Here is a 288,358-nt window from a genome sequence, read left to right on the forward strand (position 1 = left end):
TTCATGAGAGTGATCTGATATAGCAACCTTCTCCAAGCCAATGCCTTCCAGATGGGTTCTACTACAACTTCCATTTGTATCCACTAGCATTGTTATTGCTGACTAGGGATGATATATATTTTAGTCATTTGAAGTTTAGTCATTTATATACATTTGAAGGGCTCCAGCAGGAGACAACTGCTATGAACTAGTAGTGAACTCATTATTAGAGTGCGGAGCTTCAGAGGGGTAACAGTAGGCTTGGGGGAATTTCAGTGAGTGGTAGAGCATCCCCATACAACCAGTTATACTGGGAAAGGATCCATAAATAGTTAGTGAGGACAATTACTAATGTTTGAGGGAGGAAGAAAACCAGAGAAGAATTGTATTCTGTAAAAAGGGTATCACTATCTAGTTCAAATCCTGAACAAGAGCAGCACATTGTGTTGTAGATCTCACCATACAGTCTATTTTTAAAAGTTTAAACTGTTATCACAAAATGCATCAAGTGTGCTTCCCGGCACTTTCTAAAACCATCATACATGTGTTGATCTATTTTTAAAGTGTCCTCCTCCCTCTAATGCCCTGTGAACCACTGAAGTCATGTAAGTGCTGTTATTACACTTTCTCTGAGTGTCACTTGCCCCAAGGTCACCTACTGGATTGCTGTGGCTGAGTAGTGATCTGAACCCTGGTCCTATGGAGTTTTAGTCCAATATTCACACAACCAGACCACAACTACTAAACATGAGGCAAGATTCTGTTTAGCAGTTGTGTTATACATTTATCCTACACCACTGCTAAATGGGCTCTTGGTCCATTTTCCCACCCAAACTCTGCCTTGGAAAGATGGTGGCATGTTTCTGGTGAATGAAATGAATTGCTTTCAAAACTGCCCTCACCCTTTTCTACAAATGTAACATCTGTCATCCCTGATTATGATTTTCTAGCAATGGTGAAGGTTAGATGGATTTTGTCTGATGGAACAAAGTGGCTTTCTGTGCCATATATATCCTGCCAAGACCATCTGTAGGAAAAATAACTAGTGACAGCACTGGATATTAGCATCTCACCTCCATAGATCTTCTACAGACGGCTCAGATCTCTGGTTAGTCTGTGTATTAAAGCTGCACAAGAGTGAGGGCTAATTAGAAATAGTGATTAATCCATCATGCTAGAGGCAATCTCCCATTTTTTTCCACTACACAGATTCAATTTAATACTTAATAGGGTTATTAAACATGGACATCCTAGCAGAATTGATCAATATTATATTCCCAGCTCCCTACTGCTGAGAAGCCCATGTGAAATAGTCACAAGAAAAAGCAGGAGCATGAGACTGTTCTAATCCCCAGAGGCCAGTTTTCCATGACTAGGCAGTATTTACTATAGTGTCCTTGTTTATGTTTATTGGAACACTTGCACTCGAATCCCAAGTGGTACAAGAGATTTGGCATAACTACATACATGTGCACCCTTGTTTTACATGGGGGATCTGTTCCAGACCCCCCCCCCCACACGTAAAACAAAAACACATATGCTCAAGCCCCATTACAAGTAATAGGGCTTGTGCTCATGGTGGTGCATGGTGGTGGCGCATTGTTTCTTCTGGAACACAGCGCCAGAAGAAACGATGCTGCTTTCAGCATATGCTGAAAGCAGCTCATAATGCACCCGCGTATGACTCGGGCGTACTGTACTATGTGCTTGAAAGAAAGAGAAGTAGTGGAGAGGGAAGCAGAGAGGAGGGAAATGAAATCATTTCATTTCCAAAAGAGAGATGGGATTTTATTCTGTTTTCAGGATTTATATCCAGACTTTATCTAAGATGACCAGAACTAAGATGACCAGGTCATCTTACAAGCAACAGATGAATATTGCAAAACTCACAGCTTAAGGCACACTTATAGAGTATAATGCTCCACCGGCATACTTACATGGAGGCAACAGCTGTGATAATGACGAGGTGGTACTGATGGGGTGGGTTGGTAGCTTTCCAGCCATTCTGGAGGCCTTTCCATTCTCTCAGTCCTGCATCCCACCTTTACAGACATGTTTAACTGGAACACAGACGGGACCTTCTCTGTGGCTGCTCCTACAATATGGAACTCCTGTCCTCAGAAGCTAGGCTGGCTCCCTCTTTTGTTATCTTTCTGCCATCAAGTGAAGACTTTTTTTTTTATCCCAGCAGGCGTTGGGGAACTAATTGTTTTATATAATGGGGTTTCTATTTTAGTTCTGTAATTATTTTAATTTATGATTTTAAATTATTTTAAATTATGGTTTTGATCTTAAAGTTTTGTGTGTTTTTACTTCTCTCTCTCTTTATTCTGTAAGGTACCTTACGTCCCACTACATGACAGAGTCATCTTAGGAGTGCCATAAGTCAGGACTTGAAGGCACACAACAAGAGTACATTTAAGTATCAATTGTGTAATCTTTTAAAAATGTGTATCAATGGAAAATGAGTTATCAATGAACAGAGGGTAAACTGATATAGAGAGGAAGTGGCCTTCCCTAGTCCCAAAACAACTCACACCAGGAGCAGAAGTGGGGAAGCAGATTCACTGCAGCTGCCTATATTCTGGATGATAGATAGCAAAACCAAAAATAAGCATCCTTTGGCCTGGATCTGCTTGATTAGTTCCAGATGGCATGGAATCCATTGTTAAATGGTGAGTCCCTGCCCCTTATATAAATGCCATTGGTTCAAAAGGTCTACTCCAGTTGGAATTAACATCTAGAATAATTCAAGCCTTATTCTCCAAATATTTTACATACCCTCAAATATTTCACAGATACAAATTGGAACACATGTGGCCAAGCAATATCAGAAGTTATTAATGAAGAACAAACTAAGTAGGAGAGCCTGCAGCAGTTTGATTTTGCCTGAGACTGATGGAAGGGGCAGGATTCTACCCCCTCCTTTCCTCTTCCCACCACTGAGCTAACTGAGTACAAGCTCCTTTTGAATTTTGAACTCAGTTTGCAGCAACTGAAGTAAGCTAAGGATGAATGGAAAGAGTGTGAAGGGGAGAGAGAAACTGAGGCACTGTTAAAGCAGATGAAAGAGTGGAATGACAAAGAAATGATCAGGATTGTCCCTGCTGAATTGGGGCAGTTTGAGGGTATGATCTTAGTACTTCTAGGTGCAAGGGACCTCATACTAGTCTCCTTTCTCCTACAATAATTAATATCTTGTGCCTGCATTTATCACACATGCAACTGTTTATTAATAGAGTACTAAATTTAGGAATATTAGCTACCATAGGTCTGTCAGTACAGTAGTGGATGACATCATTTTCAGCAAATGAATGGCTCATTTGAGTCCTGGAAGTAGGCTGTTGTATCATGGGCCATTGTGTCCTTTGCTGGCCCTTTTGCCACTGTGCTGGAGGCAATCTGAAAGGCTGTGAAAATTTACAGTTAGATCTATTTGTACTTCAGTGCAACAGAATTACATTTGAAGCAACAAGATAAACAGTTGCTGTTTACTGCAGCATTGTTTGTTGAAATATTTGTTAGTCAAGACAATACGATGACTTGTCAAACCCAGGTAATGGCAAGGAATTGAATTTTAATCCAGTAGCTGAGGAGCCCAGTGGCCTCAAAAGCAAAAACAGTCAGCTGTTACTTATTAGTCACTGCCTCTCCCTAGGCCAGGTGAGTTCACCTATGTTGTAACCTAAAAAATTATGTGAGTATCATAAACCTTATTTTGCTGTCCCTTTCACTCTCTTTGTCCCAAGCTCTTTCCATTTCCCTTGTTTACCAGAATAAGCCACTCTGAGGGGTAGATTTGGTGCTGTAGAGGCTATCTTGGGCTGAGATTTTACACCAAGCAAGCTTATCAGTGGGGAGGAAAGCCATGTAGATGATAAAATATCTGATCTCAACTTGATAGGAAGAAGAAATTAGGAAGTGCTTGCAAATAAAATGTATCCCTTTTTGCTTTACCTGGAATCCAGAGCAGCTGCCTCTTCATTGCCTGAAGATGGGGTGGGGAGGTTTTGAACAGAGGGCTAGAGAATGACTCCCTGCACCATGCAATGTGTGTATATGTCACTAACAAAAGGCTGCCCCTGGACTTTAGAGATTATTGGAGGAAGCTTCCTTCCCGATGCAGCTGCAGCTTTTTAAACATCCAAAACAGCAACGATCCTTTTCACATTACCACGCAATTGCGAATTAATAGGTTGGCAATGCAGTTTACCATACTACCATTCTGTTTACTTGTCAGCTGTACAAGATTAAATAAGTAGTCATGCCTTCAATGGAAGTGGGGTGTGTACTGTGAAACCCCTTCAAATCCCCTTTCTCCTGCCCAAGACAAATTATTGCCTCCTCAGCAGTAAGAAATCTTGCTTTCGTTGGGAATGTGGGGGCAGTGAAACTGGTTTAAATCCACTTCTCTCTGAATTGCCCTTGAATGACCTATGGCACATACTTCAATAAGGGGTTAACTGCACAATTGACATCTATTCATGGGATTTGTCTGTTCATTAAAAGTAGAAGTATGGATTGACTACTGGATAGCTACTGCCCAGCTATGAGAGCATGCGGTAAAATCTGGAGATTACAGTTGCAATCCTGCTTCTGTCCCACTGTTTAAAAACAGTATGATAAACTCTTAAATCTGCATTACCCAATTATTATCAAGTCCAGGAGGACTCCTAGTTCAGAAAATCAGGTTTCAGTAATTAAATCCAGAAAACCTTTATTCAGTAACTATAGATTCATTTCCGAGATGTTCATTGTCAGAACTGAACAGCAGGCTAGTTAAAAAGTACATTGTTTTAAATTTTTGGTGGGCTATATTCTCATTTGTTATAAATTACTTACACATGTATGTCTTCCTTTCCCAGACCACCCCACTGTTATTGCATCACCACATGCTTTCCCACATAGAATGATCTTCAGCAACCTTGAGTCATGTGTGCCTTATCTCCCCACCTGTGTCTGAGATCACTAAACAGCTAATATGTTTACTATATAACCCATTACACCAATTCCCACATATTTCATTTCATTTATTTATTTCAAGGATTTATATCCTGCCTTTCTCCCACAATGGGATTCATATTATGACAGGACAAAAGCCAGTGCAACTCTTGACAATTATATCAGTTCCATGCTACTGTAATTGTCAAAGCTCTCTCCTAAGGAATCCTAGATTTTGCAATTTGCTGACTTATGTAGAAGGTGGCAAGGTCAACCTTGAAGGTGCACACACACACACACGGTACCCTGAACAAAAAGGAATTGAGCAATCAATCATTTCAGTTCTATGGCGTAGAGAGGCACTCGGTTTACCTTGGGAAGGGTCATTCAGAGGAGTGGGCTAGAGAAGTCTAACAGACAATTCTAAAATCCTTCCCAAACTACTAATCCCAGGATTAATAAAGATGAAGCTATGACAATTAAAGTGATATTAAACTGCTATAATCAGGTAGTGCACATGCAGCTCTGTCTGCCTCATTGTTTTCAATTGAGGCTTATTACATCCTACTGTTCTTTTAAAAGGGAACTCTGCCTTTTTCTGGCAATGACCAGTCCACATGGGAATCAAATCAGAAATTGGCATTGGCATTCAGTCCTCATCTTTGTGCCAATGTTTGTTTATTTGCTCTTTTCCCCTGCAAATCCCACCCTGGCTCCTCCATGATAACATGCTTATTATTTCCTTTTGCCCTTTGATATCTTGTTCCCTTTCCTAAGTCCCAAAAGCCATTGCTGATTCAGTGTATTTGTGGTGGTATCATGCCTAATCAAGTATGAGCCCTTTTTATATTGATCTAATCCAATTCCATACTGGTGCTCCATATCTCTTGTTCCACACAGCATTTTGGCTGAACAGACTGCATACTCCAAAGAACAGAGTTTTGCTTAATTGGAGACATTTCACAGCAGATTTCTCAAAGAGATGCTTTGAGAGAGACTAGCTCATAAATGGAGAAAGTATATTTCTAATCCTTCATTTTTTATTCTCACTTTTAAAAATCTATCTCCCCTGACAGTGCAGGCAAGAAAAATCCCCATCTCTCCTCATACATTTTCAGAGTTCCTTTTAGTAAATGCTAATCTCCATGACTAAAAATCCTCAGGTCCCACTCTCACTTTTAATAGGATAGTAAACTAAGCGGATACATAAGGATTATTCTAATCCTACCCAGTAGTTCCCTCCAACAACTGTAGTATCTTTAGGTAACCATTATATAGGGTCTTCTCCATCCTCTCCAGAAAAAGAGTGCTTATCTTGATTTAACAAGAAATTATAGGACAACAAAATACTGAATTGCCAAGTCCCAGCAAAACAGGATTAGCTAATTGATTGGGAACAAAAATACTAGGATGGATCACAAGCATCCTCAGGCAGGGTTAGCCTCTCTTCTCTGTTGCTCAAAGCTATCAATTTATTCACAGCATTCATAATCTGTTTGATAGGAGCCCTTCCCATCAATGTGACTCCCCCTCCCTTTTTTAGTAGCTGGCTGTTGAAATGATTAAAAAATTATAAACCAAATTTATTTACAGTCACAAGTGACATCCTGCTGAAGACCTATTTTTAAGAAGGAGGTGGTTAGAAGGGCACTTTAGGAAGGGAAGGTGAAATTTCTCAATAATGGAGAATACATATTCTCACTTGGATACACATTTCATGTTGTGTTTGCTGTGTGTTATGTAGCTGGATTTCTTCTTTTTCTTCAATTAATTACAGTACCCAGGGGATTTGGGAGGAGGATTGTGGCATGAGGGGAGGCTTTAGTCTCCTCTCCCCAGAGATGACTGCCCCCACAACCTGGTGATAGTGTTGTTGTTTTTGTTCTTCTTCTTCTTCTTCTTCTTCTTAAGAGTCCACCCACCACCAACAACAACCATAGTTGTTTTACTATCAACTGTTGTGATATGCCAAATGAGACTGGGATTCAACACCAAAGTATCACAGCCCCTAGCTATAATAGCAGTTCTACTTTGTTTGAGCATGTCACTAACAGGATTCTGGCAAATGTAGCCTGCAAGGAATGCATCCCATACAAGTAGATATCTACAGTCAGAATAAACCCAAAGCAAAAGCCAAGAAATTGACAATATGTCATCTCCCTTTAGCATGCAAGTACTGACCTTTTAATGAGCAGCTCTTCTTTTAAAGTGTTTTTTCCTCACTTAACTTGTGATTTCCATATTCCTTTCAATGGAAACATAAATCTTCTGAAACCTTCATGCAAAGAAATATTTAAAAAAAAAATACTATCTGGAGTGTATACTGAGTCTTAATAAAATATATTATATAGTATCCCAACTAGCAATAGCAAGTAATTTCTATACCAATTATAAGTGCACTTAAGCACTCCCTAAATGGTTTACAATGTGTAAGTCAATTGCCCCCCAACAAGCTGGGTACTTATTTTAGTGACCTCAGAAGACTGCCAAGCTGAATCGACCCTGAGCCCATGACTGGGATTGAACTGGCAACCTTGTGGTTTGTGATTGAGTGGCAATTAGGTAGCAATTCCCAGAACCTTCCAGGAAGGTTCCCCAACTCTCATTGTGATGTGTTGTTGTTGTTGTTGACCGCCATCAAGCCAATTTCAACTTATGGTGACAGTATAAATAAGAGACTTTCAAGTCACCCTGTTATCAACAGCCTTGTTTAGGTATTGCAGATTCAGGGCTGTGGCTTCCTTGATTGAGTCAGTCCATCTTGAATGTGTCTTCCTCTTTCTCTGCCACTTTCTGCCTTACTAAGCATTCTTATATTTTCTAGTGAATCATGTCTTCTCATGATATGGCCAAAGTACAACAGTCTCAGTTTAGTCATCATGTCTTCAGTTGAGAGTTCAGGGTTGATTTGCTCTAGGACACATTTATTGGTCTTTCTAGCAGTCCATGGTAGAGCTCTGCTCCAGCATCACATTTCATATGAGTTGATTTTCTTCCTATCAGCTTTCTTCACTGTCCAGCTTTCACAACCATAAAAAGAAATGGGAAATACAATGGCATAAACAACCCCAATTTTGTTGTTCAATGATATGTCTTTAGACCTCTGCCTAGGTTAAATTGTTGATATTCCTTCCTCCAGTTTTCATGCCTCCTTCCTCCAAGTCTAACCCTGCTTTATATATGAAATGTTCAGTATACAAATTAAACAGATAGAGTGATAAAATGCAGCCTTGCCAATTGGAAACCATTTAGTTTCTCCATATTATATTGTGACAATAGCCTCTTGTCCTGAGTACAAGTTACGCATTAGAAAGACATTTTGCATATCTGTAACTGTAGTTCTTCAAGTAGTCATCTGTGAACTGACACAAATGGGTTTTCCTGTACTTGTGCAGTGCCTCTTTTGTAGCATTCTAGTAGCCCGGTACAGACGGTCCTCGACACATGTCTTGATGACGTGCTAGGGTTGTCTCAGAGTGTTGCTTACAGATGCCCTGCAACGCTAGCATGTATTCTGTACATCAAAATGGCATCCGCACGTCACGGCGTGATACTGACATCGTGAGTGCACCATTGGCGCACTGCGGTGTCAGTATCGTGCTGCAAAAAGAACCTGCTTTTTGCAGGTTCTTTTTCCGCCAGTGGGAAACCACACGGTTTGCCTGCTGCGTTTTCCCCCCTGGCAGAAAACTGGGCACCGGCAGACTGCCCTTTTTGGGCAGTCTGTACTGGGCCATAGTATTCTAAAGATGTGACTAAGGGGTTAAGAACATATGGATCGAAGACCCATATGAAAATGAACCCCAAATTCTAAAAACAAAGGTGAAAGCTGCAATTAGAGAAATGGGAAAAAATAAATCACCAGGAGCAGATGACATTCCAATCGAATTGCTTCAATCCACACTAACCAAATCAACACCAGTGCTAACCAACATGTGTCAACAGATATGGAAAACAAACCGATGGCCAACAGATTGGAAACGATCAATATACATCCCCATGCACAAAAAAGGAGATACAAAAGGACTGCAGCAACTATAGGACCATAGCTCTAATCTCTCATGCAAGCAAAATCATGCTCAAAATTCTGCAACATAGACTCCAACCATACATGGAGAGAGAAATCCCAGAAGTACAAGCAGGATTCAGAAAAGGAAGAGGCACTAGGGACCACATTGCAAACATATGGTGGCTCATAGAGTGCACCAAGGAATTCCAAAAGAAAATCAGCAAGGACACTGTCAGGACAGAACACAGAGAAACAGCAAAGGGGTCAGACAAGGCTGCATCCTCTCACCCTATCTGTTCAACTTGTATGCAGAACATATTATACAAAAAGCAGGATTGGACATAGAAGAAGGAGTGAAAATAGGAGGAAGGAATATCAACAATCTAAGATAAGTACATGACTCCATACTACTAGCTGAAAATATCAAAATGGAACAACTACTATCAATGGAACAACTACTAAGGAAGATCAAGGAGGAAAGTGCAAAGGCAGGGTTATTGTTAAACATAAAAAAACAAAAATAATGACCACAGAAAATGTACATGCCTAGAAAATGAAAAAATAGAAATAGTAAAAGAATTTCCATACCTGGGATCAAATATTGATCAGAGTGGGGACAACAGTCAAGAAATCATAAGACTAAGAATGAGGAGGGCAGCTATGAGAGAACTAGAAAATAACCTAAAATGCAAAGATGTACAACTGAGCACAAAAGTTAGAATCATACAAGCCATTGTATTCCCTGTTATCATGTATGGATGTGAGAGCTGGACAGTTAAGAAAGCGGATATGAAGAGAATTAATTCATCTGAGATGTGGTTAGGAGAAGAGTGTTGAGGTTATCATGGACAGCCAAGAAGTCAAACAAATGGGTCCTAGAGCAGATCAAACCAGAAATCTCTGGAAGCCAAGATGACTAGACTGAGGCTTCGTACTTTGGCCACATCATGAGGAGGCATGACTCACTGCAAAAAAAACAATAATGCTAGGAAAGGTGGAGGGAAACAGAAAGGGAGGAAGGCCACATGCTAAATGGATGGACTCTATTAAGGAGGTCATGGGTATGAATTTTCAGGACCTGAGAAGAGCAGTGGAGCACAGGGAGTCTTGGAGATGTCTCATCTACAGGGTCACCATGGGTCGAGATCTACTGGAGGGTGGATAACAACAACAAAAAAGGGGTTAAGAGACTAAGAAACTACTTGCATTAAGAGACTAAGGCCCTGTACAGACTGGCCTGAAAAGCCAGCCTGGGGGTGGAGTCAGAGAGATGCATCCACATGATGCATGCCCCAACTCCGCCCCAGGGCACCATGAAGCCACGTACTGGTCCACATTGTGTGTGGCATCATGATGCTCCTCTGGTGCTGCGTCCATATGACACAGCCCTGAAGAAGTGCCACTAAGCCATGGTGCCATGGCTATGGAGCCCTTTCCAGGGCACAAAAAGAAGCCATTTTTTGTGGCTCCTTTTTGTGCCCTGGAAAGGCCAGATCAGGTTGTGGCATGAGGTTGCTGCAGCCCTACTCAGGCTGAAACAGGGACGGCTCCATGCCACTCCTTCAGGGCTGTTTGTACAGCCCTAAGAGAGATTAGATTGTCTGACCTAGTCATCATACTAAATGTTTAGTTTGCATGGAAACCAAACATACTCTCCTTGGGATAAGTGAAGATGATGCATGAACTATGGCTGCCTTGATCACCACAGGGCAATTAGGCTGCACCTCACTTAATCCTGATGGAGCTTCGCAGTGACTGTGATCAAAAGAGAGAATGAAGGACAGGAATACAGTGTGAGGCGGCGCCAGTGGAAGAGCAAAGCATCTCCTTGCAATCAAGATTTGGAGAACACAGCTATCTGGGTGTCCATGAGTATCTGCTTTATTTTTTAATTCTCTTTAAGGTCATTTTTCACTTGTCATGCATTGGGCATTGGAATTCAGGAGAATGGAGGCCTCTTAACTTGGGCCCTATGTGACATTGTTTTTTTGTAGCACAAGTATCCGAATAGTCTCACTAACTCATTCCATTTTTGCTGTTCACAGTATTTTTTTTAACCAGAACTGCATCTCTGCGAGTTCTGTTGCTCACATGGGTCAGCACTCAAATAAAGACGGAGTCAATAATGCTGGTGTACTTGAAACATGTTCAAGGCATGCAGCGTTTTATCCTGGTCTATTTGCATCAGCTATTCTTACAGCTGACAATGCAAATCTTTAGCAAAACCAGGGGAAGGGGGGGACTGGACAATAGATTATCCTGAGTTAAGTGGGTTTCTTGGTAGCCCCCCCCCAACTTAATTGGATGCATTTGAAATGCATTTGAACAACAAGATTCAACCCACATTCTACCAGTATTATTTTCTCCATCTGAATAACCCCTTGGTCTTCTGCTCTGGTTCTTGACCCCTAGTCTGCCCTGGCATTCATCACCCTTTTCTATGTCTTCCTGTTCCTGAAAGTGGGCAAAGGAGAAAAATTGAGACTCTGTGGTGGTATTCACACTGTAGCTGAAGAACTGCAGTGTCAGAGGTGTTCCTTGTGATAATATGTGTATATGTATCATTTTGAAAGAAGAGGGTGTTTCTAATGAGGCTGGCAGTGGCAGGCTGTAGATGCTGGATGACAGGTGAGAAATGACCTTAAGGAGAATGGAAAGATAAAGCATATACTGATGGACACACAGATAAATAGCTGTGGACATAATAACAGGAAAGCAAAAACAAACAAACAAAAAAAAAAACCTTGTCAGCTGGTGCCTCTTCTGCACAAAGCCAAGTCTAAGTTTGCATAGGAAAAGTTTCCTGTAACCAATTATTTCCAGGACATCCCTCCTGAGATTTCTTGTGTTTTAGTTTCAAGTATTTATTCTAGGATTTCATAAACTAATAAAACTGTAGACTTGCAAGGGACCATAAACATAACCTAATCCAGGAGTGGGATGTGATCCGCAGACTGCATGTGGCCTGTGGATCCCAGTTTTGCAGCCTCTGAATTCCACACCATCCCTCACTTTACCCTTTGCCTATGTTTTAATTTTTACCTGTGTCATTTTCAGGCAATTTTTGCCTGAAATTCATACAGAAAATATGCAAAAACCTACCTCCTACAACTTCCCAGAACTTTTGTTTTACTCCACAGTCTCAAAATGGCAACAAAGAGTGTTCTAACATCACTACTCAACACATTCTATACTTCGGTCTCCTAACAAAAGTAAAACAGTGCTCAACCTGGGGAAAAACAGAGCACATGAGGAAGGAAGTGTGTCCAAAGAAGGGGGACCAAAATATCAAAGGGTCTGGAAACCATCCCCTGAGGGAAGGGGGAATCTTAGTGAACTGTGTATGTTTAGCCTGGAAAAGAGAAGGTTAAGAGGTGAGATGATAGCCATGTTTAAATATTTGGAAGGGTGTCATATTGTGAAGCTAGAGCAAGCTTGTTTTCTGCTAAGATGTGGACATGAAGCAATGGATTCAAACTACAGGAAAAGAGATTCCACCTAAACACTAGGAAGAACTTCCTGATGGTAAAAGCTCTTTGACAGTGGAATATGTTGCTTGCCCCTGAGTATGGTGCAGTCTCCTTCTTTGGAGGTTTTTAAACAGAGGCTTTCTTGGCAGGGGGCTGGACTGGATGGTCATTGTGGTCTCTTCCAGTTCTAATTCTGTTATCACCTCTGGTCACTATTCCGAAGGGACTACACAGGAAAATTGATCTGGAGGTGATTGCCTCCTGCCTCTCCCACAGTTGCCCATCCCTAATAAAGACCAACTCCCTGCAAGAATGAGAATCAAAAGAGTGAAGATGGATACTTACTTAAATAGGCAGAATGACAGACAGTGAGATGACAAGCAAGGGACACTGCTCCTCAAGTCCAGCAGGGCCTTGGCTAGATATGACAGAGTGCTTCAGTTTCACAGCAGTCTGCCTCAACTGTAGGTTGAACTGTAAGCCTCCATTCCTTTGAAGGCACTTACTTACTGATTTTTGCCCATAATAATCAATGTTCATGAAAATGCAATAACATTTTACTACAAGAATTGTTCACTCAGCAGTCTGTTAAGTTGTACAGAGTACAAGGAAAACAACTGAAAAGGTAATAAAGAATATATATTTTTATTACTTTTGTTATTTGGAGAGTTAGAAAAGGGAAAACATCTGGTTTAGTTGTTAACTCCTTGCAATAAAGAGAAATGCAAATGGAAAAAGCAACAGGAGTTGCTGATTGCATAAATTATTTCCTTAGAGAAAGATAACATTAAATATTATATCAACTCTAACAGGTTTTCAGTACTAGAAATCAGCAAAGTGGTTTAATACATTTAACACTGAAATAATAAATAGCAATGTGGCTAACAATAATAATCCTAGCCATCTGCCTGATCCCCATCTCTTAGCAACCCTGGATTAAAATGCCTGTATGTCGATGGTTGTTTGGGAAGGGTTGCATGAGCCTAGGCACATAGGCATCCCCCCTCCCCCCATGAACTCTCCAGTATTCTTTAAGCCATACTTAGACAGAGGCTTTCTGGGTTCCCTTTGCAAGGTGCTTTCAATCTGGCAATTCATAACATGTAGGCATAGCTTTACATGTCTGGCCATGCTCTCGCAATCATTAGTCTCATAATGTGTTTGTATGCCTCCCTCACATGTCCCCATGTATAATGGTTGCTTTAGAGGAATAACTTGGATAAACTTTATGGCACAGGAGGAAAAGATAGGTGCTCCCCCGTGGCCTTGCTCACTGGAGATTTGGGGAACTGTGGTCCAAAAATCCTTTTTTTTTCCAATGTAAAAATCAGGAGCTAGTTTTATGGAAAGAAAAGCACATTACAGACTGCCCCTTTGGGGCGGCCTGTAGGCGCACCTTTCCCCGCCGGATTGGGGCCTCAGCGGCCAGAGTGGCAGCCGCTGAGGCCCTGATCCGCCGCTTTCCGGGCTGCGGGGAAGCGGCAAAAGGCCCCTTCCCCGCAGCCTGGAAAGGGGTGTCCTTGGGGCTTTAAACCCCAAGGACACACCGCGGTGGTGAGGAGTAGGAGAAAGGGGCCATTTGGCCCCTTTCTCCTTTGGTCCGCTGGGCGCAGCCATCTGAAGGCTGCACCCAGTGGATCAAACCAGGAAGGAGCTCCGAAACGGAGCTCCTTCCGGGGTCGCGGAAAGGGTGCCCTAGGCGCCCTGCCGCGACCCCAATACGTCACAACCGCGCCACCTCGTTTGGAGGCAGCGCGGTCGTGACGTATCGATGGCGGCGGCCGTGTGGAACGGCCGCCGCCATTTTGTGCACGCACAGTGCGCACTAGGGTTAGGGGCAGTATGGAAGCACCGCCCCGCCTTAACCCTAGTACGCGCTCCGCGCGTACTTTTAAGCCCGTCTGTAATGGACCAAAAGTATGTTTATAGATGCATTGAAACATTTTATTTGACCCTTGGCCTCCAAGGCAAACTTGCATTCATCCACTCTTGAGCACTACATTACCAACTTCAAATAATTTTGTGCATCAGATTTGCCTAGTCCATCTGCAGAAATGAGTATATGAAGATAAAAGCTGGAGTCCTATTGTAAGTAAACTCTATTAAATTGGCAGCAATTTGTTTGAAGAAACTATCCATGAGAAGTAGCTGGTATCAGCCCAGTTTCAACTTTTCAAACTACTTTGAGTTGGTACCTTGCAGTGTCATTAATTTTAAACTGTAGATTCAGTAATGGACTTTACCACACTTGGTTTTTAATTTCAACATTGCTCTTTGCCTTTGATTCAACTGTGCAGGTCTTCTTCACCTTTCTTTAAGAAGATACTGGTGGTAGCCTGTTTTTCAGAATAGGATTGAATTTCAACAACATATGTATTTGCTGAACTAATGAAGAAAGTGGTTTACAAGAACAGGCAGTTGCTACTACGTCATCTTCTGATTACACAGGTGCTGTAAATTGGGACAAAATTACAACTCAAAAGAAATACAGTCCAACTCTTAAGCTTTTTCTCAAATAACAGCAGTTATTGTAACCAAAGGAAGTTCACCCCATCTTACCTTGTTATTCCATTCTAACACTGAATGAATCCCTTTCTGAGAGACCTTTTACACAACAAAGTGTATACTTTGTTAGTTATCTCCACAAACTGCAGGTCACACAGGTATCAAGTCAGCACCAGCTAAGATGGACCTTAATGCTCGCTCATTTTCAGAATGTGCTATAAAGCAGTGGTTCTCAAACGGTGGGACAAGACCCCGGGGGGAGGGGGGGGACAAGTGTTGCACTAGGGGGAGGGGGAGACTTGAAGGCCCTGATCCTTCCTCCTCCTCTCCCCAAACTTTTTAATGTGTAAAATTTACACGTGTTGAGCTAAAAATTGAATAAAACTGTTCTAATTTAAATGTTATTTCTTTACCAAATGTTAAAATGTGAATATACATCAATTGTAAATGAAAATATGCATACAAAATAAAGAAAATATTTTATTCATATACTATGTCAAGTGGGGGGGGGGGGTACAACATCTACACGTAGCTGTAAAGGTGGGGGGGGGGGTAACAGTAAAAAGTTTGAGTTCCACTGCTATTAAGCTTGGGGTGGAATTAGAGCCAATATCAGTAGGCAAAACTGCAGTACGGTTGGGCTCTACAACCAGAGAGAACACAGTTGTTCTGAAGAAAGTAGCACCTGATCAAGAACATGTATGTATGTGACCCTACGTAAAAAGCTTATCGCTTGGGCAAATAAGCTGGCTTACCTGTTCCGGCTTCAATTCTGGATCCGGGATGCCCCACATGTTATTATACCTAAATCGCCACCAATCTATCTGGGGTGCCATTGCCCGGATGCATCCCAGGTCAAAGCCTCACTCAGCCGGAACTTTTTCCAAGTCAGGGAGTTTCCAACTTCTAAAATTGGCCAGCTCAGCAAGACTTCAGCCCAGGATGCATCCAGGCAGCAGCATTCCGGCTATATTGGTGGTGATTTAGCTATGATAACATCAGGGGGCATCTCACATCCACAATTGAAGCTGGAAGAGGTAAGGTGGCTTATTTGCCCAAGTGATGAGTTCCTAAGTGTCTTAAAATATCCAAATGAGCTAGCATTTATAGTAGATCTGCACAACCTCTAGAATCTGCCAACCAAGTCCAGAGGATTCTGGGAATTCTATTCCAGAACAGTAACTTCTTCAAATTTTGGAAAAGACTTGTAAAATCGGATGGTGCAAAATGAAGAACCTGAAATACATATAAGAAGAAGTGGAGCAGCAGCAGCAGCATAAACAGGCCCCTGAAGGAAATCTTGCTAGACACTTGAGAAGGAGAAGTGAAAAGGATGGAATAGGGCCCCTGCAAGTCTCTAGGCCAAAGCTCTAATCTCAGCCAGAGTATATATTTTGCAGAGATAAAAGTCAGTCATATTACAAGGGCTTAATTCCACCCAGAGGAATGGATGACTTCACAAACCACTTGAGCTTTGCCCTTATAATTTGGCATCCCAGGGTGGAACAGTAATTCTCCCACAACACAGCTTCCTGGCATCTATTCCCAATCGATCTTTTGAGGTAGAAATTTAGTGCCAGATTTAAACTACAGATTTAAAAAAGGAGGCAACAACAAACCTTTGTCACCTCTATGACTCACAAAGAAGCAGTTAATACTGCAGGAACATGTGTCCCATATTTGTGAAGCAAACTTTGAAAGGGTCATAAATATAAGTGATCACAACCCCTTCCTCAGAATAAGATTAAAAGTAAAAGACAAGGGATTCAAATAAATTATGAACTACCACTATAAATAATCTGTTTCAACAAATGATTTAAAGACTAAGTGAGTCTGAAAACTCTTTCAGTTTTGGATGTTTTCCATATATATTAAAAGTCTAGAGATTAACTGTGATCTCATTAAAAATTATATATATCCCATTAAAAATGATATATAAAGGAATGTTGAGTGCAGGTGGGAATATTTCCAACTCAGAGTGAATCACTCACTAAGCAACAGTCCATTTTGCAAAGTGCTACTCCAGTGCAAGCATTTTCATGAGAGCTGACTCTGGAAATGAATTGTGAGGTTCATCATGACAACAAACCACCCAGGATTGTGTTCAAGTAATTTTTTTATCAGTGGGACAAGGCTTATCCTGGATTCAAGGGTGCAGCTGCCTTCAAATAAGAATTCTGTCCTACAATGAAAATTCCCTTTAGTCCCCAAATTTCTAGCATTGTAGAGAGTGTCACATCTAGAAATTTTATATTTTTTGTGTCTACATTCCCTTGGTAACATTGCCTGCTTCTTTTCTTTGGAAAATTAGAAATTCTATTTCTAATGGCTCAACCAAAGTTACTACAATGCTAAAAATTTGAAAAATGAAGAAAAATCTCTTATTTGGAATGGGAATATCCCACACCCCTCCACTCCCCCACTACAATAGATGGATTTCTGTGCAACCGTTGAAATTGATGGGCTGATGCTACCCAAGTTTAAATTCATAACAGCAAATTTTGCCTCCTTGTGGGCTTTAATTATAGAGGATCTACCCATCTCCACAACCACTTTAATGTTTTGCTTGTATCTGAACTGCACTCAAAAAGATAATATAAGAGGGGGTTCTGAGTGGTGAATTTTACTCTGCAAAGAGAAAGATTATTTTTTTTAAAAAAAAAAGTAGTAGTGAGAATCCTGTGTTTCATCCAGTGTTATTAAACTGCAGCTCTATTACACATACTTCATAACTGACTGTGTGGGCTAGGACTGCTGGAAACTGCAGTCCAAAAACAGCTGGGGCCCATTCACACTATAGTGGTATGATTCCAATTTAACTGTCATGGTTCTTTCCTATGGAATCCTGGGATATACGGTTGAGGGGGTACATTTAGAATCTTTAGCCAGACAGTTCTAGTACCTTACCAAACTACAAACCCCAGGATTCCACAGAATGCAACCAAGGCAGTGAAAGTGAAGTAATCATGCTAGAATTGTGTAGTGTGAATGGGGCCCTTGAGAGTTTCACAATTCCCACCCCTGGTGGAAAATTACAGTGGACCTTTGTTCTATCCTGGGGTTTGGTTCCAAGATCCCCCATGTATAATAAAATCCATGTATGCTCAGGTCCCATTAAATATAATGACACAGCAAAATGGTGTCCTTTATAAAAAATGGTTTGATATTTGAAATTTATACTTTTTTGAACATTTTCAAACCGTGTATACTTGAATCCGTGTATAAAAAAATCTGTGTATAAAAAGGGCCAGCTGTATTTATATACCCCCTCCATTCTCATCCTTTTACATAATAATATACAAAAATAACAATGTAATGTTTTAAGATGATCAGAAAGGAAAAATAGCAAATTTGTGTTGTACTGAGCTTTTGTGGTGTTCAGTTTTTGGATTGGGGAGACATGTTCATGGCTAGATCTCATCCAAAGCTCTACTATCCACAGACTTTCACTTTGTCCATGCCTATTTTGCTTTCTGTGCCTTTGTTGGAATCTTAATGGGCTTTGCTATGGGATCACAGCCAACCAGGAATCATGCGGTGAAGGAAATGATGTGACCATGCCATGCAACCAAGCAGGTCTGTCTGCATCTGGGTTAGGCAACAGATTCATGAAGGGGACACCTTTATGCCCAAGGACCTTCTAGGGGGCCACATGGGTTACTGGAAATTAAAACAAAAAAAATATATTCATGTATGGAAGTTTACTTCTGGTCCTCAATAATGGCTAATTTTTAATGTTCAAGCATACAGGGAAACCATGACATTTGTTTAAAAGATTTTTTTTGCATTTGGAGGTTTCCAAGAGCAGCAATTTAAGTTCGGTTAGGCCAAAACAATATTAGTTTGGGCATTCTGTTGAGGGTCACAAAACACATTCTTGGGAAGCTACATGCAATATCAGGGGTACACTTTGCCTACCGCTAGCCTGCATGATGACACCCAGTTAAGATAAGTAGTAGCAAGCAGAAGCCACCTGGTTATATTATGAAGGGGATAAGATTTCCAATTTGTCATTAAACGAAGGATGGGAAACAAGGGGATTTCTAGATGTTTTTGAACACCATCTTCCATTTGCCTCAGCCAACATGGCTGATGACTGGGGTAATGGGAATTTCAGAATCATCCAAAGGCCCACAGGTTCCTAAATCCTGCTGTAAAGGTATCACCTTTTGGACTGACCTATGGATGGCAGAAAATAACCATGACATGTAATATCTTGGCTATGTCTTTATCATTCAGGAAGGAAGGATCAGCTTTTTAAAGGCTAGTTGGCATTTTGATCACTGCCAGCTCATTGATCCGCTGATTCTGTTTTAAGGGCACTGCAGAATTCTTGTTTTTATCTTGGAAAAACAAAGCAGATTACAAGTATATAAATCTTGGTCTGAGTCAGATGCTTTAAAAAGCCCCAGTTCAATATTATCCTTTCCATTCCCCCCTTTCCCCAAATATACCATTGCATAAAACTACAGAAGAATACCACTATGTCCTTATAAAAATAATTTTTAAAAATGCATTGAAGCATTCATAGATACACTACACATCATCAGAAGTTTCAAGTGATGGGTTTTTTTTAAATCATTGGTAATTACTTTAAATAATTTTGCTCCTAGAGTTAACAAGCATTTTCTCTCACTTTGCAACACTAAATGAAAATAAGTTAAAAGCGATTAAGCCATCCTTTGATGTTAATTATCACAGTTATATAGAATGCCAATGGGTATGTGCAGCCCTAATTTCATTTAGCAAAATTTGGTTATTCGCTTCAGCTTCAACTTCCTGGGTTCTTTCTCTCCCCTTTCCTTTCTTAAACATAGTTGGGAGAGAAGGAATGCATTTTATCCACTTTTAAGGTCTTTCTTGTACATTAAGAATGCATTGGCATCCTGCTAGCTAGAATGATCACATATATCCTTGCTTAGGAACAGCATTCTGAGGAAGTGCTGGTATGACCTTACACAACTTTGGAGCCTTACAAGGCCAAAAATTAAATGAATAACACTGGGTTTCCATAATGGATTCAGGCCAGAATTCCTGTAACTATAATCCTTTGAGAAGACAACTGAGTGCTCCTGCATGTCTTCTCACCCTCAGTCTGCACTAGCAAAGCAATAGCCATGTTGCAAAGGGACAGAATTAAGTCGAAAGTTGAGGTACCTTTGTCCCACTTGATGGAGCTTTATGGTGTCTTCTCCTGCTCCAAAATCCAATTTAGCAACTCTATAAAAATCCTGATGGTAAAGGTAAAACACAACTGAACTAGATAACATATTAAAATACCATTAATTTTAAAAGGTGTAAATCATTATCCTATTTATTGTAAGTATTTTATATTTAATACTATATTTTGTTTATTTTATTTTACCTGGTCATTGACCAAATTAAATATTCATTCATCATATTTTCAAATTACATTTACAAACGGCACCCATAATTTACATTTCTTATGTCCTGATTTGCCATTTTGTATATCATTTTTTCCCAGGGGCTGAATGGGTGTGAAAGGTGTGTATAGCCCACCAAAGTCTGGGTCAGAGCAAAGACAATCTCCAGACCTTGCACACGTCTTCCCTAAACAAAAGGTCTGTCTCCAAGTGTGTCGGATTAACACGGCTAGCTGTGCTATTAAGCACAGGAAAGTGGCTCAGGACAATAACACACTAGACTGTTGTCTCACACCAACAGTGTTGCTTCTGCAAGTGGAAACATGTCATTATGGAACTGATCCCTTAGTGCTCCACAATTATCCATCTGCACTGCTTTCCTTGTTCTACCTTCCTGAATGGGATTGCTGGTATCTGGTTCACATAGCTCATGTGCATTTTACTTTTTTAAAAAATTTCTGGGATGCCACAATGGCACAAATTTGACTGGAACTGATTTTATCCATGTGCTAGTGCAATTGCACAGTTGCACCAAAAAAGAAAAAAATGCACATAAAAACCTAATGGGGAACAGAATTTTTAAAAAACGGAGTGGTTTCTCCTATGAACCATGATTGCTCAAATACCAGAAGTGGAGTGACTTCACTCTTCTCAGGAATAGAGAAGAAGTGGGGGGGACCACATCCACACAGGATCACCTGACCCACTAATATCAGAACTGCAGGAATATGACACATTTGCACCAGAAGTCATGGTTGGAAGTAGCATTATTGGAGCCATAAACAGATTTTTCTTGACAAGGAAAAGATTTCATTCTATAGTAATCTGACTACAGTACAAGGATGAGAGAGCCATGAAGGAATGGTTAAAGACAGAACTAAAACAGTGCAATTGTGCTACAAATCCATTATTGTATGATGGTTTGTTTTGTTTTTGTTTTTGGAATAAAACGGTTGGGAGCTTAACTCAAGGGAAATGCTACTTAAAGGCAAAGATCTTAATTGGTTTCTTTATAGGAAACTCATGGAGAGATTTAACCAAGATAAGAGAGATCCAACCTTAGAGGGCAAACAAAATGAGTTTTATTCAGGAATGTGCAAAGATGATGATCATGTAATGAAAAAAGTGTATAAATATCTTTTGAAATTAGAGACAGAAGATGAACCAGTAGAAGATTATATGATAAAATGGGCAACACATCTTGGACACAATGTTCAAATGAAGACATGACAAAAAAAGTGTACCAAAGATATAAAAAATTATGTTATGTTGTAATTTAAAAGAAAGTATCTATAAGATGATGTACAGGTGGCATTTACCTACAAATAAACTATCAAAGATTTTACGAATGCTTCATATCAATGTTAAGAGCTGTCAAGAAAGGCACTTTTTTCCATATGTGATGGATATATAAGAAAGTAAAAGGTTACTGGTCCTACTTGGTAATTAAAAAAAAATGAAGATACAGTTTGCAATGACACTAAAAATGCTTTTGTTGGGTATTATGGGTAAAGAGTTGGATAGTGACTATGGATTATTTCTTGGATATACGGTGGGCCCTTGTTATCCACTGGGGTTTGGTTCCAGGATCCCCCATGGATAACAAAATGCGTGGATGTTCAAATCCCATTAAATACAAGGGCATAGTAAAATGATGTTCCTTATATAAAATGGAAAATCGGGGTTTACTATTTGAAATTTATACTTTTTTGGAATATTTTCAAACCATGGATGTTTGAATCCGTGGATAAAAAAAATTGTGGGTAAGGAGGACCGACTGTATGTTAAGAGTGGCACACACATGGAAAAGGATGAAAACACTGATGACAGAATAATGGATGAGATGGCCCAAATTGCCAAATTAATGTGGGATCTAAAGGATAAGCCAATTGTTGATTTTTTGAAAGTTTGGAGACCAATTATGGACTTTCTGAACAATAACAATTCTACTGATGCAAAAAATTTGAGGTTGGTTATTAGTAACTTAGTAAGTTTATTTACTGCTATTTAGAACTTTAATGGTAGATCAATATATCTTTTCTTTGGGTTTTTGCTTTTCATTACAGTTTGGAATAACAGATCAAAGTCCTTTTGTGTTTTAGTTTTAGTTTAGTATATTAGTCAATTTGTGTTAATGATTTTAGTTTAGACTTTTGTTTAACGTAATTTCTAATCTTATTAGTTTTCAGTTATATGTGTGTATATTTGCATACATGTATATTGTTATTTTTCTATATGGTTTCTTCCCTTTTTCCCTCTCTGTTTCTAATGCTGAGTGTGTAGAGGGTTTGTTCTAAAATCAATAAAAATGATATATTTTTTAAAATTGTGCTATAAATCCATCATGTGATATTCTTCTCAGTAAGGCAGGTATAGGGGCATATACAGGGTATCATGAAAAAGCAGGAATTGTTAGCTACTTGTAAACATTGTATTTTTACTGCCACTGAAGGGAAGAGGAACATGTGTGATTTTCTATGCACCTGCCAAAAATAACATGACTTATCTTTGAGGTACTAAACACAGTGACCTGGGGAAGGTCACGTTGTGCCATCTGCTATTATTCTATAGGCAGCAAAATACTGTGGGCCTTTTTGGGTATTTGAGGGTAACTATCATGGAATCAAGGCTAGAAGTACTTTACTGCTTGTAACAGAGAAGACTCTCTGGTTTGATTGGACCAGCTCTTCTCACTCCTAAATCCACTGACATCCATGTCAAATTGTGTCAGGTATGGGGAAAACCAGTCCAACGAGTTCCCAAGAAGATTGTCTAGCTTTGTTGCAAATATTGCATTCTAAGGCATCATTTCAAAGGCTTGGAACTGACACAGGGAAGAGTGGGTGGGAAGGCTACTCTGTTCTTACATTGTTTTCTAAATCTGGGCCAATTAATGAAAAAACCACAATGTTTGTCAGGCAATACCTCCAGTCTGCACCCGACCCACCCACACACTTCGTAATTGATTTAGTTATCAGCTATGCAGTGATGGAGGGAATCTTGAGGCCTGCTAAGACAGTTCCTGAAAGCCACCCCTGTGAATTTATCTTCTCCCCTCTACTTTCCTCCTCATTATTCCTCTAAGCATTGCTTTCCCAGACACCAGCTGTCATGGAGGAAGTCTGCACCAGCATCTTCTTCTGCTTCCTTAGGTGGCTGGAGTTGCACCAACATGGCCTGGAGAGTTTCCTTCACCATCTGGATCTCTCTCTGTAGAGATTGTATATGCTTTATTAAGGAATAAATTGAAAGGTAATTGGCAGCTCCTTTCCCCTCTCCAAGTTATTTAATAAGTCGTCATGTGCTATGCACAACAGATGGGCACTGCTAACTAATTGCAGCATCAAGTTCATGCAAATTGCTTGGATTAAATATTAATACGTATTTCACACTTGCTTCTCCCCCCTCCTGTCTTCTTGAGTCTGTAGGCAACAAACAGCTTTATGTAGCATTTTTGCTAGAGGGGTATGAAATGAGCAATGTATGTGTGTATGTGAATATGTAAGTGACTGGCTGTTGTAAATCCCAGTGTGATGCAAAGAGAATACTTCAGTCATTCTTCTGAGGGTATGATCTTAGATCTCAGCTTGAGAGGAATATAAATGAAAATAAAGATTGTGCCCCCCCCCCCATCACCATGCCAAACTTTGAGGTCATGGATAGTAATTCCCACTAACATAAGAGAAGGTCTCCTCTCTGAGTGACCTCATATCTATCTGAGGCCAGAATAAACTGTGATTCACCCCACCCTGCACAGATAGGTCCCCTCATATCATGAAAGGGAAGGCCATTCCTTTTATTCACAGAAGGGGAAAAGAGCTTATCCTCGGATCTTAAATACATCCGCTTAAATATAAAGTATTTTCCCACCAAGCAGGAGCCTTCCTTGGAAACTCTTCCTTGGAAAGAAGAGTTACACTGTTGGCAGCCTCATTTCTACATTTGGATCAATATGTGAAAAATAACTTCCCTGAATACCAGGAAATTTCATTATGAAACAAACTGATTTTACATTGGAGGCCTAAAAGCTCCCCCAGTTAGTTTAAACTGGGAACAGTCAAATAATCATTATTTTGCACTTCAAACATAGATGATCATAATAATGTGAGCCTCGACTTCAAGAGAAAAATAACATTGTCTTGGTTGGGAATGAAATCTTTTAAAAGCCCCTACGCACGTCGAGGGCAAAGTACGAGCAGTCACTGATGCTGTTTTCAATTTTTACCTTTCTTCCAGCTCCTGATCCATTAGGAAATGCTGCCTTACCCAAGAACAATGTCAAGATGAAAAGACATCGTTAGGTTATGAAGGGGATTACAAAAAAAAACCCTTTTCTTTAGGGGGAATCAGTAACAATAAAGAATCATGGGAAAGTTATGCAAATATCTTCAGTGCCAGACTGTCACACATACCAATTTGAAAAGCCTTTTGGCAGCTTCTATTAAAGATTCCTCAAGATTTTTTCCCCTTCATAATTTGCATACATTTGCTGTGATGTTTCACTCTTCCTCCTTTTTTTACTTTAAGGGAAACTAATATCTTTGTCTACATATTATAAATTAAGTGAAATTTTGCTCTCTTTTTAAGACAGCCTTTCAATTTGCAGTCAACATGAAGAGAAAATGCTGAAAAAATGCTAGTGCTGAGCTCTTAAAGCATCAAAGTACAAATAAATGGACCTTTCATGACATCTCAGAGATAGCAAGATGAGTATGGCACTGAACCAGGGACTCCCCCAGACACACACAGCAGCAGTTTAATCATGAAGTTTGTCTGAAATCACAAGTGGCAAGAGAAGACCTTTATGCAGTCTATGAACACGGAGTACCTCCTGAGGTCTAATTATTGTTGATATTCATTCTGAGATTACATGCTACATCTCTTGGGTTCATGTTATCTGAAAAAATGATTACAAGAGAGAGAGAGAGGGAGGGAGGGAGGGAGAGGGGTACTTGCTACAAAGAAACAAAGGAAAAAACAATAGCAAAAACATACACACCAACATTTCAGATAAAAACCAAGACACAGGTAGAAACCAAACAACATCTGAGTATGGTCAAGATGGCAAAAGTTATTAATGAGGAAGGACACACAAGCTAGAAGAGGCTGTCACAGTTTGCTTTTGCCTGAGCCTGCCAGGAAGGGCAAACGTCTGATCCCTCCGCTCCCCTCCTCTCCCATGGGTTAATTCATTGCTATGAATTTTGCACTTTGAATTCAGGTTGCAGCAATGAGAACTGAGGACAAAGGGGTAAAGTGGGAGGAAGAGAAAGAGATAGGACATTTCAAAAACAGATTTAAAAAATGGGACAATAGAGGAATGATCTGGACTGTCCCTGCCAAATTGGGACAGTTGGAGTGTATGCAAGAAAGAAAGACAGCAACTTTACATATCTAACCTTTGTATGTTATCAATTAAATGGGAGGGAAACAAATTCATATATGATGTGCATAAAAACTTCATTGTAACATTTATTGGAAGTAGAGGGCTTTAAAAGATACAGCTTTTATTGTCCCTAAGGAGAAAGGGAGTCTCAACACATCACAACACACTATTAAGAATATGGTGAACAGCTGGAAGCTTTTTTTCTATTTCAGGCCCTTTTTTAAAAGAAAAACTGTTTTGCTCTCAAAACAGTGTTTCTGAAAATAACATGTACTGCACAAAAATCCATGATTTCTGCAGAAAATATTTTTGTATTTTGCACTGAAAAGTCCAGGTTTTCTTCCAAAATAACCACCACCCCAATTCCTGAAATTCCTGAAAAAGCCAGTGAAAAGTTGCAAAAATTCTTGTAATTTTGCCCAGGGGGAGAAAGTATTTGAAATGATTCATTCTTGCATGTGAAAGTGAAATAAGCATTGGATTTACTCGCTATGCAGAAGTACAGTCTCACTGAGTTTAGTGAGGCTTATTCCCAGCTAAGGGAGATAGAATTGCATTCTAAACACTATTTACAGAGATTCTCTCTATGAGATTGAATAATACACTGAATTTATTGTTGGTTCAAGGTCCTTAGCCAAGACACTTCAACTGCATTTGCACTGCAGAAATGATGCCATTTGACACAATTTTAACTGCCATGGCTCAGTTCTATGGAACTCTAGGATTTGTAGCTTTGTGAGATATTTAGCCTTTTCTGTCAGAGAGCTCTGGTGCCACAACTAGCTATAAAAACTAGGATTACATAGGATGGAACCACAGCAGTTAAAGTGGTGTCAAACTATAATATTTTTGCAGTGCAGATGCACCCTTACTTTCATCTTAATTGGTCATGCCACTACCCTTTAACTTTCCCAAGATGGGGCAAGATAAGTGTTCCTTCCTTTTGCTCACTTGAAAAACAGATCAATAGGCTATGACAATGTGAAGAACCATCAAGAATTCAAGGGTAGGATGGAATATTACATTTCTGGCCATGCTGGCTGGGAGATTCTGAAGGTGACACACCAAAAAAAGGAAAGGAAAATTTAATCTTGTAGTATCTAAGACTAATCAATTCATTTCAGCATAAGCTTCCAAGCACTGTAACCCATTTCTTCCAATGCAAAAAGAAGTCCCAAAAGGTAACTTTCCCATGCTTTGTTATTAGCAGTGGGCTTCCTCTTTGGCTTCCGCTTCAGCCAAGTGCCAAAGAAATGCCAACTGTGGTGCCTGGCCCATATTCAGGGAATAGTGTGGAAGAACATCTCACGAGAAATTAGGAGAAATGTCTGTCTTGGTTGCTTATGTTTCCATTGGAATTTCAAATTGACTGTTACCAAAAGCTTCAAAGTCAATCACAGAGGCTTGTTTTTAGCAGGGTATGGATAAGGAATGAGCACTTTATGCCTGCAGAATTAAAACAGCCAGACCATTTCTTGCAACAACAACAAAAACACATTTTATCACAGAGAAACTATTACAGGCAGTCAGATTGTCTGTCAAAATCATAACTGCTAATTAAGGCTCCCAAATGCCTGTGAAATTGCAATATAAAATCCATTTAATTTTATTGGGAATGCTCCAGCTTTCCTGTCAGTAAAGTAACACCTCTCATCAACTCCTCAGACACCAGCAATGCATCACCTCTTGTCTCTGGTTCTTCCAATTAACAATTCAGATTATTTTCATATGCTTGCTGCTGATTAACAGAAACCTATTCTTTTGTGGGCTTGCTTCACTGTGGTACCTCCTGTTCAACAAATTTATCAGATGCAGAGATACATCCAAGTTTCACCATTATAGCACAATCCTTTACATGTCTGCTCAGAAGTCAATCCCATTGAGTTTACTGCATCTTAGACCTAGGTAAGTGGGTATAGGATTGAAGCTTTAATCTGGTTGTTTGCTTTCCCATCCATCCATCAAATGCAAAACCTGCTGCTTAATATTTGCTTTGAGAAGCTACAATATTAAATAAAAATCCCTAGTGGGACTGTGTAAATATTCAGTGCTAAGCATTAGTGCTGGCTTCTGGCTTCATTTGTGTTGTGTGTTATTCGTCTCCTCCTCACAGGCTGGCTGCTTCCCATATCCTGTGCCATTGAAATGTATAATGAAAAACAATGGCATCTGGGATTTATTTCTTTTAATAGATGTTCAATTATTAATCAAAGCCACAATGTGTGTTTAAATATTGGCAGAAATGCTTGCTTGACAGCACCAGGAAGTTAAATCTCTCAGAAGGAACCTTTTAATCTCTCATTCTTTTTTTTCTTTAAAGACACGATGGCTGTTGTCTTCAAAACATTAAATTAATGTACATCTAGCCATATGTAACACATTTCTGGAAGATAATTCTTCTGATCACTAGCTTTTCTTTCCTTCACCTCATTTTGCTTTGTTTTTCTCTCTTTCTTCTGGTCACTAACTTTGTGCCTATTTATCTGTTATCATCTATTAGTTACATTTATAACCCACCTTTATTCCAATGAGCTCAAGGAGCATGCCTAGCTCCCCTTCCCACATAATCTTTACAATAGACCTGTGAAGTCGGTTGGTCTGAGAGAAAGTGACAGATCCAGAGTGGCACTATGAGTTTCACAGCCCAGAAGACATTTGAACCTGGATATTCTAAAACAATGTACAAAACATTTACCACTACACCACACTGGCTTTATGACACAGACCCTCTGTACTTTAAAGGGTGACTGAGCAATGAAAATACCTGAGAATTAATTTAGGTGCTACTAGAAATGTTGCTAGCACCGTTTATGTGGCATCACTTGAAAGAGCAAGCAACTGCTCTTGTTGAGAGTCAATTCTGACATTATTTCACCCAGATGTTCTGCACATGTAATTGTTCATGCAAGTCATGGTGTGAACAATGTACCATTGGCAGATGGCACTTTACAGATCAGTTTCGAAGGCCAGGTTGTGCTCTGAAATAGGAAACCTGTGCTCATGGAAGCTTATCTTCCCTTCTTCTATGTTACACTGCACAGTCAAGGAGTTCAAGTGGCAATAACATCTGAACCAATTTATAAGACTTACATAAACAACACAAACAGATGTGGAACAGACCTTGTTACCCATGGTAACAGTTCTACACAGTCCAATGCCTCTCCTGCATTTGTTCATTCCATCAGGAACAAAAGGAAATTGTGCTTAACCAGAACTATTTGGTCTGCTGTGCTTTGTGTACACCTTGCAGAAATTTGTAGATGCGATTTGGTTGGCCAAGGAATGGCAGAGGATGATGTGATGTTATCATGGTGCCAGGATAGAAGACTGCCTAGGAGGCCCATGTCAGGTGCTGTGAGCTTCTCAAAAGAAGGCTAGGGTGTAAAAATGCAAAAAGTAAATACACTGGGTTCCAATACTTGCATTGTTTCAGTGCAGCAACTGTGTAAACTGGGATTTCATTCTGTTGTAACCAGCTGGAGAGGTCTACCATTAATTCCGACCCCCATTTTTAGCCCAGATTTTAAAGGAGCTAGATTGTTAAATGCTGAAACTTATTGGCCCCATTCCCCCATGGCATGTAAAGTGACATATATCGCTGAAAGTTTGGATTGGATCAAGTTTCTGAGTCGTATTCAAATCAGGTCCATTGTTCCCATTACAAAAGGGAGCAGATGGATTTGGTTTTCCTTGACCCATGTTCTCGTTCCCATTGATATTTCTCCATTATTTTGATGCGGGTTTTTTTTGTTCCCCATTCTCATTGCCTTTCTGGAACCGTTTTTTTAAAGCCGTCAATCAAACGATTAGACGTCACAGTGACGTCTAATCCCCCTTCTTCTTCAAACCACCCCAATATGCAGCAGCCAGCCAGCCAGACATTTTCTGTCTCAAAAAAGGAAACAAGGCTGGATGCAGAAACCACATTCAGGGTTTCTGGTTTTTTCTCTCTTTCTCTTTTTCCTTTCCACTCCCAAAATGTTTTCGCCAGCCTCCCTTTCTGCATATCCCTTCTCCTCTTTCCTTTCCTTTCTTTTCCCCTCCCTCTCCAAAAAACCCAGTTTAACTTTCTTCTTTTTTAAGAAATAAAGTTTTACACACTCAAATATTTATTATTATTATTATTATTATTATTATTATTATTTGCAATGAGAGGGAGAGAAGGATGGCTCTGTGGGGAATTTGAAGAGAAAAAAGTTGAGGGCTTGAATAGGTACATAAAGAGAGAGGGAGTTGTATTTCTTAACGTTCCTCCCTTTAATTTTTTTCGGAGGTGCTTAGGCAGCCTAAGGCCCTTTTATTACAGTTGGGAGCTTCGGGGTTTTCCAAAGTGGAAAGAGGCACCCACTTGCAACCCAATAGGGCTCCTCATGAGCAAGAGCCTCAGGTCCAGCATTCCTGCCTCAGGAGGATTTGGGGGAAGGCATTTCCTTCCCAGTAAGCCCCCACAAAGCTGAGGAGAGCCTGAGTGAGGAGGCTCCTAGCCTCCATAGGTGTCCTCCCAAGCTGGGGGACCCTTCTTCTTCATTATAAAAAATAACAAACAAGTAAGACAAGTTAACTTTGTCTTACTAAATAACAATAAATAACAAACAATAAATAACTAAATAACAAACAAGTAAGACAACTTAACTAAAACAAGTTAACTTTTAAAAATTAACCTACTCAAGCTGTGAATCTGATGAATGTGTCAAACAGGATTTGATTAGAAATTAAAATTGCCTTTTGTTGCTCACTTTTCTGACAACACTCTTCTCCACTTTCTCTTTTCTCTTCATCTTGTCTTTCATAACAAGGTTTACATTTCTGTCTGCATCTAATTTAAGCAGTTTACCCTCCCCCTTGCTTGTGGACATCAATTACCTGCCAAACAATTCTGGAAGAAAAGAGCAACAGTGATTCCCCTCCCTTTTTGATTTCGCACTTTTCCATTTATGTGAGCCTGACAGGTAGATACATGAAGATTCAGCAAGCCTTACGTTCCAGTTGGCTTCTGCAGTCTTTTACTGATTTCTGTTTCTCCATTCAAGGGATTTCAGCTGGAACACAACCAAATGGCTATACTGCCAAGGCTGTTTGCACTACAGGGCCTCCACAGTAAAAATGCAAGGCAATGTGCCATGAGAAGTAATCGCTGAATGTTTTAAAAAGAAAATATGTTGCCAAGATAATGCTTCATCTGATATGGCTGCAGAGGATAATTCACTAGCACTACAGCCCTCTGTATGCTTCCTTAGAGGTAAGCAACACTGATGAGACAATGGCTCCTGGGTAACTGTTTATGGCAAGGGTGGAGAAAATGCAAGCTGCATGCAGCCTCTCCAAGACTATTTGAAGTCCTACCCTACCTCCCGATTTTTTGCTTTATTCAAAATATACCCACACTCTCTAGGGGAGTGGTTCCCAACCTGGGGTCAGGACCCTTTTGGGGGTCAAATGACAGTTTCACAGGGGTCACCAGGGACCCCCCCTCATAGCACCACTTCCCAAACAAAGGGCCGCCAAGCTAAGCCTGTTAAAGCAGCAGCCACCTCCAGGCCCCTCAGTTGCTTAGCCACTGCCCACAACATCCCATTTCCTTCCTCTCTCAGGAACATAGAGCTCTGCAAAAAGGAAGAGAGACAGCACAGCCAAAGAGTTCCAGTTTCAGTTTGAACCACTACCCCTCTGCCCCTCTATCCTGGGACTTTCTGGACAGGTTTCTTCAGAGGGGGCTGGCCATTGCCATCCTCTGAGGCTGTTTTTGTGATTAATCACTATGCTTTACTAATGTTCAATTTGTAACAATGAAAATATGATTCATAACAGTAGCAAAATTAAAGTTATGAAGTAGCAACAAAAATAATTTTATGGTTGGGGGTCACCACAACATGAGGAACTGTATTAAAGGGTCACGGCATTAGAAAGGTTGGGAACCACTGCTCTAGGGTGTGGGCTATGAGAGCAATTTCATATCATTATAGAGTTGGAATTGGCCACAGGGGCCATCCAGTGCCACCTCCTGCCATGAAGGAATACACAAGCAAAGCACTCCGGACAGATGGCCATCCAGCGTCTGTTTAAAACCCTCCAAAGCAGACCTCACCACTCTCTGAGGCAGCACGTTCCACTGTCAAACAGCTCTTATCATCAGGACATTCTTCCTAATGTTGAAGTGGAATCCCTGTAGTTTGAATCAATTAAATCAATCATATCTGGAGCAGCAGCAGAAAACAAGCTTGCTCCATCTTCAATATAACACCCCTTCAAATATTTAAACAAGCTATCAAGTCACCCCTTAACCATCTCTTCTTAGGCTAAACAGACCCAACTCCCTAAGTCGCTCTTCATTGGGCATGATTTTCAGATCTTTCACCATTTTGGTCACTCTCCTCTGGCCATGCTCCAGTTTGTTCTTTGGCTGTGTTCTGTTCCACCCCAACTGTTTTAGCCTTTCTACAAGCTGAAAGCAAACTGGAAGTAACACCTGATTTATTTCCTGCTTTAAAAATGTATTGTCTATGGCATGAAACAATTGGACCTGGGTAGCTGCTCATTGCTTGTTTAAGTATTGTGATATCAATTTGGTTAAATAGGCTACTTTTGTCAGTTCTTATATCTGGATATGTGGTATCTATAGCATTTTCCACTCATTCATTGGACTACTCTAAAGAGGAAGGAGTGGGATAACATGCACCAACTTTCTCTCCTCCCATACATTTAAATGTGTATATAGTTTTAGCCCATGTGCAACTGTTTGTGCATAGCAAACATACTACATGATTGAGAGACCTTGAAATGTAGTATGCCATGGAGAGAACTATACACATGGAAGATCTACATTCTCCTAATGCATGGTGGTCAGGAAAAGATTTAGTATTCGTGTTCCTGCTCCCCTGTATCCATATGTTCAGCTAAGCATGTAAAGTGTGATTTTAGATGTCTTTTATAGCAGATACATTATCAACATTACATCTTAGATTAGACCAATCTCATTGGAGGGTTTGTTTTCTTGTTCTCATGCTTCTGCAAGCCAAAACTGAATGTAATGTTTACATTACAAAGAATCTATTCTGCATTTTATCCTGTCTTAGCATGTGACACAAATAGCAGGCAAGAGGCTCAGATGTATTTTACAGTGGCACATTCCAACAAAAGTCTTAGACAACATCTGTTCAGTCTGACCTAATTTTGGTTCAAGTCAATGATAAGTCTCCTCTTGGTTTTGGCAAGTGCTAGATAAATGGTTCACTGGCTATTCTCCAAGGTTTTGTCCGTCTATGAATATGCTATGATGCCCATTCAGTCATCTAGCTCTAAAGTGGATGCCTGGCAGAAAACACACTCTTACAATGTAGAAATTTTGCTTCAGCCTAGTCCAAATAGTGGTGCAGCCTACAGCAAAGCTTGGAACAGTTACTTTTTGTACTCAAAGACATAGCTGTGTTAGTCTGGAAAATCAGTATGTAAAGTATTCTTTCAGTTAGTCTCAAAGATTTACAAGATCCATTTACATACTTTTTGGACTGTAACTCTCAGAATCCCCTAGCAAGCACAGGCAGTGACCATAACAAATTGAAGATTCTGGAGATCATGCACTACGTGGGGCTGAGTCTTGAAGAAGACTCAGAAGTTGCACCTAGTGCAAAATGTGCTTGACTGCTGACTGGAATACCATTGTTGTTGTTATGTGCCTTCAAGTCAATTCTGACTTATGGATACCCCTATCATGGGGTTTTCTTGCCAAGATTTGTTCAGAGGGGGTTGCCATTGCCTTCATCTGAGGCTGAGATCATTTGACTTGCCCAAGGTCACCTAGTGAGTTTCATGGCCAAGCTGGAAATCGAACTCTGGTCTCCAGAGTCACAGTCCAACATTTAAACCACTACGCCATGCCGGCTTCAGGAATACCTTATAGACAGCATATCATATCTTAAAAGAATTGCATTGGCTGCCAATACATTTCCAGTCTGAATTCAAGGTGCATGTCCCAAACACTAAATGGCTTGAGACTTCAAGGAGTGCCTGTCCCCATATGTGCCTGCTCTCTTCTGTTGGGTGTGCCTCTTCCATGTCCCATCAGTGAGGTCAATACTTTGTGTTGGAACATGGGAGAGGGCCTTCTCAGCCATGGTACCCAAGTTATAGAATGCTCTTTACTTGGGGGCCTGACTGGTTCCAAAACTCATAGCATTTAGGTGCCATGTCAAACCTTGGCTTTTCATCAAAGTTTTTGGGCTTCATTAATTCATCCCAAATGTGGTATACATAATTTTGAAACTTTAAAAAAATCAATTTTTAACTTTTTACTGAAGTTTAATATGTTTAAGTCAATTTAATTATTTTTTAACTGTGTAACTTGTTTTCATGTTTTTTGTAAAATGCCCTGATATTGTTAATATAGGGTGAGGTATAAATATTTTAATAAATAATAAATAAATAATCCAAAAAGCAATCATGCCAAATTCTGATCTACATAGCACAGGCCAGTGGTTCTTATCTGTAGATAAACAGAAATAACACGTGTTACACTGCAAACAGTTATCTTAAAAGGAACATTTTAAGAGAACATCTAGCATGTGGCCTTCTTCTCTTTCTACTTCCCTCCACCTTTCCTAGTATTATTGGTTTTTCCAGTGACTTATGCCTTCTCATGATGCGTCCAAAGTATTACAGCACAAAAAACTTCCTCGGCCTTCCTTTTTGTATTTCCCTATATGGGAAGCCAAAGAATTACAGTTCTTAGACAGAGGAGCCTAGCAGCCTGTTGGAGGCAGGCTGGCTGCTGACTAGACTGGAGCTACACAGTATAAAGCCTTACTTGCTTTCTAAGGATTAACCAACTAGATACAGCAGAATAATAGTGCATTGGACTAGAATTGTGCCATTTCTTTCTGCATTTCTGGAAATGTCTGGGCAGGCTAGCTGAAACAAAAGAGGAGATATTCCTGACTTACTTTTGGAACGTCAGAAAGAGTTGACAATTTGAGATAAATATTAAGTGAAATCAGGATGAGTTGGGGAGTGTTTGCTTTTTCTCTGCCTTCCAGTGAAGTTTGCCTTGGGAAAGTCACTTGTCAAAATGGATACTGGAGAAGCATAGTGACGTGATGTTTAGGGCTCAGACTAAACCTCTGTTTTGTATACCATTGTAAACAATGCCTTTATGACCTTAGGAATGTCACGTGTCTCACTCCGTTTCCAACCAGTGCTGCCTATATGCCTCTGGGAAGGTTATAAGGAGGGCACAAAGGGAGCAGCATAATTCACCTGTTATTTACACTGTATCACAACACAGACATCTCACTTTGCTGTCAAGGCTGGTAGGCAGTTTTACTGGTGAATATGAGATGCCGATAGGAAGAGCTTTGCAGGGGGTGGGGAGGCAAGGGAAGGTGTTATTGGAATAGTTTTGTAGACTGAATGGGACACAGAGCTCACACAGCATCTTTTTTGAGAAATCAATAACCTCTTACAGAAATTTTATACAGAGTAAAACTCAGAATACTGCATGTTTTGCTGGAACCTGATGCACACATGAATTAATTTGATCCAAAGAGTATGGTCAGATGCATCCACAGAGGGTAAACCTCTGGCATCAGTCTTCCTTTGGGCTCCACCTTTTGTTGCCACATCACAAACCCTAACCTGAATTTAATTATGATAAATGAAGTTAAATCCTCAGCAGTGGAAGCCCTGCTGGTGTTTTGAACTATAAAGTCTATTTCCATCATCACTGGCTAGGCTGATTGTGGCTGATAAAGGATACAGTCCCAAACATCTGCAGAACTCCATGACAGCAAAGTCTAGTTTTAAAATTTTGGTGGACTTTTCACTAGGCTCTCACTAAAGAACTGGTCAGTCCCAATTCATTATTGTTGAATGGTTAATCTTTTACTGGTTTAGGTTGTTAGAAAACAATGCTCTACTACAACATATGGAGGGCCATACACCCCCTACTCTTGCTGTATTACAGCCTGAAAGGTAAGGACATTTTGGTGACCTTCCTGATGCTTTAGATCTTAACTCTCTGAGGTTCCAGATAGGAATTGCCAGAGTGAAAAAAACTTAAGACAGCTTGTGTATCTTTAACGGTTGAGTAGAAGAAGGGCAGGTGTTGCTTGCAACTTTCTGCTGAACTTCCCACATTCTCGCAACCAATAAACATACAGGAATCATCTCCAATTTTCAATCTGATAACCTCAGTCCCATCACATAGTTTTCATAAACAGAATTCACACAGTTAGAATTATGCCAGCAAAAACCAGTTCTTTAGCTGTAGCACCAAACAAAAAGGATATCAATAAGGTCTTCATCACAGGTGCAGGTTGTTCTCTGAAGCTGATCTTCCAGGTGAAACAATCTCTCACTTATTTTTTCACACTTTTCTTCAACTTCTGTAGAAAGCATATGGCAACCCTACAAATAAATTTAAAAAACAAAAACAAAAGAAAGAGTTAAATGCTTTTGTTTGCCATTAACATGACTGTAAAAACAAACAAACTGGGGTACAGTTTTAAAATATTTTACAAAAAGCTTAGAAGCCTTTTTTGTTTGTTTGTTTGTTTGTTTTTTGTTTGTTTGTTTTTGTTTTTGGGGGGACTAAAGCTCCCAGGAGCCATCAGCCAGCATGGCCAGAAATAACTTTTCCAAGCTCTTATACTGAATTTGGGGGGGGGGGGGGGGGTGTCAATGTCAGGAAACAGGTCTCTTTAGGTGCAGGTCTGCCACAGTCCTGTATAAAGAAGTATTTCATATAGTCATGTATTTTACAAACAAAAGTGATGCCTTATAGAGTGGAAGTCACAATTTACATCCTGCAGTATATCCTCAGGTATTGTTACAAAAACAAAAATAATGACCATGGAAGATTTACATAAATTCAATCTAGAAAACAAGGAAATTGAAATAGTTAAAGAGTTCCTATACCTTGGATCAGTCACTAATTAGAAGGGAGTTTGCAGTCAAGAAATCAAAAGAAGACTAGGAATAGGAAAGACAGCTATGAAAGAACTAGACAGGCTCCATAAGGGCAAAGATATAAAACTGAACCGTAAAATTAGAACCATCCAAGCCATAGTATTTCTCATGTACTGTTGTGAGAACTGGACAGTGAGGACAGCTGATGGAAAGAAAATCAATTTATTCAAGATGAGGTACTGGAGAAGAGTACTAAGGATACATGAATTCTCCCTGGAAGCCAAGATGACTAAAGTAAGGCTGTCTTACTTCAGCCACATCATGAGAAGGCATGTTGCTCTTGTTGTTAACTGCCATTGAGTCAACTCATGGTGATCCTGTGGATGAAATATCTCCAAGACTTCCTGTCTTCTACTGCTCTGCTTAAGTTTTGCAGGCTCATGTCAATGAGCACCCTAATTGAATACAGGCATCTAGTATGTGGTCTTCCTCTCTTTCTTCTACCCTCAACCTTTCCCAGCATTATTATCTTTTCTAATGAGTCATGCCTTCTCATGTTGTGGCCAAAGTATGACAGCCTCAATTTGATCATCTTGGCTTCTAGAGGTATTTCAGGCTTGATCTATTCATCTTTTTGGATACCCATGGTATCCTCAGCACCACATCTCAAATGAGTTGATTTTTTAATCCACTTTTTTCACTGTCCAATACTATGGCTTGGATGATTCGACCTTTAGTGCTCACTTGTATATCGTTACTCATTAGGATCTTCTCTAACTCTTTCATGGCTGCCTATCCCATTTGTAGTCCTTTTTTATCTCTTGATTGCAGTCTCTGTTCTAAATTATGTTAGATTCAAAGTACAAGAATTCTTTAACTATTTAAATTTCCACATTGTCTAATTTGAATTTATGTAGGTCCTCTGTGGTCATTATTTTGTTTTCTTTATGTTCAGCAACAAGCCTGCCTTTGCACTTTCTTTCTTGATCTTCTTTAGTAATAGTTCCAAGTCCCTGAGGTTTTCGATGACTCACTAGAAAAGACAATAATGCTAGGAAAGGTGGATGACAGTAGAAAGAGAAGAGGACTATATACCAGAAAGATAGACTCAATGAAGGAAGCCACAGACGTTGGCCTGGGACAGACCACCCGAAAAGGGCGGCCTGCCGGTGGCCTATTTCCCTCCACACGGCATCCCTCCAGAGTAAAAAGAACTGGGTTCTTTTAGAGCCACCGGGCGGAGTAAAAAGAATCGGGTTCGTTTAGAGCCGTTGGCAATGGCACACTCATGACATAAGCAACACGCAGCAACGTGCGGACACTGCAAGTTGCTTACGTAAATATGGCGGCCCCTGTGTGGACGGGAGGGTTAGGGACTGTGGGGTTGGTGCGTGGTCCCTAACCCTAGTATCGCTGCCGCCACTCCCCTTTCGGCCTGTCTGTCTCAGGCAGTTGTTACCCAAAAAGGTGAGGGGGGCTGGAGGTCTCCACCAACTGTGTCAGCTTCTCTTTTAAATATTTGGGGGAATTGTTTAGCTCAAGGAATTTTGCAAGAGGACAATTTCAACCTATTTACACCAAAACTAATTTAGGAAGATTCTAGGTTTAGGTGAATTAGAAGATTTTTATTTAGAAACATGCAGGAGTGCAACCAAACACATAGTCATTCAGACATACTATCCAAAGCTAGCTGAGAGCCCATACAGACTGGAGCGCAGCTTAAGATGCACATGTCATTTAAACAGCATACCTCCAAAAGGACCTGAAGCAGCTTTATTCTGGCCTGTCTGTACAGGCCCTGAAACAGGCATGGAAATTGGATAGTGAAGGTTTAAGATTGTAAAGGAAGTAATAGCCCGGGACAGGCGGTCCCAAAGTGGTGTGCCGCCGCTGATTCTAGGGTTAGGAATGGTCCCTAACCCTAGCACAGCATGGCAGTGGCCTAATGGTAGCATCCCATCCACAATGGTGGCATCCCGTCTGGAAGGGACGCCCCTTTCTAACCCTAGTATGCGCGGAGCGCATACTTTATGCCAGTTTGTAACGGGCCTATGGTAACATAGGCGGGGTACAGACCACCCAAAAAGGGTGGTCTGCCGGCGCCTTGTTTTGCTGCACGAGGGAGCCACAGCGGACAAACTGCGCGGTTCCCTCATGCAGCAAAAAGAACCCGCAAAAAGCAGGTTCTTTTTCTGGTGCACTTGTGATGCCTGAGTGCACCAATGGTGCACTTGTGACATCACAAGTGGGCCGCGACATGCAGATGCTAAGTGCCTGTCGCATCAAAATGGTGGTGCCCATGTGTACAGGGTGCCGCCATTTTGATGTATGGAATACGTACTAGGTTTGCAGGGCATCTGTAAGTGACGCCCCGAGGCAACCCTAGCACATATTCATTACGTGCTAAAAGGCCCTTCTGTCCAGGGCCATAGAAGCCCATGCTCTGTCTCACACTTAAGACATATATGGCAAAAAGTTTTATTCCAATTTCAGTCCCTCACTTCTCAAACTAGATTGCATCATTCACTCTGTTTGATGTTGCTGTTGTCAGTTACAGCCTCTCTTACATCATGTGTATTGGGGACATAAGGTAACATGGTTTGAAAAAAGAGATCAAGCAAAGTACCAGTTTTGTATAAAGTACATGAATTTGCATTTGTTTTCTTGATGCTTGGATACTCTCTGTGCTGTAAATAAGACGCTTTTATGGTTTGGATATGGTATGCTGCTGTGGCTTTGGAAGTCCCTCTTTGGGTTTGCAAATCCCTGACATTGATGACTGTGCATCAGAACCTTTAAAGGTGGCATTTTGAAAGTGAGAAACAGACATACAAAGAAATAGCTTAGCCAAGCTTAATGACAGATGGGATGCTTTTCTGGAGTGCTTTGGCTGTAGCTCTGTCCCAAAATAGTAACTATTGTGATCTGATAATCTACCTCTTTGCCCAGCTGACTTACAGAGGAACCTACTTTCCCTGTGTCTCATCATCCATTTATCCTTCTTCATCTTATTCAGATCTTCCTATTTATCTAACTGTAAATAGACTGGATTTTCAATAATACCGTAAACTGCAGCATAAAACTGCAACATCAGGGCTGTAATGTAATTATTAGAAACCCTTTTGGAGATCAGTAGTATTGCACCACCCAAAAGAATGATAAAATTCCTGGTTTTTTATTCTTCTTTCAAGTTAGAACCCATTTGCTTTTTACTGCCATTTCCTTGATATTCAAGGATTCCTCCAGATAAGGTAAATGTGTTGGGAGATTGCAATACTTGTTCCTGTAGTTTTGGGTTGTTGTTTTTAGAATATATATAAAAAAAAAAGTCTGTTGTCCCTGGCTATTTTGTGGCATTTCTCACTCCATGTGAAAAGTTTTATTCCCACCATCAAGTGAGTTTCTTTTTAATTCCAAGATTTAGCTGAACAATAACAAAGAATTGTTCTTTGTTTTAAAAGCTTTTAAAAAAGAGTCATCATGTGAAACAGCACCTTTGCAATGTATCACTATAACTCGGGGGGGGGGGGGGGGATCAGAGGGAGAATATTTGCCTTTCAAAATATAGGACCAACTCAGTAAATTACATTCCAGTTTTTTAAAAAAACAAAAAACAAAAAACAACTTTGGAAGAGCACTAGTGAAGATCCAAGAAATATGCTAAAAAAGCCTGCCAAAAGAACAGAGTACATTTTCACACGGTGACCTACGTGCTTCCATCCCAACAATAGTTAAAGTGTTGGCATCCCGAAAAAACAAGCAAATTCACTAATGCTTATCTCACAGAGAGCACAACAAGGGGTTAAAAGCACATTACTTAGGCAAGAAAGTGGATCGAAAGTGAATTTGGGTTTCAGACAGATGAGGACAAATCTTGTTGCTAGCTTGGAAATAACTTTTTGTTCGTTCGCCAAACTGTCATTTCCACAGGTGCATACACCACATGATCCAGAGAGGGAAGGGAAATGGGGAGAAAAATCTTCTTTGCCCCAGAAGCTATTTCAGGGAAGGCAGGCTGAGATTTCCCTTTGCAAGTCCTATAAAACTACACACACACTAGAGAGAAAGAGGTTGGGGCTGGTCCATAAACCTGCCTGATTTCAGTGAGGGCTGAAACTCCAAATTCCCTCCTTTTCCAGAACACAGTCTCCATTTCTCCCTTCTGTACAGCAGGAATTCCAAAATGTCCTCTCTCTCTGCCTTCTCTCACCAGCTCTTCCCTTTCAGAGGCTGCAAGAGGAAGGAGAGCAACCGCACAAGGGAAAGAGATGTGTGTGTGCGTGCACGCGCATATCCCTTTAAGAACAAAACTGCCTCCTCTCCTTGGCACAGCAAGGTATCCTGGGAAATCTGGGAACAGGGAGAATTGGGGACATGGTTTTCAGACTGCAGCAATTACGTGAAGAGAACAAATTCATGAATGAACTGGAGATGAAAACATGGTATTTTTGCAAAAATGCTTATTCCCCGATTCACCTCACTTTTTATCTGGATTTTGACTGGCTTGTGCACAATGTCGTCTGAAAAGCAATTGCGAAATTGTCCCTAATACCCTGGATGACCCTGCATTGTGACCAGTTTAACTTTCCGATTTTCCTCGTGTGAAAAAGTCCTGAGAGAAGAATAGACTGTATCTGCTGGACTTGATCCCCTTTCCCCACTGCCATCCCCTTCTTCTTTTGTGTCATGTCTTTTTAGATAGTAAGCTTGAGGGCAGGGAAATGTCAAATTAGCAATCTGTAAACCACTCTGAGAGCCTCTGTGGCTGAAGAGTGGGGTATAATAAACAATACATAAATAAGTAAACTGAATGAATCAATGTGAGGTTGGCAACAACTGGCAAATCCCACAAATCCAACAGAGCTATATCTGAAGAACTCACTCTTCTTTATACCAATCTGAAAGTGTCCCAAGAGTTGATTTTTTCCTTGTGCTGAATCTTAATTATTCATTATCAGTAGATGAGATTTTTCATTATTTGTAACATTTGCAGTCAACAGTGGTTAGGAACTGATGGGTAGGAGAGTTCAACATTTGTATATCAAGGAATATAGAAGGAAAGGAAGGACACTTTCACATTCCAGAGGAAACATCAGTAGAAAAGTAAAATTTTCAGCATTCTGGTCCCCAAAATAGCTTCTGCAGAGTTTTAAAGGAATCACATTTGACTGAATACCTCATTGCAAATCTCTTCTGAAAAGAATAAGTTTAGACCAGAGATCAATATAGTGTAAGCTTTTAAAACCAGGGCAGCCAGACTGAGGAGAGGAGGCCCTCCATATATTGGCTTTAAATGTCCTTGTGTCTACAGGAGGTGAAAGAGAACAATGAAGAACAACTCATCCATCAAGCTGTTAAATTGTTATTCAATACCCAGCAGGATCCTGCATATTTTAGGGAGAATATAAACACCTGAACAATTTACAAGATTGGAAAGCTATTAGAAAGCACCTTTGTGACTGGCATACAGGAGGAGATGGTAGCATTGTAAGCAAACTTTGCTATTTTGCAGGCTTGCAAGGTGATCAGTCCCCAAATCATTTTATTTTCTTTGCTCTGAAAACACTTGATTACCATCACAGCTTCCATAATATCAATTTTGTTCAAGATGCTCATGATGTCATCTTTTTTTTTTTACAGAAAATAAAGGCTTATACTTGGATAGAGTCCTCTTTCATGTGTGTTTTGCATAAACCTACAACATAATAAAAGTGCTGAGCAGATTCCTCATATACTTAAGAAAATGACTGTTTTAGATCATGACTGAGTATCATGCAGCCCTATGGAAGCTGTTGGACTTTATCTCCCAAAATTCCTCACTATTGGTTGTGCTGACTAAAGAATGCTAGGAGTTAAGTCTAACAATTTTTGGAAAATTGCATAATTCCCACTCCTAGTTCTTTTCAGGTCAACTACATTGTACAAGTGCATAAATGCAAGGCTGCTTTGGGAAACAAAGGTCTGTTACAGACAGCCAAAATAAAGCTGCTTCGAGTCACAGTGGAGGTATGGTGTTTCAATGATGCATGCGTCCTAAGAGTCCAGAAGCCACACCAAAGCCACGCTCCAGACCTTAGGGCTGGAGCGTGGCTTTGGTGCAACTTCTGGACTCTTAGGACGCATGCATCATTGAAACACCATACCTCCACTGTGACTTGAAGCAGCTTTATTTTGGCTGTCTGTAACAGGCCAAAAACTGTGAAAACAAACATGTCCAAGTCCAACCATAATTCTTCAAATGTCAGCAAAGTAGAACAAATGCAATTCAAAGAGGTGAAGGCTTGAAGGGGGGGAGCTATCATGCCAGAGTCAAGTGTTGATTTATTGAGTAGTGTAGTGGAATTTGGCGAAGCTGCACAGCTGTAATTAAGGGCTATTCATATATTAGATTGTAGGTCAGAATCTGGCTGTGGCCATTGAACAGACTTCCAGAACTAACTTGGAAAACATGTGTTTGCATAAATACAATTTACTATGACTACTGTTCCGAATTCTTGTAAAAATTCTTCCAAATTACTGTGAAAAATCAAGTGATTTTGAAACCAAGTGCTTTCCTCAACAATTCAAATTGATACAAAAAGCAAATGAATAAAAACTGAAACTGCCAGTGCCTAAGCCTCAGATTAGTATATATTTTTTCATTGTATTTATATAAAATAAAGGTATATCCTTCTTTTTGCTCAGTGAGGGCCCCAAGGCAGCTCACAGTAATCATTAAAACAATGGATAAAACAAAGAAACCATATATTTAAAACATTAATTTAAAACAGTTCAAAAGGCAGTTAAAGCATAGTTATAATGCGAACAATACAGCACATCCCAAAACACTCCAAAGACTGTCTGCAGCAGGCAACTGAGTGTCAGCAGGCTGTGTAAAGAAAAATATCTTTGCCTGCCAGCGGAAAGGGAGCCAGGCATCCTGGATACTAGTCATGATGGCCACATGCCACCACCAGGATCAGAAGTACAATGCTTGTATCAGTTTCTGAGAAGCAAAAAACAGAGGGTCCAGTTGCATTCATATCCTGTTGGTAGGCTTCTCTTTGGAACAACTAATTGGCCACTGCAGGAACAGAATGCTAGACTAGATAGGCCTTTGGATCTTGTTATGTTCCATCAGTGTCCTCCAGCAGTTATTCAGACCTTCTAATTCTGCCATATTCATTTCCATATGGCTATCCCTTCTCCTAGTGGCTATCTACTTCTACCAAAGTAGTTTTAGGCGCACAACCCTTTAGAAACTTATATTATGAAAACAAACTCGGGATGCAAATCTCTGAATGCAGAAGCCATCTAAGAAGTATGGGAGGGAGAAGACCTATGTGTTTTTCTACACCAAGGGGAAGGGGGAGATGAGGGCTTTTTGTGACCCCTCAGGAAACTTGAGGAGTCCCCCAATTTAAAAAAAATTCTGAAAATTATTTGGCCCCCAATCCCCCCAGGTGCATGTAGGGAACTTTTGCCACATAAATCTCACTGCCACACTGTTTCAGGCCCAGAAGATGCCTTCCTTTTTTAAAAACAAAACAAGAAGTGTCCAAGACATTTCCTGTTTCTGGAGCAGATCAAAAACATAATGAATGGTACCACAACCCTCGGGGGCAGATGGGGTAGAAAATTCAATTGGAGGTATGATGCAAGTGAACCTGTCCCAGGTTTGTGAGGGCAGTGTCCCACTAACCCCTGTCAGTTGTCCATTCCTATTCCAGACATTCTTCCAAAGCTGGCGACACATTCCCTGAAAGGTAATCTTTGATGGCAGTGGACAGGGCTGAAATCAGCAGTGGATAATAAGTCAGGCAAATGTATATATATTTCAACACTTTTTTCTCTCCCTCTGGCAATTCTGCCATTTTTTCTTCCCTTCTTCCTCCTTCCCTAGTGGTTGCGAAATGAACTTGAAGAGGATCTATTAGCTTATTATGCATCCCAACTACTATAGTCCATTGAAACTATTCCATGGGGCTACTTCAATTGGAGCTAACCAATAAAGTTAGGGCGAAAGAAAGAAAGAAAGAAAGAAAGATAGTATTTGTAGCATTTGTTTATTGACTTTTGATACACCAAGACCCTCAAGGAGATATACAATGGATAAAAATGCTTACAAACCACTTAAAACACCCCAAAACATCCCTTTTAAAAAGAGTTCTAAGGCTAGGCAAGTACTGTAGAAACAGTTTGAAAAATTGTCATAGCAAACACTCTTACATTTAGGAGCCAAAGGCCAAGCAAAATGATGAAGATTTCTTTACCTGCTGGAGATTTTAAAAGGATGCCATCAGCCTGACTTGCCTTGGGAGGAGTATCAAAGTAGAGGTGCTGTTACAGAGAAAGCCCCTTCACATGTCTAGCCTCACATGAGGGGACACATAATGACCTTTGATTATGATGTTAGATGTTTTGGCAAAATCATATGGCAGGATATCAACTTTCAGATTTCCTGGCCCCCAAGCCATTTAAGGCTTTATAGGTCATGACCTGCAACCTGAATTGGTTTGAAAGCAAACTAGAAGCTAGTGCAATACCTGTAAGGCTGATGTTATGTGGTTTCTGAAATGCATACGTCATGTGTGTCTGGCCACCACATTTTTCACTAGATTTCAAACCCCTGTCAAGGGCAGTTCCACATAAAGCATATTGCAGTAGTCTAACCAAAAAGTAATTCAATTATGAACAATATGGCTAGATCTACCTTCTTTAGGAAAAGGTGCACCAATCAAAGCATGCCTCACCACAATAGCAATGTAACGTTCCTGGAGCAGTGGAACAGCGGTGGTGGAAACAGTCCTGCTCCACAGGTGGAGCTGCTTGCCCAGTAGACAGGGGCCCTCCTGGAGCTGGCTGCCCGGTAGACTGGGGCGTCCCTGGAGCTGTTTGCCCGGTGGAGTGGGGCTCTCCTAGAGGTTCTAGGGCTGCTGCTGGCTCTCCTAGAGGCTCTAGGGCTGCTATCTGAAGTGACTTCATATAGTTGTTAAACAGGACAAGGGATAGTACAGAGCCCTGTGGAACCCTACCAGCTAGTGGCCAAGTAGCTGAACATCAGTCTCCCAGCACCACCTTCTGGGAACATTCAGCCAAAAAAGGACTGGAACCAGTGCAGTGCTGCCACGTCCCATATCAACCCAATGGCTCAATGGTACTGAATGCCACTGAAAGATACAGAAGAACCAAAAGGGATTCATTCCTCCTGTGCAGTTCTCATTAGGCATTCCACTAAGACAACCAAAGCTGTTTCTGTCTGTCATGCCTCCAGAGCATCTTTGATGCTCTTGAGACATATATTTAGTTGAGATTATATTAGACTTTGTATGTATCAGTTTAGGAGGGAAAATAGAGATCTACAGCTTTAAGAAAGACAAGGATTGTGGGAAATCCCAGGGTCTTACTGTCTCCCTCTAGCTAGTTTCAGTTGTGTAGTAAGGTTTCAGCCAAGTCAGACCTGGAGAGAGTATTTTCCTTTGACTGTCATGGCCAGCCAAGATCAGCTCTCGGAGGATGAGGAGGAGGATGAGCCTCCTCCAGAGCAAGGGCTGATTGAGGCAACGCCAGGTGCTGTTCCTGCCCTGCCAGGTCCCAGCTGTGATCCTCCAGTCCCAGAGGAGGAGATTCAACCAGGTCCTAGTGCCACAGAGAGGCTTCCTTCGGTACCACAGCCTAGTGGTGAGTCTGGAGACGAAGCTTGCCTGCAGGTGCCTTCCTATCAAGAGAGAAGGGCCGAGAGTGCTTGCAGGCGCAGATCCAGGAGGATTGCAGAAAGACAGTTAGCAAATCAGCCTCAGGTGGCTCGAGGGAGAGCTTCCCTGATTTAAGTGGAAGAGAGGCTTGAGTTTGTTGCTAGAGTTTATTGCATGAGCCCTTGGTGTGATTGCTGTCGCTCTAGCTCCAGACATCTTGTTACCTTGCTTCCTTGCTACCTTGACCTCGGACCGGACCTTTGTTATCTCTTGGCTATTGTGACCTCGGACTGTTTTGACCACGCTGCTTTCTGGCTTCCTGACCTCGGCTCGTCTTTCGGCACGCTTGACTTTCTGCAACCCCGACACCGGCTTGTTTCCTCGGCTTGCTCTTTGACTGCTTCTCCACAAGGTTTGTTTTGCCTACACGTATCAGCATAAGTCAGAGATTGCTGGCAGCAATCCCGGACATTGACAAACATAAGTCCACAGAAGAAGAAAGAGAAAGTCCACAGAAGAAGAAAGATAAAACCCAGCAAGAAGAAAGAACAAGGTATTTGAGAAGGACTGTTGAGAAACGGAGATCAGTTTCATGTTTTTGTGTTTATAACCAGTAAAACCTTTCAAAAATTAAGAAATTTGTGGACAAGTCTTTTGTTCAGGCTGTGTTCCTAGGAGCCAGAGGCCTTACTACAGCCAAAGTCCATAGCATCGCTCTTGGGACAAAACACTGTCCAATAAAATCAGGCCTGAAGCTAGAGTGGACAGATCCAGGTAATTCTTCTTATTCAAGAAACCCTGTAGCAGTGCTGCTATCACTTACTTTAATTTTAAAAGAGGGGATTAGAAACTGGGCAATAATTATTTAATGTGGTGGAGTCCAGTGAAGGTCTCGTCAATAATGGCCTTATAACTGCTTCTTTTGGCGGGTCTGCAACACAGCATTTTTTCAAAGAAGCATTTACAATGTCCACCACAGAACTGACCAGCTCTCATCTGGCAGCTTTAATCAGCCAGGATGGACATGAATCTGATAAGTGGTTGCCTTCACCTTGCAACCTGTCTTCAACATCATGATGAATAAAGTGAAACCTATTAATCAAGTGCATGCTTCAATTACATCCCTAGACTTCATCTTCAATATGAAGTCCAAGCAGAACAAATCCAAGCTATTTTTTCTGTAAAATATCTGGCAAAGTCACAATTTCTGAGGGCTCCTGACACACTTCTGAGGACTCCTCCTCAGTAGTCTGAGGTCTAGTATGGAGCAGCTTCTTGACTACACAGAACAACTGTACTGGGAGAGATTGTACCAATGTAATAAAAGCAACAAAGAACTATTTCTTACTGTCCTCACTGCTATGTGTCAAGTTCTCAAATGGTCCCTAGCCTATGGTTGATCATATTCATCCTGATACTTCCTGAACTATTGCTTGAACTATTTACCCATCTGTTTCATTAACTTGAGTGCCTCAGAAAACCAAGGAGTCCATATTCTGCATCTAAGTAAAGAATGCTTAGGAGTAACAGTGTTGATTTCCAGGATCATCTCCCTCATCAAAGCATATGAAAGAATCACACAAAACCATGGGCTGAAGTACTTAGAACTCATGTTGCTTGCCCCTGTATTAAAGACTTCTGCCTACTGCCATTTTCCAGAGAAAAATAAAGTACCTGATAAGCAAAACAAACAAACAAATAAAACCCCTGACATGTTATATGATATAGCAAATGGGACTATGTGTTCTTATATGTTAACTGTGACGGTCATGGACAGTCATACCACTTGCAAGCTGATGGCAAGGATCAAGACACATTTTCAAAGATGATGTTTACTGTTGTGACACACATGTGCATATTACTTCTAAACAACAGAAGAATGTCATTTTTTACTGTAGAACTATTGTTTTATTCATTTATCTGTTTACACTGACTTAATAAAGTAATTGATAGCTCTCATTAAAATTCCTACAATTAATTGGGAAAACAGCTCTAATTAAAAGGTGATTGGTTTGCATTTTTGTGTTACCCTACAACTTTCTCCCTTTTCCCAAAAAAGAAAAGAAAGAGATAATGGATCCCTTTAACGGTTTTTAAAAAGGAGACAGAAAATACCTCCCAGCATCTTCTATGCCTATTAATGTCATTGCTAATATTTTTATCTGACACATATATGGAAGCAGGCAAAACACTGCCAGTGACACAGAAACTATTTTAAACACTTCCTGGCTGCAGTGCTGTTCTGTATACAGTAAGAAACTCACTGAGTGTGTAGCAGAAAAGAGATAGAGGAGAAGGAGGGGAGGAGAGGTCCCTGCCTCCAGCTCAATGCATTAACTAGACTGCAATCCTGAAGCTGGCAGGTTGGCCCACTGCTACAAGCAACTAACTGTCACCCTAGAAAGATTTCCATTCTTGTTTGGTTCATTAAAAATAATATTTTTGTACTGACAGCAGTTTGAGGAAGCTAAATGCTGGGGGGAGCTCAATATGCCGTGAGAAAGCTGAACATTTGCCTTTTTTATGAGGAGCCAAGCTTCCAACAATCTAAATTTGACAAAGGATTTTCCCACAGCAGTTTTAACTACAGACTGCTTTTGGGAAATGCTGTTGGTGCCCATAGAAAGAGACTCCCTGTTCCCTGCTGTGTAGTGAGCTTTCCCATCTTTCTTATTCACCTACAGTATATTGCAGAAACAGTTCTGAACAATCTTTGTTGTATTTTCATACAACGTTCTCAAACTGCCATTGACATATATCAGGAGACCACTCATTTTGTGTGCATATTTTAAAAGATTATCAGCTGCAAATCTTTCCTTTCTTGCTTGCAATTTTCTTTCCTCAGGTTTGTTATGCCCAAACCTGGCTTAATAATATGATTCAAAGATACAACCATGATAGTTTGAGATTCCACCTCAACATTAGGTGGAACTTCCTGACAGTAAGGGCTGTTTGACAGTGGGACACATTCCCTTGGAGAGTGGTGAAGTCTCCTTCCTTGGAGGTCTTTAAGCAGAGGCTGGATGGCCATCTGTTGGTTATGCTTTGAGAGTTTCTGCATGGCAGGGGGTTGGACTGGATGGCCCTTGTGGTCTCTTCCAACTGTATGGCGTGTGTCACACTAGCAAGATTCTGTGGGAAAACGGGAGTTAAACTAGATTTAAACCAAATAAAACCTGGAAATGCTCAAAATTTATCACACGACGTCGCAGTTAACGGGAAATAACGCGAAGTTAATCCGAATGCAAAGCAGAGAAAACTGGTAGCGTTTTACTTTCAGAACAATCTGAAAGTAAAAAAGCTGTCTTTTTTCTCTGCTTTGCATTTGGATTAACTTTGCATTATTTCACTTGGGCAATACCTAGTGTGATAAACTAACTGAATTTACAAGTTTGGTTTACATTTGAATGTACTTCAAATTGTATTTAACTCCCGTTTTCTCACAGGATCTCTCCTAGTGTGATAAAGCTCTATGATTCTATTATTCTATTATCAGAATGCAAAGGTACCTTGTAGGACCTTTGAGACTAATTGATAGAAAGAAGTTTGTAGCATAAATTTTCATAGACTGGGTCTGCTTCATCGGATGCGTGTGATGAGTCCTAATACAGGTTGGTGCTGATTTGGATTAAATATTGCTAAATTTAGGCCCCTAAAATGTAAATAATGGGTTCAGGAGATATGTAAAAATTAAGTTCCAGGCTATAATGGAGAAAGCTTTAACGGAGAAAGATTTGTGTGTTATTGAGAGCCAAGTGACAGCATAGTTCCAGGCAGAATGCCTACTCAATTGTAAGCAAAGGGATGAAAATGCCAGCATAACTATCAAAACTGAGATATGAGCTGACTGATAATAAACACAAAGCATACAGAGCAATCAGTTTACTGTTATAATCCAATGCAGCCAGCCAGAAGCCAATATCTAGCAGTGCCCCAGTTTGTTCATGTTATCTCCAATGATTTGATAGGAGAAGACCAATGTTACATCACTTTCAGGGAGGAGACTGATAGTTGACATATACAAGGACATTCAGTGTCTTTGTTTTGATTGGATCAGGTAAGACAGCCTCATTATCCCACCCTGTCAGCATAAGCCTAGCAGGACATAAGACATAGCAGATCAGTTCCTTTGAAGTTCCTCTTGCTTTAAAACCAACATCTACTATGAACTCATTAGCAATAGTAAGTACATGTCTATACTGCTTATCAGTGAACAAAGCACTCCCTAAGCAGTTTACAATGTGTAAGCCAATTGCCCCCAACAAGCTAGGCATTCATTTTACTGACCTACAAAAGGATGGAAGGGTGAGTGGACTATGGAGCCCACCTCTAGGATTGAATTTACAACATTGTTGTAAGTGCCAACATTTAGCCACTGCACCATGAGGGCTCCTTCCTCTAATTCAAGAGAAGAAGACAAGCCTCAGTCAACTATATGTCTATATGACCTGGATGTGGGGATGAGACAGTCCAAACACATGTGAGGTTTAAAAAAATATTAAGGTAATGTGATAAATTCAAGAGTCTACATGCTATGGCAATATAAACTATTACCAGAGCCTTGCTTTTTACTGCACACTAATTATCATTACTTACTAACTGTTATCAAAATCTAGTTTTACTGTGCAACAATAATAATAAAAACTGACTATTAACAACACTGAAGTTTACATTTTTCAAGATGGCTGTGTTAATCAAGTTCTGTGCCTGCATGGTGATAATGCAGTCTTTCCAAAATATCCATTCCACTATATGGTGAACCGTTTATTGGTTCTAAAAGTCATACATTTGTTGTTGTTGTGTGTGCCTTCAAGTAGTTTCCAAGGATTTTTTTTATTTATTGTGATAATTCACATGACATGTATCCTTTTATTTTGTTATTTTACCTTATTTTATGCTGTAGCCTATGTTTTGTTCTGGCCTGCAGCTAATACAAAAATAAAATTTATATTGTTATTGGCAAAAGTCATCCAAGTATATATGAAGGTCATCTCTTAGACATTGCTATCGGTGAGGAATCAGATATGAAGTTTCATTTGACTCCAAAGTAATTTTTACCTGGCAAGGTTTCCTCCAGTTTTCCAGACTTAAACAGGTTTTATTTTGCTATAAAATACAGCTTGATTTATAAAACACACCACAGCTCATAATGCTGAGAACTCTTGTCTACTTGCCCATTCATCTCTCTAGGTAAATTGAGAAAAAGAAGAAATGCACAGTTTTCCCCATTTTCAATCACACACCAAAAGTATGACATGCTAAAATATAAGCATATTTTGTTTTAATTTTTTAAAATCAGGTTTTAGCCAATGTTCTAAGTTTGTAAGCAGTCTTGGATCCCACACAGGGAGAAAGGCAATAAATAAACAAGATAAAATAAAAACAAAAACACATGGACTGTATATTTGGGCTGTCAAGAAGCTTTTAGACAAAAACTCTCATTGAAGAATAACCTTAGCATTCATAGTATGAGAAAACAGACCTTCTGCTGGATGGATAATTGAGTAATAAATAAGAACCAGAAATTAGGAATAAATGGACAGCTCTCATAAGGAAGAGATGTTAACATCATTGTATTCTAGGGATCTATGTTAGGGAGAGAGTGATTGTTATTTATTTATTTTTATTATATGTGATGTGGAGTTTAAGAGGGGCATTTTGTGGAAAATACATCCCCTATACATATTTTGTGTATGTCACCTATTGCCTTATGGCTTCCCCATGATGTTTATAGGACCTTTATAGGCAACTAGTACTCAGAAGTGGTTTTCCCAGTTCCTTTCTCTGCAATATAGCCTATACCACTTGGTACTCATTGGTGGTCTTCCATTCAAATACTAACCATGGTTAATGCTGCTTAGCTTCCAAGATCAGGCAGGATTTGGTCCCTTTAGAGTATTTAGGCCCCTCCAATATGAATTAGCAATGAAAAGAGGGAATTCCATGCTAAGAAACATTCTGTGAGGAATGTTGTTGTTTTTGAACTGCCATTATCCTAATGCCTTCATACAAATCTCTGTGGTTTGACCACATTTGAAACTGGCACAGCTTGTGGTTCTGTAGCTTTAAGATGCTGAATCCATGTTGTTTTATGGGAGCTATTCCCAGTCATATGAAAGGTATCCCAGGTGTTGATCTGTATTGCCAAAATAGAGTCAGCACTTTTGATGCCTACTGTAAAACTGGGAGTAGCTCCTGCATGCATTAAACACCCCAAAGTACTATCCACCAGGTGCCCTCTGCTTGGAATACTGTGGGCTTGTCATGTCTGAGAAATTATACTATACTTGAGTAAAGTACACTGCAGAGAAAAGACCAACCAAAATTATCAAAGTGCTACCTCCAAACAAAAGTTGCAATGTTTGAGGTGCCTAGGTTTAAGAAAAATACAAATAAGTAGAGAAATAATAGAATATGGTTGGGAACTGCCAGTCCATAGTGCCTTGGATTCCACTCCTTTCCGCTCAATGTGCTCCCCCACCCCCACCCAGCAATTTTTAAAAACCACAATTGGAACAAAGAGAGGGTTCTCCATGCCCTATTGCTTTATGTATGTGAGTGATCTTTGATGAGACCAGAGTGGAGAAAGAAATACAAATCTTATCTAATGCTGGTGCTGTGGTCTCAGGGGCTATGCACACTGGCATCTTTGGCCAAGTTGAGGCAAAGTCGGGCCGTAGCATCTACATGACACACACCCTGGGTCCACCCCCAGGCTGGCATGACGCCATGCACCACAGCACATGGTGCTCAGCATCATGGCACTTCTCTGGCGCCAAAGGAACACTGTAAAGCTGCAGCACCGTGCCCGTAAAACAATGGCACCAAACTTTTTGCAGTTCCTTTTTGCGGCCTGCAAAGACCAGATCAGGGCTGCAGCATGTGGTTGACGTGGCCCTAATCTGGCTGTAAAACGTCTGGCTGCAGGCAGCCCATTTAGCACAGTCTGCACAGCCCCTCAGTCTCAATCAAGGCCACTCCTTCCTACATGATAATTAGGCTTGAAAGAAGCCTGTTAGTGGCTCCAATGAGAGACTCTTTTTTCAGCCCTAAAAGCTTTGTATAGCTTGGATGGGTATCAGGTATTTGTGGAGCAGGCGAGGCAGAATGGATATGAGTGGATGCATATGTGTATTTGTGTGTTTTTGTGTGGATTGGTATGAGTGGGAGTGGGAGAGATAGTTGGCCCCATCCACTTTTTGCTTTGATCCTTGCTATCAGATATTTGGCATCTGGAAGGTTAGCCATAAGGGAATGTAGCCCTCGGGTGGAAATGTTTCCCAACCTATAACAAAATTATCATTTTCTGAAGAAAATGGATAGAACATAATATCTCATAATATCGTGTGACTACAAGTCAGTCAGTTGGTGGGGAGGAAGAGTATTTAAGGTAGATTAAAAGAAGTATGTCACAGAAAGTACAGTTGGCCCTCCGTATCCATGGATTTTTTTTCTCTATGGATTCAACTATCCATAGCTTGAAAATATTATATATATTTTTAGATTGTAAGCCTGAGGGGCAGGGAACTGTCTAATTAAAATAATAATTTTAAGCCGCTCTGAGAGCCTTTAGGGCTGAAGGCCAGGGTATAAATACAGTATATATTCCAATAAGGGAAACCATTTTATTATGCCATTATATTTAATGGGACTTGAGCATCCACAGATTTTGATATCCATGGAGGTCCTGGAACCAAACCTCAGCAGAGACCAAGGGCCCAATGTACTGTATAATAAAAATATACAATTGGTAAATAACAACAACAAAAACTTTCTTCAAATGAGCTTAAGGTGCTGTACATTGTTCTCCTCGTTTATTGTCAAAACAATCCTGTGAGATGTAGGATGAGAAAATGGGACTGTCCCACGATCATCCAGTGAATTCCATGGCTCTGTGGAGAGATGAGAATCTGCACCTCCAAAGTTCCTGTCAAATAATCTATTATCATTGTTTGTTGGCTGGCTCTGTGTCTACCATCCTGTTAAGGCAAGACTGCAGGAATAAGAGGAAAAAGCATGTCAAGCATGAGCTCCTGGGTACCTTGAAAATGCCCAGGCAGTCATACATCTATGCACTCAGGGAAAGGATGAAAATGCTGGCAGGTGCATCAAAACACCTGCTCAGATCAGATCCTCCATGAAAGCCAGGGAAGGCTGGAGCTTCTATTTCTCATGCAAGCTCTTCATCTCAGTTGTATCGCTGCTAAGGCAAAAGACTGGGGTTCTCAATTTCTCATATCTTACATTCCACCAGTTATACTGTCAAAGAACCTGGGTCCCACTGTGAGAGAAAAAGTGATCACTTTTTTAAAAGGACATTTCAAGAAAGATTTTTACACCCTTTTACTATACTTGTCATTTATGGTAAATTCTAAAGGCATAAAATTACAGTTGTATTGCCAGGAATAAACAATATGAAAAACAATTTCATTAGGATTGGGGAGGGGTAAATACAGTGGGCTTTTGGTATCTGCTAGGATTTAGTTCCAAGATTCCCCATGGATACTAAAATCTGCAGATTCTCCAGTTATATACAATGGCATAGCAAAATGGTGACCCTTATATAAAATGGCATTTCAAGATTCATTTCAGGCAGCCAGGTTATTCATGCTACTGTGTCACTGCAGGCCAAGATACAATCATACAAGTAACTTCATTTCCATTTCCATTTGTTTGTTTGTTTTTAACCTATACTCAGTCACAAAAATGAATTAAAGTGGCCTTGCTGCATATAAACTGACTGACTTATTACTATTCTTGCAGTGGTGCGCTAGACAGTATGAGTTCCTACCTTGCTAAGACAACAGCTCAGGAAATAAGACACTTCCTTTGGAGAAGCTTTGGATATTTGTAGAAAATCACCTTTTTCAGAGGTAGCCTTGCCCTTTTACCCTGCTAACTCAAAATTGTCAGTTCAGTGCCTTGTGTGCTTCATTCTGACAGCCTGGATTGTTCTGTAGTGAGGTGGCTTGATTGGTCCCTCCTGTGAGCATCTGTGAGCATCACAGATGGGTACTAGGCTGTTGGATGAGTTTGACATTTTTGTCTTGGAGACCATATGTTGTTCCCCCTGTTACTTTACACAACCCATGCTCCCTTGGCAACTGACAGTGGCTGATGGCTAGATACCATCAGCGAACAGTTTTCATTCTTTTCTGAAAACAGGTGTTTCCATTATCTTGGTGCTCATGGGACTGTGGTGACTACTCCCTTGTGCTTTAGCACATATCATGACCACGCTTGTCTTCACAGGAACAAAGAATGCTGTTTGCTCCTCCTCCATTCATTTTTGGAAATCATTGATCTATCCTTACCTCAAAAACATTACTGCTTACAATATATTACTCTACTCTGCTTACAATATATACTTTACCATACTAGAGATATATTCCATACTGGAGATGTTTCTGTTGTCCTGAACTATTTTCTAGCAATTGCAGATGCTACATTTTATCCCTTGGGTGAGTTATTTCTGAGACATCAGAAATACTAATTGGTTTATATGTCATAACTCTTGTGAAAAGATAATTTATTATAGAGAAGCAGACACAAATAAGACAAAAATAACAAAATGCAGGATTAATTAAGCAGACGAAGTAAACTAAGTCTATAAAAGTTTATGCTACAATGTTTTTCACTCACTTAGTCTCAAAGCTGCTACAAGATCCCTTTGCATACTGATATTCCAAACTAATATGGCTATGGCGGGATACAAACCGCCGCTTTGCGGCGCTTCCCCGCCGCCGCCGTTTGCTCCGCGCGGGAGCTGCAGCAGTCAAACCGCGCGGCTCCCGCGCGGAGCAAAAAAGAAGCTCCATTTCGGAGCTTCTTCTTGCGGCGCCTCTATGACGTCACGAGGCGCCTGGCGCGGACTCGCGACGTCATAGGCGCCGCGACACGTCTGGACGCTATGCGTCCAGTACGTAAAGATGGCGGCGCCCATGTGGAAGGGGCGCCGCCATCTTGTACATATTGTATACATACTAGGGTTAGGGGGGTGCGGAAGCACCGCCCCTTCCTAACCCTAGTACGTATACAATACGTACTATATGGCGGTATGTATCCCGCCTATGTCTCTCAGTTAAGCAGAGGACTTTCTTTACTGCTTGGCATGGTGACAGTAATAAGCAGGACACACAGCTTATATGCTTTTATAAATGTTAATAAAAGTGAAGGTGCTTGGGCAGCTTTGATTATATGGTTTCTTGGACTCACCAGCTCACCATGGTTCCTCTGACAAACATCAGGTGGTATGAGGAAGAAAAGTGAGAGAGATCCCACGCCCCACACCCAGAATTTGCTCTTCGGGGGTAAAAAAAAAATGAAAAAGCAAAACAAAAATAGAAATCAACCCCTCTCAGTATTAGGCAAATACACAAGCCGACAGAGAAGCTCATAGATGTTGAGGTGGACAGAAAGGCATTAAGCAAATTTTATTCCAGTTGTGACTTTCCACTTTGCAGTATAATTGGGTTTGGACATACAATAAAAACCATGTCAGTGTGCAGTCAATTTTGCTTATCAATACTTCTCAATGGTGCTTTAGGAATATCTTTACCCTCCCCCCCCCCCAAAAAAAAATCTGCATTTCTAGGGATGTTTCATAGGTATGGCACAGCATGCCAACACACTAAATTAAAAACATGAGAATATTGTGGAAATAGGACTTCCATGAGTTACATGCTTATAACTCTGCTGTGATCCCGCCTTGATCCATTGGGAGAGGCGGGAAGATAGAAATAAAAATTATTATTATATCATTATTATTATAATGATGAATCACACTCATTATCATCATGCAAAGAAATACTACTGTCTATGGAAAAACAGGGGTATAGAATCTGGCTTAGACCAGGAGTAATGCTCTGTTGAAATACAGAACTTTTTTGTACAAGATGAACAGTAGGTAACATGTGTGCTCCTAGGCTGCACAAAAACTGCCACCACCCGATAGACTTCCTGTTTTTTAGTCACTTTGACCACACAGCTTTCCTTCCTTCACCCTGAGTGAATTTGCTTCTGCACAGTCAAAATATGACAGCTGGTGACAACAGCAAAAACACTTCCACTTTTCACTTGATTACAAGGTATGTGTGGAAGAATGTGAACTTTGTTTTTAGCCAAATCATTTTGTTTATAAGCCTGAAGTGCAATTTGGCTTAAAATCAAGACTCCTATTAGGTGAAGTCCTATTAAAGTGAACACACTGTGGGAATTTTTCCTCTGGCAGCACAGTGATAAAATGGTAGTTGGTCCCAGTAGGTTTGGAAGATGTCATTGCAGCCCTCCAGATCCCCAAGGTGGTCCATCCTTGCAGGAGTTGATTGGAACTGAGGTCCAACAACAGAAGGAGGGATATCTTTGTTTTAGAGTGTATACGTTATGTCTGGGCCTTCTGTTTTGACCTTTTGCTAGAATAGTTTGAAGAGGTCCATAGGTAATAAAGAACATAAATGTTTATTTTCCAAGATCCATGGCTGGACAACACATTGTCCACACAATTACATAAATATGCACATTTTGGGGTTTTCCAGAACTATTCATCACTGCAGGTGGTACCAAAAATAAAAGATAAATTGGCAAAGAAGTAAAAAAAACAAAACCCAAGTCAGATATTTTCATCACTTGTTTTTACTAATGGAAAAACAGGGCTACCTTAATCATCAAGTGTTCATACTAGAGTTTATTGTTTAAAATGTTCTTTTGGTCCGGCATTAACATACACAGCAAATCCAAACCAGGATAACCAGTACCATGATTATCACAGCCACAAGTTCAAAATATAACCCAAAATTTGTAGTGAGAAAAAGTGGTGAAGACAGTATTCCCAGACTGAGAGGTAATGCTGAGCATTTGGCTTCTTAGGGGTTCACTGGGTATAAGTCAAATGTCTTCTCACCAAATCCCTGTACAATACAGGATTATGGGTGCTAAAATCATATTTAGAAACTGACCTTCACTTATGTTCAATGCTGACATTTAACAAAGTAATAAATGCTGAGTCTCAACACAATAATTTGGTGTTCTATAAATATGAAATTTAATTAAACTAAAAATAAAAGAACACAGATTCCTTAAATGCTTTGCCCTTTCTACCCTCTGTATCAAGTCCCTGGACTAAGGGCTATTTTAATTTATGGGAATGTGCTGTAGTCTGCTGACAAAAGCACTACAGCTAGCTAATAACCACTAAGTACCACAAAAGAGCACTACCATTTTCTTTGCAGGCTAGAATGAAAGTCATGTCTAAACCTTCTGAGACTCCAGCCTTGTTTAACCATACTTCTTTTGTCAAGGGATGAAAATTCATTTCCCACCATGAAATGTATTCTCCCCTATATATCTTGCTGGATTTTCTTCTGGCTTCCTTAAGTTATCTGAATTGTTTTATCAAAATATACTTTAGAGTAGCAGAAATAAAATACCATGGTTTAAGGAAATAAGTAATATGAAAATTAAAAAGGACCATCTGAGAGAATAACAAATGAACTCCTACCAAACAGATGAAGATGTAAAAGCTACAGGGATAAAACCTATGGATAGGCATTGTTTTTGGTTTTTGTTATCTCAATGCTCAATGTAAATTGTGTAGATAAATCTCAGAAATTGCCAGTTTTCATTCCTGTATTTTACACTTTTTCCCCCCTGAGATCTGTTTGACCTTTTCGTTGTTTTCTCATTAGCCCCCAGAACTACCAAGACTACTCCCAGGTGGGTTTATTTTTATCCCAGTACTTTTTGAAATGAAGTATCAACTACTGGACTGTGTTGTTTTTTTACAGTCTCAGACATTTCCATTCCATTTTGGGCAGCCCCATGACATTGGCAATGACATATTCAGTGTGTGTGTGTGGGGGGGGGGCATCCTTTTCCACAGGAACTTTCCAGTCACCATTTTTTCCTTGGTGTACTTTTACTTGTGATAACCTGCATTCTTCCTTTCTGAGTACCTCATTCTGTATTCTTGGGTAAACAACCCAAGATGGGGTTGTACTTCCTGGATGGGGTTGTACTCCCCAAGAAGGAGCAAGTATGTCACTTAGACAAGTGAATGGAGTTGCTCTCCCCCAGGTGCATAGCCTGGATCTAAACTTGTCATGGAGACCCATGTGGCTTCTGTGGCTTGGACTACATAGTGCCAGTTGCAACTGGTGCTCCAACAATGGCCTTTACTGGACAGAGATAACAAAGCCACAGTTGTTCATACACTCCTGTCAGTGGCATCACTAGCATTGGCATCACCTGGAACATTAACTCATGGTGATACACACACACACACACACGATTGACCTCCTCCCATTTCATACCACACAGATTCCTTGATAATGATTTTTGTGCTAATATTACTAATAAATCATAATTCCTGTATATCACTGAATGTAATAGCAATAGTTGTGTCATAAACAACTAGAAAAATTAAAATCATGCCTTTAAATTACAGTGTCATATATGCAACCTAAATGTAATTACATGTACATAGTTTCAGTGGCTAAAGTGAAAATCTGGTTAAGATCTGATGTTTTAAAATACAATTTTAAAAGAATAACAATTTTTTTAATTAAAAAATTATTTTTTAAAAAATCTGAGGCCTCTCCTTTCTCCTCCCACTGAGATTCGTCCCATTCACATCTCCAGCATTTTAAAGGGACATAAATATCACAGCCCATTTCTGCCCAAAGGCAGATCTTTGTGGAACAGCTGTGTCACACACACCCTTAAGGTATCCCCTAGTGCAGTGGTTCCCAACCTTTGTTGGGCCATGACCCCTATTGTGGCCGAAAGTCCCACACACCGACCTCCCTGATTGGTTGGGAGGCCAGGAAGGGGTGAGACTTCCAGCTGCCTACAAGCCCCAATGGCCTTTGAAGTGAGAGGACTCACCACCTTCCCGGCCTCCCAATCAATTAGGGAGGCCGCCGGCCAGAAGAAGGGGCGGGACTTCCCTTCTTCTGTCTGCAAAGGCTGCTGGAAGCCCCTCCGCCTCCTCTTCCCCACCCCTTCTCCTCCTCCTCCTCCTCCTCCATGCCAGCCAGGCTTGCTCTAGCCTGCCGTGGCCGCCATCACACAGGGCTTCTACGGCAGCAGCAGTGTGGAGGAGGAGGAGGAGGAGGAGGGGAAGGAGGCTGTAGTGGCAGAGGCGCCTGCAGGGAGTGGGTGAGGAGGAAGAGGTGGCAGTGGCAGGAACAGCCCCATCCCTGCGCAGTGGTGGCGCTGGCACTGGCACCCACAGAGAAGAGGGGGGTAGGAGGAGGCATCCTAGTCCCGATCCACGTGCAGTGGCAGCACTGGCTATACTTCTCTATACTTCTACTGATGCAGCCTAAAATCGCATTGACCTTGTTTGCTGCCGCATTGCACTGTTGACTCATGTTCAATTTGTGGTCTACTTGGACTCGCAGATCCCTTTCACACATAGTTTCATTCAGCCAGGTGTCCCCCATCCTATATCTATGCATTTCGTTTTTCCGCCCTAAGTACAGTACCTTACATTTCTCCGTGTTGAATTTCATTTTGTTAGCTTTGGCCCAGGTTTCTAATCTATTAAGGTCATTTTGAATTTTGATCCTGTCCTGTGGGGTATTAGCTACTCCTCCTAGCTTGGTGTCATCTGCAAATTTGATAAGTATGCTCCCAAATCTGTCATCCAAGTCATTGATAAAGATGTTGAATAGCACTGGGCCCATGACAGAACCCTGTGGGACCCCACTGGTCACTTCTCTCCAGGATGAAAAGGTGCCATTGTTGAACACCCTTTGGGTTCAGCCAGTCAACCAATTACAAATCCATGTAACAGTCACTTTGTCTAGCCCACATTTCACTAACTTGTTTGCAAGAATGTCATGGGGAACCCTGTCAAAGGCCTTACTGAAATCACGATATACTATAGCCACAGTATTCCCTTCATCTACCAAGCTGGTAATTTTATTTAAAAAAAGAGATTAGATTTGTCTAGCATGACTTGTTTCTCTGAAACCCATGTTGGCTTTTTGTGATTATGGAATTGCCTTCTAGGTGTTCACAGACACTTTGTTTAATTATCTGCTCTAGAATCTTTCCTGGTATTGATTCTAGAGCAGATCATTAAACAAAGAGTCTGTGAACATCTAGAAGGCAATTCCATAATCACAAAAAGTCAACATGGATTTCAGAAAAACAAGTCATGCCAGACAAATCTAATCTCTTAAGTAGTTTGAGACACTGATACCTGAGTGAGTGCTTCTCCCTGTATGTACCCACACAAGGATTGAGTCTTGTCAGACAATCCTTTGCTGTCTCCCTCCAATGAGGTCAATGCACTATGTGAGGATATGGGAGGGCCATTTTAGTTGTGACACCTCAGTTGTAGAATGTCCTCCCTTGAAGGCGTGACTGGCATCAACACTATGTTCTTTTAATCACCAAATAAAAAGATGACCTTTGGACCACACTGATTTATCTCAGAAGGGTAATGCACATGACTTTAAAACTGTTTTAATATTTAAAACTTGTTTATAACTTATTAAACATATTTAATATGTTATAGTTTATTTATATTTTATTGTTTTAAAATGCTTTAACTTGTTTGTATTTCTTTTGCTTGTACACAACCCTGAGATCTTTTCAGATAGGACAGGATAGAGATAGACATATATATACATATACACAGTGAAGACACAATTTATGTCTGTGGAGCTTAACACACAAGAAAAAACAGTGGGAGTTCAGCCGGATAGTAGTGCCTTTCTGCATGCTTTCCTGCATGATGTTGTAGTTTCTCAGTTCTCTTCCTGTGAAATACAGTTGTAGAGGCTTTTGTTGCATGGATTTTTCCAGCTAGGAAAAAAGACTCACTTTTATAACCATCTTCTGTGGGAAGACACATAAAAAGTCACTACTATCTGACTGAAATTCCACTTTCTTTCCTAGTGCAATAGGCTCCAAAATCTCAACAATTTCTAACCCAGCCTCAACTGTAAGTTTTCCCCTTCCTCATACTGTAGCAGATTAGCTTTGTGTTTGGAATTTCAGTAACCTGGGCATCCTATCCTAAATCTTTGCTAAAAACAAGAGGCTGAAGTTAAGCATTAAGTTCCAGCAGAAAGAATTGTGCTTAAGGGATGCACACCTATTGTAATACACTACCCAAGCTAATTTTCTATGTTACCCCATTAGATTGATGGGGAAAGATACCACTCTTTCTTCCTCAACTTGACTTTAGTGGTACATGGAAGCATTCACTGGGTAAGAAGACCTCATTTCTTGAACTCAGTTAGTGAACTGTGAAGTTTTAAATTCCGTGCCAATCGCTGCTCTTATTAATCGGTCGCAATCCACCCTCCAGGAGGACCCCTATGGGCCCGTCCGGGTCCCCTTTATCTAGTTTTTTTTTTAGCCTTCTTCCTTTGGGAAGATTACCTGTTAACTTGGCTACTTGGACGCAAAATGCCACCACCTATTACCCACTACCACAATGGGCTGCTTACTGCCCCGCCATCTTGCCAGAAGTGTGAAGTTTTAAATTTAACGTCTAACTAATTGACAACTCATTACCAAAGCAACAAAGAGCACAACTGAAAAGGAATATGTAATTAAAATCACCTCCTCTGTCAAATGGCCAAAAATCATGGTAAGAAGTTACCTAACATCACTTCTACTGTGCCTGGTTACATGCATGTGACCTGTGGGAATCCTACGGGGGGGGGGGGGAATTGGCCTCTACCCTCACTCAGTTGTCTACCCCTACCATAAAAGTAACTAACTATTATATTGAGAAGGACCAACATTATGTCTCATTGATTTATAGTGTAATGTGGTTGAACTTTCATTATGGAAAAAAGGAATTAATTGAATATAATTTATATATGGCTAATTCCTTCCAAACTCTGAGGACCACTATATCCGTTTTCAAGCCTAGCATTACAGTGATTCTGTGAAGCAGTTCATTATGTTACATGTTTTAGTTTCCTACTTTATTGTACTTTGTCCCCTTTAAACAGATTGTTAGCAACAGTTCTACAGTTGGCCCTTCTTATACATGGATTTTTAATACATGGATTCAAGCATCCACATTTTGAAAATGTTCCAAAAAAGTACAAATTTCAAATATCAAACCTTGATTTTCTAATTTTTATAAGGGACACTGTTTTGCTGTGTCATTATATTTAATGGGACTTGAGCATCCATGGATATTGTTATACACGGGGGATCTTGGAACCAAACCCCAGCGTATAACAAGGGTCCACTATACTAGTCTACCTTCTTTAGTTCTTTCTGTAGATTTTATATCCTGGGAAAATGGCATCTCATAGATTTTCTCTGCTCTGCTCCAGGTTTCATGGAAAGTGCCTTTAGTAAGTATTTATTTTTAAAATAGAAATAATGCATCACCTGTATGTCACCATGGTTTATGTAGTTATTTTCTCATAATCTGTTTCAGAACTCCATTATGATTGGATTAAAATGGGCACGTGCAGATATTTCTTAAAATGCATTGGTAAGGGCTGATGGATGGTGGTGAGGATGAGTCAAAACATTCCCCACCTGGCAGTAAAATATTTAGACAAAATATGAATAGTTAGTGCCTATGAAATAATATTTTTGTGCAAATTCCTGGAAGTGTCTGTTTGTAGCCTTGTTAATTAAAAAAAAGTGGAGCAGAATATAATGGTGTTTTTTTTTACAGTGGAGACATCTAGCTATCTATCTATCCATCCATCCATCTAATTTTTTTTCATGGGGCCAGTGAAATCTTCATATGTACTATGGTGTTAATGTTTATGAGATTTGTACTTGGAAGCAGATTCCTCACTATGCAATATAACAGATATGAAGTGTTACCTCATATATAAATTGTGGATTGCACCAGTTGTGGGAAAGTTTCCTCAATATAAATTGTGGCTTTTCAATTTATCCACAGTGTGGAAAAGGGCTGGGCTCTCCTGATACATTCTGCTTTTTGAATATTTTAACAGAAAAGCTGTGGTTTATGTATGTGACGGCCCTATAAAACAGGCATGCATTACATGTTTGCATTCTAATATAAAATCTTTTGAATGATCATGTAGAATGGGGAGGGGATGGTCTGCCCTAGAGAAAAGTTTTACAGAAACATTGCAGGAAGCAAGAATTTCATGGTTAAAAGCATAAATGAAGCAACACAATAATAATGGAAGGAATAATTCCATGGACAAATGAATAATGTAAAATTGTTGTTGTGTGCCTTTTAAGCCTGTCTTACCTTTCCCAAATTCAATCCTAATTCAGGAAGCAGCCGAGTCTTATCAGACATAAAACACTGTCCAAATTGCCACCATGGTCACTCCTGGATGCAGCCCGGGTCGAAGCCATGGCTATCTGGACTCTTTTTCCAATCTTCTGTCAATTCAAAATGGCCACTTAAGTGGCTTAGAGGACCCAGGATGCATCTGGGACAGACCACAGCAGCAATTTCGGATGTGATTTATGTCTGATAAGACGCAGCTGCCTCCTGAATTAGGATTGAATTTGGGAAAGGTAAAACAGGTTTAAAAGCCCATGGGATAAACTCCTATGTTGTTTCTGACTTACGGTGATTCTAAGGTGAATGTCACAGGGTTTTCTGAGGCTGAGGGTGTGTGATTTGCTCAAGATTATCCAATGGGTTTCCATGGCCAAGCAGGGAACTGAAACCTGACCTCAAGAGTCGTAGCCCAACACTCAAACCACTACACCACAGCATAAAAGGCACAGTGGTTGTATAATTATTAAACAAACATGAATATGCATTTAAGGAGGAGGGGCACTTCCAGGAATGATTCTCTTGTATATGTATACTGGCATTTAGTCAATTTATTTCTCAGCAGATGTGGGGGTATCCAGATGATGCAACAAAGTCTAGATTTTGCAAATGATTTCATCACCTCTCCTAATAGCTGGCTTAGTGTTAGAAGACTGTCTGAGCTTTTTCTCATGGGTCCTCTCTAGCATTCATTTTTTTGCTCTTGGTTTGTCATTGCTATATCCTCTCATTTCGCATCATGAGCTGTAATTCTGAAGTGAGAGAGCAGTGTTGCACCTTCAACTTACCACATAGCTGTGTTCTGCTCTGCTTCCCTGTTTCCCAGGAACATGAGGAGGGACTCCCCCTCATATTTGAAGACACCCCTGACTTTTACAATAGGGGTAGGGTCTCAGATTTGTGCTTTACCTTTCTTTGGCGGGTTACATACCGCCGAGAAGCAGCGCTGTCCTGCCGCCGCCGCTTGCGGCGTCCAGGAGCCACAGCTGCCACACTGCAGGGGTCCCGGACGCTCAGAGGAAGGAGCGCGGAAATCGCGCTCCTTCTCGGGCCCCGGAAGAGGCGCCGCAAGTGCCAAAGGGTGCACTTGCGACATCACTTCCGGTGCGCCACGTGCGGACGCAGAGCGTCCGTTACATCAATATGGCGGCGGCTATGTGGAATGGCCGCCGCCATATTGTATGTATTGAATACGTATTAGGGTTAGGGGGGTGCGGAAGCACCGCCCCTTCCTAACCCTAATACGCATTCAATACGTATTTTTGGCGGTCTATAACCTGCCAGAGAAAGTGAAAGGAATTTGTTTTTTTTTTAATAGAAACCTCAGTATCTCCCTCTTCTCTTCGTTTGCAGCCACAGTAGCACAGTGACCATTGTAGTCATACACCTGGAAATGTAAGTGGAAATAAAGAGCCTTACATTTTAAAAAAATATATTGATTTCATCATGAAGACATGAAGAAAAGGCTAAGTAAGCTTCCCTGTCTCCTGTCAAAGTAAACTTTGCCTTTTCCCTTGGTGTTAAGAAAAAAGCTTCCAGCTTCAGCAAAACTGAACCAGACTCAGTAAGCTACTGGCAGAGGGAAAGCAAGTGGCTGATTTAGACTGTTTCAGTTTTTCCTGAAGTGGGAAGCTTTAATTTCCACATTATTATTATTATGCTTTATTTATATAGCACTGTAGATTTGCACAGCGCTGTACATACAAACATCAGGAGAAAAGGCTAAGTATACTTTCAGGGAAGCCTTTTTAGATGTAAGACTCTTTTCCCATTTATTTTTGGGGGAGGGTGTCCAAGGTTACACACAGAATAATCCCAGAATCAGACTTAAAGGGTTGTCAGGTTAGGAGTATTCCAGGTCCTTAGATTTCAGGTCCCAAACTTGAGCCTAGGAACGATCCCTTGTGATGTCACAGGACACAGGCCCTAGGAGTGTTACAAGGGTGATATCACAATACCTTATGCACCAACCAGAGTAATACAGAATGTGCCATTCAGACAAAAACCACCAAATTTAACAACTCAGGAAAATATATATTCGCATAGCTTTCAAGACAGTGCTCTCACCCTGAGATTCCTCCCTTGGGTGTGATAATCTGGGCCAGATCTTGACATCTGACAAGCCTATGCACAGTACACAGAAACAGAAGGGTAGCACAACCTGGATACATTAGTGGACTATTTCAGTGGGTAAATAAAACTGAGAAAGGCATGGAATTGAAACAGGTTGCCATAGCTTTTCTGATCACACATTCCCATTCCAGGTAACTGTAGTCTGAAAAATCCATGTGAAAAAGCCTCAGTACTTAATTGTGTACAAAAAGGCAATATAGGCATATCATAGTTATTGCCTGTCTTGCTCTCACACTGCAACAGAACACCAAGTGCCAAAGTGCAGTAACCAGATGAACAAGCAGTGTCTGGTAACAAACAATCTGGGGTCAGGACAGAGCCTTAAATCAAAGCAGAATCTGAGTGGGAGTAGCAAGATACCAGAGTCAAAAAACATTCCAGGGTTGTAATCACAGTAGACTCAGGCTGAGAAAGAAACCAAGGGCTCATTCCCACTACAAAATAACCCAGTGTGAAAACCGGGTTATTTGGTGATCGAATCTTTCTGGGGCTGTTTACTCCCCTTTAACTCCTCTTTGTCATTCACATTTGAGGGGGGGAGAGGAAGAACAGCTGCCACAGAGGAAGAGGAGAAGGAAGAGGAGAAAACAAAAGGCAAACTCCTTCTGAACAAACCTTGCCAAGATAACCCCATGACAGAAGGCATACAACAACAACAACAACAGAGGAGGGGTGGTGGCATGGTGTGAAGGCTTAGGCCCTGGCAACTCCTCTTCTGCCTCCTCTAGATGGACTGCCCTCTGGTACACCCCTCGCCTTGCTGCTGCTTACCAGAATCTTCCAGGGGACTCTCTCTATCCATGGGAGTGGCAGTGGCAGTGGCAGTGGCAGTGGCGGAGGCACTCTGTCTTTCTCTCTCTGCCTCCTTGCCCTGACCCTCCCTTGGCTGCCTCAACCGGAGAACCCAGCCACCCCTCCACGATTATTATTATTATTAAAGTTTATTTATATAGCACCGTAAGTTTTACATGGCGCTTTACATAATCATCAAAACAAGCTAAAACCTGCCTGTAGCGTACAATCTTAAATCACAAAGCATGAATTTTTAAAAACAAACAATAAAACAAATTAGCATTAAATAGTTCTAAAACTTATAAACTATGAAGTGGCAATATACTCTTAGTCTAACCTGCCCAAAATATTAAGCTGAAATCTGAAATGCTTCCATAAACAAGATCATCTTTAATTCGGACTTAAAATTAACTAAGGAAATAATCGTCCGCAGATGTTTGGGGAGATGATTCCAAGAACAAGGGGCGGCAAGGTAGAAAGTGTGATTCTGAGCTGGGGAAGAAAAAAGTCTTGGTTGGGTCAGCAACCCTGACCCCCTGGATCGCAAAGCACAAGTAGAATGAAAGGAAGAGATAAGAGCAGACAAATAAGGGGGCAGATTGTGTTGGGCATTAAAGGTTAGGAGAAGAAGCTTCATAAAATACAATAAAAGAAAAAGAAATAATACTATAGCTTCACAAGATACAATAAAAGAAAATGTTACAGCTCTCCAGAAATCTCCTTCAGAAGGGTGCTGTGGCAATTTCTGTAAAGAAATGTGACAGGTCACTGAGGAAACTCCAATCTCTCACAGCCAGGGACAATGTACTGCAAATGCTGCTTTCATTTTCATGATGCTTTTTCATGCCAAAAGAGAAGTAAAAATATGCCTATAGAAGATTCTTCTGCTATTCTGTATTGGGGATCTCCTGCTCCATCTCCTGCTCAGAAATCATGTATATTGGATTCTGGCTTCCTTCCATCACTACCTTGTCTTGAACTGAAAATTGTAATCAACAAAAATTCTCTGGAAATGATTCCTCTTATTATGCCCACTACTATTTATGTTGTGCTGCTTCTCTAACATTATTATTATTATTGCCTTTGGTTATGGACATATGTTGTTGTTGCTGTTTACAGACGGCTTCTAGACAAAGTGCATTTTAAGCATTCCTTTTACAGTGATATTACACATTTAAACCTCCCTTTTATGTTTGCTCTCCCATTGCTGAATGCAGGCCCAATTTTCTGAACTTTTCTGTCTGGTTGAAAGCCCTTTCCCTCCAGCTGCCAACTATGCCTTGGTCATGATACAGAATGTTTCTAAGTGCCAAAAGGGCTCATATGGAATGACTGAATTGTTGGGGTTAGCATTTAGGCTTCAGTTTGAGTTGGTATGGCTTGCCAGAGGTGATTAAAATAATTCCTATGGTAAAGAGTTAGAGTTCAAGCCAGCAGCCTAGTAGTACATCCAAGTAAAAGGAAGGCATAAATGAGTTCTGACCATTGACATTTTCTGTTTGTCTGCTAGCTGTAGCATTTCATATATACACATTAAAATGCAAGCAAGTAGCTAGAGAGACTGGGAATGATGCTGGTTTTAATATAGGAACATGTACATCAAAAATAACTATTTTTCTCTCTCTGTGTTCTGGAGTTTTATTTACGCCTATGTGCCCTTAGAATACTTATCTGGAAAGTAGTTTTGCTCCATGTTTTGGCCAAAGTTATCAAGCAATATTGTCAATGTCACCTTCTTTCCAGGTTCAAGAAAGGGACAGGCAGAATCAAAAGCCAGAATTAGACTCAAAAATTGAAAATATCCTCTGTGTGATGCACAACTTGTACATCTAAATGCTTTGTTTACTCAAAGGTTGAAATTAGCAGTTACCATTTAATTTTGAACTACGTTTATTAAGCAGGTTGGAACCAAAGTATTTTAGTGACATGCCTTCCGGTAAAGTCTCAATCAGTTGCTAATGCACAATTAAGAACCTTTAGATAATGTTGAGTTAATCTGTATTAATCCAGTATAAAATTGAATTAAGCATCCATTTAATTTCTATGAATAAAACACAAAGGTATCAGAAACAGTGGAAACTACATTTGGTAAAATGAATGAGATGCTTATGAAAATATTTCAGGTGAACTTAGAGTTAATATTGAAGCAAGAGTAAGTAAGGTTTCATGACTACAAGTATTTTTTAAATTGGTATATTAAGTCTCAGAGCCTTATCACATTACAAAAGTAAGACAAGACAATGAAACAGAAATAGCTTTTTGTTTACTTCTCTGCATGACCTTAAATCAATTTTGTACTATTCCTAAGGGAGACAATTGTAAAGGCATGCCTTTTGTCCTGCTTGAAAAATCAGTTTGACACAAGGACACTTTTACAACCATCTACCTCTGGAAGGAGAACAGAAGTACTATAATAGCAATAGCATGTAGGAAGTACATTTCTATACCTCTTATCAGTGTATTAGCACTCCCTAAGCGGTTCACAATATGTAAGACAATTGCCCCCAACAAGCGGGTACTCATTTTACTGACCTATGAAAAGATGGAAGGCTCAGTGAACCTTGGAGACTGTTGGCTTTCAAGGTGTTCCTCAGGTAGAGAATTCCCAAGACCAGGCAGCCTCCAGCCTCATGAAACACTCTGTTGAAAACATTGGTCTGTGCTTTCAAAATTCTCCTCTTCAACAAAAATAAAGTTACACAGTTATAATGCTCCTCTGAGGGCAATTCATGTATTATCTAAGGACTTTAATCACATGACCCTCGGTCTAGCCACAAGCACGTTCTTAATAGAACAGGAACAGTGGTTTTGGAACTTGAGCTATCAAGCCCCTCCCCAATAGCATGATGGGGGCATTTGGTGCCATTGACAGTCTACATGCACTCTTCCTCATTCCTGTTTAACCCTGCCTCCTGCCTTATGCCCTACTTAGCATGCCTTTCCTTTTTAAAAAAAAAATGTAATGCAATTCTGGAGTTATAGAAACAGTTTTTTTAAAGGAAGAAAAATAGAAAATAAAGTAAAAAAAGGTGAAATAAAGAAAGAAAACAGGCTACCTGAGAATAGCATGGAGGAAGAGGAGAGTGGGAAAGGAGGAGACTGAAATCACATGACTGCTCAATATCAGTGCTGCCACAGACCATCACTTATCATACCTATGGAATAATGGGGTGGCAGCACAACTGGCTGCTTACTGACGGGTTTCCCTGTCAATGAAAAGATGCCCTCTGATAACACTTCTGGGGTACAGCATCAATGGATAAGGAGGCAGAGTTGTGCAATAGGTACTGTCAAATGTGCTATTTTCTTGCTACAATTGCGGTTTAAAATCTGCATGTGATAAAGTCCTAATTCTTACGCAGAAGTGGCTTCCAATCTGTGGTGCAGCTGACTACACGTAGGCAAGATGGTCCAAAGAGAGCCAATGTGGTGTAGCTGTTTGTATGTTAGATTAGGACTTTGGGATACCAGGGTCTGAATCCCTACTCTGCTATGGAAATCCACTGGGCAACCTTGGGCATTTCACATTCTCTCAACCTCAGAGGGAGGCAATTGCAAATCTCCTTTGAATCAATCTTGCAAGAAAACCTTAGGATTGCCACAAGTTAGAGTTAACCTGAAGGCACATAACAACAACAAAGACTGGCCAGTGCACTGTAATCTGTCTGTAGGTACCATATTATTTGTGACATAGATGTGAGCAATTTGTTCATGTGTGATCCAGATAAAAAGAAAATCAACTCATTTGAGATGTGGTTTTGGAGAAGAGTGCTGAGGATACCATGGACAGGCAAAAAGACAAACAAATAGATCATTGAACATATCAAGCCTGAAATATGAAGAAGTCAAGATAATCAAATTGAGGATGTCATACTTCGGAGAAGGCATGACTGATTAGAAAAGACAATAATGCTAGGTAAGGCTGAAGGTAGTAAAAAGAGAGGAAACCCGCACACTAGATGGCTAAACTCAATTAGGGAGGTCATGGGCATGAATCTGCAAAACTTTAGCAGAGCAATGGAAGACGGAGAGTCTTGGAGATGTCTCATCCGCATGATGGCCATGAGTTGAAGTCAACCCAAGGGTAGTTAACAATAGCGATGCATCCCCCTTTGGCTTCATCCTCTGATTCCCAGAGTAAATTTCACTTTCTCCCAGAGCGGTTAACTTTGGAGCCCAAGCAATACCTTTTCTGTCAAAAATGAAAAAGGATGATATCAATGGAAAATAAAGCAAAATAAAGGAAAACAAAAACACTGATACCTCTTCTGGTTCCCAATGTGTCCTTTGGTCTTTGTTTTGGATAAGAGGGTGCTGGAGAGCACTCCGTTTGGAGTCTTTCAGTGGAAAGTGTTTTGTTTGTTCCTGCTTGGTACTTAAAGAGGCAACAGCAGCATCCTCCACTTCATCTGTTTGGCTTTCTTCTCCCTCAAAAATGCAACCACTCTTTTCCTTCCGTTGAAAGCCTTGGATCAACAGCTGACAGGCCTCTAAGTCAACTTCCCACACTCTTTCAAGAAGCTGGCTCCCACAGCTGAAATAAAGCCATAAGAAAATAAAAAAAAAACACAGTTCAGAGGCAAGAGTTCACATTCTATGCAATGCTTTCAGCCTCTTCTCTTGTTGTTTTTAGTTTTAAAAGATAAAAAATATAATAGTTCTCATACAGAATTCAGGAGATTCCCCCCACTCCCAAATCATTAATGAATTATTGCTTCCTGAATTGTATTTAATGTGTGCTGTCCATTTGATGCTTTAGGATGCTGTTCTCTGGTGCTTATTGGTTTACCAGCAACTTGGCTTGTTCTCCAGATTCCACAGCTATTTTGCAGTCAAGAGGCATCCTGCCCACAGCTATGAGCCAATGCTTTAAGATTTTCAATGTTTACAAGGAGCTCCAAAGAATCAGAAACTCCTATTTTCCCTACAGTGTAAGGGTTTTGCATACTAAGCATGAGTCAGGCCCTCCTTGCATGGAGCTCTCTATATTCCTCTGTGCACACTGCATCTGCTGGATTAGATGTAAAGTCAGTGATCTCCGCACAGTCATGTTTAGCTCCCTTTCTGTTGAGGCTCCATGGAGCCAGTGAGCATAAGGAAAGCCATCCTGATTTGAAAAGGAACTGAGAAATTGTTGTTGTAACATAACTTGATTTCCTCAAATTCAAACAGTGATTAATAGAAACTACTTTACACCATAGATGCGTTTTGAAACATTACTTGTCTAAATTTCTTATTCTTTGAGGATATGCTTATTACACATTGTCTCCCTTATCCAGAATTTCGAAATCAGAAATACCAAATTCCAAAAACCAGCACTTTTTTCATGAGTGGCTGAGATAGTGTCAGCTTTGCTCTCTGATGGTTCAGTGTACACAAACTTATTTAAAATGTTATATAAAATTACCTTCAGGCTATGTGTATAAGGTGTATATGAAACATAAATGAATTTTCTGTTTAGACCTGGGTCTCATCTTCAAGATATCTCATGATGTACGTATATGCAAATACAGGTATTCCAAAATCCAAAACACTTCTGGTCTCAAGCATTTGGGATAAGGAAGGCTCAATGTGTAGTAGTATTTAAGTAGATTTAGTAGTTATCATGGGCCCTTTCACATTACACAGCTACACAATATATCATGATTCCACTTTAACTACCACAGCAATTCCCATTCGAAGTCTATGGTTTGCCATGGGGAGGGCTGGTATTTAGAATTCTCAAGAGTCAGCAGGTTGTAATGAATGTTAAGCTACAATTCTGGGAGACTAGGGTTCAAATCTCCACTCAGGAAACCCACTCAATGTCTTTGGGCATGCCACACTCTTTTAGCTTCAGAGGAAGGCAGTGACAAACTTTCCTTGAATAAATCATGCTAAAGAAAACAAAAATTGTGGTAGGGTCATCTTAGGATTTCTGGAAGTCAGAAATGACTTGAAGACACACAACAACAACAATTTAGAATTCTTGGTCAATTCTCAGGATTCCATAGGATGTTGCCATGACTATTAAAATGAAACCATAGTGTTACAATTATCTAGTGTGCAGGGGACCTAGCCATTTATTAACATTCATTTTCTCAACCAAAGCAGATATACATAAAACTGTATCAACAACAACAACAAAAGCAGTTTGCACTATTTGGGATGTACATGTATGATTATATTATATAAGTAATGAAATTATGAAACATTGTAATGCTTCATGGTTCACTGTTTAAAGATGGCATGAAATTTGAGCTTTCCAAATTGCTGCCTGAATTCCTTTGGGATTAGAATAGTGCTGCAAAGAAATGGGAACACACTTCAGCGTATTAGTGGGCTATATTCCAGTCAGTAATCTAGCCATACTAAAATGTTTGAAGATAATCTATTGCTTCTGTACAATTACTACCATAAAGATGTATATTTTTACAGTAGAGTGTACTTTACATTTATCTCTCTTAGTTATATTTGGGAACTGAAAAAGTTTTTTTAGCTTTTTATTTTTAGCATATCAGATTGTCTTGGCTGGCATGGTTTGACATTGGTGTTAAGTGTATAGTCCAGCTCACTTGCTTGGATTGTCTGCTGGGAATTGAAATGTGAAATGTTGGGAGGGACAAAGGATCCCCACTCCCAATTTACAGCTATCCATCCTGCTTCTACATTGCCCTTTCTATTTGTTCTGACATGCTGTCCTCTGAATTGCACAACTCTTTCCAACTCTCTGAAATAACTCTGTAAGATAAGTGACGATGAGGCTCTTTTGCAAAAAACAAAAACAAAAAAACCCAGAAATTTGCTCAGTTCCTTCTGGTGAGTAATCTGGAGCAGTGGAGCGAGTGATGAGAATCCAGAATGTACCCTCTATTCCTGATCCCCCAGGCAGAAAACCACGTAGAACCTAGTAAAATAAAGTAAAATCAGAGCTTCAAGGTCCAAGGAAATTACTCATAGTGGAATATGGTGCAAGGATGGCCAAAGGCAGTTCAGGCCCCTACGAAACATTTCAGGGAAAGGAAAAATGGGTGGGCAAGCTAAAAACCTTTACAAAGAATGCTTGTATCACAACATCCTTTCACAAAGTGTTACTCAGAATTGCACATGCTCTGAACATGTAAAAATATTTTGTTAAGAATTATGTGAAAATATAATCATGTTCTGTCCTTAATATATAATGAATAGGGGGGGGGGGTTGTTGATTAGTCTGTTCTGGCCTGTGAACCTGGAGAACAGGGATGAAGTTTTTTCTGTGTTCATGGGACATAGTTGTGTTCCTATTTTGATTAGTTGACTACTGTATATACTCATGTATAAGTCTAGAAATTTGGGTCAAAACTGATCCAAAAACATGGGTCGACTTATCCCTGGGTCAATGTAAGTCCTGTACTTTAACTTATATATGTATATATGATACATATACATATACATACATATATGCATGTATAAGTCTAGAGATTTGGGTCAAAAAATGGACCAAAAAAAACTGAGTTGACCTATCCACAGGTCAATGCAAGTATTGTATCTTAACTCTTATTTATAACAAGGAACTATCTCCTGGGGAAAAGCAAGAGTATAATATGTGATGCACCAACCCCCTCTACTCTCTCATCCATCCAGTCTTAAGAGTAAGCACAAAGAGTTATGTTTGCTGGACTTTTGTAAGTTCTTTGACATTGTTTTGCTTTGCTACAGCTTTTAGATCCTTTGCCATATGCCCCTAAATTTTATCCTCGACCTATCCACGGGTCATAGCAAAATCCATAATTTTGGCCCCAAAATTTGCCCTCAACTTATACATGAGGTCGACTTATAGTCAAGTATATACAGTAGTCACCTCCTTTCTCTGAGTAGAGAGGCAAAATGCAAGCACTCTGTCCATCCTGGGAGCACCTAAAAAGAAGCACCAACCATCTCTACTCTCACATGCATCCAGCCTTTAGGGTGAGCACAAACAGTTATGTCTGTCAGAATTTTATAAATTCTTTGGCATAATTTTCCTTTGCTTCATCTTTTACATCCTTTGTTACATGTCCCTAAATTTTACCCTCGATTTATCCACAGGGCATACCAAAATCCATAATTTTGGCCCCAAAACCTGCCCTCAACTTATAGTCGAGTATATACGGTAGTCACTTTGACAACAGGTTTTACAATGAAAGTCTCTGTAGATCAGCCTATGCTACTCAAGCTGTACACTGTTGTTTGGCATGCTGTTGACACTAGTTGATAGAAGTTAATCCACAAGAACAGGTGTTTGTAGTGAGTGTAGAGATGGAGAAACTGGGGGAGAGAAATTCATGCAGCTAATGGGCATGTGGGCTACATGAATAAAATTACCTCAAACATATGAAGTTAGATCTATATGTTGTGATATGATTGTTCAGGCTACTTCCATTATATGTTTTCTTATTCACAGCAAGATACTTCACAGAGCATTTGTTTCTTATCCAATATATATTAGGCTTTAAATATCTCCTTGCCATAAAAGGGAAAAGGGGGGGGGGGGAGGGAGCTGAAATTATTTTTTAATTAAAAGTGGTGCATCAAACACTTTTTATTGTACTTCATAACCGCTCTTGATAAGGTCTGATTTATACAACACACATTAATCTTAAAAATGCTTTATTTGTCAGAACATTAAATTGGATTCTTTTATCATCTTATAATACACTTTGTGATGTCAGTGTATATGGGGGAGACACACATAAATAGTGGTACAAAAGTAGGCAGTAACTGGAAAAAAATAAATTAACCAAGCCCATTCTTTCATATAATGAGAGAAATTTTCAGAGTCAAACAATCTTCACAATACTATTGTGATAAATGTATTTTATAACTGCTGTACAATTAAATATTGATTTTTCAAAGGTATTTTTTAAATAGCTGGAACAAATCATTTACCAATACATTGTCAACATGGTAAACAGAATACAGTTACTTGTCTGTGTTTTTCAGATCCAGGGTTGCTGTGAATCTACAGTAGTCTATGGAAGCAACTGGCAAAGTGAAGCCCTCAGGCTGCATCCAGTACAAGGTTGTTTTTATAGTTCTTGGCTTCTACAGACAAACTCCCTCCTGCCTATTTCTTGCCAAAACATAGTGAACTGCAACTCCTGGGAGAAAGTGGGAAAGACAGGTCACCTTGAAAACAGATTTCAGAGTCCCTTGAACTACTGAACATTAAAACAATACAGTTTTTAAAAACTAAAAATGGACTTGGGCATTCTTCCAGTTTTATTTTGTTTAAAAGGTTTTTAAAGCAGTTTTGGCACTCTATGTGGCTCCCAGAAGATCTCAGGGGCACAAACTCGTGCCCCAGAGGAGCTATTGTTGCCCATCACTGATATTTGGGAAAACATTCTACTTCTTTTTTAAAGAAATCATTGAATAATTTTGGCAATTTTCTTCCCATTGCAACAAGATAATTTGAAAACTGCAGTTTTTGAAGACTATTTGTACTTTAGGACTTATTCTGTACAAAAACCACATGTGTCATGTTGAAGTGGTTTTCCCACATAGAAAACAGCATTTTCTGCACAGAAAATGTTTGGCACCGTATGCCAATTTTGCACAAAATAAGTCCTGTACTGTGAAGATTCTCATCAATTCAAAATTCTCTTCATTGTGGTAGGAAGGCATATTTTAAAATCATTATTTGAAAAAAATGGATACTATTTCCATCCATAGACTACATTCATGAACAAGCTAGAGAATAGTTTTATTTATAAACAAGTGCTTCTCCAAATGTATTCGATAGAGAATTATACAAGGAAGGGATATGCTGGATTAAACTCCACTTCATCAGATACATGAATTCTTGGCCTGAATTGTCTGTCTGTGCATGATCACACCTTATCCCCTTAAGAAATATCTCCACCATTGGGATCCTTACTTTCCTAGCCTATAACAGAACTGCTACTTCTGTACATACGCAGTACAAACATGCTGAATCCTCAACTGAAATCTAAAAATAACAAGACAAAATTATTTCTTTTGCTTGCCCTCAAAAGAATAAAAAAACTCAACTGACATCAATATCTGCAGGGCAGAGCAGACTCCTTGAATTTTACGTGAGAGTGCAGATTATATAACCAGCCTTTATGCTCAGTAAGGGCATTTGAGAAAATAAAAGGGGAAGAGCAATTTTTTTATTGCTGAAAACCAATAATGGATGTTTGATTATGGTTATTAAAAACAACATACCACATAATACTGAGCAATAACAGTCATAAAAAGCATTTGAGCAAGAGTCAAGGATAGGACTTAGGAGGGTTTTTTGTATTCTTTTCATCTGCCAGACATTCATTTCATCTAGGACAAAACTTTAATCACTGCCTGTCATTTTTCTATCAATGTTCAATGTCACTGTGTTATAGTTAAATTATCTCCACGGGAAACACAAAATGACAGACTGCTGTAGTTGATTGTTTTTCCTTTGATTTCTTTCTAAGGTGACGAAGATAAGCTTGCAGGGTTGACTTGTCAAAGGCAGGAAATTAACTAATTTACAAGGAACTCAGCAAGGCATCTTGTAAGATCTTACTTTCTAATTGGCTTATTTTATATACTGTTTCTTTTTAAGGATATTGCCTAATTATATTGTACATTATTATTTCACAAAGAGCTATTCTAAACCATTCATAAACATCAAAATACAGGAAAAACAGATACTCAGCAAACCCCTTGCTAGAAATGCCATCTGTATTCTAGAGATGTCCTGCATGATGAGGTGAAACAATTTCAATAGCTCTTTGCTAGGAGTTGCAAACAATGGGCATCTTACAACCTTTCACAGGGTACTGCTGCATCTTGGTTGAAATACATTTAATACTTGAATGCTATAAATTCCCCTTCAAATTTTAAAGCACCAGAACACATTGTCTGTGTATCCTGTGGAGTGACTTAAATAGGTCAGCTATCCTCACCTGACTTTATTTCTTCTTAATCACATAAATGTGCCCTCTAACCCAGAAATTTTCTGTCAGGGAGGTAAGAACAATCATTTCTCATATAAGAAGAAGTTATGTCAACTGCTGCTCCAGAGTTCTTTGGATTTTGAAATGACATTAAGGGAGGAAAGCCCTGCTTGGAATATAAGAATAACCCATATGCCAAAGCTCCCTCACTCTCTCTAGAGGAATCAGTATTTCTTAGGAGATCAAAAAACAAAGATAAAAGAAAGCAAAGCTCAGTTCAGTAGCCTGAATAAAGCTAACCTTGGACCAATTTTGAATAGTGGAAAGTTAAGTAAGAATTGGGTGGCAGTGCTTTGCTACTTCATAAACTTCAAAGGGCACTGTCAAGAGCAATGAATCCAAAAAACTGACCCACTTCTTGCATTGATAAAAAATCTGTACTGTTGCTAAGAATGTATAATCAGTAAAGAGTTTCTAGCACTAAGGTGCTTTAGCACTCTTTAAAAAAGAAAGAAAGAAATCCAGATAATCAATGATGCCAGACCAGTATTCATGAATTTGGAACACTGGGGAAACAAAAAAACAAAGCCTTTTTTTAAAAAAAATGTGGAGTTTGTAGGGAAGTACTTCTGAAGCAAAAGCTGGCAGAGAGCAAGAAGACTGCAAGACCGATGGAGAAGTGGCAGTGTTCATTTTGTTCCTTTACAAAAAAGGGTCACTTTCTTAAGACTCATTGTGTCTAAAGAAGCTTCTCAAGGACTCCAATACCTTGAGGAAGGAATTGTCATGTTGGCCAGTGTCTTCTCACTCTAGTATTCTGCATACCAGATGTCAAAATATGGATCTAAGAATCCTGCAGCATTGGAGTGAAATTTTAAACCTTCCAATTTACACCTATTGACTGACATCCTATTCAGCACCAGTGGAATGGAAAGCATCGGTCATCTGCTGTTGAATGTTCCGGAATATTCCAGTGCCTGAATGTTCCTAAAACTGGTGCACAAGGCCAGAGAAGTGAATGTCCATAGCTACAATGATTGTACAGTTTCTGAAGCACCAATATGAGATACCTGCTAGACTCCAGTCTTAGAACCTGTGGAATGTGAAGTAAGTTGATGTAACCTCCATGGTATTCTTGCAAACAGCATTTTCTGCACAAAGCCCTCCATAGTATTTTTGCAAACAAGCTAGTAAAATGTGGGCTAGACAAAACAACTGTTAGGTGGATTTCCAACTGGTTGACCAGCTGAACCCAAAGGGTGCTCAACAATGACTCCTCTTCATCCTGGAGAGAAGTGGCAAGTGGGCTGACATGGTAGTTCATAAGAAAGAAGTTCCATACTGCTAAATCTGCCTTTATTTTCTTTTTTACTCAGAGACAATGCAAGAATTTCAAGTCTTTCCTAACCTTCCTGGCATATGGAAGAAAAAGTCAGAATACTTAGCAAGGCTGGAAGGTTGCTAAGGATGGGACCTGTTTTTAGTCTAGCTATTATATTGCTAAGCATCTGGCTTCACTAAGCTCAAATGACTCAGTTTTGAATAAGGCAGACCATAATGAAACAATACAGCTGTGACTATATTAATATAAAGCCAGTAAAGTACAATCTGCAGGTCACATGAACCTCCAGCCAATTTTCCAGCCCACAGGGTCTCATGCACCTCCAAGTGTCAAAAAATCCTGCCCAAAGAAAAATGTCACTGGGTGGTCACAGTCCATCAAGCTCAACCCCCACCCTCACCCTGCTCCCTGGGAATCTGGGAAACATCCAGCAACTTCCAGTTATTATTTCCAACCCAACCCCAAATTTGGGGCTTTAAAAACATTTCTGGGTCAAATGCTTTCCATGGCTGGTGCTCAGGGAAAAAATTGTCCCATTAAAGATGCTCATACCCATTTATTGGTGTCTAAATGTTTCATGCTGATAACAAACATTACTTGTTTTAAGGCTTATTTAAGAGTGTAAACACAAAAATATTTTGATGAAGCAACCACCTACCACATATAGCAGTTCCACATCTCTAGCCTCTACAATGAGACTGGACAATCCACCCTAACCAAAGCAGCCAGAGGTAAGAGATGGTGGGCACTGCAATCCCACAAGATCTTCAGAGCCACACTTTCTCCATCCCTGCTCTATAATTGTGAATGCTACAAAGTTCACATGAATCAGACCTGACCTATGTAGAGTAATAAAAGTAGACACCCTTCACAGTTTTCCACTCTGACTCCATTTGTGTATGTTTCAACTGTATAGAAGCTTGTGATGGTAAATCTTGATTTTCCAAGTCCCAATGGATTTTGAGAGCAATGAACCAACTTTTCAGCCCATAGCTATGGGGCATTTGGGAATTTTACATCCTGTGATAATAGAAAACTGCACAGCAGTCCTATGAGAGTTGTGCAGCTTGCCCAGAAAATTGCTTAGTTCTCCAGGGACAATGCAACTTATCTTGAGAACTGCACAGCCTTCTCTGAAAGCTACACAGCTTTTGGCTTGGAAAAAAATTGTGAATCATTTAAACTGGCAAAGGCTGCAGCTTCAGTCAGCCAGAGTTTCTTTACAATACAGCATAGCATTACTAGTCTTCCATTTTCCCTAACAATTCTAAGTTCCAACTCAAAGTGTGTGTAAGTGTAACCTCTCAAAAGTCACTCATGCCCTCTCCCCCTCTATGTGTTTCTCTGGTTTTCCATCACTTTTCCAACCACTGCAAATTGATACAACACTGAACTCTTTACTACCTTGTTTGACTAGGGATGTAGCATGCAATTTCATTTTGCATTTTATGCACTTTTCCCAAGTACAAAATGAAAAACAAAATAAAAGGGTTGGGAGTTTTTTCTGAGAAAGCTATACAATTTTCTGCACATAGAAAAAAGATCATGAGTGCATGTTTTGTTTTGTTTTGTTTACTTCAAGGCTATGCAATTTCTCAAACTCTTGTACAGGTCTTCAAATGTGATCCATTTACATTGTATCAGCAATTTTTAAAATGTCTCCACAGTTGCAGGAAATTTCAATATGCTGTTTTTCTTTCCACAAAATTTTCTTGAGAGGTTGGGAATGCCAAATGTAATCTCAGTTGGGCAAATTTCTGTTTCATCTCTCATAAAAACACATTTCTAGATACTAGCAGAACAAGCTGCAAAAGGACAACATGACTGTGTCCTCCTCTAGACTCTAGCCTGAAATGTAATGGTCAGGGAAAGACATGGAGAGTTTTGGCCTAGTCAAATTTATTCAAGACTACAAGTGTCTCCTTTCATCTCAAGCAATACAAGGAGTAAGCATGTGCTGATATACTTTGATGGAGTTCTGTGGGGGCTCAGACAGATGTCCTTCTTCAGCAGTGCTAATTTCGATTCATTAACAGCCAATGCCAAATATCAAATCTGAGGTCACATATGTTCAAACAGTCCAGCCATTTAATCACAGACCTTTAATCATATGAACATTTGCCAGAATGAGTAAAAAAGCTGCTCTGCCATATAAATTAGTGCTTATTTATTAATTCTGGAAAAGAGACATAAGTATTATGCTTTCTAAAAGTGTGCATCTGGATACTGGCTTGTTTCAAGATTGACCCATGTTGCTATTCAATGCAAAACTGACAAGTGGACTAGTTAAATTAGCTAAAGATAAAGCTGAAATTAAATAATTAAGACAAATGTGAGTAAAGGAGGGAAGACTGATATGCATAAAGCTGCATCACTATCAGTCTTCAGCAGCAAAGCAACTGTTTATCACAGCACTAGAGCATATAAGAACGTATATTTATTTATTGTCCCATTCTCCAAATGTTAAAATAGAATAAATAACTAAGTATGGCTCCTGTGTGAATTGTCACTAGTCATCATCTTTCAAAGTATGTCATCCTGCTTGTATGACTTCTATTTGAGAATTAAGAAGAGCAACTGAATACCCCCCCTTCTCTTTTTTCTTTTTCTAATGAATAGAAGTAGCAGAATAATCTTGTTGAGATTTGGGATAGGGCATAATCATATTTTAATTTTTTTCAGCTCAAGAAACAGGATAGTTACTTTGACTGACACAAATAAAAAGTAGTTTGGAGCCTGAGGCGGCTGTGATAAGGGATTTAGACCCAATCACCATGTGGCCCATGAGATACAACAGAATGCTTTTACAGCAGATAGAGCAGATACAGATCTCTGTTTTTTCTAATATTCTCATTTCTAATTATTATGTTTCTCTTTTCTAGTTAGGAAAGCCTGGGTTGCAACCATTATTATTACAACTAAACTGTTTCTTTGATGTTCGTTCTGAACATCTTTAAAACGAGGGGATGTCTTAAAAGATGGGAGATTCCTCTTCCTCATTCATGCTTTAGCAATAATAATGTTAAATAATAGCTAATTCCTATTAAGAATACCATTGTCATTAATAGTGTTACATACAACAAAAATCTTGTTGTTCTGTGACTTTAAGTCAACTCCAATTTGAGGTTTGTCATTACCTTCCTCTGAGACCAAGAGAGAAGAAGTTGCTTTCTCACGGCAGAAATAATCCAGTTTGACACAGCTTTAACTGCCATGGTTCAATGCTATGGAATTTTGGAAATTATAGTTTTGTGAGACATTTAGCCTTCTCTCTTAGAAAGTTCTGGTGCCACAACAAATGACAATTCCTAGAATTCCATAGCACTGAGCCATGGCAGTTAAAGTGGCGTGAAACTGGATTATTTCTGTAGTGCAGATGCAGCCCCTGTGTGTCTCAATGGCTGAGATGGGATTCAAGCCCATGTCTTCCAGATCAGTACTCCAACAGTCAAACACACACATATTACTAGCCAGGATTTTTATCCATCATTCTCCACAACATACTACTGACAACATTTAGGGTGAAAATTGGGGTAGCACTACATAAAAAGGAGGGAAGGATGTAATGAAACAACTAGAAATTACAGAATAATAATATGTTGTATTATTCTAAGTTCAATATATATTCAACCACAATATTTATTTAAAGTCAAGAACAAAGAACAGTTTTTATAACTGGCCATTTTTCAAGGATTGTTCACAGTTATAAACTTTATGGGGTAAGTTTAATATTTATCCTTCTGAGAGTAAAACAATGAAATGCATGGGCCTTGTGAGTCACAAATAACTCTATTTTAAATAGTCTATACTCAGTAGCATTAATGTTGGTTTTTTCCCTCCCCTCCTCTATCTCTCTTTCTCTTTCTCGGGGTGAGACACATAAAATAATAGGGAACTAATCGGCAGTAGATTTCATAGCACAGTGCAGAATGAGTTTGTGGAATTGCTTCCATATGGGAATTGTATGAATGCCAACTTAGAATAAGAGAATCAACTAGTTCAACTCCATGCAATGCAGGCATATAAAACTAAAGCACCCCTGAAAGATGACCGTTCAACCTCTGATTAAAGACTTCCAAAGAAAGAGAGGCCACCATCCTCCAACGAAGTCATGAGAAACAAGTCATGCCAGACAAATCTAATCTCTTTTTTATATAAAATTACCAGATTGGTAGATAAAGGGAATGCTGTGGATATAGTATATCTTGATTTCAGTAAGGCCTTTGACAAGGTTCCCCATGACATTCTTGCAAACAAGCTTGTAAAATGTGGGCTAGACAAAGTAACTGTTACATGGATTTGTAATTGATTGAGCGGCAGAACCCAAAGGGTGCTCAACAATGGCTCCTTTTTATCCTGGAGAGAAGTGACCAGTGGGGTCCCACAGGGTTCTGTCTTGGGCCCAGTGCTATTCAACATCTTTATCAATGACTTGGATGAAAGAATTGGGGGCATACTTATCAAATTTGCAGATGACACCAAATTAAAAGGAGTAGTAAATACCCCAGAGGACAGGATCAAAATTCAAAAGCAGGTTCTTCTCGCGGCGCGATTATGATGCTACAGTGCGCCAATGGTGCACTTGCAACGTCATAATGGCACCGCAACATGCGGACGCTAGGCATCCTGCACATAACAATGGCAGCACCCATCTGTACAAGGCGCCGCCATTGTTACACCCTCATCACATGCTAGGGTTGAGGCGCGTGTGGGCGGAGCGCCCTTTGCCAACCCCTAGCATGTGACAAGGGCGCCCAATAGTCCCGTCTGTACCAGGCCCCTAATAAGTATATTCCTATATACAGTGAACTCTTGTTATACGCTGGAGTTTGGTTCTATGATCCCCCTTGTATTACAAAATCCATGTATGCTCAAGTCCCATTAAATATAATGACATAGCAAAATGGTGTCCCTTATAAAAAATGGAAAATCAAGGTCTGATATTTGACATTTATACTTTTTTTGAAAATTTTAAAACTGTGTATGCTTGAATCCGTGTAAAAAAATATGTGTATAAGAAGGGCCGACTGTACATTTACCATAGGTCACCCGCACAGATGTATGTTTCCAAACTTCAGCCATTTGCCACGTACAGCCGTTCTCCTCCTAGAAACAAAAAACAGCTAGGACAAAACACAGCTGCTAAAGCTGGACAGTCAAAACATTACACCAATATTTGTGCTGTGTTTTTCTAAAAGACATATGTTGTTTTTTTAAAAAAAAATCTGCAGCTGTTTCTTAGTTATGCAACTGGATTGTTTTTTAGGGAAGGCAAAATTTTCATATTGTATGTTTAGAGTGTAACTTGGGAGTGTTTTTCCTTGAAAGACAGCACATACCTTTTTAATTAATTAATTAATTAAATGCAGACTATTAATTATAGGAAGTATAGGAGTTGGAAATGTTCTATAGATACAACAGACTTCCAAAAAGACTAATTACCATGAGGTGATGTGACTCGTTAGGAAAGATAATAATATTTGCTATAGATGAAGGCAATAGAGAAAGAGGAAGACCACCATACAGGTAGATTCACTCAATCAATGAAGCCATGCCCCCAAATTCAAAAGAACTGAGCAGGGATGTTGATTTTTATTTATTTATTAGATTTATATCCCACTTTTCTGCCAAAATGGGATTCTGATAACAGCTCTTGAAGGTCTCTCATTCATAGAGTTGCCATAATGTATGTAATGTATGTAAATCGGAGATACATGTTGGAAGATCTGATAGTCACTATTAGAAATATGAGATATAGTAAACAACATTAACACATAAAATTACCCTTAAATGTTGAATATATATTATGTAAGAAAGAATTTCTTTTATGCACCCAGCAGATAGCTCTGTCTAAATTTGTGAATGAATGAAAAGTACTAAACTTGTTTTTTTTAAGAATGGGGGAAAATATATTCAGAGCTTAAAATTGTCCTGTTGCCGACATTCATATGAGTACTTGAAAAAACAGCTAAACTTGTTGATTATTTCGAGATTTTAAACTACTGTACTTTTGGAGATAGGATTTTATATATGCAAAAGATAATAAAACTGGCTGACTGTAAGTTCAGAAACATCTACACAAAGTGTGAAAAGGGGAGTAAATGATCTGCTGCTATTGTTGTTGTTCTCTTTTAACCATGGGAAAAGACTGATAACAAAAGATTTTCAAAGCTGAATTTTGGTGAATTATTTTTAAATTTTAAATTCTGGATCTGCTATACACATTGCATCCATGCAAGTTTTAATATTAGAGTAATTTGCTTTGAGTATGTTACATGTATTTAATTTTTGCACCAAGCAACAAGGCCATTCTTGAAAATCAGGTTTGAGAGGACTCTACCCTACTACCTACTATACTACTTGATGTTTCAATGTAGGAAACCTCTCAGCTTCCCCCCACACACACACAAAACCTTGCTGCCAAAAGCTAAACTTAGAGTAGTTCCAGACACAATCTAGGCATTTCAGACGGTTTAATGCTCTGGGATATTTATCTGCTTCATTTATATTTTGAAATTCAGAGAGATTCTTCATGAGGCAGTTTCCAGCAAATGTGAAGACAATGCACCCAAAACAATGTAAAACAAGTAAGACAGTTAATACTGAAAACAGTTTTAAAACACTAGGAACTTTTTATAGCTATTCTGCATTAGATACATGGAAAATATAACTTGAGCCACCTTCAGTCATCAATCCAGCTGTCTTGCCAATCAAGTAATCTCTAAGTCAAATGAAATGTTGAATATTCATCATCAAAATTACCATGGTCTCATCTTAATGAAATATCAAAATAAATAAATAAACAACCTAGGTCTTTTGTAATGATATCTAAGTGATGTGGGTACTGCTCTGAATACTGATTTAAGTGCAGAACCTTCAACCAAGGATGCCAGTGTATGAAATGTGAAGAAATAGTGTGAAGACTATCTATTGAAAGCATTAATATTCAAAAACATTTTCAAGGTGAAATTTGCTTTTCTTCCAGCCATTGCAGTTGCTATTCAGTCTCATAATAATAAAAAAGACCTTCGAAAAGTTGCTTACTGGAATTACTATCCCTAAATCTCCCAGCCAGTATGATTAGATGCCATGCTGGCAGAGCAATTCTAGTCAAAAAGAATAACTTCTCCACACTCTAATACTACCATGATATTCCACATCAGTTACACAGAAAGCACCAGCCAGATTTCTTTCACTTCTCTTTGATCAGTAGTAACATTCAGCATACACATGCAGAAATAACTTAGCAACCTCAAAGATGTGTGAGCAGTTATCCATTTACTGTATATTTTCTTACCAAGTCTAGACCCTTCTAAACATAAACTTTGAGCATTCAAGGAATAATTTTAAAATGTAAATATTTTGTTATAAAGCAACACAACCCTAAGTAATAAGCCTTTCTAAGAGGCAACCAAAGCCTTTGGGGAAGCAACAGAGCTCTTCAAAATGGGAAGATTAAACATTAATCTTGGCAGCAGCTTGAAAAAGAAAAAAAAAGTGTGCTTAATAAGGATTCAACAACAGCATTGTTTTCTTGCTTTCTGTTTCTGAGCTGGAATGTAAAGATGAGAACTCTCCAAAGGTCTTCAGAATCAAAAGAGGAATTACCTAATGACTTGGTACATTAAGTCTGAAATGTGGTGAGTGTAAAACTAGTGAGAGGATCTACCAGTATCCTACATTATGTTAGAGTTAGAGACACATCTATTCTCCCACAAGAGGAGATTGCAATCCACATTCTGTTTAGTTCTGGTGGGGTGCAATACCATGCTGGCACTGCCACACTAGATTGCCAGAGATGCACTTCCCTACAGAGGCCAGCTCTATCCAGAGCTGCCCATATCTTTATTGACTGGTTCTGACAGGTCCCTGGAGCCAAGGCATTATAGGAGGGGTGGGATGAGAAATCATCTGTGCCTTTTTAACAGGTTATTCTCAGGACACCCATCCTGTTGTGCCTTGACTCTGATGACTCCTCAGCCAGGCAATGAGGATAGAGCTGATCTGCCAGGAAGTGTGAATTAGGTGATCATCTCTTCCTCTGGTAGCATGCTGGCACTGAGGGATAGCTTTTCCAGTATCTAAACCAGTGTAGAAAGCCTTTACTATTTCCAAATACGATACTGTTCTCAAACCATTAACAAGAATACCAGAAGACATGGGCATTCCCTAGCAGGTCTATCACTAGGGATAGGCAGCATAAGTGTCAGCAGTAGCAGGAAGGCTAAACAGGTAGTCTGATGTCATGATTTGAGTCAGACATCTTTTCTTAAGCAGCAATTGAACAAGATGCCTCATTTCCTGCCCAGCAGTTCAAAATGTTGCTTGAGATTGTTGGAACACTATTTCTGATTGCCTCCAGCAAATTTCACAAGATCTGGGAAATACATAAATAGATAGAAGGAAATATGTTTCTATAAATTTAGTCAGACAGAACACATATCCTCAGGATTAGGGATTGCATTGCAGTGTGGACCCAGCCCTCTGAACTTCCATGCCCTTTGAACCTCTAGGCCCCAGTAAAATATGGGAGCCCCGACCATTGCCTCAACTGCTTCTGTTTGTCCTGGAAAACGATGGAGTTCTTTAAAGAAAATTGCAAAGGAAGAAAAGTAACTGTAATTTTTGACAACTTGGAATTTTGGTTGAAAATATAACATTCTATATTATAACCTGATTAGAGTTTTTGAAGCTGCTACTACACAGTAGATCTCGGTTGTTCTACTCTTTCCTTGACTGCTAATACAATAAAAATAATGCAGGATGGCTGCACTACTTGGAGAACCTAGGAAGCATACATTACTAGAAAAGTGTTAAGGGCCCCATTCCCACTGGGCATATAAAGCGACGTATTTTGCTGTGATTCTGACTCTGATTTTTTTTCCGAGTCGTAATCGAATCTGGCCCATCATTCCCATTAAAAACGAGTGCAAACAGACCCGGGTTTTTTTACCCCTGTTTTCGTTTCCATTGGGGTAATTTTCCCTGCGGTAATTTGAAGCGGGTTATTTTGCTCGCCGTTCCCATTGCCCTTCCAGGACCTTTTTTTAAAAAAGCAGCTGTCTAACAAGCGCTTAAGCACATGGCCAATCAGTTGCTTAGGCACTTTTCCCCTCCGGGAAAGGATGAAGAAGACTCTATTCCCCTCAAATCTATTCTCTGGAAGAGAGAAGGAGCCTCTATTCGTCCTAAACCCCTTTGCATCCGAGGCTCTTCTGTGTCTCCCCAGACTCCCTCTGGAAGAGAGAAGGAGCCTCTATTTACCCCAAATTCCTTTGCATCCGAGGCTCTTCTGTGTCTTCCCATAGTTCCTCTGGAAGAGAGAAAGAGCCTCTGTTTACCCCAAATCCCTTTGCGTCCCAGGCTCTTCTGTGTCTTCCCATAGTTCCTCTGGGAAAGAGAGAAGGAGCCTCTGTTCACCCTAAATCCCTTTGCCTCCCCCATTGCTCCCTGGGCTGTCTGAGGGGGAACAAGCAGGCATGTACTGCAAAGCCCATCTGCTGCTCAGGCGCTCAGGCAGAGGTAAAAAAAGAAAAAAGAAAAAAGAAAAAATAATAGTTAAAAATGGTGTTCAATGGGTTTCCTCACACATCGGTCTATGAATGTGCAGCAGGGGGGAGGTTGCAGGGGGCGTAATGTGTTTACTGCATTTGGAACTCAATGTAGCATGATCGCCTTACCCTGCTTCCCAATCCACTGGGGGAAAGCCTATGTGAACGGAAGAAAATGGCGCTGGTAATGCAGTAAAGAGAACAAGCGGGTGACACCTCTCAGGCCAGCCCCTTGAGCACTGCTCCTCCCATCCCCAAGTTCCTGAATCAGACACTCTGGTCATTCCCATTCGTATGCCACGAATCAGACTTGGGAGGCACAGGAAAACTAGCTGAAAAGCCGTTGTTTTTTTTAAACCTGTTTATCAACCAATAATTCAGGTTTTTCAGGATAAATTAAATCAGATTCAAATTCCAATGGGAACAATATCAGAGCAATGCAGATCGAATGCGCACTCAAATGGAAACGATGCACCTATGATTCGCGTCCTGATCCGCGTTATAAGCCAGTGGGAACACGGCCAAGAAGTGGAAATAATGCCATGAAACTCTTTCAGATTTAAGAAAAATGGTTGTGGTCGTAGTGGGGGACTCCTTACTGAGGGGTACAGAGCAGTGATTTGTAGGCCTGACAAGATGTCTCGAGAGGTGTGTTGTCTCCCCGAGGCAAAGATCCGTGATGTGACAGAGAGGCTGATAAGACTGGTCAAGCCTACTGACCAATGCCCCTTCCTTTTGGTCCACGTGGGAACCAATGACACTGCAAGACACAGCCTTCAGAACATCAGAAGGGATTACAAGGCGCTTGGTAGGAAGCTGAAAGGAATGGATGTACAGGTTGTCATCTCGTCTCTTCTGCCAGTTGAAGGGCACGGTACAGGAAGGGAGAAGAAAATAGCGGATGTGAACAACTGGCTCCACAGATGGTGCTGCTGAGAATGATTTGGATTCTTTGATCATGGGCTGTGGTTCCATGAGGAGGGACTTCTTGCAACGGACAGGTTGCATCTCACGCCAGTTGGAAGAAATGTTTTTGCCAACAGTCTCAAGAACTTGATCAGGAGGGCTTTAAACTGAGTTCCGTAGGGGAGGGAGACAATATTAAGGAAGGCAAAAGGGATGGCAAAAATAGTCAAACTGACATAGAGGAAACAAGAAAAAAATGCAAGGACCCAACAGTGGGAGGCAAAAAAATTTGCACAGGCAGCAAGTAAAGGAGACCCATGGTCTGCGATGTCTCTACACTAATGCACAGAGCATGGAAAATAAGCAAGATGAACTTGAACTCCTAGTACAGCAAAGCAAATATGATATAATAGGCATCACTGAAACCTGGTGGGATGAGTCTCATAATTGGAATGTGGAAATAGAGGGGTAAAACCTTTTTAAGAGAAATAGGCCAAATAGGAAAGGAGGAGGAATAGCACTATATGTCAGAGATACCAGTGAAGAGATCCTGGACATCAGTCATGGAAGTCAGGTGGAGAGCATCTGGATAAAAATTAAAGGGGAGGGAAACAACAAGGATGTTATGGTGGGAGTCTACTACAGACCCCCAAGTCAGATGGAGGAATTGGACTACACCTTTCTAGAACAGATGACCACACACTCAGAAAGGAGAGATGTAGTAGTGATGGGCAACTTCAACTATCCTGATATTTGCTGGAAGTCAAACTCAGCAAAATCCTCAAGGTCTAGCAAATTCCTCACTTGCCTGGAAGATAATTTCATGCTCCAAAAGGTGGAAGAGTAAACAAGGGGGTCAGCTATTTTGGATCTGATCCTAACCAACAAGTATGACTTGGTTAATGGGGTGCAAGTGGTGGGATCATTATGTGGAAGTGACCATGTTCTCCTGGAGTTTGTTATACCATGGAAAGGAAAAGCCAGGCATAGTCAGACATGCATTCTAGACTTTAGGAGAGCGGATTTCAGTAAACTTAGAGAAGTATTGAGGATGATCCCATGGTCAGAAATACTAAAAGATAAGGGAGTTCAGGACGGATGGGAGTTCCTCAAAAGGGAGATACTGAAGGCACAATTTCAAACAGTTCCAGTGAGAAAGAAAAGCGGGAGGTGTCTCAAGAAACCAGGATGGATGACTAAGGAACTTTCAAGTGAGCTAAGTTTTAAATGGAACATGTATAAGAAATGGAAACAGGGGGCAATCACGAAAAGGAATTCAAAGAAATAGCAGGCATGTGTAGGGGTAAAGTCAGAAAAGCTAAAGCGCAGAATGAACTCAGGCTTACTAGAGAGGTTAAGAACAACAAAAAGGGCTTTTTTTGATATGTCCGCAGCAAAAGGAAGAAGAAGGAAACGGTAGGGCCACTCCATGGAGAAGATGGCAAAATGCTAACAGAAGACTGAGAAAATATTTAACACCTTCTTTGCCTCAGTCTTCTCAGAAAGGGAAAAGGGTGCTCAACCTGAGGATAATGGAGCAGAGGACAGATTAGGGGAATTTCAGTACAGAATAAGTAACGAGAGAGTAGAGGAATACCTTGTTAATCTAAATGAATTTAAGTCTCCAGGACCAGATGAACTACATCCAAGGGTATTAAAAGAACTGGCAAATGTAATATCGCAGCCATTGCCAATAATCTTTGAAAACTCCTGGAAAACAGGAGAAATCCCAGCAGACTGGAGGAGGGCAAACGTTGTCCCCATCTTCAAAAAGGGGAAAAAGAGGATCCCAACAATTATCGTCCAGTCAGTCTGACATCAATACCAGGAAAGATTCTGGAGGAGATCACTAAACAGAGAGTCTGTGAACATTTAGAAGGCAATTCAATAATCACAAAAAGTCAACACAGGTTTCAGAGAAAAAAGTCATGCCAGACAAATCTAATCTCTTTCTTTGATAAAATTACTAGCTTGGTAGATGAAGGGAATGCTGTGGATATAGTATATCTTGATTTCAGTAAGGCCTTTGACAAGGTTCCCCATGACATTCTTGCAAACAAGCTTGTAAAATGTGGGCTAGACAAAGTAACTGTTACATGGATTTGTAACTGGTTGACCAGCCGAACCCAAAGAGTGCTCAAAAATGGCTGCTTTTCATCCTGGAGAGAAGTGATCAGTGGGGTCCCACAGGGCTCTGACCTGGGACCAGTGTTATTCAATATCTTTATCAATGACTTGGATGACAGAATTGGGAGCATACTTATCAAATTTCCAGAGGACACCAAATTAGGAGGAATAGCTAATACTCCAGAGCAGGGGTCGGCAACCTCCGGCCTGTGGGCCAGATGCAGCCCGCCGAGGCCTTCCCACCGGCCCCGGCGCGGTCCTGTCGCCAATTGCTGCCCCGCCTCCGCGCCGCTCCAGGCGCCATTTTGTTTTTTAAAATGGCGATCGAAGTCTTGCATGACTTTCCCATCAAGCGAGACTTCACCACCATTTTAAAAAACAAAATGGCGGTGGGCCTCTAGGAGGCCCGTTGTGGTGGCCGGGGGCCTCCAACAGGGCTCTGGCGGTGGCAGTGGGCCTCTGGGAGGCCCGTTGCCATTGCTGGGGCCCTCCAATAGGGCTCCAGCAGCGGCAGGAGGCCCGTTGCCGTCGCTGGGAAACTCCAACAGGGCTCCGGCCGCGGTAGCGGGCCTCTAGGACTTTTTTGCTGACCTATGACGGGGCCTGGGGCCCCGTCAGGGGCTGGCAAAGAGGAGGAGGCCTCCAGCACCGGCGGCCCCCGCCGGCTCTTTCCTGGCCTTTGACGGGGCCTGGGGCCCCATCAGGGGCCGGCAAAGAGGAGGAGGCCTGGCCCCGGAGGGTGGAAGCTCCGCCTCCCAGCATGCGGCTCCACCACCGGTGGGTGGAAGCTCCACCCCTGGGATGCAGCCCCGCCCCCAGAGAGTGGAAGCTCCACCCCCCGGCTTCAGCCCCCCCCCCCCAGTTGTCTGAGGGACAGCAACCCGGCCCCCAGCTCAAAAAGGTTGCCTACCCCTGCTCCAGAGGACAGGATCAAAATTCAAAATGACCTGAATAGACTTGAAAACTGGGCCAAACAAAATGAAATTCAACACGGAGAAATGTAAAGTACTGCACTTAGGGCAGAAAAATAAAATGCACAGATATAGCATGGGGGACACCTGGCTGAAGGAGACTACATGTGAAAGGGATCTTGGAGTCCAAGTAGACCACAAGTTGAACTCGAGTGAACAGTGCAATACGGCAGCTAAAAAGGCCAATGCAATTTTAGGCTGCAGCAATAAAAGTTTAGTGTCTAAATCAAGAGAAGTAATAGTGCCACTGTATTCTGCTTTGGTCAGGCCCCACCTGGAATATTGTGTCCAGTTCTGGGCACCACAATTCAAAAAGGATGTTGAGAAACTGGAGCGTGTCCAAAGGAGGGCAACTAAAATGGTGAAGGGTCTGGAAACCATGTCTTATGAGGAGCGACTTAGGGAGCTTGGGATGTTTAGCCTGGAGAAGAGCAGATTAAGAGGTGATATGATAGCCCTGTTTAAATATTTGAAGGGGTATTTAAATATTTGAAGAGGGAACAAGCTTGTTTTCTGCTGCTCAAGAGAACAGGTCCTGGAACAATGGATCCAAGCTGCAGGAAAAGAGATTCCACCTCAACATTAGGAGGAACTTCCTGACAGTAAGGGCTGTTCGACAGTGGAACAAACTCCCTCGGAGTGTAGTGGAATCTCCCTCTTTGGAGGTCTTTAAGCAGAGGCTGGATGGCCATCTTTCCGGGGTGCTTTGATTTGGATTTCCTGCATGGCAGGGGGTTAGACTCGATGGCCCTTGTGGTCTCTTTCAACTCTACGATTCTATGATTCTATGAAGAGAAGTGGTTACTAGTAATCCTGTAAATATCTACTCAGAAGTCAGCCTAAGGTGTAAGGGATAGCTGCCTTTACAATAATTCACCTTGGAACCTTACTACATTAAGAAGTGCCTATATAAACCTGCCTGAAAGCTGAAGTCTGCAGGAGGGGCCATCCTCTGTGTCCCACAAACAAAGACAATATAAAGTTGGGGAGGGGATATAGGGAGGGTCTTCTCAGGTCCAAAACACACTGCAGAAATAATCCAGTTTGAGACCACTTTAACTGCCCTGGCTCAGTGCTAGGGAATCCTGGGAATTGTAGTTTATTGTGGTATCAGATCTCTCTGACAGAGAAGGCTAAATGTCTCACAAACCTACAGTTCCCAGAATTCCCTAGCAATAAGCCAGAGCAGTTGAAGTGGTCTCAAACTGGATTATTTCTGCAGTGTGGTTTGGACCTCAGTTGTTGATTCCTGATTTTGGAAGATATTTCTCTTGGAGGTCTGATTGCTGCCAAATTTGGTTTCTTTCCAGCACCAATCATAGGGCATGTCTACATGGTCTAATTAAACCAGCTTCCCTCCAACTTCACAGTGACGTGCCCTCATGATGCAAGGCCAAATCTCTGATTTGAGTGCAGACTGTCTTCATGATGGAAAGCCAATTCTGCACCATATCGACCCTTACTCTCTCTTAAACCAGTGTAAAATAACTCACCTTTTTCTCTGGATTCTTCAGGAAAATTCAGAGCACTCCTCGGCGACACCAGGCAACAGTTTACACATGCCTCTCCACTGTGTCGCTTGGGGGTGCTGGTGCTGGTGCAAGCCACTCCTTTTGAGGTCACAACAAGATGCCCAAGCATGCGATGTTTCAGATCTCAGAGGGAGCAACTCATGCCATTTATGGTGATGCTGGATGACATAGCAGGGATGTACATGTAGACAGCTGCCTTGCATTGCTGAAAAGTGCAAAGGTAATGGAGAAAATCTGGGGCAGCTCTGGGGCCAGAATACTCCAGGACCATCCTGAAGTATTCTGGCCAGTAAGCCCCAAAATACATGGCTTTTCATTAAAGCCTTAATTCGAAGTGTGCGTGTACATTGTTTTAAACTATTGTATTTTTCAACCTAGTTTTAACTGTTTTGTTTAATACATTTCTTGTCTCGTTTCAATTATTTATGGTTTTAACCTGAAATACTTTGAAGTGTTTATATTATACACTGCCCTGAGATGATAGAGAGCAGGATAGAAACATTTTAATGAATATGAAGTCGAAGGCTTTCATGGCTGGCATCCATAGTTTTTTGTGGGTTTTTCAGGCTATGTGGCCTGCTATTTGCAGAACTAAGGCTTGGGCTCAGCAGGCACTACTACCCACCCAGCTTCGTGGCTTTCCTTGCCTGGGATATGGAAACAGGACTATTGTGTGGCCTCAGTTTTTCATATAGTGCTTTAGAAATAGAATCATAGAATCGTAGAGTTGGAAGAGACCACAAGGGCCATCCAGTCCAACCCCATTCTGCCATGCAGGAAATCCAAATCAATCATCCCCGACAGATAGCCATCCAGCCTCTGTTTAAAGACCTCTGTAGAAGGAGACTCCATCACACTCCAAGGGAGTGTGTTCCACTGTCAAACAGCCCTTACTGTCAGGAAGTTCCTCCTAATGTTGAGGTGGAATCTCTTTTCCTGGAGCTTGGATCCATTGTTCCGGGTCCTGTTCTCTGGAGCAGCAGGAAACAAGCTTGCTCCTTCCTCAATATGACATCCCTTCAAATATTTAAACAGGGCTATCATATCACCTCTTAATCTTCTTTTCTCCAGGCTAAACATCCCCAGTTCCCTAAGTCGTTCCTCATAGGGCATGGTTTCCAGATCCTTCACCATTTTTGTCGCCCTCCTTTGGACATGCTCCAGTTTCTCAATGTCCTTTTTGAATTGTGGTGCCCAGAACTGGACACAATATTCCAGGTGGGGCCTGACCAAAGCAGAATACAGTGGCACTATTACTTCCCTTGATGTAGATACTATACTTTTACTGATGCAGCCTAAAATTGCATTGGCCTTCCCCACTTTGGGAAGAGGGGACAGCCCACAGATCCTATTAGGAGGCTGTATGAAGGAAGAGGTTACTGGCTGCTGCTGGTGCTGCTGGTGCTGCTGCTTTGGATCTCTACAGCACCACTGGGAAGTCCTCATACATCCCAGAAACTGGAGTAATGTCCCAGGGAACCTACAAAGTTGCTGATACACTAATTGTCCTAGCTTCATGGATTCAGGACTCCAGGATGAGTTCTCCCAGACTTAAAATGCTAACAGGAGGGGGCTGTACATGTCATGCTTCAGCACCCCACTCACTAGCACCACAGAACTCCATCCCATGGATGCCTGGATTGTGAGATGGCTTTGGGGAATAGTTGTGTTCATGGTGAAGAAGCCACAATCATAAATGTGAATATCAAACAACTATGCGGTTGTAAGCCTAGGTTACGAGATTGTAACTACCTAATAAGAAGCAAGCTATTGTAATTATTTCCAGGTTTGCATACAGTATATACATGAGCCAGCATTGTGTAGTGGTTTGAGCGTAGGGACTAGAACTCTGGAGAACAGAGTTCAATTCCCTGATTTCCATGGAAACCTGCTGGGTGATCTTGGACAAGTCACATCCTCTCAGTGCCAGAAAACCCTGTGAGAGGTTTGGTGGAATGACCTGAAGGCACACAGCAGCAGCAGCAACAACAACATGTGAATTAGATTATGCAATTTTATGGAAATGAGCATCTTCTTTTCTGGGGGGGAGATGCATAAGTGTCCATCGTACCAACTCCAGAATCCTTCACCATAGTTGCAGACCACCAACATGGGTGGGTGATGTGGATGAGAACAATTTATACAGAGCCCTTTCACATCTTGTTACTGAAACAATCTTCAGTATGTGGGATATGCTTTAACCAGACCCTGCGCAGCTGACTGCTTGTGACATACTGAACGTTTATAATTAAAACAATCGTCAAGCTGTCTCTGTGTAAGTTAATTCCAAAGGGGAAACTCAAGAGAAACAGATCCAGAAAAGAATGCCATAATATGTTCAAGCCCATTACACAGAGGTAAAACTTTAGTTACACAGTGCACAGAGTTTCTACTACTTGGCCAACTGAACACAGAAAGAGAAATACCTGTAGGAAATTTAGATAATAAGTTGTCCTTTCCCTGTAAAAGTGTCAAATTTCTCCAGGAAGATCTCCCTTGCCCTCCAGGGCACACTGTGATGCCATGAACTTTTAATGAAAAATGTTTTATGTATTAGACATTATGGTAAAAGGTAAGGAACTGGTGAGAGGGGGTGAAAGAAAGGAATCCTAGAAATGAATGGTGATTGGTGGAATGCCTAAGGGGATCTGAATAAGACTGGTGAATGACAGTTGATATAGTTATTTAGAGAATTGTGGTGTGTTGCAGTGAGAGAAGGAGTGAGGATTAGGGTTGGGAGAGTCAAGTTTAGGAATTAATGAGGCTGAGTGAGCTAGGCTATGAGTGTGTGAGAGAGTGAGAGATGTGTTTTAAATGTATCAATTAATTAGTTTGTTTTGCTATGTTCAACCTCTGTAAATAAAGTACTTATAGTTTTTGTGCTAATACTCTTTTGGCCAGGAATGTTATATATTACAAAGTGTAGATTTAGACACAGTGTCTGTGGTGGCAATATCAAGAGGGGTTTAGTGTCTGGTGTGGAAATAAATTGCATAATATCTCACACAGGTAGCTTGTGGGCATATAATAGACCTCCACCAGTCGTGGCCACAGCATCAAGTCCTTACATGGGTGACATAAGGGAAACCCTTACTCTTGGGGACTGCAGTAAGGTTTATGGAAGTCCTCATATTTGGTGGCAGCAGAGGTTTAGTCAGAACCCACAACACAAACACAAAGTACTGACACTTTGGGACAATTTGTAAAAAATAAAGTTTTGTTTTTGTCATATGCAAACAGGGCATTAGTAAAATCAGTTTACAATAGTGAGGAAAGTTGTCCAAAAGGGCATGTTAATCCCTTCTAGATCGAAGCCAGTCCCTTCAATTACACCTGGAGCACCAAAAGTAAATAGTGATGTATAAAAAAGCCCAAGGAATCTCATATAAAGCAGCACACTTGACATTACATATTTCTAAATAGTTTAAGGATTGTGGTTTTGCCTTTACCTTTGTAATTTTCCTTCCAGAATTTCCATATATTTGATAGCATTTTCCTTCAATGTCCTCTCTGTAAGACAAAAATCAAAGTTTCTTTTCATTAAGAAAGAACACTGAAGAAGAGAGTAAGGCAGATCTTACATAAATTACTTTTGAACAAAGAATTTTTGCATGATAGCAAATCAAAGTTTTCTTCCTTTGGGATTTCAGACCTGGAGTGAAACAAAATTATTTTATTAAGAAAGTTGTGCTTCAAAAACAATCTGCTGTTCAACACTACAGGAGGAACAGAAAGAAAGACAGAGAGCACAAGCCAAGATTTTTTTAGCTTTAAATACCTGAGCAAGATGTTTAGAATGGCATGAAAATAGTAGAGTAGAGGCCTGCCTAACTATTTTAAGAAAATGAAATATCTCTCTACAGAAAGCCTCATTTCTCACCCATTGGGACTTTCTGGAAAAGCATTTCCAATCCACATGGACCTACCTGGCTAGCAGCAAGGGGAGGGAGGACAAAGGAAGCTGGGTAGGCAATCTAACCAATAAACATTCAGAATTCATAATGCTATAGACAATTGGCCAACACTGTCTTTGTTCACTACTTACTCTGTGGACCTGAGATGTGTCTACACTGGCCATTTAATCCACAGAAAGTCCAGAGCATTATGCCCCAGATTGTCCTCTGGAATAACCACCCCCACCAGGCCGAATCCAGTAAGACACCATGTTGTTGTACACATAGGTTAGCTGGGCTTACACTACATTGGCCATGCTGGCCCATCCCCCTCAGTGCCACTGCCATGTCTACTCCTTACTGGCTGTATGGGCAACCTCTGGAAGATCCATTGAATCAAGGAGGTGTAGTGGTCTGTCACTGTTGCTCCTCCATGCTACCAGACTCTTTTGAGCAAGATTTTGTATATTTGCCAACCTAAATGTGTCTAAAAGATAACATGTAGCTGGAACAGCTTAGGGAGGAACCTCTTGTACAAAGATAGCAGCTTGATTAACAGCCTTCATGTTGGTGTTAAGCACATGGCTTGGATCTGTGGCAATAACTACCTGGTTGAAGGCCTTGGAGTGGTGTGATCCTAATCACATGGTCCTTCCAAGGCATAAATAATTGACAAGTCATTATGAGACTGACAGGTAAACCCTATAAAAACACCTAAGACAAGGACACAGCGAGGGAGCTTCAGCATGGACCTGTAGGCATGAGGTGCTGTGTCTCTTGGTGGCTACTGCTATCTCTTTGGAGCTGCCAGCAGCTGAATGGAGGTGTTTGCTCGGTATGATTTATGCATATTCTTTTGTACAACTTACTGAGTGCATAATAAATCCTAAGGCTTTGCAACCACTACAGTTGTTTTGCATTGCTTCCAAATCCCAGAAAACAATATCCTTGACTTTGGCAAGACATTGGCCAAGCCAAGCCATTGCTTCTGCTGAAGTCAGAATGGGGCACCCTGCCATATGATCAACAAGGAGATTGTTGCTTTACCCTTCTAACCTCAGCAGAACTGATGGCATGATAGGCAGGCTGTCACAGGGAACTCCTGCCCATGAGGAAGTGGCGGCCTGTTTTCACAGCTGCCACCACCACTTCCTTGCAGGCAGGAGCTCCGTGTAGAGCCTGACCACTATGCACCCACTTCTCCTGAGGACAGAAATGGGTGCCTAGACTCCTTGTCGATCACATGTCTGGGTAGCCATTTCTGTCCTCAGAAGAAGTGGTGACATGCCAGGCAGGCTTTACACAGAGCTCCTGCCCAAGAGGAAGTGGTGGAGACAGCTCCAAAAACAGGCCATCCCCTTTCACTGCACTGCTTAGCATAGGGACAGAGAATGGAGGATCTCTTGGCATGCAGACAACATATTGAGGAATTGGACCTGATCCAGCTGCCCACACCCCAGTAGAATCCAAAGTCACTTTGGGATTTATAGAGAACACCAGGCTTTCCCCCAACTTTGCTTAGTTCATAGCAAAGTTGGGTTAAGATTAAAAACTGCAGTATTCTATGATTCTATGATCTCCCCAAAATACCCGTACAGTGAACCCTTGTTATACGGTGGGGTTTGGTTCCAAGATCCCCCGTGTATAATAAAATCCGTGTATGCTCAAGTCCCATTACATATAATGACATAGCAAAATGATGTCCCTTATAAAAAATGGAAAATCAAGGTAAATTTATACTTTTTTGGTACATTTTCAAACCGTGTATGCTTAAATCCGTGTATAAAAAATCCTTGTATAAGAAGGGCCGACTGTATACTGTGAGGGCTGCCAGCACTGGCTTCAGTGTAGGGAAGTCCCTGGATAGGCTAGCCTTCTTTTTTAAAAATAAAAATAAAAACATTCCAAAAATGCTACTGTTCTAACCTGAATACCCGGCAGTCCTGCTCCCATCCAGAATAGCAGATGAAATCTCTGTAGCTGAAACTAGCAAACTACACCTCCTGGGGGAAAAAATGTAGCTTTTTGCTGCAATCACTCTAGAAGGAAAAAGAACCCAGCCTTTAAGAAGGAATAAAATAGTTGTATTTGTGCTGAGAATTGCTACAAATGTGCCAACAAACAAGGGGAACGTTGTTTGATTGTTTAAAATAAACCCAAGAACTTTAGCAACAGATGGAGCAACAAACAGGAACATTTTCTCTTGTCTGTTTTTCCCCTCAATCTGTGTGAGGTTATCACAATAACAGAACAAAAATATTCCATAAATTCAATTAATCTAGATAACTTCCTCTGGCATCTTAGAAAGGGTTACATTAACTAGTACCTGTGAAGTTGTTAAACACTGAACATTTGCTTCCAAACGATATTATTAAAATATTATTTATTCTGATGACAGAGCTGTTCTCCTTTCAGCAATGCATCCTTTCCAGAAGAGAATCAATCACATTGTATATAAAATGGAAAATGCCAAAACTTTTATTTATTTGTTATTTTTAAAAGGTAGTATCATGTGGCTCAAAATTTGAACACACTGACAATGATTTTTTTTCATTTAAGAAGCCAAGTTCATAATAGACATGATTTTAAATACACCAGACTGAATGTTTCAGACTGAACACATTCGCAAAATTTTGACAAGTATTAGATGAAGTTCTAATTTAGGGGCTGTGCAGACTGCCCCAAAGGGGCAGCCTGCAGCCACCCCTTTTACAGCCAGATCAGGGCCACGGTAACCACACACTGCAGCCCCGATCTGGCCTTTGAGGGGCACAAAAAGGAGCCACAAAAAGCGGCTCCTTTTTGCACCCTGCAAAGGGTGCAACAGTTGCATCGCTGTGGCTTTACAGTGCTCCTTCAGTGCTGCATCATGTGAATGCAACACCAGAGGAGCACCGTGACACCATGCACCATGTGGTGTGGCACATGTCATCATGCTGGCCTGGGGCGGAGCCGGGGCATGCATCTACATAACTCCACCCCAACCCAGCCAAAGATGCCAGTGTGCACAGTCCCTTAGATAAGAAAGTACACAAAACTTAGTCCAGCTCTTTACCAAGTGCCTCTAGGGGGAAAACCATTGGACCTTCAGCCTCAGTTTTGCATGAAAAAACAGGATGGGCAGAGGGGAAACCAGAAAGTGCCAAATCCATGGCTGGTTCTGATCATTTATTCTATACAAAAACAGATGAATTAATGTACATATGGAACATGTACACTAAAGTGGGATGAATTAAAAAAGAAGATGAAATGACCAAAGGAATGCAATAGTTCCAGCTGGAATTACTGCAGAGTTACACCTTTTTACATTGTCATTGTACTCTGTTTGAAAGACTGCTTCAGTGGAATCTCATCTTCAGTCCAAAAAGGAAATAAAATTCTATTATACCTTATATGAACTACAAGACTTTAAAAAAAAAACACTACCAGAAGAGTATGGTTCTTCATATATAAAAATCAGACTCTTTATATAAATCCAAAGCTATTTAAAAGGCCACATTTACCAGAAAAATCCTATGTGGCTAGCTGAATGCGGGAAAAACAAAATTTTGATTAATTACAAATGTTGCATAAAAAGACACAGCTAAAAACACAGAAAGTACATACTCTCAATTATTGCTTTATACAGGAGGCAGAATTCTTGTAGGACCCACTTAGTTGCTAGGTAGCATCACCCTATGCTTATACCCAAGCCTATTAATTTGCCCAGCACCTTGGATGATCTCTGTTGGTACATGGACTGATCCCTGCAAAATTCTAATAACAAATGAACCCTTAAATGTACCTTTTCTGTTGCAAGCTACCTGGTATTACTATGGCTATCTAAGCAACTATCCAACACTAAATCTCGGATGTCTTTCACTGTCTGAATTTCTGAAGAAACTTCAGGCTGATTCTCACACAGCCCATTTCTAGGTAGCACAGTGTAAACTGATATCTTCCTCCAACACATCAATAAGCACTGGAGCTCAAATATGCACATTCTTTCACAGGTAGGCTGCTCCTGTTGGATCCTTTCAGCCATGGCATAGGTGTAAATGAAGTTTGTAAGGGAGGCCTATTTCCATGGACATTTACACACACACACACACACACACACACACAGGCTCAGATCACACATTTAAGGTCCTACACAAAGTGGGAGTCACAAACCAAGGACTGACTTTCACGTCCTGCTTATATACTGCCTTTGCACTGAAGCCATGGGTAAAGTGCCCTCCATTCTTCTGAACAATTATCTTTCCATCTTCCACAGTTCTCCCCAAGATTGTAAATCAACAGGGACAGGGCAAGAGTATAATCATAGCCTTGAACCACATGCCATTCTTCTATAAAAGTAAATAAAACCAATTTGTCAGCCTATACTTATGTGTCAGTTGCAAATGCTTTCACTTAAACATGTGATAAGTTCTTTGATAATGGTTAGCTTTATGCTTCCACTTTCATTGCTCTTCAACCTGATCCCATCATTATATGGCCTTGGAACATGACACATTCCAATTCAAGAGTCTCTCTCATCCTAATATAAAATGTCAATAGATATTAATAATTGGAAGGGTTGGGAAGGGATCTGTTTCACACTTACTTTGTTTCCAACTAATGCCACAATGTATTACGTTACATGAATGATAAAGCCTAGTTCCTGTTTCTCCTGCTGCGCTGGCTACATTTTAATTGGATATTATCTGATACAGTAATTCTCACTTTTCACAGTTGTTTCTATTCCCTATGTGCAATTTTGCAGTGTCCTTGAAGCATAGAGCTTAATAAATCAGCAATCTTCAATGACAAAAAAGGAACGGATAAGAGATCACCACTAGGCAAAAGTAGGTCACCTATAAAATCACTGGATAAGAGGAGTAGGACACACACACATATCTCCATCAAACATTTTAGCTAAAAAGCTAAGGGCATCATATGACTCTCTTTACTCATAGGGAATATGAGTTCCTGCCTTTGATTTCCAGTATATATAAGTGGACATTTTCATTTAAAACCCAATCAGAATCCTAATAGTTTTTACTTTTGCTGAAGAAAGTTCTAGAGACGCACCAGGGTTTTTCTCATCTTTGGACAATCTTATTGCAAACCAATAGCTGCTGCTTACGAGGTTGGGGGGGGGGGATTTGTTGGAACCAAAAGCTCTTGATACTAGGCAAGAAAAAATCCAATAAAGGTGGTAGGAGTTGAGTAAGGAAGAATTGTGCAGCATCATTTTCTAAGCATGTCAAAAGGGTGTTTTTCCCCCAAATACAAACTATGCCAGTTTATTTCTGTCCTCAATCTCCCCAGGACTAAGTGCTTATTGGTAGAGAAAGAAAATATTGAAGTAAATTCTGCAAATATTGAAGGAAATTGAGAACTCAATATATTTGATGAAATAAAAAAATGGACCCCCCCCCATTTCCATGGTATAATAATAATAAATAATAATAAAATTTATTTATATCCCGCCTCTCTACAAAATGCAATCAGGGCGGTTTACAAGATTAAAATATACAGTCCAAACCCTCAACCCCCCCCCCTTAAAATACAATTAAACAATGTAGAATTTAAAACATAAAACATAGTTTTATGTTATCATAAGTGAAGAGGGGATATATATCTGCTTTTACTATTTCCCCTATCACTGCATTTGCTTTTTGTTACTGTAATGGGAAAAGTTAAGTTACTTGGTGTCAGAGGTCACAGAAAGTAATCTAATTTCCATAATTTTGCTAAACATGAATATAAATTTATGCATGATATTACTTTAGCAGTGGCTTTTATCATGTTCATTTTTCTGTAAACAATAGCAGAAAACTGAGAACATGAGGAAGAAAGACAGCCAAACCACTACATAGTCAGTATCTTACCAGGTAGAATCACCTCCATCTTATACAGAGGGAACAGTACATACATTACATCACATACAAGATCATCTCCAATTAAAATGCACACACACCATCAACCAGATCTGAAAGCAGCCACAAAATGGCGCTTATTAAACTTACTGATAATACTTTCAGCACTGAGCAGAGGAGACAATTCTAATTATCAGAATGTGACCCATTGGAATTTCTATTTAATCATGACTTTGTTCCTGATATAACATGTAAATTTTGAAGCTATTCAGTTGTGTATGAAGATCCTGTCATGTACTTGAAATCATGTTAGAAACTTCATAAACATCTACAATAATATTCATTGATTAAACTTCAAGAACAATTTCCCTAGCCTGATGTAAAATTATTACAAGTGCAGGTAGCCTCTGTAGCAGTAGCAATAATTGTGAAGCACAAGACTGAATCCACATACACTATAGTTATCAATACAATAGTACTGGCGATGTTTCTGGTTTAAACTTCCCAAATCCTGATTATCCCTCTGGTTTACAGTGCTTCTGAGCTCTGTTTACTACATTGTGATTCTCCAGTAGCTCTTGGGGAATTTGGATCTGAAGCTGAGAACATTCACCTCCTTTCTTTTGTATCCCTTGATATCTTCAGTGTGTTGTAATGGCCCTGGAGACAACTGCACATGCAGTGAGATTAGCAGGTTCACTGATATACACTCTGTCACACCTCACAAGATAAGCAAAAGAAGATTCCTAAGGTGTCATATTTAGGAAAGACTGTTTCTAATAGTGCATCACTACAAAAACCAGATTCTTGGCTGGGGTCGGCAACTTGTGGCCCTCCTGAATACTGGACAGGAATTACTGGACAGCCATTTACATCATTCCTTACTATCTATCTACCTATCTATCTATTGTTTGCATTCACCCTTCCTCCTGAGTGCTCATCAATTATGTTCGACTGGGTTGGTGGAAGTTACAGTCCATTCATGCCTGACAAATATAATCTCTTTTTTTGATAAAATTACCAGATTGGTAGATGAAGGGATTGCTGTGGATATAGTATATCTTGATTTCAGTTAGGCCTTTGACAGGGTTCCCCATGACTTTCTTGCAAACAAGATAGTGAAATGTGAGCTAGACAAAGTAACAGTTACATGGATTTGTAATTGGTTGACTGGCCAAACCCAAAGGGTGCTCAACAGTGGCTCCTTTTCATCCTGGAGAGAAGTGACCAGTGGGGTCCCACAGGGCTCTGTCCTGGGGCCAGTGCTATTCAACATCTTTATCAATTACTTGGATGACAGAATTGGGGGCATACTTATCAAATTTGCAGATGACACCAAACTAGGTGAAGTAGCTAATACCCCAGAGGACAGGATCAAAATTCAAAATGACCTTAATAGATTAGAAAGCTGGGCCAAAGTTAACAAAATGAAGTTCAACACGGAGAAATGTAAGGTACTGCACTTAGGGCAGAAAAATAAAATGCACAGATATAGCATGGGGGATACCTGGCTGAATGAGACTACATGTGAAAGGGATCTGGGAGTCCAAGTAGACCACAAGTTGAACATGAGTCAACTGTGTGATGCGGCAGCTAAAAAGGCCAATGCAATTTTAGGCTGCATCAATAGAAGTATAGTGTCTAGATCAAGCGAAGTAATAGTGCCACTCTATTCTGCTCTGGTCAGCCCCACCTAGAATATTGGGTCCAGTTCTGGGCACGACAATTTAAAAAGGTTGTAGAGAAACTGAAGCGTGTCCAAAGGAGGGCAACTAAAATGGTGAAGGATCTGGAAATCATGCCCTGTGAGGAACAACTTAGGGAGCTGGGGATGTTTAGCCTGGAGAAGAGAAGGTTAAGAGGTGATATGATAGCCCTGTTTAAATATTTGAAGGAATGTCATATTGAGGAGGGAGCAAGCTTATTTTCTGCTCCTCCAGAGAACAAGACCCGGAACAATGGATCCAAGCTCCAGGAAAAGAGATTCCACCTCAACATTAGGAGGAACTTCCTGATAGTAAAGGCTGTTTGACAGTGGAACAAACTCCCTCGGAATATGGTGGAGTCTCCCTACTTGGAGGCCACTCACTCACAAACCATGAGGTTGTGAGTTCAATACCAGTCAACTGCTCAAGCTTGACTCAGGCTTGCATCCTTCCAAGGTCACTAAAATGAATACTTAGCTTGTTGGGAACAATTAGCTTACAGCTGCAAACTGCTTAGAGACTACTTAGGTGGTATGAAGCGGTAAATAAATGAAGCTGTTATTGCTATTGCTATGGACAAACAAGATAATTAGGTTATGTGAGTGAGAAAGACATGACCAAGAACATCATTTTTAAAAAAATGTGTAAACACTCCCACTATGGAAAACATATTACAATAATTTTTAAACATGGCTTGCCTCTTTAACAATCACAGCTGGGATATACCATTTTATAAGTAAGTCAGAATCTTCCCCATCTTGGAAGCTTTTTACCTACCTATCTATTCTGCATGTCTGGTTGAGTACATATTAGTAAGCCACCTATCCCTGTGGAACAAGTGTAACGCTGCAGTGCCATTTTGGCTTAAATCTTGCACCACACCATTACACATTAATGACTGCACAACAGTCTGTCTGGTAAACACAAATCACAGTTAGAAACATCCCCTACAGACATTCACTCAAATGAAAAAGTCAACTGGCAGAATCCCATGCCAGGATCTCTTTCCTCCTCTTGAGACATATACTCCTGTTCAGTGGCTTGGCGACTCTTGTTTATGCATTTGGGGAAGGTTCCAAGCACTCAAAGTCTCATTTTCATCCAAGAGAACAGCATGCAATTTTGTGCAGCAACATCACTCATCCAGAAGATCTTAATTTATTACTGAACCATGTCAGGGATGACGACACCAATAAGAAATGTGTGAAGGAAACTGATGTTTCCCTGCTTCTGAAATCCTAACTGTTCCAGCAGACATTGAAGAACATGAGATCAACAGTAGCACACAAGAAACTGAAAAAGGCAAAGCTGTCACTGTCAACTGGCAAAAGAAATTGACACATACTTGTCCTTGCCCAAGGACAGAAAATAGTGACAAAAACACTATGCCTTGGAGTTATTTTAAACATGCAGCAAGGAGCTGAAACTTTCAAAGATGTATCCTGAAGGTTACAAATAATATGATTTGAAAAAAGAATCATCTCTGAAAAGCCATAAGGAAAATAACATTAAAGTCTGCTAATTAGTCAGTGCAGGGAAGAGAAAGGTTGAGATAAAAGTGAAGCAGAGCTGAAATTATGATTGGGCAGAAGGAGCTCAGCTGCTATAGCCCATGTAGCTACCATTTTTGCTAGAATATAGCATGGGTTGGATAAAACTGAGGAGAGTTAAAAAAATGCGGCCTGCTCAATGGTATTAACCCCTTCCCAGGCTTTCTCCTATACTTTCAGTATTGTCTCAAACATACCAGAAATGTGCAAGACTTTAAGGGCTTTATCACACCAGCCTCTTTCTCACTGCAATCATGGAGGTCGGGGGAAGAAACAGCAACATACCACTTTTATTGCCACTGTTACTACCTTAATCTTGTTGGATGTCACTGTTATTGCCTCGATCTTGATGGAGAGGCAGGTTAGAAATAATTTATTATTATTATTATTATTATTATTACATAAGTTTTCTTTCATGCAACTGGGGACTGATGCCTCTTTTGCACTCCCTTCTTGTCCTCTCCCTTAACTCCATCCTCCCTCCCCAGCATGTCTTTATTTATTTATTTATTTATTTATACCTTTTCTTGTGCTATTTTGTAGCTCTGCAGCCCCAATTCAATGTTTTCAATTTTTTTATGAGAAACCTTGATGCTGCAGAGTTCTGGAACTACATGACAAAAAGAGGAGAATTTTTTTTTTTAAAATAGTGAGTGGGAGGAGGGAGAGGATGGGACAATGACACCATGGGACTGTCAATAACACGACTGCCCCAGGAATGATTTTCTGTACCCGGGGCATCACACTATTGGCAGCTCATTTGCTGGTTTCTCTCATGAATGAAGAGAGATACCCGGGGGACAGGGCAGCTATGGGAGGGAAGTGGCATCATGTGATCAACTTCGCCAATGCCACTTCCCTTCCATGGGAAAGTCCTAAAAGGCAATTGCACACACTCTTGATCTGGCCCTCTCTGGCTTTGCATCGCGAACGAAGATTCAGGAAGGACTCATCCTGCGCTTTGTACAAGTTCGTTGGTGACTAAAAAGGCCAATTCAGGATAAACAGGTCCGGTTGCAGAAAGCACAGCAGAAAGTCTCCTTGGGTGATGTTTCCAGGTTGCGGTTCTTTCTGCGTTGTCATTTCTCTTCGAGGCTCGTTCGGCGTGAGCTTTCGAAGATGGCTGCAGCGTCATGGATAGTGCGTCTACATGCCTCCCGATGCAAGGCCAGGGAGGACCATTGTTGGTGATCTATCTGGCCAAGCCTGAGATGTTGTTTCAGGGAGTCCTTGTATCTCTTCTTTGGGGCGCCCCTCTTACGCTAACCCGTGGTGAGTTCACCGTAGAATACTATTTTGGGGAGGCGATGGTCCAGTGCATAGTGAAACACTAAAGCAAGGGATGTCCTTACTAATTCAATTCAGAAAGAGAAGCAGAACCAGATAGGAGAGGCTGTGCAGTTGCTAGGGATAAGGATTAGCCCTTTTTCATTGTGAATAAAGGTTTAAAGGTCTGAAGTACTGCTAATCAGCACATGTAGAAGTGTTCTACAATCAAATCCTGCACTGGTAAGGGATGTGTGAAACTTTGGGGACAGGTGATAATTATTTGATTTAGTATATACAGTGCGCCTGTGTTTTATGTGGGTGCACCATACGTGGCTTTCGGCATACGCTGAAAGCGACACCGGAAGAGCCCATCGCGCATCCTGTAAAAACTAATGGGCCGTGTGCCGGTGACACATGCGTGCCACCTTGGCACAATTCGCTGCAGGCGCGAGCTCCATTACTTACTATGGGGCTTCAGCATACACTAATTTCCCCTTACGCGGAGGGATCCAAAACAGATCCCCACGGAAGGGGAGGGCGCACTGTACAGTTCACCTGCACCATATGCAGGTGCACTATATGTGGCTTTCAGCTTACGCTGAAGCTGCACAGCAAAAGAATGAATGGTGTGTGCGCCCACAGCCCATGTGCTCTGCCGCGCCTCAGACACAACCCCATTATATTCAACGGGGCTCAAGCATACGCATTTTTTGTCTTAGACAAAATGGATTCCCCACGTAAGGTATGGTAATTTGTTGTATTGTTTAAAAATGTGATTGTATTTGCAATATTCATTATAATGCACCTCATAAATCCCAGAAAGAAGTGTGCTCTCCCTCTATCATTCTCTGTCATTCAAAACATTTGTAACCCATATTCTATCCTAAAATGTTCTCAAGGCAGCTCACAACATCAATTAAAATATAAAATCAGCATAAAATAACAGTATAGTATAAAAGAGGTGAGACAGTCAGCATGGTCTGTCTTGGGCACTGGAATACAACTGTGGAGTGCTCAAATCCCCATTAATCCATGGAAACCCACTCAATGATTTTGGGCAAGTCACACTCTCTCAGCCTCAAAGGAAGGAAAAAACAAACCATCTCTGAACAAATTTTGCCAGGAAAAGGTTGCAATAGGTTTGCCATAAATTAGAAATGACTTGAAGGCACACAACAATAAAAAGGGGTTAATAATCATGAAGCAGAAAAGTGTATACATCAAAATAGCAGGTACAGAAAATTAATCTAGCTGTTAAATACATACCATGATTTTCTCTCAAAGGATCCAACAAATACAAATAAAACCTGCCCATACTCCCAATGAAATAAACCTGTTTTCTGATGTATGGCTGTTAACAATCAACATTAACCATTAACTAGTACTGTGAGTAAATAGAAATACAGTTGCCCCTCTGTTTTTGTGGGGGATCCATTCCGGACTCCCTTGTGAAAATGGAAAATAGCAGATATTGGAATCCTTATTGACTCCAATGGCAGCACTCTCCTGTGTGCACAGCTGTGCACACACCTCGACCACATGCCCCAATGTGTTGCCCTTCATTTGCCTCTCACATATTTCTGAGGGACACGGACTCCAAATCCATGAAAACGGAGGGGCGAAAGTATAAGCAGATAGCCAAATATAGCTGAGTACGTTTCAATGTTTTCTTTTAAATTTATTTTTAAGCAATTTTTCCCCAAGTGAAGTTATATTTTTCAGAATTGATGTTGGGATGTTGCTAACTCAGAGATTGAGATTGAGATTAGGAGGGAGGGAGGGAGAGCATAGCTGACCAGTTTGCACTATTAATATCATACTTCATACACAGGCAGTGACAACAAATGTTGAGTGAGATTAAGCATATCTGATTTTCATTTGTGTCCTTCTGAAATTCTACCTGCATTCAGAAGGAACTCGACACAGGACCTGTCCATGGAAATAGCAATAAACATGGAGCTGCTTTCCTAGGGAGGGTGGGCAAGTCTCGGGAAGTAATTTATGGCATTTTTGTCTTGTACATTGAAGGAAGGAACTTCAGACATCATCAAGCTATATGTTATCAGTGAACTCAGCCGGAGGATGAGTCATATGAACATTGTCATGTGCTGCAAAAAAACACCTTCAATTCCTGGCAATTATTTCACAGAGCATTTAAAAGGCATGTAAATGTTTAGGAAGAAGAGGTTCTGTTTAAAGCCTAGACACACAACAGAGCTTTTAGAGGTGTTATCATACATACACTAGGGGATTAATTGCAATGACATTCGAAAACAACCATCTTTTTTTCAGTCCCAAAATTGTCAAGTGTTTATGAGCATCAGCACACAACAAGGTGGTTTTAAAGGAGATTTTTTAAATAGGACTAACATAGCTTTTCAGCTCAGAGCAACAAGACTGCACAAAGAACACAGGCAATGCCTTCTCCCTCACTCTTTCTCCCTCTCTCTCTCTCTCAGACCGGAAGAACAAAAAATAAGGAAAGTTGGGCATCTTTGTAGCATCATAAAATTGTAGAGTTGGAAATGCTCCCAAAGGTTATCTACACAAACATCCCAGCAATGCAAGTAATCCAAAGCCATGGCCATCCAAGCTCTGTTTCAAAAATGTTCAAAGAAAATTAGTCTTCCAACTTCGAAAATAGTTCACCAGAACATACTGTCAGGAACATCTTCCTAACATTTAGTCTAATTTCTTTTCTTGTAATTTGCAGTCTGAATCCAGTTCAGGTGCCAAGATAACAGCAGAAAACAAGATTGCTAAATCGTCCATGTGACATCCCCTCAGATATCTGAAGACAGCTATCCTATCATCACTCAATCTTTTCTGTTTCCAGAATGTTTTGAAGGAAACAAGGCTAAATTTAATACAACTTCCATGGAAATGCCACAGTCATACCCCCATGGTTTTAAAACATCACTCATTATCAGCACCAGTATAATGGAAAATGAGATGTGTTTTCTAAGAATGCTGCCACTTCCACAACAACACAGAACCCAAACAAATATAATTTGAAAGTCAATATTTCTAACTGGGGCATTTCTGGCTTGTGAGCCAGATTTTTAAAAGCTCTTTGTGTTCATGAAAATAAACTTTTTTGAATCCTTCCAAATGGCAGTTATCTTCCCATCCCCACCCCACAATAAACCTGGATATCATGAAAGTTCAGGCTAGAATTAATGCATGCTCCCATGGACTGAATGGCAAGCAGGTCATCACTTAATGATCACTGAATCCTCTTCTTTGTACAGGAACATTGTTGTTGCCCAGGGGGCGGGGGAGCAGGATGTTGATATAGGTTGTGCTGCATAGGTACCTTGCTTATCCTTCAATGTTCTTTTGTATATGCAGGAAGGTCCCTCTGCTTTAATGCCAATGCCTTTATAGTGTCCAGTGTCAAAAAATCCCAAATGGCATTGTATATGTATCTATGTAGCACTAGGCAGACAGAGTACAGAAATTAAACGTGGATATAAGAACAGATACAAAAGGTTACTTTCATTCAGTCATTAACACACATGGGGATGGCAGTGAAGAAATCAGAACAAAAATAAGACTTGGACAGGCAGACATGAAGGAACTAGATAAGATCCTGAAGTGTAAAGTTAACAAAGTCAAAATCATCAAGGCCAAGGGATTTCTGATTTCTATGTATGCAAGCTGACAGGACTAGAATCAATTCATTTGAAATGTGATGCTAGATAAAAGTTCTACAGTGCCATGTACTGCTAAAAATAGATCTTAGAGCAAATCAAGCCTGAACTCTCACTAGAAGGGAATATAACTAAATTGAGGCTGTCATACTTTGGACATATTGGCGGGTTACAGACCGCCTCTTTGGGCCGGGCTGTACCCGCCCCTTTCCCCGCTGTATCGGGGCCTCAGTGTCTAGAGCGGCAGCCGCTGAGGCCCCAATCCGCCGCTTTTTGGGCTGCGGGGAAGCGGCAAAAGGCCCCTTCCCCACAGCCTGAAAAGGGGTGTCCCTGGGGTTTCAAGCCCCAAGGACACCCCGCAGCGGCGGGGAGGAGGAGAAAGGGGCCACTTGGCCCCTTTCTCCTTTGGTCCGCTGGGCACAGCCGTCTGAAGGCTGCGCCCAGCGGACCAAACCAGGAAGGAAGGACGCATTATGCGCCCTGGCGCAGAGCTAGGACGTCACGTCCGCGCCACCCCGTATAGAGACGGCGCGGTCATGACGTCCTCATGGCGGCGGCCGTGCGGAATGGCTGCTGCCATTTTGTGTGCGCAGAGCGTGCACTAGGGTTAGGGGGGTGCAGAAGCACCGCCCCTTTCTAACCCTAGTACGCGCAGAGCGCGTACTTTCATGCCCGTCTGTAACGGGCCATTGTGAAATCACAAGACTCTTTGGAAAAGACAATAATGCTCAGTAGAGTGGAACCTGACAGGAAAAGAGGGAGACTTGGTGAATAGATTCAAACAAGGAGGATATATGTGAAGTCAAAGGCTTCCATAGTTTTTTGTGGGTTTTTCGGGCTATGTGGCCACTGAAGATGCCAGCCACAGATACCAGCGAAACATCAGGAATAAACTCTTCTAGAACATGGCCACATAACCTGAAAAACCCACAAAAAACTAAGGAGGATATAGTTGTGCATTTGCAAGACCTGAGCAGGACAGTTGATGACCAGGGTTCTTGGAAATGTGGTGTATCTGCTCTTTACATTTCATTGCTCTTTCCTATGGCTCTTCCACATATAAAGTAACTTCTTTTCTCTGAGCCATTGCAGACACTATTTTCTTTCTAATGGGAGCAAGTCTTTATCATTCTGAGTGGGCTTAGGTTTACATAAACACTCACTATAATATATTTGTATTTTTCTAATAGGCCTCAACACCCTTTGTTATTTCTGCTGTGACACTAAAGGTGCTTCCCTTCTGGAAAACGTGTTAATGAGACCTAAAACTTGCTAAGTATATTCATGCTTCCCAGTGATATAAATAATGATTTTTACAAGTCTTGGGTTCACCTGTATAAATACTGTGGCACAAACTACACACACATACATTCAAAAACACCTAGCAATGAATAACAATCAGCTAGAGTTAAATGCCAGTACTTTACACGTATTCCGTAACTGTTATCATACTATTCTACTTAAAACTGAATTTACTTTACTATGACAAAATATTTCTTTTTATGATCATAAAGTGTACTAGAAAGAAAGAAAAGAAAAGAAAAGAAAAGAAAAGAAAGAAGAAAGAAACCTAAATACCATAGAAACAAGGGAAAATGGAAGATACAGATCACATTTGTGACTGCTTATGATTTTAATTTCAACCTAGATTGCTCCATGGAGAAATGTTAAATCATCTTTTCTTGAACTATTTCTGTCACTGCCACTGAAGATATATTCGGTTTTCTCTGGATATAGGGGCTCAAAAATCTGAGCTGCTTGATCACTTTCTGACACACATACACAAAAGGAGGGAACAAATAAAATTTGGGTTTAAACAGAGAATAGAATCAATCCTATTTTTTAAAAAAAAAACACCAAAATACTCCAATGGATTGTAACATACAGTTTCAAAGCTAGCTGAAAATAATCTTTTGAATAATACCACAAAAACACTTATACAACAATATTCAGGAGCATTCAAAAAAGAAACAAAAGAAGGATCAGAAAATGAAACCCTGCCCTTAACATTGTGTCAAGGACAGACAATGAGTGTGGTGTTTCTTGCTTTAATGAATCCTCACTACACATTAGTACCACTATTCTGTTTCTTCCACACAAGAGATACACACCGCCAACATTTATTGAAATGTTTCATTTACTAGAGGAACTCATATGTCAAAACAGGTCTTCGTGTTTCTTTCTTTCTGCCCAGGGATTTAACATGGTATGATGTTTGAAGTAACTCTTCATTTTATCATTCAAATATCTTTATATCTACTTGAAGTGTACTTCTCAAGAAAACTTTAAATCAGTTAAACTTTAACTACCAGGCAGAGTATTCACATTCTACATTTTTGTCGAGTTTTGTCTTTTGATATGGGGTAAAAAAAATCACCCCTAAATCAAAGCAAAATATATTTTCCCTTGGTTTAAGGGTCTGGAAACCAAGCCCTATGAGGAACAACTTAGGGAGCTGGGGATGTTTAGCCTGGAGAAGAGAAGGTTAAGAAAGCCTTGTTTGAATATTTGAAGGGATGTTATATTGAAGAGCGAGAAAGCTTGGTTTCTGCTGCTCCAGAGAACAGGACCCGGAACAATGGATGCAAGCTACAAGAAAAGAGTTTCCACCTAAACATTGGGGGGAACTTCCTGACAGTAAGGGCTGTTCGACAGTGGAACACACTCCCTCACAGTGTAGTGGAATCGCCTTCCTTGGAGGTCTTTAAACAGAAGCTAGATGGCCAGATGTCAGAGGTACTTTGATTGAGAGTTCCTGCATGGCAGGGGGGTTGGACTGGATGGCCCTTGTGGTCTCTTCCAACTCTATGATTCTATGATTCTAACAATAGATTTGTGTATTGTACTAGGTTGATGTATATTTTATGTTTTTACCAGTACAGCAGCTATTACTGTACCAGAATAATAGGAAGAAGTAGCAAGGGCAGAGATAGGAGAGTTTAGAGAATAGGGTAATCTTTTTTAGTTAATCGTTTATAAGCTAGAAAATCTAATACAATTGCATTTCTGTTGGAATTAAGGGACATTAACTATTACATTTATGTTATATAAATTGAGTCTCCCTTATCTCGACAGCAGAAGTGTTCTGGATTTCAGAGTTTTGGGGATTTTGGAATAATCGCATATCTGTAATAAGATATCTTGGATATGGGACCTAAGTATAAACATGAAATTCATTTATGTTTTGTAGTTTTTTGTGGATTTTTTGGGCTATGTGACCATGTTTGAGAAGAGTTTATTTATGTTTTGTATACTCCTTATACACATAGTCTGAAGATAATTTTATCCATAATATTTTTAATAATTTTGTGCATGACACAAAGTTTGTGTACACTGAACCAGCCACCCATACAGACAATTTTGGATTTTGAAATATTTCAGATACTGGATAATTCTGGATAAGGTGGACTCAACCTGCATTATCGTTTACTTTTAAGTTAAAAATCATTACAGTATCAAGTTGAAAAATGCCCTCACTGATTTTTAATCCCTCCCAACCCACCCCTGTCCCTGCCCAGAGCTTGGGAGAAGACTTTTGAAAATTTCCTTCTTGCCCACCAATACTCCCTTTCTTGCTTTCCCTTTCTCCTTTCTTTATAATCTTTAGCCTCCCCATTCCTTGGGCTTAATGATCCCCATGTGTATCCCAGCAAAAATCCTAGGGTGATCTTCAGAGTTCATGTTCTTGGGACAGATGAGGTAGCTTATGCAGTGTCCAGGTTCTAGTATCCATGATAACCTGAATGCAAAGGTCATCCCTAACTGTCCTTACTATTTGTTGGTATAAAATCTTTTAAACTTTCAATTAACTACCCTTACATTAACTAATCTATACTCTAATCATAAACAAATATAAACAAAGATTACTATAGTCATTCACTACTGCGGTGATTTGAATCTTTATTTTAAATGCTATAATAATTCCCCAACCCTGATAGATGCAAAAAGCAGCATTTTTACTCCCACCAATTACTGGCTTAATATCTTTTAACTTGTAAAAACTAACCAATCATACAGTAATCATGAAAAAATAAACAAAAATTACTATAGCCATTCATGTTTCATGTGTTTTGAATCTTGTTACCTAAATATTTTTTTCTCAGACACTGAGAGACTAATGAATAGCAAGAAACAGATTTTCAAAAATTCAAAGATTTGGGAAATGTGGAATTTGTTGGATCTTTAGCCTAGTTTCTCATTTAACTAATTAACAACTTAATTAATAACTTAATTGTGTAACTAAGTAAGTACTGAAATGCTAATTTAAATTAATCAATTAAGTTTAAAATAAATTTAATTAACTTTCCCCTTTTATCAGAAAACTACTCAATTAATTGATTTTAATTAGTTAGTTCCTATTAACTGACTTTGAAACAGAATTTGCACCTTATGGTAAGCATTACTTTAGTGTGAGACAAATAAGAAAGAACAAGCTACAACAGATCTTAGCTTTCTTGCATGCTTCTCCTCCTTTACTGCTTTCTTACACAGTTGGGAAACAGTTTCAAAGCTTCTAGATTAGGTTTGTTTATAAATTATATTATTTGAAAATATATTTCCAAGCTAAATGTAAAAAGAATATATATAATTTTATTTGGCCCAAAGAGATCAAGATGAGCAAGAGTTAAACCATTTGAATGACCTAATTAGATAAACCATTGTTAATTTCGTGCCATCTCAAAGATTTCCTTACTTATATTCTTATAATTCTGTCTTATTCTAAATAATTAATAATTAATTCATTTTATCTGATAGTTGTATGTAATCAGTTTTAGTAATGTAACCATCCCATATTATTGGGCAAGAAAATCTTATGCATTAATACTCTTGTATCAAAATTGTACAGTACTTCCAATTTTTTGCTATTAGTGTACAAGCTGAAGTTTCAATAATCCTTTAGTAATCCATTTAGAGACTAAAAACAAAAACAATGGCTTCAAAGGTAATTTATACCTCATTGTTTTTCGTACAGAGTGAATCAATTTACACAACAAACCCATTATATCTAAAAATATATGACCACTATACAGTATATATTTAAAATCTGCATATATTGCCGACTATGTTCCAACATATTCTGTCATATTTTATATATCATGTTAGATACTGTACATTCATTATCTTGTAAACGTTTTCACGTGCAGCTACATCCACGTATCATATTATATTTTCCATATTTCCTCTTTGTTGTCTTCTATATTCATATGAAACACTGTTTCCCAACTTGTTTTTATCAAAAAATTTCTAGTTCTGAAGGGCTGACAATATATTTCAGATAACAAATCTGTTTGAGAGCCTTTAGTTATGAATAATTTTTCAAACTTGATTAGAGATCTATGTAAATTTTAAGATGGAGAAAAGTAATGTTCCAACTCTCAATTCATACAAAATTGGTTACTGAATTGGTTACTCTGTGTTAGGAGACCATACTTTTCTTTCCTCTCTCAAACAATCTTATATCTCTTTCAAGCCACTTTGTTTGCATATGTTACAATTATAAACTGCTCTTGCTTGTCAAAAGAAAAAGTCCACAAGTAACATTTGTATTAACTGAGAAATTTTTCAATGTTGGGTCCAATCTTATTTTTACTTGTGAATGCAATATTGTATTTCATAAGTCATTAACAAATTTTATTTGAACTCAATCGGTTCTCCAGAATGGGTCTTTCAACGGTATTGGAACTCCAGTGGGCACAATGAATGCACCGTGGACACCTGAAAAACAATCTATTGGATCATAGCTGTGTAACAGTGGCCTCATTCACACTTATGTTTTTTTACAGAGGAGATCTGGGTCTCCTCAGCAATGCCAATCCGAATTGTAGTTCCCACTATGTTCCGTGGCATTTTTACCCCATTCCCATTCACACTCAGCAGTGGTGCACTGCTATTCAATCTATGGATTTCTATTTTCGTGGGGAGATCTGGAAAGATTCCCCCATGAAAACAGAGGAGCGACAGTATTTTCATGTTATTTCTGCCTCTGATATCAAATTTTCTGTTAAATAAGGAATGGCCAGGAACACATCTACTGACTGAGGCATACCTGTATCAGGAAGCAGGTGTGCACAGCAGGGTGGCTTCCAATAGTGACTAGCAGTTTCCAGGTCAGTAGGGCAGTGACTCTGCTCCAGATTTTAGTCCAAATTTTCAATCAGCTGTCCACAGTACTGAACCCTAATGCCAAAATACATCCTTTAACTCCTTTAAAGTTTAGACTAAAACATGGAACAGATTCATAACTATGTTGACATAAAAGCCATTCCTGCCACTAGTGGATTGATTGAAATCAGAGCAATCTGAATTATTTAAAAAGTGACAAGCTTAAACAATTGGTTTAAACCAAATTTCTAATTTTGATACATGTCTTCAACAAGCAGTCCTATGAAGTTCATAAAGCAATTAAAACATAATTTTGCATCTAAAATGTGTTCAGTGGCAGAAGCCTTGGTTCTACAGCCTACTTGTCTTTTTGCATTATAGAATTACAACTGCTTGTACTTCAGGAAACAATCCTAAAATTAATGGGTTTCCTTTTGACTGTTTCAGGATAAATGTAAAGGCACTCAGCAAGCCATTTACTTGAAGAGCAGCCTGAAACCAAATTAGTTTTCTGAAATGGCAGCTCTACACTGCCTCATGGCAAACTATTTTTGAAATTCAAGAGTGATTCAAAAAGTAGTTTGCTGTAAGACATAAAAGGTCAACTGTTCAAAGTTTTTTTTTAAAAAAATCCATCAGTTTGAGCAAGCCTGTCGCATGACTTTTAGGATTATTTCTGTCTTTCAAATGTTCAGTACTTTTCAGAAGTGGGAAGGCTGGTCATTATCAGAAAAATCTTGCTCCTCCATGACATGGATGCTATAATAATGAATAATCATTTAATAATAGTTACAGTTAATACTCATATTTTGTCATATAATAATGTTATAGTGCTATAATAATGTATAATATTAAAAACTGCTTTGTGAGTTTTCTTTGGTTCTTTCTCCTCATCACTGTTTTCTTTACTGCGTTTCAAAATTACAAATGGGAACCATGAGACCCTCCACATGCTGTTGGACTGCAACTCTAAGCAACAGCTCAAGCTACTCGGATCTGCAGTCCAAAATCATCCAAACTGTAAACATGAAGGTAAGGATGATCTTGTTTTTACTGATCTTCAAGATGCTCTGGGGACCTTTCAACCTGAAGTGTGGGCTATAAATATTTAAATAAATGAATACATTTGTACAAAGAGAGGACCTGTTTGGACAACATGATTAGCTACAAATCTGTAGGAAATTTGACATACTGATTATTTCACATCAGTTGTAGTTGGAACATGGGTGCAGCTCCATAGCATCAGTTTCTCTCCCAAGAAATAAGAGAAGGAATCTGGAGTTTAAGCTAGGTTTCCTTCTCTGGTGTACCAAAGATCTGTACACAGTCAAACACATACTAATTGAGTCCCATTTTTACAGGAAAATGTAGCATATCAGTGCATAATAGCTATGTACAGAATAGTGTACAATTACATACTATACAATAGCATCACAATCACTGTGATAACTCTCACTTTGAATACCACTGCATATAAGCTAGGTATAAATTCCTTCTTGGTCAGCCCTGGTTAGTAGTTGCACGGGAGACTGTCAAGAAACACCAGGTGCTGCAAGCTATATTTCAGAGGAAGGATTGGCAAAGTTACCTCTGAGTATTCCTTGCCCTGGTGGCTCAGTAGTTAAATGCCAGTACTGCAGCCATTCACAGCCACAAGGTTGTGAGTTCGATCCCAGGCAGGGCAGCAGGATTCCCTCACCCTGGTCGCTAAAATGAGTACCGTTGGGGGGGGGGGGGGAATTGACCTATACATTGTAAACCACTTAGGGCGTGCTTAAGTGCACTGATAAGTGGTACAGAAATGTACTTGATATTGCTATTGCCTAAGAAAACCCTAAGAAATTAATAGGGTAGCCATAAGTCAATAGGTGACTTCATGGCACATGCACATGAAAACATATATGCTGGAACTATTGTTACTAAATCTTTGCTAAACCTAAGGGGAGTTTCCATGTAGATAACTTCTCACCCCGTTTTCTCTTCCCACCATCCTGCCTACCTCAGATGTCTAAAAAAAACACAGTCAGTGGTTAGAAATCCTCCTCCACCTCCCCCTCTTCCGTGCATCAGCCTCTTCTGTTCTCCTCCAAAGAAATTCAAGGAACACACCATACAGGAACTGTGAGGTTGGGGATAGTCTTCTTTCACCACCCACAATCTCCAACATTTAATTCTCTCCAGGAGGGAGAAATGCTTTCTTCCATCTTCTCCCCCTTTTAACATTGCATTCCTAGCCATCCCTGGCTCCTATGGCTTTCTGGCATCCCATAAAAGTCCTCTCACCTCACATCCCTCAGGAAAAAACCCAAGCCAGGCAACTGTCCTCCATCCAGGTTCTCATCCCCCCCACCAAGGCTCCCTCCCCACACTCCTGATTCACTCCTGCCACAAGCCCAGCCTTGACACCAAAAGGGAGGATACTCTTCCACTCCTCTCACCCCAACAAGCACAATCTCCTTCCATCTTTCCCTTCCCTCTTCCCTCCTACCTCCACCACCCACTTGCCTTCCCTTCCCTGCCAAAGAAATTCAAAAGGAGTCTTCTTCATCCAAGATCAGATGGAATCTGGTGCCTTCCAGAAGTGAGAAGGAAAAGTACCCCTCTCTTATCCTTCTCCCACATCAACATTTCCCACTTCTTTAGGAGGTTGAGATCTCTGCATGGAGGACTGAGGGGGTAGAAGACTGTCCATTCTTTCTTCTTCAAATTGCACTTTAAGCTTTAAGGAAGGAATATCTGGACATCCTAAAAATCAGCCTAGACAGAAAATTTAGTTCTAAAAAAGAGGACATGTCCAGGAAAAGGAGGGTGTAGGGTAATCCTACCATCATAGCTTTTAGTGTGAAAGTGGGTATAGATTCTGAGTCAGTGTGGTGTTGTGGTTTGAGCTTTGGACTATGACTGGTTCAAATTCCTGCTAGCCACAGAAACCCACTGGTTGACCTTGGGCAAGTCACATTCTCAGCCTCAGAAGGAGGCAAAGGCAAATCCATGCTGAACAAATCTTGCCAAGAAATCCCTGTGATAAGTTCACCTGAGGATAAAACAACTTGAAGGCACACAACAATAAAGTATAGATTTTAACTCTGATCTCATTCCAAGTCAAGCTATTTTGAAGGGGACTTAATGTAACTTGCTATTTTTTAAAAAAACAACAACAACCCTATACTCAATTATTACGTTTAATTAGCAGTTGCAGACACCATGGTACTACAGGGCTATCTCACTGGAAACGTATGCATTTCCACCTCAATATGTGAATTATATCTGTGAAATTCGTAGTACACTGAAATGTCCTAATGTGTCAAAATCCCCAATGAACTATTCAGATATGTAAATTACATTTAAGGAGCTCTTACCAGGGAATATTTTACAACCTTTTTATTGTAATATTACACATTTGATATTATGCAGATGAAAAAGAGTTATGGAAAAATTATTCTATAGCGATTTTTAATGCCGTTAAATTAGCAGCTATATCTTGTAGGTACATATATTCATATATTCTCATTCCCAAAGGATTATATGCATTAAACACAAGTGAAGCTTGCGAAGATTTAATCTATGTTGATCTGATGTTCCTTGTGGGATTTACTCTATTTTGCTTAATTATTTTTCTCCTCTGCTCATCAGCAGTATTGAATAGCAGTAATAATGAACTCAAATCATTGTACAAACCCCAATAGTAACTATTCATCGTTTGTTAACAGGACATTATATTTGCATTAGAATGTTCTGCTCAAAGCACACTGTGCAAATTAGTTCAGAGGGTTACAGCCACAAATGTGAAACTAGAACATCAGGTCAATTAGCAGCTAAGTCAAAAGAACTGAACAAGTGAAAAATATAGAGCTATTAAAATTCAAATGAGTATTTTTGAAGCAGGAGAGCTTTATGTTTAAAAATGGTCCTGTCACATTGTCATAGTCAATGGAGCTGGTGAATGAGGGAATGAGCAGCATAGAGGTCTGTTTTTAATGGGGGGAGGAAGGTTAGGGATGTTTATCAGAGAGCCAGTTTGGTATGCTGCTTACAATGTGTGACTATTTCTAAATTTCACATTCAGCAATGAAGCTCACTGGGTGACCTTAGGTCAGTCATTATTTCTGAACTAACCTATATCACACAGTTGTGGGTTTTTTTTCCAAATCTAAATCTCATGGGGGGGGGGGTCAGTACAAACTTACAACATAGACTTCTTCTCACACACAAATGACAGCCCATCCCATGCATAAAAAGATGGTAGTTTTGATTGATAGTTCTTGTTTCAAATAATATGTAGATCTGAGCTTCACAAATATAATTTTATGAAGCAAATTTTTACTGCTTGGAATCCGTACATTTAAGTTCAGCAAATGGCACTAATGTTGTTGTGATAATAGCATTAGAATAACATATGTTACAAAATATGGCTTCAACCAGAATAATGGATATTACTATTTTACATACTACAGTAGAGAAGATGTGTAACTATATTTTCAAGTATAAGTTATATTACAAGGACAATTATTATTATTATTATTATTATTATTATTATTACTATTACTATTACTATTATTATTATTATTATATAGCGCTGTAGATTTGCACAGCGCTGTACATAAAAACAACAAATATAAAAGAGTAAACCTGCCAATGGCGTACAATCTAAGAAATTATAGGATAATACAAATAAAACACATAGCAATACAGGAAATGGTTCAATAAAACAGGCAACAAAAAGAACACCAGATAGCAAGTGACAATCACGCAATGTCTGGGAACGCTTCTCTGAACAGGATGGTCTTCAACTCCATTTTGTAGCTCGTTAAAGAAGTGATGGCCCTTGCTCGCGAGGGAAGAACCTTCCAGGAGTGAGGGGCAGCAAGTGAAAAGGGGTGAATCCTAGATGGGGCAGAAGAAATCCTGAGCTGGGACAGCCGACTTTGACTACCAGAACGGAGGACCCTAGTGGGAAGATGAGGAGAAAGAAGGTCTGATAAATAAGGGGGGGCAGCCCATGCTTCCAGCAAGAGCTTGTACTGAACACGGAAAGGGAGGGGGAGCCAGTGAAGGGATGCCAACACAGGAGAGATGTGGTCAGAGCTGTGGGCGGATGTGATAACGTGTGCAGCTGAAGGCTGGACAGAGATGAAAGGACAGAGGTGAGAAAGAGGAAGCCCAGCCAGGAGGATGTTACAGTAATCAAGTCATGAGACCACTAGGGCATGGACCAGAATCTTGGCAGTAGAGGCAGAGAGATATGGTCGGATTTTGTCAATGTTGTATAAAGAGAATCTAGAAGCCTTGGCTGTGGTCTGGATCTGAGGGATACACGACAGAGAAGAATCAAAGATAAAACCAAGATTGCGGGCTTGCTGGACTGGTTGAATAGAAATGTTGTCCACAGAGACAGAAAAGGAGTGTTGAAGGGTGGACTTAGGAGGAAAGACAAGAAGCTCCGTCTTGGACATGTTGAGCTTCAAACGCCGATGGGGCATCCACTGCGAGACAGCTGTGAGACAAGATGAAACTTGCTGTTCAAGCCTTGGAGAAAGGTCAGGGATGGAAAGATACAACTGGGTGTCATCGGTGTACAGACGGTAGGAAAAACCAAAAGAGCTAATGAGTTTACCTAAGGACAGTATGTAGAGAGAAAACAGAAGGGGACTCAGAACAGAGCCCTGGGGAACTCCAACAGATAAGGGAACAGCGGATGAAGTCTGACTACCTGTGACCACTGCAAAAGATCTCTCTGACAAATAAGATCTAAACCAGTCGAGAACAGAGTCTGAGAACCCAAGGTCAGAGAGTATATCAACTAGAAGGCTGTGATCAATGGTGTCAAAGGCTACAGACAAATCAAGAAGGATGAGAACAGAGTAAAGGCCATTAGCCTTGGCTTGTAAAAGGTCATTCGAGATCTTAGTGAGAGCTGTCTCTGTAGAATGCCGTGGGCGGAAACCAGACTGAAAGGGATCGAGAATGGAGTTGGCTTCAAGAAACTCAAGACAGCGAGAATAAACAACCCGTTCCATGACCTTAGAAAGAAAGGGAAGAAGAGAAATCAGACGATAGCTAGACAAAGAGGAGGGGTCAAGAGAAGGTTTTTTCAGAATTGAGGAAATGAGAGCATGTTTAAAGTCCGAAGGGAAGGAGCCTGTAGAGAGAGAGAGATTGAAGATATGGAGAAGCGAGGGCAGAAGAGAGGGAGCTATGGAAATTAGAAGACGAGTAGGAATTGGATCAAGAGAACAAGTTGCAGGTTTGGAAGAGTTCAGAAGTGTAGAGAGTTCATCCAGAGAAGCAGGAGGAAACACAGAAAATTTTTTAGGCGAGGACGATAGATTATGAGCAGAAGAAGAATCGGGACTATCTCAGAGCGAATGGTGGTAATCTTTGAGATGAAGTAATTAGCGAAGTCATTGGGAGAGAATGATGAAGAGACAGGAGAGGGAGGTTTAAGCAAAGTGTTGAAGGTGGAGAACAGATGTTGCGGGCACCTCTCATTGGCGGAGATCAATGATTTGTAATAAGTTTGTTTGCACTTGAGCAGAAATAAAATGAATTTCAGAAAGAATGTGGGTGAAGTAAGGAAAGTACTGCTAAAGGTTTCACGTTAATAAATATGCTTTAACGTTGTGTCACTCAGAACATTGTGTTTTGTATAGCCACCATCGACAGCTTTTATAAATGAATCTGGATAAAATCAACTTTGCCTAATCTTGTGTTATATTTTAATTAGCTGTGATGGCTTATAAGAAGAACACTAAAAAAAAAGTCATGGATTGTTGTTAAACATACCTTTTTGTGTGTGAGTCAGAAATAGAGAATAATTTGGGTTTTTTATTAATTGATTCCTTTGGGGAAAGGCAGGATATAATAATAATAATAATAATAATAATAATAATAATAGGTTTTATTTATATACCGCCCAATCACTGGGAATCCGAGCGGTTTACAATAGAGGGGATAACAGACAGTTCCCTGCCCACAGGCTTACAATCTAAAAGACACGACACAAAAGGAGAAGGAAATGGTGAGGGGGGGGAGGGAATCAGGTCCAGCATTCTTCTCTCCCTCTGAGGCCTGGACCAAGGCAGATGGACCGGAGGGAGGGCTCTTCTTCTTCAGGCTAGCCCCTGACGGTGCTGGGCCAGCCTTCTCTCCCCCTCAGAGGCCGAACGATGACAGTTAGGGAGGGAGGAGCCTCTGTCTTCAGGCTAGCCCCTGATGGTACTGGGCCAGCCTTCTCTCTCCCCCAGAGGCCGAACGATGACAGTTAGGGAGGGAGGAGCCTCTGTCTTCAGGCTAGCCCCTGATGGTGCTGGGCCAGCCTTCTCTCTCCCCCAGAGGCCGAACGTTTATTATTATTTAAATATTATTTAAAAAATAGTTAGCTGAAATATATGAATCTGTCTTCTTGTATAAAAACATACCTATCCATGTGTACAAGAAAACATTGCAGAAAACCTCGGGGGGGGGGGTGTATTGTTCAATTAATAATAATATCATCCAAATGATAAGAAACAGAGGGGGGGAATTGAAGCACTTCAGTTTAATATTACTGCTTAGCAAGCATACATTAAATTAAGAACAAGAATGACTTTAGAAAGAGCTGGATGTGCCTTCAAGAGCTAAACTTTCTCCTTTAGAACAATGCACCTAAAAGAAGTTTCTTAATTAGTAAAACAATCTTCTCTACCTAGCATCACAATATAGCTCTAAAGGACCAGTTTTTATTATAGGTTTCCTTTGATAGTTTAACATTTCCTTATTATATTAGAAAAACTAAATAAAGCTTGATACACACACACACACACACCAAGAAGTACAAAAGGAAGTAGAAATGTGGGGGGGGGGAATTCATTGCCTTTCCATATAGGAACACTCATTTCAGACTGCCCAAGACTGCCAATGCAACAGAATGCATTTTGCCTTGGAAAACTGCACATTTGCAATGCTTCTGAGAGTGGGAGAAATGCACACAGGCCTACAGAGATTTTTAAAATATGTGCATGACTAAAACGGTATACATTTGGAAAAGGCGCACAAGCATGATTTATTAAACATAAAAACAAAATGCATACAAATGCATACATTACAAAAATATGTACAATTTGAATATCTCTCACAGACTTGTATAGGAAAGTTCCCACATATTTGTATAGGAAAAGGACTGGATGAGAATCCTAGTGGAAAACAAAAAAATTCAGCAAGAACACAGCAGACAGATTTTGACATCCCTAGAAGGATGAAGCAAGTAAACAAACAAACAAAATACTGTTAACAGAATAAAAAAAGAGGTTTCAATTCCTTTCCAAAAGACATTTTATGCTATGTATTTCTTCATTCCTGACAGTGAAATAACACTCTCCATCAAAAGGCACTGACTCTGCTGAATGACTGAACCATCATTTTTATCTTTAATACCTAGGAGCAAAGAGTTCCAAATAGGGTCGCCATAATTTTCTACAACCAAACCAGGACAAAATTTAGACCAAAATGTAGGACAAATGTAGGATAAAATTTAGCCCAAATGTAGGACATTTAAGAAAAATGGAGGACATAACCAACTAGAAGCCAAAAACATTACTTTAAAAAAACATTAATATAAATCCTTATATTATAGAGATCTTGTTGCACCTCTGAGACTAAATGCATCTGAGGAAGCAGACTCTTTCAGTTAATAATAATAATAATAGAATTAAGGGACATGTAGATTTTGGAGCACTTCTGAGAGTAAATGCATCTGAGGAAGCACACTTTAAGAAAGCTCATGCTGCCAACTTCTTTCTTTCAGTTAATAATAATAATAATAATAGAATTAAAAGACATAGAGATTTTGGAACACCTCTGAGTCTGAGACTAAATGCATCCAAGGGTGTGTGTGTGTGAGAGAGAGAGAGAGGGGGGCAGGCTCCCTCCACTTCCTCTTCCTCCTCCTTCTTCTTGAGGAGGGGAAAGGGAAGGGAAGGGAAGGGGGCTGGCAGAGCTTGCCTCTGAGGAACTACAGGAGCGCACCTGCCTCCCGCCTCCATGGCTAGTTAACTTCTCCCTGGCTCTTGTGTGTGTGTGTGCATACTCCTGTCGTTCCTCAGAGGCAAGCTCTGCCTCTGCTCTACCCAGCCCCCTTCCCTTCCCTTCCCCCTCCTCAAGAAGAAGGAGGAGGCAAAGAAGAATTTGGAGGAGCTAAGCAGAAAGAGGAAGCGGAGGGAGCCTGGCCTCTCTCCCCCCTCTCTCTCTCCTTCCCTGCTGCACCCCCTTCAGAGCGACAAAGAGGGGCTCCAGCTGACCAGTCTCCACCCCACCCTCAGCCGGGAGTTTGCCTGCCTACCTGCCGCCTACCTGAGAAGCAGAGCAGAGGCCAAGCCAAGGCCCAGAGTTGCTGGCCTTGCCCCTGCTGCCGCAGCTGAGGATGGAAGTGAACGGGGTCACAGAGAGCCAGTGGGAGGAGAGGGAGAGGCTTCAGGGGGCACACTTTTTCAGCTCCTCCATCCCCATTGGCCAAGATCAGAGGAGGAGGCGCCTTCCCATAGAAAGCGACTGCAGACCTGCAGAGGAGCGCTTGGTCACCCGGGGCCCAGTTCATGTAATAAAAACCGGGTGGGGACATTCCTACACTTCAAAAACCGTGAAAGTCCCAGGTAAAAGTGGGATATAGCAACCCTAGTTCCAAGGCAGGTTATGGAATTATTCCACAGTTACTGTATATCAGGAGTGACTAACAGATGGGCACTGAAATCCAATCCCTTCCCTGATTTCCAACCAATAGATTTAAAAAGAGGTGCACTTAGTAATGTCTCTGATAACAGGACTCATCAGTGAAACCTCCTCTGCTATGTCATCCCAATTAGGGAAAGTGCTCCCTTTGGAGGCCCAAGTGGCACCAGCACGGTCTTCATTCTAGTATCACACAAAACAGGGCTTTTTAATGAAAACCTTTTGCATTTAATCCCTTTGTGGCAATTTGTAAAGCTAATAAATAAATAATATTTTTTTTATTTCTATCCCGCTTTTTGCCAGGGAATTAAAGCGGCATACAACAAGTTAAAATGCATCCATATATACATAATGCCCCCCTTAAAACAAGATTAAACAGTATAAGATTAAAAACTACATATTAAAATCCGACTAATCCAAATAATAATCATCATGGGCAGAGTTCAATAGATGCGAAGTCTTATTCGTGGCCAAGTATTTTATTCTGGGAAGGCCTGCCAGAAGAGATCCATCTTAGGCTTTTTTAAAGCTCTCTAGATTGGTAATTTGACGGATCTCTTCCGGCAGGCCATTTCATAAGTTGGGAGCGGCTGCAGAAAATGTCCTCTGGGAGGTCGCCATCAACCTGGTCTTTAAGGGTTGTAGTAAATTCCTCCCTGAGGACCTGAGGGTACAGGGTGGATTGTATGGAAGCAGGCGATCCCTTAGATAGGTTGGGCCCAAGCCATGTAGGGCTTTAAAGGTGATAACCAACACCTTGTACTGTGCCCAGAAACTGATAGGCAGCTATAAGGTTTCAAACTATTTTAAAGTGTTAACCTTGTTTAATATGTTTTATTTAGACTTGTACAATTATTAAATTGTTCCTGCTTTAAACTGATTATAATTGTACACTGCAGTGAAATCTTGTGTTGTAGGGTAAGATATAAATATTTTAATGAATAAATAAAATAAACAAAAAAGTTATGGGATTCTTTTTGTTTCATAACACAAGAAAAACACTACACTGTTACCTTCAGAGTATACCCAAACTACTGTGGCTATATAGGCATTTCAACCCCTGTTCCAATGAACGTACCAGCCAACTCGTTAAGAAGTCAGAATGGCTGAGAATTAATATGTAAAAAGAGCAATATTGGTTGTCAAACACAAGAAAAAGAGGCATCCCTACAGAACTGGTAGCAATGGAGGGGCTGAAGAGACATTTAAAGTAGTATAGGTGGGGCACACAAAGTTTGAGGAAAGAACATTGACAGATATAGCTTGTGGTCAGTGCTTTTTTCTTTCCTGCAGGCCCTTCACAAGTGTATTAGAGCTTTCTGGGAACGAATGGACACAGCAGTGGATATCTTCTTGGATATTCCCCACTGAAATGCATGGGAGCTGATCACTTAGTCCTGTTCATGATTATGAGGCTTCCTGGTGAATTGTATCCATGACCACAAACTTCTTCCCATTATATGATCACCTGAATGGGTTCTTGGCTCCATACATATATCCAGGTCTGTATATAATAGTAGCCTGTTACTTCCGATCTATTGACTTCATTTAGAAGACCCTTTTAAACACTGTCTGAAGGATTGTGAACAGTGACAAGGCTCAGTCTCTTATTCCCTCCTTCTAGGCATATTGGGAATAATTAAAGTATTTGGCCTCTTGGTAGCCACAAATCATATCTTAATATTACATTTGTCATTGTCTTCAAGTCATTTCTAACCTATGGCAACTCTAAGGTGAACCTATCACAAAGTTTTCTTGGCAAGATTTATTCAGAAAGGGTTTGACATTGTCTTCCTCTGAGGCTGAAAGAGTATGGTTTGCCCAGGGTCACTCACCGGGTTTTCATGGCCAAGCAGGGGTTTGAACCCTAGTTTCTAGAGTTCAAAGCACTACACCACATTTTCTGGTTAATTGGCTGGTTACAATACATTGTGCTTATCTGCTCTCCTCTCCTTCAATACAGTCACAAGAAGAAGAAAAAGGAAGTATTTGCTCCCCCCCCCCCACCCCACTGATACAAATGGGTCCTGGAGCAGATCAAGCCAGAAATCTCCCTAGAAGTCAAGATGACAAAACTCAGGTTGTCATACTTTGGACACATCATGAGAAGGCATGAATCATTGGAAAAAACAGTAATGCTAGGAAAGGTAGAGGGATGTAGAAAGAGAGGAAGGCCGCATGCAAGATGGATGGACTCTGTGGTGTCTCCTGGGACTGGCTGCTTTCAATTTAAGCTCAGCAATAAATTATTCATTTCTCACTCCAGGACTCTGTATCTGGTTCCATAAATAAAATCTTTCAAGAACAACATTCTTTCTGGGCAAGAAATAGGTTCTAAACTGTTCTAGAACCTCTCAAATATCTTTTGGATTCTCATCAGCAAAAACAAAGGTGTTATACACCGAAATTCCTTCTTCTCCCACACAATATAGCAGGATAGCTATCTGCTGCTTCTTTGCTACATTATCAAGTCCTGCTGCAGTAATATATAATTGAAAAGCCTGTTCCCATTTTCTCCAATTTTGAGCCATGTTACCTTCCATAATTAGAGGAGGGGGCAACCGAAGTGAAACCATGTCTTAATGCACTCTTCCTGTGAAATATACAATGTCCAAGTTGCAATACAGAAAGGTTTACTTCTGACACCATGTGGTGTCTGCTGTTGCAATCCAACCTTGTAAGAATCCAAGCAGAGTCCAATCTTTATGTAAAAGTAGTAAGTTTATTCATCCATGATCTATTGAGCACAGCCAGTCCCAGGAGAGTGAGATGAGGAAGAGACAGTTATCAATTTCTCTCCACCCCTCAATAGTGTGTGTGTGTGTGTGTGCGCGCACGCGCGCACGCATGCACACACACACACACACTGCAGCTGATATCACTAAGGGCTGTGTCTTAAAGGTACCTTACATCACAGACTCTATTAAAGAGATCACAAGTATGAGTTTGCAGGAGTTGAGGACACAGGGTCTTGGAAATGTCTCATCAGCAGGGTTGCCATAGGTCGAGATTGACTTGAGAGAAGTTAACAACAACAACAAAATTGCATATTGCCAACAATGGGACCTGTAGTTAGTGGTAACTATGATTTATTGCAGCGGTAGGCAACCTTTTTGAGCTGGGGGCAGAGTTGCTGTCCCTCAGACAACTGGGGGGCCGAAGCCAAAAAATAAATAATTAAAAAGAATTTTTTAAAAAAAATTAAATAAATAAATTGGCACAAATGTAGGACAAAATTTTCAAATGGAGAACACTTTTATAAAAAGTGGAGGACACGCAAAAGAATTGCTGATTTTTTAAAAAATGTTAATATAAATGCATGTTTCAGAGGCTTCTATAGACAATTGCCCCCCTTGCCCACCGCTTGCCCCCCCTTGCCCACCTCCTCCTGATAGGCCAAAGGCCCCACGCCCTTACACGAGAGGCCAAAGGCTCCGGCGGCAATTGGCGGCAGGACTGGGCTGGGGCCGGTCCCAAGGCCTTGCCGGGCCGCATCCGGCCCGCGGGCCGCAGGTTGCCTACTCCTGATTTATTGGAACAAGGCAGTCTGCTAACTGGCTTGATTCAATAATCCATATTAAACATTAACCACAGCCTATCTGTAATGACAAACCATGTAAGTTAAAATGGAAGTGAGTGCTACTAGACAATATGTGATCATGCAAGACAGGACAAGGCAATGTGCAGCTCTCATGTTTAGGCATATAATATTTTCTGTGCAATGTGAACTATGCAGACTGTGTATTTTAGGAGTCAATGTAGCAAAATCCTGTTATTTCACTTAAGATTTCTGTCTCTGTACAGCTGTTTGCTGGAGTTTTTACATAACCATGTGTCCCTGTTTATACTGTCTTAGGGAAGGGAGCACTAAGAACTAGAGTAAGCACTGCCAACAGTGCTATCCATCTTTGTTAAATCTTAGGGTGAATCCAGATGGCAGTTTTGGAATGGAACAGATGCACATCCATCCTCTACTATGCGCATAAAACTTTAAAGTTCTAAAGTACTGTGTGAAAACATATGGCAACAATAAGAGAAATGCCATGTTTTATTTGTTACTTTATTCTAAAAGGAATTTGCTTCAGCAAAAGCAACACAAAGATTTGTGCTATAGATGGTTCCTTAAAGAAGCAGCCTCATCAATTGGATAACATCTCATTGTTTCCCACCAGAGACATTTTCTATCAGAGAATGAAGATTCTTGAGTAAACATAAGGAAGAATTTAGGGGGCAGTGTGATTTAATGTGTGATTTAATTTATTCTAGCTCTTTGTAGTAATTCTGGGTGGTTTGAAATGCATACGAGGTTCTAATTCCCACAATGGGAATAATTAAAATATCTGTTTCTCTTCTTGTTCCATTTGACTTGTGATAGTATCACAAACATATATATACGGATAGACAGACAGATACATATATGAGAACTTGCTTTCTAAAAAAAATATTAGAATTAACTATAAAAGATAAAAATGTTGGGCACAGAATGCTGACAGCAATCCAAAGGTGGAGGTTACATTATGAACATCTACAAAGAAAAAAAGGAAAAGAGAAGTCATTTCAAGAAATATATTCCTCCCCCAGACAATTTGCTGAAGGTTGGGGGGGGGGAGGGGAATTAAGGAGGACTGAGTAAAGATGGGAAGAATAAGCACTTTGTATACAACAGTAATGGCCAGAATGGGAAGGGGTTTGTTTCATTTCAGCAACAGTATCACCACTGTCTCCAGAAAAGGAAGTTGATGGCTAAACATGTAGTGATGTTAACAGAAAGAGGGAGAGAGAGAATAAAATAATGATGTTTTTCATTGTAGGGGGGGGGCACCAAAAAACTGGGTCCAAGCTATGTCCCAGAGGTTTGGCAAGGAAGTTAGTCAAAATACAGTGGGCCCTCCCCTTATGCAGGGATCCATTCCGGATCCCCCCACATAAGGAGAAGTCCATGTATGCTCATTCCCCAATAGGAAACAATGGCGCGCATGTGCACGGTGGGGCGTGCACCATTGCTTTTATTGTCACATGGCTTCCGCTTAAGCTGGAAGCTGCATATGGTGCGCCCGCGTATGGTGTGGGCGCACTGTACAGTGTATCAGATTACTGCCCTGTATTTGGATACTCACACCATGGCACTACTTTCCATACTGGAGTGATTGCATGCTGCAGTTAGGCAAGAGACTATGCTGGTCGTAACACTGCTGTTAATAGTGTCTCCCATGTCAGACAGGCTTTTGTTGAGGAGCCAGACTAAATGTGCCAAACAACTACTGGGAAGCAGCAATAGTAGAAAATGACACTGAAGGAGGCCCTCTCAGAGACAATGGCAGTGGCACCATAGCTAATGCTTGTTAGTACTGCACAGAAATAGGTACAGGTAGACCCCTTTTGAATGTCTGTTAACATGAAAACCCTATGATGAGACAAATAAAAGATAGTGTCAGAAGATGAGATTCTTAGGCACTCAATGAGCTACTGGAGAAAAACAGAGGACATGTCGAGTGGTGACTAATGACATAACTGGACTAAGCCCATAAGCCATAACTGGACTAAAGCCATATTCCAAAGTACGCTAACTCCATGCCTGTTGAGGTATTTTATTTTTTATCTTTGCTATGTCTACATACTTACAGCAAAATGATAAATATAATTTTTATCATTTTTGCCATACTTTGCTATAATTTGCTGTAATTATGAAAATTATGCCATAATTTACCATAATTAAGCAAACACAGCAAAATTAAAAATAAATAAACCCACAGACAGAAGGTTAGAGATATTTTATCTCGCATAGCTTCCTCCATATTGTTGCTTATCTATGAAAATGACCTTTTGTATTTCATAGTTCCCTTTCTGACCTGAAGTATGCATTTTAGCAGAACCTCTATTAAGATTCTGAATAAACTGCAAGCACCATTGATAAGTGTGATGTTTTTGACATTTCTTTCAACTTCAACTCACCAAGTCTCATTTTTAGAGAAGATTCCTCAAATGGGTATTGAGGTTTTCTGTAACTTTTCCATTCACAGTGTATAACAGTGTGGTCACTTTTTCCAATTGGCTTAACTACACTCAAATCACACATTAGGTCTCAGGCAGAGCCTTTTAGGATTAGGTTCAGATTTGTCCCCCCTCTGGTTTGTTCTATTATATGTTGTTCTACAGCACAGTTTTTTAGGATACAGAAATATTACCTCTTTGCTGTAACTGGAGTATGCACTTATCCATTCCCTGTGAAGGAAGTTAAAATCATCCAATTATAACAATTATCTCTTTAGATACCTTCCTGATTTCATTTTCTGTCTAATGATCCTCTTGAGCATTTTGATCAAATTGTCTGCATAGTTACTGTGGAAGCAAAGCTACCAAGAACATTTCTCAAAATGGCACATGATCTACCAAAGGTGAGGGGGAGATAGAAATACTGAAATTGCTACATACAGCATGTAGCCTAATAGGATGAGTCACTGGGCAACAAAGAAAAATTGCTAGGAGAACTGCAATGGAGACATAAAAATGCTGAGCATAGCATCATAGGAAATACAAGATAATCCATGAGCGAGACAAAGAGGAAGTGAGAGAGAAATGAAAACATTAGGAACTGCAGCTCAGTAGAAAGTCATCAAAAGTCATCAGTGAATCAACAGTCAAGCATCAGTTTATTCGGAATAAGAAAATATATAAAATATTTTCACTTTTAATTTCTAGGCAGCCTATTATTTGTTTATTTGTTTTTCTCATTGTCATAATATTTTTAATCTGATACTTAATATCTTCATCAGCCATTTTCCACCTCTGCCATACAAGTAACATGTTTAATAGGGAATGAATTTCAGTGCTGGTATTTCTGTATTCAGAGTCTGCTGAACTCAGAATAATCAGGCAAGAACCTGTTCCAGGTGACTCACATATAAATAGATGGCATTGCCAGTTGTACTGAATTAAATGTTCAGATACATTTTGGTATGTTTCTATTTAAAATATTTTCCCAACTACCCTATGCAATCGACTAGGCTAAAAATAATGGCTTGCCCAAATAAACCACTGAGCACTCTGGCTCAAAAGGTATTTGAATCCAGGTCTTCCAAGTACAAATGCCAAACACTGATTCAGTTCTCCATATTTGATTTGTGTTCACTTCCTAGATCCCAGGATAATTTGTGGTTTACTTAAGTAAACAATTCAAAACCATCAATAATTTAAAGATATATACAGAAATGTTAGGAAATTCCATACATTAATAGGAGAGTCACCACAGTGGCTTTCCCACTGAGAACTGTGAGAGAAGTAGCTGGGGACCCACAAAACCCCTTCAACCCTCTTCCTTGGTTTCCCGAAAGGCAACACTCACTGCCTTAGATCACACATTGCAACCAAATGTCTTTAGAATGCAGACAGAAACCTTTCAGGCTGTCCTCCCTATAAGATGCTCCCAAACCTGTGCCCCCCCCCCCATGCTGTTGACCTCAGATGTAACTTCAGAATTTGATTCCCTTAAGTTCCTCAGTTGTTTATGTTGTAGGTTTATAAACATAAACTTATAGAGGAGCACTTCAGGTTCTCCATCGCACAAGTTTAGAGTTTAGCTCCACCTCACATAGGGTTGCCGTAATTCTCTACTAAAAACCGGGACAAAATGTAGTACAAAATTTAGACCAATTGTAGGATAAAATTTAGCCCAAAATGTAGGACATTTAAGGTCCTCCATTTTCTTAAATGTTCTACATTTGGGGCTAAATTTTATCCTACAATTGTCCTATATTTTGGTCTAAATTTTGTCCTACATTTTGTCCCAGTTTTCAGTAGAGAATTATGGCAACCCTAACCTCACTGCACCATACTGCCACTCCCAGAAGAGATGTATAAGCCATGTGGTGAAACCACAGACTTCTAGCAACCCCCATACATTCCTCCTCCTTCCAAAGTCACCTGAGTGAAGATGGAAGGTTCCTTAATCTTACCATTTTATCTGTAACTATGCCAGACATTTCTCATCCCTTTCCAGTCCCATCTGTATGATTCCTAGCTGCTGCTGAACAAAGACTCTGGCTGGGTAGAGTAGATGTTGATAAAAATTATGCTCTTTCCCCCTTTTATTTCATTATGAAAGTGATGCAGAACAATATTCTCTAATGATGTTCCAGACACATATTGTATATGTATTTTGCTGACATGAGGAGGAATTGCTTACCACTGTTCTAATACATAATGAAATAAAAAAGGTTAATATAGTGGGCTAATGTCTCTCTGCAAAGAGGACTGATATGGAGTAATTCAGCTTAAACTGACACACGCAGACACTTGCAGTGAAAGCTACCTCCACACTACATTTTCACCCAAATACATGCTATGTATACTTCCAATATATATATATATATATATATATATATATATATAATCATTTCTCAAGAACAGCAATAGCTTAGAGATGCAGTTGTCCCCTCCAATTCAGGGGGGGATCCGTTCTGGACCCACTCACCCCATTTTTTTTAGTGGCCACACGATCCCGTGGGTGCATGCACCATTTTGTCCCTCCTGGCTTCCAGTCCATGGAAATTCAAAACTGTAAATGGGAGGTCAGCAAATCCGGAGGGACAACTGTACTCTTCTTTTGGAGAAAAGCAAATGTCACCCAATGTTTGCAATACAAGAGAAGTTCACTCAGAGTGGTTGTTTGTCCTGCCTTACACTGTTCTCTTTTTGAAGGGTTTTTAGGAGAAAGTCTTCTGCCTGAAACAGTTTTCAGAGAGACAGTCATGCTTAGTCTATTTCCATTCAAAAAGAAGAAAGCATTCTAGTTAGCCTCAGAGGTACAACAAGACTCCTTCATTCTTTCTATTTATTGAGGTGAAGGTCTAAGGACTTGAATCCCTTTCGCAATTATTAACACAAATTATCATGCTATGCCATGGCAACATCCGATGGAATCCTGGGATTTGTGGTTTAGGGAGGCATTATAAAAATTCTCAGCCAGAGAGCTCTAGTGGTTCACTAAGCTATAAAACCATGACTCTATATGGGCATCTTAATTCTTGATTAAAGAGAAAAGTTTAAAGGAAAAAGCTAAAAAAAAAAACATAATGGTAAAAGAAAAAAAATAGGCTTTTAAAACTTTGAAAAAAAGACTTCAGTGTATAATACAGTTGATGTAAAGCATTAACATTCCTTCCCCAAAAAGTTATTCCAGAAAAACACAGACATAACCTTAACTTACATATGATCTTATGTCTGGAACAGAAACTAAATGATTGCTTAGTTTTCACAAGACTAAGGGTTGGGCATGCCTTAAATATCTTGCAATAAATATATACCATGAACTCTTTCCCAATGAGAAAATGAGTCATTAAGTCAATAAAATTATTGTTTCCTGGAAAACATGACAAAGGAGGATTGGACACTTTTAATTGAGAAAACTGGATTTAGTATTGTATTACTGTTAGAAATAAAATTCACACTTGTTTCAAAACAATTATGTTACAACTTGGAATGATATTAGGCAAGGTCTGCAAAAATGCTCTAAACTGAGATTGTCATTACTGCGAAGGATTTCAGTTATAAAAATGAATGTTTTACTGAAGATGCTGGTTTTTTTGTTTCAAGTGACATCAGTTTTGACTATTTCTACTAGTAGAAGGATATTTCCAATTTTATTTGGCAAAGAAGAGGCCAAGAGTCAGATTTAAAATTTTACAATATGAAAAACAAAGAGAGGGTCTAGGACTCACAGATCTGAAATTGTATTTTTCTGCCTGTTGTTAAGTCTGGTTAAAAAATTGAATACATTTTGAGAAAAAGAGATTACTAAAGTTGGAAGGGTTTGATCTGAGGTTTGGGTGGCACAGATTTCTGTGACATGATAAAATTAAGATAAATGCTGATTTTAATAATTATTATGTCAGAAAATCCTAAGAATATGGAATAAATATAAAGTAAGATTATGACCTAAAATACCCTTATGGATCTTGCCTCACAAAGCTTTATACAGAAGAGAAGTAGTGTTCAAAGATAAATGGGTTATTTATTGAGGGCATTTAATGTTGGAAGCGGAGCACTGTAGAATGAAAACAAGAGGAGAATTGGAGTCAGAAGATTATAATTTTCAATCATATTTCTGCAAACAGATATTTCAGCAATTTAATATGGAGAGGAATTTATATGGTTGGGGATTAACACAATCAGAAATTAAAATACAATTATGTACAGATAATGGGCATTTAATTGCTAGAATGTATACATTATTATTGGAAACAGTAATGGAACATAAACAGGTAAAAGAATGTATGATAAAATGGACTCAAAATATAGGCCATAATATAGAAATAGATCAATGGGAGAGATTGTGGATAAAGGTTTAAAGTTCACCATATGTTATAATATCAAGGAGGAATTTCACAAAATGATGTACCAATGGCATTTGACAACAGAAATACTTTCTAAAATATATAAGGGTACCACTAATATATGATGCAAGTACAATTAAAAAGAAGGAACTTTTTATCACATATAATGGACTTCTGATAATGCAAAAAAATATTAGATTTGCACACACTGTATTATGGAAGAAATTTTGAAATGTAAATTTCTATTAAATCAAGAGCTTTTTCTATTAACCTTGATGGACGAAAAAATGGAGAATAAACACGAAAGAATTGTTTTATATATGCTTACAGCTGCTACACTACTCTATGCCAAGAAGTGGAAAAATAAGGCCATTCAATCACAGAAAGACTGGCTGATAAAATTATTTGATTTTGCCAAAATAGGTAAATTAACAAATCTGATTAAAGATAGGTCAGTCAATAATTTTTAAAAAGAGTGAGAACTGACAGATTATTTTATGAGAAGATATTTGGGGGGAATAGCAGTCTAGATAGACTGGACCAACATGCAGAAGTGCATTTTACACGTATGTTTAGAGGAAGTAGAATAACTTGACAGTTACAGCCATTAGTTGGCAAGATAGAATCATATGTTTCATCTTCTTTTGTTGTTTTGTTATGTAGTTATTTTGTGTAGTTGGTTAGTATGTACTGTAGTTTGTAGAAATAGTCTTAGGTTACTGGTTGTATGTATGTAGTTTTGCCTTATATTTTGTTTTATATTATCAAAACTATGAATTAATAAAAATACTCAAAATAAATCTTGGTGTAAGAATACAAACTAAACTCTGTGATTGCTTAGTTTTTATAAGACTAAGGGCTGGGCACTCCTTAAATTTCTTGCAACACATATATGTCATGAACTCTTTCACAAGGAGAAAGTTAATTATGTTTCAAATTCCAGAAGTCTCTGCAAATAGTTTCACAGCTTTAATCTCTTCTTTATTTGACAGGACAGTAATAACAACACAGTATTTCTCCTAAGAATTCAAAAGTAGAATGGAACAACCAATAAAGGCTACATGACAGTGATAGGAAAGGTCTTTGTATCTTTTTCTTTAACTTTGTTGTGCCTTCCTGATGATTAAATGGTTTCATAAGAAAATTCCAGAAACATAAACTTGTTTTGGGAAAAGGAGGGTAAGGGAATGTAGCAGCCAACATTATTAGCTAGAAAACATAGAGAATACACATTCAGTTCTCATGGCAGTTACTCTGCAGGATTTCCATGTGTGTTCAGTAGTTTAAGAATGTTTTATTTGTTTAAAAAAAGCCTGGTGTTAATATTCCTTTTACTAGTTCTACCAGCCTCTGCCTTCTAAGGATTCCAGCTCTCAACGGACAGTGCTCTTTCTCACTTGCAATCTACTATACCTGGATCCTGCTGTCATAGTATCAGTATTGGGAAACGTTTTTACTTCTTGTGAGTTGGGAGTAGGTGATCAAATCAAGTTAGAGGCCTATCTATCTTCAGCAAAAATTGTATTTCTGTATGCTTGTAATTTTATACTTAATAATGTTCATATGCAATATACCAAGATCAAACATTATGCTAAGCATTCTATCATTTCTTCAATCTCCCCTGGATCCCAGTTTACAAACTGGTGTCCTGATGGCCATTTTACAGTCTGCTGTTACATGTTTTTGTCAAAATACCATGAATTTCACACTGGAATTGTTTAAAGAATCTTTGAATAATTCATCTGTATCTGATGGTTTATTTTCAATTTTGCTATTAAGTCTAACATTTCTTTTCTCATCATCACTGTTGACCTCAGTTTACTGGAAATCATGTTGGGTCCAAAACATTTCCATCCTTATGACTTTATGGTGAACAACCTCAAACACTCAACAGTTGTGGTTCCATTCTGGTGTGTCAAGCTTGGCATTTTGAGCAGCCCCAGCATGTCCCAAATTTTAAACTCATTCTCACTACACCACTACCTCTTCCACACACTGCATCCTTTTAGTTTCACCTGTCTAGGTACCTCTAAGCATGGAACTGATAGCATTTCAGACAACATACTCACGGATGTGCTGACCAACATAAAAATGTCTCTCAGAACCAGAATGGTTCTCAGAACAGCTGCATTCCCCACTGCAGTAGTGCTGATGTGCACAACAGTCCACACCCACAACATCTGTCAATCAGGTAGCTTTCTGCAATAATACCTTTTCCCCCTTTTTTTGTTTATTGCATTTTTTCCTCTTTTTTACTTCTTCCAAAATCCACCTTTTTGGTGAAGCCTATCACTTGACAGCTTAATTCTGAAACCTAAGAAAGGGGAGAATATTTGGCAAATTTAGATGGACTGGAGGAATTTAAAGAATATTGGCAAATGTCCTTGTCCTTCATGATTATGTCTCAACACAGCTAAGCACACTATGAGTGTTTCTGGAATTGTTTTTCCAAAAATAAGTGGAGGGTATGAACAAAACATATTTTTGTGCGAAAGCTCTATTTATACAAAATACTTTTGCACAAAACACAGTAACTAAGATCCTGTATTGGGAGACATAGCAATAACAAGTAAACGTCTATACTAATTATGTGTGAACTAGCACCCCCAAGCGGTTTACAATGTGTAAACCAATTGCCCCCAACAAGCTGGATACTCATTTTACTGACCTATGAAAGGAGCCCTCCTCTAGAATCAAACTTACAACATTGTGGCTGCAGTATGAGCATTTAAGCTCTGTACCACCAGGGCTCCTGCAGAAGCATACCTAGCTACAGTAGCATACCTACAAAGTCTCAAGTTGCTAACCTCCACAACCCTACCTTTGAAGCCACACAGACTCCCCCTTCCCACCTACAACACAGCCATTTCTGAGGGGTTAGAGAGCAAGATAATGGTGTGTTCAACCTTTTCCTGGGCACGGGGTGCACTGAGACAGACTGCTGTGAAAGGATCCCAAGAGTAACTTGAAGGATCTCTACAGTTCCTTCCTCAGTGCACCTCACAGCCAGAAGAAGGCTGAACACACCATTACTCGCCACCTTGACCTCCAAGGTGCCTCAGAAATGGCAGTGTTCGAGGGGAGAGGGACTGCAGGGCTTCAAAGGTAGGATTTTGGAGGCACTTTTGATTGCTGCAATGCAGCCACAACTGTAAATGACAACTGGAATAATTGTAGCCATGAACGCCATAAGTTAACTTCACATTCACAGAAATACTGAGGCGGGTTAAAGTTGAATCTGACAGCGACCAGGCAATGTCTTTGGTCAAGACCAAAATATTTTTAGGGACAGTAATTTTAAGGCCAGGAATGACCCTAGTAATTTTAGAGAGAATAATTTTTATTCATTATCTCCACTTAGTTTATAATTTTATAAGCCTTTATCAGAAACATTACTGCAGTCTATATAAAGCTTGAAAATGAAAGATTGTCTTGAAAAAATTGTACCTTAAAACAGCTTTAAAATGTTTGTCACAGCATTAGTTTTGAGAGGCATCATTCATTTTAACAATAAATTCCTCTACTTTAATTTTTGTGGGCTGGAAAAAGAGCTCTCTCGTGAATTGAAGTCGACAAAGAATAAGATAAGAATCAGATTGACCTTGGCTTGCAAGAAGAGACTGTAATACATAACAGGGAATCAATGACCAGCATTTGCAGAGCTCTAATACAGTAAAATCAATATAGTGGATCTGGAACAATATGAAAGAATGGCTGTACAATCAAGACTAATATGACACTTTCTTATTACTAATAAACAAAATAAAGGCTCATACTGTGAGGACAAATAGATACATAATTCAACATATTGTTCCATTTTTTGGAGAAAAAAACACAAAATTGTGCTATTGATTCTTATAGATAATAATGCTTCACCTAAAACATTTTTCATGTCCTCACTCTCTGATCAGGAAGGGCATGAACCAGTTTGCCAAGTCTTTGAGCTAAAAGTGCACAGTACGCAACTATCTTTAGTTCATAAACTAAGTGACTGCATAGGTCAGGAAGACAGATCTAAATTAATCTCAAGAGCATTATTTTTTCCTTTCATGCTAACATGATGTCTGGAACAATTTGAATAAATTTTAAAATTAAAGTTTATCTACACTGCCAGGACAAAACTTTCCCAGATGTACTTATGGAGGATTTCTAGACATTATTAATATTTTAATTGTGAGATTCTTCTCCCTTTTATGTTTAATCCTAATGCTATGGAACAGATTACGAGAGTAAACATGAGGGTAACACAACTACATCTGTACTCACTGATCACAGATATTGTATTTCACACATATTAAGTCACAGCTGGTGAGAGAATTGAAGAAAACTGAGAAACCACACAATGTGGTCTAAAAGTAGCAGAAGTCTACATTTCAAAGCTATGCATACATATCATATCATGCACATATATCTCATATATCCAAGATATTATTGAATCCTAAGAGTCATTTAAGGAAGCAGATTTTTTTTTAAAAAATGCCCACCTTTAAGGCAGAATTCTTGTTAGCATAATCTTTAAACACCTACAGTGAACAATTATATATATAGACAGGTAATATGCTGAATACTATCCTTTCCATCTAGCCCTGAGGTGGACTGGCAGCACACTAAGGCCACCTCATGGAGATGTGTTTTCTTCCCCAGCCCAATTATTCAAATGTTTTTTAAGAGGAGTTATTATTGGATGACCCTGAGACCACTTGCATGCACCACATATACTCTTCCATTGAGCTGTGTGGCCTTTTGCTGTTATATCAACATAAATGAATCTAGTCTTTAACAAGTGGTGGTTAAAGTGGCTTCCATCTCAGTGAAGTGTTGAATTAACTCCAAGTTTTAGTCTGATGTCCAAAGGAGTGATACAAGGTGATGCAAACACTTTAGGTAAAGTTAGCACTAAAGTCCAGAACAGATTCACCACCCCACTGACATGGAAGCAACCAGCTATCATTAATTGAATACCTATAAACACACAAACTGTAGGCCTCAGTTTTCATTTGGGATATAAATGCAATAAATAAATAAAATAAATAATAGTTTGGTGAGACACTACAGCTTTCTGATTGAGGATTCTAAATGTGCCTCCCTAATCTGCCAAACTGAATGGGCCCCAGAACCAAGTAAAGACTATTAGTGGGATCTGATAAAACTAAGAATGTAACTTCTTGTACAAAATTGTACAGTTACATTTAAAACAATGGTCCTCAAACTGGGCTCTTTAAGGGATTTTGGACTTCAGCTCCCAGAATCCCAGACTATTGGCCAACATGACTGAAGCTTCTGGGAACTGAAGTCCAAAATCCCTTAAAGATCACAGTTTGTGGACCACTGATTTAAAGGATCCTTGTAAGCATGATGGTGAGGTGGTTATTTTGAGAATCTGGAATTATAATGGTCTCATTCACACAATCATATCATGCCTACACCATGATGATCACAACAAAGTATAAAAAGGAATTGGGTCAGCATTAAAACCAGGAATATACTTGTTCTGAATTGCAACTCATGCTGATCATATAACTGTCTATAGCAGATTCAAAATAATATAACAGGAGTTGTTTGTTTGTTTTGACAGCACAGCCTCATAACCTTGAAATTATAGATGGATTCATGGCTAGTCATTACACATTCACTGTTACAAATTCAAGCTGTTCAAATGCATTTTAGTGCAAAGGTTATTCTAGTGTATTAGGAAAAATGAAATACACATACTGAAAACATATGTGATATTAACAGTGCAGTAGTCTTCAGCCTACAACAAGTGACCTATTTCAATATTTTACCTACAGATGTGCACCATTTCAGTCCCTTCTCCCTCCTTAACTGCTTCCCAAGAAAAACAGCATCCCTCTGCTCTTAACAGTCATACAAAAGACTATGTCAGGTAGGAATGGAGGGGAAAGACACACCTACTAATGCATTTTCTTCTAAATAACTGTTAAAAGGGACATGAATCTTTACATCCTCTGCAGTTAATGATCTTTCTTCCATTCTTCTCTTAATTTAAATTATCTGAAAACAGCATCAGTGAAAAGAAAATTGTGGTAGGGACCTGAGCACAGTCCTCCCTTCCCTTTGGTTAGGCCATGACCCACATGTGAGTCTCGATCCATCAGAGTTGCATTCCTCTGGATCCAGCTCCAAATCACCAGGGGCAGCACAACAAGATTATGCATCACCTTTTTTGAATTCATAGATGTTTCTATCCCTTCTCCATCTCAGTTTTTCAGCACTTCAATGGTTTCTGAAATGTCATTCTATATATCTTGATTAAAAACTGCCCCACTCCTTCCCTGAAATTGTGCAACTTCTATGCATGGAACTGCAGATAGGCAGCATATGAATGTAAATATTTAAATATAACCCCCTCTGTTATCATTTTTAGTTCTTATCTGTTATTCTTCAGATGGAGTATTACAGAAAGGTAAAGACGGAATCAACACCAAAAATACAGTGCAATTTGTAACAAATTATCATTGTTCTGAAAACAGGCCTTCAAAAAGGACAAATGGTTTTACTATCAAAGAGGAATGTAACTGTGAAGATGTATCTGTTATTTCTCTTCTCCCACCCCCACATTCTGAAAGAAAGCTATATGAACTTAATAAATGAGCTGCTACTTTCAAGTTTCATGTAAGCTCACATCTTACCCTTTGAATTTGCATCTACAGTGCTACAACAGTGCCCTCTGGTGCAAGAAGCATAGCAGTTGCATTTCTCTTTGACTCTGAAAACCTATTATTACCTTAATTATGGATTCATTACTACCTTCCAGCAAGGTCATGCGGAGTATTTCCAGAGTCCAGAAAGGTTATGAATGAGATGAAAGCAATACAGTTCAAAACTGTCTAAAAACTTTCAAAAATGCAAATCATAACATTTTTAGCCTTAGTGCAAGAAAGAAGCAAATGTATGCATACCATTCTATGTTATGCTGCACTGAAAACTGATTTGTGAATGCCATCACATTAGTAAAAGTTGAAACACCAGGAAAGTCATTGTTCAGTAGCAGGCTGCAATTAATACATTGTTGCTTCCAAAATGTCTATGCATATTAAGGAAATATACAGAGTCGCCCCTCCTAACTAGTGGATTTGAGATCTGCGACCTCAGATATCTGCGAAGGAGTGACCTGCACTATTTCCAATGGCGTGCGCACCCAGTGAGCACACCTAGACCACACACACAGGGACGTGACCCATTCACGTCTTTCAGGCTTAAATATGCATGAGTCTCCATTTTCTTGGTGGGGGGGATCTGGAATGGATCCCCCACGAACACGGAGGGCCAACTAGCAAAACGGAAAGATGCATGGATTTTGTAGGACAGTATCACACTTTAAATTTTTTACTTGCCTTCACCACTATCACCATTATAATTATCCAGAACTGCTACCATTACAAATGTTTCCAATCACACAGAGGTCATGAATGCTGAAATGTAGTAACACGCAAATACTCCCAATTTCCGGTTCATAACAGGGGCTGCTCCACTGCCAGAAACAGAAAGTGAGCTTCTGCCCCTCACCGTAAAGACAGCACACTCATTCCAATGGTGGTGATGGTCCAATGGTACACTCATTCCAATGATGCCACTGCAGTAGGAACTGTGCCCTTGCCCATCGTGAGAAGCTTTGAAGATTCATTGTATAACAGCATCTAGAAGCTACTTTCAAAATGTCCTAGAACAGGTGGGTTTTCAGGGCATGGTGCCTGCAATGCCTAGTTCTCGGTACTTGTCAGAACCAGTATTTAATAAGTAGCCAATGATGTACAGAGCAGTGATGCCTCATTCAACCTAATAGAAGGGCCAGTCCGAAAGGAACTACAAAGTAGATGCTAGTATGTATACAGGATTCAGCACCTGTCTAGTCCCCTGCCCCCACTGAATTACAGAATATGAGCCATGGGTGCATGTCCAGATGCTTAAAAAAAATAAAATTAAAGTAAACAGAAGAAAAAGAAGAAAAAATATTGAAGTCCCTGAAATCTACCTTCCACCTTTCAACAACAGATACTTTAAACAGTATGCTAGTTACTCATATAAATGCTATGGTTGGTAAAAGGAAGATAAAAGCCCCTCCCCCGAAAAATGTGTTTATAAATATACCTTTTGAAAAATATAGTAGAATAATGATCTTATTCTCAGGGAACAGAAGAGAACCAAATGAAGGCCAAGTTTTGGTATTATTAATCTCTTCAGTAATGAAGTGGCATTGTGTCAGCATTAAAATTAACTGCATCTGGGTTTGTGAATTTGGAAGAGTAAGCAGTTAAAGTTCCCTCAGTAAATTCTTGCCTTGGCAAAATTCTTCTTGGACAGGTGTTGGCTCTCTAAATGTTGAGTTTAAAGGTTATTTCTGACTGCTTCAGTTCTATAAGCAATAACTATTGGAACAATCCTAGTTTAACATGCCACAGAACTGGATAAAATCAGATTTCTTCTAACAATTTAACAAAATTGAAATTAAGATAATTTCCTGATATATTTCACATGAAATGCAAATTGTTCCAAAGACAGGCTGTGATTTTATGCAAATGTCATAAAGTAAAAACAAATAGGAGGAATGAGGTCATAATTTTTATTATATATTATTAGTGAAATGTATAGCCTATTGTTCGCCATAAAGCACCCAAGATAGCTGAGTGCAATAACAATACCAAACATGCAACATTTTCATAACTATAAATTAAAGAAGCAGATATAACTAATCAAAGATGCCAACAGAGGCCAAATTAAAATAGATTAAGACAAATCATTAATTTAAAAGTCAAGTTAGCTCAAAAGACCAAAGATTGTGAAAATAAAATAGCCTAAATCAGTGGTTCCTAACCTGTGGGTCAGGACCCCTTTGGGGGGTCGAATGACCCTTTCATGGGGGTCGCCTAAGACCATTGGAAAACACCTATTTAATTACAGTTATGAAGTAGCAATGAAAATAATTTCATGGGTTTGGGTCACCACAACATGAGGAACTGTATTAAAAGGTTGCGGCATTAGGAAGGTTGGGAACCACTGCCCTAAATCAAAAGATGTTCCAGCTGTCATTTAGAAATAAACAAAGTACTGGCACACAGACTAGAAGCAATCAATATATATTCCCATCCATAAAAATAGACACAAAAAGACACAAAAAAATTGCAGTAATTATAGAACCATTGCACTGATTTCCCATGTCTGCATAGTCATGCTCAAAATTCTGCAGCTAAGACTACTACTGACCTGAAGCAGATGATAAGCTACTTTTTCCCCAGCTTTTTACTCTACACAGACATGCTCATTTCCTTAATATTTAGATTTCAGGGACTTAAAATTTCCAAAACATGTAACAAATTAAGAGTCTGTAACAAGATGATGATGGGGAAGGTTTGAGCACCCTCTTTCTCCAGTGTCTAACTTCTGAGCAGATTCCTGTGGAGAAAACTTGTCCCCTTAGAGTTCAAGAATGGAGCATGAAGACAGCAATTTATCTATGCTGTGGCAGTCCTGATGTACAGCATTCTGGATGTACAATTTAACACCCCAGTAAACATACACCTTACCATATGCAGCCTTTTGGGAAATCTACACGACAGCAGCATATGACAATACATAGCAAATCACAGGCATATACTAGATATGTTCTAGTCATTCATTAAACAGCACTCATTAAGCCACGATAGAAAACTACAAAGCAAACACCAAGTAAAATTCTTGTTGAACCTTTACCTTCCATTTTACCTTCCATTTCAGAAAATCCCAGTTAATTAATGGTAAATGGTCAAAATGTTATGGAAATGCTTGATCTGCTTTTCCTTGAGATTCCTAGCTTAATACTTTTGCAGTTCTCAAAATTTTCCTTGAATATACTTTCTCTTTCAGTATGGCTTTATCTTACTTTGATCCTTCATCATTCCTCAGAATCAAGGCAATATGAGAGAGGTGGGTTGGACAAATAGCCTCTCTCATGGCACAGGCATTGCCCAGGACACCTCAGCTCTGAGGATTCACTTAACCTCTCCCAAAAGTAGGCACTGCAAAAATAGGCTATTTGGATCTGGCTGCCTTCCCTTCCACCTCTTTGTACAATCCTTGAAAACTGTACCTGGTGTAAGAAGCTTTTACATGAGCAGACTGAACCAAATAGATCCTGGTGCAAATGCATGTGTGTTTTCAAAGTAGTTAAGATCACTATACTCTTTTTTTAAATAAATATAAAATGTTATTGTTTGGAAAGCATGTTAACTAAACTAGACACAGAAGAACAGGTTTTTAAAAGTAGATCTTAAAAACAACTGTGAAACCACATGAGAGATTTCTATTCCAGACTATATACTGGTGATTAGTATCCAGATTAGAGATATTCTATGGCAGAGGTAGGTAACCTTTTTGAGCCGGGGGCCGGGTTGCTGTCCCTCAGACAACTGGGGGGCCGAAGCCGGGGGTGGAGCTTCCACCCTCCAGGGGCAGGGCTGCGTGCCGGGGGCGGAGCTTCCACTGAAGACCCACGGGGAAGAGGAGGCATGTGCCCACCCTCTCCTCCTCGGTCCCTTCCTTCAGCCGAAGGGGAGGGAGGCCGAAGGGAAGGGCTTGGGCACCTGTCCTAGGCCCTTCTCTTCGGCTCTTCCCTTCGGCCGAAAGGGCTCCAAGGGCCGTGGAGAAGCCTAGGAAGCGGCAGGCCGCTTCCACGGGCCCTTTCTCAGCCCATGCGGCCCCAGGCCTCCCTCCGGAGGGAGAGGCCTTGAGCTGCAAGGGCTGTGGGGGAGGCCGCTTCCGCGGGCCCCTTCTCGGCCCGTGCGGCCCCAGGACTCTCTTTGGAGGGAGAGGCCTGGGGCCGCAAGGGCCCTGGGGGAGCCTGTGGAGGCAGCAGGCCAGTTCCGCGGGCTCCTTTTCGGCCCATGCGGCCCCAGGCTTCCCTCCAGAGGGAGAGGCCTGGGGCCGCAAGGGCCCTGGGGGTAGGGTTGCCATAAGTCAGGACCTCCAAACCGGGACAAATGTAGGACAAATGTAGGAGAACATTTTCAAATGTAGGGCACATTTTTTAAAAATGGAGGACACGCGAAAAAATTGATGGTTTTAAAAAAATGTTAATATAAATGCATGTTTCTTAGGCATGATCAAAATGGAGGACATTTGGGCATTATTTCTAGACAGATGGAAGAAATGTACTTCCCTTTCTGGCCACCCCCCTCCCCCCATTCCAAACAGCACATTTGGGCATTTGACAGGGCTTTACTTAACATGGCCTCTTGCATATTTCAGAGGCTTATTCCATAACCAAACCCCTTGGGTTTAACACTTAGCATGGTTTAACATGGCTATACATATTGAACATGTGAAGGTGGTTTCACAGTTCTTGCACCAAATGTACTTCTCAGAAGTGTGTACTTGGTCAAGGGACTTTGGTTTTTCTTCATGTCATGCCCAGCCTGGAGGATGGCTTGGAGGACTCAGAGGATGAGCTAGAGCCCCTGGGACCTGAACCTGTAATGGAGGAGCCAGAGCCCCTGGGGCTTGAACCTGTAACGGAGGAGCCAGAGGCTGGCCCTAGTTCTGCTGGAGCAGAGTCTATGGCCCCTCCAGAGATTCAGCAGTCACGTTTGCCTGGTGCCGAGGCTGTGGACACGGAGGAGGATCTGGGCAGTGTGCCTACCTTCAATGAGCGTCGAGCAGAAAGAGAGGGCCTTCAAAGATCTCGGAGGCTTTATCAGAAGCGTCTTCGTAATCAGACACAGCTGAAGGCCGGCTCCTTGCCTTCTTAAGCACCTAGAGCATGTGTGGTTCTTTGCCAGTGGATATCTGACTCTTTTAGAGGAAAGACTCTGTCTCTGGCTCCTTTGGCTTCTTGTCTTGACTACCCGGAAACCTTGACCTTGGACTGCTTTATCGACCTGCCTATCTGTTGCCCTGAACCTCGGACCGTCTGACAATTCTCTTGGTAATCCCTTTTGGTAGAACTACTGTGAATCTCCAGGACTGTGTAGCTTACACTGACTTTGCTGTGCTGGGAGGGGGTTTGTTTGTTTGAGAACTAGCTGCCTTATCAGCCCTTTGGCTGCTTTCCCGGACACTTCACTGCGCACAAGTTTGTAAAAATCACAGAAATTTACATTGGCCTTGCCTCAGAGGCTTGCTGATATCAATATCACCATTAAAGAACCAAAAACACACAGAAAAGGCACTTTGGAAAGTCACACTCTCTTGGCTTCAGAAACAGTGCGTGCATACCTCTGAAGCTGACTCATATCATCATCATCATCATCATCACACTATCATTGTCAAAACAAGGGAGACTTGTTAGCATTAAAAGCATCCAAAACACACTTTGGAAGGTGACACTCTCTCGGCTTCTGAAACAGTGCCTGCATGCCTCTCAAGCTGACTCTCATCATCATCATCATCATCATCATCATCATCACACTATCATTGTCAAAGCAAGGGAGACTTGTTAGCACTTAAGGCACACAAAATAAAATTTAAAAAACCCTTGAGGCCTCTGGCCACTCACCACCTCCTCCTTCTGCTCCCCACTTCTCCTCCTCCTCCTCCTCCTCCTCCTCCTCCTCCTCCTCCTCCTCCTCCTTCTGCTCCCCTTCCTCCTCTTCCTCCTCCTCCTCCTCCTCTTCCTTCTGCTCCCTCTCCTCCTCTTCCTCCTCCTCCTTCTGCTCCCCCTCCTCCTCCTCTTCCTCCTCCTCCTCCCCCTCCTCCTCCTTCTTCTGCTCCCCCTCCTCCTCTTCCTCCTCCTCCTCCTTCTTCTTCTCTTCCCCCTCCTCCTCTTCCTTCTCCTCTTCCTCCTCTTCCTTCTTCTCCTCCCCCCTCCTCCTCTTCCTTCTCCTCATCCTCCTCTTTCTTCTTCTCCTCCCCCCTCCTCCTTGCGCTGCGCAGCCTGCAATTCATAGAAAGTTAAGTACAATTAAGTCCCCTGCAACCATGAGAAGAAAAAGCCTAACAACACAGTGGATAGGTATAATGATTCACATTTTGAAATCGCAATTATGTTGATAAGATTCAAGCAGCCAAATACCTAACAGATAAGTTGGCAGAGAAAAAAGACACACTGTGCCTTGCCTTAGAAAAGGTGTGAAGTCATATTCTGCATGAGTACTCATAACACACTTTTTTTTTACCGTTATATTCAGCTAAAAATGTTTCTTGACTCCTAAAGGTGCAAAAGCAGTTGAACTATGTAGAAAGAAGGTGGGAAAATTGCATCAGTAATGGAAATTAATCCAGAACATCAAAATAGAAGTTAGCTGAGAAGATGTAGGGGGGTATCTTGTGAAATTTCTATTGGGAAAGTAATGGTAGAAGCAGGAATCAAAGAAGAAATTCCACAATGTACATATACAACAGCTTATACAACCATCATACCACCAAAACAGAAACCTGAACACTACCTCGTTCCCTATCATGATGGACTGGTGAATAGAGCTAGAGCCTACACTGAACCTTTAAGTCTGTTTGCAGCACAAGGGTTTGCCCCAGGGACTGGTAGAGTAGGAACCTAACTTTCAGTTAGTCAGGGCATTGGTCTAGCTAGGTCACAACAGTATGGCCCAACTTGCAATAACACACCAGGCTCTCAGAGAGAATACTTGGAGATGGTGCCAACTGAATCTGGGGAGATTCCTACAGCTTTTAAACCATGATTACACCAGAAAAAAGTGGCTTTCATTATGCTTATTTCACAACGATGCCTCTGATCCTGAGCTGCTGTGATTCCCGACCCATAGCTGCTGCATCCCGTTTCATTGACAGGGAAAGCCCATAAATGAGCTTGCACTCATGCATGTCCCCAGTTGCAAAATGTTGCTGCAAGAACAGTGGCAAGACTAGCAGTCATGTGGTGTCAGCACTCCCTCTTGTCCCCCTCTCCCTTGCTATTCCCAAGCAACCTAATTCCCTTTTTAAAAATTCTGTTTCTTTTCTTTTAAAAAAAATAAAAACCTAACTCGCAGTAGCAGAACTCCAAAATTGCATGAAAAAGTGAAAATAAAATCACTGAAAGGCATACTAGATAGGGCATTGGGCAGAGTCAGGAAGAGAGTGTAATGAGAGTAGCAGTCCTAGTCATGCATCTGAGAAAATGTGCAGTGATGGCTGCTCTCAAAGCAGTATATTGCCTTTTTTTTAAAAAATGACCCAACATCTGTGAGAGTGAGACTCATGTGGTAATGTGCTGATGCTTTTTGCATCTAAAGCATGTGTTCTACCACTGAACTAGAGTCCTTCCCTACTTTCAGGAGAGCTGGATCCATCCAACAAACATTTATCATATTTACACACACACCATTTATAATGCAGAGAGCAGCTGATTAACAGGCAGCAAGACAGACATCAACACCTACCTGCAGGAGCTAAAGCCAGTAAACAGAAAGATCTCATGGTTAATCCACCAACACACAACAGTTATTTGTGGTTTCAGGTCAGCATTTTCACAACAACTACAAATACGAGAAGTGTAATAAAAGCCATAACTCTGGAGTGAGTAACTGTTATGAGCAGTCTCTTTAAGAAGCAAGACCACACCACTTCAAACCTAGCATCTGAGAGTTATAAAAAAGAATGTTTTCAATTTGAGGGCAAAAGACTGAAGGAGCTGTGGCCTGGATCATCTTCTTGAAACCAGGACACTCCTGGCCCTATTCTATTAAGAAGCCTATCGCACACATTATTTTCCCCATTATGGTAACGGGACGAGGACTCTCGGGGCCACGCATGACCAAGAAAAAACGGATTTTACCACACAGCAAATCATCCTCAAAATGGCCCTGTTCCATTCTGTGGCACCAAGCCATCCCCATTCAGTGCTGAGGAGCGTTAAATGTTCTGGTTGGAAGTCTTTTATTTTATTTTATTTTATTTTATTTTGGCTTGGTTTTATTAACTACAGATAACTTCTTCCTTGCTCCTCCACACTCCTTTTACTCAGCCTCTTCCTTTGTCTCACAGAAGTTTGGCATCTATGAATTTGATCTCTACCACTCCTTTATTTTCAGGGAGTGGCAAATCAGTGTGTTTCTGGTCTGTGTGATTAACCAGATTTCATTCATTATTTCATCCCATCCTATTTTTGCATTAATTGGACCAGTTTTGGAAACACATGAAAATTCACATTTAAATTCACATTCACATTTATTTGTGACTATTCATTAAAACAAATACATGTTTTTACAATGTATTTTAAATTAAAACACATTTTAAGCACATTTTAACACTTTTTTGAACAAAGAACTGCATCCGAATATGATACAAGATCTTCATTTTGTTCCATGTATTAGTCTAGGAGCTACAGATCAGGTCCGTTCATATCAGAATTAACAAAAAAATAGAGATGTTTGAGACATTAAAGTCTGTGACTATGATCAAAAACACATTCTTGATTTAATACATTCCATACATCATGTCTGGGCCTGGGTACCTTTCATCAGCATGTCAAGACTACATAGGCTGTTTGTGGAAAACATAATGAACCCATTTAGGAGAGCAAAATACTGGCTTTTTAAAATACTTCCAACTCTTCCAGGTTTCTCTGAGTATATTTCTTTGTAGTAAGGCAAAAAGCATGAAGCCAACACTGTGTGTACACAGAGATCTGTCATCTGTAAAATATCAATAAGCATTGTTCACAGGAAAAACTTCCACATGACACAGGTAACTAACAGAAATCCTAGCAATACACATGGTCTCACTTTGCTGGGTAGCAATCTAAGGTCCAAAACACACTGCAGAAATAATCCAGTTTGAGACCACTTTAACCGCCCTGGCTCGGTGCTAGGAAATCCTGGGAACTGTAGTTATTGTGGCACCAGAGCTCTTTGACAGAGAAGGCTAAATATCTCACAAAACTACAGTTCCCAGAATTTCCTAGCCTTGAGCTAGGGCAGTTGAAGTTGTCTCAAACTGGATTAATTATGCAGTCTATGTTGGACCTAAGTCTAACACAACAAGCAATAATAACTCAACCTTGCATTTTTGAAAACTTTTTCATGGCACAAATCTAGTGCATGTAAAGCACAAATATACCGTATATACTCGACTATACGTCAAGAAATTTTTGCCCCAAAATGGCCTCCAAAGTCCTGGGTAGACTTATACATGGGACAATATGGTCCTTCAAACAAGCTTCTCCCCAGCCGGGCTGCTTCCGCACAGGGTAGCCCAGTTTGGGATAGGCTGGGAAGAGCAACTGAACGCCCTGCAGCCTCTCTCCAGCAGGGCTCCTTTCACGGAGGCAGGTCCAGTTGGGGACAGGCTGGGAAGGGCAAGCGATCGCCCTGGAGCCTCTCCCCAGCTGGATTCCTTCCATGGAGACAAGCCCAGTTGGGGACAGGCTGGCAAGGGTGATCCATCACCAACAGCCTCTCCCCAGCTGGGCTTCCTCCACAGGGGAAAACCCAGTTGGGGACAGGCTGGGAAGTGCGAGCAATCACCCTGGAGCCTCTCCCCAACTGGGCTTTCTCCATGGGGGAAAGTCTTGCAAGGGAGAGCCTGGGCAGGGCAATCAATCACTGGCAGCCTCTCCCCTGCTGGTCTGCCCTCTTATGTCAGACCCTCAACATATCCATTGGTCATGTAAAAATCCACATTTTTGGCCCCAAAAGTTGACTTTGACTTATACACAAAGTCAACTTATCGTTGAGTATATACAGTACTTCAAATGGTTAGTTCTGAGCTTTACTGAGCAGCACTTAAAACCAGAGCTTGGAAAGCATGCCTATCTCTGCCAGTTGAGGATAAAATGTTTGTTTGTTTGTTTGTTTGTTTGTTTAATATCTTGCCCTTCTTCCCAAGGAAAACCAAGACTGTGAATCTAATCAAATTACCTCTAAATCACAAAGGTTTTTACCAGAATAAATGTGTTAATCTCATAAGATGCTACAAGATGTATGTGCATATACTACAAGTAATAACGGTGTCCTTTTAAAAAATAATTTTAAATTGTGTGCAAAGTCTAAGCAGATGCTTTTTCTATGTTGGAATAACTGTGTGCTGGATTACACCCAAAATCCATTGTTATAATCAGCCCGAGCACAGCAGAAACTTTTTTCTGTTCAAACCATATGAAACAAAAACATCCCATTCATTTTACTGGGGCCTTGATTGTGCCCAATGGGATGTGTGCACTTAACTGAATGTACTGGTTGTGTCCTGTTATCTTTAAATTATGAGTTGTTGTCATGTTCATTCAAAAGGAAGAGAAACACTTCAAAATATTACAGGTTCTTTTCTACATGGCATGAATAGCTCAGAGGACAGACATACTTGCAAAGCCACATATTTGTATTAGTATTGGAAACCTATTATACACAGCAGCTGGCAATAAGAGAAAAAAATCATTAACATGTTAATAATGTGCCCAATTTAAAATTCCTGCCTGATTATTATGTGATTAAATCTTTATCTTTGACTTCTGTTTCCTTCTATCAGAATAGCAGTAAGACATCAACAACAAAAAACCAAGATCAATACATAAACATACTTCTAGGTATACTTTCCAAAAAGAAAGTATTAATTTGGAATCTTTTCTCAACACCAAAAATTAAATTGTTATATTATTGCAGGAGTGGAAATTGTGTGGCCCTTCCGATTTTGGAATTCAATTCCCAGCTGCCTGAACCAGCACTGTCAATGATAAAGAATGCTGGAGGTTACTGTTCAGCATCTGGAGGGCTGCATAATTCCCACCCATTTTGACAAAGCTATTCCAGTTCAGTGACAATTTCATCTTTGGTTTGTTCCCCACAATGTTATGAAAGTGTAATAGCCTAGAATCTAAATCTGCAAAGATCCACCACTTTTCTATACAGTGTGGACTACCATAGCCTCCTCAAACCTTAAAATGTAATCATATACTTGTAGCAATTTCCAGTGTCATGTGAAAATCACTGGAAATGTAGTTCTTATGCAGTTCTCTGGCATTCCTAGAGATCCCAGTGAGAGCACATAGCAGAAGCCTCTGATGCTGGATATCATCCCAGGTGGATACGATGACTAGGAGTGATTGGTACCAGCTTCGGCTGATACGCCAATTGTGCCCCTGTCTGGACCGAAAGGACCTTGAAACTGTTGTACACGCATTGGTAACCTCTCGTTTAGATTTCTGTAATGCGCTCTACATGGGGCTACCTTTGTACCAAGTTCAGAAGCTTCAGTTAGTTCAAAACGCTGCAGCCAGATTGATCATCAGGACACCTAGATCAGACCATATTACACTGGTATTAAAATCTTTACACTGGCTGCCAATTAGCTTCCAAGCCCAATACAAAGTGTTGGTTATGAGCTTTAAAGCCCTAAATGGCTTGGGCCCGAGTTACTTGAGGGAATGCGTCTCCCTACACAATCCTCCCCGCACTCTCAGAACAACTGGGAAGCTCCTACTTGAACATCCCAAAGTGAGATTAATAACCACTCACCAAAGAGCGTTTACAGCTACGGCCCCAACGCTCTGTAATAATCTCCCGGAACAGATTTGACTTATCTCCACTCTAGATGCCTTTAAAAAGGCACTGAAAACCCATCTCTTCCAGAAAGCATACCCCCCTGACCCTCTATGAGGGAAATCACCCCAAATATATATCTATCTCAGGACGTTTTTTAAATTACTGGTTTTTAAGGTATGTGTTACTTTATGAGTTGATTTTAAATTACTGTAATTGTGATGTATCTTTGTCTTGATACTGGCTGTAATCCCGCCTCGATCCGTAGGGAGAGGTGGGAAAATATAAATAAAAATTTTATTTATTATTATTATTATTTATTATTATCATGTGAAATGGAGGACTTGATCTTTGTCCTGAAATTTAAAAACCCAGTGTTTTTAACACAACAATATAGGTCAAGCTCTGAGAATGACTGACTACAGATTTTTGTTCACTAAGCATCTCAGGACTGAATAGGAGTTTGCTCAGATATTCCCAGTCTACGTTCAATGTTCTGTTCTAACCATGTTCTACATGGGAACAAGTGATTAAGTGGAATTCCTCTTACTACAGGGATGGGAAATGTGTTGCCCTCCAGATGTTTTATCAGAGCACTAGCAATAAGCCCCAGTCAGCATGGTAAGGGATGATAGGACTGCAGTCGAAGAAATGTGAATAATCCCCATCGTTTTTTAAGTAATCCACTAAAGTGTACAAATTACAAGTGTACAAGTTATTTCAACGCCTGCTTTCGATACTTTCAAAGGAACAATTTAATTTCAACACTTGAGTTCCCAGCAGCCTTGATTTCTCTTATCACTGTCATAATACAACCTTTGTATCTTTAGAAATAAGAGAGAAGGTGAAGAGTTTGGGGAAAACAAGAACGTAAGATGCTTCTGTATACAGAAGATTTCTTCCATTGTGTTTTAAGTTTCTTTAAAGTATCCGTTCCTACGCTAATATATTTGACAAGTTACTTTCTGGGAATTTTGGAATTTTCTCATTTCAGAATCAAGTGAAGTGAAATGCATTCTCTGAAGCTGGAAGACTGGAGATACAAATGTATCTCTTCTTACACCTTAGTCTCTCTATTCTCTGAGATCTTCATGAAACAGTTAAAACTAAATGTAGAGCAGCTCAAATGTCATCTGATTAAGTGGAATTCCTCAGTCATTAGAAAAATGAAGACTGAAAGCCTACCTAATACAGCATTCTGGTCCTACATTGGCTAACCAAATAAAACATTAATCTTTCAGATTTTCACATTTTCTTAGAATCAATGTGAAGAACCAAAATTTAGAGGACATTTCAAGGATTCCCAGATTTGAACTGTTTAGAATTATCAGTATAACAATGGTTTGCAGGATTGGGCAAATGGGTATTAAATACAAATGTCCAAAATATCTCTAAACCTGACAAATACAATTAAGAAAGGTTCACAATCAAGTATCCAATTTTATCTGTTTTTTTAAATCTCTTTAATCAAAGCTCATCTCAACCAAGAAAACATGCAGAGATCTGAATTGGCCACAGGCAACTCTCTTGCATGAATTTGAAAGAGAGAGTATTCAGATGCTATCGCATCTAATCGGTCCTCATAATAAGCTTTACTCTCTGATGAGTTGTAAAGATTTTATCATTGCTAAAATCTGCTGAAAGGCAACTTATTTGGCTGCATCACAGTTTATCAGGGAGACTATAGTCAGGACAAGAGCCAGAATTTTTTCACTGCAAATACTGTTTAGACCATAACATGAAAAAGGTACTTTCCAGGAGCAGAACTCCCCAAAAGTAACTCTTCCAAGTACCAGTTTAGAGTATTTGAATCCGATCTAGATCATCAAACAGACCTAAATAATTTAGGTTTGAAATGAGACCTAAATGATGCGTGCATCCCAGGGGAATGAAAATATTAAATATTCTCAGTGGGAAATAGAATTTAAATCCATTGCAATGGTTTAGATTTCCAGCTGTGGAAGATGAAATGTTGAGAGTCGTTCTTCAAATAAAAATATTCTAATTAGACAATATTTTTTAGAACTATGCACAAAGTGAAATCTAATTTAAAACCATAATCTTAATATCTAATTTAAGGCCATAATCTGAAGTAAATTATCTTTTGTTGTTATTTTTTTAATGTAGGAAATGAGAATTAATAAAGTTTAAATTTCCTGGAATGAGGAGTTTATTGTTTTGTATATGTAAAAAATATATATGTACATATGTATAAGCTGCTTCAAGTCCCATTTTGGAGGGATATAAATCAAATAAATTAATATTTATGTATGCATGTCTAATATATATGAATGGAAGCCAGACTTAATCAAAGTAGAGCCACTGATATCAGACTAACTTAATTCCCATTGAGTTAAATTAATCTACTCAGACTAGTTTGGATTCAATTTTTTAAAATTTATTTATGCATTTAATTACATTTACAGACAAAAATGGGACATTCCCTCCCAATAAACCACAAGCCAAACCAACCTTTTGGACTATGTTCAAATTTCCCAATAAATATTTCCATTTTCATGAAAAGAAGCTTAACCTTAAGAACCTCTTTTAAAAGTATAGGCCTGTTACAGACTGCCAAAATAAAGCTGCTTCGGGTCTCTATGGAGGTATGCTATTTAAATGATGGATGGGTCCTAAGAGTCCGGAGGTTGCGCCAAAGCCACACTCCATTCCTAAGCACTGGAGTGCAGCTTTGGTGCAGCTTCCGGATTCTTAGGATGCAAGCATCATTTAAACAGCATACCTCCAAAGAGACCCGAAGCAGCTTTATTTTGGCAGTCTGTAACAGGCCATAATTAAGTATTTTGTGGCACTTATCAAATGCTTAATGTCATATGAAACAAATAACATTACAGAACTGACCATTAATTTTAAACTTATGGGCTGGCATCCTGTTAGTTACAATGTCATACGTTAGACTTAGGATGCTTAAACTAGACTACTTCCATGTTTTAGGACATTGCAATTCATACCAATAAAACTGATAACTCTCTGAAAGGAGGGAAAAAGAGAGCACAGGTTGGGGTGCTTCCTTTCAGAAAGTTAAAAGGCAAGAGAAAACAGGACCATGCTGGCATAGCAACAATGAAGAGGCAAGGAATATGAGTGAATTTCAATGTTCTAAGAATGAGTACCTCACCCTATTCCAAATTATATCACTCCACAAAAGCAAGACAGGAGATACTATGGAGGAAAATCACTTACACACCAGTTGGGGGAAATGGCTCCGGAAAGTCTGAAAAGTTGCCATGCAACCTTGATAAAGTGGCAGCAGATAACTCTTGACCACCAAAAAACATTATGGGAAAAAAGGGAAAGAGGAGAGGTATAAAGTCAGCAAAGGAGGAAGATATCTACAGTCATCTTGTTATGAACCATGACACCACTACACATCTCTCCATGAAAGTAATACTTTGCAGTTGTGGGAAATGTATGGAGAAAGTGTGCCTTATCTGCCTTTTCTATCTGAAATTATTGGGTTTATGAGAAAACACTGATGTCAGAAAATTATACTGACTAAATCAGGACAAAGAGTGTGTCATTCAGGTTGTCAATAGGAAAGCATGACTCCAGTGTACAAAATACACTGTGGAAAATGACAATAGCTAGTTTTTCCCCTAGTATCTATATCTGACCCTTGTCAACAGACTCTTGCTCTAACTGTGGATTGTGCTTTATCTTGCTGTAGGAGTACCCTCCTATGGTTCATTTGCTAAACTGGATGTTTATTGGTTTGAACCCTGGAGTCATTCCTAACTGGACTCTACCACCTCCATCTGCTGCTTGGTAGAACTCTGCCACCTTGACCCTGGCACAGCTCTTCAGCCTTGCTTTCGCATTTGCTTCCATTTGGACACCTGTTCCCTGTTTAGATTCTACTGGCCTAGATCCCCTACTATTGTGCCTTTGTTTCCAGAGCCCATTAGACTTGGACCAGGACATTGCCATTACTATGTTTTGTTCAGTTGCCATTCTTTTCAAATGCCACTGACTAAATCTCCTGAAGTGACACAATAAATATTGTTTCATTAACATTTTTCTATGTTTGAATGATTGAGTGTTTATCTGGAAGTGAATCTGATTGTGTTCAGCAGTGCCCACACCTAGACAAGGTTGCACAAGACTTCTTTCGTAATATATGTCATCACAGGCTATATTTAATGGTAATTGGTATCCTCTCAAAGTCAAAAATGACTTTCAATCATAACTTGCTGGTGGGGAAGATGAAGGTACTAGAATAAACAACAATCCAGTGACCTTGTTAAGTACATATATAAGATCTCTAAAACAGGAAGGCTTCTGTTCAAATTTCATTACAAAAATCACAAGGCAGTGTTAGGCAAACCAAAATCACCATGTAATCTTTCAGTTAATCAGAAGAGAATAATTCCATATAGGAATAGCAGCACTGTTCTACTATATGGGATTGTTTTGAGGATTATAGATCATATAAATGAATCCCTCTAAACAATGATTCAGTATATAAATAGCAACTATTATTAACCACCCAAACCAATGAGCAGCCACCTATGAAGCAATAACAAATCATCACAATTGCACATTCAAATGAAGGAATGTCCAATTAGCACGACAAAAGAATGACAACTATATCATTCATTTACATTTCTAGCAGTGTAATAGTGGAAAATGTGAAGTTATGCAAACACATAAAAAAAAACCAGAAGCAACATATAGTTAAAATATTGCAAACGGCTTCATTTTAAAGAAAATCCTCAAATGACCCCACAAGTTCATTTTCAACTAAATTTGTTCCACCCATCAAATGCTGGATATAATCAGACCCAAACAATAGCCTAAAGAGAAACATGCTGTAGATGACAGAGAAAATAGAAAATAAAAGGAGAGAGGAAGAAAATCACATATTTTAATTATTTATACTACCAGAAGCAAGATGCACTCTACTGGGCTTCATTATACAGGAGAACATACTTTCTGCAGTTGTTCTTTGAGAATCAAAGAAATTCAAGGATCATCTTTAATTCCTCCTCCCAAAGGTAACAGATACAGTTGTGTGTTCTGTAAATTGTTTATACTATAAGAAACAAAAGATGAAAAAATGCAATAAAAGCAGTTTGGGTTATGACCCAAATTGGCATACATGCAGCCACCTAAATTTTATGCATTTTCTCCTCTTAGAAAATGAATCTTCAAATCAGGGTTATAAAGTCTCTGAATTCAAAACCCATTTTGGCAATATAGTGCTACAGTTTTACAGGGGAAAACTGAACTTATATGCACTTGTTTCCTATGGAAAAAAATCCCTTCTTGCCAAATCCCCAAATTGCATTTTTAACTTAGGAGAGCTTCAAGAGCCATTCAGAGGTTCAGTTGGAGGTAAACTTTTGAAAAAAATTAGAACAGATCTGTGGAGAATACCCTCTGAAAATTTTTATATATTTTTATCCTTTAAAAGAGAAAGGGAAAAAGCCATTCACTTTCAAGCCAAACTAAAGAATGCTGTTTAAAGAGTGGCTCTAGTTTTCCATATCTTTACATCCCCCCAGGTATGCTAAAGTATGATAATCAGAGGCAGAAAGCATTTTGTTCTTCTATTTCCATTTAATTTCATGCACTGAAGGAAATTTGGTGTTTGTGCATGTCTGTCTGTGTGTCCAAGCCTATACATACACATGCCAGTACAGAAAAAGAAAGGAGGAGGAAACTGTGTATGTTTGCAGCTCAAGAGGATAGACATGTTACATCATTTTACTGGTGAACAAACTGCCTTTGTTCGGCTTAGTTTCTTAGGAAACAGCTCAGCGGCCATCCTTCACCAAGAACCATCCCATCTCCATACAACCTACCATCTAGAAGGTTGAACTTGCCTGAGAAATATGGACTTGCCTTTCCCTTAAAAGATAAACCATTGTGCCATCACATTTAGCACAAATGTCATTAGCAAGCTATATTTTTGACCAGCCAAATAAAATCCCACTTATCAAGAATGGTACAAATGAGCTCAATTTGAATATTAAATATTCCAAAATGTCCAATTGGCTACTTTGACCTTGGCTGTTTAACAAGCAATATAGTTTAAAGAAGAGGTGGGGAACTGTGGCCCACCAAGTGTTTTCAGTCCAAATACCCTGAACAGCATGGCCTATGTGACAGATTAGAAGAGTTATATTCCAAAAACTTCTGGAGGGCATAGTTACCCACCATGAACTTAGAAGACAGCCATAGCAATACCATTTCCTCAGCTTAAAAAACATGAGATGGTTTCATACATGTGAAACAGATAACCTCTGAGCCTTAATAATTAACTCTTTGCCCTTGGATGCCCTTTACCTCCAACTCCTCTGTAAAAGGTTCAGTTATGCTCACTCTCAGTTACCTCACCCTTATTGCCCACTTCTCAGTGACCTGTTCCACTATGGAAGTTTTGGAAACTTCCTAGATAAAAGCATTCTGTAGCCCTAAGTCTCCCTGATTCAAGTAAAATAAATACAAAAGCTTTTCTACTTCATACCTCAACCTGTGATTGCAGATTACTCTATAAGAAATCTCCTCAACACATTGCCAGTACAGTTCTGTTTCCTAAACTGACTAAATCCACCTTAATCTTTCATGTAAATAAAGACTTAGTGCTTTTAAAACATTACATTTGCTGTGGATTACGCTCCTATACAACATGCTCAAAGAACAAAGACCCAATGATGACAAAGGTTTCTTGTTGTGCTTCCTATTATTGCAGGCATATTATACATTCTGTGAATTAAAGCATGTGTAACAGTATGTAAGAGTATTCTTACATTATGCAAGAGCTCTGAATACACAGGACATTCTCAGTGTCTGACAGCAGGCATCACCACAGGAGACTCTGAGACAATGAACCAAAAGAAATAAAGCTTGCTACATCATCAACATATACAAAGCCAGGGGAAAAAATGCCACTCAAGTGTGACAAAAACTAAGGCTGACAGCATGTTCAACAAAGTATGCATGAAAGGTTCTGCAAGAATTGCCCATCAAATAACTATTTTTATATGTCATATAAATTAGATGGATGCTCATAGAATCAGACAGAATACTGCATGGCACACAGCAGAGAAAATGCCAGGTTTCTGTCACCCCAACATCTGGCAACTGCTGCACTTACCAAAGGTAGACTCCTGTTGCTCCATTTCTTCCTTCACTCTCCTGTAACCTTCTTTCATCCTCTCTAATTTGTGGACATTTTTGGCACTCAGTGACAACCGCTCATTCAGAAGTTCCTCCAGCCTCTTTCTTTCAGCTGTTAATGATTTAATCTCTTCTCCGAGGTCTTTAGCAATACAGAAATTACCTCCTGTGGAGTCATGAAAAGGACATTAAGGGGAGAAGTCAGAGAAGAAGAAGAAAACACTGAATCCTCCAAAGGAGATTGCTATAGCAATTGAAGAACTAATCTTTAGGAAATACAAACTGAGCAATGGAAATTCAAGTTCATTACCAGATATAGCCTCATACAGACATCTCTTTGTAACACAATTTGCATTATTTTGTACTTATTCCGATATGAAAACTGCAACTGTATTTGAAAAGATTAAGGTAAATTGCAGAGTAGTGTTATAATTAATATTTTTTAAAAAATACTTAAAAATAATTACATGCTGACTGGATCATTACCCGGCAGTCCATCATATTACTATGTTACAAGTAATTACTTATATTGATACCTTTGAAACACTGAAAATAAATCTCATTTGCATATTATGCTTAGCATATATTTTTCATACAGAAACAAATAATCCTTTCAAATTGGTAAGAGTATTCTAAAGCAGTGCTACTCAAAGTGATCATCCACAGACTAGTGCAGGTCTATAAGCCTAGGCTGTCAGCTCACAGAGAGTTTTCTGGAAAGAAAACAATTACAGTGGGCCCTTGTTGTCACTGAAGTTTGGTTCCAGGATCTCCCATGGATAACAAAATCCGTGGATGCTCAAGTACCATTCAATCCAGTGGCATAACAAAATTGTGTCTCTTATATAAAATGGAAAATCAAGGTTTGCTATTGGGAATTTATGCTTTTTCTGCATATTTTCAAACCATGGATGCTTGAATTCACAGATTAAAAAATCTGTGGATAAAGCGGGCCGACTGTATAACCAATGGGCATGTATATGGTACAGATGCCTGACATATTGGAGGAAAAAACTGCTAGTCCTCCACATCAGATAAGTGGACTTTTGCCTTAAGGAGCTGTAGAGAAATCAATCTTTCATCGACCTAAAAAAGACTGATTGATCCATCCTTTATCTGTATGAAAGTTATGCTGTGGAGTATTTTCGTCAAAGAAATATTCTCTGGTTCCTGTCACTTTTCTACACAGTATGACAACTTTGCAGAGCCTCTGAGATTATTTTAGTAGCAACACATGACTTCTCCAAAGTCAACATGTCCATGGTTCCAAAACTGCACCAGACTTTATTCAGTTTCACTATAATAAACTGTGTAAATTTACAGCGCTATATAGAAGTCAAAAATGTGCAGCAATAGACACAAATCCAGAAGAGGGGGAATTCATAATATAAACCTCACACGTTCACAAACCTCACAAATCTCATTCCATGACAAACTAGAGATTGTGAAGGTCTGCAAACAAAAAACAGAATAATTGGGAGGGGATTTTTCTTCAAAGCTTTTATTGCCGGAAAAGGTTTTAAAAAATGATTGTGAAATGTTTTCTTTTAAAATGGTGAATGAAATGTTTAAGACAAGGTGTTCATACATTTATTCCCATCCAATTATTTCTAAAAACTATGCAACAGGAAGATTTATGTAAGACAATGTATGGTGTTTGATCATTGTAATTCCTCTGATCATTACTTGCTTGTTTTTCTCAGTTTATGGGAATAACCGCTTGACAATATAGAGAACAAGGAGAGAGAAGGAAAATTCTGTTTGACAAAAGTTCATGGTTTCTTTTGTTTCATTACTTTTCATTGGTCTTAATAAACTGACCAAACCAAAGAGTTATCTCACCAAAGAATTCAGGACCTTGTGGCTCCATTAATAATAATAACAACAACAAGCAAAAGAAAATTCAATCTGTATATTATATATTCAGACAACGTATTCTGTATATTCAGAACTTTATTTTTAATATTGTTGCTGTTAACTGCCCTTGAGTTGACTTCAACGTATGGTGACACTGTGGATGGGACCTCTCTAAGACTCCCTGTCCTCAGCCTCTCTGCTCAGGTCCTGTAGGCCCAGCCCTGTGCCCTCCCGCATTGAGTCGAACCATCTGCCATGTGGTCTTCCTCTCTTTCTACTGTCTTCCACTATTCCTAGCATCATTGCCTTTTCAAATGAGTCATGCCTCCTGATGATGTGGCCAAAGTACAACAGCCTCAATTTGATCATCCTGGATTTGAGGGAGAATTCAGGCTTGATTTTTTCTAGAATCCATTTGTTTGTCTTCTTATCTGTCCACAGTATCTTCAGCACTCTTCCCTAGAACCACATCTCAAATGAGTTGATTTTCTTTCTATCAGATTTTTTCACTGTCCAACTCTTGAATCCATACGTTGTGCTAGGGAATATAATGGCTTGGACTATCGGAGTTATGTCTTTATACTTTATGATCCTATCTATTTCTTTCATAGCTGCCTTTCCCACTCCTAGTCCTCTAATTTGTTGACTGCAGTCTCTGTTCTGATCAATATTTAAATCAAGGTATCTATTTTAATTGTCTCCTTGTCAAGAATGAATTCTTGTAGATCTTTTGTGGTCATTATTTTTGTTTTGTTTTTTAAGTGTTCAGCAGTAATCCAGCTTTGGCAATTTCCTCCTTAACCTTCTTCAGTAATTGTTCCAGGTCTTTGTTTGTTTCTGCTAGTATTATTGTGTCATATGAATATCTTAGGTTGTTAATGTTTCTTCCTCCTATCTTCACTCTTCCTACCTCTGAGTCTAAGTCTGCTCTGTGTACAATATTTTCTCATCCAGGTTGAATAAATAAGGTGATACTATGCAGCCTTGCCTGACCCATTTGCAGACTGGGAACCACTCTGCTTCTCTGTATTCTGTCCTGAGTACAGATTATGCATCAAGACAATCAGATGTTATATACTGAACACTTATTTGTTTGTATGCCACCTTTCTCCCAGAGTGGGACCCAAGGCTGGTCCCATAAAGAGTCAATTAAAAAACCTTCACAATAAAAAATATAAACCAGTTAAAATCACCTACATAAAAAGATAAAATGATTAAAAAGATATACAACATGATCATTTTGTACTAAACAAAGTGATAAATAATACATTTTATGTTTCTAAGTAACAAAGTGACTTTCAATCTATAAATATATATTTTATCTCTAAAGACTGTTGATGTCATGTTTTTAAAAAGATTTCTGAAAATTTCCATATTCCTCCCTTAAAAAGTTTTTTCTTATGACTTCAAAATGTCTGTATCTGTACTCAGAAAACCCCAAATCTGAGTATAACTCATAATGTGTCTGATCCTTGCTGTACCCATCCCTTTCTACCACTCTCATCATGTCAATCAAAAAACCCTTATCCCTCAGAATGTAGGCAATGGCATGGACAGCTTGATAGACAATGGTTTGCAGGCTTCATCCTTAGTCATTAACTTGAAATGACACTCCTAGATATTTCTGGCTAAGGATGCCAGCTTCCTGGAGAATGCTGGTCAGGCTGGCATTATATTTTCAATACTCTGAGTAGTCAGCAACAATTTCTCACGAAGTGTCCTGTCTAGCCACCCCAACTGCTGCTGGAGAGGAAGAAAACCATGCCTTGGCTTTTTTGAGCTGAGAAGGATCTTTTCTACAGCAAAACTAAGCATGACACCTTACCAGATGGGGTTTTTTCCCTCCATTAGTCTATTCAGAAATTAAAGGTTTCTTAATTAGAATCTGAAGCCTAATATTTATCATTCTTCTAAAAGTTAGGCAGAAGCTACAACCCTGCCTATTAAACTTTTATGCTTTCCAAATGATTACAAATTCCCAGAGGGAAGGTTAATATCAAAACTTGAAGCTCTGATGAAATAAGCACCATCTCACAGTTAATAATGTATAAGCATTTTTGCCTCTAATATATGCCCATGAGGCAAATCTGCCCTATGTAGCTTTTTTTCCTCCTGACAGAGGGAATGTGCCTTCAAGTCTGAGATGAAATATCAAGAACTCATCAAGGGATCGGCACACTACTCTGTTAAAGTGCCAGCTGTGAACTCCTGACCTCAATCACGGTAACTAAAATTGGCACTTCCTAAATGCCGCATGAAGGTTGCTTCACAACATACACATAAATCTGTTTCTGTAAAACGTCACAAAATAATCATAGTGCCCTCAATTCTTTTAAAGAAATAGACAAAGGTAGTTTTTGATGGCTGAAAATAAATTCTTTAAGGAAAACACCTAGTTAATAAAATTTAATTGCTACAAGTCTTCACTTCCATGACAGATTCATGTTTTATGTAAACTGCATGTAATTCATTTCTTGACTTTCTTGTTTCAACATCTCCACACTGCATCGCCTCAAATAATACTTGTCAGATCTTGCTAAGTAGGTAGCAGTCCTTTCCCAACATCTGAAAAGAAAATCACTTCCACAAAAATGGGGAACATTGATGAAATGATATTCAATATTATCTTCTGAAGTGAAGTGTAAGATTGCTTTCACTCCACTATTCTTCATACTATTAAAAAAAACTGCCAGTTTACCTATCTGAAATTGGTGACAAGTAGAATTAGTAGAAAATTGGCGACAAGTGTATCAGTAGAAAAACACAGCATATTTCAATGAAGATTGTGCATGTTCGCTGCTAAGAATACTAGTGAGATGATTGAGGCAATGCCACCATTTTCCATGAGTATGTGTATTTAGATGTATTTACTTCCATGCACTTGATCATGTAGTAAAAATAATCCTGTCCACATACAAAGAATTCAGCTACAATAAGGTGGGATGTGTTTACATTGAACTATTTTATTCCTAAAAATTACTATACATGGACAATCTGTGACCAAGAGAACTCACAGAAATGTTCCCAAACCAATCTTATTTGTTTGAGTATGTGCACAGATGTGTGTGTTTGTGTGTATTGATTTCACAGGGAAAGTACAAAATTTAGTGTCTAGAATTAAATAGTAAACGCCACATTAAAATTTGTATTTATATCGGGAACAAGCTCGTGTTTATTGCGGGAAAGCTACAGCTATTCTAAAACAAACTTGAAAGCAATGTTCCTTCCACCTTTATTGGAAATTAAACAATTCTCCTCTTAATTTTAGTAAAAGTGTCATAATGGCTTTTAGGAGTGTAGTTGCAGACTGACAAAATAAAGTCATTGCCCTCCCCCAAATAAGAATCCTCCCCATGAAATCTTCTTTCCATCCCCAAATTTCTAGCATTGCAGAGAGTGAGACACTGAAGATTGTTCACACCTAAAACTCTTATATTTGCAGTGTTTGCATTATCTTCGTAACTTTACCTGCCCCTTTTCTTTGGATGCCTAAATTATGTATACCGTAATCCTAAATGCTCAGCTTAAGTTTTAAATTACTGTAATGTTAGAAGTTTGGGGACTGCAGGAAAATTTTATTGGGAAAGGCAGGTTTCTTATATGCAAGGCAATGCCCTCATTTTAACCCAACCCCCCCAGTAATGACATTGCTTTTGTTTTTAATTATTGTTTTTGCTTTTTGTGTTCTCAATACCTATTTTTAAGAAAAAGCCAAATACTCATTTCAGTTTCCTAAAGTACGGTACCTACATTAACTAAGATAAATCAAAGTAAAATTACTCTATCTAGAATTAACTACCCTGAGCAGCCCATAAAAAATGAGTTCTTTTCGTAGTACTTCATTTTTTAGTATCTTAAACATTTGGAAAAATGTCCTAATATTTCAAATATTTTAACGTTCTAAGTTTTCCTGAAAATTCAACAGTCTGTACTTTTAGTGTTTAATTGTAATTTCAGGAGTCTAGGAGATATATTATCCAGTAAATTATGGAGTTTTCTTTAGCAACCACTGTCACCTGGGGTAGTGTCTCCTTTAGAGGTTTTTAAAGAGCGTCTGGATGGCCATCTGGATTGTGTGTTCCTGCATGGCAAGGAGGTTGGACTAGATAATCTCTTCCAACTCTATGATTCAAAAGATGAATCAACAGTGGGTCAGCTGAAGATGTACTGAATCCATATCTCTCCCAGCTTCAGTAATGTAGGGCATTATTTATAACTACGCTCACCCTGGACTAACTTTGCACCCAAATTGTGGCTGTATTCCTGGGCTGTAGGTTTGGCACTGGTATTAGCTCAACCTCCTCCCTCAACCTCTCCCTTTTCTGCCCATATTTTTCACACTTCTACCAGCATGTCTTACCAGCAGAGCAGTTCTGCTGCCAGATTGCTTTTTTGGCAGATCTTTCAGATCATCTGGCAGAAGAGAATTTTGACAGCAGAAGAGGCTTGCTTTTAAGTTTAAACTCCCACAGCTGTCACACATTTGAGTTAGGACTACACTTTTTCTATCCTTGTGTTATGTTTCAAAGCACATAAAAGATATTTCTACCCAATGCTGTTGTACAGACTTTAGAGTATATCTCACTTTTAATTCCACTTTTGGATAGCATATGCAAAATATTTTGTGTGAATGTACCCCAGGGAAGGTGAATGAATGACATTAGGATTATCATCACTGTTGTTGTCATCGTTGTCACCACCACCACCACCATTCATCATCACAGCTTGATATTTTATATCTGAATAGAAGTTTTGTTTGTACACTAATAGACTGCACTATTATTTAATAATACTCTCGGATGGAAGATGTTATGGATGTGGCAATACACCTGGACACAGGAGGCCTGTGCCAAGCCTTTTCCATGACCAATACAATCAGTCAGTCTCAATTAGCTAACAATCACTGCAGACATTCAAAGCCATTCAAAGCAGACATCAGCACAAACTGACATACAAATGGCATGATGAAGACCTACATAATTTTGCTGAAGTGAACTGTACATATAGTTCAACCATGCAATTTACCACTTGGCAGGTTGCCTGGAATAAACAGCAGCTGCCCCCAGGCAGGGAACTGAGTGGTAAACTGCTTTTTGTCTGGCTCTGGCTCTTGCTGATAATCCACTAACAATGATGAGAATTATTATTCTACATGTAGTGCACCAAGCAGACAGACAGACAGACAGACAGACAGATAGATATTGTTTTATATATGCAATACATAAGGTTTGAAATAAACAATAAGCTATACACATTGAAAACATAAACAAAAACCAATTTAAAACATTTTAAAAGAGAAAATACATTAAAGAGAAACCAAGCACAATCTCACTAAAACCATGTAAAAAAACAGAAGCCTTTCAGTTGCTAATTAAAGATTAGAGTAAAAATCAGCAGTTATTCATGAGTACATTTCAAATATAACCAGATCATATGCAGTTCCAACAATAAACTAGCAACACTATTTTTAATTTTATTCATTGTTCTTTTAAGAGGTGGTTCCTAAAAGTAAAAACCTCACCCCTGGGCCCTTGGAGCAGCTGTAATGCATTCACAGTGGCCTAGATCTGGAGTCAATCACACTTCCACATACTGGAAGCCTTCTTGATAAGAAATAACAGCAGTCAAGCCAATTGGTAACCCTGGTACGCAAATGAGTATGTCACTTATAAACATTCCTCAGACCACATACGATTCCAGAATGGAAAAAATTGTTGAGAAGGGGGATGTATTACATAGTGATGATTGGTTATCGATCCCTCCCATGATCAAAATGTAGGTCAGGAGTTTGCCCCATAATTTAGAGCTCATATTTGTATATATTCACTAAGCTGCCTCTTTGCCACCAAGCTGTGATTCAAACCTTGAGACACATACAGATGGAGGGGGGGGCAAAGCTTTGCCCCCTGTTCTTAGAACTACCAGTTGTCAGACATAGGCTTTGGACACACATTTTTAAGAAAATAAAAACCCATGCAGGTTTTGATTCCATTATAAACATTTACAAAGGCTCACAAAGGCATCCAGCTCACCTTTTTTTGTAAGGGATTAAAAACCTTCCTCTTTGATTCACTAAATTAAGCCACTGAGGTTGCTGAGATGGGCAGTAACTGGTGGGATGTTGGGGATTTCATGTATATTTATAGGGTTATGTTTTATAGTTCTAGTTTTTTATTATATATATTTGATGTTCCATCAAATGGTGGAAAGGGTGTAATAAATAAATGTTATTATTATAATAAATAATAAATGTTATTATTATTGAGAACCAACACCTTTTATGTACGTACTAAGACTCCCTCTCTCTTTTATACTTGATCGATTGGTTGTTTCCATTTTGTCCTGCTTAGGACTGCCACATTCCAGTCCCTCATATCTGGGCATCTAATTTTCATACTATGGAACTTATAACTATGCATATTATTAATCTGAATTCTGATTATGCAAATTTTAAAAATTAATTGTTATACTTTTTGTATCATTATGGTTCACTCAGTACCAGTCCCAAGCTAAGTGCTCTTTTTTTCTTCATTTTCCCCCTAGCTGGTGTGAAGAGAGAGAGGCTTCCAAGCAGCCCCAGAGAGTCTCTTGAGGCTGTTTGGAAGCAAAATTCCACTGCACTGCCCAGCCCTAGGCTCAAGCCACCAATACAATCACCACAAGGTCATCTCTGCTTGCCTCCATTCCATTTGCACCTTCTGGCCTGTCAGGGGAAGAGGAGAGGGAATGGAAGAATAAGATGGCAATGCTATGACTGTGAAGCAGCAACAAGAGCCACCAAGGCAGATGAAGCTCCTGCCAGTGCCAGTCTTCTTGCATGGTTTCCTGCTTCATTGCCACGATCACATTTTAACTTGCTCATTAGCCTGTAATGAAGGGAGAAATCTGGGATTTATTATTTTAACTGGCCCAGCTGGCTGGGGCATTTTTTTAATCCCTTCAATTAGGGATTCTCCAGGTTTTCCAGGACAAATGGCAGTCCTACTCCTTCTAGATCCACTAGATTACAGCGCTACACCCTTATAGTGCTGCTATTCCACTTTAACTACTGTGGCTTACTGCTGTTGCATTCTGGGATTTGCAGTTTAGGGAGGGGCATTTAGAACTACAAACCTCAGAATGCAACAGGAAGCAGCCAGGGCAGTAAAAGTGGAATAGCAGCACTATAAGAGTGTAATGCGGTAATGTGGCCAGAATCAGACACACTTCTGCATACTGGAAACCCACTTCAGAAGGAATGACAAAAGCAGGGGTGTCACTGGCTCTTTATCTAAACAGAGAGGCTTGCTACTTTTCAGCTCTGTAAACTGCAAACACAACTGTGTATATTTCTTTTCCATCCCTCTCAAAAATGAAAACAAACAGAGAAGTACAGTAATTCCAAGTTCATGGGAAGAAAAGATGTTATGAATACACGCCCCTACATATTTATCTGCTTAATTTGCTATGACGTTCATGTATCAGTTTTATGCTTAGTATGAATAGCCTCTGTGTGTGTGTGTGTGTGTGTGTGTGTGTGTGTCTCATCTTAGTATGTCATGAGCAGATTCATATTTCTATGTAGGTTCTATTAGAGGGGCACAGCTATTATATACTTTTGTCTGAATATGGCACACTCCTTCCATCTGTGATGGTCATCCTCTTCCACCAAACACACAGCTTCAGGAGGGATACACATGGCCCAGTGAAGGAGGAAGGGACACCCGCCTACCCAATCAGATTAACCAAATCAATCCTGGATATCAATGTCATAAAAGATGTTGTAGGCATATTCCCCATATATCTCAGACTTTCAACCATCATCAAGAGTGGTATATTTATATTATGCTTAGGAATTACTGTGTACAGCCACACTAAAGACAAAAGCTCTTTTGCTGCCAACAATAAACATTAGCTGTTTATTGATCTGAATAAGCAGAAGCTGCCAACTCCTGTATTCCACTGAGAAGTGTCATTCAAACCTACAAGCTACAAATTAATTCTCATGCATCTTTTCATTCATTTGTTTGTGGGTAAATGCCATTCTAAGCCAAAAAATTCACTCTCGATTTCTCTATACATTTAGGTTAGGATGAAAAATCCACAATTATAAAATCATATTGCATCTTCCTATTCTATCAAAAATTACCTGATACTGCAAGCATTTTGGCTTCAAGAAGAGCTGGTAGTTGACTCTCAATATCACTCACTTTCCTCCTTAAAGTGCTGCAGAGCTTCTGACTGGTACATACCTAGATTGAGGCAGACAACCATGATATATAATTCATTCATGTAAAACTATGAGGAAATATAAAAGGCACTTCAAATTGTCTTGGTGTACAGACATGACATATCATTACACAATGAGACAACAAAGGTTAATAAAAAGTGATGTGTGATATTGCTGCAAGATATTTATCCTACAGCCCAATGTCTTTGCCTCGCAAACCACAGAAATAGCAACTCTGTTAGCAATGGTCTAAATGGAGAAAATAAAAACAAATGCAACAGAGAAGCAGTGTGGAACTACATTTCAAACAAAAAGCCAATGCTGGTAAATGATTCCAGATGTTTGATCTTTCTAAATATCCTGTTAACAGTCAGTAACTGTTAAAGATCAAAATATAAGGAATGTATTGTTCCATGATATAACTGATTCAGATTAACAACCCTAAACTAGCTGCCATGATGGAACTAAAATAGCATTCCATTGCAAGAGATGTGTGACAGAGCTAGGAGTGCAATATATCTGTCCATTTTGTTTTCCCCTCACAGCTGAATTTAGCAAATTTTAGTAAATTATGAACAAAACTGAACTGAAACAAAACTGACATCCATCCCAAAGAACTTGGCAAATCTGTCAGTTCTCCTTTGGAATGCAACAGTGGAATGCTGGTAAATTGTGATTTAAAAACTGGGTTGAAACTAAATTTTCTCCTATTCCTAGAGAACACTGACTTCTCAACGGCTCTGGAACTTCCTTTCCCAGGTAGGCTCCATGGTTTCCTTTTATCTGCAGGCAAACACTTTTTTATTCCAACAAGCTTCTGGGCACTGAATTTTTTAAAAGAAAATATTTCAATAGGGTCACTGTTTTTAAACTACTTTTTATTATTTTCATTTTTGTATTTTAAATTGTTCTTATTAATATTATCTTTTATTTTAATGTTTATTTTGTTTTAATGTTATTTATTTAACATTAATTAAGTTTTAATTACATTTTTTTCAAATTCCATTTCGACCTTTTGTATGTTTCAACTGTACTGTATTTTTTATCATTCATATAATTCCCTGAATTGCAATTTGGGGGGGGGGGGGGGGGCTGGGATATCAATAAAGTTAATCATCATCAATAACAACAACAACAACATCTGTCCATTTTGCTTTCTTCTACATGGAGATTTTGGTAAACTCTGATGAAACAAACAAACTGTAATTCCCACTCATCTTTAGGCACAGCCAGACAGTCTGGGCCAATATTCCCTGAACCAGAACCCAGTTCTCTCACTAGCACAAACTTTTGATGTTGCTAGGAAACTGGTGTGCTCAAATGTCTCTTTGGATGCCATCTAACATCCCTGAAGAGTTGGGAGCCAAGCATAAAACATCTCACTTATGAAAGGCCCTCTGGCCCTGTTTCTCTGAAAACAAGCAAAATTTCCTTGATAGTTAACTTTTAATCACCAAAGAGCCTATCCATTTGGAAGTGAAATGGGACCAGTCAAAAAGAAGACTATGGTTTCTGCACACTCTGGAGACTTCATGTGTGTGCGTGCGCGCATGTGTGCATGCGTGTACCTTCAAGATGGCTGTTGACTTATGACATAGGATTTTCTTAGGCAAGGAATACTCAGGCTGCGTCCGCATTACAGGAATAACCCCAGTTTTGTGTGAATGTAGTATTGTAGTTTGGAGTGAGAAGGTGGAGTGGGAGGAGTCTCTTAAGGTGGAACAATAGGAGGTAAGTTCAAAAAATCAATCTGGAAGAATAAGACAGGAAGGAATTATAGGAAGATTTTTGGAAGGAGATTCAAAAAGGAAGCAAAAGGGAAGAAGATGCAAACCGGAGACAGAATGTAAGAAAGACACCAATATCAAATTGATATCGTGACTCGATTTCTGCAATGCACTCTACATGGGACTACCCTTGTGCTTAGTTTGGAAACTTCAATTAGTTCAGAACATGGCAGCCAGGTTGATTACTGGTAAAATCAGATGCGATCAGATAACACCTATTCTAAAATCACTTCACTAGCTGCCTATTTGTTTCCAGGCACAGTACAAGGTGTTGGTTATCACCTTTAAAGCCCTAAATGGCTTGGGTCCAACCTATCTCCAAAACCGCCTCCTTCCATACAATTCACTACTCTGGGAGGAATTTATTGCAACCTATAAAAACTAGGCTAACTGCAACCACAAAGAGGACCTTCTCGTCAACCACTCCCAGATTATGGGACAGCCTTCTGGAAGAGATCTGTCACATCACCAGTTTAGACAGCTTCTAAAAAGATGTCAAGACAGATCTCTTTTGTCAGGCCTTACACGAATAGAAAACCCGGCCACCAATTTGAACCCTTTTATGCCTCTGAATTCACTACAGTTTACTGCCTGGTTGCTGATGTTGATATAGATGATACTGTTTGGATGTTGTTTTAAAGTATGGTTTTAAATTGCTAAGGTTTAACTGATGTTTTAAGGGGAGGGTGAGAGTGGGGATTTGAGATTGTATCTAAGTTTTAATTTGTAACCCGCCTCTGTCATCGACAGAGAGGTAGAATATAAATAAAAGTTTTATTTATTATTTATTTATTTATTTATTTATTTATTCCCGTGTGTGTATGTAGTTAAATTGTACACCTTTGACCAAGATGGCTATCTTTCTTTTGTTGTTTTATTTTCTGAAGTGTCATGTAGATTGATGGCACTATATAGTAATATCATCATCATCATCTGGATTAATATAATATCTATATTCCCATACTCATGTAATACTACATTAACAAGGTAACAATATTTACTGACAATTCACAGAATGTTTCCTTACACGGAATCATCAAATGCTTCCCTGTTGTTTTAATTTACAGGAAAAAAGAAAGAATTTTTAAATGCACTTACTTTGGCAGCAATATCTTTAATAGACATATTGAGCAATAGTTCTTTTTCTTGAAGCCTAGAAAGATTGAATTAATTATTGAAACACTGTCATTATATGATCATCAAAGTCTGCTAAGCAATACAGAAAGCAAAATCCACTATCATATTCCACTATGATAGCTTTTGTGATGGCTTGAATGGAGAATACAAATCACATCAAAAGGCAGAATGACCTTTCCTCAGTGGCCCTAGAAAACATCTAGACTCTCTTTAAGAGTTATTTCACTGAGATAAGGTGGGCTTATCTCTGGAGCAAGAAAATGGGGCAAGGAAACTTGTAGCAGCGATTCTTACTTTGTGGTTTAGAGGCAACTCTAAAGTCCTACTTCAGCAGTGAGACTCAAAAGTCATTTTTGAGTGACCAGACCTTGGGCAGGTCACATGCTCTCAACCGCAGGGGAAGGCAATGGCAAACCTCCTCTGAACAAATCTTGCCAAGAAAACCCCATGATAGGGTGTATTATGGTCGCCATAAGTCAAAAATAACTTGAAGTCACAGAAGAAGAAGAAGAAGAAGAAGAAGAAGAAGAAGAAGAAGAAGAAGAAGAAGAAGAACCACCACCAGCAGCTTCCAAAAGTATGTTTTTTTCTGCAATTTTTCTATAGTTGCATATGTTCTTGGAATAATTTCTTTCAGTACTTTAGGGTCTTGGGATTTTGATACTCAGATCCAAGTCAGGCAATCACAGAACTGAAAAGGATTCCAAGGGTCACCTAATCCAAACTCTGACAGGATGGGAATCCAAAGTAAAGTATTACTGAGATGTGGCTATCCAGCCTCTGTATCTTCCAATGAAGGAGTTTACCACTCTCCAAGGTAATCTTCCAAGTGACATTGTGCATAATATAGGCAGAATAAGACTTTATTGTACATTATAAGCATTTACTTTCTGTAAAATGTAAAATTTACTTTTAGTTCTGTAGTCATAGATGATTTACCCTTCAAACAATTTTTAACTGGGAGCCCTTTCAAAGAGCCAGAATAAAGGATTGTAGAGAAAGAATTAACAGTATGTTAATTTTAAAAATAAATACATGGCTAAGTATACTGAAATCTGTATCCTGCAATCTTTTGTATTTAGGAAGAATATTATGTTACTAACCACTTCCTGATTGCCACCTGCATGTCATGAATTTTGACTGTTCCTCATTGCTCTTTTTAAAACCTGTTAGTTTTATACTGACACTGGAGAATCACCATGTGAAAGTGTTTGGGTTGGCCTCTGCATGGAGCTATAGCATTTTAGACTGAAAATCTGAGGTGCATTTTGGTTCATAACACACTGCAGAAATAACCCAGTTTGAGAGCACTTTAACTGCCTTGGCTTAGTGCTAGGGAATCCTGGGAACTACAGTTTACTGTGGCACCAGAGCTCTCTGACAGAAAAGGTTGAATGTTTCACAAAGCTGCAATTCCCAAAATTTCCTAGCACTGAGCCAGGGCAGTTAAAGTGGTCTCTAACTGGGTTATTTCTGCATTGTGTTTTGGACCTTTCTCTACATCTTTACTGTAAAAGTCTGAAAAATGTATTCCTATTCTTATCTGTTCAGAAATAAACCCCACTGTTGTCCGCATGCACATTACTAGCAGCAAAAACAGATAAATTTAACCTTGGCTACTAGTCCTTGGTAGAAACAGTAAGTTACAGTAATGAGCTCTTCAGAGGAAGAACAGGATACAAAGAACTGAATACAAACTTTAGTAAGAAAAGATAGAAGCCCATGATAATTCACCATGCTGGGTCAATTACCGCCATGTCCATTTTTATTTAGCCTTTTGATCAGAATATGGGACTCTGATTGCTCCAGTTACCTTGGAGGATAGCCTTCAATAGAGTCAGAGGATGGAGGCTATTCGTTCTCCTGGAACTTTCTAAAGTATGATGGCCAAAGTGAAAATTGGAGAGGCTTCCTGTACCTTTTAATGATTGTATATAAGAGGGAATTTCAGCAAGTGTCACCTGTCATGCAACCAAGCAATAATCAATACCTAATGAAATTCCCTCTTCTACACAACCATTGACAGTACAGGTGCTCTCCTGCAAATTGTGGGAATACTCATTCCCCCATCCTTCCCACCAGACCTGGTTGTAGAATATGGGCCAACAAAAACTGTAGCACATCACTTCTATATAAACCTGGGGTGGGGGGGGGGGGGAAGATGGCAGGAAGTAAAAGAAAGCAAAAGCTGGTTGGTGACAACAATCCTTCCCCCACCCCTAGAAGCAACTATGAGGAGGAGATGGACCAGGTATAGATAATGGAGGAAGAAGCAACATTTTAGTTGCTCCCAAAACTCCAAAATAGGACAGCACAAAGTTTCTTCCAAACACTTTTGAAATCTTTCCAGAAATGACATTTTGAAAGCTATGACCTTCAAAACAGATCTAATCCAACCCGTTACAAAGAATACAAGTGCAATACTCCTGGGGATTCCAGATGCTGAAGCTTACATCAATGTAAGCTTCTATTAAATTCTATTAAAAGTTTGAAACAGAATTATTTCCTTGCCCTTCAAACCAAGTCGACACAATATAAAATCAATCAACCAATCAATAATTCCTTAGCACTCCTACAGTTTATATGGCTGAATTTCTCCACACATATTTTTGCACATTTTTAACAAGCAAAGGAACAGTTGTACACTATCATTAAACTATGGCCAAGATTCTGCATCATCTGACATTAACTATGATGATGGACTTCCATCATCATAGGTAAATGAACCAGGCAACATCCCAGCCAAAGAATTTTCAGGAGCTACAGATCAAGATTAGGAAACAATTATCTGTGGCACTCACCCAGTCACGAGGCACACTGAGAATTGGCAAATGGAGAAACCACCTACAAGGCACATTGAAAATTGGCAAATGGAGAAACCACCTCGGGGTCCTTCTGTAAATGCTTCTCCAACACATGCCACAACTGGGAGAGCATTGTTGATATTGTGTGCCTTCAACTCATTTCCGACCTGTGCCAATCCTAAGGCAAACCTATCATAAGGTTTCTTGGCAAGTTTCTTCAAAGGGAGTTTGCCATTGCCATCATTTCCCAGTATCCGAATCTGCAGCACCTCAGAAACCCTTCAACTGGGGCGCTGCCTGGCTGAAAAAAATTGGGTTTGGGGAGTCACGTTCAGTAATTAATAACTGTAGAAGTGAATTCCAACAGTTAAAAGTATGGCTTATAATGTGGCAACTACTAAGTAGGAAGCGAGCCAATGCTTTTAAGTTAGATGCCACCAAATGTATTATTGTAAACCAAATAGAATAATTCTTAAACAAAATTTTACTGTGGAGAGGGGAGCAGTAAGTATGAAGAAAAAATATATTAGTTTCTGTACAGGAATTTTTACTCACCCTGCCAATCATTTTAATATTTGAAAGTGTTATCTCTTTTTTAATCCTACATACATATTATGACGGGGAAACCACCAAAGCAGCATCTGATATCTAGATATGAACAAGTTTTAGCCTGTTAATCTGCATAAATAATTGACAGGTAAAACAGACAGCACGGCGCGTTACAGACCGCTGAAAAGCGGCGGCCTGCACCCACCCCTTTCCCCACCGGATCGGGGCCTCAGTGGGCAGAGCGGCAGCCGCTGAGGCCCCAATCCGCCGCTTTCTAGGCCGCAGGGAAGCGGCAAAAGGCCACTTCCCCGTGGCCTGGAAAGGGTGCCCTTGGGGCTTCAAACCCCAAGGACACCCCGCAGCGGCGGGGAGGAGGAGAAAGGGGCCCTTTGTGTCACTGGGCGCAGCCATCTAAAGGCTGCGCCCAGCAACGCAAACCTGGAAGGAGCTCCGAAACAGAACTCCTTCCAGGGCCTCAGAAAGGGTGCACTAAGCGCCCTCGCACAGCCCCACTACATAACAACCGCGCCGCCCTGTTTAGAGGTGACGCGGTCATGATGTAGTAATGGCGACGGCCGTGTGGAACGTCCACCGCCATTTTGTGCACACTCTGCGCGCGCTGGGGTTGGAGGTGTGCGGAAGCGCCGCCGCTTCCTAACCTTAGCACGCACAGAGCGCGCACTTTTAGGCCCATCTGTAACGGGCCAAAAAAATAATGGAGTTTACTATTTCCACTTCAGATGGTAACACAAATTTACTAAATCTCTAAAAGCATCCCAAGAGTCAATGTCATGAACCTTAGAATTCTAGCAATGAACAGAATATTTAGGAAGTCTGACAGGAAGTATACAAACGTTTAGAGTACAATTAAAGGCCCACTTGTAATAAGTTATATACAAGTTATATACAATATATACATCATGCAATGTAACTCTTTGGTCTACATATCCCATACTCAAGTCTTGGGGTTCTCACACACCTAAAGTCCTGAGCTCCCCTGTCCTCATGTCGCCTGGTTGAACAATGCAGGGCAAAACGCCAGGGCCAGAATTGGCTCTGGTCCTAGCAGACCGGACATAGATCTGGTGAATCCAGCCCAATCACAGAGTAAATAGCCTTTACCCTGGGTCAACTTGACCCCTAGTTTGCAACAGGGTTTCCTGGAAACTCAGCAGCAAGCCCTGGCTCTTTAAATGGCCCCCTGTGCTCCATACCTTGCCACACCAACACTCCTACTGAGAAGACTACCCCTCACTAGGTCTGACATGGATACTGGGCACCTGGTCAAGTGGGTGGAGCCGAGAGCCCCATTTCTGCATCAAACACCGACATGGGTCAGTAGGAATGACAGCACAGCAAGCTAAGGAGCATGCTCTGGTAGCAGATCCCAGAGAAGCACAGGGACAGGTGTGTAAACATCTGTCTGTCCCAGGGCTGATCCAGAGACCCACCTGGGTGAGCACTCAGGCCGTACTATCCTGGCCTGTCTGCTTAGCCACCTCAAATGGGTGTTTTTTCTAGGAGACATGTGTCTATAAATCTGTGGCTATCTAAATTGAAATGCCTGACAAAATGTGATTGCAGGAAAGGATGAAAGACTTATCAGGAAGGGGAGCATCTCCATCCCCTCTATCCTTATTTTTCTCACCATTTTAAGTGTGGAGGGCAAACCTCTGAAAACACTCTGCTATCTGTACAGGCTCTTTGCATGACTTGGAACTTGGAAAATCAGAATCTCAGACTATGTAGACAGCCTCCATGGATACAGGTGACCAACAGGGGAGGGAAATTTTGCATATTGATATTCCAGACTAACATGACTATGTCTCTGAATACTATCCTAACTAATGAGATTTTCAGGCCCTTCACATCTATTTGTATTACAAGCCCACAAGTGCAGATGAATGGACTGGCAGATAGAAAAATTAGACAAATGACAATATTAAACCATTATGCCCCCCCCCAAAAAAAAACATGTACAGAAAAAAGTTTTTCATATTGCCCAAACACTTTTAAACTAATATGCATTTAACTTAACATAATTAGGGAAATGAAGGCCCGGTACAGATGGGCCCAAAAGGACGCCCTCATTACATGCTAGGGTTGCCTTGGGGCGGCGCTCCCACACACCCCTCAACCCTAGCATGTGACGAGGGCATAAACATGATGGTGCTCTGTATACATGGGCGCCGCCATTGTTATGTAAGCACTATGCAGCATCCACATGGCACCATGCAGCACTTATGTAACAAGTGCACAAGTGGCACACTCGTTATGCCACCTTTGCGGCGTAAAAAGAACCCGCAGCCAGAGGGAAGTTTGGTGGCTGCTGCTTCCCTCCGGCAGAAAAACAGGCGCCGGCAGGCAGCTGTTTTTCAACAGTCTGTACTGCGCCAAACTCACAGTTCAGGTTCTTTAAAATCTATGGCTATTTATCCCTCCAGGCTATTCCTCTAGAAGCAGCATTTAGATTGCCGCTGCTCAATCTATAGTCAGAATCTTTGTATATTATAAAAAAATCAAGAATGAGTAAAATGAAAGTAGAATAAATTTAACAAAAGCAACATGAATACTAGGTAAACAAAGCCAAAGAAATGAAGTTGACAGACTGAATTTCATTTAACTGGTATGGCTTTCTTGATTCCAAGAGTCACTAATAACACTTGTCCAAAATTATTATTTTTCACCAATGCAAGCAGGGAAAGCATGTCCTGACTAAATCTACTTCTTGTACCAATGACAAATAGGATGGCAGTGACTGATCTAAAAGCTGTTTATCTAATCATTTTCCTATTAATCCTGACAATTACCAGTTAAAGTTATTGAATTAAAATAAGTAATTGATTTATTTTAACTGACAGGCATTCTTTTTTTTCAAAATCTTAGTTTTCCACCTCTCTACCTGCTGGGTGGGAAGATCTAGAAATATATATCTAGAATATATCTAGAAACTAGAATACAATGGGACCTCGATATCCATTGGGGTAATGTGCATGACAAGACTGCATTGCCCCAATGGCAGCACATGCACATGGCCATGCCACCATTAAGGATAGCCCCATTGTTCCCAGTGGCTGTGCGTGCACACAGCCAGGCCACCATTAGGGACAACAGGACTTCAGGTGAAGTCATCCCTGATGTTGGTGTATCCATGTGCATGCGCTGCCACTAGGGACAATGGAACTTGAGCAGCTGAAGATTTTGGTATTCATGGGGGAGTTCGGAATGGATCCCCCAGGGATACTGAGTGGCCACTGCATTCTTTTTATTTTTCTGCTTATCTGTATAAACAACACTGCTATATCACATGGGGAAAGAACCAACAGGAGGAGAAAACAAGAGGACAAAAGCACAGGCTGTTGACTATTTTTGCATTAAATAATTATACCTTTACCATTATAAAATATGGGACCTTCTCAAAAACATGACCACATAGAGCTGCTCCACCTGGGAACCAAATCATGAGAAACAACCCCTCCAATACTGTCAGTTTCCACCATACCATCAGAATTGTATATGTTTAATGAATACCTTGTGGGATTATGATTTCAGAAGCCATAATTCCTAGGAAAAGTCAACACAGTATGAACATTGCTCCAATTCAGCAAAGTAGCTTCTCTGTGCATCAGGCTCTAAAACTATATACGACTATATTTTACCTGCATATGTTTCTCTACAAGGCAGAGCACAAGAAAAGTACGTTGGAAGCAAAGCAATAAATTAGAGTTTTCGGTTTGTTTGTTTTTTAAGATTTCAACGTGCCATCCAATAATACATACCTTTTTATGGATTCTGGAAAATCCAAACTACATGAAATTTTATGTGATGCTTCTGAAGTATCAGCCAAGTCTTTGCCTATTGTCTGTAGTTCCCTCAGTGATACCCAACTGAGCAAAGCAAACAGATCACAATCCTGGGCCTGGATGAACTGATCTTGCTCTTGTATTTCTGTCTTTAACTGTTGGTCTTTAGCTTCCAGAAGAAGCAGTCTTGTTCTAAGAACTTCAATTTCTTTCTGCCAAAGTGGGGACAAAATATACTGGTCATACATGTAAAGAAAATCAGAAAACAAAGACTAGTGCAAAACGGCCAAGATCAAGATAAACCAAGGTCCTCTTCACATGCATCAATGTGTACCTGGGCCAATTCCTCATGTGCCTATAATCCATTTGTAAATATCATGGATTGAGGCAGTCAAATAATCCCTGCCTAAATGGCTGCAGTATCAATCAATCAATAACTTTAATTCTATCCCTCCTCTCCCCCCCCCCCTCATATTATGCATCACCGGATCATTCCCAAATTAGACAAAAAGGCTCTTCTGTGATTTTGTGAGTCTGAAAAGGACCACAGTTGCAGCTTGAACTACTGAACTGAGTAAAATATAAACTGGATATGTTTAGTCTCCTTGATTTGAAGAGATTTGTTTGGGACTAAACAGTTAAGATTAAGGCCAGTGTGCTTAAAAATACAAGCTAGCAACATGGATTAAAACAGCAAAGGAGAAAGTAGAGCAATGGCAGCAGCAAGATGAAAAAGAAATTGGTGCAGCAGCACAGTGGAAACGACAGAAAAGTTGGTGACGACAGTGACAAAAGAAAATGGCATATAGCCTGGCTGCTAGGATAGGATGGGGGGATGCATGCTATACTGAGTGACACCCCAGAGGTGGTGGTATGGTACACCCAGAGGGGCTGGAGGAACTACTGAGTGACAGAGAAAGAGTGCCTTTCAGAGATTGCAGCATTCTCCCTCCCCCCCAAGCAATTGCCTCTGCTGTGGGCATGGTGCCTTCAAAGTCAGGCACAGGTGCTGGACAAGTGGCCAAGCTGGATCTTGGAAGGGCTGCCCAGAATGCACAGCAAGAGGAGACCAGGGAGGGAGGGGACAGTTCATTCACACACACCAGCTGACACCAACCACAGCAACACCAAGGTTTTCTGGGAAGATGGCTTTAAGCAACAGATACCTAAGGCCAGATAAAGACTGCCAGGACATGACATCCTGGCAATAGTAGGGCTCGGGAGTATGCACCAACCACACGCTCCCGAGTCCTACTACATGCAGGCGGCACCATTTTTGAGTGGCAACACCCACACAGGCGCCGTATGGATGACGTGTGGGCATCTGAGTGCCCACACATCTCCAACAGGAGGCAGCATTGTAAGGGCTGTGATGCAGCCCTTATGACACTGTAAAAAAGAAGCCGCTCTAGGCAATTTCTTTTTTACCGCGCAGCTGCACTGCACGGTTTGGGTGCTGTGGTGCAGCTGCACAGTACAAAGGGCCGTTGTTTCCCTGCTGGTATGTACAGCACCTAAGTTACCTCTGTTAGGATGTCTTCACTATAAGGACCCTCTCCTCTAGGAAGTGAGGCATTCTCTTACCAGCACTGCTGCTACTTCCACCTCTGTGTGCAGCTAAGCATGAGGAAAGAGGAACTGCCAGCATAATGGTCTCTTTTGAAAGTGTAGTATCCCTGAAGAATTCCACCCACAGTCAGTTAGTTTGTAAAAACACCTTTCTGAAGATCTGCCAATGAACATCTAATATAACTTTACTGCTATTAGCTTCAGAGAAGCAGTTCACATTCTAAACAGAAAGAACTGCTTGAAGAAATTCAGTTTACACCTCAAAGATGTATTAATTGTTGTACAGTTCCTCCTGACTTAAGACTCAACAGCAAGAGAACAAGGTGGTTAATGTTTCCACACAAAGGGATGTGTCAAGGAGATTAAAACGGTCATCAAGAGAACTGTTATTTTGAGTATAAAATCAGGCTTATGATACATAGAATCATAGAATCATAGAGTTGGAAGAGACCGCAAGGGCCATCCAGTCCAACCCCCTGCCATGCAGGAACTCTCAATCAAAGTATCCCCAACAGATGGCCATCCAGCCTCTGTTTAAAGACCTCCAAGGAGGGAGATTCCACTACACTCCAAGGGAGTGTGTTCCACTGTCGAACAGCCCTTACTGTCAGGAAGTTCCTCCTAAAGTTGAAGTGGAATCTCTTTTCCTGTAGCTTGCATCCATTGCTCCGGGTCCTAGTCTCTGGAGCAGCTCAAAACAAGTCAGCTCCCTCCTCAGTATGACATTCCTTCAAGTATTTAAACAGGGCTATCATATCACCTCTTAACCTTCTCTTCTCCAGGCTAAACATCCCCAGCTCCTTAAGTTGTTCCTCATAGGACATGGTTTCCAGACCTTTCACCATTTTAGTCACCCCCCCCCCCCCTTTGGACACGTTACAGTTTTTCTACATCCTTTTTAAATTGTGGTGCCCAGAACTGGACACAATATTCCAGGTGGGGCCTGACCAAAGCAGAATAGAGTGGCACTATTACTTCCCTTGATGTAGATACTATACTTTTACTGATGCAGCCTAAAATCGCATTGGTCTTGTTAGCTGCCGCATCGCACTGTTGACTCAAGTTCAACTTGTGGTCTACAAACCATTCATTCTTTGTTCTGTCAATTTGGGAACACTGTTAGAAATTTAATAGTTTCAGTTAACAAATAATACATCTCCAATCTGTGCTGTACTCATTTCAGTGAATGAAAGGGAGAGGGAAGCAAAGAGAGAAGTTATTTCATATCACCTTTTTAATATCAAATTTTGATAAAACATAGAAGCACAATTTAATTGTGCTTTTCATTTCAGCTGTAAAATAATTTTACAGCAACTTTATTTCAGGTGTAAAAAAAATCAGCAGCCTAGCCTTTTTGGGAGGCAGGAGTAGAGAACCTTTGGTTTGTCATATGTTTTGAACAACAGATCCCACTGTTATTTAGTACTGGACATAATGGGTAGAGCTATTGGGAGTGACAGGCCAAATCTCTCAAGAGCCAATGTTTTCCCACCACTGTCTTAGGGTATGTCTCTCTCATTTGAGGCTTGCCTTCAAGGAAGAAGCTCTTTGTAAAACCAGCTTCAGATCCTGTTTAATAGTAAAGCCTGGTTGTTGTTGATCTAAGTAAAGGCTAGTACCAGTGATTTGATAACTATCTGGGGGAAATTGTTATTTCTCCCATAATGGCTTAAAGAGCAATTTGACTTTGGAGTCTACTCAAACTTTATGATTGTATGACTCTGTAAAACAGTAGGAATTCCTGTTGGAGATAAAGAGCATAGAACTCCCAATCCTTTAGTAACAAGCTACACTACATCTGCACTTAGGGTTGCCATATCCCGTCGGGGGGTGGGACAATCCTGGTTTGGGCGGTGCCATCCCGGTCCCGGTCCGGTTTGGCGCCCAAACCGGGACGGCCCCGCCCATCACAGCCACCTCACCCCAGCGGTGGCTCCAAGGCCTTGCTGAGGCCTGGGAGGGCTCACCGCGGTTGGAGCTCCAGCCACGGAGACGCTCCCTCCCGGGCGCCAGCAAGGCCTTGGAGGCGGCTCCGTGGTTGGAGCTCCGGCCGCGGGGTCCTCCAAGGCCTCTGCGAGGCCAGGGAGGAGGAGGAGGACGCTTCCCACCGCGGCGATCGCCGCGATGAGGAGCAGCCTCCGCCTCCTTCCCGGCCTGGGAGCAGGCCTAGGCTTCCTCCCAAGCTGGGAGGAGGAGGAGGCCGCTTGGCACCGCGGCGATCGCTGCGATTCCAAGCGGCCCTGCGCCCTTCCCTGCCTGGGAGTAGGCCTAGGCTTCCTCCCAGACCGGGAGAAGGAGGAGGAAGACAAAGTTTAAAAATGTAGGACCTTTTTTTTAAAATTTCCTAGCCAGGAAATTAAAAAAAAAAAAGTCCTACATTTTCAAACCTTGTCCTACATTTGTCTCAGTTTGGAGGTCCTCAATTATGGCAACCCTATCTGCACTGGCCCATGAACCGGCTGCTTTGGTGATTTCTTGCAGTTTGGTTTTTTCTTCAATGAAATTACAAGAATTCAATACACAATCAAAAACACGTATCTCTTTTTGAATACTCACTGCAACACTATCTAGATTGTGAGTCAACATTTGCAGTTTATCTTAGTAGTTATCACTGGAAAAGTACTAGAAGGAAAAAATTGAAATTGTTGCAACTATAGCGCAAATAGTTGCTGGCAGTAATAATATATGAATAATAATCACTATGTGCCAGACATTTAAATTATCACCCCATAAATTTAGATCATGAAGTTTTTTTTATCAGAAACTGATCAATCACAACAAAAACACTCAAGCAACGATGATTTTCAAGAACAATTTTTTTATATCTGGACCAATTTCTATTTAAATTTAGAAATACCAAAGAACAAACAGCATATATGAAAAATAGGAAAGATCAAGGTGTGTTTATAGAAACCTGACTCTTTAATGACTGCCCCTCTCTCATAAGATCTACATGACTTGTGTGTGTCATAACTCTCCATTAATTTTTTAGAGTATCAGATGATCCAAAGTCAAAGCTGTAATTACTGCACAGCAGTGAATGCTCTTGACTCAAACTGACATTTATTTACACGTACATAGCCTAAGGAGAAGGCAATGGCAACTTCCTCTGAACAAATCTTTCTAAGAAAACCCCATAATGACCTTATGGCCATCAAAAGTCAGAAACCACTTAAAGACACACAACAAAAACAACAACAACAACAATTGTCTACACACCATTATCTCTCACACACTGGTGTATTATATTCTTCTTACCTGTATCCACTCCTTTTCTTCCAACAACTGATCTCGTTTTGTGACTGAGGCCAATGTTTTTTCGTGGTAAGGAAGACTTGGAATCTTCTGTTTATTTTTCAAGAAAAGATGGTTTTCTTCTTTACTGAACCTTTCAAAAACACCAGCCATTGGATTATTTAAATTTGTTAACAAAGTATTACCTAAGCATTTATTTGTACACCTACTGTCTTCATTATATAAAAGATATGTTAATGTAGCTGGAGGGAAATAAATAAGAGCAACCAATGAGAATTATCACGCCAATCCACATAACTTGTGCTGATACATCTATCTGCTTGAAATGTAACAAAGCAGAATACAATACTGAGAGGCTGTGCTGTTGGTTTGTCTTGGATAGTAAGGGTGCAAATATTGTACCTAGGGGCTTAGCTGAAGTCTGTGGTTCTTATCAGTTGGCAATTTATTCAAGGTCTGCACACATAATGCCAATATTTAAGGACACAGGAAAAAACATGCTGGATCAGAGTAAAAAAAATCTAGTCCAGCTTTCTGTTCACACTGTTATCTATGGCACCCATTATTATTATTATTATTATTATTATTATTATTATTATTATTATGCTTTATTTATATAGCGCTGTAGATTTGCACAGCGCTGTACATACAAACAATAAAATAGAAATGAGTAAATCTGCCCATGCCATACAATTCTCTTTGTGTTCATCAGTAACAGATATAGAGAATAATATTTTTTCTGGCACTGGACGAAGTACACATCTGAGAAATCCCTGTGCTGTGTGGATATGTCTAATCCCCTTTTAAAGCCACTGAACTTGGCAGCCATCACTACATTTTGTGGTAGCAGATTCTACATTTCAAACTATGTAAACTCTGTGAAGAAGTATATACTTTTATCTTTCCTGGATCTACAACCACACTTCATTCAAGCAAGAATAATAAACTTATTTAAAACAGACACACCTGATAATCTTCCTGAACTATTTTTTCTACAAAATGGAATTCTAAAATTACACTTTAAACCCCCTGATTGGACATACAGGTCCATCTGGAAATCTACACATAAGCACAATGTTTGAATACAGCATGCTCTTCCAAAATCCAATACATGTAGGCCCTATACATTAAACTTAATATCTCAGAAACAAGTCAAGAATTTGTCACATATTTCAAATACTTCTCCAGCACTTAAATCTTGAACCACAAAAACTCCACAATCAGTTGAACTGCATTTTTCAAAGTGTTAGCCCTTTTAACAGGCTTTTGACCTAACACAATGCAATCAAAACTCAGCACCTTGCTAACAGACAAAGAGCACACAGAATTCCCCAAAACTCTTTTGTGCTTTAAGTTTTCTTAAACTAAAACAGCTTTCAAAGGGATAAAATAGACTGCAGTCCTGTATGCTCTTACCAAGAGGTAAATCCTGCCAAATGGGACTTACATTTGAGCAGACAGGCACAGAATATCAATGTTAGTCAGACTGGTAAGTCAGAAACTATTCTATTTCCAGATGACACTCTATAATATGAAGGTCTCCTCTTGAAAACAAAAAACAAATAACTTGGAAATTAGATTTTATTTTTTTTATTTTTAAAATATTCTTTATTGAGATTTATTTACTGTATACAACATAATACATAATTAGATTTTAATGGTGGTTATGTTGCTGGTTAATTACTGCCTCATGAAACCACTACCTATTTATAGAAACTATGCAGAAAGATTGGGGAGGGGAACCTATTCCTACACTTAACAGCCAGGTTGTGTTGGTATATACATGCATGCACACCTTTTCCATTCTTAGTATATGAAAAATAAAGAGGCTAAACATCTTGGTAACACTAAAAGTGAGCGATTGTGGAAAGCAAGAGAATGCTTGCTGCTGAAGTTCCTTCTAAGCAGGCCACACCAATTGAAAACTTGCCAAAAACAAAAAAATGTCATTTCTAGTTTCTAGTTTTAGCTGTTTGCCTCCAATTTTCATGTTTATAGGGCCTGGGGGAGCTGTGCCACTCTGGCAGTCTCCATTTTTTATTATTATTACTATGATTATTTGTCATTCAGGGGCAATTTTTTGTTCTCTATAATTTTCGTGTAGGACCCAGGGGTCTGAAGAGTCTTTGAAGGATTTGATGGTGGTCTGGAGGAGTACCAAGATGCCCCAGGGATCACATGCAGCATGCATTACCCCACCCCTGGCTTAGATACAGAAGTTTAATATGTTAATCCAAGAACATCTTCTAGAGAAGACTATAACTTTTGCAGCTGTTCTTTCTAATACAACCGAATTCATTCCAGTTACTGTTTCATGGTTCAGTCCTTTGACTACCTAAGTCACTTTTGATAGCCATATGGAACTTGATTCGTTTGGAAATAAGCCTTGAGATCACAGTTTCCAATAGTACAAATGCTTGACATGCTGGGAGAGTATAAGAATTCATGAAGAATCAAGCAGGGACATGGACAAAATTGCTGTTGCTTGCCATTCTCACTGAAACTATGAATCTTACTAAATGAGTATGGAAAAATTCTTGCAGTTGTCTAGAACTAGAAGGCAGGTATATTGAAAACACACACACACACACACACAGAGAGAGAGAGAGAGAGAGAGAGAGAGAGAGAGCCAATCCCCTGAGATGCAGCATATTTATTCCAAGGAGTAGAATGATAATGAAGAGACATAGCAAAGAAAGAAAGAAAGAAATCTTCAATATTTGCTGTATGTAACAATCTAGAATTTTAGACAATTAATTTGGCACCCCCAAATACTCTAACCATTTGCAAGATAGAGTAATCACATATACACACCCCCAAAAGGAACAAGAAGGCACATCTCTGCATGAAATGTGCATGCACTAATGTAAATATACATATGGAAATTTGAAAGTAATTACTATAATTTAAATAGAATAATATTTCTCACCATAGTTAGGAATATAATGAGCTGCAGACCTGCTCAGTCTATTGTACAGATAATAACTGTTGATAGGTTGCTTTAAGCCTCCTGGTCTTCTCCCTTCTTAGGGCACTTTGCTTTAAACTGCATTTAGACCAGAAAACTTTTGAAACAGGAAGGCATTGTTCCTTACCCCTTCAAATAAAGAGCAGCCCTCCACAAAATAGAACATGTTTGTACAGTACGTCCTTTGTACATCATTAAAATATCAAAGGGGAGAGCCAGTGTGGTACAGTGGTTTGTGTGTTGGACTAGGACAGTGATGATGAACCTTTTACAGACCAAGTGCCCAAACTGCAACCCAGACTCCACTTATTTATTGCAAAGTGCCACGTCCCTCCGGCTTTCTAGTAAGAAACTCTGGCAAACTATGAGAAGGCATGGATCACTAGAAAAAACAATAATGCTAGGAAAAGTAGAGGAAAGAAAAAAGAGAGAAAGACCACAAACCAGATGGATGGACTCAATCAGGGGGGTTATGGGCAAGGGTTTGCAGGAGCTGGGCAAGGCAGTGGAAGATAGGGATTCTTATCTCCAAGAATCCCTATCTTCCACTGCCTTGCCCAGCTCCTCCACAGGGTCGCCATGAGTCAGAACTGACTCAAAGGCGGTTAATAATAACAACAAATACTCAGGTCCCTTGTGAGACATTTACTCCAGTCAACCAGGAGTAGGGTGGCAACTGTCACCCAGAGGACTTCTTCTTCAGCCATCACTAGACTGTGGAATGAATCCAGGATTTGTGTCTTTAATTTGTTCTAGGAGAAACAAACTAAAAAGGGAGCTGCATAGGCATTTGGCCAACACAGTGAGTAAACTAAAGATTAGTTTATTTCAGCTTTTCTTAACCTGTGGTCCAGGGGCCACAGTGTCTTCCCCAGGAGTCAGGACCTGTCTCTTTCTCCTGCAGTTGAAGCACACATGGAGAAAAAGGCAATCCCAGCTGTCCCAAAACAAGGTGTATAGTAAGTACAGTATTTTATACATTATCATGAATTAAGTCTTTGGGGTCCATGGCCACACAAAAAATATTTCAAGGGGGTCCCTGGTAAAGAAAAAGTTAAGAACCAGTGGTCTATTTCATCACTCCCACTCCAAGCAGAAATCAATATGAAGCTCATAACTGACAAGGCAGCCTTTCCATAGATCCCTGGGTTACAATGTTGTCTGAGGGGCTGTGCACACCAGCAGGAAAGGTCGGATTGGGAGCATATGCCCCATATAATGCACGCCCGTTCCACCCCCAGGCAGCATGGCACCGCACGCCACACCACACAGTGCACAGCATCATGGCGCTCCTCTGGCACTGCGTCCGCATGACTCTGCACCGAAGGAACACTGTAAAGCTGCGGCACTGCAGTCATTGTGCACGTTGTAGGGCGCAAAAAACAGTTACTGCAAAGGCCAGATTGGTGCTGCGGCGTGCGGTTGCCACAGCCCTGATCTGACTGTAAAAGGGGCAGCTACAGGCCGCCCCTAAGGAGTGGTCTGCACAGCCCCAATATGCTCAGTGGCTTCTTTTAAGCCCATCAAGATCTACTCTACTGATTCACAGTTCAACCTATTAACCATTCATTACATTATATTAGGACTCCTGATTTATTCGAGAGGTGGTAACAATGCAAGTCAGGGGTGTATTAGTTTCAGTTCTGTGTTGTTACAACCCAGACTCACAATTTCTATAGCTTGCAATACACTTACCTAGGAACATCCCCATCCAATGTTATTTGAACTTGTGTTTTGAACCTGTCCAAAAGGCTGCTAATTGAAGGATGTCGAGATGGAAGCTGAAATTTAAGTGAACATTTCTCTTTCTCCAACTCTTCAAGTTTTCTTCTATATTTATCAGCTAGAAAAACAAAGTGAAAACCAGATTGTCAAATGATGCAGGGCTGTACTTTATCTAAAAAAAAGTTTGGTGTAGAAACACACAAAGAGGTACATCAGAGGCTAACATATTTCTCTTTACAAATTATTTTAACTGATTGTGATGTTGCTAAAAATACAACCAACATACATTAAAGCTAAGCTAATGTCTTGTAAAAATTTATCTTGTAAAAACGCAAGCTTTGTAAAATAAAGATATATTAATTAATTTTTAAAAAATTATTAAATGGTAGCCATTCTCTAAACTCTAGCTTATTTTTTTCAAAGTTGTAGAAACTAAGTTTGAAACATGGGGGAAGGGGTTGCAATGTAACAGGATGTCTTTGTTTCACAAATATCAGTAGACAAATTCATAGGGCCAAATTAGGCATGACATTAAACATTAAACATGCAACTTGCCCATGGTTCTTTTTAACCAAATAAGTCAACAGGTGAGGTGGTAACCAGGACTAAGTATTCAGCATGGAGAATAACAGCTTGGATAACTTAGGGCCTATACAAACCGGCAGAATAGTTCACAGCATCCGCATGCTGGACATGCTAACTCTGCCCCTAGGGCACCATTTTGGCATGCACCAGTCTACATTGCATACACTATCATGATGCTTCTCCAGTGCTGGATCCACATGATGCAGCACCAAAGGAGCATCATAAAGCCACACCTCCACAGCTATGGCACCCCTTGGAGGGTGCAAAAAGGAGCCGCTTTTTGCAGCTACTTTTTGCGTTCTCCAGAGGCTGGATCAGGGCCATAGCATGAGGTTGCCGCAGCCCCGATCCAGTCAGTAAAGGGGTGGCTGCATGCCACCTATATGTACAGCCCCTTACTTTTTCTGGACTAAGACTCCCAGAATCCCCCAAATCATGGGAGTTATAGTCCGGATAGTTAATTTTTTCCAGCTCTTGAACACAGTGTTAACACTTTGCCTTTGCCATAATCCCAGTCACATGCAGTGGGCCCTGTTATTTGCTTGAGGCAAAAAGCTACCAATGAAGCTCAAGCAAACTTCCATCCCCATGTCCTCCCACAATATAACCTTAACCTCACCTACTCTTCAGGTTAGGCATCCAAGAGTGACGTGAAAGTCCTTTGACCTCATGAAGTTTGTACATCCTGCCTCTTCCAGGTTACGAGATTGCCTTGCCCAGTGAAGCCCGGTACAGACAGACAGCTCCGTGCTGCCTGTCTTTCCACCTCGTCGGTGTCGCAGCAGCCGCAACGCATAGCACTTACATACTACCAAAAAGAAGCCGGTCTAAGCGGCTTCTTTTTTGTGGTGCCGTAAAAAGGAAAGGGCGCCACCATGACACCACTTTCTGGAAGTGACGTCTGGATGCTGCGCAGTGGCCACGTCATCATGATGGCCACCGTGTGGACAGGAGGGTACAGTTGGTGTGCACTCTGGAACCCTAGACTCGGCACGTGCATGCCGCTCCCTGTCCATCTGTACTGGGCCTGAGATTGCCTTGCCTAGGGAATTCCCAAACCCTAGAACTACTACTGGTTATTAACACTGCAGTTCATGGCTGTACTAGGAAGTTTTAAGAGTTTGGTAGTGTGTGCAACTAAACTGAACTATTCTACCAGTTTGTCCTCTATAGTTATGTCTCATGTGATCTATCCTCTGCCCTGACCCTCTTCCAACTGTGTGGTCTCACTCAACTCTAAATTCCCCCTTTGAATACTTCGCATTCAGGCCTTTATCTCTTAGACTGAATTAACATCGGTGAAACTCTGAGAACTTAGATAAAAGGCATACTTGAAAATGATATTCATGTTCTGCTGCATAAAGGAAGTGCCTATTTTCCTTTAGTAGCTCACACTTTAAAAAGTTAGCGCCCTTTTTGTTCTTTTATAGAGGCTTTGCAATTTCATAGAGTGTATTTTAATATATTCCTTTCAAGTGAAAGTAAAACTAGTTTCTCTTTTCCTTTTTGAGCAACAAAAGACCATCCAACTCTTTCATCATTTACAACCATAATGACTCTCCATTTTTTTCATTTTGATAATATGCTTATCAGCTCAGCTTTGCAGCTATTCTCTGAACAATTGTTACATTCTTAAGGGGGAAATCTGGCCAGGTGCTTCAGGGAAAAGAAAAGCCATCTGAACTACAGCTGATCTGAATGGAACGATATAGATTTGGATGCAAGAAGTGCCCCTAATTTTGAGAAGGGCACTGTGTAAGGGAGCAAAAACGCTCATCTGGAATGAGAGGGTGGAGATGGGAGAGAAGTATGACTGCTTCTTTTGTAAAACTGATATACAGCTGTGAGGACGTGCAAATTTCATACAGCAAAGTTGGAGAAAGGAGTTTTTTCCAAAAATATTTTTCCCAAACCTCCTGGAGAGGGGGGAAAAAGTTTTCAAGTAGGCCTGTGCATGGAGTCCATGATTAAGTGTGATCCCTGACTTGGAGATTTAATTCTGAGTCCCATTCAATCACCAATGTGTTCTAATCCAGAATCTGAATTGCCTGTCCACCCAGTTAAATTATACTGGGAAACCCAAATACAAGTGTAACCTTTTTATTTATTTTTATACATCCACATAAAACGTAGGCTGCATCCACACTGCATCACTTTAACTGCCATGGCTCAATGCCATGGACGTCTGGGATCTGTAGCTTTGTGAGATATTTAGCCTTCTCTTTCAGAGAGTTCTGGTGCCACAACAAACTACAAATCCCAGGATTCCACAGGATGAAGCCATAGCAGTTAAGGCAGTGTCAAACTGCATTATTTCTATAGTGTGGATGCAGCTTTAGAGATCTAGTAAATACTAAAGAGGAGATTAACCAAGGCAAATTACAACCAGGTAGCTTCGGGGGGTTTGTTTTGTTTTTTTACTCAGCACCTGTAAAACACATTGGCTTTGAAGAAACAATTTAAAAAACAACTGTAAATTGATCATTCTTAGCAATTCTTACTGCTTTTGTCCAAGTACTGTCCCTTTAGTGCATCAGTCAATGAAGTCCATTAAAGTTTATTAGGCTCAATATGATTATGATAATGAAACAACAGTTTATTTGAGGAAGTAAATGTTTTTGCTTTATTTTACCAGCAATCCAATCAGCGTATAGTTTGCCTGAGATCTGCCACTAGGTAGATGGCTTTTGGAGTATTTGACTAGCATCATAGAGGTCTGTTACACAGCTACCCAGTGGCAGGAAGGGGGTTTATTTTGCAGGTGGTACAGTGAGACAATTTTTGGAGCATGCATGGCAAAAACTGAGGGACAGAAGAACTGGGGCATTGATCGCTACAGAAGAGGTTTCTTTTGGGGAAAAGTTTTCATAGGTAGTGACAAAAATAACTCTCAATTAATGCATATTAAATAGAAAGTATGTTGTAAAGCTTCCAAAAAAAGGAAACCAATTTAAAAGCAATATAATGTGCCCTTGGTATCTGCTAGACTTTGGTACCAGAGCCCCAATCAAGTCCCACTATACACAATAAATGTGGATGTCTGAAAGCCAAAAAGGATAAAACAAACCAATACTCACAGTCTTGGTACCTCTACTGAACATGTCCAGCCCTGTATAACCAACTATCTTACTTCAGATACCAACAGTGCAGCTACAGAGCAGGACCTGGAAGATTATGTTAGCAAGCAGCTAAGCTTATAAGAGAGATGGTTGTACCTAAGCTATCCTAGTTCTAAACTATTTGGCCCTTTAAAATCAAAACCAGGGCCTTTAATTGTGCATGTAAATCAAGGGGGAGTCATGCAGCCCAGATGATGTTGGACTGCAACTCTCATCAGCCCTAGCCAACATAGCCAATGATGAGAAATGTGAAAGCCAAAAGGGATAAAACAAACCAATGAAGTTACAGTCGAAAGACTGTAGGGCCATATGACTGATGTAAATAACCTAAGGATCCATGAAATTTAACACAGAATCTGAGTAATTTACTGTGTAACATTCTTGAGTAAAACAGACCAGCCTTCTCCAGCCTGGTACCCTACAGACATGTCAGACTACAACTAGCATTATCACTAGCCAGCATGGCAAGTTGTGGCCAACATATCTGGAAGGCACTAGGTTGAGGAAGGCTGGGATAGACAATGTCAAATATATTGTGAGAAACTGAAGCTCAGTTAAAAAGGAGATAACTGGTGATTAAAATAAAATGTCTTGCATAGCATATTGAGTAGCCATTTCTGTGCCATCATTCATTCCCCCTGTACTGACTGCTACATGGAAAGCTTGCTATGTTATCGCTACAGGGTCCACATTTCAACACATATATCCTTCCAAACAATAAGCTTCTGTCAGGTTAGTATTCCATCAAATCTGTCAATTGCATCTTGTTTTCTGTGCTACAGGACAAGATGACACATTGTGTAAAGGTCAAGTGGAAAAATGTCCCTTCCACTACATCATCATCCTCAGTCAGTAAAGGTCATTCCACCCAATAGCTGCTGCTACAGAGAACAAAAAGTCTACATGATGAGGAAACTCTTCAGGACCTTTTGTCTCATCCAAATGTTTGTTCAGGACCAAGTCAACAGTTCCACTTCTTTTTCAAATAATTAATGACACCGCCGCTACATCTGAGTAGCAGAGATTGCATCTAAGGTATGTAATATTTTAACAAGCACATTTTATACAACATCAAAGGTTTTGTCTATTTAGTGATCTCATCTGTACATGTGTAAACATATTTCTGGAGACTAGGATGACCATGGACTCCAGTTCCTACATGATAACATGCACACACAGTTCTGAGTATGTACTTGGATGAACAAAGTAAAGAGACTGGGGTCACCAGCATGAAAATTTCTGCATGTGCCACAAAGACCAGGTTCTGAAAAAGTATGGAGGCAGAAGGTGGTTGGCTCAGCCTTCCTTTGTTTTCTTTACAGTGACAGGCTAAGACCTTTCTTTTCCTGCAAGCTTTTGGAAATATTTTTCATGGTGTTATAGTGATGTAATGGATTGAATGTTGGACTATGATCAAATCTGCACTGCAAAAATAATGAAGTTGGACACAACTTTAACTGCCATGGCTCAATGCTATGGAATTCTGGGATTTATTATAGTTTTGTGAGATATTTAGCCTTCCCTGCCAGAGTGTTCTGGTGCCACAAAAGACTAGAAATCCCAGAATTCTACAGCATTGAGCCATGGCAGTTAAAGTGGTGCCAAACTGCATTATTTCTGCAATGCAGTTGCAACCTATGACTCTGGAGACCAGGATTCAAATCCCCTGCTTGGCCATGGAAACCCACTGGGTGATCATGAGCAAGTTACATCCTTTCAGCCTCAGGGCAAAGCCATGGCAAACTATCTTGAACCAATCTTGCCAAGAAAACCCCATGATAGCATCACCATAAATCAGAAACAACTTCAGGACCACAAAAACAAAGTGATTTTATCTGTTTCTAAGTATGGTTTTAATTGATTTTAATTCTGTTAGTTAATACTGTCTTAATCTTGATTTTGTATGTTTTTAACGACATGTTTTATTGTATTCTCTGCCTTTTTGTAAGCCACCTTGAGTTCCAGCCTGGATGAAAGGAGAGATATAAATAAAGTAATGGATGGATGGTTTAGTTATAATTCATGTGCTCATTCATTTCATATCTTTCCTTTGTCCTCAGAACTCGGACTCAAGGAGATTACAAAATTGAAACAGAAGCGAGAGGTTTTCACCTGTCTGTTCGGGCACTAGAATAGAAAAATTGAGGAAGATTTTCTCTAATTGCTTAGCCTTATATGATAACAGGAAATGTGGATGGTTAAGTTAATGACGGCAACAGAAGAGCGTTGGATGTCTTTTAATGTGTTTACTCTTAGTATGTTTATTGGGTGTATGTTAGTATGTGTTTATTAATGCCTATAGGTATTTGTAGTAATTGTATGTTTTCTTTCTTTTTCTTTTTTTCTGTGCTGGTGTATATCTATTTTTAGTTTTAATAATAAAGTTTCATTTTTAAAAAATATTCACATGACTATCTTTAAACTATGGCTGCAAACACAAATCATCCAGAAAGAACAATGAGAATGCCTGTGCAATAAAGATACAACAAAACCCAAAAAAGAGTGATACCTTTACTGGCTAACCAAAATGCACAAAACACATCATGCAAGTTTTTGAAGCTCCACTAGCTTTTTCATCAGGCAGAAGATGTTTTTTAAAAAATCATACAAGAAGAAAAAAGTGATGATGTTGGAGTCACAGGCCTACATTTTATATTAGATGTTGTTTGTCCTGTATTTCAGTTGGTCTAGACTCTAAAGGAATATGAATGCAGGCGAAAGTTACTCCCTTCTTTGCCATGTTAGAACCAAGGGCAATGAAATTTAAACTCCATTAGCAGCAGTAAAGTAAAGGACGATGAAATTTAAACTCCATCAGCAGCAGTAAGGTAACCTTTCTTGGGATCCAGAGTATCTCTGCCTTCTGTGAAGACACAGGCCCCCTTCTTAGGCAAAATATATATATATATTTCTCAAGAAGTCTCTATGCTGCTACATCTGGAAAAACATTTAAATGCTGTACAGGTAAAATTCATCCAATTACAGTCCTTTTTAAACCTTTGTTGGAGGTAGAAACCTCAAAATGAGCATTTTCCCATATGCTGAACCAGCATGGCCATTAGAAATTTATTACTCTGACAACTCTGTTTACCTTTAGGGTCAGTTAATTAAGCATTCAAAGATTCTCATTCATGGTAATACCAATACCAGACTAGAAACTGTTAAAAGTAGCTGTCATTTGCTGTCCTTTCTGATAGCCCTATGAATTGATTCAAATGATTAGGCAGAAGAATATGATTGCATGCACTATCAGCATCTACAAGATTAAAATTTATTTTCTTCTTCCTCTGATTTAGGGAGGCAGAGCAGGGAATGGCATTTCCATGAGAAACTCTCAGATTTTAGTATCCTTTATAATTGCATTTGTAAAATTTCCCTAGAGATATGGTAGTGAGAGGGGAGCAGGTTATAAAACAGTATTAACTTCACAGGAAACCACTATTTCTTATTCTAGCTGCATATTCTGGCAATATATTTAAATAAAATACTTTTTCAAATAAAGAAAATTTCCCTTGGGGCAGCATTTTCTAATTTAGATCTTCCACTATGGCAACTATAACAATTAGACATTTCACTTTAACATTTTATAGTTGGTGAGCACAGAAGAGTTCCAATGAATTCAACAGTATTTCAGGTATCCATTCCTGTTAAGATACAGAAATCTAAATATTGACAAAGGCATTCTTATACCCCCTTTAAAAAGGAGAATACCATGCACTTACAAATTGCATATACAAAAATGAATGGAAGCTTTGTTCAAGCATACCATTGGAAATATCATTCAAAGAAGATCAGTGGAATGTAAGCATCATTGTTGTTGTTTTGCTTAATTAATTTATTAATTTATGCATTTATATCCCACCTTTCTCCCAGTAATGGGACTCCAGATGGCTAAGAACAAATTTAAAAACAATATTAATTAAAAACTATAATCTGCCTTCTTATTTCTAGTAGAACAAATAAAATTAGTAAGTAGATGTCCAAACCACAAAGGAGAGTTGTGTATAGGTGCCATCAAGTCATCTGTTGAGTTATGGCAACCCAATTAATTTCAAGGATTTTCTTAAGCAAGGATACTCAGAGGTGATTTCCCATTGCCTTCCCCTGAACTATAGCTTTACATCACCTGGTATTCTTGTGGTCTTCCATCCCAAGACTAACCAGCAATGACCCTGCTTAGCTTCCAAGATCAAGTGGGATCTGGTACCTTCAAGGTATTAGATCTATTATTATGATTATTATGCACCTCCTATAAATACATCAGCCCTGACAGACTTAAACTACTACCAATAGTAGCAGTAGAAATATTACTGTAGTATTATTCTAAAACAGTTTAAGCCTTCAGAATGCAAGAATGTCACAACTCAATATGCTAGGATGGATATGTGTATGTGGGAAAGGATGTAGGACTTACACTAAGATGTGTATAAGTATTTGCACAAGGGCAATATCAAAACATCCTAGTCTCAAAAGACAACAGAAGTGCCACTCCAAATCAGATTACAGGTCACTCTAGTTCTGCATCCTGCCTAAAGCAGTGGCAGTATATTCTGAATGTTCAATATTTCATAAGACAAGTAAGGGAAACAATGCCAGCTATTAAACTACCCTGTCTGTGTGATATTCCACTAGTGCTTGTTGGAGATTTCATTCTAAACCCCTCCAGGAGGTGAGATGACTAGCTTTCTCATGAAGAAAAGAAAGAAAATTGACAGTGTTAAGGTCAACAGCATGCATCTCGTTTGAGATGTTTGCTTCAGGTTATGTCTAAGGTGGTACCAGAGGAAGGTCCATACAGACAGAGGCCATACCCCTTCCTGGCCATGCAGGGGCTGGAATTCAGGTGTTGTTATCACCTAAAGCAAAGATAATGAGGCTGCAACCACAAGGCAGAAATAATTTGGTTTGACATCACCTCAACTGCCATTGCTCAATGCTAAAGAATCGTGGAATTTGTAGCTTGTTTGCTCTGGTACCACAACAAACAACAGTTTTCAGAATTCCATAGCACTGAGCGATGGCAGTTAAAGTGGCGTCAAACCAGATTATTTCTGCAGTGAAGAATTAGGTCATCAAACAGAGGACTCCTAAGTGAGAGGGAACAAACTAATTGGGCTTACTTTCTCAAAAAATTTCCCCCTGAAACATAAATACAGTAAAGCAATTGGAATTGTTTACTAGTAACAATGCCTACAAGTTCACTGACAGAAATCTTTTTTCCATCTTTGCCTGATGAAAGAGCCAGTAGGCTTCAAAAATTAGTGCAATGCATTTTGTGCCTTTTGCTTGGCTGAATAAGGGATCACCACAATGTATATTTGGACATCGTTGTTTTATGTTGTATGGCCAACGTAGCTACCCCTGCATTTTTATTAAAATGCAGTATCAGACTTATAAAACTTGAATAAAAAATCCAAGAAATCTGTGGCAGGGTGAGAAGAGAAAAGGAAAGGAAAGCAACATACATCAAAATCAATTAAACTCCATTTTTAATCTGGTCCAAAATTTTACTACAGTGATAAAACATCCTCAGATAGTGCTATTGTCCAGCTAGATAAACTAATGAACCATCTTCTGATAATGCTCTTATCAAAACTGCTATGTAGATGCCTGGGAAAATATTGAAGGACATATGAGATGACACATTTGTTTTTTTAAATAAATTAAATCCTTCCAATTCTACATTAAAACAACACATAATTAGCAATACTCATTTCATTCTCCCATACAATTAAACATCTCAAATAACCCCCCAATTGGCAAGACTACAAGAGGCTTTGCATGTCTAAATGATTTTTCATATTTTGAGACTACTTTGCAAAAAAAAAATCATTTGTTCAAATAATGTATTTTCTGAAATTAAAAATAGTGTTATGTATATTTTGCAAACAAAAACCCTTCATTTTTGTACCAAATACACAGAATCTATGCAAAATATACTGATTCTGCACAAAACACATTGTTTTTGTGCAAATAGCCCAACAAATATGAAAATTCAGTCTTGTTTTTTGCTCATGAACAAGAAATCTTGCAGCAGCTGACAGTTTTCTCTCACTCTTTCTCACTGAGAACAAGAAAATTTGGGAACATCCTTTATAACACCAGAATCAAAATACCCTCAAACATAAATGTGTGCTCTGAACTCCAGATCCACTTATTAAAATACTCCTTAAAACTGACCCACCACAAGACATAAACAAATTGAGATTGAACTGATTGGATTGATTAAACTGTGTAGTTTTAATTGTTCTTACACTGTGGCATGGCTTCCTTTCCAGCTCAACCTCTGTGGCTAATGATATTTTCCATGCAAAGATCTACTATACATTGCTTACCTATATGGGTAACAATTATTCACAAATGAGCAAGTCAATGGGAAATTGCATTTCCAGACAGAAAGAGTAGTTTGCTGCTTTCCCACCAACCTGCCTTGGCCTTTTAAAACCTGGGGGGAAATCAAATAGTTCCACATTGTTCTTTCTTACAAAGAAAAATGATTCCACTCCATTACTATGGCTTTCTGCCATATTCTTCACAGTCCCCCAGTGGCAACTACTGGATTCTATATCAGTGAAACAGTGAATCTCCTCTGGGCCTTGATCTAAAATTTAAAAGAGTTACTCATGATGCTGAAACTACTTGGGGGCTATGTTTCATCACCTTGAAAATGTCCTTTAAAGTTAAGGTGAAAATCCAGAGCAGAGTCTCCATCCAACCGACACAGAAGCCATCCATCACTACTGAGGATCATATAAAATTTTATGAGATATTCCTTCCAACTGTCCTGTACTGTTTTAACACAGTAAAAAGCTAAGCCTAGGGCTTGTCCGCACTGGAAAAATAAAGTGTCTTCAAAAAGACTTGAAGCTGAGGTGTACAGACAATGTATGAGGCAAAACCAGATGGAAATTGCCTCTAGGCCGTGCTCTGGGCCTAAAAGCCAGAGCAAAAAGAAGCTCCAATACTCCAACTCAACACAGAAAATGTGGATCATCACTCCAGAATATAAACAGCACAGCACAAGTGTGGGGATCTGGGAAAGCAAAAACGTGAAAGTAGGATTGACATGGCAGGTCACCAATAATGCAGTGGGTTTAATTACAACACACACAAACCAGACAGTTCAACAGGGGAACATGGGGAGAAGAGGGAGGGGGGCGTGGATGGCAGGCTTCCATGATTGTGCTTTGCCAACATGTCACTTAGCACACCAACGTACTATATCAGTGATGCATCACACCTGTGACTGTGTGGTCAGGCACATCGCCAGTCATGCAGGGAATCCAATGGGATAGTACCTGGGCAGGAGAAGGGAAATAATTGGCAGTGTTCCTGTGATGGTGTGCATGCATTGTGGGGGAGGCAAAAAATAATAATAATCACTGCATTACGGTGTGGACTGCCCATGGATATTCGCCCCGTCTTGGGAGCAGACCATGCTCCCAATTTGCAACTGGGTTTCAAACTGGCTTAGAAAAACTGGTATCAAGCTGCTTTTTCCTGCTTATCTGCTCCAGCCCTAAAGGCAAAAAATATACACAAAAAAGGAAGCCAGCATGGTATAGTGCTTTGAGAATTGCACTATGACTATGGAGACGATGGAGGGAAGCAAAGGCAATACCCCACAAAAATGTTCCTGAGAATCCCCCATTATAGGGTCACCTTAGGGTTGCAATTAGTCAGAAAAGACTTGAAGGCCCACAACAAAAATCGACAAAATACAGTATCATCTAACAGAGTAATGTTTTAAGTACAGAGAGGAAGATTCCATTGGCATATTAGTGCTATTATAAGTTACAAGAAAGGTATTCCACTGGGATTCTAAAAAATCCTCAAGACTTTAATCCAAATCTTTATACATTGTTTGAGTAACAATTTGCAAAGTTCATTTCTTCTAACTCATGTGAAAAACAAAGGCCCTGTCCTGAAAAGTGATGCTCTTTCATTATTACTGAGGGATGCTTAGTTCCTTAAAGGAGTGAGTGAGCCTGAGTACACCATATATACACAGAATGAGAGTTCTTAACTAAACTAGTTATCCTTGCAGAATGAGAATTCAATTTGACCCCAACAGGATAAGAAAATAAATAAATAAATGAGGGCTGTTGTTTCTTTCCTAGATTTATAAAAGAGGTGCAGTTTCTATGAGTGTCCTGCTATGAAGCTACATTACCTGCATTAAAATATCAATTTCCATTAGCAGCTGATTACCCCTGGTAATGCTTTTTTACCATCCTTCCCAAACCTGATGCCTAGCCTTCTAGATATGCTCTATTATAATTCCCATCATGCCTAGTCCTACCATGGTATGCACTGCATGATGCCTTACAGATTCTGCATAAGATAAAGTGAGGGAAAAGGTTGTGTGTTACTTCTGTTCAGTGAAAGACTGGGTGGAATATTATAACCTGTGCACCTGGAGTTCCTGCATCCTCAACCCTGGCTGCTCTATTGTTTTATTTATTTACTTTGAAGGCTTATATACTTCTCTTCAACAGCTAGTATTTCCAGAATAGCTAACAAAAATAACATATAAACTCAAATAATGCAAGAACTCAGCTGATCCATGGAAAATAAAAGCCCTTGTTGCGGGGAGGCAAGTCTACCTGTCATTGCAAAGCAATCAGTGGATTCCAGGTGAGCTGCACTAAGGAGACTTATTCTAAAGGCTAGTTACCAGGGGAAAGCCCTCCTATCATTTGCAACCACCCATCTCACCTTGGATCAGGTAAGAAGGATACCAAGACACAACTAGTTCATTGATGGAAAAATTCAGAAGGTTGAGGGGCTGGTTTCTACCTTTGATCCCCTCTGTAGACAGCATTAGCTCCCCCTTCGAAAACCTCTTTTGGTTTTGTTCTTCAGGCTTTCAGAATATTGCAGGTTTGGGAGCCCTTGAGCCCAGTTTCTGATCAAAACCACCACTTCTAGAAGTACAGAAAAATCCACTTTTTTTGTAACAAGAAAAGAAAAGAAAAAAAGTGCCTTAGAGGGGTGGTAAGGACTGGGAGACATCAGAAAAGTTTGAAAAGTGCATTTGCAAGGGAGGGATAAAATTGTGCAGACCACAGAATAGTCCTTGGAGCTGCATGTGGCCAACAGGTTACACCTAACACACTTCTGCCTTAATGCAAATGCAAATTTACAGCAGATTTACAAATTCCAAGAGTTTTAGGTCTTCAAAGATGATCACCAACACTTCAGATTACATTAATGATTGCATAATGATACATTATGCCAGTCGAAACCAATGTAAGACACTTCCAATGTCTTTCACACCCATCTGTTTGCATAATGACAGTCAGAAGCAATATCAGAGAACATCACACTTCCCTGTCTAAAATGAAGTGGGGGCCTCAGAAGCTGACATTGCTGCTACTGCAATAGTAACTTGGAAGGTGATATATAGAGGAAAAGGAGGGAACATCAGAATTCAAGACCGCAAAACCAAAGTCCTTCAAGCAAGCATCCCAGAGACTGCACCCACTTATCTAGACTGTCACTGAAAAACCAGCATGTTTGCCTCTGTGAGACTCGCATACCAAAAACGTTTGCTAGTTGACAGACACATTATTATTACTTTTTAAATATCATTTTATTCAAAATCTGATATTAATCCACCCATTCATATTTTGTCAACTGAGATTAGTGCCAACAATGTTTGTGTTTTTATTTTAATAAAAACCAACTATGAAATATTTTAAATAATTTGGTTTGGTAGATTCAGATACTGTATACTGATTGTCATGCAATATTTGCATTATTATATACACTCTTGACAGTTTTAAATAACACTGAAAGATTGGTTGATACAAGCTTTCATGCTAAAGAAGCAAAGTATCCCTCAGGGAATAATAAACTGGAAGTTTACCAACATCAACAGACAGGATCATATCACTTTCTAGTGAAGAATCCTAAGGCAAACCTATCATGGGGTTTTATTGGCAAGATTTATTCAGAGGAGGTTGATCATTGCCTTTCCCTGAAGCTGAGAGAGTGTGACTTGCTCAAGGTCAGTCAGTGGGTTTCATGGTCAAACAAAGGGGATTCAAACCCTGGTCTCCAGAATCATAGTACAACATTCAAATCACTATGCTGTGCTGGCTCTCTAAGCAGTGAGCACCAGGCTACTTTCCAAGACACTCAGCAAACTAAAAAAACGAATCCCATTTCATTTCACTACATAAACATAACTAACACCCACCAAGAGTCTACAGCTCCAGTGATGTAGGGTGCTGCCCAGTCTGCCCTTTTATTTGCTCATTTCCAAGTCCCACCTCTTGAACAACTTTCATAAATTGTGCAATCAGTTGTACATGAAAAAGTCAGCCAATTTGCTTATTTGTCATGTTTATGCTCATCTATCTCTGATATAACACAATCATTTTATGTGTAAGAAGGGGGGAAATCCAGAGAATTCTGCAATGTGCTATCTAAAAATATATTGTCCCAAAGGTCCTGTATGCCCTCCATAAAATTTTTTTCATCCAATCTTGCATTTAAATAAGCTGTCTCAAAATCAAAATGTTCCACAACTAAATTCCTTCTTGCTGCTACAGCTAACACCATTCTCAAACTTTCTGGCTTTGCTGTTGGAGAATAAGTCTTGTCAAAATTCTCATACTGCTGCTGTGCAAAACCCTTAGCTACCAATCTTGCTTTGTACTTAATGCTTCCATCAGGCATTTCCTTTCTCTTATATACCCATTTACAACCAATCACTTTCTTATCTATGGGTCTATCCACAACTTCAAAAACATTTTTGTTCACCAAGCAACTAAATTCACTATCCATTGCTTCACACCATCTTTCCTGTTCTTCCCTAGAAAAGGTTTCTAACTCTTCAAAACTCTCAGGCTCTTCTACTACTGTACAAGCTCTTGCCTGTGTCACAACAAATCTATCTGGTGACTTCCTAACTCTGTGACTACGCCTGGGTATGAATTCTGTCGTTCTGCCTCTCTCCTCATCACTGTCTGCACTAGAAGTTGTCTTTCTGCTAAATCTTTTGTCTTCTGTCATCCTAGTGGTTACTGGTCTTGATTGTGTCTCCTCATCTGAGGTACTACCACTACTGCTAGTAGAGGCTTCTGGCTTGACTGAAACCCCTCCGTTTCCTGAAGTTGGTTCAGTCTGGGCTTCTTGCTCACTTGAGCTACCTAACCTCAAGAACACTTCTTTGTTGGCATGCAGCTTGTCCCAGCCAGCATGTCTTTCAAAATTTGCAGACCTGGAGTACTGTACTTCTCTTCCTCCCAAAAGAAACTTGTAGCTATTCCCTGAATATCCTAAGAACATTAGCCTTTTACTTTTTGGTTCTCCTTTCCTTCTAAAACAAGCAGGTATGTATACATGTGCATATTGTCCAAAAACTCTTAGATATTTAAAATTTGGCACTCTCCCATACAAGACCCTGTAGGGAATGTCTTCAATCTCTGAATGAAACAACCTATTACTTATATGTATGGCAGTCAGAGTTGCTTCACCCCAGAAGCTGTCTCCAACTCCTGCATCTGCCATCAGGCAAGCAGATATCCTTTTAATGTCTTGGATTTTCCTTTCTGCTAAACCATCCTCACTTGGACAAGCAGGGTTAGTGGTTTCATGTCTTATCCCCACCTTCTGAAACCAATTATACAGCTGGTTGTTTAAAAATTCGCCACCTCTATCTGTAACAATAGTCCCAACTCTGCTATCAAATTGTCTTTCAATCATCCTTACCCATGCTTTCAAACTTTGCCCAGCATCAGACTTATTTTTCAATATTCTTACAAAAGCATATCTTGAATATCTATCCACAATTACTAGGAAATACTTGCTTCCTCCTAATGACAAACAATTTGCTTGGGCTACATCTGCATGTACAAATTGAAATGGTCTTTGAGCAATTCTCTTAGATTTCTTAGCTACTGGAAAAGCTCTGACCTTGACTTGATTACAAACAGTACAGTCTAAATGATTTTTACATTCTGCCACTTTTAGATCTGGACACATGCTTATTAAATTCTTTAAACACTTAAAACTTGCATGGCCAAATTTTCTATGGAGCTCATGTATGCAGTCTTTGTGCAACGGAACATTATCAATACTATTAGCATTCTCTACCTTGTAATTATCAACATTTTCTTCTAAGAAATAAAGCTTATCCTTTTTCAAACCTATGCCACGCAGTTCCCCATTCAATGTTATTTTACACAGATTCTTTTCAAATGTGACTATGTAGTCTCTGTCTGTTAATCTGCTCACTGATAACAAGTTGTTTTCTAATTCTTTTACGTGCAAAACATCATTAAAGTTTTCTTTTAGCCCTGGAATGTAAACTGTTCCCATTTGATTTACAGTACTGAGCTCATTCCCATCAGCCAAAACTACAGCATTTACATTTGCTGGCTTCTTATCACTAATTAAATTAATATTGTTACACATGGAGGACGAAGCTCCTGAATCTACAAGCCATTTAGAGTTTGCATTTTGTTTTTCCTTGATCATGGTGGCAAATACCTTATTATTATTTCTATTGTCCTTCAAAAATGGCAGCTTGGACTGCTTCTGCCTCTGATCGTGCCATGGTTGCCATCTGCTCTCTTGCTTGCTTCTATCAGCAGCCAAAAGATTACAGTGCTTCTGCAGATCTTTTTGCAGTAAAAACATCTCCGTTGCTCCCTCGAAGAAGCTGCCTGGTCCAGCCCACGCACATCAGGCTTGGCTTGCTCACTTGGCACAGTCTTAGAAGTTGCTGCGTCATTTCTCTCAGACTGTCTCCTCTGGTTTTCTTCCAGAATTCTGGCCACAATTAAGTCTCTAGTCAGCTCTGCTTCCGGTAAGTTTTGCAAACTGTTGGTAATGTTCCCCCAAGTAGGGTCTAAAGATTCAATCAAAATATAACACTGCTGTTCTCTACTTATTTCAACTCCTCTTAGCTCAGCCTGCACAAACAAGTCTTGCATTGTTTTTAAATGTTCTTTTACACACTGGCCTTTTGCCATCTTCTGCCTATAAATTCTCTTAGACCATAGCATTTTTGCAAAGGCAGTCGAAGGAGTGTGTAGTCTCTGCAGAGTGTCCCACACATCTTTGGCGGTTTCCTTATCTCTGACATCATTAATCAAGTCTTCTTCCAGCATTAGAAAAAGACAGGCTTTGGCTTTGTTATCTTTCTCTTTTGTGGCTGCATTTGGGTCTGCTGGCAGCCCGGCTTGAACTGTGGCCCACAAACTTTCTTTTACTAGTAGAGACTGGGCATAAATCTTCCAGGTGGAGTAGTTGCTTCTATTCAATTTACTAAACTTCAAAATCTCCATCTTAATTTGTGCAGTGACTCAATTGACACAGTCCTTCTGAGTATGCACAGCTGACCCCTTTCGGGCTTAATCAAAACACAGGAGGAGTTACTCACGGAGCTTATCAGTGCAGCGCAAACAGCTTGCTATGATCTGTCTTCCACAAAACTGTCTTCCACTCTCTGGAACTTTCAGCTTCTGTGGATGCTGGGTGCTGCAGTAACTGGGCCCGTAACCCTTGTCAGGGATGATGGGAGTTGTAGCTCTTCACCTCTGGCTCAAACTCACCACCTTGTTACGCACCGGCGCTGACCAGTTTTGGCCAGTGGCTAAAGCTTTGCTCTAAAGCAGCAGAGTTACAGAGAATAGGCTGAAGACCCTGACAAACTCTCCAAGCCTTCTCACTCTTGCTTCCACAGAAGTCTTCCCACTTCTTCAGGATCCAGCTGGCTCTTGTATCTTCACTCAAGACACCAGACAACTCAGTAGTCTTATATAAAAGATCTACTTTATTCTACCAATACAACAATACTCCTCACTACTACTACCCACTGCTACTACCCAGAATTAATGATTTCATCATCTCAGCCTTGACCACTTAACAATTCTCAGGTGTATCCAATTATCCACTTTGCATTTCTGTCCTTGGCATTTAGGACTTTTTAATTCCATTACCTTTTACACCTGTGTGGCTCTTAATTGCTTCTGCTGAGTCACCCTGACTCTCACATACATGTTTTATTTCTTTCACTGTATGTCCCATGTTGCTTTTTCCTTAACAGATATAATATCTGAGGCCCCTTGTTGGGGTTTGGTTCTACAAACCTCTGTGGATATCAAAATGCATGGGTGCTCAAGTTCCATTTATTTACAATGGTATAGTAAAATGGTGTCCCTTTTTATAAAACAGTAAAATCAAGGTTTGCTCTTTGGAATTTATGTATATACTGTATAACAGAATATTTTCAAGCCATGCAGAGATCTCACACACTCCCCCTGCCCCCCCATACATACATTGCACACATCTGCATGAGTGAGCAAGTGAATGATGGAGTAGGGGAAGAGTAAAAAGAATAAAAACAAATGCAACATTCAGGCAAAAGGGGAAGAAGAGGGAAGGGGTAACCAGATCTAACTCTCATGACTGATCTCATGGCTGGACATTTCCATAAATAAAAAATAAATAAAATACAGGGTTTTTTTCTCCATCATGTATGTGTGTATGTCTGTGTACATTTAAAATTCCATCACTCAATCGCTGGGGTGGCAAAGGGGGAGAGGGGATTGGATCAGGTAGCATCCAAACAGAGTGGAAGATGGTCTAGATTAAGAGGCAACCAATAACAACTATTGGTTGATAGGCTGATGCATGCCAAGAAGACAAAAAACAGTGGAGCAAAGTGAGTTCGTCATAGGGAAATGTGTGGTCTATTGGACCTGATGTCATTTTGTATTCTTTGTTAATATGTGGTGTTAACGGGTCACTGCAGGGTTGTGGTTGACCAGAAAAATGTGAGATGAGTCCTTTTTTGTCTCTCCCCTTCTGCCACCCCAGTGAGTAAACAATTCCTGCATCAAAAGGTGGTGGGCTCTCATCATTGGAGTTATTTAAAACAGGTTACACAGAGTGCTTTAGATGTGGCTCCCTGCACTGTAGGGGGTTGGTCAGGATGGACTTTGGCATTTTTTCCAACTCTATAATTCTATATAGTCATAGTTTTTTGTGGGTTTTTCAGGCTATATAGTCAGACAATTTTCAGAGAAAAATAATCTGAAATTACTATTTTGCCAAAAGGCTAACCAAAAAATATAGATAGGTCCTTATTCAACACTTTAGGGGCCAACTACAAGTCACAAACAAATGCATGCAACAATATCCTTTTAAAACAATGATGAAAATAAGCTTCAGGAGACTGATTTTGTGCAAAAGAGGTAGAGGGGAGGAGCACTTAATCCTTTCCCTGCCAGTTAATTTTCTGATCAAAATCTCCCCTACCTCATGCCCTGATTTTCCCCATCTTGAGTTCCAGATTCTTGTTTCCCTGCAAGAAGAAGAGAGCAGCAAGAGGAATTCTGGATGGAAAAACAGATAGCAGGAAAACAATTAAGCAATCTTCTGTATTCTTGGGACTCCGTGAGGAGAAAGCAACTTGGGGGAGCAATTTTGAACAGAGGAAATCAGCTAGCAGGAAAGTGATTAAACACTTCTCTCCCACATCTCCTATGTCTCTGCTACAAAATCACAGCAACTGGTTCCCGATGATTTTCATTTTAAAAACCATGGGGCTTTGTCATGCATATCTGCTTGAATGGGCAAATTGGAGAGTTCTAAGTAAAGGTTTGTTTGATGGAGAAAAAAAATAATTAAGGGAATTGTGTATGCCTTCAAGGTTTTTGAGTTTTTCTGCAAGTTAATTTCTCATGTTAAAAGCTTTGCTAAAGGAGAAGAATTCTTGGCCAAGGATTTTAACCTGTCATGTCTCTTGTTCTAATCAAATCAAATTCCATTAAAGGAGAGTGCTTTAGACTCAGCAAAATTCCCTAAATATTTTCTACAATAGTTAAAAGGATGTAACATAACAGCCAACTGGAAAAGTCAATACAGAGGGAGGAACAGATTAAGCATCATTCAGCACACCACCAGCGTCCTATTGGGATTTATAATTTCTCTCTTTTTAACTAATACAAAAAGTGCAAGCAAAGTTCCTATAATGAATCCAAAAATATAGAGATCATGATCCAGTTAAGGGTCATTGGACAACAGGAAATCTTAACTTTAATGGGTTACTTTGAAAGGAAGATTATTTTTTTTCTTTAGAAGTTCTATCTTTAGAGTGAGGTGGACAAACCCAAATATCAATGTTTGATAATATGCAAGAGTCAATATGTATAAACAGAGGGAATAAAATATGAGAGTGAACCAAAGTACATGCAGTTTAAAACAGGGGATTTTGAGAGATTGGAGTGCAGAACTGGGGCAGATGTGAAGATGTTCAAAGTGAAGCGTTCATCCAGGCACCTAAAGAGAACAAAGAGCCTTAGTAAAAGACTGATAGAGAATGTAATTTCACTGGCAGAAGGGCCTCTGAGTGCCAACATAGCTGATAAGGGACAATGGGGTGTATCCAAATGTATCTGGACAATGATTGCTGGAAATTTATATGTTTAGAGTGTGAAATGTCCAATGAGATGATGAAGATGAGTTTTCTTTGTCTGTTTTCCTATAAAGGTAGCCATTTTCTTTGGTTCAATGCCTCAGTTTTGTTGGAATGGGAATTCCACTTGGGACAGCTAGCTTTGAATAAATCTGAATTCTCAACGAAATCTGGGTCCTCTGCCTTACTCTATTCTTTCAGAACCTTTTAAAGCCTATCATCCACAACAGGAGCATAGATTTAAAAAAAAAGACTAAGGGGCTGGACAGGGGGAAAGGGGCAGACAGAAGCCACTCCTTTATCCCCCACATCGTTGCCATGGCCACCATATGTTGCGGCAACAATAAACTCAGAAAAAGGAGCTGCGAAATGTGACTCCTTTTTCTGCTGCTGCCAAGGTGCCTTTAGCGCCCTGAAGTGGAGGTGGTGACATATGTTGTACACCATGTCATTTGGACACAGCTCACAACACATGGCATCGGCGTGTGCATCATCTGAAGGCATGCGCGCCAAAATGGCGCCGGGAGAGCATGGTAGGGCTTGGGTGCATGAGGACGCTCCACTCTCACGAGCTCTTAAATTGGCCCCAGGACAGCACTTTTTGCCTGTCTGTACTGGGCCTACGACTTTTAAAAAACGAATGTGAAAACTACAGCTTTACATCAGAAAGTGCTACAATATTTTAATTTTATTTTATTTCCCAAGGTGGCTATGAGTAGAAATACTTGCATCACATAGATGAAAAGAGGGGGAAATGAGAACAGATGACTTTTTTTAAAAAAAGGGGGGGGGGGGTAAAATTAGGGTGGCACTCATTGCTTCATCTTAAGATGTTCTTTTGTTTCATTGCTTCTTGAGGATATGCCATTTTCTTTCAGTCCTGCCTCACAGGATAGCTTTGCTTTGTAAATCTACAGAAATAAACATAGGTTTTGTCTGCTCTCTCTTCATGTAAAATGTGTGAGAATATCTGAGTTGAAACACAAGCTATGTGGAACATAAAATTCACTTTCAAAGAGCTCTGGTGGGTACACTAATTATTTTTCACTAGATTTTCACCACATTTGGAAGGTATGTTTGAGCTGGGCTGCCTTAAACTATACTAAACTAATTTATCTTATTTTTTAGGAAATGTGGCATATTATGTGGCATAACTCAACATTAGGAGTAACTTTCTGACAATATGGGCTATTCGACAGTGGAACACACTCCCTCGGAGTGTAGTGGAGTCTCCTTCCTTGAGGGTCTTTAAACAGAGGTTTGATGGCCATCTATCAGGGATGCTTTGATTGAGATTTCCTGCATGGCAGGGGGTTGGACTAGATGGCCCTTGTTGTCTCTTCCAACTCTACGATTTTATGATTCTATGATTTGAAATATTTAAATTAAAAGAGTTCAAAGAATTAAAAAGTATGAATGTTTGCCATAGTCATATAAATAAAATTATTTTCAGTTAATAACCATATCACATATAAACATATGACATACAAACACATATATGAATTCTGACCAAATTTAAATGGAATATTTGGGATGGTTCAACCTAATATGTAGCTATGTGGCATACAAGAAATTCATTTAGGATGCCCTGAGAGCAGGCACTTATTTTCCATTCATACACAGTAATAGGTTTGGTGATTAATCAGGAAAATAATCATTTCTCATGGTCAACCAATTATGATGCCCAATGTAAGAAACATTTGATCACACAAAAAGGTGGTGTTCATCTTGCAGAGCAGGTAGAACTGAACAATAATTAATTATAGTTATTTATTCTTCCAAGCAATGTTGCATTCTATAGCTAGCATCATTATTATTATTATTATTATTATTATTATTATTATGCTTTATTTATATAGCACTGTAGATTTGAACAGCGCTGTATATACAAACAGTAAAATAGATAAGAATAAACGTGCCCAAGGTGTACAGTCTAAGAAATAATAGCATAATACATATGAATAATGCATAACAAAAATAATAATGGGCTATAATTCCCACATTTTTAATATAGTTTTTGGTTTCTACTATAAAATCTAACCGAGATGGCATTACCTAAAAAACATCCCTTCCACATCAACATATTTCTGGAGCCCATAATAAAAAGCAACACTTAAAATGTTTATGACCTCCAAAAGTCCTATCGAAACTTCCAAGTTGTTCCAAAAATAGAAACTACCTTTTCCATCTCCTTTTCACACATACTCTACTTAAATAATAAAGTGGGGGAGGGAATTTCAGCAGTGAATTTAACCTGAGAGCTGTCAAAATCTGTCATGAATAATGAGCCATGACAACACTCCAACATCTTTGGACAACAGAAGAATTTTCCCTTCTGTGCTCTGTAAGGCAAAATGTTTTTATATCACTTTCTCATACCATTCTACCTGCTAGGGAAACATATGGTAATGTGGCCATCAAGAGGATATTGCAAGTAAATACAAAGACAAATGAGACATTTTATCACACAGACTGTAAACTGGGTAATAAACTGGGTAATAAATCCTAACACCTAAAGCATGTTACATTTAAAATTAAAGTAAGGAGGAAAAGAAATCATAATATGCACTTAACCATATATGCCATAGGATAGAAACATCTGCATCTTTAAAAGATCTTATGTTTAGAAAAATATGTATGTACATTCAAATTATGCAAAAACTAGGAAAAGATCTGGAAATGTTGTACATATTGGTTATAATTAAATCAAGAGCATTTTCCAGCAAAACAATGAGCAATTCCCATTGCTTTCAATCAGACTTACCAAGGAGAAGCTTGCAACAGACTGTGATCTGTGTATTTAGTGAAAATAATATCTGTTTTTTAAAAAAATATATATATATACTGATGCCTAATTGGCCAAACTAGCTAATTCACATCTGATGACTATGTAATCTCCCATTAATGGTTATAAATATTCATTGAGTCTGTGTCAACTCAATTTATAAAGGCAAACATTTCTCAACTATAAAACCATGCTCAGTATGTAGCATATAAATTAATTTGTGGTCAGTGATAGTCAAGATACTTAGGGGCATGATAACTGATAACCAAATGAATGTATTATTCATTTATCAGCAGAAAGCATCCTATTTAATTGGTATTTAAAATCATATTGTGCAGAATATATCACAATATTACAAGTTATAAGAAAGGACAGTGATTAAAAGAGTAAGTATGAAGCAGATTATTGTGCAGCTCCTGATAACATAAGTTTAGAAACCCAATTAATTTGTGATGGTTTCCCAAGGATGCAATCCATTAATTCAATGAGATTTGCAAGGCCATGAATTGTGTTAACAGGTTAACCTAATTACTTTAAAGATACAGCATCTTTTCTATATTTTCCACTATGACCTTACCATCTCCAGCCACGATGCTGTGAGCACTCATATAGCAGAAGGAGTAAAAAGTAAAAAAAAGTAGTGGTGGTGGTGGTGGTGGTAAAACTGCAATAAAGTTAAATGTAAAAAATGGCACTATCTTACCTAGGTGGTGATACTGAGTGCTCCAGTAAAGCAAGAGATTATGCTGACGGTAGCAGTGGTGCCGGTAGAGTCAGTGGCATCACTAGGGAGGTGTGAAGGATGTGGACCACAACAGGTGACATCCGGAAGCGGTGCTCCAGCCCCAGAGGAGGAGGAGGAGCATGTGCTGTGAGGAAGCCTGGAAGATCAGTGTGCTGCCACCAGTTCCCTCAACATGCTGCTAGCCTCCCCCCAGCAACCCATTCCCGGGATGACTCCTGGGTTTCTACTGGGTAGAGTCTCCTGTGTCAGACAGATGCAGCACAGAGAGAAGCAAGGACAGACAGGAAAAAAAATCTTCATGCACAGAGAAAGCTACTAAGCCAAAGAGCAGCCTACTTTCCACAGAGAACCAACTACTTTCACAATGCCTTTTTCTAGATGAGTCATCATATCTAAAGGTCTTTGGGAGGCTACCTTAGAAGATTGCCTGTTCTTCCCACAAACACAAAGAAAAATATCAACTATTTTACAGTGGCCTAACAGTTGCACAAAAGTTGGATTGTACAGTGGGCCCTTCTTATCTGCAGGATCATTCTGAACCTCCCCCCTCCCCCCCGATGAAAAAACTGCAGGACCTCAGATTCTATGGTTTACAATGGTGCCACATGCAAGCACAGACATTAGCAACAATAAGGCTTGCCATACACAGATGCTTAAATCCGTGGCAAGCCCACAGTTGGGGTGGGCAGGCTGTAGTTGCACAGCTGCACAAAAGTTGAAATATAGTGCAAGGATCCGATACATTCCATACCTAACAATTCCGCTAATGAACAGTAATTAGCGGTACAACTACTGCTAGATTTTTGAACTAAAAGAGGGAGAAGTTGGAACTTTATTTAAATTTTGAATCAAAAGATATACATCTTACCACGATTGGGCAGCAACAGCTGTTATCATCTCCACTGCCAAGCATTTTTCTTTTCTTGTTTTTTAAAAACTAATCTGGCATTCACCACAAACATCTTACCATTTTCTTCTATTGCTGTTGTTTTTTTTTACAAAAAAAAGTGTTGTTCTGTGGTTTTAATAAAATAACTTATTTTACTTTTTTAAAAATTTTATTACCAAGTTTTTAGTTTCATTTTGTTTTAATCTGTGCTGTAAACTGCCTTTAGTCCCATGCTGATCAAAAAGCAGGCTATAAAATAAATAAATAAAATATGAATAAATAAATACTTGAGAACTAGTTGTAACTTCACACCATACTCTTAACTAAAGCCTATAATTTGCTGTTGGTAATATTCTGAAAGGAGTGTGTGTGGACTGAACCAATCTAGCTAGAAACCTAGAATAGGGGAAGAATACAGTCCCTCACTAGTTAAAGTAACAAATTCCACAGGTGGAAGAAAAATTTCAAGGATGCACCACTGCAAGGAGTGGTTGCCTATTTCTTCTTACTAGAAAGGACATCAAGCATATAAGTATTATTATTAATTCACCTTTCTATGAAAATTGGGAGTAAAGACAATTTCAAGACTCAAGTTTACAATCTAAAAAAAATACAGCTTAAAAATACAAAATAATACAAAAAGTAAACATTAAAATCAGTTTAAACTATTGACAATACTGAAATAATTTAAAACTAGACTTTTAAAAGATTAAATACCATTAAAAGATTTTAAAAAAACAATTAAAACAGTTCTGTCTAAAACACTACAACACTCTCAACTCATGCTTTAAAAATGTTTCCTTTTTGAAGCCTCTCAGAATAAAAGGGTCTTTGCCTGGTGACAGACAGCAAGGAGGGGGCTATTCTGGCCTCTCCAGGAAGGGATTTCCACCGTCTAGATGCAGTCACTGAGAAGGCCCTCTCATGCATCAACAGTTGTGACAGTTGTGGGATTCAGAAATGGGCCATTCCTGATAATGTTAGGGCCCAGCCAGGTTCATACAGTGTGCCAGATAGCTTATATTGAGGGGGAGAGAAGCAGGCCAGCAACAACAGGCCTCCGCCTGCAAAGAAGACAAGCCCTCCTCCCGACCACCATCTTGAGGGGGAGAGAAGCAGGCCAGCAACAACAGGCTTCCGCCTGCAAAGAAGACAAGCCCTCCTCCTGACCACCATCTTGCTTGTCTTTATTGCATGTTGTTCAATGTTTATTGTTTTTGTAAGGTTGTTTTTATGATGTGTAAGTTTTAAACGATTTTGTGAACCGCTTTGATCACCTGGGAAAAGCGGTATAAAAATAAAGCATATTATTATTATTATTATTATTATTATTATTATTATTATTAGTAAGCCATATACAGCATTATAGGTCACAACCAGCACTTTGAATTGTGCCCTGTAACAAACTGGCAGCTAGTGAAGCTGTTGCAACAACAAGTTGTGTAATCCCTATAGCCAGTATGGCAAACAGAAAGGTCTAGGAAAAAATAATCAAACCATAATATATAGGAAAGTTTTGGATATAAAACATTATTTAGCTGAAGCTTATAGGCAATTAGATAACCCCTTACACTATGCCCCATGCAGTCAGGATCCTAACAATTAAAATTTGAAATCTATCTCTGGGATTATTTGTGAGGCACTTATGGATGGTTATATCAACAAAAATACATACGGGTTTTTTTTTTGTTACCATCAGAAGAAAGAATACCTGTATTCTATTTGTTGCCTAAAATCCATAAGAATAAATTTCCAGTCCCCAGTAGACCAATCATATCTGGATGTGGTTCCAACCCCTTTCTGAATTTGTGGATTTCTATTTGAAGCCCTTTGTCCCATAAATACATTAAAGATATGGGATGATTTTTACAAGTTCTGGAACAGATAAAACTACCCAATAATGAATGTATCTTAGTGACTCTTGATGTGGCATCTCTTGTACTAATATAGTCCATGATGAGGCAATGGAAGTTATAGAGTCTACACTTGACAAGAGAAAGGACTATCTATATCCACCAACGCATTTTTTGTGTACATTAGCTGAGATTACTTTGAAACAAAATTATTAAGAAGTGTTCCAAGGCATTGCGTGATTATTATTTTGCTATTTGACGTTTTTTATTTGTTGCCTGTTTTATTGAACCCTTTCCTGTATTGTTTTATATTATTTATATGTATTATGCTATTATTTCTTAGATTGAACCAAGATAATACTTTCAAAGTCAACATATTAGAATACAAAATATATCTGGATGATATCTTCATTATATGGAGCGGCACCGAGACTGATTTATTTGCTTTTCATATATACCTTAACAATGTACAAAACACTATAAAATTTGAACTAAATTTTGATTATTCAAGGATTGATTTTTTTGGACTTATTGATATTAAAAAGAGGAACCTCATTGGAAACAGACCTTTATACAAAGGACACTGATTCAAACTCTTTTTTGAGGTATGACATGGAAGCATGTGTCTTCAGGAGGAGTGTAACTCCATCTAACACAGGCTGAAACCCTATTTCTGATCTCCCTTTTGATTGACCAGGAGCACCTTTTTCTTGTCTAGATTAAGTTTCAGTTTGTTTTCCCCCATCCAGTCCATACTGATGACAGACACTGATTTTGGACAAAGAGAGCCTTCATGGATTAGGGTGGAAAGGAGTAGTAGAATTGAGTGCCATCCACATATTGATAGCACTGTACCCCTGAACTCCAGACAACTTCTCCCAATGGTTTCATGTACATATTAAATAGCATGGAGGGCATAACAGAACTTTACAAGACCCCACAGGCCAAGAGCCAAGGGATCAGATAAGAGTCCCTCAACACCAGCTTCTGGGTTTCTCCAATAAGGAACAGAGTCATTGTAAAACAATGTATCCAAGTTTCATCCCAGCAAGGCAATTCAGAAGGATGCCATGGTCAATGACATTGAAAACTGCTGAGAAGTTCAGCAGAACCAACAGGGACACACTCCCCCCCTCCACTCATCCAGTTCCTGTTGTAAGTCATCAAGACCAAAGGTATCTTTGTTCCACAACCAGGACTGAAACCAGATTGAAATAGATCTAGATAATCTGTTTCACCCAGAAATGCCTAAAGCAAGGAAGCCACCATGCATTCCAATACCTTGCCCAAGAATGGTATGTCAAACACTGGCCAAGAATTATCTATTATAGAGGGATTCAGGGACAACCTTTTCAACAAATGCCTAACAAATAATAATAATAATAATAATAATAATAATAATAATAATAAATTTTATTTACATCTCCCGCTTCTCCCTTCGGATCGCCTCCTTTAGGTTAGCTGGAACTCTGCCTTGTTGTATGGAGGCACTGACTAAGCCTACTCAACTAGTCCTTCTCTGGCCTGTTTAATGAGCCAGAAAGGGCATGGTCAAGTATGTATGTAGTGGCTCTCACCTCTCCAGAGTTCTGGCCAAGTAGAATCACCATCAGTCCATGGTTGAGTCAGTGCATAGTAGTATAGGATTGTGCAGGCAGCCAAAAAGTCCTTCCCATGCTGGATTTGGCACAAAATCATGATAATGTAGCTCAAGCAACTGATGCCATCAAACCAATCAGTCCCATAGAGCACATAGATCTATCACAATTATATCTACATTTCCTGAGGAACTAGTTGAAAACATACCAGCTTCAATTAATTAATCATTCTGACCAATGAACTCTGGGATCATATTGCCTGTGTGTGTGTGTGTGTGTGTGTGTGTGTACATGCACATCCATGCACAAATACCTTCAAGTAGCCTTTCGACTTGTGGCACCCCTGTATACAGGTTAGTAATAGATGGGGTTTCCTTGGTCAAAATATAAATCTCGATTAAATTCACCAAGAGAACTAGGGACAAGAATGGAGTGGGGAAGGAAATAAGTAAATTAAATACATTACTTTTGTTACAGCAGAAATAGCCTAGATATGCCAACATAAACCCAAGAAAAAATATAACCTTGCCCAGAGGGAAATATCACCCCAAATCCATAATAATGAAAGAATATCTTTATTCGTTCAGTGAAATATATGTAATACCATTGAGATCCCTGCCTGCTAATTAAAAACAGTGGATGTAGGTCCTTCAAAATGTCTCTTTTTTTATGAATCAGAATTTCTAAGCAATCACTATTTACTATTTTACAAACCTATTATTCTGTGAAAACCTTTCCAGAAAGGTCAATAATTGCTCATTATCTTCAAATACAAATACAAGCATCTTTAGCAGTCTGGAAATAATGAAAGGGTTTACCTAATGTCAGCCAGGTTAAAGCCATTTTAATTGTTTAATTTTAATTCATCCATCTTCCTCACTAAAGAAAATAATACAAAAATATGTGACCTTATACCTTTGGGAGGCAATGAATGTATGTATCTGGATTAGAGAAGTATCCAGATGCAGGAGAGTTCAATATTCAATCTGACAGGATTATCTGGGGAATGGAGAGGAAGTAATGGGGGGGGGGGGGGGGACTTTGTTACCCAGAGAGACTGGGTACCTGATGTGCATCACATATAAGAAATTAGTACCTATTTCTAGGCAAAAATTATTCTCTGTGATATCAGTAAAAATAAAAAAATTAAATTAAAGCACCATAAATTCTAATTAACCAGCTCTTGTAGAAATTAGTCATTCTACACAGAATCAAAAAGATGTGTGAACTCAGTCTTATGATTAAAAGGAGATTCTCAATCATTTCAAAAATGACATCAGGTTTATCAGACTAATGTAGTAATCACAATTATAGCAAACACAATTAATTGTCCTAATTCAGGAAATCATATAATATTCCAGTAATACATTTATCCTTTTTTTCAGCATGAACTTCATTCCCTAACCAAATATTGAAACAGAGGTCTCCAATTTCCATAACTAATTACAACTAAGGCAGAAATCGTGTACACTCAAACCTAGGAGGACATTTCATTGAACTCAGTGGGACTCACTTCTGAGCAGACATGGATTTTGCCATAAATTAGCAGTATATACCTACATACTATAAAACTACAACTTCATTGATCAAACAGAAACTTTTTGCTAATTGTAAAGTGCCACTATGGTATTTTGCTGTAAGTGCTGCAAGGAGAATAAAGTCTGATGGCAATAGCATTACTCAAACTCACTAGGCAGATAGACTATTCTCCCATTGTGGGGAAAAGGCAGGATATAAATCCTGGAAATAAATAAATAAATAGACAGATGATGATGATGGGTTTCCCACCACCCATCATCAGAAGACGAATGGTGCCTCTCGGAATGTGAAAGTAATGACAAACACTGATTTTGGATGAAGACAGCCTCCACGGATCGGGTTGGAAAGGAGTAGTAGAATTAGGTGTCATCCACACATTGATAGCACTGCACCCCAGCATGCCAGACAACTTCTCCTATTGGTTTCATGTACATATTAAATAACATGGAGGACAACAGAACTTTATGGGACCCCAAAGGCCAACAGCCAAGGGGTCAAACAAGAGTCCCCTCAGTAACAATTTCACCTATTACGTTACCATTTTGCAAAATAACATAACAACCAGTAACAATGTGCAATAAGTAATGTGTAGTGCAGCAAGTAATGTTTACTAATTATATCTACAATCTTGCTCTAAGGTGATTTTGATCATTGGTGTGTGTGTGTGTGTGTGTGTGTTGGTGCATTTTAAAAACAACATGCCAGTAATGTGTAATTAATGCAACCCTCTTCAAATGTCAAATAATGCTAATGAGCTATAATTGGAGAAGCAAAAGTCACATATACCTACAAACATACTCTTTAAAGACAACATTACAAGTTCTGATTTTGCTATAAAACCTCAGTAATTCTAAACAAATGAAGGGGTTGAAATAATTTCAGTCCTCCAGTCTACATTTAGGAACACAATGAAGCAGGTCTGGGAAAATGTAAGTCATCTCTCAGACAAGCCTATCCTCTGAAAGATCAGGCACTGAAGTTGTCTTTGAGACTGGAAGTATCTCTGTTGGCCTATAGTTAGCTCGCTTCCCTGCTAGAAATAATTCTAGGACCCAGTATTAATATAAGCACATCATTTGCAGCTACATCTTGCTTAAGTGCTTATCCCATGGCTTAATAAATTGATTTGCCTCTATCCAGCTTAAAGCTTAATTCAGGCATTATCCTGATGTTATCAGAAGGTTTTTGCCACTGAATTTGCCCCCTGAATACATCCCAGGTTCATCCCTGCTTCAAGGAGCACTCATCGTGGCTCTTCTCGGATCTGGGAGTTTTCTGAGTTAAGAAAATGGCCGCTGGTGCGCTCCTGGAAGTGGGGATGCACCCAGGATGTATTCAGGTGGCAAATTCAGCGGCAAAAACCTTGCTGTAATATCAGGATGCCACCCAAATTAAACTTTAAGCCACATAGAGGTAAATTGATTTATCAAGCCATGCGATAATCTCCTTAGTTCAGCTGTGGCTACTCAGGCTACTAGCAGACCACTCCACTCTAAGAAGTTTATCACACACCTTTTCCCCTTCCAGTTATGGGAACTGGAAGAGGACTCTTGGGGCCATGCATGACCTGGAAAAAAATGGATTTTATCGCACAGCAAATCATCCTCAAAAGGGCCCCGTTCCATCCCCCGGCACCAAGCCGTCCCTATTCAGTGCTGAAGGGTGCCATTTTCCTTGGTCAGAAGACTTCCAACCAGAACATTTAATGCTCCTCAGCACTGAATGGGGACGGCTTGGCGCCGGGGGACAGAATGGAGCCTTTTTGAGAATGCTTCACTGTGCGATAAAATCCGTTTTTTCCAGGTCACGCACAGCCACGAGAGTCCCCTTCCAGTTCACATAATGGGGGGGGGGGGGGAGGTGTGCGATAAACGTCTAAGTAGGGCAGCATTTTGGACAAAGTAACAGAAGTTCTTCATGCAAACTAGAGAAAGGAGAAGGGATAGAACACATCACCACCATCAAACAGTTGCAGCCTGCCTGTATTCTATGATCAATCTCTGGTTTGTCCCTCAACAATTTACACTAGTATGGGAGCAATTCTATGCCATAAAAGCGCTTCTTATAGCTAAGCTACTATTCTATTCTCTATTCTAAGGAGAAAGGGGGATGAAGACAACAAATGGTATAGCCTGATTAAATGCATATTCAGGATGTGTTGACTGTGAGACATCATACAACAGAGCCATAGTGGTTCAGAGTGAGAACTTCATTCACGTGCAGTGAAATCCTATAATAATGTTTTGGATGATGCTTTGTAAGGGGCATTAGTAAAGATAAAACAGGATAGTTTTTTGTGGGTTTTTCGGGCTATGTGGCCATGTTCTAGAAGAGTTCTAGAACTCTTCTAAAACATGGCCACATAGCCCGAAAAACCCACAAAAAACTATGGATGCCGGCCATGAAAGCCTTCCACTTCACATTAGATAACAGGATGTTCATTCTCTGTTACTTAATGTACTCCCTTTGTTTCTTAATGATGATGATTTCTTTTATGTCTCTCCACTTAAAAGCCTTCCCAAAATATCCATCAATATGTTCCCTTTGTCATTAAGGGGCCTGCTAGTTACCCTGACCTATTTCCTCCCTGTCCCAACATATGGCCTGCTCTCCACATCATGAAAGTATCTTTAAAGTTAAGTAGCTATTTTACAAAGAAGACAGGAAGCAAGTAGTCTTCCCATACTTCACCTAGTTTAGAACTTCCCACCAGGTGTGACTTTGCTATTTTCACCAAACTACAAAGTAGTTTCTGCAAAGAGAACTGAAAATGATATGACAGCAAAGGGAGAGAAAGGTCAGGATCTTAATTTTCTTGCTGTTCTCAGCTTTCAAGATCATAAAGCTTTCCCCCTGAGATGAACAGTGTGGATTTCACAAAAGATCTTGAGAAGACTGCTCATATGACACAAAATAATAAAAAGCAGTCCTAAAAACTTGTCTTAGAGATGGGGAGAGAGAGAGAGAAGTAGGTCAAGCAGCAAAAAGTTAGGAAGAAATAAATCAGGGCTGGGGAACGTGTGGTTATTGTTTGGCTATAACTCCCATCAGCCTTAGCCAGCACTGCCAATGGTAGAGAATGAGGATCTGGAGGATCACATGTTTCCCAAACTGAACTAAATATTCCCTTATGCATGTTGTGAAGGTGTAACAGCAGAACTATAATATACTAAGCATTTCTGAGAAACTGTGTGAAACTGCAAAGATAGAACTGGAAATTTCATAGTTCCTACTAAAAGGTATGCAGTAGGTATATGCCTCATACAAGGTGAGGCCCCTTAACACAAGAACCAACAGAACAGATGGACGAGTAAAGATGCTGAAGAGAGTATGTGCAAGACTGGTTGCACATAAACATGCTTATAACCTTTGGTCATTTATTTAGGATTGTAAACAATCCAATGTGCCAGTGTAGTGTAGTAGTTTGAGCACTGAACTACAGCTCTGGATACAAGAGTTCAATTTACTGCTCAGCCATGGAAAACTACTGGGTGACTTTGGGAAAGTTACTGTCTCTCAGGGACAGGCAAAGGCAACCTCCCTCTGAACAAATCATGCCAAGAAAAAACCCATGAGGAACATAATAACAACAAAAACATATTTAATATGCATACTTGCAGGTATGGATTGAAAAGGCTGAGAAGCAGGAAGAAGGATGGAAAATCTATTTTTTTTAACTTCTCACTCTTCACTTGTCTGAATGATGAGTATAGATGGAAGCTGCTGATTAGAAACTAGTCAGAAGCTATGTTACTTCCAGTGTATGCCCTTAAAGTCTATAAATGAACAGATTTCAGTTTAGCACTGCTCTCACAAATCCCTTAATCCTGTATAAGGCTTTGGTCTGAATTTGACTTTTCTTAGAGCTTGCAAAAAGAAGCAAAAAAATCTGCTTTTTTGTCCAATACTTTACCTTATTTATTTAATGGAAATTGACTGTCCCCTAACTACATAGGGGATAATTAAATGTTATATGCACACAAGTGCAACTGAGATACAGAGCATGTTTTAAAATACAGAACAGCCATTTCAGAAGGACAGACTCTGGAGCATAGACTTGACAGGCAGGAAAGGGGTAAATCTCTCCCCAAACCGATTTTCTTCCATTAAAAAAGCCAAAAGGTCAGGGCTGCAGTACGCATTTACATGTCATATGTTATTAGCCTTATGTTGTGAGGCCTAAATTTTTTTCTACATGCTATTAGTTTTTTCTTAAGATTCAAATGGCTCAGCAAATGAGGCCTCAGCAAAGCTGACCTCACGCTCTATGTGACCTAGCTCACAAGATTGCTAAGGATAAAAATGTATTGTACTCCCACCCTGAGCCTCCCTTACCCTAGAGCAGTGCTTCTCAATTATTTTCTGTCATGCCCCCCCCCCCAGGAAGAAGAAAACATTTCGTGCCCCCCGCGCGACTGTAAATAGTATCATTTGTCTATAAAATTGTTATAAGTACACCTTTGCATAACACTGTATCCTGAGCCTTGCGCCCCCCTTTACGGAGCCTCGCACCCCCCCTGGGGGGCCCGCCCCACTATTTGAGAAGTACTGCCCTAGAGGCATGAGTAATTACTTAGAGCTAGAGGTCCTAAATAGCCTAGAGACACCACATCCTGTCTGATCTTGGAAGCTAACCAGCGAACCTGGTTAGTACTTAGATGGGAGGCCACCAATGAATACCAGGTTGTGTAGGCTATATTTCAGAGGAAGAAACTGGGAAAATCACCTTTGAGTATTCCTTGCCTAAGAAAACCTTATGAAGTTCATGGGGTTGCCATCAGTTGACGGGAAACTGGAAGGCACATACACACACACATAGGAACGAACTAAGTACTATCAAAAGCACTCCTGTAGTGAAAAGAAAAATGACTCACCTCTCTCATAGTCATCCTCAGCTACTGCTTTCTCCTGAAGCCTTTGGAGTTTTCTTATTAAAAAATTTACCTGCATTGATTAAAAATATGTAGATGCATCTATCTGTAGTTTTGAACATTTACAGTAAAAAAAAGTATGCAAGTCAATTTCATCATGTTTTACTCATAAATTTCTGAGGATATTCATGTTATCTACAATGCTCAAGTATATTTCAAAAGGAGAATAGAAAAGATAAGATATAATACATTATATTCCAAGTTGTAATATGAAACAAGAATCATGTTTTGTTATGCACAGCAACGGACAGTCACATGAAAATCTGAAAAGTTCAAGATAACCTGTTTCTTTTATGCATCTCCATCCTTTCATTTTCAATCAGTCAAGGAACTGGGGAACAATGAAATAACAGGAAAAACCATTGGGAAAGTGGGATGGAAGCACCACAATAAAAGCATGAGGAAAAACCTAGTCTAGAGCTAAGAGCAAGGGTGGGAAAGTGTGGCCTGCAGGCCATATGTAGCCCCTGAAGCCTCCATTTGTGTCTTCTTCTACCCAGCTTCCCAAGTCCCCCAAGCCCTCAGACCCCCACCAAATACTTTTTTACCCAAAAAAGTGTGAGGGGGGAACAACATCCAGCACAAAACATGCCTTTAACACACAGTGCATCCACATAGGAGTTTATCACACAGAAAGTAAGGATGGGAGCAAAGTGGATTGCTCCCGTCCTTATCCCATTTCATTCACACGATCAGGGAAAAGATTATACTGCTTATCCCTTTCTTCTCCCAGCTGTGAAGTGTAATGGATCCATCATTTGGTATTAACAGAAGCTCCCATTAATACCAAATGACAGGTCCATTACACCTTAGGCCGGGAAAAGAACAGGACAAGTGCATGGGGTGTCATAATCCTTCCCCAATTGTGTAAATGAGATGGGATAAAGACAGGAGCAATCCACTTTGCTCCCGTCCTTATCCTCCATATGATACACACCATACACACCACAAACATCCAAATACAGCAGCATGTCAGACACTACTCAGAACCAACAGAGATGTGACATTACGTCCAAGCACTCTGGCAGTGACAGTGTGGTCTACGGAAGTGGGGGCAGAAACAGCCCCTCTGCAGTTGTTTAGCCAGGCCTAGAGTCCATGTTCTGTTTGCAGAAAGGGAGTAGACATGCTAACAGAGAACTAGGTCCTAAATCTAATTGCTTATCCCAACTGAAGTAGATCCAGTGAATCAATAGGATTTTGTAAGTCAATTCTTATGAAAGTTTGATTTATTGGGCACATTCTAGTAAGGATGAACAACTAGATTCAGGCTATGAGTTAAGAAGGCTAAGGAGGTAATAGTGAGGTAGCCATGGGGCTCCATATGTTTACAACCAGCCAGTGAAATTTTCACAATCATATCTGCTGGTCCACAGTATAAATACATAAAAATGTGCTCCTATGCCTACTTCTTATCTTGCCGTACAACCAATTGGTTGATTCATTAAAATCTTAAAATATAGAATAGGCATGAAGAACGTGCCAACCTTTAATATATTTTGGTTGTCCATTAAACACTGTTGTAGCACTGGTTCATATTTCTTCATCAGAGCATCCCAGCTGTGATCACTAACAGCGTTACTACTTTCATAGCCTGAGGTCACAGAAGAGCCAGCAGATGCTGCACCCAAAGAATCAGTGGAACAGCAAAATCCAGCATTTGCATGTAAAAGCAAGACACTCTCACAATTCTGCAGTTTATTATATTCTGCAGTCTCTTGCAGGCCCTGGCACTTTTTGCCACTTGTATGGTTGGATAAAGCACACAATTCTTTCTCTGTAATTCTTTGTCTCTCCTCCAGAACATGCAAACTAACATTTTCAGCTTTTTTTCTTCCACAAATATGCAGCACTTCTTTAGACGCACCATAGTGTGATGGGTGTTCAGTGCCATTTGTTTCAGCAGCTAAATTTAATGACAGTTGAATGAAGCTAAAACTTGAATTAAAATGATCCTGAGAACTGGAAGAGTTACAGATGATGTCCTTGCTTTCAGAATCCTTGTAATGATCTACTTCTTTCTGACTTAATGCATGCATTCTTTCTTTCCCTTGTGATCCATCATGATGAGTCACCTCTTTTATAGGATCTAGCCAATTGGTTTGGTGTGCATATGAGCTGTATGAAGGCAAAGTGTCTTCTTGACAAACATCAAACATAGGACAAACAGGTAAGGTCTGATTATCAGATTGTTGCACTTGAAGGCCAGCTGCCATATTTCCAGCTGATCCTGTTGCCACACTAAGAGAAAGTGGGGCCCTGTTCACACATTTATCACAATGGAACAATCCCAACTCAGTTTTATATTGCACTTTCTGAGAGCAGTTGTTAGGAATTCTGTGGTCTTTTCTGCAATGATGCTCAAGCCCCTTCAGGATCAATGGTCCACAGTCAGAGGGAGGCTGAAATTCTATCCTTTGCAGTGATGCTGTTTTCAAGTATCCTCCAGGCCTCTTTGCCACATCTTTTTTGTGAAAAGAGTCCACAGGCAGTAAGCCATTCAGTGCCTCTAAAATAAGCAGAAAGACATGATCATTAAAAGATTTGCACAAGAAAAGAGCAGTCTCTGTAATAAACAAGTGGCCTGTAAAATGCACACTACCCGAATCCTGAGCAACAGAATCTTGCTGAAAAGCAGAAGTGAAAGCCAATTGGAGCATCAAAAGTTCATAAGACTTATGCATAGTCTTTTTGCATTTATTAAGAGTTTTGCATGTGCTTCCCTTATGGTCTACACCATACTTCTCACCACATTCTTCTACCTTTCCCAATTTTATCTACTGTTCATTTGCACCACCTTTGTTGATAAATTTGAATGTATGCACATTAACAATTGCTTCTTCTCTAAACACTGAATATAGGATTTAGACAGAAGAATGTAGCTAGCAGGCAAAGAACCAGAACATTTTTCAATAAACCAGCTTATGCAGATGGCATCTCTCTAGTAAGATACACCAGAAACCATTATACAAGATATTTATCTGAAATCTTTATATAAAGAATAGACTTTAAAAGACACTGACAGCAGTCTGCATAATCACACTTTAGGATCATAAATCTCAGGATTATCCATCTTATCTCTTACCTTTTGTAAAATGTACAGTGTTTGCATCAGCACAACAGGGGTGAAAATGCTTCATTAAAAGCATCTGAATCCAGATTAATTTCTAAACACTCAGGAAACTTATAATAAATATATATTTTTGATACACATACCATAGTATGCTGAGCTCACTGTTGGTATTTAAGATCTTAATTCTCTGATCATGTGGAAAACAAACCACCAGAAGTTTAAATATAATGGCTTTATTTCCTTTATTCAATAATCATGTTTAAAATGTGTCTTCCTGCTCTGACTTCCTGGCCAAGTCAAGAAATGAAAGAAGTGTTACAGTCAAGATAAGCTTCAAGTAATCAAGTGAGAAGAGCAGTGAGTTTGTACCTGAGGTGTGCTTTGTTTCCAAATTAACATAAGAAGGTACACTTCTCACAGTGGAAAGAAGTGTCTTACGTTTAAAAGGTGTAAGAATTACCTGCTTTCAGGTGAGCCAATCTCATGTGTTTTTGCATGCATCATGGATCCAGGGATGGCCCATGAAGGAGTTACTCATCCAAAGTACTTGTCAGAAAGGTTATTCCACTGTGTGTTTGCACTAGAAGTAGTTTGAAATTTCTGTCACAGAGCACAGATACTGTGTAATTACCCAACTCTGGTAGAGACTGAAGGCAAAATAGATCTCATCCCTAGCTACAGCCTCTTTGGTGAAAGTATTGGAGAAAGATTTATGAGCACACCCTTCAATAAGCACTATGATAAGCTGAGCAATTGGCACATGGACCACAGGGTTCCTGTCACTTTGCACAGTCCCCTTCACTTCACCCATTCACATTCCCCATGTTAAGTGGAATGGTTGTGTTATTTTCTGATCCCTGCCTAATTTACTTTCACTCTTCCTTACACTCCATGAACATGATGCAGACCTTAGCCCTTGTGTGACACTGCAGTGGTGAATTGTTTTCTCACCCACCCCTCTAGCGTATCCTCACCACCTTGTTCTATAGCCTGTTTTCCAAAGATATCTGGACATATAAACATGAACCTGTCTGAAATAAAATCAGATTGTTGGCTCATCCACCTCAGTCCTTCATAATCTGAATGCTAGACTATCACTGTGCCAACTCTACTGAGATCATTCTGAGACTTTACCCCTATGTGGTCTCCATCCACTGCCAAACTGAAGTGGGCCTCAAAACAAATTCAGACAAACATGTTCAAACAACCCCAGTTTTCTCACAGAACTCTAAATCCTCTGTCGCTTTTATTTCCTCCTCTTCTCCCTATGATACCCAAAAAGCTGTGTTCCAGCATAACTACTGATCTAATGACTGAAGTTATCACCACAGTACCCAGCTTTGCTTCTTTCTTGCCAGTTGGAGTAAACAGTGAACATCTGATGAACAGATGCTGCCCTCTGCTTTCTCTTTCCTCCTAGTGTGGCTATGACAGAAAAGAACAGTGCAGTTGCCTATGTCCTTGGGGCTGATGTTGTTTCTCAAAAAAGAATACCTATCCTTTCTGCAACTTTGCAAAGTCTTTCCTGACTCTCCACTATTAAATGCCAGACGAGAAGTTTAGACTGCCAAAATGCAAGTGTTTCTTGTCATAAGAAGCCCACTAAAAGGTAAGCAGTAGAACCCATTAACTAGCACAGAAGATGTTCCACCTTGGGGTAAAGGAAAGGTTGAATTTACAGTGTTGTTTTTGGTTGCTGTTTTTTTCCTCTTCAAATATATCTTGGCAAGTCCTCAGATATAGCAGTACTCAACAAAAGTTACATTCAGAGTGCACTGAACTACATCAAGTCAAGGTACAGAACAAAAAAAAACCTATATGCAGTCTTCATACAGGCCAGTCAACAGACAATGGGATAACACCTGTTTATTTTTTTAAAATAAAATAAGATAAAAATAAAACAATATGTTACAGTGCTTCCCCTAATGTCTGTGAAATATAAGATGCTACTGTTTTGTGACAGATTGAAAAATCCTTTGCTCCTGTTATTTAGGTTACCTCTAACTGTGTCCTTATGGCTTACTTACAGTAATGAAGTGCACATTCAGAACACTATGACACTGGATACTTCTAAAAACAAGAGCAACGCCAGATGGCAAGTGGCTTCCTGTTATTCATATTACTCTAACTAGAGGAAAGATTCTTCTCATAAGTTTCCTATTCCAAGCAGATACCATCTGTTGTAACTAGCTTTGGTTTAAGCAAGCCAGCTAAACAGTTTCTTGTGTTGTTGTTTTAACTTGTGAGCTCATTTTGTCTTGCTGAACTCTCAACACCTTTTGCCCTTTTAGATGTATTACTCTATACAAGTTGAGTTTCCCTTATCTGAAATTCTAAAATCCCAAATACTCCAAAGTCCAAAATTGTCCAAGTGGGTGGCTGAGACAGTGAAACTTGCTTTCTAATGGTTCAGTGTACACAAACTTTGGACTTTATCACATGGCAGGTTTGTGAGTAAATCACCATGAAATCATCAGAAACCCTGAAAGAAGCATAATTGGGGTTCACAAACACACACACACACACACACACACTTCTCCCATCAGTAAATCGTCATGGAGGCATCAGAGGCTTCTCCCATCAGTAAATCATCATGGAGCTGCCATTTGGCAATAACGGAAGATCCCATTATTACCAAATGGCGGCTCCAAGAACACTTTACTTATGGGAGAAGTGGGCCCCAATGCCTCTATGATGATTTACTGAGAGGAGAAAGTGAACGGGGGTGTGAACTCCGATCACGCTTCTTTCATGATTTCTGATGATTTCATGGTGATTTACTCACAGTAAGCCTCCTGTGTGATAAAGTCCTTTGTTTCATGCACAAAATTAATGAAAATGTTATGTATAAAATTACATTCAGGCTAGGTATATAAGGTGTATATGAAACATAAATAAATTTCATATTTGGACTTGGGTCCCATTTCCAATATATCTCTTTATATGCAAATATTCTAAAACAAAATCCAAAACAATTCCAATCCAAAGAATTTTAGATAAGGAAGATTCTACTTGTAATAATTTTTCTCTAGTTCATTTTTCTGCTTCTAGTGTTTGCACTGAACTCTATCAGAATAGCACAATACCATGATTTCAAAATCTCTAGAAACAGAGGTCCATTCACAGCTAATAGACCCTCCATATTTGTTGACTTACGTAACATCCCGTACAGGACATAGGCTGAAGTCACATGTTGCAAGAGACATGGGTCTACTCAAGATGTTGCTTTCTGATACCTGAAAGAATTCATTTATATATATGTACGCACCAAGTTTTCTCCTCAGTGCATGCACTAGTACAGATGGGGTGGAGTGGATGAAACACAGATACTGCAGCAAAATCTTTGTACCCTTAAGGACCCCATGCTAGCATAAGACCTATATTAGAAGGGGGGTGTCCTTTATTCTGGAGCTCTTAAAATAAGTTGGACAATTTTCTTCTTGCATGATCTACATTCTGTGAAAGCAAAAGAGCATTTTTAAAAGTTAAGGCATAATTATTTTGTGTTAAGTAGAAAGGTAAAGTACTCAGTTTGGATCTTTTTAAATACCCTGAATACCTTGAATATCTGTGATTCCCTCCATGCTGATAGTCCCTGGACCAACGCAGATCACACATATTCTATGCATAGTAGTCAATTTGTCACTTAGTAGCCTTCTGTTGATGCTCCTCTCTGTACTTAGTTGGCTTGGTCTTTGAAATAAAGACGCACAGTCAGCCTTCGGGGCCATAATTTGGTAGAATGGGCAAGGGCTTCCTCTCCATTGGCATAGCCTTTAAGAACCAAAGGTCACTTCTGCAGCATGACAAGACGGCAGAGTAGGACTTTATGGATGATATTTTTAAATACATAAACAAAATCAGAATGCTCTCCTGCCTCCCATCATCCACAATTAGAATAGCAAAATACTTGCCTCCTGACAACCTGTTCAACCTACAGCGCTTATGGAAGGAACAGAAATTGAGCAGGGATAAGTAAGACAATTTTAGTGGCAAGGAGGAAGACATGAAGAATAAATAGCTAGGATTTCAGGTCATGGGCTAAAAAATCCTCTTCCAGAGTGGTGTGTCATTGGCATGGAACAGCTCAGTTTGCATTACTCAACTTTTAAAATCAACAACTGGACATTTCAAATAAATTTATTTAAATTGGGGTTTTAATTTAGTTCTTTTTTTTAATAAATTGTCCTTTTCTATAGTTTTTTTTTAATTTAATATTTCTGTGAGATGACTAGAATCCCATCTTTGGGGAAAAGACTCAATAAATCCAAGAAATTAACAGTTGAATCAGATACACTTTGCATGCTACAATGTACTTTGCCAAGAACAATCTCAGTTGTCTGTCCTATTTTCCCACCGCATATTTGCATCCAAAAAGAAACTTATAAGCCACAGAATATTCTTACCAGAAAAATGAGAGTTGCAGAATTTACAAAGACCAATTAATTACTCCTTCCTCATAAACAGAAGAAACATCAAGAGGTACAAAAGGAGCTTTGTGCTCATACACAGCCACACATAACGTGCATCTACACTGTAGAACTAATACTGTTTGACAGTACTTAAAACTGTCATGGCTTCATCCTACAGAATCCTAGATATATAGGGTTTTTTTTGGGGGGGGGCACCACCACTCTTTGGTACAGAAGGCTAAAGGCCTAATAAAACTACAAATCCCAGGATTCCATAGGATGGAGCTACAACACCTAGTGGTGCCAAACTGCATTATTTCTTCAGTGTAGATGCACCCATAAGTCATGCTGCTTTTTCAGAAGAGTAAGAAGCTGTCATGCATACATACACAAAAATACATTAAAATGATACAGTCTAAAGTTGCAAGTGTTCAGCTCAACAACTAGATTCACCCTATTTCACATTAAAATACTCAGAAAACGTGTTTCATCTATTTCTTTAATACTGCCAGGACCTCTCAGGTTTACAATTTTGAAAGCATCTCCAGAGAGTGGTACACTGTTTCCAAGTTCTGGATTTACCCCATTCACACAAACTAACTATTGGGCCCTCAGGTACTAAGAACCAGGAGGCTTTCTTTGGAGGCTTGAACATTTCCTAGGCAGCAACAATATTCCTGACTCTGTTATATTCTGGTTTGTCTGCTTCCTGGTGTGATTCCTGGGTCTCAGCTCCACCTTGACAGCTGCCTACAAAATAACGTATTGTGTATTCAGCTTTCATTTTCATATGTGGCCCCTTATATTTAGAAGATTTGGCTTGCTTGCAGAAGTATTTTACATTACTTTTACTATGTGTATATATACCATCCTGCTCAAATGTATAAGCCTAATAAAAAACAAAGAAAGGTATTTTATATATCCAGGGCACAGTTATTTGAACTCTGTGTGTCAATAACATTCCCAGACAGAAAAGAATCAACCTAGAAAATGTGGGTCTCTGATTTATTTCAAAGACAGTTTTATTATTTATTATTAAGTCAATTCAAATCTCTTTCGAGTCAAATTACATATATGCCTGAACAAATCATTTTGTTGAAACTCAAAGTGAACTTTTAACAACATTTAAGTGTTAGCATTACCATGAATGATTCTGTATAGAATCTGTTTGATATCATGTAACGGGTTGTATGCTTGTCCTTCCGAGGGACTATTTAATTTGCCTCTGGTATCCCATTTTATCTGCTGAATGATAAATCTTTGGCCTCAACTCTATCCCCCTTATCCTGTCAAAGCACCTGGTGAGTGCTTCAGTCTAAGACTCATCAGGCAGATAAAGGGCAGCATGACAGCTCATGGGCAGCAGCCAATTTAAGTAGCAAGCACAGTTTGAGTGTTCCAGCTCAACTATTTGAATGTTTAATTTTGCCAAGGGAATATATTGCAAATTAAGCGTCTGACACACAGTCCATTTGAAAGTAGAAGTGCATTTACTGAAATAGAAAGTAATTTGCTCATAGTACCCTAGTAAAGATGGCACTTAATGAGAATAAGACAGACACAGACAACACTGTTGATGAAGGTCTGTAAGTCACACAGGCCCACAGTCTGGCACTTCTATGAACTAAACATTCATATCTTGGCCCTCTAGCTATTTAAAACATGCCACCCCTGGCTCTTCTAGGATTTTTTTTTTTTCATATTCAGAACTACTCCATAAGAGCACAGAATCAAATCCAAACACATGAAGGAGGGAAAGGGGAACAGGGTAAACACAGAAGTTCTAACAAAATTATTTTCATGCATTAATTACTCTTCTTTTTCACACAAAGCATTATCCAAAGGGGGAAAAATGGATAGTTTTCCACACAAAATATATACATTATAGCCACTCATTTTGCATGTTATATGTCAAGCAGAGCAAAGTTCTTCCAGTGTTATTTATTTTTCAGAGATGGTTAGGAAAATTAATTTACAGTTAAATAAGCAGATAAACATAGAGTTATGAAACTGGTGCTAAAACATCCATAAGGGTTGTTTTAAATAAATAAATAATTTTTGCCAAAGTATCTTTAATGGCTTTGAACTCTTAAAGGGGAAATGGGTTTAAACTGCTTTGAGGAGTTTTTTTGCCAGCATCACAACACAGCATTGTTTTGTAGCTGGTTTTGGCATTTTCTTTCATTATTTTGCTTGACTGAATTGATCTGTCATGCTTTCAGTTTTCTATAATTTTAACACTAAATTTTATTGTAACTGTTATACCTGTCATACTTTAATTGTTATATTGCAATTGTAATTTAACATAAACACCATCGTTTTGTGCAGGAAGGAGGCATATGAATTCACTAAAAATAAATATATATCTAGGAAAATTAAAGAGAAATATTTCTATGAAATGTGTACATCTCTATGGTCGCAATCCTATACACACTTCCCTGGGAATAAGCCTCATTGAATTCCTTACATTTCATTTCTCCTTTAACAATGCATGGCATTTCACTGTAAAAAATGCCTCAGTCCCTAGTCAATGCTGCCCATGGTCTGCCACCAAATCAACTGTCTTTCCTATCCTAGCTTTCATCATGTACTACAACAATCCCTCCCTGCTCCAGCCTTCCTCAAGGGAAAAATGTGTTTCTTGTTGTTTACTGGTTTCCTTCCCTGCATTTGTGACATGCAGCCTATTCCCATATCTTCTTCTAACCTCACAAATGTTCAGCTTCCAAGAATACTGTAATTTATTCTTTCCCTTTTTCTCTTAGATGACTCAATGTCTGAACAGGCCTTTTTTTAACTTAGAGAAAGGCTAAATAAAGTAGTTTCCAACCACATTCAAGGCAGGGCATTTAGATGACACATGCCTCAAAAGCGGCTGGAAACAGGACTGAAGCCACACACTGGGGCTAAAAACTGGAGCAAAAAGAAGCCAGGATAATCTGACTTATCCTGGAAAATGTGCATCTTTGTGCCTGTATATAAATGCCTTGATGTCAGTGTGGAGCTGCAGGAAAGCAAAGAAATTAAAGTGCAACAACCCTAATCAATATAATTAAAATATACACTAACCAGACAGTCCAACAAGAGGGCATGGGGTGAAGAGGAGTGAAGGGGGCATGTGGGGGGGGTCTTCATGATTGTGTTTTATCAATGCATAATTCGCATACCAATGTACTGATGCCCTATATGGGCAGAGCATCATACATGTAACTGTGTGGCCAATTAAAGGGGTGGGGTACAATGGGATGGCATCTGGGCAGATGCCGGAGGTCATTGGAGGCAGTGTACTTGTGCAATGGTGTGTATGTATGATGGGGAGGCAACTAAAATGCATGTGGTCAGCCCATGCATATTTGGTCGACAGTGGGAGTGAGCCGTATGGGCAGCAGGGTTTCAACACACTTTGGGAAAAAGTAGGAGCTTTTTCCTGCCTGTCTGTTCTGGACCTTAGAGATTTTGAGCTACTCCTGAATTGCCTTTAAACTACAACTTCCTTGTTGCCCTATTATATTTCATGATCCAAGACAAGTAATTGAGGAATGCTTGGCAGTAGGCAAAATCAGTTCTTGCTTTCTAAAGTTAAAAATATTGAGATATAAGTATTCCTGGAAGCCAAGGTAACTAAGCTTGAAACTATGCACTATATTCTTACATATACGCACCACTTAACTGGGGAGGGAGGCATATTAAACTATGATTCCCAATAGTATTCTCTATAAAGAAATGGCCATTGGCCCCGCTGGCATGGGGAATTCTGAGAGATGTCATTCAAATAAGCAAATTTTCCAAGCTGTACTGTAGTGGTAGGCAGTAATTAGTCAATCATGAATGAACCCCAGGAGTGCTAAGAAAGCATCTGAGATAGACCACATAGCCAGCTCACACTAGGCTATTCCTATGCCCACTTGAACATCTTTCAACAACTGCCCTTTGGTAAGGGTCGCAGGGAAGAGAGGAGAGACCCAGCAAAGATAACATCAGGTCGTGGGAGGATTCATATCCTGAAAACAGGATACAAAGTAACAATTATAACAAAATTAATTAATTCATGCATATCTGACCCTAGTGTTTGAACCCCCTCCCATCATCAAGGGATGCTATAATGAAGACAAAGGCAAGAAAGGGTCCCCTCTGCCCTCTCAGCCAAAACCCAGGTGTTGTGATGGTCCCAGACCATGGAGCCTCAGAGGCAGAGCCTTCATGCAAAATAGCTCCAAGGAAAAGCTGTAGAAAAAAGTCCTGTTTCTACTCAGGTGATGGAATTTCAGCCCTGGCTATCTAGCCCAAGTTATACAATTCTATCATTTGCTTGACCTACAATCAATGCTGACACAACTCACTTTTCTCATTTGCAGAACTGCTAACTACCATGTTCTGAACTACACCTTGTCCTTATTCTTGTCCAAGGTCCTGAGCTTGCCTCAATACTTAAACATCTCTGGAATCCCTCGGCCTACTTTTCCCAATTTGCTCAGGCTGTTGGATTCTCTGTGGTAGAAGTCACAGTAGATCCAGCCAGATCTTACTCTGATTTCTGTAATCCAGTCTTTGCTTATCCCCACACCTCTTTTCCACTACTATATTGTCAAAATCTTCCTCTTTCCTTGCCACTCTGACCACATCACATTGCTTCTTAAATGGCTACACTAGCTAGTAGATTGTTATCTCTTGTAGATTTTGCAGATGAATCTCATATTGCACATTTTCCCATTAGTTTTTCACTATTAATTATTTTTTTAAAATCTGTCTGTGACCTTTTTCCACCACCTGATGTTTCAGAAGAAATTATTCTTTCTTCTTGTTGTACCTTATGACTGAAATTATCTCCTTGAATCCCTTCAGAAGGTCAGAAAGGCAGGATTTATATTTAACAAATGAAAGAATGAACAAATGCTTTATCAATTAAATTTCTCATTAAACAAAATCCTTCACTGCCGATTCCTTGCCCTAAAAATATGTCATGCTAGCAACAATTTCTAACTAAGGATAAAAATATAATGTGTGACTAACCCAAGATTGTGGGCCAAATCCAATTGTTAGATCCAATTAAAGTATTATTATTGTTGTTGTTGTTGTTGTTGTTATATTTATTTGTATTCCACTCTTTTCCCAGAATTGGGCTTCACAATATTTAAAACAATACAATTAAAAGTAGATGCATTGAATCAGGGGAATGTATGACAGTCGAAAATTTTCAAGCAGTTAAGGACAGATGAGAAGCAAAAGTAAACAGTGGCAGAAATAGAGTTAGAACACTGAATGCAACAACTTATGTTTGGGAGACAAGGAGAACTACAGTGGTACCCCGGGATACGAATTACCCGGGGTACGAAATTTTCGGGATACGAATAAATCCCATAGGGATTTATTGCTTCGGCTTACGAAGGTTTTTTCGGGTTACGAAAAAACCCCGGCGCTGTTTCAAATGGAGCCGCGGCAGAGCCGCGGCTTTTTTTCTATTAGCGCCTATGGCAATTCGGGTTACGAAGGTTTTCGGGTTACGAAATTAACCGCGGAACGAATTAATTTCGTAACCCGGGGGACCACTGTACTATAATATACAAACAACACATGGAAGAACTGTTGGGGGCAAATTAGCTTACTTGCTAATTAGCTTACTTGCTGTTCACCGCTATGATCTTTGGAATAGCGGTATATAAATAAAACAAATTATTAAAAAAACAAATTATTATATCTTTAAATAAAAGCCATCTGTTGGGGATGCTTTGATTGTGAGTTCCTGCATGGCAGGGATTGGATTGCATGGCGCTTATGGTCTCTTCCAACTCTATGATTCTATGATATATAAAAGAAATGAAAGGATGACAGATTCATTTTAGGAAGAACCCTATGAAGACAAACTTTCAGTTTTGGAAAGTGAAGTGGACGCTGCACTCAAAGCACTTGGGAAAAATACATTATCAGGAATAGATGTCATACCAATAGAGCTGCTTCAGTCCACAGAGACAGAAACTACTCCAGTTCTAACTAAAATCTGTCCATAAATATGGAAAACAAAAACAATGGCTCACAGATTGGCAATACTCAATATACATCCCATTTCTCAAAAAAGGGGGTCACCAGGGATTGTAGTAACCACATGATCACTGAATTAATTTCTCATGCAAGCAAAATGATACTCAAAATTCTACAACAAAGACTTCTATCATAAATGGAGTGAGAAATGCCAGGTGTCCAAGCTGAAAGGAAGAGGCACTAGAGATCACATTGTAAACATACATTGGATAATGGCATTCATCAAAGACTTTCCAAAGAAAACATAGGTGTTGAAGAAACAAGTTCCATTGATTCGACGGGTCTACTCTAGTTGGGACTAACAATTCAATTTAACCCTGTTTGCCCATCTGCTCATTATAAAGGCCACTGAAAGCTGGCCATGAAGAGATTTATAAAGTGACTCATTGGCCCATTACAGACAGGCCTAAAAGTGTGCACTCTGTGTGTGCTAGGGTTACAAAGGGGCATCCTTTCCACATGCCCCCAACCCTAGGACATGCGGAGCACGCACAAAATGGCAGCAGCCATTCCACACGTTCGCCGCCATTACGATGTCACAACCGCGCCACCTCTAAACGGGATGGCACGGTTGTGACGTAGTGGGGCCACGCGAGGGCGCATAGAGCTCCCTTTCTGTGGCCCCGGAAGGAGCTCCGTTTCGGAGCTCCTTCCAGGTTTGCATCGCTGGGCACAGCCTTTACATGGCTGCGCCCAGCAACGCAGAGGAGAAAGGGGCCAAGTGGCCCCTTTCTCCTCCTCCCTGCGCTGCCGCCCCAAGGACACCCCTTTCCAGGCCATGGGGAAGCAGCCTTTTGCCGCTTCCTCGCGGCCTGGAAAGTGGGAGATCGGGGCCTCGGAGGCTGCCGTTGTGGCAGCTGAGGCCCCAATACACCGGGGAAAGGAGCGCCTACAGGCTGCCCCAAAGGGGCGGTCTGTAACGCGCCATTATTTGGACAGCAAAAAGGGGGCATACTATGTGAGACTTTGACAGGTTGTCAGTTCCATAGTAGTCCACAAGTCATGCAACAAAGCCCTTCTAGCATTCATACATTGGCAACATCAATCTACAGCCAGATGGGTAATGACTGACCCAGAATATCCCTATGACTTAAACAGCAGGTCATGCCACACCATTTAGGAATCACACATACACAAGACAGTGTTTGTATGAAGAAAAACACCTTTCTGATTACCACAGAAACAAATTATGATTGCTACATAAATTGAGTGACTCAGATCATAGCCAAGTGAATTCAGTTTAAAGACATGCATACTCATTAAAAAAAAACAAATAAAATAATGAATTACTAAAACACCATACCTCCAAAGTGACCCGAAGCAGGTTTATTTTGTCCTGTCTGTTCAGGCCCTCTATCTTCTTCTCTCTAGATCAAACATACCCAGCTCCCTAAGCCATTCCTTATAGGACTTTTGTAGTGAGTTGGGACTCTGTCATCAGAGTAATCAGTTTCGTGGTCCTTTTTTGGCCAAACATTATTAGCTGTCCAGTGTCATGAAAGGATCAGTTTGTATTAGTGACCTTCTTAGATACCTTATGAATTCATTTGGCAGTTTGAGACTGGGGATATGACAGGAGTAAGTTTTTCTCTGTTACTAATCTTCTTACACAGTTTCCATTGGTAACTGAAGGAAGAGATTGGTCACATTTGTGCACTTTTTATTTGTTTGCTTCTGCACTGTATCACCCTTGGCATTCCCTCTCCCATCAGCCTCACCCTAGGATGGGTCCACCCAAATCCAGGACCCTCATTTAGCTAGCGATGGGGAATCTGATCACTAGCCAAGGACAGTCTAGACAGAATTTGTTGTTTAGGAGCCCAGCTCTGCCATCGTTAAAGGATGCTGGATTCCATCAGTCGACAGCAGGAATGCTTCTCTGCTGTGTTACATCCACTGCATCATTTACCAAAGTTTGCAAAGAGATCTTGCAGCACCTTTACCACAGTGATCATATCTTATAGCAATAATATGTGTCAACGTTCAGCATTGCACTAATTCTTGCCAGGGCAGGTGGCACTTGAAACTACACCTAGTTCCAGAACAAAAAAGTTTGGCATTCAGATCTTTGACTATCATGACTGCGCTCTTCTGGACACATTTCAGCATGTCGATATCCTCCTTGAACTGTAGTGCCTAGAACTGGACACAGTATTCCAGGGGAAGTCTAAAGAAAGCAGAATAGAGTACTGCTACATAGTTTAATTCAATCTAGGGAACTATTATCAGAGTCATGTTGGGAGCACAGAATTCCCAACCAATCTCACTCACATGCACTGGCTATTATTTAACAAAAATCAATGACACAATGCCAAACTTTGTGAAAAATCTTATTGCTAGTTGAGAGGTCTATGTGGAGATCTATGTTTCAGCTAAAGATTTATATGTCAACCAAAGAGCTAGTTGAAAGATTTCCCAAAATGTTCTCAAAAAGATTTTGAGATAGTGAGTTGGTTTGCTACCACTTTCATATCATTCTATAAATGTCTTTCCAGTAAGCATAGGCTGCCAATCACTCTTATCTCTGAAATATTCTGTATGATTAGGAAACATTCCATTAGAGGCATGTAATTATACTATTCATTTTCTCTGGCAATCCAAAACAGCTTTGAAATCATACTTCCAGAATAATATGCTACTGTAGTAGCTCAATTTTATTTATTTAGTAAATGTGTAATCTGCTTTTCAATCAAACTGATTCTCAAGAGTGGAGAGCAGTAAAAACAATAACAAAAATAATCACAATGAGAAACAGAAAAATTTAAATAGCACCATAGGCAACAAAATCCTTTTCTGGGCTAATAAGCTGCTAAAAACAAAATTTTGATTACACATCTCAGTGGACTACTTTCTTTGAATTAATGAATCTTAGGTCATAAAGAGTTCTACAGGCAGGGGCCCACCACTGAGAAGAACTTGGCTCCAGCAGACAGAATTGCAATTGGCATACAGCAGTTTTGCAATAAGCCTCAGAAAAATCCCTGAAAACATTAGGCATTTTAGCCCAGCTCAGAACATGCTTATTATCTATGAAAGCCAGCACAGGCCAGTGACAAAGTAGTGGATCTGGATTCAATGCCTTTCTCAACTGGGCCTTCTCATATTATATAATCTCCTACACAGATGAGTATGTGAAGGGCAGGGGTGAAACTGTTACTCATACAGTATTTCCTTTCTCTCGATATACATGTATCAAAACAGAAACTAACATAATATTCACACATGGTTACGTACGATTTTCCCCTATACTCCAATAAGAACTCTATCCTGTGTGAAATGGTCCCCTATCACTTGTATTTAAAAAGCTGCAGCCCCAACTCAGGCATGAAAACCCACTGCATGAACTTAGGGCACCCCATGATAGGGTCAGAACACATTAAAGTTCCTATTAATCAAAAATAACTTAAAGGCATACAATAAAAACAAGAACAATAATAACAAGAACAATAACAACAAGCATTCTAGGTTTGCCATTTGTTACCATCAACAAAAGAATTACTTATTTCACAGCACTGTTATACTGACAAAGAAACTAGACAAATATTGTGAAGTCGAAGGCTTTCACAGCCTACATCCATAGTTTTTTGTGGGTTTCTTGAGCTATGAGGCCATGTTCTAGAAGAATTTATCCCTGATGTTTTGCCAGTAGCTGTGGCTGGCATCTTCAGAGAATGCTAGCATGGAAGAGAGAGAGAGAGTGTGTGTGTGTGTGTGTGTGCGTTACAGCCTTCACACACACACACAGTTGGTTGAGAAGAAGCAATTTACATGTTAATCTGTGTCTTGTTCTGTTGTTGAATGGCAAGGCCTCAGGATGTCTATTTAATTAATGATCCCTAGTCTGGTGGTAAACCCCCCTCACCCTAAATGGTTTTCATTTGCATTTGCTGGGTCTTGATTTTTGGTGTTTTTCAGGAATGGTAGGCAAACTTTGTTTACTTTAAGGGTTTCTTCTTTCCTGCTGAAGTTGTCCAGTTGTTTATGGATTTCAATGGCTTCCCTGTGCATTCTGACCTGAAAGTTGTTGGCATGGTACATAATTTCAGTGTTTTCAAACACTGAAATGCTAGCCACAGATGCTGGTGAAACGTCAGCAATAAATTATTCTAGAGCACAACCTCATAGCTCGAAAAACCCACAAAAAACTATAGACAAATATTATTTGAATATTTGAAAGCAGGCTTGCATGTCATGGAAATCAACAGTCTGATTATATCCCATGACTTATATGGGTACACCTAAGTTAAAAAAGCAAATGTGTTCCTGAGCATTATTCCTGGAATAGAAAATTTGGTACCAAAGGCAGAAATGACATGGGAAGAATAGAGATAGGTTCCTATATGACCAAAAAAAAAAAAAAAAGAGCAGTTCAACATACTTCAGCAGAAATTCTAAACTAAGAATATGCACATGGGAAATGAAACAACTAGCTTAGGTAAGGCTAAGTGGGATAGGTGCAGATTTCACCTAGTATAGTTTCATTAAATCAATGGAATTTACTTCAGTAATGCTTTACCATTCATCAGTTCATTCAATGGGACTACACTAATTTGGACAAACAATTTGGATTTTGGACAAGGTTTCCACCTTAGTTAAAAAGACTAAGCAAATTCTTTAAAATTAGCTCAGAGGTTTTAAGAATGTCATCTGATCTGCAGAGTCTAGGTAGCAATCGACTCTTCTCTATTAATGACCTTCTGAAAGCTGAAGGCCCTTGCATTTTAGGATGATATTAAATATGAATCTTTATTTCAGACAGCTGTTGTAGTTTTATGATTTACTGTTGTCCTTATGTTTTAATATTTAATGTGTTTAGACAATATGGTTTATTTGTTTAGTAGTGATCTTAGAATTGCTAAATTCAGAGTTTCAGCTAGCTACCAGAAGGAAAGGTTGAGGATAGAGGTTTAAAAATAAACACAAAATCATAGATTTATTTTCTGTTCTTTCTGCTTGGTAAACAAACAATTGCAAATTCTTTTTTCATTTTTAAGTGATATTTCAATTGAGCAAACAATACTGCATTCAGGCAACAATACTGTGGGCACTTGTTGTGTGCCTTCAAGCGGTTCTGACGTATGGTGACCCTAAGGTTTTCATGGCAAGTTTTGTCCAGAAGCAGATTACCTTTGCCTTCCTCTGAAGCTGAGAAAGTGCGACTTGCCCAAGGTCACCAGTCGTTTTCCACAGTTGAGTAGGCATTCCAACCTTGGTCTCTAGAAGCAGAGTCCAGCACTCAAACTACTACACAATGGGCACTTATTTTGAAGTAAATCTTCATTCATCTCTGAAAAAGCATTTAAAGTTTCTGGCAGTTAATCACATTTAAATATGATTCTTCAGTCATGCAGTATTTTGCTGTCTAAGTGTCCAGAGAAACAAGGCACAAATGCTTTACTGGATGAGACACTGGATGTCATGATAGATATTTAATAAAGTGCCTGTCTGACTTAAGAATTTCCTGGGGCTTCTTCCACTGGAAAGACAAAGAAGTCTATTGACAGAGATTTTTAATTCCAGTGGAACAGTGCAGGCATTCTCTTGAAATTGAAAGCCTTTTGACTCTTTGGGGAACTATGAATGGAAGTGAAAAGGGAACACCCAAAGGAATTCAAAATGGGTTGCAAAGACTCCACTATTTAAAGAATTCTTCTTTTGGCAATCATGGTTCACATGACTACACAAACACAAATAGGAAGAAGTGTGACACTCTAACAGTTTCTTGATGTTTTTAGAAGATATGCGCTTTGATTTGCTCTAACTCTCTTCTTGGATAAGGATTTCATTATTACTATTTTCATAAAAGCCTTCCCCCCCCCCCCACCACCACCTTCTGCGCTCAGATACTGCATAAACATTTAATTTGCCTAAGACAGAAAAACAGTACACTAATCTGCAGACCTCAGAATAACAGAAAGGTTAGAATGCCCTCTGTAGGACTGAGGCAACACAACTGGCAGAAATAGTAAATTTCTGCAGATAAAGCAGATGTTGTTGTTGTTCTTGTTATTGACAGGCCCATCATATCTATCTAGCTATCTAGCTATCATACCTTTTACCCTAAGACTGGGACACAATGTGTCTTACAAATTATAATGATTACAATATAGTTTAAAATGTACAAAACGTCAACATTAAAATAGAATTAAACTAATAACGATATTTAAAGAATTTAAATCATGAATTTAAAAACTCACAAGGGATGCAGTCACTTAGTGGTTAAGACACCAATTCTGATGATTGGAAGATCAGAAGGTTGGCCGTTCGAGGCCCGAGTACTGCATGATGGGGTGAGCTCCTATCACTAGTCCCAGCTTCTGCCAACCTAGCAGTTCAAAAGCATGCTCATGCAAGTATATAAATAGGTACTACTTTGGTGGGAAGGTAACAGTGTTTGATGCAGTCATGCTGGCCACATGACTACCAGAGCAGTCCTCAGACAACACTGGCTCTTCAGCTTAGTAATGGAGATGAGCACTACCCCCTACAGTTGGTTACGACTAGACATTCATGTCAAGGGACTACCTTTATCTTTTTAACTTTACTTAAAAATTATAAAAAGTAGTTTAAAAACAGTACAATTTAAAACAGACCTGCACAGCTTGGCAGTAGGTAAGGGCCAAAATTACAATAGACTAACTTCTTTGGGCTGCAGATAGGTTTTAATTAATTATATTAATTAGAATTCCATTTTCCTCCTCCTCCTCCTCCTCTTACCAGTTCTTTCCACAGGAGAAAGCCAAGTAGCAGAAGAGCATTGCTTGTCCTCTTCCTCCACCCAGACTTCTCTTTGGGAGGAGCCCTGAGGGGCAAGCATTTGCCTCTCTTTCTTGCACACTACCTGGCCTCCTCAGGAGAAAGCTGGGCAGAGGAGGAGCCTTGCAGGGTTGCCTGCCCTCCTCCTCCTCACCTCCACCTCCACCTGGCCGTCTGTTCAAGAGAAAGCTGAGCAGTAGAGGGCCTAGCAGGGCAAGCATTCACCTGTCCTCCTCCTCCCATACATGACCCTCTCCTGAGGAGAAGGCTGACCAGTGGAGGAGCCTTGAAGTCATTCCACATCCTCATGGGCTGCCCAAAATCCTTTGGCGGGCTGCATGTGGCCCTATGTTGTGCAGGCCTGGTTTAAAACAATATAACACCCTCTTAAGAGTCCTTTCCTTTAATACTTTCATTTCTAAAAGCCTGTAGGAATAAAGAAGACTTTGCCTGCCAACAGGACAGCAGAGAAAGAGCCAATCTAGCTTCCTTACAGAAGGAGTTCTAGAGCCTAGGAGCAGACACTGACAAGACCCTGTCTTATGTATCCACCACTAATAATAATAATAATAATAATAATAATAATAAATTTTATTTGTTTCCCGTCTCTCCCAATGGATCGAAGTGGGATTACAGGCATAAAACCACAATAACAAGCATAAAACCACATTAACATTTAGATTACAATAAAATATCATCACTTAAAAATACAGTTCAAAACAATAAAAACATCATCTAACATACTACAGTGTTACAGCCAAAAGTAGGGTTTTCTTAGGTTCTTCATAGAAGATCGGGTGGGTAGGCTGCAGATGGTGGGGCTGAAGGAATGGCCTTTTTTGCAGATCTCAGGGTCACAGAGGCAGGGAGGGTAGACAGACAGACAGACAGACAGATGATAGATAGCAAGAATACATTGTTCTATACATACACACACTTTAAGGGTTTCTAAAGTGAACAAAATTTGGCTACCAGTCCTGAAGAATAGCAAAATAAGGACTCAGCAAATGCAAATGGGAAACCATTCAGAGTCAGGGGCTTTCCCAGCAGATAATTGATCACCAATTAGCAGACATTAATCCTCGTTTGCATTAGCCTCCCAGGCTGAGGCCAGCCATCAGCACAGAACAATACACATGCAAATCACTCCTGCATTCCCAGGCTCACACAGTATATATACACCCAATTTTTCCAGGCAAAGCATTCTCTGAAGATGCCAGCCACAGATGCTGATGAAACGTCAGAAAGAAACTCTGCTAGAACATGACCACATAGCCTGAAAAACCCACAAAAAACTATGGATGCCGGCCATGAAATCCTTTGAGAATACAACATACAGTTGGCTCTTCGTATCCACGGGGGTTCCATTCCAAGAAGACTTTTATGCAAGATATTTACACTATTTGGTCATTACAATCCTTGATCCTAGTTTTCTTCTCTCATTACTCTTTATGAAAATAAATGTGTTATATCTCTTTGACACTGTGGAGAACTGCGGGACACAAAATATTTCCCTTTGTTTTACTAATATTGATATTTTCTTCTGTTTTTATTGGGGGATTTTGTCTGCTCCTCAGAGTGGTAAAATGAAAGAAGTCCTGATAGTTTAGGTGTTCCTTACAGTTCAGGACCTGGCAGTGATACATGTGGCAATGTTTTTTTAAATCTTAACAAAATTCATTTTGTAATCATATTCTGAATAAACTGTACTTTAAATATCAAACATATCATTTTATGCCAAAAGGGTATTTATAGCACATGTTATATTCCTAAAGTTGCAGAGTGACTTTTTCAGTTTGTAAAGGCCCGGGGGGGGGGGGGGGGGGGATCTTGCATTTTTCAGTTTTTCCAAACAAAATCTATTTTTCCCTAGAAAAATGCAGAAAATGCTTTTTTCTCCATGGCTTCAAAATCTGCACAAATTTTACATCTCTAGCAAAAGCCAGGATTTTTATGCTGGCTGCAGAGAATGCTCCTTCTTTCATATTTACCATGGATATTCAAGCTGCTAGCTTTTTATTGGGCTAGTTTTAGAATGCGTGCCTTCCATGAAATAGACTAAAGGACAGAACAATCATCTCTGCCAGTTTCCTTGGTTTCTGGATGAAGGGACTTTCATTCCTTCCTGACTAGAATGAAAACCCCTGGTCTTACCCTCTTAATTGCCTACAAATAATTCCATGTATTTACCTGTATAGCTGTCTCCTATGCCTACAACATAAGTTGTTAAATAAAGATGACTTAAGTATCCTTAACTTTGTGTATGTAGACATTCTTTGTTAGGACTATTTTTCCCACATGAACCGATCCCATTTCATATGAAACTCCTAGAATTGTAACAACAGGATTTGTCCCAGTGTTGAAACCATGGTGTCTGACCATAAGAGCAACAGTAACCAATTCAATTCTGATGTGATCACACACAGTCTTTATATATAAGAGGGTTCACCCCATGACATATCCACGCAATTCAAAGTGTTGATTAACATACAGATAATCACACAAACAAGTCAGCCATAGCCAAAGTGTAAGAAATTACCACTAGTTAGTGCAGTTGTTCAAAACATGCAACTTCTAATAAGAATTAATTAATGTTTATTGTATAATACTTTCAGACAACCCAGTAACTAAACTCCTCTGGGCAACAGCCTTATGTTGGGAACCGGAACACCAGAACTAATTTACATATACAAGAAATCACACTCTCTCTTAGCCAATGAACATACAGTTTGGGGCATATGTTTAACCGTTTCCAATATATCTGATAAGCACATGATTCTGTACATCATTTTTATCACTGCCAGTCAAACCGAGAAGAAATGGCCTTGGGAAAATAGCCAGTCAATTAGACTATTGTCTGGACTGGCAACATAAAAAAAATATTCAAAGAAAAATCTAAACTACTTTTCCTTGCTTGATGATCTCATCGAGGAATTTGACAGGTTCAGCAGAGTCTGCTTCTGCAAGAATTAAACAAGTACCGTATTCAAAGTTTTGTACAGTTTAACAGATCTGGGTTGGATATTTTTGCAACTTAGACTGAAGTCAAACATGGTTACATCTTTTTGTTATTTTTTTCAACTCTTTCTCTGTTCTAGAATTATACTTTTGACAATGACAAAGCAACAGGAATCTATTTGCACACCAGCTCTCATGACAAAGCTGTACAGATTTGCTCATCTAAAAGCCAGAATTACAATGCAACAAAGTGATTACAAAAGTGCTGGTTACAGTGATGCCTTTCTCTTCTTCCCAAACTTTTGTCAGTGTTGATACCTAACTACTTTCCTCTCTGGGGACAATGGAAGGTTCAGAAGGTTTCACTTCATAGATGGGGAAACTTAGTACAGAGAAAAGGTGCTAAAACTATTTTCCCAGAACTTCTTCCATCTGATTCAGAGTCCATCACTCCTTTTTAACATGTTTAATTCTGGAGATCTAGTCCTCTCTCATCTTGCCTACAGTGGCTAAACATCACCCCAAGCCAGATGTGATACACAAGATCAGGCACTTCCTTCCCTTTTCAAAGTAAAGAACAGTCCCTGTTCAGCTGTTTTGATGACTGAGGAAGCAATCTTGGTAGACAGGATACCCAGCCCACTCCACTTCCACATGCCATTCCCTGGTTCTAAATCACCCCCTTCCCAAAAAGGAAGTTAGTTTTAAAAGAGGAAACACAGAGGTACTTTTTTTCCCTATGTCTTTCTGTGATTAGCTGTTAACTGCTTTCAAGTTGACTCCAATTTATGGCAATCCTATCACAGGGTTTTAGATTTAGCCAGAAGAGGTTTGCCATTACCTTCCTCTAACACTGAGCGAATGTGATTTACCCAAGGACATCCAGTGGGTTTCCATTCAGAGTGACTCCTAGACCAGCACTCAAACTGCTACCCCACATTTACTATTCTGCTGAATGGCTGCTGCTTCTGCTGCTTTGTTGTTGTTTTTATTGTGCCTTCAAGTCATTTCTGACTTATGATGACCCTAAGGCAGGAGTAGGCAACCTTTTTGAGCCGGGGGCCGAGTTGCTGTCCCTCAAACAACTAGGGGGCCGAAGCCAAAAAATAAATAATAAAATAATTTTTAAAAAATTAAATATATAAATAAACCAGGACAAATGTAGGACAAAATTTTCAAATGGAAGACACTTTTTTTAAAAAAATGGAGGACACATGAAAAAAATTGCTGATTTTTTTTTAAAATGTTAATATAAAGGTATGTTTCTGAGGCTTCTATAGACAATTGCCCCCCAAAGCCCCTGGCGGCAATCGGCAGCAGGACCAGGCTGGGGCCGGTCCCAAGGCCTTGCCGGGCCGCATCCGGCCCGCGGGCCGCAGGTTGCCTACCCCTGCCCTAACGCAACCTAGGGTTTTCTTGGCAAGTTTCTTCAGAGAGAGTTTACCATTGCCATCCTCTGAGACTGAGAGAGTGTGACTTGCCCAAGGTCCCCAAGTGGGTTTACATGGCTGAGATGGGATTCAAACCCTGGTCTCTAGAGTCATAGTCGAACACTCTGTTACCCATGCTGGTTTATATAAATTTTGGAATTAATGATAACCCTTGGATGACCCCTGGCCAGACCCCTAGCCTGTCCGCCATTACTGGCAAAGCGAGAAGACATGTACACCTCCCCTAGGGGAGCAGACACATTAAACATCTTAGAAGGTCTGGGAAGTCGCATGAAGGGATTATCTTAAGCCAGGAAGAGCAAATGTTTGCCTTGCCTGAAGCTATCACCCCCTCCTCAAGTCTGTTGTCTGAACAACTTAAGTCATTGATATTATCAGATCCAGACATCCAGGTGAAAAGAAAACAATTAAACACCTTTGTTTCGGCCAAGCCAGCCTCTCTGCCTCAGGCCAAATTTGGCCTATAAAAAGTACCCACTTTTGCTGCTCAGGGCGCCACCCCAAAGGTCTACTTACTCCACGTCAGTCAGACCTCTGTTCTGGTAGCTGGCATTTCTGCTCAAACCCAGGTTGCGGAGCAGACTTGTCTCACTGTCCCACATCCCATTCGCTTCCCGGAGGAAGACTACATCTTGGTGAGTATACCATTAGCAAAGCCTAAACATCTTTTCCACATTTCCAACCTACCTTCCTGAGCCTTGAATGTGTGTGTGAGTGTGTGCATTGCGTGTGTTCCCCCTGTTTTCAAAAAGTAGACATTTAGTTAGTGCAATCTGTCTCTGCTTCAGTTATTGGGAGGCCCTGGTCTACTCCGTATACATATCGGGAGACGATCTCGGTGGGCTCTCGTAGCCAGCCCCCTCTTGCAATATTTGGACTAATAACAACATAATAAAATTCCCCTACAGACCCTTGGCTACAACTCAAACCACTGCACCATGGTTTGAATCCCAGCTCGGCCATGTAAACCCACTTGGGGACCTTGGAATCAGGCACAGAATGTCTTCATGATGACAATACCCAGTTTAGGTTTTCCTCCCCTTAATCCAGTGTAATACCCAGTGTTACCGCAATGGGTGCTGGTCAGAACAAGATATCCAGAATCAATAACATGACTAGGCACCTCATTGTGTTCTCAGCAGCAATGCCAGATGATAATGGGATTACATGGGAAGGTAGCCATCATTGTCACTGCAGAGATAGCACAGGTAATGGGCATAGAATCATAGAATCATAGAGCTGGATGAGACCGCAAGGGCCATCCAGTCCAACCCCCTGCCATGCAGGAAATCCAGATCAAAGCATCCCCAGCTGATGGCCATCCAGCCTCTGTTTGAAGACCTCCAAGGAGGGAGACTCCACTACACTCCGAGAGAGTTTGTTCCACTGTCGAACAGCCCTTACTGTCAGGAAGTTCTTCCTAATGTTGAGGTGGAATCTCTTTTCCTGTAGCTTGCATCCATTGCTCTGGGTCCTAGTCTCTGGTGCAGCAGAAAACAAGCTTGCTCCCTCCTCAATATGACATCCCTTCAAATATTTAAACAGGGCTATCATATCACCTCTTAACCTTCTTTTCTCCAGGCTAAACATACCCAGCTCCCTAAGGCGTACCTCATAGGGCATGGTTTCCAAACCCTTCACCATTTTAGTCGCCCTCCTTTGGACACGCTCCAGTTTCTCAATGTCCTTTTTGAATTGTGGCACCCAGAACTGGACACAATATTCCAGGTGGGGCCTGACCAAAGCAGAATACAGTGGCACTATTACTTCTCTTGATCTAGACACTATACTTCTATTGATGCAGCCTAAAATCGCATTGGCCTTTTTAGCTGCCGCATCGCTCTGTTGACTCATGTTCAACTTGTGGTCTACTTCAGGGGTAGGCAACCTGCGGCCCGCGGGCCGGATGCGGCCCAGCGAGGCCTTGGGACCGGCCCCAGCCCGGTCCTGCCACTGATTGCCGCTGGGGCCTTTGGCCTCTCGCGCGTAGGGGCAAGGGGGGCAATTGTCTATAGACGCCTCAGAAACATGCATTTATATTAACATTTTTTTTAAAAATCAGCAAATTTTTTTGTGTGTCCTCCACTTTTTTTAAAAAAGTGTCCACCATTTGAAAATGGTGTCCTACATTTGTCCTGGTTTATTTATTTATTTAATTTTTTTTTTTTTATTTTTTTTATTTTTTTTTGCTTCGGCCCCCCAGTTGTCTGAGGGACAGCAACCCGGCCCCTGACTCAAAAAGGTTGCCTACCCCTGGTCTACTTGGACTCCTAGATCCCTTTCACATGTTGTCTCCTTAAGCCAGGTGTCCCCCATCCTATATCTGTGCATTTCATTTTTCCGCCCTAAGTGCAGTACCTTACATTTCTCCCTGTTGAAGTTCATTTTGTTAGCTGTCGCCCAGCTTTCTAGTCTATTCAGGTCATTTTGAATTTTGATCCTGTCCTCTGGAGTATTAGCTATTCCTCCTAATTTGGTGTCATCTGCAAATTTGATAAGTATTCCCCCAATTTTTTCCTCCAAGTCATTGATAAAGATGTTGAACAGTACTGGGCCCAGGACAGAGCCCTGTGGGACCCCACTGGTCATTTCTCTCCAGGATGAAAAGGAGCCATTGTTGAGCACCCTTTGGGTTCGTCCGGTCAACCAATTACAAATCCACGTAACAGTTGCCTTGTCTAGCCTACATTTTACAACCTTGTTTGCAAGAATGTCATGGGGAACTTTGTCAAAGGCCTTACGGAAATCAAGATATATTATATCCACAGTATTCCCTTCATTTAACAAGGTGGTAACTTTATCAAAGAAAGAGATATGGTTTGTCTGGCATGACTTCTTTCTCTGAAACCCGTGTTGACTTTTTGTGATTATGGCATTGCTTTCTAGATGTTCACAGACTCTCTTTTTAATAATAATAATAATAATAATAATAATACAGTTTATTTATAGACCGCTTTTCCAAAATAGATCAAAGCTGTATACAACAGAACAAAACAAATCAATTCAGAATAAAACATAACATATTACAATCATAATCAAATGATAAAACTACTAAAATTACAATTAAAAACTATTAAAACCATACAACTATTAAAACCCAATAAAAACTAGCTGGATAAAACAATGTTTTTTTAATGATCTGCTCCAGAATCTTTCCTGGTATTGATGTCAGACTAACTGGACAATAATTGTTTGGATCCTCTTTTTTCCCCTTTTTGAAGATAGGGACAATGTTTGCCCTCCTCTAATCTGCTGGGACTTCTCCTGTTCTCCAGGAGTTTTCAAAGATTATTGCCAATGGCTCCGATATTACATTTGCCAGTTCTTTTAATACCCTTGGATGTAGCTCATCTGGTCCCGGAGACTTAAATTCATTTAGATTAACAAGGTGTTCCTCTACTATCTCTTTACTTATTTTGTGCTGAAATTCCCCTATTCTGTCCTCTGCTCCATTATCCTCAGATTGAGCACCCTTTGCCTTTTCTGAGAAGACTGAGGCAAAGAAAGTGTTGAGTAATTCTGCCTTTTCTCTGTCTTGTTAGCATTTTGCCATCTTCTCCACGCAGTGGCCCTACCGTTTCCTCCTTCTTCCTTTTGCTGTGGACATATCCATAAAAGCCCTTAACCTCTCTAGCAAGCCTAAGTTCATTCTGTGCTTTAGCTTTTCTGACCTTATCTCTACACATGCTAGCTATTTGTTTGAATTCCTCTTTCGTGATTTCCCCATTTTTCCATTTCTTATACATGTTGCGTTTAAAATTTAGCTGAGTTGAAAGTTCCTTGGTCATCCATCCTGGGTTCTTGCAACACCTCCCGTTTTTCTTTCTCACTGGAACTGTTTTAATTTGTGCCTTCAATATCTCCCTTTTGAGAAACTCCCATCCATCTTGAACTCCCTTCTCTTTTAGTATTCCTGACCATGGCATTTGAGGCCAGAATACTCCAGGGGCAGCCCAGACTGTTCTGGCCAATAAAGACAAGCTCCCTTAATCTTGTTCAATATAAAAACAGGAAAAGGAGTCTTATCATACCGTTAAGACTAAGGAGTTTATCACACGGGAGGGAATCGGCCAAATCCCATTCAGAAACAGGATTTAAATACACAAAAGTGGGATCATTTTCATACGCATTGAGCATTCGAAAATAACCTGCACAGAAAGTGGACAAATCCCGTAAAAGCGGGATCATTTTCAGACACATTGGGGGTATTGAGCATTAATGTGACACTAACCTGCACAGAAAGTGGACAAAACTGGCCGCTTTTTACTTTCAGGATTTCCAATTTTATCCACTTTCTGTACAGGTTAATGTCAGATTAATGCCCGATGTGTTTGAAAACAATTCCACTTTTGCAGAATGTTCCTGGAATTTAAATCCACTTTCTGCACAGGATTTGGGCACTTAGACTCCTGTGTGATAAACTCCTAACAATTTTAGCATCAGTTTTAATGTATTATAATCCAATGTTCCTCAGAATGGTGGTCTATTGACCACAAACCATCCTTTAATAGTCTGCAGAAAGTGTCTGAGGAAAGAAAGAAATAGTTGTAGTTTATCAGCACAAATGCAGTGCCAGTTTAGACACATTGAAAAAGCAACTCTGCTAGTTCCTCACATCAGTTAGGTAGAGAAACACTGTTATAATTCACAATGTCAGATGCATGGAATGCAGTATATACATCTTAGATACATATGCACAGCTATACAGTTGTGGCTTTAGAGTGAAATGGGATACCAAAAAATAACAACTGTATTAACACTAGTCATACACTTTCAAAGACTGACTTACCCAAATTCAACTATCATGCATCCTGACCTCTTTGAGTTAGCAGCAACAGCATTGGAAAGGTTGGATTATATTATTACTAGTTATAACCGACAGACAGTTTGAGCATTATGACTTGGTCCTCATATTACAAGTATTATTTACACAGAGGGAAGGAGTTTGAGAAATGTCCTCTGTGGTTAGGCTTGTTTAGCTCATTTCTTTGATGAATTAGCAGCTATCGTTGTTGTTGTGTGCCTTCCAGTCTAATCCAATTTATGGCAACCCTAAGGCAAACCTACCATGGAGTTTTCTTGACAAGGTTTGTTCAGAAGTGGTTTGTCATTGCCATCCTCTGAGGCTGAGAAAGTGTGACTTGCCCAGGATCACCCAGTGGATTTACACAGCTGAGCCAGGATTCGAACCCTGGTCTCCAGAACTATAGTCCAATGCTCAAACTATTACATCACACTGGCTCTCACACAGCAGCTATCATTATTTTTCATAAATACAACAATCCCAAGTTAATACAGGTTTAGTCTCCCTTGTCCAAAATGCTTGGGACCAGACATGTTTCAGATTTTGGAAATTTTGGATTTTGGAAAATTTCCATATACATGAGATGTCTTGGGAGATAGAACCCAAGTCTAAACAAGACATTTATTTACGTTTCATATATACCTTATACACATAGCCTGAAGTCAGCCCTCCATATCCATGGATTCTTTATCCCAAGATTGAACAATCCATGGCTTGAAAATATTCAAAGAACATATAAATTCCAAAAACCAAACCTTGATTTTGCCTTTTTCATAAGGAACAGTGGTAATGCATGAGGATTGTGTCCTAAATCCCCGTTAGTCTCAACTAGTTTAAGCCCGCTGAATCAATGGCTCTTCAATAGGGTGTTCTCAGTTCTCATTAATTCTGCTCAAAGTGGGACTAACAGTTGAATGTAGGCCAATATATGAAAGGGGGCAGGGTTGCTCAGCCCTGGATGATCAGTTTGGGGAGACATTGGAGCTCTCTGGCTAAGGATTTTAAGTGCCCCTATCTAAACTGACAATCCCAGGATTCCAGAAGATGGAACCAGGACAGTTAAAGTGGAATCGTAATGCTCTAATTTTGGATTGTGAATTGTCCCCTGGATTGTGTTTATTCCATAACTGATTAATACAGACCACAATGATGCTATTACAATCAGTCCTCCATATACATGGATTCTTTATCCACAGGTTCATTCATCCAAAGCTTGAAAGTATTTTTTAAAATTTAGGTGGGTTACACACCGCCCAAAAGTACGTGCTTGGCACGTACTAGGGTTAGGAAGGGGCGTCCTTTCTAGATGCCCCTAACCCTAGTACGTGCCGAGCACGTACAAAATGGCGGCACCCATTCTACATGGGTGGCGCCATTCTGACGTAGCGGACACTTAGCGTTCACACGTCGTGGCGCAGAAATAATGCTGCAAGTGCGCCATTGGCGCCTTGCGGCATCATAACCACACCACAAAAAGCCACTTTTTGCGACTTCTTTTTGCTACGCCAGGGAACCACACGGTTTGTCCGCTGCTGTTCCCTGGCGCAGCAAACACCGGTGCCAGCAGAGCGCCCTTTTTGGGCATTCTGTAAAGCACCATAAATTCTAGAAAGCAAACCTTAATTTTGCCCTTTTATATAAGGGCATTTTACTTGTTGTTGTAGTGTGCTTTCAAGTCATTTCCGACCTATGTTGACCCTAAGGCAGTATCATGGGGTCTTTCTTGGTGAGATTTGTTCAGAAAAGGTTTGCCATTGCCTTCCCCTGAGGCTGAGAGTGTGTGACTTGCCCATAGTCACCCAGTTTTAGGGTGGAGCCTGGTCTCCAGAGGTGCCACACTGGCTCTCACACCATTTTACAATGCCACTGTGTTTAATGGGAATTGAGCATCCACGGATTTTGGTATCCTCAGGAAGTTCTGGAACCAGACCACAGCAGATGCCAAGGGCCTACTGTACACATTAGGGCAACGTTTCTCCACTGTTTTTACCTTAGAGGAATCTAGGTAAAAACAGGTAAAAAAAAAATTCAAATCTTGGGGAACCCCATATAAAAATTCTTGAATATCTACAGCTGAGAAAACAAGGGGTTTTGCTGTTCAGTCATGACCTCAAGTGAAACTCTAGACTTCCTGGAAACCCTTGTTGAAAAACCCTAGCACAGGACATTACAATGGCATACTGGTTTCAGTGAGAGCCAGCTGGGCAAGTCACACTCTCTCAGCCTCAGAAGAAGCAATGGCAAGGTCCCTCTGAAAAAACTTGCCAAGAAAACCCTATGATAGGGTCGCCATAAGTCAGAAATGACTTGAATGCACACCACAACAACAACAACATGGTTTGAGTGTTGGACTACCGCTCTGGAGACTAGGGTTTGATTCCTCACTCAGCCATCAAACTCACTGGGTGCCAGTGGGAAAGTCACATGCTCTCAGCCTCAGAGAAGGCAATGGCAAGCTTCTTCTGAACAAAATTTGCCAAGAAAACCCCACGACAGAGTTGCTTTAGTGTTGCCATGAGTCAGAAATGACTTGGAGGCACACAACAACAACAACAACAACAACAACAACAACAACAGAGAAATGGTTTGAGTGTTGGACTATGACTCTGGAGATCAAGGTTTGATTTCCCATGAAACCCACTGGGTGACCTTAAGGTAGTCATAGGCCAAAACAGACAGGTCAAATGAAGCAGCTTTGGGGCATTTTGAAGGTGTGCTGTTTAGACGACACATGTCTCCTAAGAGGCCAGAAGCCACCCCCCAAATGAAGGAGATCAGGAGTTAATCCCGTTAATATCTTGGAAAAATTGTGTGATTATGCAAAATGATTTCACATGATGTCACACAAAACCCGCCATTAAAATAGTCCCAAAGCATTAATGCACATCTTTTTACTTTCAGCAATCATGCATTTCTGATATCACTTTATTTGCGCAATTGCAGGTGATGATCATTTGCCCAATTACCTGCCATTTTCGCTTTATTTATGGGATGCTTCAAATGCACTTTAATCTCTCTCTAATGCCAAAATCAGCCCCAGTATGATAAACTCCTTAGGACACATGCATCGTTTAAACAGCACACTTCCAAAGTGGCCTGAAGCTGCTTCATTTGGCTTGTCTGTTTGGGGCCATAGTCGCTCCGCCTCAGGAGAAGGCAAAGGCAAACCCCCTCTGAAGAAACTTGCCAAGAAAACCCTGTAATACATTTGTCTTAGGGTCATCATAAGTTGGAAATGACCTGAAGGCACAACAACAACAACAGCAGAGCAGCCATTCAACAGAATACTAAGTGTGGGATAGCAGTCTGAGTGCTGGTCCAGGAGTCACTCTGAATAGAAACTCACTGGATGTCCTTAAGGGAAAAAACACATTCCCTCAGTGTTAGAGGAAGGTAATGGATGGCAAACCCCCTCTGGCTAAATCTAAAACCCCTGTGATAGGGTTGCCATCTGCGGGAGTCAACTTGAAGGCAGTTGAGAGCCAATCACCCAAAGAGAGGGTTTGGGTCCCACTTGGCCATGGAAGCCCACTGGGTGTTCTTGGGATAGTCACACTCTCTCAGCCTCAGGGGAAGGCAATGGCAAACCTCCTCTGAGCAAATCTTGCCAAGAAAACCCCTCCACAGGGTCGCCTTAGGACAGGCCATGAGTCAGAAAGGGTTTGAAAGCACACAACAGCAAGTGTGTGTGTGTGTGTGAGTGTGTTCCTGAGTTGCCGCCTTTTTTCTCTTCAGGGCAACTTCTGTAACAGCAGGAGTTCAACAGGTGAAGCTTTTCCCAGGCGGCAGCCACTGCTTGGGCAATGGGGCTCTCCTCCTGTCCCACCACAAGGACCACCACCAGAGACCCCTCCCCACACACACACAACCACACCCCCAGCCTGGCCCTTCTTCGTCCTCTCTCTCTCTCTCTCTCAGGCAGGAAGCCAGCCTTCTTGGGGCTCCTCCTGGTCCAGCTCGAGGCCTCCAGGCTGAGAGGGAAGGAAGCTTCGCAGCTGCAGCCGGAGAGGACTTTTAGGAAGCCTGGCTGCCTCTGCCGGGAAGGAGGCCAGGAGGGGCCCAGGCCCGTCCTCCTTTCCCAGGACATGTCCTCCTTTTCAGCCTTCTTCGGCCCAGGAGGCATCCCCAAAGGTCCTCCACTTTGAGCAGGACTGAAGCACATTCCTAATAGGAGTGTCCTGGACTTTTCTTCGGCCCCGTCCTCCCTTTTTTCTTAATGTCCTCCATTTTGAGCCGGACTAAGAAGCATGACATTTGCTCCTACAAATACAAACTCATGCGTCTTAGTCCGACTTTCTGGAAAGGCCCCTGGAGAGAAGGTCGAAATGGAGGGCAGGTCCTGGAAAAGGAGGACGTGTCCGGTCCCCCTGGGCTCCCAACACTCCTAGAAATAGAAGGGTCTTGCTGCTTAGCCCTGCTCAAAATGGAGGAGCCTCTGGGATGCCTCTTGGGGAGAAGGTTGAAATGTAGGACGTGTCCTGGGAAAGGAGGACGTGGATGCCCCCCCCCCCGTGCTTCCCTCTCCGCCCCAGAGGCCCCTGGCCCTCCTGCTCACCTGGCTCCGGCTCCCGGCTGCCTCCCGACTGCCCTCCGGCCCCATCCTCTCCTCCGGCCGCCCAAGCCTGGCCCCAGCCCCTTCCCGCCCCGCATCCGCTGGAGCCGCGGCAGCAGCAGCAGGAGGAGGACCCAGAGGGGGGTGGGCCGCCCGGCTTGGCTCCGCTTGGAGCAGAGGGGGGCTGGCTGGCTGGCTCCTTCCTTCCTTCCTTCCTTCCTTCCTTCCTTCCTTCTAGTAGTGCTAGTAGTGAACTGCCTTCCAGGCCATCTTGACCCATGGCCCCCTGTGGCTGAGACCTCTCCAAGCGCCCTCTCCTCCACTGCTCTGCTCAGGGCCTCTACATTCATGCCCCTGACCTCCTTAAGAAAGATGATGGATAGGAAGAAGAGCCATGGCTTTGAGATGCGGGGCTGGAGGAGAGTCCTGAGGAGGAGGATCCCATGGACAGCCAACACGACCAAGAAATGGGTCCTACAGCAGATCAAGCCAGAAACTTCCCTGGAAGCCAAAATGACCAAACTGAGGCTGTCCTACTTCGGACGCATCATGAGAAGGAAGGACTCATTGGAAAAGACAATCGTGCTGAGGAAGGAGAAAGAGAGGAAGGCCGCATGCCAGATGGATGGACTCTCTTAAGGAGGCCATGGGTTTTATGGGCTTGTAGGAATAAAGCAGAGCACTGGAGGACAGGGGTCTTGGAGATGCCTCATCCATAGGGTCCCCATGAGTTGAGATTCACTTTTCTCCAGCACCACATCTCAAACGAACTAGTTTTCTTCTTATCCATTCTCTTAATTGTCCGGCTCTCGCATCCATACATGGTAGTATGGATTGTATGGGTTTCTGACATGGCTGTTTGGATTCAAGACTTCTTATTGGGTGCCTTCAAGTTGTTTCTGACTTATGGTGACTCGGGTCTAAGGCAACCTCATCATGGGGCTTTCTTGGCAAGATTCTTTCAGAGGTTTGCCATTGTCATCTTTTGAGGCTGAGAGAGTGTGATTCACCCAAGGTCATCCAGTGGGCTTCATGGCTGAAGTGGGAAGTGAACCACAGTCTCCAGAGTCATAGTCCAACGTTCAAGTCACTTTGCCATGCTGGCTCTCAACTGGCAGACATTCAGCAAGAAGAGGGCCTCTCCTCTACATCCTTCTGCTGCAGGTGACTCCTCTGGTTGAGTTTCTGCTTGCCACACCACAGTTAAAACATATATGATGATGGTGGTGGTGATGATGATTTCTTACCCACCTCTCCCCATGAGTCAAGGCAGGGAACAATGATTAACAGGCAGGCAACATCACTTAAAAAGACATCAGTGGGCTTTAACAGTGTTTTTTATTCAGCTGTCCAATTTCTTCCAGCAGGTCATTCCATGGTCTAGGACAGCTGAAGACACTCTACCTGACACTTACCAACCTAGGAGTTTATCACACAGGGGAAATCCCACACAGAAACTGGGGTTTAAATCAGGGGAAAAAACACAAAAGCAAGTTGATTTTCAGACAACATTGTTGTTAAAGTGGTGTTAACCCAAACAGAAAGGAAAATCCCGAAAGTAAAAAGGAGCGACTTTTGTCTACTTTGCATTCAGTTAACACTAGTTACAATGACGTGTGTGAAAATCAACCCTCTTTTGCGGGTTTTTTCCAGCTTTTAAATCCCATTTTTGCACAGGATTTCCCCCATGGGATAAACTCCCTAGTCCTGGCTGACTGGAGGAAATGTCCACCAGAGGAACTGAGTGGAGATGCCTGACCTGAGCCTTGTTTTTAAACCACATGCAAACATTACAAGGCATCCTTCCCTGCTTCACCGGCTCCTCCACACAAGGCAAATGTGTTGGAAGGATCCTGTATTTGTCGCTTTTAGTTCTTGTTTTTTAAAAACATGTCATTACCCTAGACTTCATTCTCGCACAGGGTTTTCTTGGCAAGATTTGTTCAGGGGCAGTTTGCCTTTGCCTTCCTTTGAGACTGAGAGAGTGTGACTTGCCTGAGTCACCCAGGGGGTTTCCATGGCTGAGTAGGGATGCAAATCCTGGTCTCCAGAGGTGAAACCACTATATTGTACTGGCTCTCTGTAGTTATATTACACAGCCTCTATGTCTGTGTGCTGGTTGGCTTGATCCTATGAATTTCATAGGATTTTTTAGGCAAGGAATACTCAGTGAGGATTTGCCATTGCCTTCCTCTGAAATATAGCCTACAACACCTACTACTGTATTCATTGGCAGTCATCCATCCAATACAACCCCTATACTGAATTCTAACATAGTGTGAAGTATGTGGATCAATGGTGCATACATTACAACCATTCTGTAATTGCGATGTGCAAAAGCAATGCATAGAGGCAAGTCCATTCAGACCCTGCTCTCTATATTTGTATGTGCTACCATATGCACAACAGACCTAAATGTACAACTCTGCTTATGCTGGTGTCCACTGGATACAACTGTAATACAAAACCATGCTGCATCCATAGCACAACCTATGCCTACATATGTCTCTAAGATCCCCTGGGTCCTGCAATCCCCTAATTCCCACTGTACAATGCTGGTTATTATTAGCATTCTGGGAAATTTCCAGTGGATATGCTTAGCCACATTATATTCTTACCTGATATATGCTAGGAATTAAATCTTTACAATGAAAACAGGTTACAGAATTTTATCTTTGGTGAAACAACCAAGACTGTTGTTGTCTAAGGCTGTCTTGTATTCACTATAACAGGCTTAACAGCCCGTTCCCACATGCACGTACACCACTTGATTCTCAATAGACTCAAGTGGGTAAATATGCATGCATCAATGAGCGCTCAGAGCACCAGAAGGGCACTCTGGGTCTGTACAAAAGGGAGGATTGTTATGTGCAAGACAATATAAGGCAGTGGACATTTTGCATGGACATTTGTAAATTTGTCCAAGTTAATTTCTGAGAAGAAGAAGGGGGTATCTCAAGCCTCCTGTCTAAGCTAATTTACTCCAGGGCATTTTCTGTTCAGACCGAACCAGTGGCTTAACTGTCATACTAAGTCTCGAGAGGATGAGGGTTTGAACCGCCACTTAGCCATGGAAACACATGGCTCACCTTGGGCAAATCATGCTCTCTTTCAAAGTGCTGTCATAAGAGTTGGCTTGAAGGCACATAACAATAATTAATGACTATTAAAATTAGCAGGTTATGGATTGGTGGCTAAAGAGATCTTTTCTTCTTGCTTTTTGCTTCCAAAACTTTAGAAATACAGTATTTTCAAATCATATTTTAAACTTGCCGCACCGCATCCATCTATAGCCATAAGGGCTTTATTTTACTAACTAGTCTGCAGTCCTAAGGTGCTAGGTGACAACTACTGTGGTTCTGTAATGTTGTCATATACCTACATAGTCCCAGCAGTAATGTCAAAAACATAGTTAATCACAGTAGAAACAAAAGCCAGCATATCTGCTGCAAAAGTTGCTCTATAGTGTTTCTGGCAACTCTGGAGGTTCTGATGCCTCTCATGAATCACAATGATCCTCAGTGAGTATGCTCCCTATCTGTATAGAAAGAATCAATCAACACTGAGTGATGGCCTGAATTTGTCCCATGCTCTTTTGGAATCAAGCATGCTACTTGTCCTGTTTTACCCTTGGGAAGCTAGCCAAACTCTCAGTTCAAAACCTCAGTGTCTTAAGCAAGGAGAGAGAGACGGAAAGAGTTTGGCTCACCAAGGTATCTGTAGCAAATGCCCAAGTCCTTCACAAGCCAACAGTTAGTCCAGTAAAGTAGTCCAAAGGGTAATCTGAAAGAATCCAGGCAGAGATCTAGGCAACAATCAAGCAATGAAGTAACAAGGCATCAGCATGGTTTTCTCCCGAAGAAGATGGATGGTTGTCAGCCATGCTGGACCAAGGGAAATGCTGGGATATTTATAGCCTGTATGATTCTCACAGATGCTCCCTATTAGCAGCCTGCATTTAACTTAAATGCTAAGAAGACTGACATTTCTCTCTTTCCTAGCATCTCTCCACAGGGGTGGGGCACTGATAAATCTAGGGGTAATGGTTGTTATGTACTTTGCTGCCAGGAACTCAGGGCTTGAACAGACAGGCCAAAATAAAGTTGCTTCAGGTCATTTTGGAGGCATGCTGTTTAAATGTGCATGTGTCGAAAGAGGTCGGAAGCCATGCCAAAGCCATGCTCTAGTCCTAAGGACTGCAGTGTAGCTTTGGCACAGCTTCTGGCCTGTTAAGATGCGTGTGTCATTTAAACAGCATACCTCCAAAGTGACCCAAAGCAGCTTTATTTTGGCCTGTCTGTTTGGGCTCTCAGTCTCTTTGCTGGCTGCAGATTCACCTCCTGGGGCTGCTGGCATTGCTGCAGCCCTTGTATATCTCCTGGACTCACAGCCTCTCCATCAGAGTCCGGATCCTGGAGCAAGAGCATGACACTACCAAGAACAACCACACCTTCTGTTAGAAGCTTCAACAGAAGAAGAAAAAAACACATCAGAGTCCTATGACATCTTAAAGAGAAATAAATGCACTATAGAATTTGCTCTCATGAACTATGGTTTACACTGTATGCCACAAAAACCTGCTTTGGAAGGTTTTCCACTTCTCATTTGAGGATGCAGGGAGACCTGCAGGGGGGTTGGCCTCCTCTCACTTCCACTGATGAAAGTAGTTCCATCAATAGCATGACTTCTTTGGATACTACTCATAGCTATCCCACCCTCTGTGTTTCTTGATTATTTTTTTTCTGTTTTGTTTTTTTGTCTGGTTGAGGTGTTTTTTATTGATACCTCCCACACAGACAAGGAAGATTTCATACTTCCCTCCTGAGCCACAGGAAAGAATGTTACCAGTATGTGTCCCTGCACCCCATGACTATGGGTCTTTAGAAGAGTGGAGGAAGGTCGCTAATGGCCAGTGGGGACATTTATTCTAAACTCTGTAGCCATGAAATAAAATGGATATGATTTGCCACTAAAATTGCACCCAGTGATATTAAGCCACCGCTATGTATTATATGTATGTAGTGTATGTATGTAGTGTATGTATTGTTAAGCTACCCATATGGGTCTGTGGGTCTCAATAAAAATTGTTTGCTGTTTCCTAAAGTTAGAAAAAAGGACAACAGTCCAACTACACAACTTGGGGTTTGGCTTGCTGGATGTCTACAAATGGGGTTTCTGTCTTTTTAGGCTACCTGAGTCATATGCTCTGGAGCTGGCATAATTACTTCTTTTCCATTGGAAGTTCCTGCCTTGGTTGCATTGAGCCAGGAATGTGTTGGATCAGATGATGTTTCTCCCATGGATTCTCCTTTATAAGTCCTCACACACAAACACATTCAGTAGGATACTTAGGCGGGATACAGACCGCCCAAAAGGGCGGTCTGCTGCCGCCCTAGTTTGCTGTGCAAGGGAGCCGCAGCAGACAAACTGCGCTGCTCCCTTACGCAGCAAAAAGAACCCGCAAAAAGCGGGTTCTTTTTGTGATGCTGTTGTGACACCACAAGGCGCCAATGGTGCACTTGCGGCACCACAGCCGTGCTGAAACGTGCAGACTCTAGGCGTCCATCATGTCAAAATGGCAGCGCCCATGTATATAGGGGGCCACCATTTTTAAGCCCCCATCACATGCAAGGGGCGTTTGAAATCGCCGCCCCTCACATGCGACAGGGACGCCTCATAGCGCCTGTTTAAATCGGGCTAAGAAACCCAAAGGTGGATGTTTATAAAAGCCTAATTACTTCCAGGATAAAATGGGGAAAGAACACAACTGTTTATATGTTTTAGGCTTACAGCATAGCTGTCATGTGGTAGATGACTGAGAGATCTATACTTAGGGCTGCATTGAAAGCCAAGCTCTCTGCTAACACAATCAGAAAGAATGAAGAACCATCTTTAAGCTTCATTATTATAAAAGCTACATGAGAACAGGGGTTAGGCAATCCCTCATCAACTCATTAAAATACAGGCTTAAAAGTTCTGCAGGTATTCATGAAATGTGAACATTGCACCTTTATAGAGAAGTTGTTTCTGAGCAATGCCTGAAACTTTATAATAGCACAGTTTCTATGACTGCACAAAATCTCCTGAGGCAGGCTGAATTGGAACAAGCAGCAGAGGCAATAGAAGACAGCGTCCACAAGATGTCAGCATTGAACTGTATCAAGTACTGATGCTGTCTGTTTACAGCTGCAAAGTTAACTAGGGGAAAGTGCTTAGAAAATACCTTTGTTGAAGCAAGCTCCCTCTCCATCCCTGAGATGACATAATATCTAAATTTCTCTCTCACACACCCAACAAAAGGAAAATAAACCATAAAGGTCCAAAACACACTGCAGAAATAATCCAGTTCAAGACCGCTTTAACCACCCTGGCTCAGTGCTAGGGACAGTGGGAATTGTAGTTTATTGTGATACCATAGCTCTCTGACAGAGAAGGCTAAATGTCTCATAAAATTACAATTCTCAGAATTCCCTAGCACTGAGCCAGCACAGTTAAAGCGGTCTCAAACTGGATTATTTCTGCAGTGTGTTTTGGAAGCTAGTTGGCAAGTTTTATAGGTCTCTTTTTCAAAAGATATCACACTTTTTAAAAAGTAGCCAATAGGAGTGTTTCATAAGTTTCCCACAGTCAACTGATTGGTCCCTGTGGGGATAGATGTTGCACTAGACAAAGTTAGCAAGAGGCTAAGCACATGAAAACAACACAGAAGACATTACTAAAGAATAGAAGTGACTGAAGATGTTGCTCAAGACTGAAATGAGAGTCCCAGGAAACATTGCTTAACTTTTGTGAACTCATTGATATATTGTTCTGTTGAACTTACAACATTGGTTTGCTAATATCAATAGATTGTTTATATTATCACAATATTGCAAAATAGGACAGGGGCAGCTTGCATCCTTTCAAAAAGAATTTTCTTGTTAGTGGCTTCCAGAATGATTTGCACTGGTGATACCTTGCACTGAACTGGTCAGAAAAGATCTAGGTTTAATTGCCACATAAAGATTAGAGGGGCTGGTTTCTCTTATCTGAAGACATCAAGAAGGTAAAGTGAGTGGGTGTTATTTGGCTGCTATCAAGGCTGTGTTTGAATGAAGCACAAGTTCAAACCAAAGTGACCTACTTGGTAAATATCAAAAAGCAAAGGGGTCCTAAGCAGTTTGAAGCAAATCAGGCAGCTCCAGTAACTTTGGAATCAGAGCCTTGGAAGGGATTTTAAATTTATTTTTCCATCTGATTTGATATAACCTTGATATAACCCTTGGCTGTCCATAAATGAAAGATGTCCAGACAAAGAAGAGGTATAGGAAGCTATTATTGTTCTATAACTGATGAGTATCAGAGTAATTTTAGCACATGCATTTTGCTTCTGTAAGCACGGTGGAGAGGCCTTGTGTGTTCCAGTGGTTTGAGTATTGGATTAGGTCACAGAAAAACCAATGTTTGAATCCCTAATCAACATGGAAACACATTGGGCCTAAGAAGACAGCAATGACAAAACTCCCCTGAATCAATTTTGCCAAGAAAACCCTAGGATAGGGTTGCCATGAGACAGAGTTGCCTTGAAAGCACATAACAAACAACAAAAAGGAATTGGAAATAAGGAAATGTGTCATAGGCACTTAAGCAGTACAGAATGGTGTTCCACACCTCCAAATGCACATGAAAAAGGTTTATATTACATGTAGAACAGAGGCCACATTTCATTGTCCATCTCAGCGTAGCATTTGTCTTCATGAAATATGACATCATCCGCTTTTTTTCTTCCTTCCATCTCTCAGCCTAGTTTAGGAGGCATTGGGGAGCAGTTTTGTTAGAGCTGCTTGGCATTCCTCTTCTCAAAGCTTCTAGAGGGGAGAGATAACCTGCTCTTGCACAGTAGAGTTTTATAGCTTTTTGCTAAATAAACCACTTTGCTTGAGACCACAACTTTGGTCTTTGGAGTGGGAAGCCAACTTTAGAGTGGGAGGAAAGGGAGCTACAAGCCTTAAAAAGCCATCTTTTGGTACAGTGTGGGGACCTCAGTACCCAGTCCGATGTGCTTGGGGGGGATTCTGGATCTCATCTGCTGGAGCATGAGTTTCTTTGCTAGAAGGCATCTGCTGTATCTATTAATCACCAATGAATCTTCTGCTTTATGTGTTTGTCTTGAGACTAGTCCACAAATGTAACACAGGCAGGCCAATCCCAAGCAGATCTAGGCCTAATTTAAAAAGACTTTCCTAAGCAATAGGTCCATGCCTCTCCAATCTTTCCCCTTACAAGCAGTCCGGATAAATGGGTACAAAAAAAAGGAGAAGAGTGGGTTCACCTGTTTTTTTCTCTGGCCTCATCTACTCCTGGTTTCAGGCCCACCCTCTGATGGCATGATGTATTGCCACCACTCTCATTCACATTGGTACCACACATGCAGCACTCCAACCCTAATTTCATTCTATTTAATGTCAGTATTATGCGTAGGTTTCTGTGTCTACAAATATAGTATCTGGCCACACAGGCCAGCTTGATCGTGTTTTGTGTTTATGACTGCTACATACACATACAGTAGACACTATATTTCTATTGATGCAGCCTAGAATTATATTGCCCTTTTTAGCTGCTCATGTTCAACTTGTGGTCCACTAGGACTCCTAGATCCCTTTCACACATAGTCTTGTTAAGCCAGGTGTCCTCCATCCTATATCTATGGATTTTATTTTATTTTGCCCTAAACGCAGTATCATACATTTCTCCATATTGAAATTCATTTTGTTAGCTTTGGCCCAGCTTCCTAATCTATTGTGGTCATTTTGGGCGGCCCATGATCATGTGGAACAATTTCAAGGCTCCTCCACTGGTCAGCCTCCTCCTGAGGAGAGGACCATGTGTGGGAGGAGGACAGGCGAACACTTGGATAACTGCTTTAAATTCTGGGCAAAAACCTGGGGCAAAACCACCATCCATTTCCAATAGCCCCCTAGAATAATGATAAATAAATGGTGGATTTTTTCCAGTCATATTTGAACCCTCTGGTGTACACTGGTGAATCTTATGGCCTCCAGTTCTTATATCCATGTTATACAATTTTGTTCCTTTAAAATGTCTCTTAGTAAAAAGGTGGATGGAGACATCATGGTGTAGTAGTTTGAGTGTTGGACTAGGATCCTGGGAGATCAGAATTCAAATACCCACTTGGCCAGGGAAACTCAGTGGATGACCATGGGCAAGTCACACTCCTCAGCCTCAGAGGAAGGTGACAACAAACCTTTTCTGAACAAATCTTTCCAAGAAAACCCCATGACCCTAGGACTGCCTCAGGGTCACCATAAGTTGGAAATTACTTGCAAGCACACAAATTGCAAAGAAATTTTACTCCAAAAACTCAAAGGTTATTACCCACAAGAAAAGAAAAAAAGAGGAGAAAGACTACAGACTATGTCGTTTCGTGAATTTTGCCAAGAAACAGCCTAGCAAAAAACCCATCTCATGGTTTAGAAAACCTGGTTTATAATTACCAAGACAGCAGTTGCTTCTCCTATACTTATATATTGCACTCAACATTTATACCCATCACATTGATACAGGGTGAGTGCCGATTTGGGTTTAAATGTGTTAAATGTAGGCCCCAAAAACATAAATAATGGGTTCTGGAGTTATATAAAATATAAGGTCTAAAACAGAAGACTTTGTGTATTAGAGAATGTGTGTATGTTAATTAGAGTCTAGCAACAGCCTATACTAAATAGCGTAAAAATTATCAGAGAGCCTGGATCTTCCCCCATATAAATATCTCAAGACTCCAATATTTAAGAATGCTTAAGTGGAGTCCTGATGTTGTCTGCCTGTATTTCACCATCATCACAAACTGGCTGCCCAGAGGGCAAGGTGATAAAGGGACTCCAAACAGAATACAAATTAGCTTACAAATGGCAAAGAAGGAACCTCAGTCCCTAAATCTAGAGAGGATGGGGAGCCACACCTGTTTCATCATAAAATTAGTCTGCATCATGAATCCAGGAACAACTCAACAAGAACTATCATTTACCAGTATAATTATGTTTATAGAAATGAGAATAGCTTCCAAAGGAAAAATAACAGACCTTGATTGACAGTAGTTGTGACGTAAGGAAGATGCCATTCTGATTTCATTTCCTGATTGTAGCTTTAATTTTTCTCATTCCAAAAGAAAACATTAAGTAAGTATTGTTATGGAAGAGGTATGGATGCAATAAAAATGTGCAGCATGTGTTATCACATTTACTAATAGCACTGCTAAACTAAGAGAGCTCTATCACTCCACTAAGAGAGCTCTATCACTCCACAGTTAACTTCATTTATTCCAAAGGAATAAATATGCAGAACTTTATCACAACAAATGATATTAGCGTGCAAATGAGCCTTTGCAGAACATCTGTTTTAACAATGCTTTGGGTTTGGCCCTGTACCAAGCATATGAGCAGCTCAACTTAAATAGGGTACAAAATTGGCATCTTGCCCTTGATTGTTTTGTGGATAAATGTCACCTTCCCAAATATCCCCAACAGTCATGCAAATGCACTTAACTTTTTGCAACCTGTTTTTCCCTGAAAGCAAGAGCCAAACTAGATGAATTACTGATAGTGTGTTACATGACCATAACACACAACACAACAGTGGAGGGATTGTACAGTTTTCCTAATGTAAAATTCTACCCTGCCTCTTGCAAAAAAACTGAACTTACTAGACATGATAGCCATCTTTAAATATCTGAAGGAATGTCATGTAGCAGATGGAACAAGCTTGATTTCTGTTGCTCCAAAGACTAGAACAAAGATAGTTTAAAAAAAAAAAAAGCTATACCTTATTTTAATTGGATGTAAGCCATCTTGGGTCCTGCACAAGGAGAAAGGTAGCATATAAATTATTTAGACAGACAGAGCTGAATCAAACTGGACAAATGGATCTGAATTAAACAAAGAGATTCCACTTAACATTAGGAAGAACATACTCCATATAATGGCACATTTTTTAAAAAAAATGCTTAGAGCGCATGCCACATTTTATTCTTGAAATGTAAATTCACATGCAATTACCAGCATTTTAAGGAAGTGTCTTCTTAGTTGCCTACAGCAATCAGACAATTTGGCTTTTGCAAATTGACATGACAATCTTGATGGGAAAGAAATTGTCCAAACCACTACCAATGTTTTTCCTGTGCACCAAATATAACATCTAGGCTCCCATGCAGGCTCTTAGTAGTCCAGCACTTGAGACTTATCTGCAGCTGTTATTTCCCAAATTGTTTTTCTACAGCCATCAAAACCATTTTTCTGATCTCAAATGTTACTACAGAAAGTGATGAACCACCAGAAATATGCAATTAGTTCCTTCCCCTGTCCCTACTGACAATGGGACACTTCAATTTGTGAAAATAGAGCTGCACTGAGAAAATCACCTTCAAGTGCCAGTGTTGTCAGGAGAGCAAATGGATGATGGTCCAGGGAGAGATTCCTGGACCCAGCCATTTAGACTCGGTACTGCAATCTATGAATTTGGGGAAGAAATAGAAAATAAATGTACATGTTGCCTCTGCTATTTTTTCCAAAAGTAGCAAGATAATAATCTATGTGAGCGTTTAATTAATGTGATCATAAGTCACGTAGCTGAGCAATCTGAATTGCATAATGTCTTCCACACAGAGGCCTAACCACTAAACTCTGTCTTGACAATTGTTTTATCTCTTTAAAAATCATGCATGATTAAAACAAACATTATATCTTATAGCTATCAAATTCGACAAAAGAGAGTTTTCCCCTTAATACCACATTAAGCAGATGCCTTTTGGTAAATGGAAGACTACACTGGTGAACTTCTCAGTAACAAGCAAACTAGAGATAAGAAGCCATTGATATTCAGAACAGCTTAGAGGCTAGGACCTTGCAGCTCAAATTACTCAAAAGTTGATAGTGTTTTATTTGCTCTGTAATACATTAACTATGTCATAAAATGTCAAATAATTTCTTCGATTACAGTCTTGAAATGTATGAATGTACAAGAGGGTTATTCCTCTTGTCAGATTAAATGAATGGCAAATGACTAGCATTCTTTACAAGAAGGTTCTTTTAATTAGTTTATTGTATAAAACTGTAGAAACATAAACATTCACTACATTCAGTAAAGGGGAATGAATTCTTTTAAATTTTTTACTACATGAGAAAAGTTGTGATGATTACCAAATATAAACCATTACTCTGTTCATCATATCATACATTTGAAATTGGGTAACAAAGTATTTGCAGTACAGAAGAAGCATAGAAGGTGTGGAGAGGTCCCAGTATTTTTATGGGTAAGAAATTACATTAGTTATATCTAATACTTTGATACATCACTTCCTTTACAACACTTGGACAAGGAGGTGATGATAACTGCTAACTTCCCTTCCATCTATGGACCTCCCTCTACAATCCCAAGGATTTCCCAATACTTAGCAGGGGAGTTTGGGGAAAACACAGGGAGTTGTAGAAAGAGGAGGCAAAAGGCCTTATTTCATGAATGTAACTCCATTTCATGAATATTTTTTTCATAGACAGGAAGTTAGGATACAAGCCAATGTAAATAGTCAAGAAGGGAAATCAAAAACCTTTCTTAATTTGGAAAAAGAGATTCACTGAACACACTGAGCACATGTCTCACACTTGCAGGCAAGTTCCATTTCCTAAACAGATTTCTGAATCTTCTCTCTCGAATATGCTAACCTAAATTCTTTTTCAATTTACTTTAATCCAATCTTGCTGTAACATCTATAGGGTATACTTTTCCCCCTACGTTATGAAATTCTACTGATAAATAATATGAATCATCAAAATAAAAAATGATCCATCAAGGAGTATATGTGCGTAAAAATCATGGTCTAAAATACAGTTGCACCCCATTCCAATGCTATTTACTCTCTTAACTGGGGATCCCTTCTGTTATCTTTTATCATTATCTTATGCACAAACTCCATGACCCAATATGATTTATATGCCATACTATTTTCCAGTGGAATTTCATAAACTATGGAGAACCTATGATAAAAAAATTCACATACTATCACTCATCACAGATGAAGACTACTCTTAACTATGCTTTGCCTGCCTGTATTTCCTAAGCATGAACACTTGGCATAGGGAGATTTTTAATACACACATTGCTGGCTTTCCCAGTTGACAGGTGAGAGGTATGTACGGAAGCCTTGTTATCTCTAATTATTGATCAGAAATAACAATAGGATTCTCCTCCCCCAACCCACACTTCCCAATTTGGAAGAGCATCAGTGGACAGACAAAATTCCTAATGTTTTCTCTGATCAACATTAACCATAGAGATACCCTTTAGTTGTAGTATGTCCACTGCACATTTGCCCAAATGAAGGAAGGCACAAAGATGCAGTCAGTCCCTCAGTCAGGGAAGTTGAACTACACTTCCCTGGCTGAGTCAAGTCTGCATGAAGGGAACACAAGTTTCTAGACAAAATGTTTACCAGATGATGTCAGGGCAGAAATATACCCTCAAATGCCATTGAATCCTTAAAGAGGCCAGTGGGGAGGGTATATGGCTCACATTCCCAAATAAAACTTTACTTCTCAAATAATGCAGTGGCTTTTAGAAAGATATTTTTGCAACTGAAAGAATTGTGCTGCAACTGTTGAAAGTACAAACATACTAAATATTAACAGGCTTTCCAGTCTTGTACTTGCTTCAGGTTCTTGAATATAAACCAACTAAGCAACAGAGAGCCAGTACTGAGACAAAAATGTTCTAACAGGAGTGTTAAAGGCCTCAAAGAACAATGCACAAATTTAGCAGATTATCACACCACTCTTAAGACATTGCTATTCCACTTTAACTGCTCTGCCTCATTGCATTTTGGGGTTTGTAGTTCAATGAGGCCTAAGAGCTCTCTGGCTGAATATTCTCAATGCCTAGTTTTTTGTGGGTTTTTCGGGCTATGGGGCTATGTTTTAGAACATGGCCAATGGCCACATAGCCCGAAAAACCTGGAAAAAACTATGGATGCCGGCCATGAAAGTCTTCGACTTCACATTCCCAATGCCCCTTCCTAAACTACAAGTCCCAGAATGCAACAGGAGGCAGCCAGAGCAGTTAAAGTGAAATAGCAACATTTTAAGAGTGTAGTTTGTTAGCATTTATAAAGTATATTTTTCTCTTGACCCAATATGTCGTTTCAATTCCATGCAATTGAATATGTACACTCTAGCCACCGCAACCCATCACAGACATGGACTATTCAGGTAGTGAATGCCAAAAGAAACAAAGGTAAGAAAAAATATTGTAATGGTGAACAGACTATGCACTATAGGTACCCCAACAGGTTGAAACAGGGCACAGTACTAAATTGTAGCTGGCCCTACAACATCACATTTAAAAGAAACTTAAAGCCCTTCTAATAAGCAAATTCCACTTAAAGAAATGCCTCATTCTGATTCTACAGTCTGTTTGGGGTCATGAGATTTCCACGTGTTTTAGGAAAGCCCATCTTCTTGGTCAATTATTTCTGTTTTGGTGGAGAAAACATCAGCTAGCATATGCTTAGGTATTTCAGACCCCCTGACTTTCAGTGTGTAGCAAGCATTCTCCACTTTGGCTAGACTCTGTTTCAATGTATATAGTTTTTTAGAAACTTCATAAGGTCCAGTGTTGCCTATGTAAGAAAAGCCATCATAAATATGCCGCAGAAACTGGCTCAACTCAAATGGTGTGTCTATATCACCATTACCAACACTGTTGATGCACATCCGCATCAGTTCTCCAGTAAGATCAGCCACTCCCAGGAGGTAATCCACAGCAGTCACTTTCAGATTCCAAGTGTGGTCTTGCTTATTGTTACAATCAGAAGATGGCTATAAACAAAACACATTAAAATACATTAAAACACAGCAAAACTGGAACTTCTTAAAGATAGTTCAGATACAACACTTATACAAATATTTTAGAAAGAAAATTATCTTGGAGCCAAACTAATTCATGCATGACTAGGTTGACAAAAGTCTTCCAATATTTCTATGTAGGCAAACATTAATCACTGTTTATAAATAGTTATACATTTCTACCTTTTCTCCCTAGATGGTCTCCTAAGCCTTCAACAGGAAGGCCAGGAAAAAGCATAAATCTTTTGTCTGTCATGCAGACAGAGGCACAGGAATCCTAACAGGAAAAAAAATGTTGGCAACCCTATCACAGACTTTCTTCTTCTTCTTATTATTATTATTATTTATTGATTAAAATTAAAACTCGTAAAGTTATATCTGTATATTCACAAATACTATGTCATCTTGTGTCTTCCATATGTTTTATTTACATCTTGTTCTATGATGTCCAATTACAATTACAAATAACAGTAAAATACAGCAATGAAGTAAAATACTATAAAAGATAGCTGTCAATACAAAAAACCCATTATCCCCCCTCCAACCAACAACCTATAATTCACAGAAATAATAACAATAATAAAATAGAATCAAATTAATTAAAACAAACAATTAAACAGTAAGTCTCCTAGCCCCCAAGGGAACTACTTTTTAAAAAGCACTATAATATTGTATCCTAAACTTAAATGTTACTGCCAGGCCCGTTACAGACGGGCATAAAGTACGGACTGGGTCCGTACTAGGGTTAGAACTCTAATATGGACTGAGTCCATACAAAATGGCGGCACCCGTTCCACATGGGGGCCGCCATCTTGTCGTAGCGGACGCTTTGTGCCTGCACGTCGCGCAGCACATATGACACCGCTAGTGCGCCATTGGCGCCTCACAGCGTCATTTTGGCACTTCTTATTTGCAGCGGGGAAAAGCCGTGCGGTTTGGATGCTGGGGCTCCTCCGCACTGCAACCGGCAGCGGCACGAGACCGCCCGTTTTGGGCGGTCTGTAACGCGCCCCAGTGACCTTTCATTCAGGTTTATATTCACTCAATATAAGGTACCTGCTTTAAAAAGCAGTTGTCATTATCTGCTTCACTGTGTCTACACACCTCCTGAAGTAACTCTTGTTCTCTGGTGTTTGCTGGGCTGAAATAAATTGGTTTATCTGATTTTAAAAGTTCTATTTTTTCCACAGATTCTCAAGTGTGTACTCAGTACCATGACATAAACTGAAGCAGGTATAGTGACAGCTCAGGGGAAGCAACTTGCTACTTACAGAGGTAAATGCAATGGCAAGGGGTTTCAGCAAATGAAACTTGCCAGTGCTAGGAAACTTTCCAATTCAGAGCTCCACTGAAAATGGGATTTTAATATGGTCAACAGCATCACTGATGTTGACAGCTATCACAATTTTGTTATTTTTAAATGATGGGAATTTCATAACAATATGAATATACAATATGAATACATAACAAAATGTATATAAAACATGAATATGCGATATGAATACATAACAATATTTAGGCAAGTAGAGGGCACCTCCTGAAACCTCAACTCCACAAAAAATCCCCTTTGAAAGTTTGGGGAGGATGGATGAATATGAAGTACAAATAGGAAGGACAAAAAATCAAGTGTAGGTAATTTGCATGAGAGGAGCTTCTGCTCTACAAGTACTGTAGGGTCTCCCCAATTCAAATTCCCTCCTTCTCATGGAATGCCTTCTGCAAACCACCAGAAGAAATTATTCAGGGGCTGCAGTGAGGAGGTGGAAAGCCCCATTGTGTCCTATCCTATCTTTTGTATATAACCGTGTCTCTCTACTAAAAGCACTGCATCCTCATACACTACATCCCACTAATTTTCCTCCTTAAATTCTTTATGGAAGTATATATATTAAATCAATCAATCAACCAAATCTCTCTCTCTCTCAAAAGGTTCTGGTTTCCTTCTTCTGTTTTTTTTTCAACCTGAGACTTTATTGTACTGAACCATAAATATCTGAAGTATTTCTTCATAAGGTATCTGGGTACACAAAAGTAAATTATCTGATTCTTGTCTATGAGTCATCTGTAACAGTGAAATTGGTGTGCTGCTTGTTCTAGTAGGTGTCCCTTGCCAACAGCTCAAATTGGACAAACATTATGATGAATGCTCAGAGTTATGAAAACATCAGCAACTTAACACATCAAGGGTGGAGATGACACAGATTGCTTATCTTATACCTATGGCTGAAATGAAGCTACACAGAGAGAGACATCTTGCAATGACTTCCCCAGGTTTCAAACTCAGATTTTTTAAAAATGTAAATCCTTTAATCCAAAAACTATAATCCATTTATCTTAATCATAGGTAAAATATGTGAAGGACTTGCAAGATCAGCTGGAATTTCCTTTGCAAATATGGAACTTGAAAGATTTTTCATGTGTATCTCTTTCAAGGCACTTTGAGAAGATAAAAATAAATGAAAGGACTGATAAACTGTAAAGACCTTCCCATGACAGCAACTTGCTTGATCAGGCCAAAATCCCATCTAGTCCAGCTTCCTGCTTCCCACAGTGGCCAACCAAATTCTTCTGAGAAGCTTGACAATACATATGAAGCCAACCCTTCCCACACTGTATAACCCTCAGCAGCTAGTATTCCAAAAGCATGCTAGCCATAAAGCTATCTTGGGTTATCTCTACTGAGGCCTATCCTTGAAACTGATGCCCTTTTAAAGCCATCTATGCCTATGGCGATCCCATGAAAGCAAACAGTCTCAACTGTTTCAAGAACTGAAGAATTTTCTTTGGTCCAATCTCTACAATTAACTGTCCACATTCCAGTTTTCCATGTATGTAGGGTTATGTGAACATCATGCTTAACAGATTAAATTTTCACTCCATGTTGATTGTCTGTATACATTTTCTTAATTTGTATAATAGGCAAAGGCTTTATACAAAAATGAAGGATATCTCCTTAGTCTATTGAAAACCGTGTTTCGACTCAAACATTCGGTATCTTCCAGCTTTTGGTATTCCTGCAGGCAGTATCCATAATTTCCAAACTTATCTCCAACTTTATAAGAGCTACTAAATAGCTCTTATTTATTTTTATCAGATATAAGAATCATATGGCCCTCCAGATGTTGCTGGACTGCAAGTCTCAAGAGCCTTGGGAGCACAGCTGATGATGAAGAGCACTGGAAGGTGCAGTTCAACTGGAGGATCATATGCTTCCACCCATTAAAGAGAAGTACTGTAACATTTTAGATGCGCAATTCAAAATCACAAGCCAAAACCTGTATTTCTGCAGACTAATCATTGAATCATGGAACACTGGCTCATATGGTACACAGAGTGGTAAACTGGCGGATGTGTCGCATAAATATACTATTTATCTTTGCCCATTATTTAAAAAGCAAAATGAATGATTTTTCACATTTCTGTCTACTATTTTAGTAACAAACTAACATACACTTCACAAGAAACCAATGTGGTCACTTTCTAAAGCAATGGTACTTGATGGCTCAACTCTAAAAGTCACTTTTCTCCTAAATGTGCTCCTAAACTGCACCAGCCATTTTCTTTTTTAAATCACTAGCAAAGATGAAGAGTATATTTATGCAATACGCCCATAACTGGATAAGTACACATCCTCCAGTTTATATCAATAAATATAAACATTCTCTCCATATTCACACAACAACCATTTCTTCAGAACAGCAAATGCAGTTGTTTTACATTCCACTCAGAAGAAAAAAAAGATGATCAGGAAAGAAAGATGATCACTCCTTTTCTGTCTCTGTGGACAACATTTCTATTCAACCAGTCCAGCAAGCCCGCAGTCTTGGTTTTATCTTTGACTCTTCTCTGTCATGTATCCCCCAGATCCAGACCACAGCCAAGGCTTGTAGATTCTTTTTATACAATATTGCCAAAATCCGACCATATCTCTCTGCCTCTACTCCCAAGATCCTGGTCCATGCCCTAGTGATCTCACGACTCGATTACTGCAACATCCTCCTGGCTGGGCTTCTTCTCTCTCGCCTCCGTCCTTTAATTTCTGTCCAGCACTCAGCTGCACGCATTATCACATCCACCCACCACTCTGACCACATCTCTCCTGTGTTGGCATCCCTTCACTGACTCCCACTCCCTTTCCGCATTCAGTATAAGCTCCTGCTGTCAACATTTAAAGCCCTCCATGGGCTGGCCCCTCCTTACTTATCAGACATTATTTCCCCTCACCTTCCCACTAGGGCCCTCCGTTCTGTCAAGGTCTGCTGTCCCAGCCCAGGATTTCCTCTGCCCCATCTCGGATTCACCCCTTTTCACTTGCTGCCCCTCACTCCTGGAACCTTCTTCCCCCGCGAGCAAGAGCCATCACTTCTTTAACCAGCTTCAAAACGGAGCTGAAGACCATCCTGTTCAGAGAAGCGTTCCCAGGCATTGCATAATTCTCACTTGCTATTTGATGTTCTTTTGTTGTCTGTTTTATTCAATCATTTCCTGTATTGCTATGTATTTTATATGTATTATCTTACTAGACAGGCCCCTTCCCCACCACCACTCCCTTCTCCTTCAGTGTCGTGTCTTTTTAGATTGTAAGCCTGAGGGCAGGGAACAGTCCATTTAAAAAGATTGTATGTACAGCGCTGTGTAAATTTACAGTGTTTTATAAATAAAGGTTAATAATAATAATAATAATAATAATAATAATAATAATTTTGACAACATACAAACTATTCAACATGTCAAGAGAAAACAATTATGGTCACTCAGGAAGCAACAGGAAGTTAACAAAGAGAAGCTACAATGAGTTCTAGGAGTCTTCCATTTAACAAAAAGATGACACTGAATTTCCAAAACAAAACTCTCACAAGAGAATATACAATAGTGTTAAACACAATCATGATTAAATTATAGTTCACTAACATATTAAATATTTTTACTACCTTTGTTTCTTCCTCTTTATCTTCTTCTGTAAATACCAGCTGCCTATTGATCTCCTCTATGCTAACTAATGACCGGGTTTTGATAAAATACTGGAAAGAAACAGCTTCCACATATTCTTGAAGACCTGGTTGAATAGGGGGAAAAGTAAATCAAATAGTTTATCACTCTAGTTATTTACAGTAAAAGTCATAATGATTCATGTGATATGCAATGGCAGCTACAAAGAGCTATTCAATTCTGGAGCCAAAAATGGAAATATACAGATAAACAATTAATAAGCCAAATACTTCTGTGTTGAACTGCTGCTCCCATTATTCCACAGACTGGCTGTGAGCTACAGGGACTGGCGATGAACACAGTCACCAACCTGTTCCCACTGAACATGGACTTAGACAGCTTTCTGTCTGGTGCTTCAGTGGCTAGTTAAAACACAAACAGCCCAAAGTATTCTCAGCTGGCTGAAGGCAGTTTTGGTTGCATTTTTTCTGCTTATGTTTTTAGGATACTTTAATGATAGGAATTAGTATATTAAAACTGTTTTACAACCATGATTCACACATTTAAAGAAGTATTTTTGGCTCTTCCTGTCTAATAAAACAGAAATGTCCTAATAAACTAAAATCATCTTGGAGGTGAAGAAGGTATGATCTATGGGATTTTAAGACCATAGTGCATGAAGCCGGCGAAAGAAAAGCAACAATACTGGCAAAAGAGCAGAGATCTAATGCATCAAAAAACATAGATAAGCTACTGTCTTCCTTTGGGCTCTTGACTATATAAAAGATTCCAACCTGTAGTTCCCAGATGAAAAACTTTGGCTACTGTATAATAAGCAAGATTAGGATTATTTCCTTTCTTTTCACAGGCCAATGTTATATTTTCTTGGTATCATACAAGTAAGCATTCAAAACGTGAATGCTTACTCCCATTCAGATTGCTACCTCTATTCTCTGAACACATTTTTACCTTCAAAATGTGACTGGTTCATTGGCTAGATAGCATGTTAGTGCAATTTTAGAGGAAGGTGGAGAAAGTGAAGCCCATGTGTAGTCCCTAGACCCTACCTTTGTCACCCTGAACCATTTGCCAGTTCCCCAAACCCTACTAAAACTCCAAAAAAAATTTAAAATTCAGTGCAATTTTTCATTTAAAAAATCACATACAAAATCATACAGAAAGCCCCACAAACATGCAAACATACACAAAACACCCCCACAACCCCCCTTACTTCTAAACACCTCTGTTTTTATCACAGTATCTCTCAAAATGGTAACAGAAAGTAATATGACATCACTTTTGGTCACCATTTTGTGAGATTATGAAGAAAAACAGAGGTATTTTGGCATGCTGGAGTGGTTGCAATGCACAACAAGATCAGGAGGGAATTGGTCCCAGCCCCATGCAGTTGTCCACTCATTTTAGAATCATACTAACCATTCAAAATAGGAAGGATATTAACTGATTAAATAAAAATTGGTGTCCATATCCAAAATGCAACAATTCTGCTTCCACTAACAACCTCTGAAACTATGTTTTCCTCATTACAATCTAATATGCTTAACATGAAATACGTGCCTTCTAGAAGTCCTCCACAAAAAGCAGCTTGAAAATGACATTTAAAATGACCCAAGACCTTGACATAAGGTGTTTTTAATAAGCAGGTAAAAGGATGTTTAAATATATTTTATTGTGTCTTAATGGAAGGACATCCGCTACTTTCAGCAAATAATCCCCAAGGTGGAGAAAAAATCCATCCCATTTCACTATTTTATCCAACAATACCTTCCTCCTTCTCCTTTAAATCTTGGGTTGTCTCCAAGAAAAGAATTACTTAAGAATCATGCTGCCAGTAAAGGAATAGTTTATAAGGCTGCTTCTGAGTTCATTGTTTTCCCTGACTGAACACTGGGAAGCTCAATTAAAAATCCATAACTGCATTTGCTAGCACTTCCTCAGATATTTAGCTAGGCTAAAAAACAGTAGAGAGATGCTGACATTTTGCCTTAGAATACCCCAAGAGCCTTCAAGTCAAAGAGTTTCATAGATAGTATAACTGCCAATAAGTTGTTTATCACATTTCATATGACACTATTCTATGATTCTTCTCTATGGAGAAGATCTAATGGTGCATACCCATTAGATTCCACTGAATTCCACTCTTTGCCACAGAACTGGCAAAATGAACACCCCTCCCTTCCACAGCCATACCTCAGTCATCCTAAAAATCTGCTCCAAAGACCTAAAGAAGGTTTTTGGTGCTGTAGACAGATGGAGCAGAAAGGGAAAAAAACATTCAGATTCTGACACTGGCTACTCCATTTCGTCTTGGCCAACATTCATACTATAAAACATACAAAAATGTAGCATTCTTAACACATAAAACTATGTACTCATTTTAGACAAAGATGATGAGAAGATTTCAATAAAAAAAACCAAGAACATAAATTTTAAGTAACCTGTTATTAAAACTGGGAGGGTGTCCATTAGTCAACTCACATTAAGACATTTGCACAAGATGCCGGCCAGTTCATTCTTGAAAAGGTTCAGGAGTTAAGCATCCATAATCTTTTGGTGGAGTGTGTTTTGCTGTTGAACTTCTCTTAATATTTCACATTTTCCCTTCCATCCTTAATTAAATGTTCCTTTTTAACAAGTAAATGCAGCACAATGCCTATAGTGTTTCGATGTGGAAAACCTACCTACATAAGTTCAAACTACTGCTCAGCCACAATGCTTACTAAAGGCCTATACAGACCAGCACTTTGTGACGGCCTGTGGGCAGTTAAGCAGCATCATCCTCATGCTGGATGCCCTAACTCTGCCCCTAGGGCACAATTTTGACACGCGTCGGTCCACATAGCACGCGCCATCATGGTGCAACTCCGGTGCTGCATCTACATGATGCAGCACTGAAGGGGCATCATAAAGCCATGGCACCACGGCTATAGCGTCCCCTGGAGAGTGCAAAACGGAGCTGCTTTTTGCACGTTCCAGAGGGCAGATCAGGGCCGCGGCATGAGGTTGCCGCGGCCCTGATCCAGCCAGTTAGGGAGTGGCTCCAGACTGCCCCTTTGGGGCTGTATGTATAGCCCATAAGTGACCTTAGGCAAATCATTTGCTCTCAGCCTAATACAGTCACAAGACTATTGTCACCTCAACACTGCTGTGAGCTTTTGGGGGAAATGACATGCTATTCATGTAACAATTCATGTGTCTCCTGGCCCCTAGCTATGATAAAAAAAGATTCTTCCCTTCTTGATCAAAAGGTTAAAGGACTTGATGTTTCCTCCAAAACTAATTTTTGCTTCGTTTGAATAAAAATATAACACTAAAAGAGCAGGAATGTGATATTAGAACAGTTTCTTTATGAAACTGATCCATTTAAACAATCTAATACAATAGGCCTGCATTTAAGTTACTCAATCTTAAGAAGTTCAATAAGATGAAATAAATGTTACATATTAGTGTGCCACTAAGTCAACAGGCAACTATAAGGAGCATACTTTATGTTCCACCCCCGTGACATGGTCCATAAAAATAAACTCCTAAACTACAGAGAAACTTTGCATCCTTCTGCTAGCAGGCAAAGACTATTTTATTTGGGCAGAGATTCATCAATTAAACTGAGTTGCTTTTAAACTTCTATTATTGTTTGCTTATGTACAATACTCTACTCTGTGCAGTCCCAGTTCTTTTGTTGTTGATTTTCATTAACAAATGTTAAACATGTTTCTAAAACAGATAAAAGTCATTGAACATTTAAATTTTAAAAATTATTTATTAAATTAACTTTTAATTTATTAAAGTTATTTAATTTCTCCTTAAGTTATATTAAATATCCTTTAAAATAATGTTCAAGTAAGCAGTCTTACAGGAGGCTAAATCCAACATTCTGCTATTGTAACATTCTTAACTTCCTCCCCACCACACCACACTACACCACCCTCACAGTCCTGGATAGCACACTGATGTAGGGGGGAGTCTGAGCCCTGCAAAGCTAATTTTGGTGGTTCCGACAGAAACTATAGTGTGATGGGAGAGCCCCTTGCCCAACATTTTGTAGCTGCTTGGAGTCCAAATAGGCTGTAGTAGCAACGTGTTCCACCATCCAGCTACCCAAGAAAACTGAAGCATAAGGGGATGAAGCCAAAATGGTCAGAATCCCAAGTAATTTGGGAGAAACAAACTAGAATTGATCAAGGAATGGTCCTGTTCCCCTCTAATATAATGAAGAAAAAATGCACAACTATCTCGGAGGGGGAAAAACTACTAGATGGTAGAATATTATGTAAAATATTTTATGCAGAAAGCTTAAATAGTGATGGAATTACTTTTTTCAGGAGTCTTATCAGGAAACTGCATTTCTCCTTTTGGTGTCTTATCTCTGCTGCTATCTCTGCTCTCCAAAAGAGCAAATAGATGAACTTATTTAATTTTTCAGCTACATCCTGTTCCTGTGTTATTCAGCTTAGTTTTGACCGACAATCCAATGCCCCCCCTCCACCTTCCCTTTTATGGTCTTATGAAGATATGTTATTTCCCTATGAGTCTTTTTTCTGTCACCTTACTAGTTTATTTCTGGCTAGTATTGCTGAATACTACATACCCAAGTTTGATGTAGTTATTTTGAAATTTTTATAGAAATCAGTATAAACTAGACGGCTACAAGCCAAAGATTGTTCGCTTTCCACCTTCTATGCTTTCATAATACAATCTCTCTTCTGCTTTACTTTCCCCCTTTCAGAATCCTAGACTGAGCCATTCTCTCTTCCACACATTTTTTCTAGAGATTTGCTCTAGAGTTCCCTTTTCGAATCTACTCCGCTCTTGGCTAAGGTCAGAACACCCCAACCAGTCATTGCAGTCCTTCTCATTTTCCAGCTTCTCAGTAACAAGAAGGCAAAAATTGTGGTTCATGCCTTGATCACTTCATGTCTAGAGAGAACATCCTTTGCATGTGATACATGGGTCATAACCTGCAGCTCAAAGTTTTTGGGCTCCCTACATGACCCCTTTTCTTCACCACTTTATTTGGCATACACAGCTTCTGTACTTTTAACAGATATAGGAAATGCAATGTTATTATTTTATTATTATTAATGTTCAACAGTATAGCTTTCCCAGAAATGGGTATGCCACCACGCCCGGATTTATTGCAAGCTGCATCTGCCCCCCGCCCCCAGCCACCAAGCTGAAAGCAGCTGGTTGAGTAATTTCCATTGCTTTCTCAATGAAGTGTGAATTCAAAGATATAGCCATGTTAGTCTGCAGAATCAGTATGTAGACAGAGAGATCTTGTAGCACCTTTGAGACAAACTGAAAGAAAGATGTTCGCAGCAGGAAATTTCGTATGTACTTAAGTCTATTTCCTCATATTCATCTGGATCTTTGTTCTTTCAATAAGTGATCAGAACTTACACAGGGATGCCCTCTCCTGCTTGCGTTACCAATGGAGGAAAGTGGGTGGAAAACGTTAGAGCGGAAAGCACATCCTGTGGATGCCTGACAAGCCAGACCACAGAAGGCTGGATTAGGTCTAGGGCCAGAGGTTCCATTCCTCTGTTCAAGGAAATACATCTCCTATATACACCATAAATTAAGAAACAGATTTCTATGTTACAAGTGTTTCAACTTCAAAAGTAGTAACAAAGAACAGTATTCTAAACAATGTATAGGAGTAGTACTGTGTTCTTGTTTTTTAATAGTTATTTCAGTATCTCTTTGTTTAGTTATTTAATCATCCCCTGGGACAATCTGTACTGTTAAGCAACAAGTAGAAAACACGCATCATTTTTGTTATTGTTCAGTTATTAGTACTATGCTCAGCATTTGAGCTCAAACAAGTATCCTTTAGGGAAATGTTCAGCATGCCATTAGCGCTATTCTTAATGAGGGAAAGCATGAAATTTCTTTAGTGCTCTGCCAGGATTGTCTTATCTTTAAGTCAAAAGAACAACGGCTTGGAGTTACCCCAAAAAAAGCATT

At 39.9% G+C, this 288,358-nt stretch overlaps 2 protein-coding genes across 5 annotated transcripts in view; both read right to left on the bottom strand.

Moving 5' to 3' along the window:
• Positions 1–35,925: 35,925 nt before the first annotated feature.
• On the bottom strand, positions 35,926–232,395 carry DISC1 (DISC1 scaffold protein). Its single transcript, XM_089529454.1, has 12 exons — positions 232,216–232,395; positions 229,999–231,138; positions 228,455–228,524; positions 194,003–194,150; positions 189,343–189,472; positions 184,492–184,727; positions 177,321–177,375; positions 174,355–174,457; positions 164,347–164,535; positions 98,208–98,268; positions 71,692–71,962; positions 35,926–36,072 (listed from the first exon to the last, which is right to left on the bottom strand). The coding sequence occupies exons 1-12, from the start codon at positions 232,393–232,395 to the stop codon at positions 35,926–35,928; spliced, it is 2,730 nt and encodes a 909-aa protein (XP_089385580.1).
• Positions 232,396–274,653: 42,258 nt separating this feature from the next.
• TSNAX (translin associated factor X) overlaps positions 274,654–288,358 on the bottom strand; it is a 22,247-nt gene continuing 8,542 nt past the window's right edge. For all 4 annotated transcript variants that reach the window (XM_089529928.1, XM_089529926.1, XM_089529927.1 and 1 more), the window contains exons 5-6: positions 282,373–282,497; positions 274,654–277,414 (exon numbers count right to left, since the gene is read on the bottom strand). In XM_089529928.1, the coding sequence (XP_089386054.1) occupies positions 277,037–277,414; positions 282,373–282,497 (503 nt within the window). In that variant the 3' untranslated portion in view covers positions 274,654–277,036. The remainder of the gene's footprint in view (positions 277,415–282,372; positions 282,498–288,358) is intronic.

The sequence above is a fragment of the Sceloporus occidentalis genome, unplaced genomic scaffold (genome assembly GCF_023333645.1).
Source record: "Sceloporus occidentalis isolate IW3139 unplaced genomic scaffold, rSceOcc1.0.p SCAF_6, whole genome shotgun sequence".
Lineage (NCBI taxonomy): Eukaryota > Metazoa > Chordata > Lepidosauria > Squamata > Phrynosomatidae > Sceloporus > Sceloporus occidentalis.

Bases quoted from the DNA above. Each gene is read 5' to 3' on its own strand.
- DISC1 (XM_089529454.1), bottom strand. From the start codon at position 232,395: ATGGGTGAAGTGAAGGGGACTGTGCAAAGTGACAGGAACCCTGTGGTC. The intron at 228,525-229,998 runs GTTGGCACGTTC...TAATCAATGCAG, and splicing joins ACAACCAAAATATATTAAAG to GTAAATTTTTTAATAAGAAA. The intron at 71,963-98,207 runs GTAAAGGCAAAA...GCTTTATTTCAG, and splicing joins CTGGAAGGAAAATTACAAAG to CTGTGGGAGCCAGCTTCTTG.